The sequence below is a fragment of the Erinaceus europaeus genome, chromosome 12 (genome assembly GCF_950295315.1).
Source record: "Erinaceus europaeus chromosome 12, mEriEur2.1, whole genome shotgun sequence".
NCBI classification, from domain to species: domain Eukaryota; kingdom Metazoa; phylum Chordata; class Mammalia; order Eulipotyphla; family Erinaceidae; genus Erinaceus; species Erinaceus europaeus.
The window spans coordinates 9746375-9997770 of record NC_080173.1 but is presented as its reverse complement, the minus strand read 5'-3'; the positions used below and the strand labels follow the sequence as shown (position 1 = coordinate 9997770).

At 48.1% G+C, this 251396-nt stretch overlaps 7 protein-coding genes across 19 annotated transcripts in view; 4 read left to right on the top strand and 3 right to left on the bottom strand.

Moving 5' to 3' along the window:
- Positions 1–4279, top strand: part of SDK2 (sidekick cell adhesion molecule 2) — a 334770-nt gene extending 330491 nt beyond the window's left edge. For all 3 annotated transcript variants that reach the window (XM_060202671.1, XM_060202672.1, XM_060202670.1), the window contains one exon: positions 3828–4279. In XM_060202671.1, coding sequence (XP_060058654.1) covers positions 3828–4175 — 348 coding nt within the window. In that variant the 3' untranslated portion in view covers positions 4176–4279. The remainder of the gene's footprint in view (positions 1–3827) is intronic.
- A 26669-nt stretch (positions 4280–30948) lies between these two features.
- On the top strand, positions 30949–58663 carry CDC42EP4 (CDC42 effector protein 4). 2 transcript variants are annotated; one of them, XM_060202678.1, is made up of 2 exons: positions 30949–31109; positions 56953–58663. In XM_060202678.1, exon 2 carries the CDS (start codon positions 57069–57071, stop codon positions 58152–58154), a length of 1086 nt encoding a protein of 361 aa, XP_060058661.1. In that variant the 5' UTR covers positions 30949–31109; positions 56953–57068; the 3' UTR covers positions 58155–58663. The 2 variants fall into 2 exon arrangements, with proteins under 2 accessions (XP_060058661.1, XP_007524619.1); XM_007524557.3 differs by lacking the exon at positions 30949–31109 and adding an exon at positions 31750–31986.
- A 17079-nt stretch (positions 58664–75742) lies between these two features.
- Positions 75743–87839, top strand: CPSF4L (cleavage and polyadenylation specific factor 4 like). Of its 5 annotated transcripts, XR_009552917.1 has the most exons (9): positions 75746–76323; positions 77014–77064; positions 78469–78621; positions 81874–81969; positions 83421–83514; positions 83855–83894; positions 85269–85423; positions 86389–86616; positions 87434–87839. XR_009552917.1 is itself a non-coding variant. In XM_060202681.1 (8 exons), the coding sequence occupies exons 1-8, from the start codon at positions 76221–76223 to the stop codon at positions 86426–86428; spliced, it is 732 nt and encodes a 243-aa protein (XP_060058664.1). In that variant the 5' UTR covers positions 75746–76220; the 3' UTR covers positions 86429–87839. The 5 variants fall into 5 exon arrangements, 4 of the variants coding, with proteins under 4 accessions (XP_060058667.1, XP_060058664.1, XP_060058666.1 ...); XM_060202681.1 differs by having other exon boundaries at positions 86389–87839; XM_060202684.1 differs by lacking the exon at positions 85269–85423 and having other exon boundaries at positions 75743–76323; positions 86389–87839.
- A 2838-nt stretch (positions 87840–90677) lies between these two features.
- On the bottom strand, positions 90678–100022 carry C12H17orf80 (chromosome 12 C17orf80 homolog). The gene is made up of 5 exons (XM_060202486.1): positions 100002–100022; positions 97404–98910; positions 93584–93691; positions 92940–93044; positions 90678–90837 (listed from the first exon to the last, which is right to left on the bottom strand). Exons 1-5 carry the CDS (start codon positions 100020–100022, stop codon positions 90815–90817), a joined length of 1764 nt encoding a protein of 587 aa, XP_060058469.1. The 3' UTR covers positions 90678–90814.
- A 2885-nt stretch (positions 100023–102907) lies between these two features.
- Positions 102908–126701, top strand: VCF1 (VCP nuclear cofactor family member 1). Of its 2 annotated transcripts, XM_007524536.3 has the most exons (4): positions 102911–103167; positions 111666–111765; positions 123843–123908; positions 126330–126701. In XM_007524536.3, the coding sequence occupies exons 1-4, from the start codon at positions 102947–102949 to the stop codon at positions 126570–126572; spliced, it is 630 nt and encodes a 209-aa protein (XP_007524598.2). In that variant the 5' UTR covers positions 102911–102946; the 3' UTR covers positions 126573–126701. The 2 variants fall into 2 exon arrangements, with proteins under 2 accessions (XP_007524605.1, XP_007524598.2); XM_007524543.3 differs by lacking the exon at positions 123843–123908 and having other exon boundaries at positions 102908–103167.
- An 889-nt stretch (positions 126702–127590) lies between these two features.
- COG1 (component of oligomeric golgi complex 1) lies at positions 127591–142766 on the bottom strand. 5 transcript variants are annotated; one of them, XM_060202676.1, is made up of 14 exons: positions 142420–142766; positions 138240–138262; positions 137913–138094; positions 137263–137433; positions 134792–134948; positions 134049–134259; positions 132897–133679; positions 132055–132201; positions 131563–131724; positions 130523–130650; positions 129959–130067; positions 129035–129144; positions 128879–128954; positions 127591–127784 (listed from the first exon to the last, which is right to left on the bottom strand). In XM_060202676.1, exons 1-14 carry the CDS (start codon positions 142732–142734, stop codon positions 127647–127649), a joined length of 2712 nt encoding a protein of 903 aa, XP_060058659.1. In that variant the 5' UTR covers positions 142735–142766; the 3' UTR covers positions 127591–127646. The 5 variants fall into 5 exon arrangements, with proteins under 5 accessions (XP_060058659.1, XP_060058658.1, XP_016044442.2 ...); XM_060202675.1 differs by having other exon boundaries at positions 138240–138475; positions 142420–142765; XM_016188956.2 differs by having other exon boundaries at positions 127591–128430; positions 138240–138484; positions 142420–142764.
- A 33443-nt stretch (positions 142767–176209) lies between these two features.
- SSTR2 (somatostatin receptor 2) lies at positions 176210–184293 on the bottom strand. The gene is made up of 2 exons (XM_007524514.3): positions 184100–184293; positions 176210–178361 (listed from the first exon to the last, which is right to left on the bottom strand). Exon 2 carries the CDS (start codon positions 178267–178269, stop codon positions 177163–177165), a length of 1107 nt encoding a protein of 368 aa, XP_007524576.1. The 5' UTR covers positions 178270–178361; positions 184100–184293; the 3' UTR covers positions 176210–177162.
- Positions 184294–251396: the final 67103 nt, after the last annotated feature.

The window sequence follows — 251396 nt, the reverse complement described above, 5'->3', positions numbered from 1 at the left end:
ACCCTGGGAACTTGGGGGAGGGGCGCAGGGTCACACGTCAGATCCCAGAGCTATTTCATTTGAGCAACTCGGATGGCTCTGGTCTTGCTGAGTCTCCAGCAGGCAGATGAGCCAAAGTAGTGTTGTTGTTGTTGTTATGAGGTAGAGACAGGGTGAAAAGAGATCACAACAAGCTCCCCCCCCACCCCCGCTGCCTTCAATGTGGTGGGGGCCAGGCTCAAACCTGGGTGTCACACATGGCAAGGCAGCACACTATCAAGGGTGAACTGTTTCACCTACCCAGTAGCTGAAGAATTTCAGGCCAGGAGCAGGCAGTGGTGCACCCACATCATCATGTGCAAGGACCGGGGTTCAAGGCCCCCACCCCATACCTGCAGTGGGGGTGGGGGGAGCTTTGAAAACAGTGAAGCGAGTATTTTAAGTCTTTTTCTGTCTCCCTCTCCCTCTCAGTCTCCTTCTCCACACTCAGTTTCTCTCTGTCCTATCAAATAAAGAAAAAAAGAGAAAAAAGGGAATAAATGGCCACCAGGAACAGTAGATCCGTCATGAAAGCACCAAGCCCCAGCAATAACCCTGGTCGCAAAAAAAATATATTAATAATAAATTTCAGACCAAAACTTAAAAAAAAACAAACCTCAGGGGGCCGGGCAGTGGTGCACCCAGCTAAGTACACATAGTACTTTGTGGAAGGACACACACAAGGACCTGGCTCCCACCTGCAGCAAGAATGCTTCACAGTGCTTCACAGGTCTGCAAGTGTCTGTCTGTCTCTCTCTCCCTCCCTCCCTCCCTCCCTCCCTCTCCGCCCCCAATTTCTCTCTGTCCTGTCGAATAAAATGGAAAAAGGAAAAAGAAAATGGCCACCAGGAGCAGTGGATTCTCATAGTGCTGGCACCGAGCCCCAGCATTGACCCTGGAAAAAAAAAAAAGGAAGGTAGATAGCATAATGGTTATGCAAAGAGACTCTTGTGCCTGAGGCTCTAAAGCCCCAAGTTCAATCCCCTGCACTACCACATTAAGATGGAGTTGAGCAGTGCTCTCCAGTTAAAAAAAAAAAAAAAAAAGAGGGAGATGGGCAGTAGAACCGAGGGTTAAGCACAGGTGGCACAAAGCACAAGGACCGGCATAAGGATCCTGGTTCGAGCCCCCGGCTCCCCACTTGCAGGCGGTGAAGCAGGTCTGCAGGTGTCTCTCTTTCTCTCCCCCTCTCTGCCTTCCCCTCCTCTCTCCATTTCTTTCTGTTCTATCCAACAACGATGACATCAATAACTATAACAATAAAACAAGGGCCACAAAAGGGAATAAATAAATAAATATTATAAATAAATTAAAAGAAAGAGTAATCTCATATTTTCTGTATCTCAAAGGAAGCATGGGTGGTCATTGAGTGAACACTTGACATCTTGTGGACATTTTATTCTGGCTTGCCCATCATGTTTTATAGCTGTCTGTTGCTTTTATCTGGGACCACAGCTGGGTTAGGACTGGCATCTGTCCTCTGTTTAGCACCAGAAACCTCTGACAGCCAGCCCGGCTGGGAAGAGTATGGGAGGGCAGACTGCGGTGAGGACTCAGGCATTCGCAAATGTGTGTTGGTTTTGTGTCTGCAGAGCTGACTCCAGGAATACTTGGGATTTGCAGAGTCAGGTTCTGAGTCTGGTCCTCAGCACCACACCTGCTAGAATGACGCTCTGGCTCTCTCTCTCCCCCACACTTCCGTGTCAAGAAATAAGCAAATAAATCTTTGAAGAATTTTTTTAAAAGAATAGAAATAAGCAAAAGTGTAGGTCCTGCCATTATCTGAGAGTGGAAACAGCCTTGCTGTAAAGCTAACTCCTTACGAGTCCCAAGAAAGAGGAGGCATGCCCCCCAGCAGGTCACCTGTGGACACACACCATGGACAGTCGTGGCACAGAGAGGCCTGAGGAAAACCTGAGCCTTGGTCCTGCCTCCCACAGCAAGGACAAAACTTGGGGGGTAGGGAGGCTGGAATAAATCCAGTGGGCTCTGGGGTATAGAAACTGTCCCTAGGGAGTCAGGTGGTAGTGCAGTGGATTAAGCGCACTTGGTGCAAAGCACAAGGACCAGGGTAAGGATCCTGGTTCAAGCCCCTGACTCCCCACCTGCAGGGGAGTCGCTTCACAGGCTGTGAAGCAGGTCTTTAGATGTCTTATCTTTCTCTCCCCCTCTCTGGCTTCCCCTCCTCTCTCCATTTCTCTCTGTCCTAACAGTGATGACATCAATAACAACAACAATAATAACTACAACAACAATTAAAAACAACAAGGGCAACAAAAGGGAAAATAAATATAAAAAAATAAAAATTAAGGGAGTCAGGCGGTAGCACAGCAGGTTAAGCACACATGGCTCAAAGCAAAGGACCAGCATAAGGATCCTGGTTCAAGCCCCTGGCTCCCCACCTGCAGGGGACCAGGTCTGCAGGTGTCTATTTTTCTCCCCTCCTCTCTCCATTTCTCTCTGTCCTAACAATAATGACATCAGTAACAACACAATAATAACTACAACAACAATGAAAAACAACAAGGGCAACAAAAGGGAAAATAAATATAAAAAATAAAAATTAAGGGAGTCAGGCGGTAGCACAGCGGGTTAAGCACACATGGCACAAAGCACAAGGACCGGCGTAGGATCCCGGTTTGAGCCCCCGGCTCCCCACCTGCAGGGGAGTCGCTTCACAGGTGGTGAAGCAGGTCTGCAGGTGTCTGTCTTTCTCTCCCTCCTCTGTCTCCCCCTCTTCTCTCCATTTCTCTCTGTCCTATCCAACAACAACAACAACAGCAATAACTACAACAAGGGCAACAAAAGGAATAAATAAATATTTTAAAAATAATAAAATAAAAATTTTAAAAAAGAAACTGTCCCTAGACTGGGGCCTGACCCTGGTGTCACCAGGAACAGGGACTGTGAGACTCCCTTAGAGGAGAAGTGGTGTGTGGACTCTGTCCCCAAGAACCAGCTGGCCCTGAGAGGTCTAGGCCCTCCAGCACCAGCAAGGTCCCAGAAGTCACAGCAGCAGGAATACAGGAAATTGAAAGGCATGGTAATTGAGCCTCAAAAACACGATACTAAGTGCAATGTGGCAGATACTTCTTAAGAAAGAGCCAGCACAGGCCAGTCCAGAGACAGTAGATTTTGGGGGGGGGGGGTGCGAGCCGATGGGTGAGTTGCAATGAGGAAGGAGTCTTGTGCATGGGGTGGAGGCTTTCTTTGGGGGTACTTTGGAACAGAGTAGAGGTAACAGTCACACAATGGTGTGAATGTACTCCATGCCGGGAATTATGCATTTGAAAAATGGACTTGCCTTTATTTTGGTAGTGGCTGGGGGAGGTTTTTGCTAGGACTTGAACCCTGGGCCTCATATATGCAAAGCATGAGCTCTTCCACCAAGCCCGACCTGCCTTTCTGTTTGGTACATTTAAAAAAAATTTTTTTTAATATGTATTTATTTATTAGAGATAGAAATTGAGAGGGGAGAGGGAGAAGGAGAGGGAAAGAGATCGAGAGACACCTGCAGCCCTGCTTGACCACTCATGAAGATTTCCCCCTGCAGGTGGGGACCGGGGCTTGAACCCATTGCCTTGCACACTGTAATGCGAGTGCTTAACCAGGTGCTCCACCTCCTGGCCCCCTGTTTTGCGTATTTTCATCTCAGTTTTGCTTACAGGTTCAGCGTCAGGTGTGGAGAGGCACAGCCCACAGCTGTAGGAGCCCATGCACCCACCCACCCACTGAGAGGCACAGGGTGGGTCAGAGGAAGCTTTTCCCCCTCTTGTCCTGCTTGACACCCTGCTTCTCTGTCCTCCCAGGGAAGTGACAGTGAGTATGAGGTGGACCCAAACCACCAGAAGGCCCACTCCTTTGTCAACCACTACATCAGCGACCCCACCTATTACAACTCGTGGCGACGCCAGCAGAAAGGTCTCTCTCGGGCCCAGGCCTACAGCTACACGGAGAGCGACTCTGGAGAAGCTGACCACAGCACCACAGCCGCCAGCGCCCAGCAGGGCAGCCTTTTCCGGCCCAAGGCCAGTCGGACCCCAACGCCTCAGAACCCCTCTAACCCTTCCAGTCAGCAGAGCACGCTCTACCGGCCCCCCAGCAGCCTGGCCCCTGGTTCCCGGGCTCCTGTAGCAGGGTTCTCATCATTTGTTTGACATCAGAAGAGGAAAACAAAAGGAGAATGAGGCCCCGGATTCCCCCTTCCACCCCTCCCCACACTGCCTGCCAGAAAACACCAAGAAACCAAGTCAACTTTTCACCTCTTGAGTTTATTTTTCCAGAGATTCCAGGGCCAGCGTAGCTGGGGTTGAGGAAGGGGCGGGGGGGGGGGGGGGCAGGGAAAACTCCATGAGAGGATGTGGACAGCCAACAGCTGTTGCAAGATGGTGGAGTCTGCTGTTCCCTGGGGGGACCAGAGAGACATGGGCAGGGGCTGCTGTGCAGCCCTGGAAGGGACAGGGAGGGAGGGAGAGAAGGAGAGAAGCTATAACAAGGTGGGAGCAGCCTAGGGAGAAGCTTCTGGAAAGGCAGGTGGGGACGTGGCTGGTGCTGTGCTGGGGGTGGAGGGGCACTGGCCTCTCCCTGCACACACGTCACCCCCCACCCCGCAGTGTCTCTGACAGGCATCAGAGGGCCCTGCCCCACCCACTGGAGCATTTGGTTTCTTTAGAAAAGGAAAGATGATTGGAGAGTGAGTGTTGGCTCCGTGGCTTCCTCCTTCTCTATTATGAATCAAAGGCTGAGGGTCTCAAGGGCTGAGGCTCCCCACCACTGAGCCCAGCCAGCCCTGTACACAGCTCAGAGAGCAGAGCCCAGGATAGCAGAGGCGAGGGCTCTGGGATGGCAGAGCTGGGTAGCTGGACACACACACACATGAAGTCTGGATGTATGTGTGAGGGGGAGCAGAGGGCGACAGGAGGAACCTTCAGCTTTGCTTTTTTTTTTTTTTTTTTCAGCTCAGGTTCTGCCTGGCCCCTCCTTGAAGGGGAAGGGAGTTAGCACAGGTGGAGGGTGGAGGCAGAAGTGAAGGAGAGCCATCTCTGAACAGACACCTTCCACACAGGCACACGGGCACTTGCCAAGAAGGCTTCTTCTTCTAGCGTTTGCCACCAAGAAGGCTCAGGGCAAGGCAAACCCCTCTGGGCCTCCTGGCCGAACAGGACACTTACTCTCAGATCCAACTTGCTCTCTGTCAGAAACACCCCCACCCCACCTCCTAAGCATAGGGCCACAGCACCCCACAGGGTAGGGGGGGATGAGGGATAAGGGGGTGCCTGTCACTGTACACTGTTGGCTGTCTCCCAGTTTACAAACAGGCAAAGACCATGCCTGACCCCCACCACCACCCGCAGTGATGGCCACCGATGGCGGCCCAGCCCCACTGGGACCCTCAACTCCATATCTGATTCCCTGGGCTCCCCCAAGTCAGCCCTACAAATGTACCCACTGAGTGGTGCTCAGTGGTACCAAGCATAAGCACTGCAGCTCTGGAAGGAGTCTATTGGTGGTGAGAGCAAGCCTGAGTTGGGGGTTTGGGAGACAAGCCCAGGGCAGAGAAGGCTGCACCCTTCCTCAGTGCCCCGGGCCAGTGGGAGGAACAGACGCAGCCCAGCTGTAGGCCTCTCCCCATTTGAGCCTGGGATACATGGAGTGGAGAATGAGACTCAGCAGACAGGCTGAAAAACTCCAAGTCCCAACAGCAGCCGCCCTGTCCCATTCAGGAGGTCTTGGAAAGGAAGTAGTATCCCCTTCCCCCCTAAGAGAGTTGGGGGGGGGGGCTGCAGGGGGAGGTGTTCACTCCAGGCATGCCTGCCGGCTCCCTGACAGCAAGCATTCTGCGACCCCCTACCCTGCCCTCACCTCCCCTGCTCTGGGCCAGCCTCTCCCCTTGCCCTCCCTTGCCCTGTCTGCTATGTGTTCACCATTTAAGGAAGTTCCCAGTTTGCACTAGGGGACTCTTACAGCCCAGCCCAGTGAGGGGCTGGCAGGGGAGCTAGGGGGCATCCTCATGGATGCTTGCCTGCCTCCCCTTCCCTTGTCTGAAGGGCCAGCTTCTTGCTTACTCACTCACCTGTGCCCGTCTGCACTTGCTCACACCTGAGCTCCTGTGCACACAGGCACAGCCCCCAAGGAGCCTCCTATTATGCCCCCACACACACACACATACACGCACACACACGACCTGGGCTATCTTCCTCTGGAGGCTCGGGGCCCACAGTCTCTGCCACGTGAGCAGTTGGAATTGGTTGTCAGAGGTGAGGGAGGGGGCTTTTGTCAAGTCCAGGGAGGAGGCCGAAAACCCTGGAGAAAGTCTCAGCCTTGAGCTACACCCACCCAACCCACCAGAAATTAGACCTCCACCACCTCATGCAGCTGCATCTGGAAGCCCGGGGGTGCAGCTGTGGAACTAGTGCTGGAGGATAGCTCTTGCCCTTGTTTACATATCTGCTAGGACAGTGGAGGCTCATGGTCCTCATCTGGGCATCTGGCCCCATCAGAAGCAATATGGTGCTTCTGCCTGTGGGCATGACCCAGGGGTCCAGGGAGCCCCCCTGAGCTTATGCTCCCAGGGTCAGTGATGCCAGGGTCAAACCCCTCCTCCTCTGGCTCCACATGAGGCAGGGTCATGCAGGGACGCTTGGCACCTTTGGCTTTGTCTCTGTCCCCCCCCTGGGGATGTCTCCTGGGGCTGCTTACATCAAAGAGCCCACACTGGACCACGTAGGGGCTTCCTGCCCCCCCCCACCTTCCACTCGCTGGCTTCACGTCAGCTCCACACACGGACGGCCACCAAGAGGAACGGAAAAGCTGCTCCGGGTTCAAGAAGCCCCTTCCTCCCAGGGTGTGAGGGAGTTTTGCACAGCTAGACTACCTGTCCTCTGATCCTCATCCTCACCCCCCCCACCACCTGCCACTGCCGCTTTTTGAGGGAACAAGGACACTAATGGCAGCTCCGCTCTTTGCAGGCTGCCTTGAGGCCTTCTGTCTCTGCCCAAACCTCCGTGGGCAGGGCTCTCACAAAGGTGCCAGACCTCGCCCACAGCCCATCCTGGGCAGGGGCCTCCCTCATCTTCCCAGATGAGGGGCTGAAGGGCGGGAGGTGGGACATCAGAACCACCGGAATCCAGCTGCTCCGCGTGCCTCTGTGGGTTTGCCCAGCCTCGGCCCGGACCACCACCCTGAGCACAGGCACCCACTCGGGAACACCCCCTTCCCTCTTATCCCATAAGAATAACCAAAAGCAATTCCATGTGTCCCTTTCTTGATGCATATAGGCTCCCAAAACAGAAACCAACACAAATCTTTATTTTTTTTGATTTAAAAGATATAACAAAAAAGTTAAAAAAAAAAAAACTATGGGGAAGAGTATTCATTAGGGCAGGTGTCTGTAAGAAAAAAAAATATATATATATGTCATATAGGTTGTTAGCAGGTTTATTTTTTAAATGAAAGGTACCAGAAAATTGATTTAAATATATATATATCATGAGAAGTCCCATGTCCTGTCAAACTTGTTGGTATTTTATAAATAAACTTTTTTTTTTGGAGTCTGGTAGCAACTTTCATTCTTCTCCGGAAGGTAGATGGAGGAAACACACACACACACACACACACACACACACACACCTTTTATGCTTAAGCAATCAGCTCCCCAAGTACCCGCTGTCACCCACGTTATGCTTTTAAAAAGAATCAAAGACCCAGGGGCCAGGCGCACAGCGAGTTAAGCGCACATGGCGCAAAGCACAAGGATTGGTGTAAAGATCCCGGTTTGAGCCCCCAGCTCCCCACCTGCCGGAGGGTCTCTTCGCAAGTGGCGAAGCAGGTCTGTAGGTGTCTTTCTCTCCCCTTCTGTCCTATGGGGGGGGGGGGAGGAAAGAAAAAAGGAGAAAATGGCCACCAGGAGCAGTGTACCTGTAGAGCAGGTACTGATAACTCGTGATAACTCACTCCGGAGGCAAAAAGAAAAGAGCCAAGGACCCCCATCAACTTCTTCCCTTAATGTATAGGTGAGCAGACATCTGCGCCTTCAAGTGAAATGCACTTTCCTTTTTGTTTTTGTTTAATTTCATACTCTCGAGCTAAGAAACCACCAGCTGATGTCAATCCAAAGGCAAGATGGCGATGTTCAGTGATCGAGGCAGCAATTTCCAACACCTGTGTGGCATGCATTCCGTGCCTGCTTCTGTTCTGATTACTGATTAGCCCCGAGGGTTGTTTTGACGCCATCCAGGGAACCTGGGTCATGAGGAATTGAAATGGCTTGCCCTAGAAAACTGAGGAGGAGAAAAAAAAAAAAAAAAAAAGATGTGCACTAAAGCTCTCCAACTCTAGAAACTGATGGCGATATATTTCAAGCATGTTCTTTGTTCACTTCTCACATTCATTCCTACAGAGCCAACAGCTTGGATGCTAGTGATTCCATAAAAGCTGGTAAGTATAGCTAACCTAACCTAGTTGACCTGCTCTAGTCGGAGTTAGTTGTTGGGTCACTGGATCAACAAACACAGTGTGGCTACAGCAGCATTCCACATATATCGTCGTAGCATACACATCGAAAATTTGTCTATTTATTTTAAACAGATTATTTACGTATAGGACAGAGATATCTAGAGGGAAGGAGGTAATATAGAGAAGTAGAGAGATTGCCCTCTTGCAGTGGGAAAAGTTTCACAAGTGGTAAAGTAGTGCTGCAGATGTGTCTGTCTGTCTGTCTCTCTCTTTTCCCTCGCCTCCAGGGTTATCACTGGGGTTTGGTGCCTGCACTACAAATCCACTGCTCCTGTGGCCTTTTTTCTGTTTGTTTTTGATAGGATAGAGAGAAATTGAGAGAGGAGGGGAAGATAGAGAGGGAAGAAAAAAATAAGACGCCTGCAGACCTGCTTCATCGCTTGTGAAGCGTCGTCCCCCCTGCAGATGGGGAGCCGGGAGGCTCGAACTGGAATCTTTGCATGGATCCTTGTACTTCATACCATGTGCGTGTAACCCAGAGCGCCACCACCTGGCCCTATCTCTCTCCTTCTCTATCTCCCCCTTTCTCTCAATTGCTGGCTGTCTCTATCTATTTTTAAAGATGTATTTTTATTCTGTATGAGATAGAGTTTCACTTGAGTAGTCAGACCACCACTCCATGGAATGCCGGAGACTACACCAGAAGCCTCAGGTGTTCGAGTCCTGTGCCCTACCAGCTGAACAAGTTCCCTGGCTGTCCAGACATCTACTCATAGAGAGGTTGTTCAATTAATCCAAACATAAAGCAAGAGGAATACCAAAGGAGACCACCTGGGACCACAACAAGACAGGACTAGAACGACTTCAGGAACCCACCAAACCACTGGTGAGTGCAAACACGTGTGGCTCATGGACAGAGAGGAGCCTAGGGAGAGATTAAGTGACTGGTAACAGTCCGGCAGTTTACCAGTTGAGACGCCACCTCCAGTCTGTTTCACCAACAAAAAGACAGCTGAAGGGAGGAGAGGACTCCCCTGAGACTCACCAAATGCAACTGTGAGTCTCCACTACTACTACCCTCAGAATCTGGAGCAGCGACAAGGAGGCCCCATGCTGACAGCAGGGGACAGAGAACCAACCAGGAAACTCAGGAGAAGATCTATACCTCAGTGGCCTAGTGGTGGGGCTGTGAAAGTCTCTTTGCATAACCACTGGATTATCTCTGCCCCACCCTGCTTTATCTCTTGGTCAGGAGTCAGTGATTAAGCTAAGAAGCCTACTTCTAGTTTAGAAGCCCTCAGGCTCCCATAGCCTACAGGGAATAAAAAGAACAAAAGAGGCTTTTAAGACACTGAGCTCCAACTCAGGGATTAAAATGCTATTGAAACAACTGTCAATTTCCACAACTGTGAACATTTTAATTACCTTACTTAGACACAAGTCAATCCAGGCAAGAGTGTTCAGTTATTTGAAAAGTATAAAATGGTTAAACCAATAAGAAGAAATATTGGAGAAATGAGCCAGGACAAGAGTCCAGTTAAAAGCTCCCCAAAGGGTGAAGCACAAAATAATGAGTCAACATCCAAACACTAGTTAAGGAAATAATCCCAGGAGTGAGTAAAGAGTTTGAAAGAATTGTCATCAGAAATGCAGAAACAACAAATGAGACCCTTGAAGAAAACATTAATTATCTCAAGGTTATTAGAGAGCTGAAAGCTGAAATAGCTGAGCTAAGAACACAACTAGCTGAAGAAGCTAGAACAGTATCAGAAAAGAGTAACAAAATAGATGAACTCCAGAAAACAGTAGAGGGGAGAGAGAATAGAATAAATGAAGCTGAAGACAGAATTAGCAAGATCGAGGACAAATTAGAGACAACTAAAAAAGAAGTAAGAGATCTCAAAAAGAGATTAAGAGATGCTGAAAACAACTACAGAGACCCTATGGGATTACTTCAAAAGAAATAATATACACAGCTATCAGGGGAGGTGATGGAATATGGAGTTCTGGTGGTAGGAATTGTGCAAAGTTGTACCCTTCTTATCCTATGGTTTTGTCAATATTTCCTTTTTATAAGTAAAAAATTTTTTTAAAAAAGAAGAAATAACATATGCATTATTGGCTTACCAGAGGAAGAGAGGGAGGGGAAGAAAGCATTTTTCAGGACCTAATAGCTGAGAACTTCTCTAGACAACATAAAAGACATAAAGGTTCAAGAAGCCCAGAGGGTCCCAAATAGAATTAACCCAGAAGGATGAATATGGGATGACCTCACTCTCAGGCAGAAGTTGAAAAAAAGATCAGAAGAGAAAATACAAGCAGAACCTGGACTGGAATTGGCATATTGCACCAAAGTAAAAGACTCTGGGGTGGGGGGGGGGGAGTACATGTCTAAAAAGGATGCCAGAGGACCTAATGGATTTTGCATTGTTATATGGAAAACTGAGAAATGTTCTGCATGTACAAACTATTGTATTTACTGTCAAATGTAAAACATTAATTCCCCAATAAAGAAATTTAAAAAAAAAACAAAGCAAAGGAGGTTTTTCAAAAAGTGTGTTTAAATCCTATACACTCTATTTTACTTACAAATGTAAATATAAATAACTCCACCCACTTAATGATGTGGGCCATTGCTTTTTTTTTTTTTCATTTTTAAAGAATGGGCTGGGGAGCTGGACGGTAGCACAACGGGTTAAGTGCACATGGTGCAAAGCTCAAGGACCAGCGTAAGGATCCCGGTTTGAGCCCCCTGGCTCCCCACCTGCAGAGGGGGTCACTTCACAGGTGGTGAAGCAGGTCTGCAGGTGTCTATCTTTCCCTCTCTTTTAATTTTTTTAAAATTATATTTATTTATTTACTGGATAGAGACAGCCGGAAATTGAGAAGGAGGTGGTAGAGAGGGAGGGAGACGGACAGACACCTGTAGCCCTGCTTCACCACTCACAAAGCTTTCCCCCTGCAGGTGGGGACCAGGGACTTGAACCTGGGTCCCTGTGCACTTTAATGTGTGCTGAACCAGGTGTGCCACCACCTGGCCCTTCTCTCCCTCTTTCTATCTCCCTACCCCCTCTCAATTTCTCTCTGTCTAGTGGAATGAAAAGAAAAGAAAAATAAATAAATAAAAGACCACCAGAAGTGGTGGATTTGTAATGTCGGCACCGAGCCCCAGTGACTGGCAGAAAAAAAAAAAATTTAAAAAAACATTGGGTTCTGTGTATAGAGTGTTTCACTGTCTCTCTTTTATCACTTATAATGCATCGTCTGCAAATTTCAGCTTCTGTTACTTTAAAGCAAAAATGGATAGCAAGTTTGGATTGAGAGCTTCTACTTTTCCAATTCTGCATGAAAGGCACTTGGGAAACTGCCACTCTGTCAAAATAAGTAAAACATTGAATCAACTGAAAAAAATCCACAACTCTTCTCCAAGCCTCTGAAGAAGTAAGGTCACAGAGCCAACTGCTGTCCCCAAAGCTGAGTACAGAGAATCTCAATTTACCACAGTAGAAATGGTAGATTCATGTCAGAGCAGAATGTCAGACTGTAAGTTTTTTCCTTATTATTTTACAGTTCCTGTCCATGATTAATTCAACACATCCTTCTTGTTGTTGTTGATTTGCAATTTTCCTTCAGTGAAGCATTCCCTTTTCCAAAGCCTTCAACACAGAAACTCTTCCACTTACATCATATTTAACTAAATTACGTCATTCAACTGGCATAAACAAATTTGGGTACAGTGATAATTCACTCTTTGTAAACACATTGGCTAAAAAAGGGCCATAACTTGGAAAGCCTTCTGCCCCGGTCAGTGTTCTACCTATGAGCTATGCCCCCTGAGGGACATTCTAGAGCTGAGTCAGAAGAGTGAATTTTAGTTCCACAAAGGTCACTTGCAAGAGACAAGACTTAAAATCTGAGTCTTCCCAAAGGGAAATAAGGGTTCTGCCATGAATCAGACTAGTAGTGGAAAGATCCAATAATATAAAGGAATCTTAAAGGGAAGATTTGACCACCAACAAGCTTGTCTTTCTGGGGGTCAGAAAGACATAAAGTAGACGTATAGTAGTTGGTGGGTGGTAGTGCAGTCGGTTAAGCGCACATGGTGAGAAGCGCAAGGACCAGCACAAGGATGCCAGTTCAAGCCCTGGCTCCCCCCCCCACCTGCAGGGGGGGTCACTTCACAGGAAGTGAAGCAGGTCTGCAGGTGTCTCTCTTTCTCTCCCCCACTCTGTCTTCCCCTCCTCGCTCGATTTCTTGCTGTCCTATCCAACAACAACAACAGCAATAACAGTAATAATAACAACACCGATAAACAACAAGGGCAACAAAAAGGGGGGGAAAAAGCCTCCAGGAGCAGTGGATTTATAGTGCAGGCACCGAGCCCTAGTGATAAACCCTGGAGGCAAGAAAAAAAAAAAAAAGAACATAGCGGTTCAGACCTGAGTAAAGTCTTGTAGTATTTAGTGTCTGCATCATAACTCCATTTTCTTTAGCTGCCATTTTTTTCTTTGATCAAGAGTATGAGATGGGGAAAGAGAGACAGAGAGGAGAAACACCTGCAGCACTGTTCCACTGCTCATGAAACTTCTCACCTGCAGGAGGGCTGTGGGGGCTTAAACCCAGGCCCTTGAGAATAGTAATGTGTGTGCTCTGCCTGGTGCGACACTGCTCATCATTCTTTTTTTTTTTTAGAGACAGAAATTGAGAGCGAGGAGGAAAAGAGGGAGAGAGGCCTGCAGCACTGCTTCATCACCTGCAAAGCTTACCCTCTACGGATTGGGGCTTGAACCTGGGTCCTTGTGCACTGTAATGTATGCACTCAACCAGGTGTGCCACTGTTCACCTCCCCCCAACCCTCCAATCATTCGTGTTTAACCCAGACTGGCCCCTCTCTTAACGCTGGCCAGTTATCACAAAGGCTCTGGGACACAGGCACCAATGTTTGGAGGACCGGTTTCTGCCCCTTTGCTTCTCATGGAGGGGTGTTATTAACAGAGTTGCCTAAGTGACCAAGAAGTACACCTTCTGTAGGCTCCCAGCCCCAATCCCACTTCCCCAAATCAGCAACTGTTTTTGACATTCGATAGAACCTTGGGGGAACTTCGCACTGGTGCTAGACTGACTTCAAGAATTTAGCATAGTTGCTACAACAGAAAAGACAGGATGTGGGTGTAAGGAATCTCGGTCTAAACTGAGACCAGTGGACAGAAAGCCTAATCTAGAGGCCAGGGGGTTGATTCAGTGGGTAGAGCTCTGAGGTCCTGGGTTTCAGCTCCAGCACCACATATGACAAAAGAATGCTTTGGTATTTTCTCTCAAATAAGTCTTACAGATTTTATTTTATTTTGCTTTATTTTATTTTGGCATGGGATATGTCTAGTGCCAAACATTATCATGATCAGACACTCACATTAAAGGGACACTCTCATTTTACTTGCTAACAAGTTTAGGCCACCTGGTTCAAAATCTCAGCTCCACTCCAAGTACAATGGCTCGTGCAAAACTTTCACAGAGTCAGTTTCCTCGTCCAGAAAATGGGGATGCTGAAACCACTCTGGATCCCGCACAGAAAAGTGCGCAGGTCTGAGAGATGCGGTCACGTGCGAACGTAACTTGTAAGCTATATAACACACTGCACGTGGAAGGGATTATTGCTTTTGTTCCTGGATAAAATGGCACTTATGTGGAATCCTCCCAGAGCTTCTGGCTTTAGGCACATTCTGCCTAATCAAGCCTGACTTGCACTCCCTTCCCAGCTGAGCTCCTCCTCTTAACTGGAGGCCTTCCTTGTCAACTGAAAACCTGGAATTTCAGAAACTTCTTAGGGGAGTGAGAAAAGGAGGGGGTGTAGGGCAGTTCTAGGAGAGATTGAAGCTAGATTTCCAGTTTATTGGAGACTCTGAAAAGCAACAGTGTGTGCAGATTAGGATCATTTAGAAGGGCTTCCTAAAGAGACCGTGGGGGGTGCTGGGCGGTAGCACACCCGATTAAGCACACATAGCACAAAGCACAAGGACCGGCACAAGGACCGGCGCAAGGATTGGGGTTCAAGTCCGGATGTTGCTTCACAAACGGTGAAGCAAGTCTGCAGCTGTCTTTCTTTCTCTCTCCCTCTTTGTCTCCCTCTCCTCTCTCAATTTCTCTGTCCTGCGGAGGGTAGATAGCATAATGGTTATGCAAACAGACTCTCAAGCCTTAGGCTCCAAAATCCCAGGTTCAATCCCCTGCACCACCATAAGCCAGAGCTGAACAGTGCTCTGGTAAAAAAAAAATTAATTTAAAAAAAAAAAAAACTCTGTCCTAGCCTATAAAATAGGGGGAAAATGGCCACCAGGATCAGTGGATTCGTAGTGCAGGTACCAAGCCCCAGCAATAACCCTGAAGGCAGAGAGAGACAGAGAGAGAGAGAGAGACATTTGTAGGTAAAGTGATAAGAGCTTTGGAGAGTGAAATAAGTCAGAAACAGAAGGATGAATATGGGATGATCTCACTCTCAGCCCGAAGTTGAAAAACAAGATTAGAAAAGAAAACACAAGTCGAACCTGAAATGGAATTGGAGTATTACACCAAAGTAAAAGACTCTGGGGTGGGTGGGTGGGTGGGGAGAATACAGGTCCATGAAAGATGATGAATGACATAGTGGGGTTTGTATTGTTAAATGGGAATCTGGGGAATGTTATGCATGTACAAAATATTGTATTTACTGTTGAATGTAAAGCATTAATTCCCCAATAAAGAAATAAATAAAAAATAAATAAATAAATAAATAAATAAATAAATAAATAAAAAGAGCTTTGGAGATGTTTCAGTACCATGAGGTAGGGTACCCAAATTCTGTTATGGCAAATGGAGGAAGAAGGTTAGAGAGAGAGAGAGGGAGGGAGGGAGAGAGAGAGAGAGAGAAAAGGAGAGAGAAAATGAGAGAGAGAGGGAGAGGAAGAGGGAGAGGGAGAGGGAGAGGGAGAGGGAGAGGGAGAGGGAGAGGGAGAGGGAGAGGGAGAGGGAGAGGGAGAGGGAGAGGGAGAGAGATCCCATAGGTAGGTGGAGGGGGAGGAAGTAGAGAAATGCCAGCTCGGGGGTCAGGTGGTAGCGTAGCAGGTTAAGCGCATGTGGCACAAAGCACAAGGACCAGAGCAAGGATCCCGGTTTGAGCCCCTGGCCCCTCACCTGCAGGGTAGTCGCTTCAAAGGCGGTGAAGCAGGTCTGCAGGCGTCTTTCTCTTCCCTTTTCTGTCTTTCCCTCTTCTCTCCATTTCTCTCTATCCTATCCAACAACGACGACAGCAATAACAACAACAATAATAACCACAATAAAACAAGGGCAATAAATGGGAACATAAATATTTAAAAAGTCACTTTCATTAATAAATCTAAAAAAAAAAAAAGGGGTCAGGCGGTGGTAGCACAGCGGGTTAAGCACACGTGGCACAAAGCGCAAGGACCACCTGCAGTGGAGTCACTTCACAGGTGGTGAAGCAGGTCTGTGGTTATTATAACATTAATAACCACAACAAGGCTACAACAACAAGGGCAACAAAAGGGAGGAAAATGACCTCCAGGAGCAGCGGATTCATGGTGCAGGCACTGAGCCCCAGCAAAAAAAATAGTAGCAAAAAATTGCTACTGAAGTCACAGGATGTCTCAGACCCACGGGCAGCTGAGCTGTGTTGAGTGTGATGTGAACTGCACCCCCTGTGCTGAAGGCCTTATCGCACCAGATGCTTCTGCAGGAATCTCAGCTTCCCTTCACTGAGCAGCTAAGGATGGGCAGGTTTGCAGGTAAGTGCTGGAGCCTCTGCGTGCACCTGGCTTTATTGCCTTTCCTTTATAACCACCGGTCAGCAGCCTTGGCCCGCTACACAACCTGGAGGAGGTTTCCTATGTGCTGGGTGGTGGCAGGCTAGCAGGACACATTGTTTCAGAACCATGATAGCTTTAGGGAGAAAGAGCATTTCCGGAAAGGGCCAGATAGCAGACATTCTGGGCTTCTCAGCCCCAGGTGTATGGGCCTGGCTCATTGGCTTGCATGGGTGCATGTCGCCATGGCCCAACCATCTCTGAACACCGAATTTAAATTAAAAAAAAAAAATTTAGTGGTCCGGGAGGTGGCGCAGTGATAAAGCTTTGGACTCTCAAGCATGAGGTCCTGAGTTTGATCCCCAGCAGCACATGTGCCAGAGTGATATCTGGTTCTTTCTCTCACCTCCTATCTTTCTCATACATAAACAAAATCTTTTTAAAAATTAATTATTATTGGATAGAGACAAGAGAGAAATTGAGAATGGAGGGAGAGATAGGGAAAGAGACAGACACACCTGCAGCCCTGCTTCACCACTTGTGAAGCTTTCCCCCTGCAGGTGGGGACCGGGGGCTTGAACCCAGGTCACTGTAGTGTGTGTGTTTAACCAGGTATGCCACCACCTGGCCCCCACTGCATTTTAAATCATTTTTCTGCAGCATTCAAAGAGACTCTTTAAAAATTTCTTTCTCTGTGAGAGAGAGTCCAGAGCAGCACTCCAAGTATCTGCGATGGTCCATTGTTATAGCATTTCTTGTTTGTTTGTTTGGTGCGGTGCTAGGGATCGAACCCAGAAGCTCTCATAGGCAAGGTGTGCAATTTTAGGCTAAGCTGCCTCTCCGCTCCCGCAAAAATCATTCTTAGCTTGTGGGTCTCTTGAAGACTAGCAGTTTGCTGCTCCCTGTTATAGTGTGGCTCCCAGTCGTGTCCACACTTAATAGAATCTCTGTGCTGTTCTTATCACTCCTCTATTGGAAGTACTGAGATAGACTGAATAGTGCTCCCCACCCCCAGCCCCCTCAAACTGATGTCTACCCAGAACCTGAGAATGCGGCTTTATTTGGAAGACATTTGCTGGTGTGATCCGCTGAGATGGGAGAAGGGAGAGATCTCTGGGAGTAGGGGAGAATCTTTCCTTCCATGGAAGGAAAGGAAAGTAGGCAGGGGAAGGGAAAGCCAGGTGGTGGTGCCCCTGGTTCAGTGCGCACAGGACAGTGTACAAGTACCGGGTTCAAGCCCCCGGTCCTCATCTGTAGCAGGGAAAGCTTCATGAGTGGTAGAGCAGTGGTGCAGGTGTGTCTGTCTCTCTTCCTCTAATTCCTTCCTTCCCTCTTATCTCTCTCTATTCAAAACTAAACAAATCAATAAATTTTAAAAGAGACACAGAAGGAGATGGGGTTAGTTTGGGGAGATTCAATCACAAGCCCAATTTCCCCAATAACTATTCAGGGTCCACCAGAAGCTGGAAGTCACATGGCCCACCCTGTTTGGATTTTGTATTTTGTTGGCTTAAACCATCCTATTTATGGTCATTTGCTATGGTCACCCTAGAGAACAAGTAATAAGCCTTCCTTGGAATTTTTTTTGTTATTATTCTAGTTGATAAGACAGAAAAATTGAGAAAGGAAAGGGAGATAGAAAGAGACAGACAGCAACAGCACTGCTTTACTTATTCATGAAGCTTTCTTCCTTGCCAATGGGGACTGGCAGTTTGAACCTTTGTCTTCTTATTATATTATTTATTATTATTGCTATTGGGTAGAGACAGAGAAATCAAGAGGAACAGAAAAGATAGAGAGGGAGAGACAGAAAGACACCAGCAGCACTGCACCCAGGATCTTAAACCTGGGTCTTTGTGCATTGTAACATGTGCTCAATCAGATGCACCACCACCAGACTTTCTGAGTGCAGGGTGCTTGTGCTTGGTAGCATGTGCACTCAACCAGGTTCACCACTGCCCAGCTTCCACTCTTGAGATTCAAATGTGCCTTTTTTTTTTTTTTTTAAATCTCTGAGGGTCGAAGCTCCACAAACCTCCAGCGGGCGGCTGGCAGGGTGCTAACACTTCCCTGAACTTGGGTTTCCCTTCTGTGTCCTCCCACCAGCCTGAGATTTCTGTGGGAAAATGCTGGCCGGCCTGAATCGGATCCACCAGCTAAAAGATGCTTGCTTTCGGGCTTCCCAGCAGCCTCTCCTCCCACTCACCCTTACCCCCTCCCCTCTATAAAATAATTTCCACCTCTTTCTAGGAGCCAAACAACAGTCATTCCCCTGAGGTCAGGAAAAGCCACCCTCCAACAACCTGCAAAGGATTCATCCCAGATGTTGCTGAGTGGATCTCTGGGCTGCCCTCTCTGGGGTAGAGCCAGGAGTTAGGAGAGTTCTGGGGGCAGAGGGATGCAGCCAGCTGCATGTGAGGTGCAGGGCCTAGAACATGGGAGGCAGGGCAGGCCGCACAGCCTTGAGAGGTCAGGCACTACCACGTCTCCCAGACCTCAAGAGTGCAGCCACACAAGGCTGGGTGGGGGTGGCTCAAGGCAACTGGGTCCTCAGAAAACAAAGCAATAGCTTTCAGCAGCCTCTTCCCAGGGCACTTTGCATAAGTTAACACTTCCCACCTGGTCTGGGCTGGAGTGGAAAACAACCGCAGGCCAAGCAAGCTGCCTAAGAGGCAGGACCTGGCTCTTCAGTGAGACCCTCAATGTCTCAACATTGAGGCGGTGCCCCCACCGCCACCCCCACCCCCACACACCATGTGTCCCACCCAGCTTGTCTGCGCTGCAGCAGGAAGCAGCAAACTGTCCACAGGCCTTCAGGAGACCCAGAGCTGGAACGTCTTCCCTGACTCTCAGCCTGGGGCCATTCTCTCTTCTGGGGAGCAAAACATTCCTCTCCTTCAAGGCTCCTGAGAGACACTGAGCTCTGGCCTGCAGTCTTGCCATTGTGTTCTTTCCTTCTCTCTCTCTCTCTCTCTTTTATTTTTTTAGATATTTACTCTCTTTTGTTGCCCTTTTTTTTTTTATTGTCATTGTTGTATAGGACAGAGAAATGGAGAGAGGAGAGGGAAGACAGAGAGGGAGAGAAAGACAGACACCTGCACACCTGCTTCACCGCTTGTGAAGCAACTCCCTGGCAGGTGGGGAGACGGGGGCTTGAACTGGGATCCTTACGCCGGTCTTTGCACTTTGTGCCATGTGCACTTAACCCGCTGCACTACCGCCCAACTCCTCCTTTTTTAAAAAAAAAAAAATATTTTTTTTTTATTTATTTACTTTGGGTAGAGAAATTGAGAGGTGGGTCAGGTGTAGATAGTATAATGGTTATGCAAACAGACTGTCATGGCTGAGGCTCCAAAGTCCCAGGTTCAATCCCTGGCACCACCATAAGCCAGAGCTGAGCAGTGCTCCAGTACAAAAGAGAGAGAGAGAGAGAAATTGAAAGGGAAAAGGGAGCTAGAGATGGAAAGAGAGAGTCCCCTATAATAAGCACTGTTTCACCACTTATGAAGCTTTCTTCCCACAGGTGGGGGGGCCTAAGGCTTGAACCCAGGTCCTTGCACACTGTAATGTGTGCACTTAACCAGGTGCAGCGCCGCCTGGTCTGCTGCCACTGTGTACTTTAGGGAAGTGTGGTGAAGGGACTTGCCCCGAGCTAGGGGGAAGGTTTGGAAAAGCTCCAGAAGACTTGGAAGCCTGGGAGTAGCAGGAAGGGAAGAAAGGCATCTCCAAAGTCACCCCACCACCAACACCCCACACACCCCAGTCATTTCTGAGAAGGAGATGGTGGGGGAGGGACAGAGGTGGTGGGTTGGTGGGTTGGCGAGTGTGGGGGTGACCACGTGTACTTGGCTCCCCACCCCTGTCACCCTGCCCACTGTAATCAGCCAGCTGCCTGTGCTTGTCCTGCCTCGTCTTCCTGCCTGGACCAGTCGCACAGACTCTGGGGCAGTGAATCAGAGGCTGGCTCCATTCTGGTGCCTTCTATGAGCAATTTGGGATGGGTGTGGAACTGACCATGACACCATGATGTCACTGCATGGGGGGCTTCTTCCTGGACTGGCCCAGGGAGCGGGGACACACCCAGAGAGAGCAGGCACAAGGACTGCCGCTGTGCCTTTAAGAGAAATAACAGGGAGTTGGGCGATTTAGCGGGTTAAGCACATGTGGTTTGAGCCCCCAGCTCCCCACCTACCAGGGAGTCACTTCACAGGTCTGCAGGAGTCTATCTTTCTCTCCCCCTCTCTGTCTTCCTCTCCTCTCTCCATTTCTCTCCCTCCTATTTAACAATGACAACATCAATAACAACAACAATAACTACAACAATAAAAAACAAGGGCAACAAAAGGGAAAAATAGATAAATCAAAAAATAAATAAAAAGAGAAATAACAACTACACACTTAGCACAGTGACCCGGGGGCCTCAGAAGAGGAAGGTTTGGGAAGCGGTTCAGTATCAGACCCTCCGCTTCCTAGAAGGGGCAACCTTCACCCGTTTCTGTCCCAAGTGAAGCCAGCCTCCCTGCCGCCAGATTCTTCAAGTACCAGAGATCCAAATTTCATGAAAATACTCCGCTCCATGTTAAATGGAAAATACAGATCTTAAATTAAACTTTGTGGTTACAAAGTTTATCTTCCAAAGATGATCACAATATGGCCCACCTCCTGTGCTTGTCTCATTTCTTTTAAAACTTTTATTTATTATTGGATAGACACAGAAATTGAGAGGGGTTGGGGAGGTACAGAAAAAAGAGACAGACAGACATCTGCAGCTCTGCTTCACCACTCATGAAACTTTCCCCTGCAGGTGGGGACCGGGGGCTTGAACTTGGATCCTTGCATACTTGTCATGTGTGCACTGCCTGGCCCCTGATTTCTTTTTAAACATCTCTATATTGATTAATATCAGAGAGAAGGAAGGAACCAGAACATCAAACTGTAATATGCTCTGCTGAGGGACGGAACTTGGGACCTCATGCACACAGGTCCAGCACTCTACTCACTGTGCCACCTGCCAGGCTGTTTTCCTGTTTTGCTTGTTGTTTCACTGATAGTGAGAGACAGACCTAGAGTCAGTAAGTGTGCACTCCAAACACCACGCTGCCACACTAAGAATCCTCGGTACTTGTCTTTTCTTTGTATTTGGTGCTGGGAATTGAACTCAGGGTCTCACACTTGCAAGGCATGCACTCTACTGCTGGGCTGTCCCTGCCCTGCCCCCCTCCTGCGTTCCTCCCATGGAAAGTGGAAATTGGGGTTTCCTTCCCTCAAACATGGACTGAGGAGCCCAGGATGCCATGTGACTTGTAAAACTAGATCTCGGTGTTAGGACATATTTTATAGATAGCATCTTCTGCTGGGCACAGTGCTTCTTTGCTGTAGGACCCACAGGATGCCACTCAGCAGGGGCTTCACTCACAGCCCAGAGACTCCACTGGTCTAAGTCCAGGCACTCAGATGCCTGAAGCTGACCTCTCTCTTGGCTGGCTTGTCCCATGTGTCTTTTGTGCCTTCAACCATGACTGCTTTCTAACTGACTCTTGGGGGTGACAGCGGGGTTGGCAAGAAGAGAAAGCCGGTGTCAGGAGGCATCTTGAGTCACGCTGGGAAGCATAAATCAGCCTTGACAACAGCCCGGGGTCAGTTATTGTTATGATTCAAAAGCATTGTGGGAGCAGAGGAAGGACACACACACAGCGAAACAACACAGGAAACTGGAAACTCTGGAGAAGAGAAAAAGAAATTCTACGAGAGCCAGGAGGTAGCTCAAGAGATACGTTACCTACCTTAGCGTGCGTGAGGCCCTGGGTTCAGTCCCTGGCATCATGTGGGAGCAGCACAGGCAGCACCAGGGGGCCTCCGAGGAGGGCTGAGGGGCACAGCGGTGTCTCTCCCTCTCTCTACTCTTGCTGCCTTCCCTTCTTTCCTCTCTCTCTCTCTCTTTCTCTGCCTTTAATGTATAGAATTTAAACTATGGGACCAGCATGGCTGCTCAGTGGTATCACGTGCACATAAGGACCCTGGTTCATTCCCTGGTGCTGCTTAAAAAAGAAAGCACAGCGGTAGCACAGCGGGTTAGGTGCACAGGGTGCAAAGTGCAAGGTCCAGCAGAAGGATCCTGGTTGGAGTTCCCGGCTCCCCACCTGCAGGGGAGTCGCTTCACAGGCGGTGAAGCAGGTCTGCAGGTGTCTGTCTTTCTCTCCCCCTCTCTGTCTTCCCCTCCTCTCTCCATTTCTCTCTGTCCTATCCAACAATTACAACATCAATACCAACAACAACTACAACAACAATAAAAAAAAGGACAAAAAAAGGGAAAATAAATATTAAAAAAAAAAAAAAACAGAAAGAAAGCCTTCAGCCACACCTTGGGCTCTGACAATTACACCCAAACCACAAACACAGTTTCCTGTACCTCTTCCTCCTCCTCTCCATAAAAAAGGAACACTGATGCCACACCCATACCTATTCTCACCCCCTCCTTGTTTAATGTTTTATTTTTTTATTTGATGGAAACAGAAATTGAGAGAGGAGGGGAAGGAGAGAGAGAGAGAAAGAGAGAGAGAGACAGAGACAGAAAGAGACACCTGCTTCATTGCTCGTAAGGTTTTTCCCCTTGCATGCGGGGACTGGGGGCTTGAACCTGGGCCTTTTCACCCTATAATGTGTGCTTAACCAAGTGTGTCACTACCTGGCCTCCTCACCCCTTCTTTTTAAACAAACAGCAACAAAGAAATATTATTTATTTATTAACAGAAGACAGGGCGTGAAGGAGAGAGAGAAAGAGAAAGAGAGAACCAGAGCATGACTCTGGCGCATGGGGTGTTGGATCTCGAACCTGGGACCCCATGCTGCCCTGTCCAGCACCTTGCTCACCTGATCACCTTCCGGGTTCCATCTCGTCCCTTCTCTGTAGCTAGTGATTCCAAACACAATATTATTGGCTTGAATGTGGGAGCAGATTTCGGCAGGAAGGGAAGTTGTTTCTTTTTTCTTTCTTTCTTTCTTTCTTTCTTTCTTTCTTTCTTTCTTTCTTTCTTCCTTCCTTCCTTCCTTCCTTCCTTTCTTTCTTTTTCTTTCTTCCTCCCTTCCTTCCTTCCTTTTTTTAATATAAAGACAGAGAGTGAAAGAGACCACTGTACCAAAGCTTCCTTCCATGTGGTGGGGACCAGTTTCATGTCGTAAACTGCACAAAGCAGTGCACTATCTAAGTGAGCCTTTTCTTTTTTTTTTTTTAATTTACTGAATACAGTCAGTCAAAAATTGAGAGGGGATGTGGAGATAGAGAGGGATAGAGACAGAGAGACACCTGCAGCCCTGCTCCACCACTGACAAAGCTTTCCCCCTTACAGGTGGGGAGCAAGGGCTCGAACCTGGGTCCTTGTGCATTCTAACTTGTGTGCTCAACCAAGTGTGCCACCACCTGGCCCCGTAGTGACGTATTTCATTGACATGACAGATTGTCTCTGAAAGCCCTTTTCTTCCTGAGGAGCCCCCCTCTCCCACCCTAACACATACACACTCATGTGGTGAGAGCCCCCAGAGACCAACAGAAGTCCGCAAACATCAGGTGTACAATCCGGGATGGGGGGGGGGGGGACAAAGTACAAGGATCCCCCCCCCACTCCCCACCTGCAGCAGAGATGCTTCACAAGCAGAGAAGCAGGTCTACAGGTGTCTTTCTCTCTTCCTCTTGTCTTCGCCTCCTCTATCCATTTCTCTCTATCCTATCCAATAAAATGGAAAAACTGGCCACCAGGGGTAGTAGAATTATAGTGCCGGCACCAAGCACCAAAGATAAACCTGGAGGCAAAAATAAATTAATAAAAATAAATAAATAAATAAATAAATAAATAAATAAATAAAGGCAACCCAAGGCTATGGTGTCTGAAGGACTTAGTCCTGAGAGGGTCAGAGCACTCCTCCAAAAACACAGGTACAAGTCCTTCCCAGCTTTGGATGGAAGGGAGAGGGCTGGTCCTTTAAGTGCTTGGACCACCTGGGAGGAAATGTCACATCACATTGAGACAGAGATGACACCAAATGATGCCTTAGTCAAAGCCATTCTCCTCTCCACTCCCCTAGGGCCACTGCACTGAGCTGCGGGGAGGGATTTAGTTGGGGTTCTTGGTGTAGGGGGGGGTGGAAGCCAGGAGCAGAAGACACAAGCTTGCTGGGGGTTAAGCCAGGCCCTGCAGCCTTCTAAGAACTGCCTTGAAACCGGGTGAGTCAATTCTCCTTGAAGTGAGTTGAGCCTTCCGGGGCAGATAGGAGTGTAAGGTTCAGACAGAAGTCTGTCTGCAGGGTGCAGGCTGCCCCTTGCCCACTAGCACTTAGTATAAGAAGGAGGTCATTCATGTCTCTGCCGGAATTCATTTCCTTTCCTCTTACCATCTAGCGGTCTGTGGTTAGAATTGCGGGCTTCATTTTGTCCGACCTACGTAAGATCTGGATGTATGAGTTGTATAATTCTGGGCAAGTTATTGGGCCTTTTTTGTTTTGTTTTTAATCTGAAAACTGGAGAGACCAGGAGATAGTTCATCCAGTAAAGAATAGAGACTTGTGGTCCGGGAGGTGGCGCAGTGGTAAAGCTTTGGACTCTCAAGCATAAGGTCCTGAGTTTGATCCCCAACAGCACATATGCCAGAGTGATGTCTGGTTCTTTCTCTCCTCCTATCTTTCTCATAAATAAATAAAATATTTTTTAAAAAAAGAATAGAAATTTAGGGGAGTTGGGCAGTAGCGCAGCAGGTTAAGCGCAGGTGGTGCAAAGTGTGAGGACCAGTGTAAGGATCCCGGTTCAAGCCCCCAGGTCCCCACCTGCAGGGGAGTCGCTTCACAAGTGGTGAAGCAGGTCTGCAGGTGTCTATCTTTCTCTCCCCCTCTCTGTCTTCCCCTCTTCTCTCTGTCCTATCCAACAAGGGCGACATCAACAACAACAATAAAACAACAAGGGCAACAAAAGGGAATAAATAAATATTTTATAAAAGAACCCAGGTTTGAGCTCCCACTCCAGAACTTCAGAGGGCACTTCATGAGCATGAAGCAGGTCTGCAGGTGTCTATCTTTCTCTCACCCTCTCTATCTCCCCCACCTCTCTCAATTTATCTCTGTTCTATCTATTTAAAAAAAAAAAAAGAAGTAAGGGTAGGTAGCATAATGGTTATGCAAAGAGACTCTCATGCCTGAGGCTCCGAAGTCCCAGGTTCAGTGCCCTGCACCCCCATAAACCAGAGATGAGTAGTGCTCTGGTTATAGATAAATAAGTATTAAAAAGAAAAGAAAAGAAAAGATCCATGTTTGGTGGTCCGGGAGGTGGCGCAGTGATAAAGCTTTGGACTCTCATGCATAAGGTCCTGAGTTTGATCCCCGGCAGCACATATGCCAGAGTGATGTCTGGTTCTTTCTCTCTCCTCCTATCTTCCTCATTAATAAATAAAATCGAAGAAGAAGAAGAAGAAGAAGGAGAAGGAGAAGGAGAAGAAGGAGAAGGAGAAGGAGAAGGAGAAAAAGAAGGAAGGAAGGAAGAAAAAAGAGAAGGAGGAGGAGTGTGTGTGTGTGTGTGTGTGTGTGTGTGTGTGTGTGTGTGTGTGTGTGTAAAAGAGCAAACCAAGAACCAGAATATCACTCTAGTACATGCAATGCTAGGAACTGAACTTGGGACTTCATGCCTTGAGGGTCTAGCACTTTATACACTGAACCACTTCCCAGGTCACAGGGCTTTCTGGTTCTTGGAAACCGCTTTCCAGCAGAGCAGGGCTTCTGCCTGTCCCTCCCTGGAGACCGTGACTGAAGGCAGAACCCCTTGCTGGTGAGCCTGTGCAAACCCTGTGCACACTCCTTTATCAGAAGTCCATTCCCAAGACTGCCTCTTAGAGATAGTGCTGCTTCTGCTTTTCCGTTACTCAGTTCTGAGAAACTCTAACAAGGATGGACCCACTCTGTGTCCAGGAGGTTCAGGATCCAGTTTTGTCCAGAATGCCTCAGTGGGATCTCACTGGAGAGGCCAGCCTGCATCCACGCATTGACACCTTGGTGTGGCCCCCAGCTCCATGCTGAGCTCTGGCCTGTGTTATCCCTCAACCTCACGCCAACTTCACAAAGCAAGTATCTGCAGGGTCCCCATTAGCTGATGAGAAAACCCAGCCCTAGTGGTGGTGCACCTGGTAGAGCGCACATGTTACAATGCTCAAGGACTCAGGTTCAAGTCCCCAGTAGTCCCCACCTGCAGGAGGAAAAGCTTTGAGAGTGATGAAGCAGTGCTACCTCTCTCCCTTTCTGTCTCCCCCTTCTTCTCCATTTCTGGCTGTCTCTATTCAATAAATAAATAAAGATGATTAAAAGAAGAAGGAAGTGGGAATCAGGTGGTAGCGCAGAGGGTTAAGTGCATGTTGTTCAAAGCGCAGAGGGTTAAGTGCATGTTGTTCAAAGCGTAAGCACCGGCATAAGGATCCCGGTTCAAGCCCCCGGGTCCCCACCTGCAGGGGAGTCGCTTCACAGGCGGTGAAGCAGGTCTGCAGGTGTCTTTCTCGCCCCCTCTCTGTCTACCCCTCCTCTCTCCATTTCTCTCTGTCCTATCCAACAATGACATCAATAACAATAACAAAAAAAACTACAACAATAAAACAGAGGCAACACTGATGGGAGTTGGGTGGTTGTACAGTGGGTTAAGCGCACATGGCACAAAGCACAAGGACCAGCACAAGGATCCCAGTTTGAGCCCCCGGCTCTCTCTGTAGGGGAGTCGCTTCACAGGTGGTGAAGCAGGTCTGTAGGTGTCTATCTTTCTCTCCCCCTCTCTGTCTTCCCCTCCTCTCTCCATTTCTCTCTGTCCTATCCAACAACAACAACATCAATAACAACAACAATCACTACAACAATAAAACAACAAGGGCAACAAAAGGAAATAAATGTTTAAAAAAATAAAATTGAAAAAAAAAGAGGAAGGAAGGAAGGAAGGAAGGGAGGAAGGAAGGAAGGAAGACCAAACCCAGCCCTGTGGAGCTCAGGCAACTTCTCTAGGGGTATGTAGGAACAATGCCTCCTCTTGCCAGTTACAGCTGAGATTCAAACTCAGAACTGCCTCAGTATTTGAAAACTTGGACCACCCAGAGGGGAATCTGTGCAAAAACAAAGGGGGGGGCAAGGCTAAGTTCTCCCATCTGCCCACCCCCAACCCCTCACTACTTTAGTCTCTAGATGCACAGGCTGCCTCCATGGTCCAGATGTGTGTAAACTCCCAGGGCCCAAGGGATGCCATGTGCCTGACGTCCCCAGAGGTGGACTCCAGAGGCTCCACGGTGTCAGAAGGCCTTGTCCTGAGCCTCTGGGCTCTCCACCAGCAGCCTGGGTCCCTGAGGGTAGGGTGGGGGTTTCCCAGGTTGACCCCACCATAAAGGAACCCCAGGTGGTTCCCCAGAATGGGGAACCAAGGAGGGAGTGGGTTTCTGCCTAGCAGAGTGGGGATGAATAGCCTCAGTCAGGCTGATCTCTCAGGTCACCAAGGCTCCCTCAGCAGACTGGTTGACATCAGGGCCTGACGACCTCTGGGTATGCATCCAGGGCCATCACCTCCCACCTCAGCAGAGGAAAAATCAGAGTGAGATTGTTGAAAGAGAATTCAGGACGCAGAGGGCCCGGGAGAGTCCATTCTGCTTCCACTGGGTTTACATACAAGGAACAGGGATGCACATTGGCATATACAGACTTGACCTCAAGTCACGTCCCATCCAAGGAGCAGTTAAGACTTCAGATCCCTCTCCAAAGTCAGGGGCTTAGAGTTTGCCAGAAATGTAAAGGTAGGTCTTTGGAGCTTCCTGTTTGCTAATTTCCTTTGGTTATCAGTCGACTGCTCTGATCTGCAAAACTTCGCCTGTGAGAATACGTAAGAGGTACAGCCCAAAAGTTAGGGTATATTAGCAGTCACCTTCAGTCGAGGCTGCCTGCTGGGGTGATTACTTAAGATGCAGTGGGCACCAAGCCTAGCACTATCTCCTGAGATCTTCCCCCAGGTAAGCTGTATCAGTGAAGATATCCTGATGGCAGGAGTTGGGCTCCGGTTAATTTTGTCCCCAAGGCACATCTCAGTGAAGGTTAGACCTCTGTGTAAGGAGCCTCAGAGGCTGTTCACTGAATCTGGTTTGTCGGATTATCAGGAAATGAATTTGTCCAGAGATATGATTAATTGATATGTAATTTAACTGGGAAGACCAACCCCACACATACTTGTGAAAAGGGAGATTACTTACAGCTCTCAAAGATAAAAAAAAAAAATTTTTTTAAGTGGAAGACAGCCGTCTGGGAAGTGACACATAGGATGGATGAAGTGTAGGACTCACTAACGTGAGGTTCCAAGTTTGACCCCTGATACTGCATGTGCCAGAGGACCCTCTATTTCTCTCTTCTTTTTATTATTTATTCTTTTTATTATTTATTATAACCAGGGTTACCACTAGGGCTAGGGGTCTGCACGATGAATCCACTGCTCCTGGTGGCCATCTCCCCCCCCCACATTTTTTTTATTTGCTTTCTTGGCTAGGATAGAGAAATTGAGAGGGGATAGTGGAGACAGAGAGGGGAGAGAGACAAAGAGACATCTGCAGACCTGCTCCACCATTCATGAAGCTTCCTCCCTGAGTATGGAGTATGTGGGAGTCAAACCCAGGTTCTTACGTAAAGTAATCTGTGTGCTCAACCAGGTGCACTGCCACCCACCTCCATCATGAATACATTATTTACTTATTTATTTATTATTTATTTTCCCTTTTGTTGCCCTGGTTGCTTTTTATTGTTGAAGTTATTATTGTTGTTATTGATGTCATTGTTAGATAGGACAGAGAGAAATGGAGAGAGGAGGGGAAGACAGAGAGGGGGAGAGAAAGATTGACGCCTGCAGACCTGCTTCACTGCCTGCGAAGGGACTCCCCTGCAAGTGCGGAGCCAGGGGCTCAAACCCAGATCCTTATACCGGTCCTTGCGCTTCACATCATGTGCGCTTAACCTGCTGCGCTACCGCCCAACTCCTAATACATTAATTTTTAAAAATAAATAAAAGGGAGGATAAGAGAATGGAAGATTGCCTCTGAAAATGAGGAAAGCTCTCTTTGAACAGTTAAGACAATCTGTAATTTGTTTGCTTCTAGGGTTGTCGCTGGGGCTTGGTGCCTGCACTGCTAATCCACTGCTCTTTTTTCCATTGTTGTTGCTGCTGCATAAGACAGAGAGAAATTGAGAGAGAAGACTGAGGGGGAGAGAAAGACACCAGCAGATCTGCTTCACCACTTGTGAAGCAACCCCCTGCAGGTGGGGAACTGGGGGCACAAAATGGGATCCTTATGCTGGTACTTCTAGCTTGGCACCATGTGCGCTTAACCTGATGAGCTACCACCTGGCCCCTGACAATCTGTAATTTTCAGGGTATTGGAAGTGACCCTGGAGAAGGACTAACACCTGGGGGCAGTGTGGAGTGGGTGAGTGAGGGGACAAGATTGTGGGTGGTTTTTGGAAGACCCTGTCCATCCCGTTAATGGGAGTCTGGAGCAGTATACTACACTCACTATAATGTTCCCAGTCCTCAACACACACCTCCCCCCCTTTTTTTTCTTGCCTCCAGGGTTATTGCTGGGGCTCGGTGCCTGCACCATGAATCCACTGCTCCTGAAGGCTATCCCCCCCCCCCCTTTGTTGCCCTTGTTTTATCGTTGTTGTGGTTATTGATGTCATTGCAGTTGGATAGGACAGAGAGAAATGGAGAGAGGAGAGGAAGACAGAGGGGGAGAGAAAAATAGACGCCTGCAGACCTGCCTCACTGCTTGTGAAGCGACCCCCCTGCAGGTGTGTAGCCAGGGGCTCAAACTGGGATCCTTATGATGGCCCTTGAGCTTTGTGCCATGTGTGCTTAACTCGCTGCACTACGGCCCGACCCCCCCCACACACACACACCTCCCTTTCCAGGGAGCAACAAAAGGCTGTAGGATTTCATTTAGTGTGGGGACCCTGCAGGATGTCACAACTTGGCATTTGTTAGTAGTGATTACTTGCAAGTGGAAACTATTTCTCTAAAAGGGATCTTTCGAGGGGCCGGGTGGTGGCACACCTGGTTGAGCACACACATTACTTTGTGCGCACAAGAACCCAGGTCAGGTCGTCCCCTTCAGGGGGGGAACTGCTAGTTAAGCAGTGCTGCAGCTCTCTCTCCCTTCCCTCTCAATTTCTGTATTTATCCAATAAATAAAGATAATAAAAAGATTTTTTAAAATAATAATCCTTGGTAGAATTCAGACCCTGGGCCTCCACCGCCTGGTAAAACAAAGGTAGCCTGGGCACAGACTCGGGAAAGCTGGACCATCAAAAGACAACTCCCCCAGCCTGCGCCCCAGGGTCCGGCCTGGGGCTGGGCGTCTTCTCGCATGCAATAAGAGTCTGGATTGGGATTCAGGTTGCGGGCTTGGGAACAGGGTCAAGGGTGCTGGGTTTGGGGTGTAGGAAACACTGTCAGGGTTAAGCTTATGACCCAGTGCAGCAAGCCGTACGCTCAAGCTCAGGACCCCGGAGGTTCAGGTCTGGAACCTGGGAGCTGCAGGCTTTCAGATTTGAACCGCGGAGGCCGAGCTCCCCGGCCGCGATTGGCTGCGGCGTGGCGGTGACGTCAGCGCGGGGGGTACGGGAGGCGGGGCGCGGGAGGAGCCTGCGAGGGGCGTGTCTGCGCGGCTCAGCCCCGGGAGCTGGAGATCGGGAGGGAGCCCCGCGAGGGCGCTGACATGGGCCGCCAGCCCCGCAGCCTCGCCGAGCCCATCCTGGGGGGAGCACCGCCACGCCCCGCGCAAGCTCGCGTCTCTACACTCCCAGGTGAGCTAACAGCTGGCCGCAACAGCCGCCCGTGCCCCGCACGGGCCTGCATGGGGGCTTGGCTTTTTTTTTTTTTTGGGGGGGGGGGCAGGTGCTCGTGCTTTGGTACCGAGAGGATCGAAAAAGCCAGGAGCTGAGCCCGAGGGGCGCGGTGAAAGGCTCAGAGATCCTTCTTCCCGGCTGCTTCTCCGCGCGCTCGCCCGCCCGCCCGCACCCAGGACTTGGCTGCCCGGGACCCGGCGTGGGTTTGGGTGGGCAGGGGCGGTGGCGGAGACCCAGCCGAAGCCTCCACTCCATCAAGATCCTCTTCTCAGACTGGGATCCGGGTTCGAAAGGCGCACGCCCTTACCCTGGAGTCGGGTGTGCCCCGCGGGCGCGGGCTGGAGCTCGCCGAGGGGGGCGTGTAGGCACCGAGTTCTCGGCGGGTGGGCACCGGGCTCCTGCTCCCGCGCCCGCACACATACTCGGCAGCACCCGCTGGCCAGGCCGGGGAGTCGAGAGGGAAAGAGCACCCTGGAAGGGCCGAGGAGACAGATACTCCACCCCACCCTTCCATCCCTCCCTCCCAGGCGGGCCTGCCCGCCCCCTCTGGAGCCCGGGAGGCCGGGCCGCCTGTTGGCTGGGTGGGGCCGCGCCGGAGCGGGAGCGGGAGCCGGAGCCGGAGCAGCGAAGCTGGGAGAGCTCAGGGCCGCCGCGCCCGGTGCGCCCCGGGCGAAGCGCTGCGGGTGGAGGGCGCGCGGGGAGCGGTTGGTTGATGATTGAATCGCCCGCTGGGGGCGGTTGGGCCTCGGGCCGCAGACCCTGACTCCGCCCCCAGCCGGGGACGCCGGGCTGCACCCAGAGCTCCCCGAGCGCCCTCGCCAGCCTTGCCCCGCCGGTGAGTGCCCGGGGCCGAGCCCGGAGACCTGGGCGGGAGCCGGGGCTGCAGGGCTGGGCGCTTCCCCGGGAGGACCGAGCCGGGGCCCCGGGTGTGCGCGCGCGCCGGTGTTGGGGGTAGCTGGGGGAGGGGTACTCCAGTCCCTGCTAACTCAAACCAGATTCCCAGCCTGGGTTTTTGGGAAGTTTCCTTTCTCGCCCCAGGAGAACGAAGGAGGAACTACAATGTTTTTTTTTTTTTTTTTTTCTTTTCTTGGTGTGTTGCAATCTGACTGGCGCCCGGGCCCATGGTGCCCTCTCCTTGCGATTGTATCTGAGCAATTGACTGGGGAAACGTTGGGGTGTGTGTGTGTGTGTTGGGTGGGTGGGGGGGAGTCCCTGAGAGGGGAAGCCCCTGTTCCCCCTCCCCCCGTTGGTTTGTTAGAGACCCATTCCCTCCACCGGGCCATCTGGACTGAAGGACGCTTCCCCCCCCACTGGTAAACAATGAGCCCCCCACACACACAGGAGGGCCTCCTGCAACGCAACTTCTTTGCAGAGTCTGGGCTTCTAATAACTCCCCTCCGCCTCCTCCCCCTTTCTGAAGCTGGGGTGGAGGAGGGGACCACCAGCAGGATGGACTGAATTTTAAGAGAACAAAGAACGGCACAAAGGAAGGGAATCTGAACTGTGGATTTCTCGTCCCCCCCCCAAAATGGGGAGTTTGCTGAACCAGCCAGACCTCTGGGTGCCCCCCCCACCCCCAAAACATTAGCGGGACATTGACTAGTAATGGGGAGGCTCCATCCCGGCTGGGCAGCCTAGGACCCTGTTGTGTGGCTTCCAGTTGCATTGGCGACCCTGTGTCACTTGTCCTTGTGACTGGCTTATCTGCCCGAACTTGGACTTTGCCCCTCCACTCCTAGGGGACAGCTGCCTCCTTCCCACAATATGGGACCTTGGGAGGTACTTATCCTGAGTAGTTGTCCTGGTCTCCCTGGGAATCTGGTGACCCCTTCAAGGACTGAGAGGGGCCCGGTGTGATATGGGAGCCTGTTCCCAAGAGGTGGCCATTTGGGGGTGAGTTTTAGTCCCTCTGAAATCTTGAGTTCCTAGAGCCCAGCTCCTGTGTTAAAGTGTTAAAGCTCTTACTTCCGCGCTGTGATCTTCCATTTTCTGGGTTTCTACCTTCTCTCTATTGACCCCCCCCCTTTCTCCCTGTTTTCTCTCCCCCTTCACCTCTTAGACCCTTCCTGATGTTCATCCCTTCTTACTTCTGCCCTGCTGCTGGCGTTCCCCATCCCCCAGGCCCCCCCCCCCCAGACTGATGAGGAGGGAGCCCCAGCAAAGGAGAGTGGTACTTAGAAAGGGGTGGAAGGAAGACAGCTGGCTGACCAGGGAGAAACTCTGAGCCCTTTTATGAGTGGGCGTGCTTTCTGTGGCCAGAGAGGTGGCTCAGCAGGGAGAGCTAGCTGTGCTCTGTTCTGGGTTTGATTCCCAAGTGGTGCTCTGGGGTGTGTGTGTGTGTGTCTTTTTTTTTTTTTCTTTTTTAAATATTTATTTTATTTATTCCCTTTTTGTTGCCCTTGTTGTTTTAGTTGTAGTTATTATTGTTGTTGTCGTTGTTGGATAGGACAGACAGAAATGGAGAGAGGGAGGGGAAGACAGAGAGGGGGAGAGAAAGATAGACACCTGCAGACCTGCTCCTGTGTGTGTGTGTCTTTTTAATGGGGTGCTCGCTCAGAAGAGCCTGGGACTGGCTCTGACTCCTGTGTGTCCCAGTCAGCCCCCTTGGAGTGCTTAATTGATTTCTGTGACTAGGACAGGCTGTGCCCCAGGCGTGGCAGGCTAGGCCATTGCTCCTGAGCGGTTCCTTTCTCAAGCCCCCCCAACCCCGCCTCTGGTTTAGATTTCAGGGAGTGGAAGGGTCAGAGGCCAGAGCTTCCTGGATTACTGGTGGGCAGGGTCTCCTGCAAACCTCTTCTGGCTGGACACTTACTTCCATAGGTTCCCAGGAGCTTGTCCTTGTGGGAAGAGGGAGGAGTCTGTCCCTTGGAGGAACAGGATCTGACTTGATGCCAGAGATAAGCTTTGGGGGGTGGAGGGAGGGACCAGGCTTGCGCAATTTTGCCCTGGAAGCTGAGAACTGACCTCTGTGCTGAGAAAAGGAGCCCAACATGGGGGCTGGCTAGCCAGGATCCTCCCCAGCAGGCTCCAGCTGATGTTTTTGGGGGGCTGCCCCAGGGAGGATGGGCCCACACCCACCTGCCCCCTTTAGACCGGGAGCTGGAGGGTGGGGTGGGGACTGTGTATGACTGGCCCAGCACTGTTTGCAGTGTGTTGTGAAAAGTTTTGTTCCAAGTGTCCTACCTTCCCACTCTGCCCTTGGAGCTCCAGCTGAAAGTATTGACTCTCACAGGGCCTTGGGCTGCCTTCCAATTAACGCACTTCAGAACCTCCCTGGGCACTGCCAGCTTGAGGCCAGGGCTCCAGGCCAGGCAGTGCTGGCTCCAGAGCCCTCTTGTGCCAGGCCAGAGGGACCGGTGGATTCCACTCAGCCTTCCAGGGCACGCGGGGGGGGGGGGGGCTTGCTTTTAGGAGGGCAGTTTGGCAGATGCTGATGAAGGCTTGTGCTTCTTAGCTGGCCTGTACCCCTGGCATTCCCTTCACCCTAAGGACTGAGGGCTGCACATGTCTGGAATGACCCCCAGGCCATCATCTGGCCTGGCCCGTTGTGGTAGCACATGGGGTCAGCCTCCGGTCTCCCCAGAAGGGTCCTCTGGGTTCTCCTTAGGCTTGTGTCCAAACTGAGCTTGGTCTGTGGGCCCCAGCTTTAGTTCCCCCATGTGACTGTGAAGCCAAGTTCTGTGTCCCAGCTGCTGCCCATCTCTTCTTCCTCTGCACCCTCCTCAGCTGGAACTTTCTCTGCTCCTCAGACTCTTACACTTGATCTTAATGACTCCAAAAGAAACTGATGGTTTTCGCACTGCCCGGTAGGCTTATGGCTTGATGAAGTAGTAGGAGCAGGGCTGGGAGAGTGCCCAACAGGTTAGAGCACAGGACTCACATGCCAGAGGCCCCAGGTTCAAACCCCACTAGCACCGTGATTCAGAGCTGAATAATGCTCTGATTGCTCTTGTAAAACGTAAAGAAACAAATGGATCGAGCCCCTGGCTCCCCCCCTGCAGGGGAGTCGCTTCACAAGCAGGTCTGCAGGTGTCTATCTTTCTCTCCCCCTCTCTGTCTTCCCCTCCTTGTTTCTCTCTGTCCTATCCAACAACAACGACAACATCAATAATAATAATGACTACAACAATAAAACAACAAAAGGGAATAAATAAATTTTTAATTTATTTTTTATTTAAGAAAGGATAAATTCACAAAACCATAGGGTAGGAGGGGTACAATTCCACACAGTTCCCACCACCCAGTCTCCATATCCCATCCCCCTCCCCTGATAGCTTTCCCATTCTCTATCCCTCTGGGAGCATGGACCCATAAATAAATATTTTTTAAAAAAGAAGAAATAAATGGGCTGGAGCGGCTGAGAGGGCCTCTGAAAAGCCCTGTCTTGAGGGTGTCAGAAGGCTTGTTGGATATCCCTAGCAACAGTCTGCTTGGACCAGGCTATGTTATACTGGGGACTGATCATGTCAAAGTGTGGGGAGAGTGTGTGTGTGTGTGTGTGTGTGTGTGTGTGTGTGTGTGTGTGTTCCTCAAAGCCCACACTGAACTGAAATTAGAGCATAAGTATGTGTGAACTAAGTCTCTCCAGCATCACTGAAGGCAAAGGAGGAGGAAGGACATCATATGGGACCAGAAATCCACGTTCAGAGATGCCTAGCCCCCCACCCCCACCCCCACACACTTTTCGTCCTCAACCCCCTCGGGGGTGGGAATTACAAGCAGAGGGCCCAGTCCACACCTGGACTTGAGAAGCCCAGAGGCCTTTTGGAGGTCAGCAGTGCACCTTCTTTGAATATAGGTGACCAGGAAGCACTGAGGATGTGGAATTCTGGAAAGCTAAGGGTCACCTGCTGAGAAAGAATATGTAAGAGTGCTCTACCCTAAACTTGGTTGTTTTCATCCTCACAAGTCAGTGGAGAAACTATGGCACAGCAACTCACCCAAAGTAGCCAAGCCCGCTGGTATCCACGGGAAAGGCTCCAGGGCCATGCTTCACCCCCCATATTGCGTGCTCCAGCTGGGCCCAGGGGGTGGATTTACAGGCCTGCTCCAGAGTGACTCCAGATGTCCCTCAGCTCCCCAGGGAGACCCCAAGTGTCTTCATGCTCCCCACTCCTCAGCTGAGTGAGCAGAATTGAAACCCGGTCAGGCCCAGCTGATCTGATTTCCAACCCAGCCTCTTCTTTCTGGTGCCCTTGCAGGGGAGATCGGAGGAAAACCTGCCCAGTTTGGTGGGCCATGCCACCTCCCTCACCCCAGGCACCCTGTCCCACCTGCACCCCCACTCTTGCCAGAAACGGGTGGCTTGTGCCACTGGCTGGGTATGGGGGAATCACAAGTCTCGGAAGAGCCCTATAAATAAGCAATGTCAGAGTCAGGCAGTGGTGCACCTGGTTAAGCACTCACATTGTAGTGTGTAAGGTCTCAGGTTCAAGCCCCCAGCCCCCACCTGCAGGGGGAAAGCTTCACAAGTGATGAAGCAGGACTGTCTCTTTCCCTCACTACCTCCTCCTTCCCTCTCAATTTCTCTCTGCCTCTATCCAGTAATAATAAATAAATATATTTTAAAAATTAAAAAAAAAAAGAACCTTAAACAAAGTGACTGAATGCCTGGGGGAGTCAGTGGCCCATCTTTGTCCTTGCCTTCTTGTCCTTGTCACTCTCAGGTCTGGACTTACTCCTTTCTCTTCCTTCTAAGCCCCTGCCTCTCCCTGGCCCCTACTGAAGCTTATGGGACAGGAGTGGATCTATCAGTAGAAGAGGAAGTGGAGTGACTGTTTTCCCTGGAGTGATGGGAAGTGGATGCCTGGAATAGAGTGTAAGCTGAAATCCTGTGCATTCTCTGGGTGCTGACATCTATAACTTTCATTAATAATGTCAGGTCTGGTGTATGTGTTGTCATTGTGTGTCGTCCCCCTCCCCCCCATATGCTGACTGTCTCTGTACTCCTCAGGGAGTGGGCAAGCCCATGGTCTCGATCTGGGCTCTCCACAGCTGTGACCAGGTGAACGTTTAACTCTCAACTTCTTTTTCTTTCTTTTTTTTAATATTTATTTTATTTATGTATTCCCTTTTGTTGCCCTTGTTGTTTTATTGTCATAGTTATTATTGTTGTTGATGTCGTCGTCATTGGATAGGACAGAGAGAAATGGAGAGAGGAGGGGAAGACAGAGATGGGGAGAGAAAGACAGACACCTGCAGACCTGCTTTAACGCCTGTGAAGCGACTCCCCTGGGATCCTTCAGCCAGTCCTTACACTTTAACTTCTTACTTTCTTATCAGCAAGATGAGGATGGTGATAACATCCACAGGATTGCTGAGAAGAATGCTGGAGAGAATCTTCTAGGCCTGTGTATTTTTGTTGTTGTTTTAAGGCTGTTTAAGTAAAAGAAAGCTTCTGAGTTGGTTAGGGAAAAGTTATGCCTGGGGAGGGGGGAATACAGAAGACTCCAGGTTGAGCTCTAATACCATGGACAGCACCAGGGTGGCAAATCCATGGATGGTGAGGTGCTTTGGTGTCTCTCTCCTCTGTCTGCTTCTTTAAAGTAACATCCTTTTTTTTTTTTTTTTTTTCTAAATGGGCATTGGGGGGAATCTGTTGAGTAGTATCACACATGCACAAGTTCCTTGGGCTCATTTCAGCAGCATCACAGACAACGTCTAACTTGGTTAGATACTGGCATCCCCACCCAGTGTCCCACCAGGACCCCCGGTCCAGGGAGGCCATGTCTATTTGAGATGCGTGGTTGAGGGTTAAGAGATGGCTTTCCAGAGTGGGTTTCTTGGCACACGATCTGCATGGCTGTTAGAACTCACATTAGGACCTATGATTGTACAGCTTTACATATATATATATATTTTGCCTCCAGGGTTATTGCTGGGGCTCAGTGCCTGTACCATGAATCCACTGTTCCTGGAGGCCATTGCCTCCCCCTTTTGTTGCCCTTGTTGTTGTAGCCTTGTTGTGGCTATTATTGTCATTGCCGATGTCGTTCATTGTTGGATAAGACAGAGAGAAATGGAGAGAGGAGGGGAAGACAGACAGAGGGAGAGAAAGACATAGACACCTGCAGACCTGCTTCACCGCCTGTGAAGGGACTCCCCTGCAGGTGGGGAGCCGGGGGCTTGAACTGGGAAGTGCCACATGTGCTTAACCCGCTGCACCACTGCCCCGACTCCCAGCTTTACATATTTTATTTATTTATTAATGAGAAAGATAGGAGGAGAGAGAGAAAGAACCAGACATCACTCTGGCACATATGCTGCCGGGGATTGAACTCAGGACCTCATGCCTAAGAGTCCAGTGCTTTATCATCCATTGTGCCACCTCCCGGATCACCTTTCTTTCAATATTTTATTTTTGAGAGAGAGAGAGAGAGGCACATGGAGAGAAACACTCAGCTCTGGTTTATGGTGGTGCCAGGGATTGAACCTGGGATTTAGGAGCCTCAGGCATGAATCTGTTTGTATAACCATTATGCTATCTCCCCCGCCCCATTCAGCTGTTTTTCATTGCAAGTCATGGGGTGAGCAAAGCCAGAGTTCTCCTCTACATTCCCCCACTTAGACAAGTATTAGAGTGCTTTTACTCAGTCTTGCTGAGTCAGTGGCATCGTTTTTCTGTAGGTTGTACAGAAATCATAGATTCTTTTTTGTAAAGTTTTTTTAATATTATTTATTCCCTTTTGTTGCCCTTGTTGTTTTATTGTTGTAGTTATGATTGATGTCGTCGTTGTTGGATAGGACAGAGAGAAATGGAGAGAGGAGGGGAAGACAGAGGGGGAAAGAAAGACAGACACCTGCAGACCTGCTTCACCGCCTGTGAAGTGACTCCCCTGCAGATGGGGAGTCCAGGTTCGAACCCGGATCCTTCCGCCAGTCCTTGCGCTTTGCGACACCTGCGCTTAACCCGCTGTGCTACCGTCGGACTCCCCCAGAAATCATAGATTCTTTCAGGCGGTTAAGAATGTCTGTATGGATCCAGTGGTGAGTGTCAGGACTGATGGACATTCGCCTAGAGCTGCATTGGCAGTAAGTGGGCATGCAATGCCAGTGGCGTGAGAGACCCGTGTTGGCCAGGAGCCACGTTTTAAACACTGAGAACAGCTGGAACTATTTTGCATGTGTTGTATTTAACTTGGTATATCCATAAGGTTGTTACTTTGCCAAATAATCACAAATGAAAATTAAGATGTTTTGTTGTTCTTCTACACAAGGTCTTCAAAATCCATTGTGCATTTTATACCTTAAGCACATCTCTATCTGGATGCTAAATTTCATAAATACTCTAATCAGAACTTGAATTTCCTGAAATGTAGTTTTTAAGAAGTAGATTCAAGGGCAAAAGGTAGATGGCATAATGGTTATGCAAAGAGACTCCTGCCTGAAGCTCCAAAGTCCCAGGTTCAATCCCCCACACTACCATAAGCCAGGGCTGAGCAGTGCTCTGGTAAAAAAAAAAGAAAGAAAGGAGATTCAAGTGTTCTTTCTTCTCTCTCATTGTCCCAAATGTTCTTAAGTTTTCTAATACCTGAATCAAGCACCAATTGCCACATTGAAGATCGTTTAATTAAAATTCAAATTCAGGGAGTCGGGCGGTAGCGCAGCGGGTTAAGCGCAGGTGGCACAAAGTGCAAGGACCGGCTTAAGGATCCTGGTTCGAGCCCCCAGCTCCCCACCTGCAGGGGAGTCGCTTCACAAGCGGTGAAGCAGGTCTGCAGGTGTCTGTCTTTCTCTCCCCCTCTCTGTCTTCCCCTCCTCTCTCCATTTCTCTCTGTCCTATCCAACAATGACGAAATCAGTAATAATAATAACTACAACAATAAAACAAGAGCAACAAAAGGGAATAAATAAATATTTTTTAAAAATCAATTTCAGCCCCTAGTGGCTGCTGTATTGGGTGAGAGATTTAGACTATCACGCAGAACAGAGCACTTTCCTGTCCGTTCTGCTCTCCATGTTAAGTGGATAGTTGTAGCAAATATAACAAGGAGGACAACTAGTGGAAGTGAGATCGTTATTTGTTACAGACAAAGGGCTTGTCTATTTGCAGAGCCCAAAAGATTCAGTTGCATCTTCTATTAGTGTGTAGAATAACTACAAGCTTAGTTGGGTGACATAAATATAAAGATATTTAAGATACTTCAAGTTCCCCATATACCAGGTATGAGCAGGTCTGTAAAAAGGAAGCGTGAATCACATCCTTTCATAATAACAAAGTCTTAAATAACTGGGGGTAAACATGGCAAGGAATGTGTGAAGCTTGTAGGAAGAATAACCACCAAATTTAACGGAGACGGTCTAAAAGATTGGAATACGTGGATAGGGTGAAGTCAGTTCTTTTCCTAGAGTAATTTAGTGTTTCCTTTCGATTCTCGTGTATTCCCAGCAGGATTTTTTTTGGAACTTGAAATATTTTAAAAGTCCATCTGGAAGACTAGCTATCTTAGAAAAAGCCAGGCGGCGTATTTTAGAAGAGTTAAAATAGGGATATGACCCTACTAGATACTCAAAATATCTTTTACAGCATGACAGAGACCTGGTCTAGGGATAAACAGAGACCAGTGAAAGGAAGTCTGGGAATAGCCCCGTGGGTGGTGTTGCTGTGTAAGTGACATCTGATGAAGGAAGCATTTGATGCTTTTCACTTAAAAATATAAGGAATCAATAGCTAACATTCTTTTATTTGTTTGTGTTTTGCCTCCGGGGTTATCGCTGGGGCTCAGTGCCTGCATTATGAATCCACTGCTCCTGGAGACCATTTTCTCCATCTTGTTGTTGTTGTTGGATAGGATTGAGAGAGGAAGGAAAGACAGATACTTGCAGACCTGCTTCACTGCCTGTGAAGTGACCCCTTACCACCTGGGTCCTTGCTCTTCACGCTATAGGTGTGCTAAAATTAACCCAGTGCGCTCTTCCACCCCCTCTTCCCTATTTTAAATGACCCACACACTTTTATTAGCCATAGGCATCTCTAATGTGATGTATCTCCTTCTAATCTGTTGTTAAAATTCTGAGGCTCTTGCTAGCCGGGCTGGCTTCACGGGCGGGTAACAGAGACGCGGAGACAACGGCTGGGCAGGGAAGCTGTATTTCTTTATTCACGAACAACGATTCATAAACTAAGACAAACTAATCACCAAACAGGACTCTGCTGTCTCTTTGCGGCGGCGCAAGCACTCTCTCTTACTCTGTCCCTCTCCAACTCCAGAACTCTCCAACTCTGGCGGGGTTCCTAGGGGCGGGGCCAAGCGGGCCAGTGAAACTAACTAGACTGATCCAATTCTCTTGGCGGGGGGAGAACTACCCAATGTAAAGCATACAACACTAATCATTTTTTTTTCTGAGTTGTTTTAATTACTACATTAGTTTTAGAAAAGGGAATATTTTTGTAAGCTTGGGAAGTAGGGAAAATCCTTGCTTCCTGCTAGCTAGAAATCATTTTTTTTTAAATCTTTACGTATTTATTAGATAGAGACAGTCAGAAATTGAGAGGGAAAAGGGATAGATAGATAGGAAGAGAGGCAGAGAGACACCTGCAGCACTGCTTCACTACTTGCAAAGCTTTCTCCCTGCAGGTGGGGACCAGAGGCCCAAACCCGGGTCCCTGTACATTGCAACATGTGAGCTCAACCAGGTGCGCCACCACCCAGCCCCCTAAATTCCAGTTTTTACCATGTAAAGATTAAGGATCATTCTGTGTTGGGACAAGTTGGTGGTGCCACACCCAGTGGAGTGCACACGTTAACATATACAAGGCTCAAGCCTACCGTCCCCACCTGCAGGGGGGAATCTTCACGAATGGTGCAGTAGCGCTGCAAGTCTCTCTCTCCCTCTCCACTCTCTCCACCCACCCACCCACACACACCTCAATTTCTGTCTTTATCAAAAACAAAACAATCACTCTATGATAAAGAATCTACCAAATTAACCACATTGTAACAGGTTATGTGATTAAATTTGCAGAACTATTTCAAAAAATCGTGGTGAGAAATGTGAATTGCTGGACCAGGAAATAGGACACAGGACTCAAGAGCCAGAGATGAGTTGTGCTCTGGTAAAAAAAAAAATAAATAGATAGCCTTAACATGTGAAAAATGTTATACAAATCCTTTGGAAAAGATTAATTGGCCTCCCTAAGAGAAAAAAATAGGTGAAAGGCCTCAGTCAACAACTCGCAAGATACAGAATCCGTAAAAACAATCTGTGTTTTCAGTGCTCACCCCCTTGGTAGTCAAATGCAAATGACACATCTGTGAGGGTGGTGGCAGTTACTGAGTTTTCAGCCAGTTAAAGAAAATACAGGGTGGAGGGTAGATCGCATAGTGGTTATGCAAACAGACTCAAGCCTGCAGTTCCAGAGTCCCAGGTTCAATCCCCGTGCCACCATAAGTCAGAGCTGAACAGTGCTCTGGGAAAGAAAGACAGAGAAATAGGGGGAGAAAGCATTGGACTCTGAAGCATGAGGTCCTGAGTTCAATTCCCAGCAGCACGTGTATCAGAGTGATATAGCTGGTTCTTTCTCTCCTCCTATCTTTCTCATGAATAAGTAAATAAAGTCTGGGGCCGGGTGATGGCACACCTGGTTGAGCACACGTTACAGTGCAGAAGGACCCTGGTTCAAGCCCCACACCCCACCTGCAGGAGGAAAGCTTTGCGAGAGGTGAAGCAGGGCTGCAGGTGTCTGCCTCTCTCCCTCTGTTTCCCCTTCCCTCTTGATTTCTGGCTGCCTCTATCCAATAAATAAAGATAATACAAAAAAATTAAAATAAATAAATGAAGTCTTAAAAGAAAATACAGTGACAGGGTCAGGTGATGGCGCACCTGGTTAAGCGCACACATTACAGTGCACAAGGACCCAGGTTCAAGCCCCCGGTCCCCACCCGCAGGGGGAAAGCTTATGAGTGGTGAAGCAGGGCTACAGTGTCTCTCTGTCTCTCTCCCTTTCTATCTCCCTTCCCCTCTCAATTTCTCTCTGTCACTATCCAGTATATAAATAAAAAGAAAAAAAATTAATTAATTAATAAATAGAAATTAAAAGAAAAAAACAATCACTACCAATGACTACTTACTTATCTTGATTTTAAAATTTTTTTCCTAGGGGTTTAATGGCTTACAGTATAGCCTTTAACACATAAGCACACAGCCTCTCATCTCCCCATGACTGGTGCAATGACTGTTGTTAAGACACCATCATCCCATCTTGGTGAGACCAAAACCTGGCAGAACTTTCTGGAACAATAAGAAACTAAAGTCACAGAACTCAAGTATGGGAACATATTTCCAGCAGTAGCCAAGGACTTGCCCAGATTTCACTGGAAGGGTATGTGTTTCCACATTCTAATGAAACTGAGACAAACCTGGATTTCATCAGTGGCTTGCTGGATGTGAAGTTTAGGATAGTAGAATTCCACCACAACGAATGTGGACTCATTCGTTCACCTTCTCACCCAGGTGGGAGCCATGGTTGACCCTCCCCCCTCCTCCTCCAAGGAGAAGTACTGCTTGTATAAAACGGGGCCAGACGGTGGTGCACCTGGTTAAGCACACACACTACAGTGTACAAGGATGTGGGTTCAAGCCCCTGGTGCCCACCTGCAGGGGGAGAGCTTCACGAGTGGTGAAGCAGGGCTGTAGGTGTCTCTCTCTCTCTCGTTTCCTCTATCTTCCCCTCCCTTCTCAATTGCATTCTGTCTCTATCCAATAATAAATAAAAATAGGTAAAATAGGGAAATACATAAATGAGTACTAACATGTATCGTGCAAGTCCCATGTACAGTTTATTTGTAATAGTTACATTTTGAAGATTGACTTCAAGAGTGTCCCATATACAGTGCCAGGGGCCAAACTTGAATGTAAGCCCTGTGCTCTACCAGTAAGTCACCTCCCTGGCCTGACCACAATAGCTGCATTTAAAAAAGTGCAAAGTGGGGGCCGGGTGGTGGTGTACCTGGTTGAGCGCACGTGTTATAATGCGCAGGGTCCCAGGTTCAAGCCCCCAGTCCCCAACTGCAGGGGGAAAGCTCTGAGTGTGGTGAAGCAGGGCTGCAGATGACTCTCTTCTCCGTCTTGCAATGTCTGGCTCTTTATCCAATAAATAAATAAAAATACAAAAAAATTTGGGGGAGTCGGGTGGTAGCACAGCGGGTTAAGCGCACATGGCACAAAGCACAAGGACCGGCGTAAGGATTCTAGTTCCAGCCCCAGGCACCCCACCTGCAGGGGAGTCGCTTCACAGGCAGTAAAGCAGGTCTTCAAGTGTCTATCTTTCTCTCCCCCTCTCTGTCTTCCTCTTCTCTCACCATTTCTCTCTGTCCTATCTAACAACGGCCATATCAATAACAACAACAATAATAACTACAACAACAATGAAAAACAAAGAGTAACAAAAGAGAAAATAAGTATTAAAAAAATTAAGTGAAAACAGGATAGGTGGGATGAAATCGCATTTTCCTGAAGCCGGTCTTTTCAAAACCTTCACATGATGGCTATAGAAATAGTACTGAGTGGCTTTCTGTTTCTTGGATGCTGCCTTTGGGGTCCCAGTGTTCACCTCCTGGCACAAGTTACCCTGGACTCTCTCCACGTACCAAAAGCTCTATTGTCTCAGAAGGCCGGTGCTGTCATTCTGAGCAGCAAAGGTGTAAATAATTGAATGGCCGCAGAGAGGTAGTGGAAAGTGGGAGCTGTGTTTTCCTCCCTGTGTGGAGCACAGATAAGAGGCCTGTGGAATGTGTTTCCGGCTCCTTGCAGGCAGCTGTGGGACACGTGTAGTAGTGAAACTCGGGCCTTGTTCACTTTCCTTTCCTTCCAGGAAGAGGCTTCTTTCAAAGCAGGATGTCTGTCTCCAGGAAATGGAATCTGCCTGGGCGTGTGGAGGTCATGGAGGCGCCCATGGGCCAAGGAGCCTGGGCTGGGCTGGTGGGTGGGGAGGACAGAGCAAGTGCGGGGGACGGGACACCCAGGCAGGTGGTTTGGACAGAGGGACTGGGACAGGGTTCTGCTCTTCTCAAGAGGTGCAGGACGGAGGAGGGACAAGGAAGGGTCTTGTGCTCAGCCCACTCCTCCTAGATAGGCCAGCGCCTGTGGCCCCTACTGCAGGGGCGGGGCTGTCACCTCTCACCTCCCCAGGGAGTTGGAACACTGGGAACTTCCACAGAGCCTGAAGATGAGACCCTAGGCAGGGGCGGTCCATCTGAGCCCACTTAGGGAGCAGGAATCTCATGGCTGAGTCCATCAAGTGAGTCTTGGCTCCAAGGGGCTTAGGGAAACAGCCTTCCCAATCCAGCCTCAGAAAAAGACTTTGCAGGGAGTCGGGCGGTAGCGCAGTGGGTTAAGCACAGGTGGCGCAAAGCACAAGGACCGCCATAAAGATCCCGGTTCGAGCCCCCGGCTCCCCACCTGCAGGGGCGTCTCCTCACAAGCGGTGAATCAGGTTTGCAGGTGTCTTATCTTTCCCTCCCACTCTCTGTCTTCCCTCCTCTCTCCATTTCTCTCTGTCCTATCCAACAACGACGATATCAACAAAATAACTACAACAACAATAGAAAAAAAAAAAAGACAAGAGCAACAAAAGGGAAAATAAATAATTTTTAAAAAAATTTAAAAACAGCAGTGCTCTGCTAAAAAAAAAAAAGGGGGGGGGGGAGACAGACCTGAATGGCTTGATCCCAGGTCCTTTTGTACTATAATATGTGCACTCAACCACTACCCGGCCCTAAACCTCTTTCTCTTTTTTTTTTTTTTTTTTTTTGCCTGGGGCTCAGTGCTTAAACTTACAAATCCACTTCTCCTGGTGGGCATTTTCCCCCCATTGCTGTTGTTGTTGGATAGGACAGAGAGAAATGGAGAGAGGAGGGGAAGACAGAGGGGGAGAGAGAGACAGACACCTGCAGACCTGCTTCACCGCCTATGAAGCGACTCCCCTGCAGGTGGGGCGCCCGGGGCTCAAACCGGGATCCTAACAGTTGGTGCCACATGCACTTAACCCGCTGCACTACCGCCCAACCTCCCCCTTCTCATTTTCTTTGCCCCCTTGCAAGTTTTTTTTTTTTTTTTTTTTAACCAGAGCACTGCTCAGCTCTGGCTTATGGTGGTACAGGGGATTGAATCTGGGACTTTGGAGCCTCAGGCATGAGAGTCTCTTTACATAACCATTATGCTATCTACCCCTGCCCACCTTGCGAGTTTTGTCAGAAGAGCTGAGCTGGGGCTGTGGGAAGAGCAGGACTTTTTTCACCTGCCCAGGATATCTGGGTAAGGCTCCCCCACACAGGAGGAGGAGGCTGGTGTCTCAGTGTCGGTGGAAGGTGGCCAATCTCCGGCAGGGGTGGGGTGACTGGTATCTCCTGCTTGGTAGAGGTTCAGGCCTCAGGAAGCAGCTGTTGGCAGGGAGGGAGTGGGTTGTCCTAATCTTGGTTCCCCTGGACACCAGGTCATTCCAGGTGCTCCATTTCCCCTCCGCCCCCACAATTTAAGATAAAAGGGCCCACTAAGCAACTCTAGTGGAGGCTTGGGGGGGGGGAGGCGGGCGCTGTGCTGTCAGAAGTTTCTAGTTGAAGGTGGCTGTCCTCTAGTCTCCACATGGTGCTTTGAGCTCTGAAAACTGTTATAGATGGGGTGGGGCCAGGGGAGATGGCATATGGTGATGCGGACTCTCATGCCTGAGGCTCCAAAGTCCCAGGTTCAATCCCTTGTACCCCCATAAGCCAGAGCTGAGCAGTGCTTTGGTGTCTCTCTCTCTGTGTGTGTGTGTGTGTGTGTGTGTGTGTGTGTGCATTTCTCTCTCAAACACACACACACACAACTATTATAGATGGTCTTGAGTAAGTTTGCAATCAGTTGGGAGGTGCTGCATGATGAAGATAGAATGTACACATTACCTAGCACAAGGACCCAGGTTCAGGCCCCCAGTCCCCACCTAAAGGGGGCGGTGGAACATCACAAGAGGTAAAGCAGTGATGCGGTGTCTCTCTGTCCTCTCTCTGTCGCCTCCCCCTTCCCTCTCAGTTTCTGTCTCTATCGGAAGAAGTAAAATAATAACTAAGTAATAACTAAACAATAATTAAGTAGCCTGTTTTTCTCTGAGACCAGGGTAACTCCTTCAGGGCACCTCGTGATACTCTGGCCACTTTTATTTGCAAACACTTGTTTGTGTAGCGTCGTGATCATTCAGGGTTAACAAATAGCGTTCTGCCTTTGTTTTCTTTCCACAGGAGGCTCTTTACGTGGTTTTTCCTGCAGGGGGGGGGAACTTCCTCTCTCTTCATGCCTCCATGATAATCCCTTGAGCTTGCAAAGTGAGTGACGCTCAGTTTCCCTCACCGTTTCCTCATTGTTGGGTGTTGTGTTGCTTCTAGTCTTGGGCCGTTACGAGTGAGACCTCATTGAGTAGCTGCATGCGTGACTTTTGCTTGTTTCAGAGTTCTAAAGGGTAGATTTGCCTGTGTGGAGGTGGCTGATCCGTGTTCTAAAGCCATTACCTGAAGGGCTGTGTGTGGTGGTGTGCCTGGCTGAGGACACGTTACGACGTGCAAGGACCCAGGTCCTGGTTCCCACCTGTAGTGGGAAAGCTTCACATGCTGAGCAACAGTACTGTAGGTCTCTTCCCCCCCCCTCTCTTTTTCTCCCCTCCCCCCCATCTCTCTCTCTCTTTGTATGGTTTCTTTTTTTTTTTTTTACCAGAGCACTGATCAGTTCTGGCTTATGATGGTGCAGGAGATTAAATCTGGGCGTTTGGAACCTCAGGCAGGAGAGTCTCTTTGCATAACCATTATGCCATCTTCTCCCCTCTCTCTCTCCCTCCCTCCCTCCTTCTCTAGGTTCCTTCCTCCCTCTCTCTTTCCCTCTTCCCTATTGATTTCTGTCTTTCTAACCAGTAAGTAAATAAAATCATTACCTGAATTTGGATCACAGTTTTTAAGACCACCTGAGGGGGAAGTCAGGTGGCATCTCTTTCCTGCTTCCTGGTGGTGAGGAGGCCCTCCCCTTCCCTCTCCGTCCTAGCTCTTCACCCAGGCAAGGTGGTGGTGACAGTCACACATGGTCCAGTGTGGAGCCTAGCAGACTGCCGTCAGTGTTACAGGGTGAAGACCTTTAGATTAGGAGGGAGGCCTGGACTACAGCCACGCCGCTCACTCACCAGCCCTGTGACCTTTGGGAAGGACTTCTCCCCTGGCCCCAGTGTCCTAATCCAAGTCACTAGGCTGGATAATCTCCAGGGAGCTCTCCATTTTGGGATTCTGCAGTTTTTAGAAAGTGTCTGAGGCTCAGTGGGCATGGTTGGGTGCTGTTGATGGGCGTTCCCCGATGTGTTTGATTGACTGGTTTGGACGTTAAGGTCTGAACTCTGGGCCTCATAGGTGTGAAAGACGCTTGCCACTTAGTGACATCCTGGGCCTCTGTCCCCAGCTGTATTTTAGAAGAAAGCCCTGCGGCATGGGAAGGGGACACCAGAACTCTTGGCAGTGCCCAGGATTATCTCTTAAGACTCATTGCCTGCACAATGAACCCACCATTCCTGGTGACCTGCTTGCTTCTCCCTCCCTCCCTTCCTCCCTCCCTCCTTCCCTTCCTTCCTTTCACTCCTTCTCTCCTAATTAAATAGGGCAAAGAGAAATTAAGTGGGGAGGGATAAAGAGAGACGCCTGCAGCACTACTTCACCACTCATGAAGCTTCCTCTGCAGGTGGAGATCAGGGGCTTGAACCCAGATCCTTGTATATGGAAATATGTGGGCTCAGCTGGGTGTGTTAACTGCCTGGCTGGACTGCCTGCCTCCCTCCTTCCTTTTTCTCTTTCCTTCATTCTTTCTATCTTCCTTTTTAAAAAAAAAAAAAAATTTATTTATTCCCTTTTGTTGCCCTTGTTTTATTGTTGTAGTTATTATTGTTATTGATGTCATTGTTGTTGGATAGGACAGAGAGAAATGGAGAGAGGAGGTGAAGACAGAGAGGGGGAGAGAAAGGCAGACACCTGCAGACCTGCTTCACCGCCTGTGAGGTGCAAGTGGGGAGCCGGAGGCTTGAACCCCGGGATCCTTAAGCCGGTCCTTGCACTTTGCGCCAGGTGCGCTTAACCCGCTGCGCTACTGCCCGACTCCCCTTCCTTTCTCTTTTCTCTCCCTCGTTCTTTCTCTCTTTCCCATCTCCAGGGCGACCCCCCTGCAGGTCTTTGCACTTCGCGCCACATGCGCTTAAGCCGCTGTGCCACGGTCCAAATCCCAGGCTCAGATCATTTTAAGACAGTGCTTCTGAGTCACCTGGCGCCACACACCGTCAAGTGCGAAGGCCCGTGGCAGTGCCTGTGGAGAGATGAGGAATCTTAAAGTCAGCTCACGTCACAGCCGTGGCCCTAGAGATGTTCCCAGACCCTGCAGCCATGTGCATCGGAAGTGGCCGGGGCCGCCCCATCTTATTGTTGGAAGCCAGGCCTTCTGCTTTTACTGGGCCTTTTTGCCTGTAGATAAGATGGGTGGATGATCCAGAAAGTTCTGGCGACAAAAGCCAGAGCTAACCCCTCACGGAGGGGTGTGGTCGTGTCAGGGGCAGGTTTCTTGCACAACCTTGCCCGGTGTGTTATTGCAGCTGACAGGCTGTGTGGCACAATGCCTCCCCCAGGTTGGCACACCTTGGCACCCTGGGAGAAAGGGCCTTGAGATTCCTCAGGTGACATCCACCCCTGGGGGGCCAGAGGAGGAGTGGTCGTCAAGACACCTGGAGACTGATTTAGCAGGGGCCAGGCGGTGGCACGCTGGGTTAAGGGTACATGGTACTAAGCACAAGGGCCTGTGCAAGCACACAGGTTTGAGTCCCCGTCCCCCACCAGCAGGGAGGACACTTCACAAGCAGCGAAGCAGGTCTGCAGGTGTCTTTGTCTCTCCTTGTCTATTTTCCCTCCTTTCTCAATTTCTCTCTGCCTTATCCAATAAAATGAGGACAGTGGCAGCCAGGACCAGTGCCCACTGAGCCTCAGTGATAACCCTGGAGGCAAAAAAGAAACTTCCATTTAGCCGCCCCCCCCCTTTTTTTCCATTCCCCATCATACCAGCCACTCTTGGGGGTCTCGACTGCCCACACCTGCCCCACCTGTGTCCACCTCCTCACCCACACGCCCATGTCCTGCCTCTCATTCTCTGTGCCCTGGAACCCACAGGAGCCTCCTGGGTGAATTCCTGCCCCACCCTCACCCCCGTGCTACAGCCATGGGGCCCTCCTACAGATCAGGTGACCTAGTGCCAAGGAACACTGTTGCTTCCTTGTACGTCCAGGGCGTCACGCAGACTCCTGCAAGAAAGGCTTGGTGTGACCCGGCTCCTGGCCGCTGAGTCTCATGCTGCCCTTCAAATGCCATCACCTACCCCTGCCATAGGGCCTTTGGTTGTGGCCTTCTCTCTTCTACAAAATTCTTGCTGAACCTGGTCCTGTCACTCTACTCTCAGTTCACAGAAATCCTCCTTGGGGAAGGGAGGAGCTTCCCCAACCTCTGTAACCCCTCCAGCCCCCACTGGTGGGCATCGCCCAGGTCCCTCTGCCTGCAGAGGCCTGTGGGACAGAGTTCTCTTAGCTTGTTCACAGCCAGCATACTCACTGGGAAGGCAGGGGCTTGGCCACCCTTTTCTTTGCTCTGCTGGATCCCCCCCCCCCCCCCGGGGCCTGAGAGAGTAGGAAAATTGGTGGGTGTGTCAGCAAATGGAAGGAATGAATGAATGTTGGAGCCCATGGAAGCTGGAGTCAGCTTGTATCCAGAGTCCCCTTATGCCTGGCTGTGTTGTCAGGGCTGGTGGGGGTGGGTGGAGGGCAGCTGCCCCATGTAACAGGCATTGAGAGCTTGTGTTCTGGTGAGCCCCCCAGGGGCAATTGCAAAGGTGGGTACCTCAGGACCAGTCTGCCAGTCAGTCCAGCCTGGCCCTCTGTCTGTCTAAGAGTGCCGGTCTGGCTGACTTGGGTGACCAAGGTTCTCTGTCTCTCTGTCATCACAGAGACCGAGCTGAGCCGTAAGTGTGGTTGGTGCGATGTCACCAGGGGCTTGGCCTCCTGGTTCCTCCCTTAGAGGACTGTTCTGTGGTCAGTGGGGCCCTGGGGCAGAGGGAACTGCTTCCCCCAGAGGCTGAGAGGACTAGGGAGAGCTGTGACTTACTGCTTCACTTTGCCTCCACCAAGAGAGTAGGATGTGGCTTCCGGGGTGCGGTGGTGGTGATGGTGGTGGTAGTGGTGGTGTCCATACTGGGGCATGCTATGGGGAGAGGCCGCCCTGTAACTGGGCAGCCTGTTTCAGCCACTTCCCTAGAGCTGAGTCACCCCACTTATTAGCACACTCCCTCCCAAGGCCTTGGCTCCGCCCGGCACTGTTCCCTTCCGGTGGCACTCAGACCTGCCCAGCTGCCCCCAGGACCGACCATGCCACCTGCTTGTACGTCAAGCCCCATTGACTGTCCCATAGCTGTCTCCAAACTGCTCTCGGTTAGCAGTTAAGGGCCTGGGAGTCAGGCAGTAGTGCAGTGTGTAAAGCGCAGGTGGTGCAAAGCACAAGGCTCCTGGATCGAGCCCCCGGCTCCCCACCTGCAGGGGAGTCCCTTCACAGGTGGTGAAGCAGGCCTGCAGGTGTCCTTCTTTCTCTCCCCACTCTGTCTTCCCCATCTCTCTCCATTTCTCTCTGTCCTATCTAACAATGACGACATCAATAACAATAACTACAAAAATAAAACAACAAGGGCAACAAAAAGGAATAAATAAATAAATAAGTAAACATTGTTTTTTTTAAGTTTTTAAAAAGTTAAGGGCAGGGGGCTGGGTGGTAGCGCAGCGGTGTAAGTGCACATGGTGTGTAGTGCAAGGACCAGCTTAAGGATCCCTGTTCGAGCCCCTGGCTCCCCACCTGCAGGGGAGTCACTTCACAGGTGGTGAAGCAGGTCTGCAGGTGTCTGTCTTTCTATCCTCCTCTCTGTCTTCCCCTCCTCTCTCCACTTCTCACTGTTCTATCCAACAACGGCAGCAGTGACGACAATAATGGGAAAAATGGCCTCCGGCAGCAGTAGGTTCAAGCCCCTGGAGGCCAGAAAAATAAGTTGAAGGCAACTTGGCCGGGGACACGCTCAGCACAGTGTAAGCATACTTGAGGATCCTAGTTCTGTTCCCCATGCTGCACATACTGGAGTGGAGCTCTTGAGCTCTCTGTGAAACTAATGTGAAATGACATAAATCTTAAGCTGCGGCAGCAACTTGGAGTCACGTGATGCCACTCAGGAGCCATGAAACCAGGGACTTGGGGCTGGGAGGTGGCGCCCCTGGTTGAGCGCACATGTTACTGTGTGCAAGGACCCTGGTTCGAGCCGCCGGGTCCCTACCTGCAGGGGGACAGCTTTGCAAGTAATGAAGCAGGGCCTCAGGTGTCTCTCTCCCTATCTCTCCACTCCTCAATTTCTGGCTGTTTCTGTCCAATAAAGATAATTTTTTTTTTTAAATTAAAAGAAAAAAAAAGAAACCAAGGACTTAACTTAGTGAGAGTGCTCTCACCCGCCCTCCAGCAGTCCTGTCAAGTCTGAGGTCCAGCTCCAGGACCCTAGAGGCCTGGATCTTACTCCCCACAGGACCTTTGAGTCTGGCACGTCCTCTTGCTAGGCAGTCACATTGGTAGTTGATCCATCCAGGCTCCAGTTCTTTTATATATATATATATATATATAAATAATTTTTTTAATATTTATTTTCCCTTCTGTTGCCCTTGTTGTTTTATTATTGTAGTTATTATTGATGTCGTCGTCATTGGATAGGACAGAGAGAAATGGAGAGAGGAGGGGAAGACAGAGAAGGGGGAGAGAAAGAGAGACACCTGCAGACCTGCTTCACCACACCAGAAGGCAGTGGCTAAGCTTGTCATGTGTTTGGGGTCATCCGTGCCAGAGCCCAGGAGTCCGGGGCTGGCTGGGGATGTGTGCAGGGCTGTGACAGTGCCTTATGTGTGGTGGGAGATACCTCCCCACTATCATCTCCCTCTAGGTTTCTCCGCCCCCCCCCCCCCATGGCTGTACTCAAAAGGGTGCATTAGGGGGTCAGGCAGTAGCTCAGTGGGGGTTAAGTGCACATGGCAAGAAGCACAAGGACTGGCTTAAGGTTCCAGCCCCCCCCCCCCCGCCCCCGGCTCCCCACCTGCAGGGGGAGTCGCTTCAAAGGCGATTGTTTTTGCCACCAGAGTTATCACTGCACTACAAATCCACTGCTCTTGGCCGCCATGGTTTTTCCATTGTTGTTGTTGGATAGGACAGAGAGAAATCAAGAGAGGAAGGGAAGACAAGAGAGGGAGAAAGAAAAACAAACACCTGCAGACCTGCTTCACTGCTTAAAAAGCTTCCCTTTGGAGGTGGGGAGCCGGAGGCTCGAACCAGGATCCTTGCTCCGGTCATTGTGCCTTATACTATGTTCACTTAACCTGGTGCATAGCCGCCCAGCCCCCCAAACTTGTTTTTTCCAGCTGTCTTTGATTGGTATCCCCCAGTCTTCCATCCTTCTGCCATTTTGAGATCCAGGACTAGAGCTTGAAGTGGGTTTGAGAGCAATTTAAAGATATGGGTCCTGGGAGTCGGGCAGTAGCGCAATGGGTTAAGCGCACGTGGCACAAAGCACAAGGACCGGCTTAAGGATCCCGGTTCGAACCCCGGCTCCCCACCTGCAGGGGAGTCGCTTCACAGGCGGTGAAGCAGGTCTGCAGGTGTCTCTCTTTCTCTCCCCCTCTCTGTCTTCTCCTCCTCTCTCCATTTCTCTCTGTCCTATCCAACAACGACATCAAAAACAACAATAAAACAAGGGCAACAAAAGGGAAAATAAATAAATAAATAAATTATTTTTTTAAAAGCACCGGACAGGGGGCCGGGTGGTGGCACATCTAGTCGGAGCGCTCGTGTTACAATGTGCAGGGACCCAGGTTCCAGCCTCCGGTCTCCACCTGCAGGGGCAAAGCTTTGTGAGCGGTGAAGCGGGGCTGCGGGTGTCTCTTCGACTGTCTTCCTTTCTCCATCTTCCCTCTCGATATCTGACTGCCTCTGTACAATAAATAAATATAGTTGAAAGAAAGAAAGAAGTAGAGAAAGAAAAAAAAGAAGAAAGCACCACAGGTGGCAGATGGACCAGACACACACTCACACACTCATACACACACACACTCACACACTCATACACACACACACTCACACACACTCACACACACACTCTCACACACACACATACACACTCACACACACACACACTCACACACACTCACACACACTCACACACACTCACACACTCATACACACACACTCACACACACACATACACACTCACACACACACTCACACACACTCACACACACTCACACACACACACACACTCACACTCACACACACACTCACACACACACTCACACACGATCACACAGGGTCGAGAGGCCTCTTGGGGCTCTTTCAGGGCTATGTTGGACTATAGCCGAGGATAAAGGAGGAGACCCATGGGGGCTTAATTTATTGGTTGAGCTTTGCATGGTACCGTGGGTTGGCACAATGCGGTAGTTAGAGCTTTGGACTTTAAAGCAAGAGATTCCAAGTTTGAGCCCCAGCACACATGTGCCAGAGTGGTACTGTGGTTCTCCTTTCTCCATCCATATCTCTCTCTCTCTCATATTAATAAATAAATCTTAGGCAGGGGTGGGGTTGTGGCGGTGGCACACCTAGTTGAGCACACATGTTACAGTGCACAAGGACCTGCAGGAGAAAAGCTTTGCAAGTGGTGAAGCAGTGCTACGGGTGTCTCTCTGTCTCCCCCTTCCTCTTGATTTCTGGCTGTCTCTATCCAATAAATAATTTTTAAAACATTAAAAAATAAATCTTGTTTTTGAATTTAAAATTTCTAAATAAAAAAAAAGAAAGAAAATTGCTGCTAGCATCTGGTTTCTGGTGGTCCAGCACCAACCCTTGCCCGCCCACCCTGGGCTTGGCTGAGTTCTGCACCCCCCCGTCTCCCCAGCCTGCTGAGCACGGGGCACATCCAGGTCTGGTGTGGTTCTGGCGCTGAACTTTAACTTCATCCTGGCCTGGAGCCTCCAGGGTTTGCACCTCGGAGTTCCCAGGCAACCTGGTTCTTAATGATCCCTTCGGTTGGTCCTCACTTCTGATGAGTCACCTCTGTGAGTCTGAGATGTCGAGGACTAGTCACTTTTTTTCTTTTTCTTTTGTAATATTTATTCCATTTTGTTGCCCTTGTTGTTTTATTGTTGTTGTTATTGATGTCATTGTTGGATAGGACAGAGAGAAATGGAGAGAGGAGGGGAAGACAGAGAGGGGGAGAGGAAGACAGACACCTGCAGACCTGCTTCACCACCTGTGAAGTGACTCCCCTGCAGGTGGGGGACTACGTCGTTTTTTTAAGGCCTCTCCCCCCACCTCTAACCCTTCAAGAAATGGGCACAGAACTTCCCAGTTGTGATCTCTTTGAGAATCCCAGAGTGGATCCCCTGTGGCCAGGAGCCTGAGGCCCCAAGGTGACAGTGCGGGCAGGATCGGATCCTCTTTTGTGGGTACACTAAGGGACTACTAGAAGGCTGGGAAGCTGGTTCTATGGGTCCCAGCAGCCCCACCCCAAATCTGATTTAGAAAGTGAGCTGGGCCGCCCACAGATGCCAGGCACAGCCGCCTCTTTCTGGCCTGTCTCAGCCTCTCCCTCCCCAGGGGACCATGACTCAACTTGAGGTGTCCACTTACTTGTAGGGGATTGAGGTGAGACAGCAGGAAGGACTGACAACCTATCTCTGCTAGACTGCTGTGGGGACTACTAGGAACCTCATCCCTTCCCCCCCCCCCCCCAGGGTTATCGCTGGGACTCAGTGCTGGCACTACAAATCCATTCATTGCTCCTGGAGGCCATTAATTCCATTTTTATTGGATAGTATAGAGAGAAATTGAGAGGAGGAAGGGGAAATAGAGAGGAAGATGGGGCCGGGCAGCGGTGCCCCAGGTTAAGCGTACACAGTGTACCAAGCTCAAGATTCTGCACAGAGACCCCGGTTCAAGCTCCAGGTTCCCCACCTGCCGGGGGGTCGCTTCACAAACGGTGAAGCAGGTCTGCAGGTGTCTTATCTTTTTCTCCCCCTTTTTATCTTCCCCTCCTCTCTGTGTCCTATCCAATAAAAATTGGGGTTGGGGGGAGGCTGATAGGAGCCGTGGATTCCTGGTGCAAGTACCAAGCCCCAGCAATAGCCCTAGAGGCCAAAAAAAAGGAGAGAAAGGGGGTCGGGCGGTGGCGCAGTGGGTTAAGCGCACGTGGCGCAAAGCGCAGGGACCAGCGTAAGGATCCCTGTTCGAGCCCCCGGATCCCCACCTGCAGGGGAGTCGCTTCACAGGCGGTGAAGCAGGTCTGCAGGTGTCTATCTTTCTCTCCCCCTCTCTCTCTGTCTTCCCCTCCTCTCTCCATTTCTCTGTCCTATCCAACAACGAATAGCGTCAACAAGGGCAATCATAATAACCACAACGAGGCTACAACAACAAGGGCAACAAAAGGGGGAAAAAGTGGCCTCCAGGAGCAGTGGATTCATGGTGCAGGCACCAAGCCCAGCAATAACCCTGGAGGGAAAAAAAAAAAGGAGAGAAAGTGTTTGTGCCTATTTGAGCTTTAACCAGATGTGTGAAAAGCATTCCCCCTAGTGCTTTTTTTTTCCAGGGATGAAGATGCAGGGGCGTGGCAAGCTGGGGCTAAATTAACAACTCCAGGGCATGTGGGCCTTTGCGTGGTGCAGCCAGCCGACTAACCCTCTGTCTCTGCCGTTGTGTTCTCCTTCCAGCCCTGTGAGCCCCTGCTCAGCCTCTGCTTGAGCTGTCGGACTGTGGACCAGCCCGGACCCCTGCACTGCCTGCTGCCTGGGGAGGGCCCTCGCCACCCCCCGCGCCCGCCTGCACGATGCCCATCCTCAAGCAGCTGGTGTCCAGCTCCGTGCACTCCAAGCGCCGGTCCCGCGTGGACCTTACGGCGGAGATGATCAGCGCCCCGCTGGGCGACTTCCGCCACACCATGCACGTAGGCCGTGGAGGGGACGCCTTTGGGGACACCTCCTTCCTCAACAGCAAGGCCGGCGAGCTGGACGGTGAGTCCCTAGACGAGCAGCCCTCCTCCTCCTCCTTCTCCAAGCGCAGCCTCCTCTCCCGTAAGTTCCGAGGCAGCAAGCGGTCACAGTCAGTGACCCGGGGGGAGCAGGAGCAGAGGGACATGTTGGGGTCCCTGCGGGACTCGGCCCTCTTCGTCAAGAACGCCATGTCCCTGCCCCAGCTCAACGAGAAGGAGGCCTCGGAGAAGGGGTCTGGCAAGCTGCCCAAGAGCCTGTCATCCAGCCCTGTCAAGAAGGCCACAGCTGGGGAAGGCACTGAGGAGGAGGACAGGGCTGGCATAGGGGCCACCACTCGGCGGAATGGGGCGGCCAGCCCCCGCTCCCCTGACCCCCTCATGGACGAGCAGGCCTTCGGGGACCTGACCGACCTGCCCGTGGTGCCCAAGGCCGGCCACGGGCTGAAGCACGCCGAGTCCATCCTGTCCTTCCACATTGACCTGGGCCCATCCATGCTAGGCGACGTCCTTAGCATCATGGACAAGGAGGAGTGGGACCCTGAGGAGGATGGAGGTTACCATGACGATGACGAGGAGGACACAGCCACAGCAGGCAGCCTGGCCTGGGCACCCCCGGCTGCCCCAGTGGTCTCTCCATTGGCCAGGCAAGAAAGCAAGGTGGGCCCGGACTCGCCCCCACTGCCCTCCCGGGCCCTGCAGGATGAGGGGTGGGTGGCCGCAGCCCCCAGCCCCGGCTCAGCCCGCAGTGTGGGCAGTCACACCACTCGGGACAGCAGCTCCCTGTCCAGCTGCACGTCGGGCATCCTGGAGGAACGCAGCCCTGCCTTCCGGGGCCCCGACAGGGCCCGGGCCACTCTGCTCAGGCAGCCGGACAAGGAGTTCTCCTTCATGGACGAGGAGGAGGAGGATGAGATCCGGGTGTGAGGCAGTTGGGAGGGGGCCCAGCACGAGAGCAAATAACAGTGATGCTCTTGGCTCCATCTCTACCCTGCCAACACCTCCCACCACCTGTGCAGGTGACAGCCCCTAGGGGGTGCTGTGAGCCGGGGGTGGGGATGGGGAGGCTTGGAGGACTTGGGGGCATTGGCAGGGGTACTGAACTGGGTGCCTGACTTGGCTGCAAGTCCCTCGCTCCCTCCCCTGCTCTGTAGGACGGGGGCCTGTGTTCTTGTAGCAGGACCCAGTTTCTCCCACCCCCCACCACAACCCCCATCCTCCACACCAGCCCCAGATGGAGGCCAGATGTCAGCCTGAGTTCCCACTTTGTGTCCCAATGGCAGGTCAGCCCAGGGGTGGCCTCGGGCCAGGGCTGAGGACACTAAGCTCAGCTTTTGTCTTAACGGCGTTTCTACTTCGAGGTGGCTGCTGGGGTGGACGCATGTGGCAAGAGGAAGGGGGGGGTGCCATACCTTTCAAGACACACACACACGCCCCACTCCCCTTCCTTGGCTTCTGGGGTGGACGTATGTGGCAAGAGGAAGGGGGGGGTGCCATACCTTCCGACACACACATGCCCCACACACGACCCACTCCCTTCCAACACACACACCACTCCTCTTCCTTGGCTTCTGCACAGGAAGCCTGGAGCCCCTTAAATAAAGTGGACTGAGTGTACACACTAACACAGCCCCTTCCAGGGAATCAAGGACAAGAAAGAAAAGGGGCTTCTTGAATTTTCCAAAGGGCTCTGCCAGGGGGACACTGAGGACAGACCAGGCTGCTTGCTCGGCGGCAGTGATCCTGTCTCTTCTCAACTGCCGTTTTTTAAAATGCTCCTAGAAGAACAGTGTTTGTAGGTCTCTGCCAGGTGGAAACTTGGAAGAATCCTTTTAGAAGAACCTTTCTGCTGCCTCCTCTTGAAAATTCACAGCGACTTTAGTACATTACAAGTTGAAGGAAAGTCCCTAGGCCAGAGATACCAGCTAGTGTTCATAAGGGCCTCTGGACTGAATATCCAGAGCTTTGTGGGGTGGGGACGGGGGTCTCTGCTTCTTTGTCCCCTGCTCCCATAGTTAACTGAAGGCGGCTAGTGTAGAAACATCTGGAAGATTATTTTTTTAAAAATCATTCTTACCAGCGGTGGGTGGGGGGAGGGGAGGGAGAGAAGCTCCTTTCTAACTGGGTTATCTCCTCCCTCCTCCCCTGTCTACTGCTTTACTTCCTCTTCCTTTCTCAGGCCTCTGCCAGCTCCTCCCCCACTCGGATCAACACCCAAGGGGGGGGGGGTGCCAGATTTAGACAGAAAACAAAACAGAACACCCAGAGTTAAATTAGAATTTCAGGTACACAAAGGATGATTTTATTTTTGGTCCTTTAGTATGCCCCATGCCATAGTTGGAACAGACTTGGGCTTAAAAAAAAAAAAGAAAAGAAAAATTGTTTGTTCTGAATTCCTGTGCTGGGGAGAGTGAGGGGCTAATGTGTAAGGCCCAGGGTGATCCGATGGCCCTGGGACCGGGCTGACCCAGCTCCTCCTGTCCCTCTTAGCCAGTGGGGGAGGGGCCAGGCATAGGGAAAGACACAGACAGACTCCAGTCCCCTGGGCTGGGTCCTGACTCAGACACTAACTTAGCACCAGCACCCCAATTCCCCATGGTGCCCCCCTTTAGTAGTGTATGTAGCTCCCACAGTGCCAGAGGACTCGGAAGGGGCTGAAGTCCTTCCAGACAGTGGTCAGTTTCAGATTCTAAACTGTATTATATTTTTCTCATGGTATTGTTAAAACAAGGAAACATTAAAAAGTCCTATAGCTTGCCTGGTGTCTGTCTCTTGGCTTCTAGGGAGGTCCTCCCCCCATGAAGGGTGAGGTGGGATAAGGGGCTCGGGCTGTGAGCATACCCTCCCACTCACTAGAGGGTGTTGGAGGGGCTGAGCCAGAGCTGGGTCCCTGCCCGTCCTTTGGGGCCTGCCCCTCCTATCCAAAATCCCACTCCCACCTCCACCCCAGCTGCCTCTGACTCCTGTGTGTCTGGGGCCTCTGGGGCTTTGGTACACCCCCCCCAAAAAAAAAAAAAGCCGCCTATGAGTTCAGGGTCCTGGATGCCTCATCACTCAGCTTTTTGGAGCCTTCTCCCCTTCTGTAAAATGGGGGTTGTTTTGCTCTTACAGGGCCCGGGTGCTGACAACACTTTCTAAGGCACCTAAAGCCCCGCCGGGTGCAGAACCACTGGCTAGGCCCTGCAGGCTGGGAAGGGGCAGCTCCCCCCTCTCTCCCCTTCCCCGCCAGACCCGGAGACTTTCAGCCTCATGAAGCGAACTCCTGTGTCCCCATGTCACACAGGTAACTTGCCAAGAGGTCACATAGCCGCCTTCCCCAGAATCTCCACCAGTTGACAGAGTCACAATACCAGGCCCCTGTCACTCCTCAACCCCAGGCACCTCCACCTTTCATCACTTGCAGAAATGAAGTCAGGACAGGGGCTGCCTGCTCTGGGTGGGGCCCAGGTGACCCCGCAGCCCTGCAGGCCCAGGTCCAACCTCATGACTGCTCTCCTTTCCCCCACGGAGGGAACTGTGTCCTGGGCGGTGCTGCCTGTCAGCGAACACACCCTCCTTCCCACCTGAAGGTGCAGCTAGGGCTGGAACACTGGCCCCTCTCTGAGCCTCTGGGGAGATAAGTGGGCTTGCACTCATCCTCTCCGGAAGCCATGAGCAGTGTGACGACGTGTCAGCCAGGTCCATCCCCAGACAGGGACATAATGGCTATGCAAAGAAACTCCTATCTGAGGCTCCTGAGTCCCAGGTTCAATCCTCGGCACCACTGCTCTGGTAGAAAGGTGAAAAGCGGAAGAGGGTTGTGGCTTGAGGCAGGACTATAAGCAGGTGGTGGCTTCTAAGGAGAAAAGGCCTGGAGTGGGGGGTGGGGCCCATCCAGGGAGAGGGTATGTGGCTTACGGTGGTGCTGGAGATTGAACCTGGGGCCTCATAGACTCAGACATAAAAGTCTTTTGCATAATCATGCTGTCTCTTCCCCAGCCCATCTTCCCCACCCCCCAAGGTTTTTGTTTTTTTTTTTTCTTAAATAGAAAAATTGAGTGGGGATGGTGAGATAAGGAGAGAAATGCCTACAGCACTGCTTCTCCACTTGTGAAGCTTCCCCCCTGCAGGTGGGGATTAGGGGCTTGAACCCAGGTCCTTACACATGGTAAGGTGTGCACTCAGCCTGGTGCGCCACTGCCCAGTCCCTGCTTTTTGAGTCTTGATGGAAAAGCATCAGCCTTTTCAGAAGCCCCCATGGCCTGCTGGGAGATGTGGCTGGCCCACATCTTAACGGAGTGTGTGTCCTGACTGGGGGCCCACCAGCCCACTGGGGAGAACCTGTCAGAACTATCCAAGTCCTGTCAGCTCTAATTTTGCTTTGCTATGAGGCCTTGGGCTACTAGTGTCCTCATTTGGTCTGTTTCTCCAGCCTTAGAATATTGTCTTTAATATTTAGGGGCCAGGTGATGGCACACGCATTATCATGCTCAAAAACACAGGTAACCTCTATTTCTCTCTGCCTCTACTATAATTTAACAAATAAAAATAGGGGCTGGATGGTGGCACATCTGGTTGAGTGCACCTGTTAACAATGTGCAAGGACCCGGTTCAAGCCCCCAGTCCCCACCTGCAGGGGTAAAGCTTCACGAGTGGTGAAGCAATGCTGCAGGTGTCTCTCTCTCTCTCTTTCCCTCTCTATATCTCCCTTCTGGCTGTTTCTGTCAAATAAAGATAATATTTAAAAAATAATAAAATTAAAAATTAAATATATTTTTATTTAAAAAAAAGATGTATTCATGGATTGAGGAGACAGTATAGTGGTTCTGCAAAAAACTTTATTGCCTGAGGCTCCAAGATTCAATCCCCAGGACCACCATAAGCAGAGCTGAGCAGTGCTCTGGTCTTTCTCTCTTTGTCTTTCTGTATGTCTCTCATTGAAATAAAATTAATGGGGCTGGGCAGTGGCGCACCTGGTTAAGTGCACGTTACCATACACAAGGGCCAGGGTTGGAGGTCAGGCTGTGTTGCACCTGGTTAAGCGCTCACATTACAGAGTGCAAGAACCCAGGTTCAGGGCAGAGGGTAAATAGCATAATGATTATGCAAACAGACTTTCATGCCTGAGGCTCCAAAGTCCCAGGTTCAGTCCCCCACACCACCATAAGCCAGAGCTGAACAGTGCTCTGGTTAAAAAGTAAAACAAATAAATAAAAAAAGAACCCAGGTTCAAGTCCCCAGTCCCCACCTACAGGGAGAAAGCTTCACAAGTGGTGAAATAGGGTTGCAGGTGTTTCTCTGTCTCTTTCCCTCTCTATCTCTTCCTCCCCTCTCGATTTCTCTCCGTCTCTACCCAATAATAAAATAAATAAAAAATGTTCACATCACAGTGGCCAGGGTTTAAGCCCCCAGTCCCCACCTCCAGAGGGAAAGCTTCACAAGTGGTGAAGCAGTGTTGCAGGTGTTTCTGTCTATCCTCTCTCTCCCCTCTCAATTTCTCTCCTACCTAAAAAAGTTTAAAAAAAAAAAAAAGATTGAAAAAATATTTTTAAAAAATTCTTGAATTACTGTCCTAATTAAAAAAAAAAAAATCATTAGCACACAGAGAAAAAGAACCAGACTGTCATTCTGGTACCTGTAATGCTAGGAATCAGATTCTGGAGCACATGCACAAAAGTGTGCCTCTCTCCTCATTGTGCTAACTCCGAGCCCTCGAGTTCACTTGTTTTCGATGTGTCCCAGAAGCCAGGTTTGTGGTGATTCTGTGCCCCTTAAACAGAAACAGAGCCGAGGTTTTCCTGGGTGGGTCTGGCGGTGGAGGGTTTCAGCTCTTACAGAGCTATGGGCCCGAGTGGCACAGGTTGCTGGTGCCACAGGATGAAGCCTGCCTGGCAGCTCCAGGCCTTTCAGCAGCAGCAGCTGCCTGGTCCCATCATCACCAGGTGGTGCTGAGCCCCGGGCCATCTGTGGAGAGGGCAGCCAGGTGATGGGGGGTTTGGTCGGTTCAGGTGTGGCCCACACTCCCCCCAGCACTCCCTGGTTCCCCCATCAGCCTCTTACAGCCCTGGTGCTCCCCACACCGGGTTCTTGCTGGCATGGCTTCAAGTTTGAGTCAAAGCTGTACACCGAGCATCCCAAGCTGCCAAAGGCCCTAATTTAAAGTGAAGGAAAGGAAAGTTGGAGATAAAGTTAGGAGGGCGGGCGGTGGAGCACCTGGTTAAGTGCATAGAGTACTAAGCACAAGGGCCTGCTCAAGTATCCAGGTTTGAGCCCCTGCTCCCCACCTGCAGGGGGGACACTTCATGAGCAGTGAAGCAGGTCTGCAGGTGTCTCTCTCCCTCCCCCTCCTCTCTCAGTTTCTCTCTGGAAAAAATGGCCGCCTCCAGGAGCAACGCAGGTATCAAGCCCCAGTGAGAACCTTGGGGAAATAAAAAAAAAAGGAGAGCTTGTCTTTCTAAGTCCCTTCTACAATTTCCCTGCGGGCCTGTGGCTGCCTGCCAGCAGCCAGATGGGAAGCTGAAAAGAAGACTTTGGGGGAGGGAGAGGAATTTGCAGGCAGATGGATGTTGGTAGCTTTGTCTCTGGAACCTGTTGCTCTAACCCACCAGGCTGCTGTTCTCCAAGAGGGACACTCCCAGGAGGGGACAGGAAAAGCCAGGGATAGCTGTCTTCCTCGGCAGGACTCCAAACCCAAAATGACACTTGGCATGTTTAAAGAAAAAAAAAAAAAAAAAACACAAGGCTAGTTGTTTTTTTTAGTTTTTTTTTTGTGTGTGTGTTTGTTTTTATGCTCCACTTTCTTCCAGAAAGGCTTGGTGGTTGCTTGCAAAGGTATGTAAAAACACAATAGGACAGAAATAGATGCAAGAGAAAACAAGGCTGGAACAAACAGTGCAATGAGCTGAGGGGTGGGAGGGAGCACAGACCTTGGCTGGGTGGAGGAGGGTAGAGGGTCTGCCAGATTCTAGGGGGACTGCAGATGGGGCTCGGAGCTTTTGACCACGCCAGGCAAAGAGGGAAAGGCACCTGGAGCCAGTGTCAGAGTCTACAAAGTTAACAGTGTCCCAGCAGCAAAGATAACAAGCAAATGGCAGTCTGATGTCACTGGATATCATGCCTGGGCTGCCTCAGGATCTGGAGAAAATGAACTGAGGGTAGGGTGGCCTGAGTGTCACCTTAAGTAAAGGATGGGAGGACTCCCTGCAGGAGCCACATGCATTATTTTTTTTTAATATTTTATTTATTGGGCCAGGCAGTGGCGCACCTGGTTAAGCGCACACACTACAGTGAGCAAGGACCTGGGTTCAAGCCCCTGGTCCCCACCTGCAGGGGGAAAGCTTCACGAGTGGTGAAACAGGGCTACAGTTGTCTCTCTGTCTCTCTCCATCTCTATCTTCCCTTCCCCTCAATTTCTCTTTGTCTCTATGAAATAATAAAGTTTAAAAAAAAAAGAATTTAAAAATATTTTTAAATTTTTAAAATTTATTTATGAGAAAGATAGGAGGAAAAAGAACCAGACATCATTCTGGTACATGTGCTGCCGGGGATAGAACTCAGGACCACATGCTTCAGAGTCCAAAGCTTTATCACTGTGCCACCTCCGGGACCATGCCACATGCATTTGTATAAAAAAGGGGGGGTGGCAGGCAATGGCATGCATATCACCAAGTGCAAGGACCCAGGTTCGAGGCCCTGCTCCCCACCTGCAGGGGGGATGATTCACTAGCAGTGAAACAGGTCTGCAGGTGTCTCTCCGTCTCTCCCATTTTATCTCCCCCTTCCCTCTCAATTTCTGTCTGTCATATACAATAAGACTGAAAGAAGGGGGGGGATGGGCTCCAGGAGTGGTGGATTCATAGTGTTGGCATTGAGCCCCAGCAATAACCCTGGTGGCAAAAACTCCCCCATCTCCAGAACTGGGAGAAATAAAATGTGTGCATGACACCCCCACCCCGCATTTTGGAAAAGCATCCTGAAACAAGGTAGCTGCCTGCAAGTCTGGAGATACTCATCTGGATGGATTTTGGGGGCCCAGAGCTGGAATTCAGAGTCCAGCCTCAAATGAGCTAAGGGCAGCGCTGTGGACTTATGAGCCCCCAACAGCAGGCAAGGTTGGGATTGGTGGGCTGTCCCCTCCCACTGAGTCTCTCCCCATCCCCATGCCTCCAGCCCCTGGGGGAAGGGTATTTTAGCTATGCTGGAGCCAGGGGGGAGGGTGGGCCCTCCACCCTCTGCTTGCCCACTCTCACTTTAAACACAAAGTGGGTACAATTGATTCTCTGTCAATAACTGAGCCCTGAGGACTTTTCCATCTGCACCCTGCCTCCTGACCCAAGAATCATTTAGAGATAACAGACTGGAGGGCACTTTTGTGGAAATGAAAATGGAGTGTTTTCACCCAGTCCCAATTGACCCAAAGGCAGCTCAAGCGTATGACCTTGGCCTCCCCATCCATCAAAGTGAGCACACCAGTCTGAGTTGGGAGAACTCATCCATCACTGCGTCCACACTCAGCTGGTGGGTGACTGTTCTGTGGAAAAATTCCTCTCCCTCCTCGAAGGGAAGGCCCTGCTCCGTGCACCCCTGGAGGCACAGGGACCATCCACTGGGCTGCAGGAATGGGTATCAGAACTATAGCTATGGATTTATCTCACACATGTTTTTTTTTTTCCATTTTCCAAAGTAGAGGTGGGTGGGGGAGATAGCATAATGGTTATGCAAAGAGACTCTCATGTCCAAGGCACCAAAGGTCTCAGGTTCAATTCCCCACATCCCATAGGCCAGGGCTGAACAATGTTCTGGTAAACATAAATAAATAAATAAACAAATAGGGGCCAGGCGGTAGCTCAGCGGGCTAAGTGCACATGGTGCAAAGCGCAAGGACTGCAAGGACTGACATAAGGATCAAAGTTTGAGCCCCCCGGCTCCCCACCAGCAGGGGGGTCACTTCACAGGAGGTGAAGCAGGCCTGCAGGGGTCTGTCTTTCTCTCCTCCTACTCTCTCGATTTCTCTCTGTATTATCCAATAACAATGATATCAACGACAAGAATAATAATAACCACAACAACAGTAAAACAAGGGCAATAAAAGGGGAAAAATAAAATAGTAACAAATAAAATAATAATAACGACACAGTAGAGGATACATCAGAACTCCAGGAAGAGTATCACTTCTTGTGGAGATGCTTTCTAGCTACTTTCTGGACTCTGGCTTTTGTTTCTGAATCAGAGGGTCCTCCCTTCCCCTCTGCTTCCCTCTCCCCTCTCTTTTCTTCCCCTCTCCTTTCCTCTCTTTTTTTTTCCTCTTGTTGTTTTTTATTGCTGTTGTAGTTATTGATGTCATCGTTATTAGATACAACAGAGAGAAATAGAGAGAGGAGGGGAAACAAAGGGGGGAGAGAAAGACAGACACCTGCAGACCTGCTTCACCACTTGTGAAGTGACTCCCCTGCAGGTGGGGAGCGGAGGCTTGAACCAGGATCCTTATGCTGGTCCTTGCACTTCGTGCCACGTGTGCTTAACCCGCTACTCTACCAACCATCTCTCTTCTTTTTATTTTTATTATCACCAGTACACACTCTAGTCTCTAATCCTCACAAGCCCCCAGGAAAAAAAAAAATTGCTATTTCTCTTCCATGGTTGAGAAAAACAGAAGTTTAATAAGGTGCTCAGAGACTTAGTGAACTTCTCTCTCTCTCTTTGCCTCCAGGGTTATTGCTGGGTTCGGTGCCTGCACTATGAATTACTGCTCCTGTGGGCATTTTTTCAAGTTTTTTGGATAGGACAGAGAGAAATTGAGAGAAGAGGGGAAGACAGAAGGAGAGAGAAAGACAAACACCTGCAGACCTGCTTCACCACTTGTGAAGTGACTCCCCTGCAGGTGGGGAGTTAGTGGCTCGAACCAGGATCCCTACCCTGGTCCTTGCGCTCCATACTATGTGCACTTAACTGGGTGTGCCATCTCCCGGGGCCCCAGAGACTTAGTGAACTTTTCAAAGACTACAGATCAGTCTACGTGCCCCAAGATCACGTTCCTCCCACCCAACAAGCTGCCTTAGGGTGAGGGGGTTTAAGACCAAACGCCTAAGGCAGGGATAGGGGTGGTGGTAGTGGGGGTTTGACCCTGTGAAGGGAACCACAAGCAACACTTCAAATTCAATAAATCAGCAATTTTTTTTAAAAAAAAGAATTCCTTTTTTAAAAAGTTTAATTTATTTATCACTGGATAGAGACAGAGAAAAACTGAGAAGGGAGGGGAATTGGGAGGCAAGGGAAATGGGAGACGCCTGCAGCTCTACTTCACCACTCGGGAAGCTTTCCCCCTGCAGGTGTGGACCAGGGGCTTGAACCTGGGTCCTTGCGCACTGTACTGTGTGCATTTAACCAGGTGCACCACCACCTGGCCTCCATAAACTTTTTTTTTTTTTTTTCTTACCAGAGCACTGCTTAGCTCTGGCTTATGGCGGTGTGGGGACTTGAACCTGGGACTTGAGAGCCTCAGGCATGAAAGTCTCTTTGCATAACCATTATGCTATACCCCCACCCTATAAACTTTTTTTTTAATTTAATTTATTTATGAGAAAGATAGGAGGAGAGAGAAAGAACCAGACATCACTCTGGCACATGTGCTGCCGGGGATCAAACTCTCGACCTCATGCTTGAGAGTCCAAAGCTTTACCACTGTGCTACTTCTCGGACCACAAACTTTTTTTTTTTTTTATAGCCAATTAGGTGTTAATTTTTCAGTTGATAATTTCAGAGAGACCAAGAATATTATAAATATCCAAATGGCCCTTGCCAGAACAATAAAAAAGGCTCTCCATCCTTGGGCTAAGACGTGCAAGTAAGTAAGACTGGTGTGGGCCTGAGGGGTAGTTTGGTCTGCGAGTCAAGGAGACAGGACACTGTCCGATGCACACCTAGCCCTGACCCTGGCGGGCCCTGTAGTTTTCACTCGCGTCCCTGCTCAGTGCACAGAAGGCCTTCAGGATCAGCTCTACCCACTGCCCCCCCCCCCCTGCCCTGCGGGAAGACAAGTGTTCAGGGAACAGCAGGTCAGGACCACTGGGAACGTGCTGGCAGGACAGAACTCGCCTGCATGACTCTAGTTTCTTCTTAGTCACCTACATCCCTTCTGGCTTCCCTCATAAGGTTTCTGCCCTCACCTAGACTCTGGGAACATTCCCTTACTCAATGACAATATTTACATTCATGTATAGCTTCTAGTGCACACTGAAGGATACAAAACGAAAAGCACAGGGCTTATTCTCAGGCATTGTTATTCTTCCAGATAATGCTCCCAGATAAAGTCTCTCTCTCTTAGTTTTAAGAAATGTATCGGGAGTCGGGCGGTAGCTCAGTGGGTTAAGCACACGTGGTGCGAAGTGCAAGAACCGGCGTAAGGATCCCGGTTTGAGCCCCCGGCTCCCCACCTGCAGGGGAGTCATTTCACAGGCGGTGAAGCAGGTCTGCAGGTGTCTGACTTTCTCTCCCCCTCTCTGTCTACCCCTCCTCTCTCCATTTCTCTCTGTCCTAACAACGGCCACATCAATAACAACAACAATAGTAACTACAACAACAATAAAAGACAAGGGCAGCAAAAGGGAAAATAAATAAATAAATAAATAAATAAATAAACATAAAAAAATTTTTAAAAAGAAATTTATCTTTGGGGGGTCGGCGGTAGCACAGCGGGTTAAGCGCAGGTGGCACAAAGCGCAAGGACCCGTGTAAGGATCCCATTCCGAGCTCCGGCTCCCCACCTGCAGGGGAGTCGCTTCACACGCTGTGAAGCAGGTCTGCAGGTGTCTGTCTTTCTCTCCCCCTCTCTGTCTTCCCCTCCTCTCTCCATTTCTCTCTGTCCTATCCAACAACGACGACATCAATAACAACAATAAAACAAGGGCAACTAAAAGGGAATAAATAAATAATTTTTTTTAAAGAGAAATTTATCTTTATTGGATAGGGACAGCCAGAAATCTAGAGGGAAGAGGGAGGTGGGGAGGTCAGAGAGGGAGAGAGACACCTGCAGCCTTGCTTCACCACTCATAAAGCTTTTCCCCTGCTGGTAGGGACTGGACCCCGGGTCCTTGTACATGGTGACACATGCTCTCAACCAAGTGCACCACCACCCAGCTTCTCTCTCTCTCTCCCTTTCTTTCTCTCTCTCTTTCTCTTTCTTTCTTTCTTTCTTTCTCTCCCTTTTCTTCTTTCCTTCCTTCTTCCTTCCTCCTTTCTCTTTCCCTTCTTTCTCTCTCTCTCCCTTTCTATTCCTTTCTTTCTTTCTCCCTTTCCCTCTTTCTCTTTCTTCCTTCCTTTCTTTTTTTAAAAATTAATTTATTTTTATTTATTTTCCTTTTTGTTGCCCTTGTTGTCTTTTTATTGTTGTTGTTGTTGTTATTGTTGTCATTGTTGGATAGGACAGAGAGAAATGGAGAGAGGAGAGGAAGACAGAGAGGGGGAGAGAAAGATAGACACCTGCAGACCTGCTTCACCGCCTGTGAAGCGACTCCCCTGCAGGTGGGGAGCCGGGGGCTCAAACAGGGATCCTTCCACCGGTCCTTGAGCTTTTGCATCAAGCGCACTTAACCCGCTGCGCTACTGCCGGACTCCCCCTTCCTTTCTTTCTTTATTTTTCTCTTTCTCTCTCTCGCTCTCTTTCTTTCTTTCTCTCCCTCTCCCTCTCCCTCTCTTTTGCCTCCAGTGTTATTGCTGGGGCTCAGTGCCTGCACCATGAATCCACTGCATCTGGAGGCCTTTTGTTGGCCTTGTTGTTGTTATTGATGTCATTATTGTTGGATAGGACAGAGAGAAATGGAGAGAGGAGGGGAAGACAGAGGGGGAGAGAAAGACAGACACCTGCAGACCTGCTTCACCGCCTGTGAAGCGACTCCCCTGCAGGTGGGGAGCCGGGGGCTCAAACCGGGGTCCTTAGGCCGGTCCTTGTGCTTTGCGCCACCTGCGCTTAACCCGCTGCGCCACCGCCCGACTCCCTCTTTCTTTCTCTCTCTCTCTCTCCCTTTCTTTCTTTCTCTCTCTTTCCCTCTTTCTTTTTCTCTCCGTTTCTTTCTTTTTCTCTCTTTATTTATTCCTCTCTCCCTTTCTTATTGTCTCCCTTTCTTTCTTCCTCTCTCCCTCTCTCTCTCTTTCTCTTTCCCCCTTTTTTCTTTCTTTCTCTCCCTCTCCCTTTCTTTCTCTCTCTCTCCCCTCTCTTTCATTCTCTCTCTTTCTCTTTCCCTCTCTCTCTCTCTTTTTTTTCTTTCTTTCTCTCCCTCTACCTCTCTGTCTATATTTTTAAAAAGAGAGAGAGGGCAGAGGGTAGATAGCGTAATGGTTATGCAAAGAGACTCTCATGCCTGAGGCTCCAAAGTCCCAGGTTCAATCTCCGGTACCACCATAAGCCAGAGCTGAGCAGTGCTCTGGTAAATAAGTAAATAATATAAAAAGAACTATATAGAGACCAGGCAGTGGCGCACCTGGCTGAGCACACATTATAATGCAGAAGTGCCCCCACCTGGAGGGGGAAAGCTTGGCAAGTGGTGAAGCAGCGTTGCAGATGTTTGCCTCTCTCCCTACCACCCCCTTCCCTCTCAATTTCTGGCTGTCTCTATACAATAAATCAATAAAGATAATTTAAAAAATTTTTTAAAAGGGAGAGAGCGAGAGAGGCTGGGACTCTAGGCCTCTGAGCTAAGAGTTGTATAAGCTGAGGCTGCTGTTTGTCTCTCTGGACCTTGCTTTCTTTCTCTTTCCTTTTTAATTTCTTCACTGGGGCATTAATGGTTTACATTCTACAGTAAATACAATAGTTTGTACATGCATCACATTTCCCAGTTTTCCATATAACAACACAACCCCCACTAGGTCCTCTGCCATCCTTTTGGGACCTGTGCATCGGTTTCTTTATCTGTCAAATGGGTCGAGGCATCTTGCACAGCCAAGGGTCCCTGAGGAGGTTCTGATAAGAAGTACAGGGTAGGCGGTTCATCCTGGAACTGTGTCCAAGCCCCTGAGGCAGGTGGTTACCTTTCCCACAATACAGTTCCTAAAACCATCCAGCTTCTAGAGGCCAGTGTCTTGGGTAAAGACAGCAGCAGGCTCCTCCTGCTCAGCTCCTCAAGCAGCTATTGTGTGGCCAAGAGCTGTCCCTGCAGAGTGGCATCGCTGGGCACGGAGAGCAGTGGAGAGGGCAGGTCACACTGGTTTATTGTAACAGGGCTGAGCAACAGCAGTGTGTGTGTGTGTGTGTGTGTGTGTGTGTGTGTGCGTGCGCGCGCGTCACTGGGACTGTCCAGCCGTCCCCCCCACAACACAACTGAGCAACATGAAGCCCCTGCCCCACTCTATCAGGGGTCCCTAGGAGTAACGTGCTTGAAAATGGCCAGAGGGTGGCACAGTGGGCTTGGAGGTAGGACAGCTGGGTCCTTGGTCACCAAGTCCAGCCTATTGCTCAGTCCTCATGGCTCAGAGCTTCTGAGAGAGATGGCTAAGTACAGCAGCCTCTGTCCTTCTTTTTCCTCCTCGCCTCCCCTGGAGGTCACTCTTGTGGGCCCCGTTTTTCTCAAGCAGGACCTGGGGCACATGGAATCGAATGACTGCCCCAGGCAGGTTCATAGGCAAGGGGGGGCCTGGCAGAACTTGGATTTGAACCCTGGCCTCTCTGAAAGCACAGCCTGTATAGCCTGCAGCACAGGCTTTAGGGTGTCTGCCAGGATGCCCAAGTGGGGAGACAGGGAGAAGCACAGATAACAGGGGTGGTGGGTGTGGCCCCATGCCTGGAAAAACACTGGGTGCCATCGCTCCCAGGCTGGGGTTGTGCAGTGACCTCGGCCAGGGCTGGATCCTGGCAGCCAGAGAATTCCAGAACGCCCCTCCTCCTGCTTTTCAAAGGGACTTGTTGAGAAGGCAAGGGGGCTGGGTGGTGATGATTCAGAAGAGCCAGAACTAAAAGAGAGCTGCATGATGCTGGTGATTAAAAGTCAACGCCGCTGCGGCGTACAAGGATTTGTGCGTCTATGTTGCCACGAGTGGATTTACAAATGAAACCACCAGTGATGTGGGAAGCTCTGGGGCACAGGAGGAGAGACTGTGGGGCCCCCTAGGGGACACCCCAGAGCTGCCTGTCCTGGCTCCTTTTCCAGGGTATCGCCCGACACAAAGGAGGACATTTCAGGATCCATGAGGTGGAAGTATAACGTGGTGGTGGGCAGCTCTCCCTGATCTGAACGAAAGAAGGTGCTTCAAGGTGGAAGACCCCCAAATCTGACACCAGTTAGCTACGAGACCTTGACTGTCATCTAACTTGCCTGGGTCCCCATTTATTTGTTCCTCTGAAGCTTCACTTCTAAGGGGGTGGGTGAGATGTTTTAGCCTCCTGGAGCTTCCGGGACAAATCCCCACCAATTCCAGCCTGGTGAGAGGAACACATTCTCTCTCAGGGGCTGGCAAAGAGGCTCACTTAGGTGGATCAGGGCCTTCTGCATGCCAAGCACACGCTGTACCACTAAGACACACATAGAAAGGAGAGTCTTACAAAATAAAAGATTTTATTTTACTATTATTAAATAATTAGTTGATTTTTTTTTCCTTTTAAACCAAAGCACTTCTCAGTTCTGCCTGATGGTGGTATAGGGAATTGTATCTGGGATCTTGGAGACTCAAACATGAGTCTTCTATTATTATTATTATTATTATTTACTTTTATTTTTACCAGAGTGCTACTCAACTCTAGCTAATGGAGGTGAGAGGGATTGAACCTGGGACTTGGGAGCCTCAGGTATGAGAGTCTCTTTGCATAACCAGTATGTTATCTACCCTCTGCCTAAGCGTCTTTTGGCATAACCACCGTGCTACCTCCTCTGCCTAAAAAAAAAAAGAATTTTTTTCTTTTCCCCTTCCTCCCTCCCTCCCTCCCTTCCTTTCTTCCTCCTTTCCTCCCTCCCTTTCTTCCTACCTACCAGAGCTCTGATTCGTAGTGGTGCAGGGTATTGAACCTGAAACTTCAGAACCTCAGGCATGACCACAGTGATATCTTCCCCACCCCTTGTTTTATTATCATTATTTTTTTTTTAGATTTTATTTATTTATTAATGAGAAAGATAGGAGGAGAGAGATTAAGAACCAGGCATCACTCTGGTACATGTGCTGCCAGGGATTGAACTCAGGACCTCATGCCTGAGAGTCCGATGCTTTATCCACTGGGCCACCTCCCAGACCACTATCATTATTTTTTAATAAGGAAAAGGTATCACACCATTATTCAAGGAGTTTCTTTCTTTCTTTCTTTCTTTCTTTCTTTCTTTCTTTCTTTTTTCTTTATTGGGGAATTAATGTTTTACATTCAACAGTAAATACAATAGTTTGTACATGCAGAACATTCCCCAGTTTCCCATTTAACAATACAACCCCCACTAGGTCATTTATCGTCCTTCATGGACCTGTATTCTCCCCACCCACCCACTCCCACCCCAGAGTCTTTTACTTTAGTGCGACATGTATTCAAGGAGTTTCATGCTTGGCTCCTCTTGTGTAGTGTTAGGAATCCAACCCAGGGCCTTCTATGTGCAAACTGGGTGCTGTACTGTGAGGCCACATCCCCAAAGCCACCATCCCTCCTGCTGTCTCACATTCTGCCTGGCCAAGGCATGGGCCACCCCTTCACCCTGCCAGGCTGCTCGTGTCCCTGTGCCTTTAGACCTCTGGCTCTTCATTATTATTATTATTATTATTATTTTAACCTCTGGCTCTTCATTATTATTATTATTATTTTAACCTCTGGCTCTTCATTATTATTATTATTATTATTATTATTTTAACCTCTGGCTCTTCATTATTATTATTATTATTATTATTTTAACCTCTGGCTCTTCTTTATTATTATTATTATTCTAACCTCTGGCTCTTCATTATTATTATTATTATTATTATTTTAACCTCTGGCTCTTCATTATTATTATTATTATTTTAACCTCTGGCTCTTCATTATTATTATTATTATTATTATTATTTTAACCTCTGGCTCTTCATTATTATTATTATTATTTTAACCTCTGGCTCTTCTTTATTATTATTATTATTCTAACCTCTGGCTCTTCATTATTATTATTATTATTATTATTATTATTTTAACCTCTGGCTCTTCTTTATTTTATTTTATTGCTACCAGGGTTATCGCTGGGGCTTGGGGCCAGCACTATGAATCCACCACTCCCAGTGGTCATTTTTCCTCCCCCTCCCCCAATCTTTTTTCTTTCTTTTTTAATTAGATAGGACAGAGAGAAATTGAGAGAGGATGGGGAGAGAGAGGGAGGGAGGGAAAGATAGACACCTACAGACCTGCTTCACTAATTGTGAAGTGGATCCCCTATACATGGGGAGTGGGAGCCCAGATTCTTGTGCTTGGTAATAATGTGCACTTAACCCAGTGCGCCACTGCTCACCCCTTCTGACTCTTCTAGATCAGTTCCTTCTCCGTCCTCATCAGCCTCTCCTGTGACAACCCTCCCTGCCCTGCTGGCTGTCATACCCCCATTAACATTTGCCACCTAGTATCACCCTGCTGTGTCACTGTGCTGTTGGAAACCTGTCTCCCCCAACTTGACCGGCCTCCTCCTTCAGGACAGGGAAATGCCCTTGGCTCTGGGACCCTCCGTCCTTAGTGCAGACATGCTCCCAGGATGCCTAAGGGAGGAAGCCCAGAGCCTGGGGCTGGAATCCTAGCTAGCATGTTCATTGGCCCCTGCCCTCCCCTGGGTGCCTGCTTCTCTACCTGCCCACCTGCCCGTCAGGTTGGTTGAGCCCAGAGGGGCCTGTGCTGACAGGTGAGTGCATTCTGGGCCTGCTCACCCATGTGTAGATGCCAGACCTAGACCGGCAAGGGCATCGACCCTGGGGTCCCCTCCTCCCAGGGGCCCCAGCTGGGGTCCTTGCCCTCCTGGGATTGCCCTCCTGTGGAAGTAGGCAGGCCCTGGTTTTGGAAATTCACTTGGGCTCCCTTCTCTGCCCCCCCCCCCCCCCCCGGGCTCCAGGTCTCTCTCTCTCTCTGTCTCCAGCTATTTCCTTTTCTGATCCAGAGTTCAAAAGAAGGGCCCATCTAGGAGTGGCAACCTAGGAAAAGCTAGGCCAGCAGGCTCCTTCTTGCAGGGCTTTGGGCCAGCGGGGGGTGCCCCCCACGCCCCCCACATCTCCCTCCAGGAAGAAGGTCGTCTGGGTTCTTTGGAAGCCCAATCATCAGTTCTGGCTGAAAGGCAGGGCAGTGACGGGGGCGGGGGCGGGGGCGGGAGGAGTGAGGTGCGGTGGAGCAGGATGGGTGCCGTGGGGGGAGCCTGAAGGAACCTCAGAAAGTACTTTCAGCCTCTGTACCCTCCGGGCCCCAGGGTGCTGCAGTAATCATCAAACAACATTTGCTTAGGGATCTCAGTTAACAAAGCAGTTTCTCAGGGATGGGGAGGCACTGGGTGGCCCCTCAGAATCCTGGCTTCTGGTTGGTTCTACCACCACCCTCCCAGCTTGTGCTGATTGTGTGCAAGGTCAACAAAGCGCTATTCATCCAACTGTTTCCGACTCTTCTGGATTTCATTCCTGTCTCCCTCTCTCCTATGAAGGCCTCACGCAGGGCTTGTTGCTCAGGCCAAAAGACGGGGGGGGGGGGGGGGGGGATGGCAGAAGCTCCGGAGGGAAGGGTTGGTTGGGAGCTAATTGGAGGGGGACCAGCCTGGTGCCTCCCCACCCCCCGCGCCCCGTGTTCCCCAGGTTGTGGCCAAATGGGAGCACCCGACCTGCGTCAGGGTGTGTGGCCCTCGCTGCTGAACTGTCTTCACAGGCTTGTAGAGATCTGCTTGGGGACAGGCAGGCATAAACAGAGCGTGGGACTGCGGCTCCCCCCTGGAATCCCGGGGCCCAGGTGCAGTGGGGGTAGCCTCAGAGCTCTCCCATTAAGGGCCTCGCCTCCAGGTTTTAAATAGGACCCAGCTGCAGGGGCTGAAGGCTTCAGCGTCCCCTGCAGGAGAAGCGGAGATGCAGGAGGTCATTGCTGGGCTGGAGCAGTTCACCTTCCTCTTTGAGAAGGATGTGGAGATGCAAAGGGGCATTAGGCTCCTGCCTTTCCAGGGCATGGACAGTGAGTGAGGCTCAACACCCCACTCCCCCCATCTTCTTTTTGTTGTTGTTTCCAGGGTTATCGCTGGAACTTGGTGCCAGCACTACGAATCCACCCTCCTGCTCCTGGCGGCCATCTTTTCCATTTTATTGGACAGGACAGAGAGAAACTGAAAGAGGAGGGGGAGACAGGGAGAAAGACAGACACCTGCAGACCTGCTTCAACACTTGGGAAGCAACTCCCCTGCAGGTGGGGGGCGGGGGCTTGAACCTGGATCCTTGGGCTTAGTGCTATGTGTGCTTAGCCGGCTGCACCACCACCCCGTCCCTGGCCCCCCTTTTCTGTAGGTGTCTCTGCTCAGCAACTTCACCTGGACAGCCCCTTCTCTCTGCTGCAGCCCTCCTGGGGTGGGGGAATCTGGGCCCACCATCTGGTCTGGGGTATCCAGCTAAGCCTCTCTTCTCAGGGGGCTCTGGGTTCATCGGGCTGATGTCTGGGGTGACCCTTTTACTAGACAGAGAAGCAAGGTTAGAAGGTGCATTGGGAGGAATCAAGGCAGCTCACCTGGGCTTCCTGAGCTCCCAGGTGGTGTTGGGTCCCTCTTTCCAAGTTGGCTGTAGGTGTTGGGTCTGAATCAGCCCCCCCCCCCCCCAGTCCCCACGGCAGCTCTGGGGAGCTTCCTTCTCTCTCCCCGCGCCCCTCCGCTTCCAGAGTCAAGCTCAGCTGCGTGCAGCTTCTTTGCTGAAGGTCTCTGTGAGAAAGGTGAGCAGGTGGGCACAGAGGAGGTTCATGGAGTGGAGCATGGAATTTGCATCCTGGGATGGGCATACTTTTAGTCTATGAAAACAAGGGACAAAGCCCATCGATGAGTACCCCCCCTGCTTCCCTTGCTGTGACTGGAATCAGCTAACCCCCTCACCCAAGTCCCTCTCCCCAAAGACAGCTGTTTGAGTTGGGGTGCTGACTCAAATACAGAAGTTCTCAACTTTCCTTCTGACTAAGGAACCACTCATAGAGGCTTTCCCCATGGAGACACTCGAGTTTCCCCAGAAGTCTCACCTCTTGTTTGGGGGAGTTCCCAGTCCCACCTTGAGCTGTACGTTAAGAAACCCCATTCGTGTGGACAAGTTTAGGACCTGTTCTTGGGAGCCAAGCCAGGCAGGTGTTGGGGGTAGCAGGAAACAGGGAAGGAGCTGGGGAAATGCAGTGAGGAAAAAATGGTCGATCTGGGGACCCGGTGATGGCGCATCTGGTTAAGCGCACTAGTAATAAGTGCAAAAACCTGCATGAGGAACCCCTTCAGGTGGGGATGCTTTACAAGTGGTGAAGCAGGTCTGCAGGTGTCTCTTTTTCTCTCCTTCTCTATCTCCCTCTCCCCTCTCAATTTCTCTCTGTCCTATGGGGAGGGGAGGGGAAAGGAAACGGTCAATCATAGTCAGTCTCACTCCAGCCCTCTGGGGACCAGTGGTGCCTCTTAGGTCCTGTGTCCTGTCACCCTGCCTTGAAGAAACAAAATTCTTGGGAAAGTACAGACCCAGGCAAGCTGCTGGGCAGAGTAGAAAGACAGGAAGGACAGCAACGCCCCCTGATAAACAACTATCTGGGTAGGCAGTGCAAGGGCCCACCCTGCTCCGGACAGGGTGTCCTTCCTGTAGGTGCCACTGCCGCTTTAAAGATGAAGAATTTCTTGGCCTTTTCCTTTGAAACTACAAAGCTGGCTCTCACCCTGCTAGTCTCCAGAAGCAGGAAGCCTGACACTTGTTTTCCTTTAGACATAAATGAACATGGCCTTGGTGAGCGCAAACGTGTCCCCAGGGCCAGGCTGAGTGGTGGGGGAGTCCTGGGCGGGGAGATCCCACTCTGCACCTATGAGAGGGGGTATAAGGCATGGTGGGCATGGCCCTGACAGCTTTGGGGTTCCTGGAGGCTGAGAATGGCGAGAGCAACGTGTGTGTGTGTGTGTGTGTGTGTGTGTGTGTGTGTGTGTGTGTATGGGGTGGGGACAGTTGTTATAGTCCTTCTGTCAGGGTCCAGGTGGAGGGACCAGGGGAGGGCAGCTGGGGTCTGATTCTCAGTAAACTTCAGGGAGACTCTTTCCTGGGGTGAGCTGGGCCCAGGAGGTAGGCATGTGGATTTCTCCCAGCGGGGGTGTTCTGCTGTCCCCAGGGAAGCTGTGCCCCTTCCGGCATGACCGTGGGGAGAAGATGGTGGTGTGTAAGCACTGGCTGCGGGGGCTTTGCAAGAAGGGTGACGGGTGCAAGTTCCTGCACCAGTATGACGTGACCAGGATGCCAGAGTGCTACTTCTACTCCAAATTTGGTAATACCCCTTGCTGAGAATGGGGGGCAGCTTTGGGAGGGGCCCCCCCCAAGGAGGCTAGGCATATCCCAGGTGGCCAACCAGAGCCTCGAGATACCTGTGTCCCCCAAAACACTAGAAAAAAAGCAACTGTGTCTTGTGCTCCCTCTTAACTGTCCCACGGGCCTCAGGCTTACAAGCTCCCCCCAAGGGAAAGAGGAGAAGGTGGAGTTGGAGTCAAAGACTGAATTGTTTCCCTGTTCTCCTGGCTGGCCACACACTCAGGCTGTACCGGAAGTCAGCCTGGAACAGCTACTCGATCCTGGGGTGGGTCCAGGCCCTATTTCCCAGGCAGGGCTGTTGGCTGTGCCCACAGAGCACCTGGCCCTTTGTTTGCTATTGTCCATTCAACGGTCACGCTACTCACAACTCTTATTTAGAAGCAAACTTTGCACCGCTTCCAGGAGAGCAAAACTTACTGGAAACAAAAGGTGACTCCTGTCAACAGGACTGGTGTGGGGTTGGGGAGGGCAGTCCTTTAGTGACCTGTGTGACCAGGTCTGAGCCAGGAGTCTTGCCTTTGTCCGACCTCACGCCCTTTGTCATCTCAGGGGTCATGGGAAGGTTACCTTACAGCAACCTCACACACTGAAGGGCAGAATCTGTGGGTTCAGATCTCATCCCTCTCAACTAAATCCTCCCACCCAGTGCTTTCGGAGTAGGAAGGCACCTTTGGGGTGATTTAGTCTAGTGCTTTTCACACTGTGTTCTGAAAAGTGATCTGCAGGGAGGGAGCTGGGCATCTCCACAGAGCCCACTCTGGGGCAGTCCCTGCAGATAGCTGTTTGTCATTGGTGCCCATGGGGGCAGAGTCAGGGAGGCAGGAAGGTGGCAAGGCATCTCTTAAGGTCAGCAGGAGACCCCTGCCCAGGCCAAAATTCTGTTTCCTTCCTGCTCCAGACTTGATGATCCACAAGGGCCCGGTTAGGATGCTTTCCCTGGAAGGGACGACAGAGTTTATCTGGTTCCTGATTCTTTTTTTTTAATTTATTTTTGAATTATTTGCTACCAGAGTCACTGCTGGGGTTCAGTGCCTGTATGACAAGGCTGTGGCTTCCACTGACCACGTACCACCTCCATATCCCCCCTCCCAACTTACTCATTCTTATCGACACCAGAGAGAAATAGAGGGAGAAAGAAGACATCTGTAGTATCGTTTAAAAAACTTCTCCCCTGCAGGTGAGAACCAGGGGCTTGAACCCTGGTCATTGCACATGGCTACATGTACATTCTACCGGGTGGACCACTGCTGCCCTACACACAACCCTCCCTGCAATCACACACACACACACACACACACACACACACACACACACACACACACACAACACGCACACCAACACCTTTATTTTCAAAATGCCATTTATTTATACCTTCAGTACACTTTGGGTCATTTTATTTTTTTAATATTTATTTACTTATTCCCTTTTGTTGCCCTTGTTTTTTTTATTATTGTAGTTATTATTGCTATTGTTATTGCTGTCATCGTTGGATAGAATAGAGAAATGGAGGAGGGGAAGACGGGGGAGAGAAAGACAGACACCTGCAGACTTGCTTCACCACCTGTGAGGCGACCCCCCTGCAGGTGGGGAGCCAGGGGCTGGTACCAGGATCCTTATGCCGGTCCTTGCGCTCTGCACCACCTGTGCTTAACCCACTGTGCTACCATCCGACTCCTGGGTCATTTTCTTTTGGAGGTGGATACTGTGTTGGGCGTGAGAACAGGACTAGGACTAGTCCCTCCTGGGAGAGGTAGACACGAATATGGTGGCACTTCCACCTTACTTTTCCTCCTGCCCTTCTAGTGTGGGTGTGTATCTTATAGCATGTCAAAGTAATCACCTGATTGGAAATAAATATGCTGGTTTGAAAAGCATTATTGGGGAGGTGCTGGGACTGGGGGGGGGGCGGTCACTGTTAAGAGGTTAGACACACAGGGAGAAGCTGAAAGCAGAATGGCAGTGAGGTGTGGGCGCCACCAGCTGGCCATCAGGGAGTACAGCGGCTTATGTCCTGGCCAGGGCAGGGCTGGCTATACCCTTCCATAGATTCCTCGCACTCACAGTCTATCCGATGTTGGCCAGCCCTACTAAAGGAGCGGGGGTAATGCTTGCACCCTGAGAAGGCTCAAGGCTGGAGTTAGCCTTCTGTGTACGGCACAGGAGCCATGTGCGAGTGACTTCTCCTCCTGGGAATTCATGTGCTGAGTGCTGGGTGTAGTCCTCTGTGAGGAAGACGGGTGGTTTGCAGCTCTAAGGAACTGGAGGTACTCTTTTGCTCTGCAGAAGCTCACTGTGCCAAAGACAGCTCTGTGCAGTAGCCTGAAAGCCACTGTCCTAGATACCACTGAGCTCCTTCTGGCTCTCGTAAGCACTGAGTCCCACACTCGGTGCAACTGAAAACCCTCAGCAATTCTCTGCTTGAATGAGGTGGGAAAAAAAAGGTGTGTGTGTGTGTGTGTGTGTGTGTGTGCGCGCGCACGTGCTGGGTCTTCTTTCCATGGTTCCTTTGGAGCCACGGGTCCTTACAGAAGAGAAATCTAAGATGGTTCTTGCAACAACCCCAGGGAGACGACAGAGCAAACAGAGCTGAACAGGTTTAGGGGCGCTACAAGTGTCCTTTTGTGTCTGTCTTAGTAGCCATGCCAACAATGTTCTGCCGCTCTAGGCATTTCTGCCCCAGAGAGTCAAGTTCTGGAAGCAATACAGGGTCCATGACAGAGGCGAAGGGAAGACTCGGGGAACTTCAGCAGCTAGCTCCACTGTGACCTCTGCGGGCGCTCAGTTCCAGCCCTCCAAGCTCTTCCGGTTAAGTTTACTCATAGCAAGCCCTGCTTAGCAAGTATTATTGGAATTTACCCGTCTTAGGTTATGGGGAGGATTAGCAACCTTTTACTATTAAAAAATAAACAAACACACACCAGAAACAAACAGAAAACAAAACAAAACAAAACACTGATGACCAAAAGGCAGTGGGCAAGCCATCCCAGTTCAGGAAAAGATGAAATGGCCAGAAAGAAGAGTTCATTTAGTGCTCTGGGAGATGGCACAAGGGATAAGGCACTGGACTTTTAAGCATGAGGTTCCAAGTTCAGTCCCCGGCAGCACATGTAGCAGAGTGATGTCTGGTTCTTTCTCTCTCCCCTCCTATCTTTCTCATGAATAAGTAACTTAAGAGTTAATCCAGATGTCAAGAGTGCTGGGATTTTTTTAGGTGACTGCAACAATAAGGAGTGTCCCTTTCTTCATACGGACCCTGCTTCTAAGACCAGAACTTGCCTTTGGTATGACCAAGGTTTCTGCAAGGACGGTGAGGAGCTGGCAGAACGGGAACACAGGGCATGTGGGTGATGGAGATATGATGGGTGGAGAGGGTCCTCCAGGAGCGGGGAGTCTACCTCCAGGTGAGAAACTCACTAGGTCTCCTGTAGTTCTCCCTGGACTTGCTCTAGTGTCACAGCATGTGACACTAGGACATGCCATGGGGTGACGTATGACGGGCTGGCTTGGATTCATATCCTGTGGCTCCAGAAGGTGCTGTGTGATCTGGAGCAAGAGACGAGACTGCTCATTTCCTTATGAGCAGAGAAGGTGGTTTGGCCCACAGGAGAGAGAGCAGCTTACAGCGGTGCACACCTCTCTAAGATTCTCTTTTTTAAACTTTTACTTGATAGAAAAGACAAATTGAGAGGGAAGGGGCCGGTGGTGGCATACCCAGTTAAGTGCACACAGTACTAAACACAAGGACCCACACAAGGATCTGAGTTGAACCCTTGGCTCCTCACCTGTAGGGGGGATGCTTCACAAGCAGTGAAGCAGGTCTGTAGTTGTTTATCTTTCTCCCTCTCTATTTCCCACTGCTCCTCTGTCCTATTCTCTGTCCCAATTTCTGTCCTATCCAATAAAAAAAGGGGGGGGGGATAAAAACCACTAGGAGCAGTGGATTTGTAGTGCCAACACCAAGTAATCCTGGCGGGGAACAAAAAAAAAGAAAAACGAGTCAGAGACGTCTGCGGCACTGTTTCACCACCTGTGAAGCTTTCCCCCCGATGGTGGGGACGGGGGTGGGGGGCTCAAGCCCAGGTCCCCATGGATGTTAATACATACACTTAACCCAAAGTGCCACCGCCTGGCTCCAAGCCTCTATTTTTTTAACCTATGCCGTCATGGCCGCTGAAACTGGGAGTCAGGGCCCTCCCTTCAGAGTCCCTAGGTCCTCAGCTCCCATGTCTTTGGGTATGGCTTTCTGAGGACCTGGCAGTGCTGGCTTTAGGGGGCACCCGGGGATGGGGCATTAAAGGAAGACTAAAAGACTTGGGGTTCACTTTTTTTTTTAACCAGAGCACTGCTTAGCTCTGGTTTATGATGGTACCGGGCATTGAACCTTGGACTAAGAAGCCCCAGGAGTGAGTGTCTCTTTGCATAACCATTATGCTGTTTACCCCTGGCCGGGGTTAGCTTTTTGTACATCTGAGTAGACAAGAGAGAACAAATTACAGTCTCCATGCACTGCCGTCCTCCAAGATGACCCTTCTCAGTGTGTGGTCCCCAGGCCCCAGCACACTCCAGGTCCCTGTCCTCGCTGCTATATGGCTGGGAAGGAGGAGCATCTGGGGCAGCACGGAGAAGATTAGAAGGTTTATACGCTCCAGTTAAGTAGAGAGTTGATGACCATCCGGGCCCTTCCTGGTGAGTTTTGCCACATGCGTTTCCCCTCTGACTAGAACAAATCCTTTGGACTGTTTTCTCTTTGCCCAGTAGGGCCCCTGTGTAAATACCCCCACGTCCGCAAGAAGATGTGTATTAACTACTTAGCCGGCTTCTGCTCTGAGGGACCCAAGTGCCAATTTGCACAGTGAGTTTGCTGGCAGACTGCTGGGCCCACTCTGGCGCGTTCTCCACCGACCCCGTGTGGGAAGGGGCGGCCGTCACACTCCACCCACTTCTCCTTAGCACTGCAGGCCGCACCGGCCTCAGACCCGTGCTGTTTACGGCCGTTCACGCCAGGGAGGGAAGGCCAGAGAGACAGCTCTTCACAAACTATTCTAGAGACATGTCACTCTGGCCCCCACTCCTCTCCCCTGGCCAGCACTTGGTTCCTTCCCTCTGGGAGTTGTGGGACAGGAAGTCTGCAGCAGACTGGGGCAGGGCATGCTAGTGAGCAAGCTCACTCTCTCTCTCTGTACTCCCCTCAGTCCCAAGATGGACATTTTCTTCAAGCCAAGATCCACAAAGGTGAGTTCAGGTGGGAAGGTGGCAGCCTCGTCCTGTTCCCTGGGGAAGACACACACACCACAAAATGACTGTGCCCTGTAGACTCCCCCTCCCCCTTACTACTGCCACACAGCTTGGACTCCTCCATTTACCAAGGCCTCCCTTCTCCTGAGCTGGACAGCGCATGGACAGCGGCTTCAATCAAGAACATACATCGGTTAGGACTGGGGCCTCCTCCGGTGGTTCTCGATCAGAATCGGGGCCACGCTGGGTGGGTCAAGTCAGTCTCGGAATACACACTCTCGTCACTGAGACCAAGCACTGGCCAGAGCCCACATCAGGAGTCAAATCCCACCTTTGTTTCTGTACAGTTGAGCTGGAGCTGGTGTTGGCAACACCAAGCCCCAAAGACTTGGTCTTCTAGGGAAACCTTGCTGAGTCCGGGACTGTGTGACTGAAAGCCAGACGGTTATTTAAGTTGGACAGAGGACAAAATGAGGAGCTAGAAGAGAGCTCTGAGCACTTGTCCCTTGGCAGATTGGAAAGGTGGTGGCTGGTGGGTGGGCAGAGGGCGACCCCTGCTGGTTCAGAGTGATATCTCGGCTAGAAGGTGAAAAAGGCTAGAGACAGCTTTAGTGGGATAGACAGTGCCTGCTTTGTCATGCAGAGCACCCAGGCAGGAGTCCAGCCCCCAGCACACTAGAGGAAGCTTTTTACTTTTACTACTTTTTTTTAAAAAAATTTTTTTAGTTTCCCTTTTGTTGCCCATTTTTTTTTATTGTTGTTGCAGTTATTGCTGTTATTGATATCATTGTTGTTGGATAGGACAGACAGAAATGGAGAGAGGAGGGGAAAACAGAGAGGGGAGAGAAAGACACCTGCAGACCTGCTTCACCACCTGTGAAGCGATTCCCCTGCAGGTGGGGAGCCGGGGGCTCGAACCAGGATCCTTAAGCTGGTCCTTGTGCTTCGTTCGCGCCATGTGCGCTTAACCTGCTGCACTACCGCCCGACTCCCTACTTATTTTTTTTATTGAGGGAGTTAATGCTTTACAGTGCAAACACTGACATATGCAGACAGCGTCAGTCTGCAATAGCCCCCACGCTTTCCTTCCTCACCCAGAGTCCTTTGCTTTGGTGCAGTACGAGAAAGCTTTCACGTCTGGTGCTGTGGTGTATTTCTGTCTGTCTCTCTGGTGATGACCAAAAGAAAAAGGACTGCACAAGCCCATTTCTACCTTTCACCAAAACGGAGGCTTCTGGCAAGTAAAACTAAGATGAGGCCATCTGAAAACTCGGTCTCAGCCAGACTGCCTAGCCTGGCCAGTCACTGCCCACAGGGTAAAGCATCCGGTTTGCTCAGGGATGTTTGCACCCTTCTTCACTTTCTTGGCAGCTTGTCAACTGGCCACAGGGCCGTGCGCCTCCAGCTCCTGCCTGGGAACCTTGGAAGCCCTCTCCCCTGTCAGAGCACCTGTTTCCCCACTTTCAAACAAAGCCAGAGGACCGCCTGGGACTCAGAGCACCAGAGCGGCACTGGTGTACTACTGGGTGAGTCAGCGAGCTGGGGGACTGGACAGCTGCCTCTGAGAATGAGGGGAGGGGTGGATGTATTTCGGAGCATGACTCCTTTTCTGTTAGAAATTGGAGTTTAGCAATGTGAATTAAATTGGAGTTTAGTAATGTGAATTAAAGAGGAAACGGGAGGGGCTGGGCGGTGGCGCACTGGCTAAGCGCACATAGTACTAAACACAAGGATCCCGGTTCGAGCCCCCAGTTCCCCACCTGCAGGGGGGTTGCTTCACAAGCATTGAAGCAAGTCTGCAAGTGTCCGTCTTTCTCTCCCCCCTCTTTCATTTTCTGTCCTATTCAACAACAACAAAAATGGAAGAAATGGGGCCGGGGTAGATAGTATAATAGTTATGCAAAGACTCTCAAGCCTGAGGCTCCAAAGTCCTAGGTTCAATCCCCTGTACCACTATAAACTGGAGCTGAGTTCTGGTATTAAGTTAAAAAAAAAAAGTCAGAAAATAATAATAAAAGGAAGAATGGCTACCTCCAGGAGCAGTGGATTTGTGGTGCAGGCACCGAGCCCCAGTGATAACCCTGGAGGAAAAAAAAAAAAAAGAAAAGGGGAACAGAACGTCAGTGAACACGTCCCAAGCTGAAAGCCTCAACAACTTAGTCTCATTTACATCTGCTAGATCAGACTGTTGAGCTGAAAGGCAAACAAGAGGTTAGAACATCTTTCATCTCCCTGTTTTGCTGCTTACGGATTTTCTGGTCCCTTACTTAGGTGACTAGGACATGCAGTGCATTGTTTTGTGTCAAAACCTCACTCTGGGACTCAAACTTGGGACCTCATGCTCAAGAGTCCGATATTTTCCCCCACTGTCCTACAACCTCCCAGGCTGCTGTTTTCTGTACTGCGGTGCCAGGGAGTGTAAGCAAGGCCTTGCACGTGTGTGAGGTGCTCCCGCTTCCTAGGCTAATGCTCCTGTTCTCTTTATTTCTAGGGAGTGTCCAGGTGACACCCAGGCTACTCTTTGTCCTTGAGGAGATTTCCAAGGAAGTTCTGTTAACAGAGGCTGGAAAGACTCACAGGCATGTCTGGACGCCCTACATATGGTCCATGGTGCTACCAAGCTGATCCTGAGATACTGAAAGGCTGACTTTGTTGGGGAACGTATTTTCCCCTAACATAAATGAAGACAGCCAGCTGTTCAAGATGAAAAGTGTTACCAGTGAGTGGAGCACTACGCTGTGGGAACCCGCGACAGACAGTGCAAACAGCCCCACCCCCCATGTATACATCACCGGAATTACTTTCAATTCTGCTCTGCCTCCATTCCCCATCTCCAGCCCATAGAGACAAGCACACATTTCCTTGTAAAAAGCCAGACAGTACTTTCAGCTTTACAGGTTACTATGACTTGGGTTGCATCGACTCCTTAAGTTGGCCTCTAAAGGTCGACCAAGTTTGAACTGCCTAGTATTGCGCTAGTATGGCGCCGGGGAAGGGGATGGCCAGAAAACAGGTGAACTGGGTTGAACTGAACTCCCAACAGGTCAAGTCAGCCAGAGAGGCTCAGATGCCCACCCCTTTCCCTGGTTTCCTTTGTTACAGTGGAGAATAGCTGGGACTCACGGTTATCGTTGCAGCAATTCAGGCCCTAGAAAAGGGGCAGAAGTTATGGGAGACCTGAGTGGCCTTTGATTCCTAACTCCCGGCTTTCCCATCCTTCACCACATCCATCAGGACAAAAAGCAGACAAGCAGAGACTTGATATGGGTTAACAGGCTCCAGCCTCTAATTGTAGGGTCCAACGGCAATTAGAGCAGATTTCCTTTCATGCAAAAGCTGATGTGACAGTTTGGCTTTCTGTGACATCAAGCAGCAGACCCTTGTTTCCTTACTGTCACAGCCCTGTGAAATCAGTCACGGACAGGTCCAACCAGGGCTGTGTGCCAAAGCAACTTTATATTTATGTAATTATGTAGTAGGATAGACCTGAGAACTGGAGGACATTGAGAGGTCTTTTTTTTTTTTTTTGCCTCCAGGGTTATTGCTGAGGCTCGGAGTCTGCACTATGAATCCACTGCTCCTGACGGCCATCTTTTTCCCATTGTTGTTGCTGCTGTTGAATAGGACTGAGAGAAATAGAGAGTGGAGTGGAAGACAGAGAAGGGAGAAAACTATAAGACACCTTCAGATCTGCTTCACCGCTTGTGAAGCGACCCCCCTGCAGGTGGGGGGCTGGGGGATTGAACCAGGATCCTTGTGCTTTGCACTATGTGCACTTAATCCAGTATACTACAGCTCGGCCCCTGAGAGGTCATTCCTATCCACTCTCAAGCCTCAAGTCCCTCAATTAAAGACAAGTGAGAATTCGTGCCTCCACCCCGCCCAAACCTCCCACCCCGTCACAATGTATTGACTTAGGAGAACTAGAGCATCCCTCTGGTACACGGGATCCATCACAATGTATTGACTTAGGAGAACTAGAGCATCCCTCTGGTACATGGGATCAGGGACTAAACTCAAGGTCTGCTTTTATTCACACGCCAAGGGGTGTGTGTGTGTGTCTGTGTATGTATGTATATATGATTTATTTATAAAAGAACAAGAACCACCAGAGTATGCTGGGGATCACAATTGGGACATTCATGTCCAGTCCTGTACTGTAACCCATGCGCCACCTGTCGGGGCACCCAGGTGTCTCTTTTACAGGATACTTGCAAAGAATGGCTAGATACACAGTCATTTTGAAAGACTGGGGTAGAGTGATAACTCACCCGGTAAAGCACACACACCTCATCATGCATGAGTCCTGCTCTCTGAGCATGAGGGGCAGCTCCATGGATCATGTACTGGTGTCGGATTATCTCTCTCTCTGTTTTTAACAGTAGTGAGGGAACTAGAGCAGCGTTCTGGTATGTGTTACTGGGGGGGGAGGTGTGTTTCAAACTCTGGACCTCATGCTTGAGGATTCAATACTTTATTGTGTCACTTCCTGTTCTAGCTTGCTCTTTCCCTACCTGAAATAAATCAATATTAGAAGCTGGCTACTAGGAGCGGTGGCATTGTACTTGTGTGAAACCCTGACAAAACACACACACAAACGGTTTCAAGACTTTCAGTGAATGACTAGGTTTAGTACTCTTTCCATCAACTATGATGTTTTTCTTTTGCAGAATTCTAGCGTCTAGATGTATATTCCTCAATACCTTTCCCTTAATAGCAAGAATTTGTTACAGAACTAAATTATCTGCAGTGAGGATAATTTGAATGGGAAAGACAGGCTGAAAAGGTAGATTAAGTGAAAGACAAGAGCCACTGTTATTGCTGCTTCTGTTGTTGGACAGGACAGAGAGAAATCAGGAGGAGAAGACAGACGGGGAAAGAAAGGCACCTGCAGACCTGCTTCACCACACGTGAAGTGACCCCCACCCCCTGCAGGTGGGGAGCTGGGGGCTCAAACTGGGATCCTTACCCTGGTCCTTGTGCTTTGCACCATGGGTGCTTAACCAGGTGCGCTACTGCCCAGCCCCTATTAGACTAGTTTTTAAGGCACCTGGGATAAGAGGAACTGACTACATTTCCTGGCATGAGGGCGTCCCAGGTAAAGCTGAGAGGGAGAGAGGCATGTTCAGATATTATTCTCCTCCTGTGCTAGAAAAGGGTCTGGAGAGACACTCCTCTATGCCCTCTAAATAAATTTCCACAAAGCCATTTCCATTTCTAATTATCCAAGTTGATATCAAGAAGTCAGAGATGTCTCAAAAATTAGAAAAAGATGGGAGATAGGAAACCAACTAATTGAAACAAATCAAAAACAGTATTGATATTTACTGAAACCAGGGTTACTGCTGGGGCTCGGTGCCGGCACCATGAACCCACTGCTCCTGGAGGCCACATTCCCTCATTTTGTGCCCTTGTTGTCGTTATTGTTACCATTGATGTTGTTGGATAGCACAGAGAGACGTGGAGAGAGGAGGGGAAGACAGGGAGAGAAAGATAAGACACCTGCAGACCTGCTTCACTGCTTGTGAAGCGACCCCCCTGCAGGTGGAGAGCTGGGTGCTCGAACCGGGATCCTTACTCGCGGTCCTTGTGCGCTTAACCTGACCCCCTTTACTGAAATTCTTGGAAAGATACAAGGTAGGATTCTAACCAAGAGCTGATACACAGGAATCATTTGCTCACAATGACACTGAAGACACAGAAAAAGTGTAGGGCAGGAGGTGGCGCAGTGGGCTAAGCACATATAGAATCAACCTGCAGAGGTCTGAAGGTCTCTCTCTCCCCCTCCCTCCTTCCCCATCTCTCTCAATTTCTCTGTTGGATTTATCCAATAAAATGGAAAAATGGCCTCCGGGAACAGTGAATTCATAGTGCATGGAACCGAGCTCCAGCAATGACTCAAAGCAAAAAAAAAAAAAAAAAAAAAAAAAAAAAAACAACACACAGAAAAAGGTGATTCAACATTGTTCACGTTACTTTCTTTTAATTAGCTTCAAGAATCTTTCTGTGGGCAAGGGAGTCTGATGTTTGCCAAGTCTAATTTCAGATACTATGTTGGATCAGTATGTATTTATTCTAGCATCTAACACTGAGGAACAGTAAAAATGCCAAAGTCTAGGAAACAATGCTGGCCAGATAGGCAGTTTTTAGAGAAATTAGAAAATAACTAAAGATTTTCATGGGACTGGGGAGACAGTGTAATGGTTATGCTGAAGACTTTCATTATCTGAGACTCTGAAGTTTGAGGTTCAGTCTCCAGCACCACCATAAGCCAGAGCTGATCAGTACTCTGGTCTCTTAAAAAAAAAAAAAAATACGGGGCGGCTGGGTGGTGTAGTGCATCTGGTTAGTGTAAATGTTAAGTGTGCCAAGGACCTGGGTTTGAACCCCCAGCCCCCACCTGTAGGGGGGATGCTTTGCAAGTGAAGCAGGTCTGCAGGGGTCTGTCTCTCCCTCACTGTCTCCCCCTCCCATCTCTTATTTCTCTATCCAATAAAGATAATACAAAAAAATTTTTTTAATTAAATATGAAAATATTTTAGTGATAAGCATGATCTTCATATATTCTTGGATCACAGGACCTCTTCCCCTCAATAATTCTCGCTTTTGAGAATAAGTCAGAGAAATAGCTAGACAGAAGCAAATCTGTCCACATTAAAAAAAATGCTTACTGGGAAACTGGGGAATGTTATGCATGTACAAACTATTGTACTTACTGTTGAATGAAAAACATTAATTCCCCAATAAAAAATAATAAAAAAAAATGCTTACTCTGACTGCTGAAATCTCGACAACTTTATTCTTTTCACTTCCTCTTCCCTCCCCAAACACAGTGTGCATTTTTAATATAATAGGTCCTGCAGTTATCTCCACTGTGTTCTTGAGCTTCCAAATCTTAAGTGCTGTCCAGGTCGACATTATTTACGCCAGCGTTGTAGCTCTGGATAAACAGACAAAAGAATTCAGAAGTCACGTTATTATTTTTTTTTCCCCTGCCACTAAGACTATTGTTGGGGCCCAGGGCCTGCAAAATGACTCCACTGTCCCCATTTGTGTGTGTGTCTAATTTTGATAGAGAAATGAGACACCCATAACTCTTACTCTGTGGGGTATGCCACTGCCGGCCCCTATTAATTGTTTCTCTCGCCTCTACAGATGATTCCTTCCCATTTGTTTCATAAACTCAGTAGTGTTTGGCCCAAGAATATCTGCTTCGGGAGTCGGGCGGTAGTGCAGCGGGTCAAGCACACGTGGCACAAAGCGCACTGACCAGGGTAAGGATCCCGGTTTGAGCCCCTGGCTCCCCACCTGCAGGGGAATCCCTTCACAGGTGGTGAAGCAGGTCTGCAAGTGTCTCTCCCCCTTCTCTCTCCATTTCTCTCTGTCCTATCTAACAACGACATCAATAACGACAACAATAAAACAAGAGCAACAAAAGGTAAAATAAATATTAAAAAAGAAAAAGTATTTGCTTCACTTATTTTCAGTCTCTAGAGATGTGAAAAGTCAAACTAAGCCATCCCTTTTAGACTTCAAAGGAAAGGCTTTTAGGCAACCCCATTTCTGGAGGGATGATCAGAAAGGCATGCCTTTTCCTTACCCCCATTGGGGTGTCAGTGGGGGACTGGGCTAAGCCCAACAGCCTGTATTCAGGACCTCACTATAGTTCCATTTCTGGGGATGAACACAGCTTCTGCTTACTGACTTAGCTAAAATATGCTATCTTAGAAGTCTTACTATTCAGCTTGTGAAATGTACTGGCTTTTAATGTTATGTCATTTTTTTTTTTTTTTGCCTCCAGGGTTATTGCTGAGGTTGGGTGCATGCACTATGAATTGACTGCTCCTGGAGGGCATTTTCCCCATTTTGTTGTCTTTATTGTTGTTGTTGGTTAGGACAGAGAGAAATTGAGAGAGGAGGGGACGACAGAGGGGGAAAGAAAGATGCTTGTGAAGCAAATCCTGTAGATGGGTTTTGAGCCGGGTGCTCGAACCTGGATCCTTGCTCTGGTCCGTGCATTTCCACCATGTGCATTTAATCCACCGCACTCCCGCCCAGCCCCTTTATGTCACTTTTTTTTTTTTCTTCAGGGTTACCACTGGGGCTTGGTGCCTGCACTACAAATCTACTGTTTGTGCAGGCCATTTTTCCCTTTGGTTGCCCTTGTTTATCATTGTTATTGGACAGGACAGAGAAATTGAGAGAGAATGGGAAGACAGGGGTAGAGAAAGATTAAGACACCTGCAGACCTTCACCAGCTGCAGGTGGGGAGCCCAGGGCTCGAACTGGGATCCTTGCGCTTTGCACCATGTGCGCTTAGCCAGGTGCACTACCGCCTGGCCCCATGTCACTTTTTTTTTTAAATGAAAGTTTTCATCTGAAAAGTGGGCTTCCCACCCCCCCTTAAGGTGGAAAAATAATAGGCTTTAACACCTTCATCTTAAACAGGAAGGACATTTTTCCGGTCCTTGCGCTTTGTGCCACTTGCGCTTAACCCGCTGCACTGTCGCCCAACTCCCTGGAAGCAAGTTTTTTATAAGGATAGTTCAGAAAATGAACAAAAGTTACCTTGAACTAAAGGATTTGGTGCAAGCTGAAAAACTGGAGTCATTTTAAACAAATATTTTTTGCTTTTTTTTTTTTTCCTATTCTTACATTTAATAGGACAAAGAAATTGAGTGGGGGGGGGGAGGGAAGAGCGAGGAAGAGAGAGACAGCTACCGCACTGCTTCATTGCTCATGAAACCTGCCCCCTGCAGGTGGGGACCATGGGCTTGAACCTGGGTCCTTGCACATGGTAAAGTATGCCATCCACTGGGTCCACCACTGCCTGGCCACTGGGAGCTGTTTTCACAGCAACCCTAAAGACTGATCTTTAGCTGGTAATTCTGTATAGCTTATGTATGAGGTTAGGAGGACCCAAACAGCCCTGGGCAGGATAAAGGTTCCTCTGGAATGTGAAACGCAACCTGAAGAATCCCTTGGTGGACCCTATAATGGGGTGTAGCCTGTAAATTACGCTAGAAAGACGGAGAAGCTTACTCAGTTGCCTGAAACTCCAGTTACAACAAAGGATGAAGTATCCTGTAAAGAGCATTGTGATGCCACCAACTCCACTCTTCACAGTGGTCCTACACTTGATCCAGCCTATCAGAGAGAAACGGGTCTAGTTGTTAACACGAAGTGTAGCCAGGGGGCACTGCTGGAGAGTTACCCAAATTTTCCTAGTTAGCTTAGGCAGTGGAATTGTAACAAAAAACTTACTTCACGCTACATACTGTACACATGTGCAAATAATTTATATTTTAAACATGAAAGGCCCAGAAGACTCCTTTCAATACACTTGTTAGTTACTCTGATTTGAGGTTTTGGTTGAAATAATTGGTGGGGAGAGCTCTATGAGTGGTTAATTTGAAGCTGAGAGTCTCCCTGACTTGGGATGATCAGTGAGGGGGGGTGGGGAGAGGGAATGTGGGATAGGTAATAAAAGCTATTCAGTAAATAGCTATTGTATTAGCAGCTTTTAATTCTGCCACAACTCCTGAATGTAAGCATTAACAGAAGAGCAGAAAAACCACATTTTCTTTTTGTTAGCCTTGCAATAGCTGTTAAAAGAGGAATGTGTACAGAGAAACTTCATATGCTTGGAACCAGCAACAGAATGCCAGTCAGTGCTGCAGCCTCACCTTTTTGGACAGCTCCCAAGAACCTCAACAGAGAGAAGTTGGAGGTTGTAAGTCTGGTCGGGGATTCCAAACTCCTTAGAGCAGTCAAACTTCTTTCCAACAAAGGAACTACGGTTCCAAACAGAAGTCACTGTGACAGTTCATCCAAAGGTACCCACTAACCCCAGCAGTCAGTCCTGAAGGCTCCCAGGTCTTGGCCACAGGATATTCTGAATAGGCTGAGCAATGTCTGCGGAGGGCTGCACTAACTATAAATGCTGAAAGTTAGTGGTCTGTCCTAGATCAAAAGGGCCCTTTCCAAGGTCAAGGGAACCCCTGGAGCAGGACCTTGATATTTATTTGCCTCCACAGTTATTGCTGGGGCTCAGTGTCTACAGTACGAATCCACTGCTCCTGGCTGCCATTTTTTCTCCATTGTTGTTGGATAGGACAGAGAGAAATCGAAAGGGGAAGAGAAAGACACACCTGCAGACCTGCTTCATTTGTGCACTCAATCTGGGTGCGCTACCGCCCAGCCCCCAACCTTGATATTTTTAAAATCTGCCCACATGATCCTGGTGAGCATACTTAAGATGAAACAAACTGGGAATCGGGCGGTAGCGCAGGTCTGCAGGTGCGGGTTAAGCACACATGGCGCAGAGCGCAGGGGCCGGCGTAGGGATCACAGTTCAAGCCCCCGGCTCCCCACCTGCAGGGGAGTCGTTTCACAGGCGGTGAAGCAGGTCTGCAAGTGTCTGTCTTCCCCTCCTCTCTCCATTTCTCTCTGTCCTATCCAACAACAACAGCTATGACAACAATAACGACAACAAGCACAACAAGGGCAACAAAATGGGAAAAATGGCCTCCAGGAGCAGTGGATTCATAGTGTAGGCACCGAGCCCCAGCAATAATCCTGGAGGGAAAAAAAAAAAAAAAAGAGAGATGAAACAAATCGATTATATTTCCTAACATCTGCTAGACATTCTAGCAGAAACATGACTTAACTAGTGCTTCTTGTCAGAATTATCTCAGTTAACATTGCTAGTGATGTCCAGTTATTCAAGCACTTGGTTCTTAAGTATAAAATACAAATCACTGAAGGAGAGACAGATTCCCTTGTTGCCTGCACCTGCTTTTCGTTAATGCCAAGCAGCTTGATTTGCATGACTGCTGGTGTATGGTCTAGTGGAGCAGACATTATACAACTATTGACAACAGGTTTAGTAGGTGTGGCACACATCATCTGCTGGGGAGGTAAAATCACAATCCAAACAGCCTTTGTGTTCAATAAATACGATAGAAGACAGAAGAGAATTCACTGTCTTGCAAGGTGAAGTTACTGTCTTAAACTGGCACTGTAGAGTCCCTGTCTCAGTAGGGGCAGGGGAACACTGGCTCCTCCCCTTCATTGTTCTGCTTCACTGTAAGCTCAAAGTTTCTAGCAGTGGCTTCAGGACAGACCCTGAACTGAAATAGCCACAAATGGCTGCCGTGCATTTTCTACAACATGGTTTAGTGGAAGGAAGGGATTAAACTAGTCCTCAGAAGCCTTTCAACTCCACCACGAATTCACTGGCAGCCTGGTCCAAATCAGTCATCCTCTTTCATCATTTACAAGTAGGATAAAATTACTCTGCTTTCATCTTTTTTCTTTTATATATTTTTAAAATGTATCATCTTTATTTACTGGACAGAGACAGCAAGAAGTCAAGAGGGAAGGAGGTGATAAGAGAGGGAGAGAGAGACACCTGCAGCCCCACTTCGCCATTTGCAAGGCTTTCCCTCTGCAGGTGGGGGCCGGGGGCTCGAACCCAGATCCTTATGCACTGTAACATGTGCGCTCAACCAGGTGTGCCACCACCTGGTCCCCCTCCCCCCTTTTTTAAATAACCAAAACACTGATCAGTTCTGACAGGTGGTGGTGGTGAGGACTGAACCTGGGATTTTGGAGCCTCAGGCATGAGTCTTTTTGCACAACCATTAATGCTATCTATCCCCACCCTCATCTTTTAGAATTGTGTGCCAAACAAGAAAATGAAAGGAAGTACTCTGAAAACCCCAGGGCACAATAAAGGTCACTAACAATTTTATGTTAACGTGGGAGATAAGGCTTGGTGCTAGGACTCTCATGTAGAAATAACTTTATAAAAAGAGTGTAGAGATTACGCCTGTTGGTAGAAAAAGCAGTTAATTACTGGGGAAGTTGGAAACACAGCTCTAGCTAATGCTCTTAATACTTAGGTTTTGAAACTCTAAGGAATCACCAAAGTACAAATATATATATATATATTGGGGAAGGTAGCTCAGTGAGAGAGCTCAGGGCTCGTAGGCATAAAGCCTTGACTAAGATTCAGACATCGAATCTGCTGGAGTGATGCTCTGGCACTCCCTTCCTCTCATAAATACAATAAAAAAAAAAAAAAAAGAGGGAGTTGGGCGGTAGCACAGCACAGTAAAGTGCACATGGCGTGAAGTGCAAGGGCCGGCGTAAGGATCCCAGTTCGAGTCTCCGGCTCCCCGCCGGTGACTCACAGGCGGTGAAGCAGGTCTGCAGGTGTCTTTCTTTCTCTCCCCCTCTGTCATCCCCTCCTCTCTCCATTTCTCTCTGTCCTATCTAACAACCATGACATCAATAACTACAACAAGCAACAAGGGCAACAAAAGGGAGAATACATAAAATTAAAAAGAAAAAAAGAAAACAGGGGCCAGGTGGTAGCATGACTGGTTAAGCGCTCACATTACAATGTGGAAGGATCCAGGTTCAAGCCCCTGGTCCCCACCACCTGCAGGAGGGAAGCTTCATGAGCGGTGAAGCAGGGCTGCAGATGTCTAACTCCTCCTCCCCTCTCAATTTCTGTCTCTCCAATAATAAATAAATATAGGGCGGGGGTAGATAGCATATTGATTATGCAAAGAGACTCTTTGACCTGAAGTTCCAAAGTCCCAGGTTCAATCCTGGCAACACCATAAGCCGGGGCTGAGCAGGGCTCTGGTAAAAATAACTAAATAAATAATATATATAGGCAAAACTTACTTTAATTTCTCACCCAATGGGCCAGACTTTGAGGTTCACTACTTAGTTTTTTTCCTGGTTCCTGACTTTCGCTGCCCACCTTCCATTCCTACTTTCTGCCTTGACTGCCATTTTCCCAGGAAGTTTTTTAATCCTACCCTTCCCCCACCCCCAATCCCTTCTTTGCTATTTCAATTGCTACTAGGTATTGCATTTTACTTCGACACATCTATGAAGGTGTCTGGTCTGAGTACTCACCCAGTTTCTATTGGCCCCACTTCTTGACAATATATTATTTCAACTGTTCTAACACCCGGCCTGTCCTGATCCGACCTACAGCTCTTGTTGGAGGGGGGAGAGTGATAAACCACTGTTCCTGACCTCAAGAGCCAGAAGCATCGTTATCTATGCAACAATTTTAAGTTCATTATACTGGAGCAGCCAGGTAAAAATACGCTACTAAAGGGGGCTGGGCTTTGGCACACCCGGTTAAGCACAAGGATCCAGGTTCGAGCCCTAGCTCCCACCTGCAGGGGGGACACTTAACGAGTGGTGGCGGGCCTGGCTGAGCGTCCATGTGGCAAGTGGTGAAGCAGGTCTGCAGGTGTCTCTTTTTTGCTCCCTATCTCCCATTCCCCCTCTCAAATTCTCTCCCGTCCACTAAAATGGAAACAGAAAATGGCCACCAGGAATAGCAGATCTGGCACTGAGCCCCAGAGATAACTCTAGAGGCAGGAAAAAAAAAAAAAAGCTACTAAATGAATCGGATTAACTCAAAAGGCACAGTGGTTTGGGGGCTGGATGGACGTTGAGTATGAACTTGTTTACCTTCAGAGAGACTTTCTCCCTGGGGACTGATGAGCACAGACTTCTGGGACATTATATTCCAATACTGAGGCTTCCCTGGCAAAACCCCTAGTCCAAGATAAGCAGGATAGAGCTCTGGAAACCATTCCAACCCTAAGGAGCTAGGGAAAGTCTTCTTGTCCACAACAGCTATCTGATGGGTGAAGGGGACGTTTTTAAAAGCGTGATGCCAGGTTGAACACAAAGGCTGCTGGTACACAGGGTGTGCGGATTGGGGCTGACAGTCCGATCTGGGCTCTGAGGAGGCTAGGCTCTGCCTTTCCATCAAGGCCTTTATAGCAGGGGCTTGGTTATGATTGTAGGATTCTGCTTTCTCTTCTTGAAGACATTTTAGAGCCAGGGAGACAAGACTTTGATTATGGGACTGCGATAAAGAAAGCAGCTCATCGCAAGGTGTCTCCTTTGGCATGAATATGCTTAAACTGGGACCTTCATCTTGAGATTTCTTCACTGGGGCGGAATCACTGCTGAAGAGCTTCTTAAAGTCATCACTCATGGAAGCCCATTCCTTCATTTCTGTCACAGGTCTACCCTCCTCTGCATTTCTTCCGCTTCCAGATACCTCGACTCCAAGGTTAGGTCTTTTCACTTGGTTTTCCTTGACCTGGATTGTATCTACTGGGCTAACTTGAAAACCTAAGATTTGTGATTCCACGTTTTTGTCCTGGGATTCACAGTCTCTGCTATCAGTGACCGCTGAGATGTGATCCCTGGCCTTGGAATCGCTCTTATTGCTTGACAATGATGTTCCTGCTCTTTCAGTCCCATAATTGAGATTCGCAGGGGGATTATGATAATCACGATCAGGCACATCTAGTAACTGTACTAGAAATTCCTGTCCTGAGGGATCAATCCTGTCCAATTTGAAACCAGCAGACATGGCTTGTACATCATTAGGTAAGGCTGAGGGATATTTTCCACCCTGATTTGATGAAGAAGGCTCCATTGGGCCAAGAGGTAAAAACGCTTCAGTTTCTGAAGAGCGGCTTTCTCCTGGTTCAGGCGCAACTTTACTTAGTCCTTTTCCAGGAGCAATGCTATCTGACACATAAAACGGGGCTGTAGTTTCTCCCTGGCCAGTAATCCTTGGTTCTATGTTTTCTAACATCTTAGAGGAGAGTTGAATTTGCTTCTTCATGTCTTTTCCTGCTTTTGTCTTACTCACTTTTCCCAAAGCAACATCCTGCAGTGGAGAGGATTTAAGTGTTCCTTCGAGTTTGTTCCATGTCAGGTTAGCATTTCTTTTCCCAATCTCTGTCCCTAGGGCCGGCTCGAGAGTTCTTGAGTCTGTGACTGGCCTTTTTGTCTTTTTGGCACGTGGAAGTGTAGCTGGCTTGGACTGACACATTTTCTCTTCATCAGGTCTAATCTGCTCTTTCATCTTACAGTGTGGCAAATGGGACTTTAACCGTTTGAAAGGCTTCTTACAGTAAGGACACACTTCCATTCTTGGCGGAATGTCACTTTCCTACCCCTGAAAAAGGGAAATTAAGAAGATATATGGCATGTAAAAGAAACACCAATATCTTTACTTATAAATTTGATGGAAAAACCTAGGCTCAAGGAAAAAAAACCCGTGTGGACCTACTGTTCAAATAGAGAGACAGAGACAAAGAGACATCACTGCACCAAAGCCTCCTCAGTGCCCAGCTGCCACCACTGAGAGAGCGACTTCCATGCGGGGATGCCTCTCTCTCTCTCTCTCTGAAGAGTTAGCCTGAGAGTGTTTGATGACAAATCAGACTCACATACAAAGATTGGGCCTGGGAAGCCACTCAGCAGTATCACACCATGTATAAGACAGTTCATTTCAGAAACCACACAAGTACAGAAAAACAAAGCAGCCTGGTAACCAGTGCAGTGAACAAGACACTGGACTCAAAACACCAGGTCTGGGGCTGGGTGGTGGCGCACCTGGTTGAGCGCATGTTACAATGTGCAAGGACCCAGGTTCAAGCCCCTAGTTCCCACCTGCAGGGGGAAGGCTTTTTAAGTGGTAAAGCAGTGCTGCAGGTGTCTCTCTTTCTATCACCCCTCCCCTCTTGATTTCTGGCTGTCTCTATCCAATAAATAAATAAAAATAATTAATTAAAAAACAAACAAACAGGAGGCCCTAGAGTTTGAGTCCTGATACCACACATGACAGAGTGATGCTCTGGCTCTTTTATATAGTAAATAAATATATCTCAAAAATCTTATTTACCTGGTATTGGACAGAGACAGAAATTGAGAGGTGGGGGGGAGAGGAGAATAGAGGATGAGACAGACACCTGAAGCCTTGAAGCTTTCCCCCCTGCAGGTGGGGACCAGGGGCTTGAACATGGGTCTTTGCGCCCTGTAACATGAACTTAACCAGGTGCTACCATCTCGCCCCCAATAAGTATTTTTTAAAAGAAAAAACTACTGTACCATGCATTATTTGTACCTCTTTGGTACTATCTCAAGTCAGAAGAGAGAACTAGTAAGGGCCCACAGTGTGGTGTAATGGCTAGCACACCGGACTCCAAACCCAGAACTGTGTGATTCCAAAGCTCAGTTGAAGGTCCTTTCTATTCCCACCCAGTCTCTAAAGACATTCATGCCAGAGGCTCTAAGCTCCCAAGTTTGATCCCCAATCCCACCGGGGTGGGCAGTGGGGCACTGGGTTAAGTGCACAGAGTACAAGCCCAGCCGCAGGTGTCTATCTCTCCCTCCCTCTCGATTTTACTGTCCTGTCCAATAGAAAAGAAATGGCTGGGTGTGGGGCGGTAGCGCAGCGGGTTAAGCCTAAGTGGCGCGAAGCGCAAGGACCAGCAGAAGGATCCCGGTTCGAGCCCCGGCTCCCCACCTGCAGGGAAGTCGCTTCACCGCTGGTGAAGCAGGTCTGCAGGTGTCTATCTTTCTCTCTCCCTCTGTGTCTTCCCCTCCTCTCTCCATTTCTCTCTGTCCTATCCAACAACGAACGACAACAACAATAACCACAGCAATGCTACAGCAACAAGGGCAACAAAAGGGGGGGGGGGATGGCCTCCAGGAGCAGTGGATTCATGGTGCAGGCACTGAGCTCCAGCAATAAGCCTGGAGGCAAAAAAAAAAAAAAGGCTGACAGGAGCCACTAGTTGCATCGAATCGCAGTGCAGGCACTGATCCTCGGCAACAACCCAGGAGGCAAAAAGAAAAAAAAAGTATTATTTACTGGGTAAAGACAGTCAGAAATGCAGAGAGAACCGGGGACTGGGTGCTGAAATAGCAGTTGGGAGAGCGTTAGACTGAAGAAATGAAGAGGGAATGGGGAGACAGAGAGCGAGACGCCTGCAGCCCTGCTTCACCACCAGGGAAGCTTTCCCCCTGCAGGTGGGGACCTGGGGCCTGAACCTGGGTCGGTGGGCATGCGGTCAACCAGGTGCGCCACCACCCGGCTCTTAGTAGTAGTAGTACCTAACGCCTTTGACAGTGTGATGAACGTCGTCAACACATATTAAAAACCCCAAACACAGGAGCAGCCGAGGGCCGGGCGGCGGCCCCTGGTGAAGCACTGTGGTCGCGTCATAATGGGCTGGGGGCTCGGGGGCCACAGTGCTCCACGCGCGCGGCTATTGTCTTCGGGAAGGTCCCTGGAAATGCCGCCTTGGAGACGACGCTACTTCCCCGGCTGCCCTCCGGAAGATGCATCTCCACTGTCGTCGCCCCTGGGTTTCCCGCAAAAGTCACACTCGATCTGGGGGGGCCACCTGAGCAAGACACGGGGCGTGGGGGGACCCCGCAGTGGGGAGCAAGGTCGCACCCACAGACACCGGGTCATGGGGGGAGAGACCCCGCAGAGACACCGGGTCACAGGGAGAGACCCCGCGTCATGGGGGGAGAGACCCCGCAGAGACACCGGGTCATGGGGGAGAGACCCCGCAGAGACACCGGGTCACAGGGAGAGACCCCGCAGAGACACCGGGTCACAGGGAGAGACCCCGCGTCATGGGGGGAGAGACCCCGCAGAGACACCGGGTCATGGGGGAGAGACCCCGCAGAGACACCGGGTCACAGGGAGAGACCCCGCAGAGACACCGGGTCACAGGGAGAGACCCCGCGTCATGGGGGGAGAGACCCCGCAGAGACACCGGGTCATGGGGGGAGACCCCGCAGAGACACCGGGTCACAGGGAGAGACCCCGCGTCATGGGGGGAGAGACCCCGCAGAGACACCGGGTCATGGGGGAGAGACCCCGCAGAGACACCGGGTCACGGGGGGAGACCCCGCAGACACATCGGGTCATGGGGAGAGACCCCGCAGAGACACCGGGTCATGGGGGGAGACCCCGCAGAGACACCGGGTCATGGGGAGAGACCCCGCAGAGACACCGGGTCATGGGGGAGAGACCCCGCAGAGACACCGGGTCATGGGGGAGAGACCCCGCAGAGACACCGGGTCACGGGGAGAGACCCCGCAGAGACACCGGGTCACAGGGAGAGACCCCGCAGACACACCGGGTCATGGGGAGAGACCCCGCAGAGACACCGGGTCATGGGGGAGAGACCCCGCAGAGACACCGGGTCACGGGGAGAGACCCCGCAGAGACACCGGGTCACGGGGGGGGAGATCCCGCAGAGACCCCGGGTCATGGGGGGGGAGACCCCGCAGAGACACCGGGTCACGGGGGGAGACCCCGCGTCATGGGGGAGAGACCCCGCAGACACCGGGTCATGGGGGAGAGACCCCGCAGAGACACCGGGTCACGGGGGGGGGGAGATCCCGCAGAGTCACCGGGTCATGGGGGGGGAGACCCCGCAGAGACACCATGTCACGGACGCACCGCGCCCACCGACCCCGCGTCCCGGGAGGCCAAGGGCTAACCGCCCCCCTCCCCAGCCTCCTCTCCGCCCTCACCCCTGCCCGCGCCCTCACTGGCTCTGCCCCGCCGGGCGGCCTCCGGACTGGGATCTCCGCAGTTTGGGGGGGTCGCTGGGACACCCCGAACGCTCGAGGTAGGCCCCACCCCACGATCGCCTCCCGTCTCCCCAGCCTCGGATCCGGGGCTTGAGCCGGGGGCCCCGGCGCGGCGCTCTCACCTCACAATCCCCGCGAGTCCCGGAAGCCCCCGGCGCCGGAAGCCGGCGGGCCCAGTCGTCCGGCACGGCCCAGCCGCGACTCCGCAACTCCGGGTCCCACCCGCCCTTCCACCTCCCTCAGGCCCGCGGCGGGGCGTCCGCACCAGTGCCCGACAGCGCTCGGTTATCTTTCACCCCCACGTTGTCACTGCGCGGGCAGTCGGCTCCAGACCTGCTATCACCGGGGCGTGACGTAATCTGATGTACTTGACAGCGGGCTCGGTGTTTCCCGCAGCGGCCGCGGGCTTGCCAACAGGCGAAATCTCTGGCCACCTCTGAGGAGGTCCTCTCGCCCAGAAGCCCCCAGCCGCTCCCCCCCACCCCCCGCGAGCCGGCCTCGGGCCCCTGGGCGGGGTTACCGGTCGGCGCGGCCCCGGCCTGCGTCACTGCGCAGGCGCGAGAGGGCGGAACCACGGCGGCGTCGACATGGGGGGGCGCGGAGCCGACGCCGGAAGTAGCGGTGGTACGGGTCCCGCTGAGGGGGACTCAGCGCCGGCTGCGTCCACCCGCGCGGCGGCGAGAGCCGAGGCCCGAGAGGGTGGGCGTGGCGGCCGCCCCGACGCAACACCGTCCCTTCGCTCCTCTCGGCGAGCGGCGCCGCGTCGCTCCCCTCCAGCGGCTGCCATGAGCGAGCGCCTCCGCCCCCGGTGAGCCCGCGGGGACCTCTCTGCGCGTCCCTGCCGGTCGCCCGCCGTCCGTCCTCGGGGGCCGGCGCGTGGAGCGGGGTGGGAGCCGCCGGGCCGTCGAGGGGAGGCGGGCGTCCGGGGGCCCCGCCGGTCCCCGTCTTTCCTCCCGGGCGATGGAGTCGGAGCCGCCCCGGAAGCGCCGGGGCCCTGCGGCGGCGTCGCCCTAAAGCAGCGGCGCGCCTGGGGGCCGGGGCCGGGGCTCCTCGCCGGGGGACCCTGGGTGGCCGCCGCTCAGCAGGCGCGTCCCGGGCCGCGGGTTCTAAACTGGCCGCCCGGCCGTTTGGCCTGTGCACCCCGCGCACCCCGAAGGCGGGTCCCCGGGCCGGGTGGCCGGGTGCCGAGCAGGCGCTTTGTGCCTTCGGACGGTGTCGTCTGTCTCCCCACCTCCCTTATGTTTTTACTTGTTCAGGAGAAAGATGGAAGGAGACACAGAGAGAGAGAGAGAGAGAGAGAAGGGACGTCACTCTGGTGCATGTGTCGCCGGGCCCCGAACCCGGGAACCTCAGGCTCGAGAGTTCAGCCTGCGCCCGGGTCCTCACGACCTTTCTGCCTTTTTCATCCTTTCTCATCGTCGTTTATTTTCCTCCGTATTTACAAGGCTACAAAGCGGGAGAGAGCAAAATCCGGGGGGGGGGGGGAGCGGGGAGGGGCCCAGAAGGAAGAGCCTCAGTTTCCAGACAGACAGACAGTCAGACAGACGGGGGTAGGGTGAGGGCGGAGAGGAGTGGGGTTTGGAGCGAAAGCCTCCTGCCCTTCCCTCGTCCTCCCCATCCCTCCATATCTCCCGACCCCCCACTCACCTGGGGCTCCCCTGCCGCCTCCATTATTCCCGTTATTTTATTCCCATTATTCCGTCACAGCGGGTTGGGGAAGGCAGGGTCGCCTCACAGTAGGTTAAGTTAGGGTTTTGGTGTTTTTTTTTTTTCTCTCCTCTTCTTTTTCCTCCTCCTCCTCCTCCCTTTCTTCTTGTCACTGCGTGTTCTCTTTGGCTCTGACTGTAATTGATAAAACTCTTCCCACTGGGGCCTTGCTCCCAGGGGTGTGTGTGGTGTGTGTGTGTGTGTGTGTGTGTGTTCCCAGGGGTGTGTGTGGTGTGTGTGTGTGTGTCCCCAGGGGTGTGTGGTGTGTTTGTGTGTGTGTTCCCAGGGGTGTGTGTGGGGTGTGTGTGTGTGTTCCCAGGGGTGTGTGGTGTGTGTGTGTGTGTGTCCCCAGGGGTGTGTGTGGTGTGTTTGTGTGTGTGTCCCCAGGGGTGTGTGTGTGTGTGTGTGTGTTCCCAGGGGTGTGTGTGGTGTGTTTGTGTGTGTGTCCCCAGGGGTGTGTGTGGTGTGTTTGTGTGTGTGTCCCCAGGGGTGTGTGTGTGTGTGTGTGTGTTCCCAGGGGTGTGTGTGGTGTGTTTGTGTGTGTGTCCCCAGGGGTGTGTGTGGTGTGTTTGTGTGTGTGTTCCCAGGGGTGTGTGGGGTGTGTGTGTGTGTTCCCAGGGGTGTGTGGTGTGTTTGTGTGTGTGTCCCCAGGGGTGTGTGTGGTGTGTTTGTGTGTTTTCCCAGGGGTGTGTGGGGTGTGTTTGTGTGTGTGTGTGCGCGCGCCATTAAGATTCTGGAAAGCCAATGGGGAAACTACTCTCTTGGCAGAGTGCGGGACTTGCAGGCCCGGGACTGCAAGTTTTATTTCCAGAGCTGCCCGTAGAGAAGTGGTGCTCCGGGTTCTTTCTCATGTGAAACTCTTTATGTAGATGAGATAAAATCGTGTGTGTGTGTGTGTGTGTGTGTGTGTGTGTATGAGTCTTTTTTAAAAAATTTATTATCTTTATTTATTGGATGGAGACAACCAGAAATTGAGAGGGAAGGGGGAGATAGAGAGGGAGAGAGACAGAGAGACACCTGCCGCCCTGTTTCACCACCCGGGAAGCTTTCCCCCTGCCGGTCAGCCAGATGCGCCACTGCCCGGCCGCTGTCTGAATAAAAGAGCCATGAGTCTCTTCGCAGTCTTCAGCTGTTTGGTCCACTGGGCCAGGTTGAGCATGTCGTGTAGAAGGTGACAGTGGACTGCGGGTGGAATCCGCTGTTGAAACATGAACACAGTCTCTTGACAGACAGACCTGAGCGGACCCGTGGTTTTCTTCGCTGAGCAGTTTATCTGTGCGACCGACCAGTCTGTTGGCAGGGAGTAGCCAGAGACCCTCCTGAGAAAGCCTGTCTCTTTCCTGCGAGAAGGCTCCTTAGTCTAGCGCTGTGCACGCACAGCCTGGTCGTGTTTATACCCGGATGGGACTTGTTCATCTTGTGTATAGACGATCTCAGCATGTGTGTGCAGATACCATTGCAGTCAAAGGTGCTGCTGGAGTCAGGCAAGGGTTTCTCCTCCTGTGTTTCATAGACTACGAGCCACGTCAGCAGTTAGCATCTCCAAGTGGGCTCACCTCTCTAGGTCCTTTCCTCGGAGTTAGGAGGGAAGGGTTGGCCTAAGGTGGTTATCTTGCAGGCTGTTTGTCAGTATCCTGGGAGAGCCAGAGAAGGATGGGGTGTGTGGCAAGGAGTCCCCCTACTTTAATCAAAGCAGATCCTTTTATAAAACATACTGGATTTTTTTTTTTCAATAGGAAGAAAAAGTTACGTTACTTTGAAGTTTGAAAAGCCACTACTTTCTAATTAGAGATTTCTTTGCTGAGTGGCCTGGAGATGACAGGAAGGTTGGAGATGAATGATATAATAAAAAGTGATAGAATCAACCAGCCTCTTAAGTGACACAGTAAACAATCTGTAACAGAATGGTTCGAGGGAGCGTAATCAATTACAGCCTGGCTGCTAAAATTACAGCCTGGTCCATCGCTTTAATGGCAAAAGCTGTAATCTGACTGACTGTGCAGATAGGAGGGAGCTTGAAGCTATAATCTTGTCAATTATTAACAATTTGCTGGAAAAGAAATTTTGAAAGCTGGAACCTGAAGAGCCCTAGGAAAAACAGCACTACCTGTGAATTCTCTTTGTTTTGTGTCTGGGGCTGCAGCACTCCTGGCTGCCTTTTGCAGACCGAGAAAGACAGAGGGAGGGAGAGACACCGCACCACCGAAGCTTCCTCCACTGCGCGGCCCAGGCTAGAAGCAGAGCGGACGGACGCATTATCAACCCAGTACCATACTGAGGAGAGGACCTCTACAAGCAAAGTTGACACATAGATATTATTGTCACGAGGGTTGTCGCTGGGGCTTGATGCAGGCACTATAAAACCACCCCACCCACCAGCCTTTTTTTTTTTTTCTTTTTCTTTTTATTGAATAGGACAGAGAGAAATTGAGAGAGGAAGGGGAGATAAAGAGAGAGAAAGATAGATACTTGCAGACCTGCTTCACTACTCGTGAAGCAACCCCCCTGCAGGTGGGGAGTGGGGTCTCAAACCCAGGTCCGTTATATGTCTGGCCCCTGACAAATTGGTGCTGTTGTCACCGTGAGAAATCAGTTACTTCAGAAGCAGTGCTATTTTATGTGACTTTGCCAGAGCCATGTGACTTGCAGATGTTAGGGAAAATCTACAAAGCCAGTTTATCATTTTCTCTCACTTTATTTTCCTCTTTTTTTTTTTCCTTTTTAAATTTTATTTGCTATTATGGGATAAAGACAAATTGAGAGGGCAGGGGTGACAGAGAGGGAGAGAGTCAGAGAGACACCTGCAGCCCTGCTTGACCACTCATGAAGCTTTCCTCCTGCAGGTGGGGACCAGGGGCTCAACCCTGGGTCCATGCACACTGTAGTGTGTGCACTTAAACAGGTGTGTCACCACCTGGCCCCTTCACACTTTATTTTCCTTGCAGCCTCCTTGACAGTATAGCTGAGGAATTACCAGTGAGGAAATTGGCTATTTTTAGAAAGTATATTCTGACCGCTTTGTTGGAAGGAACAGTGGTTTGTAAGATGGTGATGAGTACAGCTTCTTGCCTCTCCTTGATAGGTGTCTGAGCTACTCCCACCAGCAGCTGATGTCTGAGAAAATTGGAAAGGTTTGATCAGGCTCACGGTTTGGGTCGAGTGACTCAGCAGCCCAGAGCACAGTCAGAGCACAGTCAGCTGCCGGCTTACTGATAGAAGACTGGAGCCCACAAAGCCCTTCAGTCACTTTCTCCTGGAGTGTCAACAGGCCTCCCAGCAGCCACTGCTCAGCAACAGCTGACAGCATTCCCAGTCGTTTTAGGAAAACAGCAGCAATTTCTCTGTCCACATCTGTCATCATAACCCTTGAGTGACTGCTAAAACCTGGGAGCCATTGAGTTTTCAGTCTCCCGAGTAGTTTAAAATAATATGTAGGAGGCCTGGGAAATAGCACCAGCCTGAGGCATTGAAGGTGTCAAGTTCCATCCCCAGCACCACCATAAGCCAGAGCTGAGCTCTGTGCTGCTATATTAGTAGATAAGTAAATAAATGAGGTGCAAACCTAAGTCCCTGGGAGAAAGGAAGCAAATACTTACGATTTTCTTTTTTTCTTTAATTTTATTTATTTTCCCTTTCATTGCCCTTGTTTTTATTGTAATTATTGTTGTTATCGTCGTTGTTAGATAGGACAGAGAGAAATGGAGAGAGGAGGGGAAGATGGGGAGAGAAAGATAGACACCTGCAGACCTGCTTCACCGCCTGTGAAGCGACTCCCCTGCAGATGGGGGGCTGGTGGCTCGAACCAGGATCCTTCCGCTGCGGAGTTCAGGGAGTTGAGCTCAGGGCGTATGTGTGTGGGAGAGGAGATGGCACTCAGTCACTGGGGCCTCACTATGGAATTTTTGAGATAGACTGAGACAGAGGGAGAGACACCAGTGTGCTGAGACTTCGTTCAGTACAGTTGGGGCTGGGTTTGAACCTGGAGCTTATGGATGGATGCCCACTATCCCCAAGTGAGCTAGCTTGTCTGACCTCAGGGTGGTCAAGTTGCTTGGGCCAGAGATGTAAGCAGACTGCATTGTATGTGTGCAGTTATAATCTGAACTGCTCCCCCGCTTAATAACAATAATAAATAGCACGATCTGAATTCATAGCTTTAGGACTCAGATGTGACTACATAGAAGGTACTCTACACTCCCAGTTCAGTACTGTGCCAGAGGCTTCCCCTCCCCCAACTGGCTTTTGTTTCTTAAAGAAGTTTCATCCTGGCGGCTTGATTGTGCTGTTTTCTGTAAGTTGACCTCTAGCCAGCATTGCCCAATAGAATTTTCCGCAGTGACATCCTTTGGCAGGCGGTCTCTTAGCCACTAGTTAAAAGCAGCCATTGAGCACTGAAATGTGGTTAGTGGGAGTTAGGATCTTGATTTTTTTTTATTGTTGTGATTATTGTTGTTATTGATGTCGTTGTTGTTGGATAGGACAGAGAGAAATGGAGAGAGGAGGGGAAGACAGAGAGGGGGAGAGAAAGACAGACACCTGCAGACCTGCTTCACCGCTTGTGAAGCGACTCCCTTGCAGGTGGGGAGCCGGGGGCTCCAACCGGGATCCTCACACTGGTCCTTGCACTTCACACCATGTGCGCTTAACCCGCTGCGCTACCGCCCGACTCCCACCTTCTTTTTTCTTTTTTTTTTACCCCACTGTGCCAGGGCCTCTCGCGTGTGTGCCTCCACTGCTCCCAGGCGGACATTTCCCTTTTCCTTCTCTCTCTCTTCCCCCCCTTTACTTTTAAAAAAAATTTTAATTAAATCTTAGATTTATTTGTTTTTTCTTTTTTTTAAATTTCTTTATTGGGGAATTAATGTTTTACATTCAACAGAAAATACAATAGTTTGCACATGCATAACATCCCCCAGTTTCCCATATAACAACACAACCCCCACTAGGTCCTCTGAATCCTTCTTGGACCTGTATTCTCCCCACCCACCCACCCCAGAGTCTTTTTGTTGTGATGCGCCAATTCCAGTTCAGGTTCTACTTGTGGGTTTTTTTTTTTTTTTTCTGATCTTGTTTTTCAGCTTCTGCCTGAGAGTGAGATCATCCCATATTCATCCTTCCGTTTCTGACTTATTTCACTTAACATGAATTTTTCAAGGTCCATCCAAGATCGGCTGAAAACAGTGAAGTCACCATTTTTTACAGCTGAGTAGTATTCCATTGTGTATCTAGACCACAACTTGCTCAGCCACTCATCTGTTGTTGGACACCTGGGTTAATTCCAGGTTTTGGCTATTACAAATTGTGCTGCCAAGAACATATGTGTACACAGATCTTTTTGGATGGATGTGTTGGGTTCCTTAAGATATATCCCCAGGAGAGGAATTGCAGGATCATAGGGTAGGTCCATTTCTAGCCTTCTGAGAGTTCTCCAGACTGTTCTCCACAGAGGTTGGACCAATTGACATTCCCACCAGCAGTGCAGGAGGGTTCCTTTGACCCCACACCCTCTCCAGCATTTGCTGCTGTTACCTTTTCTGATGTATGACATTCTCACAGGAGTCAAGTGATATCTCATCGTTGTCTTGATTTGCATTTCTCTGACAATCAGAGACTTGGAGCATTTTTTCATGTGTTTCTCGGCCTTTTGGATCTCTTCTGTGGTGAATATTCTGTCCAAGTCCTCCCCCCATTTTTGGATGGGGTTATTTGTTGTCTTGTTGTTGAGTCTGGCAAGCTCTTTATATATATTGGTTATTAAACTCTTGTCTGATGTATGGCATGTAAAGATCTTCTCCCATTCTGTGAGGGGTCTCTTGGTTTGGGTAGTGGTTTCTTTTGCTGTGAAGAAGCTTTTAAATTTGTTGTAGTCCCATAGGTTTATACTTGCCTTAGTCTTCTTTGTAATTAGATTCATTTCATTGAAGGTGTCTTTAAAATTTATGCAGAAAAGAGTCCTGCCAATATTTTCCTCTAAGTATCTCATAGTTTGTGGTCTAACATCCAAGTCCTTGATCCACTTGGAATTTACTTTTGTATTTGGTGAAATACAGTGCTTCAGTTTCATTCTTCTGCATGTTTCAACCCATTGTTTACAACACCATTTGTTGAAGAGACTGCTTTCCCCATGTAATAGTCTGGGCCCCTTTGCCAAAGGTTAGATGTCCATAGGTGTGGGGGCAGATTTATTTTATTTATTAACACGAGTGAGAACACGACTGGCATGTGTGGTGCTGGGGATTAAACTTGGGCCCTCGTACTTTTAAGGTCAGAGCTTTAGCTCTTAGGCTGCCTCATTTTTATTTCATTCATGGACAGAGGAGAGAGTTAAGCACTGCTCCATGTCAGTGGGGCTGCTTCTGGTGCTTTGGTGCTCTGGGACTCAAACCTGGGATCCCTCAAATTTTAAGGCACTGCACTCTACTATGTGAGCTGTCTCCTGGCCCTGCGCTATTCTTAGTTTCTGCCTGGGGTTTCGAACTCCTGACAGTGCTTGATTCTGACACAGAATACTTAAAATGTTACTTTTGCACCCCTGAGAACACCTGACTGAAGAGTTAGGCCTGAAGTGTTCAAGCTGTAGGTGCTAAAAAGGAACTCGCTTTATGAAGTAGCCGACCGGGCAGCCAGAATACCAGCGCCAGTGTGCCCGAGAGCAGCGTTTCAGTGAGCGCCAAGAGGGCCAGGCCCCGTCCTGGCTTGGCACGGGGGGAGCATAGCTCCCATAGTGGGGAAGGGAAGCGGTGCTGCAGAGGCCTCTTTCTTGCTCCCTCTCTCATCTCCTTCCCTCACAATTTCTCCTGGCCTACCAAAATTTTGTTGTTTTTTTTTTTTGCTTTCTTTGGCATGCGGCCCTCGAGCCCCAGAGATAACTCTGGTAATTAAAGAAGAAAAAGACATTAAAAGGAAGAGGAATAACAGCAACAAGAAAACAAGGGCCACAAAAGGGAATAAATAAATATTTAAAAGAAAAAAAGGACGAGGAAAGTAGTCTAACACTTTAGAAGACAGGGAGCTTTTGTTTAGTGTGATTACTGGGGAAAGGTCAGGCGTGGTAGAAAAATTCAAGATGACGTTGCTCTAAACCTCTGTTGAGTCTCCTACATAGCATTATTTTTGTTTGGTTAGAACTTAAAAAAAAATTCTTTTATATTTATTTTCCCTTTTGTTGCTCTTGTTTTTTATTGTTGTAGTTATTGTTGTTGTTATTGATGTTGTCGTTGTTGGATAGGACAGAGAGAAATGGGGAGAGGAGGGGAAGACAGAGACGGGGAGAGAAAGACAGACACCTGCAGACCTGCTTCACCGCCTGTGAAGCGACTCCCCTGCAGGTGGGGAGCCGGGGCTCAGAGCAGGATTCTGGTCTGAGGATGGTGCTCTTGCAACTTCTCGCCCATGGCTACCATGTGAAGACCCACACTTGCTCATATGCTCTCACACTTTACCAAGATCACCTGTTGGCTTTTCTCGCCTCCTGTGATTTGCCTTTGCAAGTAGTTAAGTAGCAGATAAAAAAAAAGGAGATTGCCTTATGGCATAAATGACTTTTTATCCATGTGTCTATGGACTTTAAAACGGATTTCTGCTGTGATTTGATTTCAGGAAAAGGAGAAGGAATGGCAGTGAAGAAGACCACCATCTTCCCCCCCAGACCAAAAGGAGTAGTAGGAACCCTGTCTTTCACGATTCCTGGGACACAGAGGTAGGATTAAAGTCTGCTGTTTTACTGCTTGAGCCAAGTAACCCAGTTTCATCTGTGTCATTAAGGTGATTGAGGGCTGGAGAGGTAGTTCATCAGGTAGGATGTACCTTGCTATGGGCACAGCCCAGGTGCAAGCCCTGGCACCAGTTGGGAGACGCCATGGCACCAGAGGAAGCTCAACTGCTGTGGTATCCTTCCCTTTTTGTGAATGAAAGGGTTGCCCAGAGTGCCGAAACCCCAAATGTGTGAGGCCTTAGCTTTGCAGGTATTCTTCACTTGAATAAATAAAATTGTACTTGATTTGATTTAAATTATTTATTTCTGTCCTGGCCTCTTTGAGGAAGCTATGTACCCTCTGTCCAGCACAGGGTGTATGTCTACACATGTTCAGCGTAATGTCTACTCATACACATACACGGATACAACACACACTCCCAAATCTGCATTTGTTAAGAGATTTCACGAGCCCATCTTTGAACTCCTTTGCTGTATCAGAAACCAACTGATTTTCTAATACTGGATCGTTGGGAAGGTCACGGTGGATTCTGCTATTTTTTTCCCTATGCAAAATCGCATCCTGAGTTTTCTGACGACCTAGTAGATTATAAACCTGTCTTCTCCCTGCTCCCCAGGTTTATTTAGCTATTAAGGAGAGAGGGGAGCCAGAGACTCTGACATGCTCGAGGGTCCCCTGTTTTGTCCACTGAACCACCCCCTGGTCCCTATAAGCCACTGAATTGAGACAGGCATGATGCGGGGTGGAGCTCAGCCCAGCTGCACTGGAAGGGAGCTTTGGTGCCAGGCTCTCTTTCATTCCCCCTGTCTCTGCACAAACACACAAACGAAAAGCCAAAGCAGACAACAAAAAGATAAGCACATTTGATTATTTCAGTTCACATGTCTTTCAAAGAAACTGAGGATTCACTATTTAAAATATTTAAAATACACTATTTAAAGTGCGTTGATTGTCTTTACTTTCTCATTCAATACTGTGAGGAGTTCCCATAGAAGCCAGAGTGAGGGGAGAAGCAGATAGGAAGCCGAAATTTAGTACTTCATTCTGGGAGAAAATTTCCTTGCAATTGGAAAAACGGTTGTATGGTGGGGAAAGGAAGTTTTGATCTAAAGATTTTGATCATTAACGGTTGTCACCCTGACAAGACAGTCTCCTCAGTGGGCAAAGATCCTTGAGCCCTGACTGCATGAGTTAAAACAGAATTCTCTGTATCATAGTTCTTATACAACCAAAAATTGTACTTGAATTAGTTCTCAGTAATAGGATTTGACCTATACCCATTCTCTACCAGAATTGCAGAGGGGGAAGATGAGTAAGTCTCAGGAGGGCAGTGCTCATTCAGGATCAGTTAAATGAAGATTGCATTCATGCATGTGGAGGCTTGAGTTTCTAGAGATTTTATTCCCCTTTTGAAAAATCTTGATTTTTTTTTCTTTCCTTTCTCCTTTTTAGTACTTATTAGAAAAGCAATTGAGCTTTTTTTTTTTCACAGTGGTAATTGAGGAATCTCTTGGATGAGAGAAAACCAAAGATTAGAGGCTACCACTAACATCTGATGATAAAAATATAACAGTACTTGAATTTCCATTATTCTTTGGAATTCTGACATTTCATTAAGTGATTGTTTTGTGGTGTCAGCACTAATACTTTGAGACTGTAAATCCTGCCATGTGATGATCAACTTAATTGAAAGGGATAATAAGTTTAATTCTTGCATACATCTTTTTCCTGCACCTATAGTTTTTTTTTTTTTTTTTTTTAAACCAAAGCACTCCTCAGCTCTGGGTTATGGTGGTGTGGGGGAATTGAACCTGGGACTTTGGATCATCAGGCATGAAGTCTTGTGGCAGAACCATTATACTATGTACCCTCACCTGCCCCCTAGAGTTTTGTTTTGTTTTTTTAAGCTGTGACTAGTTTCAGGTATACAACATAGTTGTTTTCCCTTTGTATACACTGCAAGATGGTCACTAGATTGAAGCTTAGCATTCTTAACCTTAAGCTAGTTTTTCTCCTCTAGTGAAGAGGTGACTTTTTTTTTTTTTGGATTGAACCCAGAGCCTCACACATAGGAAGCCTTTGCGCTACCCTGTAGCCTTATTCCTGGCTCCATGACAAGAACTTTCAATGATCTGTAATTTTGATGCCTGAAAACTTGCCCTTTCTAAGATCTATTCAGTGGGATTGCAGAAGACAGTGTTACTCAGCTTGTTGGTTCATATGTCCTGTTTTTACCTCTTTAAAGAAATTTGGAGGGAGTCGGGCGGTGGTGCGGCGGGTTAAACACACGTGGCGCAAAGCACAAAGACCAGCATAAGGATCCCAGTTCAAGCCCCCGGCTCCCCACCTGCTGGGGAGTCACCTTCACAGGTGGTGAAGCAGGTCTACAGGTGTCTGTATTTCTCTCCCTGTCTTCCCCTCCTCTCTCCATTTCTCTCTGTCCTATCTAGCAACGACAACATCAGTAACTACAACAGTAAAACAAGGGCAACAAAAGGGAAAATAAATAAATAAATATTTAAAAAAAAAGAAAGAAATGTGGTCTGGGAGGTGGCGCAATGAACTCTCAAGCATGAAGTTCTGAGTTCAGACCCCAGCAGCACATGTACCAGAGTGATGTCTGGCTCTTCTGTGTTTCTCGTTAATACATAAATAAATAAAATCTTAAAAAAAGGGGGGGAGCTGGGCGCTAGCGCAGCGGGTTAAGTACAGGTGACGCAAAGCGCAAGGACTGTCATAAGGATCCTGGTTCGAGCCCCCGGCTCCTCACCTGCAGAGGAATCCCTTCACAGGCGGTGAAGCAGGTCTGCAGGTGTCTGTCTTTCTCTCCCCCTCTCTGTCTTCCCCTCCTCTCTCCATTTCTCTCTGTCCTATCCATCAACGACGACATCAATAACAATGATAATTACAATAATAATACAACCAGGGCAACAAAAGGGAATAAATAAATAAATATTTTTTAAAAAGAGTTTTCGAGGGGGCCGGGAGGTAGCACACCTGATTGAGCACGTATGTTACAATGCGCAAGGACCCAGGTTCAAGCCCCCAGTCCTCCCACCTGCAGGGGAAAGCTTTGTAAATAGTGAAGCAGTGCTGCAGGTGTCTCTCTGTCTCTCTCTCCCTATCACCCCTTCTTGATTTCTGGCTGTCTCTATCCAATAAATAAGTAAATATAATTTAAAAAATTAAAAAGAAATTTAGCACTTAATTCATCCCGTAGTCATAATCTGAAGGCCAGACCAGATTGCTGTTGCTATTTTTCCAGTCAGTGCAGGTAGTTTTTTGGTTAGCTGAACTTACTGGCTGAGCCCTAGTGGGTGGTCAGTAGTTCATTTTTCACATTCCACGGTGAGTGACCTCCTTTGTTCACGTCCTCAGAGGTGGTATTTGGTAATGAGGCTGAGCGCACAAGGGAGAGAAGAAAAGCAGGACACACGAGCCTGTATGTGGCTAGTCAAGCCCTGAATATTGAATTGTGATCCCTGGAATCGATCATTTTATTTGCAAGCACAAAAACAGCAAATGTAGGGACATTTGACTGCTCCCCCCCACAACTGTATATGACAGAGAAAACAATAAAATGACCTGTTATTACAGTAAAGTGATAATGTTAATGAAAATAGCTTTTAATTCTAAAGGGCTGACTGACAAGTAAATTTCCTGTGACCAACTTGAGTTTTAGTTACAAGAAACCATTCCCAGTGTTTTTCCAGAAACAGATAATTTTAGAATTCTTTGGGTTTTTTTTTTTTTTTTCTTTTTTGTAACTTTAGAAACTTTCATTTGGAAGACATTTGTTTTAGTTCTGAGATTTATTTATTAAACTAGACCACTGCTCAGCTCTGGCTTATGGTGGTGCTGGGAAATGACTTTTAGTGTCCAGTGTTTTATTTACTGCACCACCACCAGGCAGCATTAAAATTTGGGGTCTCCTTTTCTTGTAGGGCCAGTGACGTACGTAGTTCACTTGAATAACGCGCTGCTTTCCACCTGCTCACTTGCTTTGTCGGGGACACAGCCGGGCTTCCTGCCTGGCCGCCACTGCGGTGACGAAGCAGTAGTGCTGTGTGTCTTTCTGTTTGAAAGAGTTGGCTTGTTGAACAGTGAAGCCCTGGTGATGGACCAAAAAACCTGTTAGATGTGGACATTGGAATGTTCTTTTGTGTGGCACATGTGTGACAGCACCATTTCCCGGGCAACTCTTTCATTCGTTATATTTTACATAGAAACAGGGAAAGGTCACATTGTCCAGGGAGCTTCCCTTAGTGGCTTCGTGCTCCTTCCTGTGTGGTGCCAGGGTCTCCTATACACTCTACCAGGTAAACTGTCTTCCCCTACATGGGGTCTGGGTTTCTACTAGGAGTGAAATATATATATATATTACTTTAGAGACAGAAAGCCGAGAGAGACAGACAAGGCACCAAAATTTCTTTCAGTGTTGTGGGACCCTGGCTCAAACCTGGCTTCATACCTGACAGAACACTGCTCTAAGGCAGCTGTTTTGCTAGTCTGTTTATTTATTTTGGTCATCACCAGTGCTTCATCACTTCTGCTCTTCCTCCTCCTCCTCTTTTTTAAAATTATTATTAAAAAAAAAAAAGATTTACTTACTAGTGAGAAAGGGAGAGAGAATCAGAGCATCACTCTGGCTTATGCAGTGCAGAAGATCAAGCTAAGGACCTCAGGCTTGCAAGTTCTGTACTTTACCCACTGTACCACCTCCCAGCCACAGCCAGCCTTACTTTTTCAGACAGACAGGAGGGAAATAGAAAGACACAGTAGCGCCTAAGCGACCTGAAGTGTGGTAGGGGCCAGGCTTGAACTGGGGATGTGTGTGTGGTAAAGCAAGCACTCTCCAGGTGAGCCACTCCCCCAGCCATGGAGTAGTGCTTTTTGCTTTCACTTTTTTTTTTCTTTTTCACCAGAGCACTGCTCAGCTCTGGTTTATGGTGGTGTGGGTGATTGAACTGGGGGACTTTGGAGCCTCAGGCATGGAAGTCTCTTTGTATAACCATCATGCTGTCTCCCCCCCCCCCCCCTCTTTCCTTTTTCATGTTCTTCCACTTTGCGCTATGTGCACTTAACCCAGTCCACCATCGCCTGGCCCCCAAGAGGTGGTTTTAATTAACCTACTAGATGCATTTGAAAGCTGCTGAACTTATTGCTGTTGGAGGACCTGGAACTCTGAGATTGTTGTGAACTTTGAAACATTCCATCAGATGCTGTGGTGACAGTTGGGGCTGGAGTTAGTTCTTGCATTTATTTGAGAGTCTGCAGTGGCTTTAGAGTGAACTCCATTAGGGGATTCCAGAGATGAATGTAGAGTGACAACTCTTTTCTCTTGAGACTCATGTAAATTAAAGGCGTCAGTGACTAGGGAGATGGAAGTGAGGGGAAGCTAGGACTCGCAAGAAAATAAGATATGCTGGTGATTTGCTATTCTAATGGAGAGGGAGCATACAGCTCTAGGTAAGAAATAGACATGTGGTTTTCTTTATGAAGTGGAGCGACTCAATAATTAATACTCCTTCCTTGGGGTTTCTAAACATTATTAACGGAAGTCTTTAGAGTTGTCTTGTTTCTACCAGGGTTATAAATGGATTGCACTTTATGCTGACTGCACACCCTGGAAAATAAAATTAAGGCTAGATCAAGTGGAGAGACCAAGAATTCTGTGCCTCTGGTGTGTAATTGTAACTCTGGGCTAGGAAAATGCACTTCTGGGACAGGGTGGGCACGTGCCCTCCGTTCCTGGTTTGACCCCGACACTGGAGTGGTGGGTGCTCTGTGTGGGTCATATGAGACTCTTGTATGTAGTGAAGCAGAATCAGTCCTAGAAAGGACAACAGCTCGCCTGCTGTCTGTATCACAGACTACATTTCCTTGCTGCCATGGGAGTGATGTGTCTACCTGTCATTTTTTTATCCAGGTTTCTGAATCTTCCCTCAGATCGCTCCTCCTCACTTCTTTATTCTTCTTTCCCCAGTCCGTTAAGTGCTCTTTCTCTCGTCTTATTTCTGCTCTGCTGCCTGCACTTTGCCTCACTGCTTCCCTTCACTGCCAGCTGTGGACGGTTGTGTGCAGTCACTCACAGCTGATGCTGCCTCTGCTGCATGCCTGCTCTCCCCCTGCAGACCCCAACTTCCTCCTCGGCTCAGCTGAAACTTTTTCAGACCTAAGGCCTTTCCCTTTAGCAGACCGGTACTGGGCACCTCTGTCTGCCTAGCGTTGTCCTGGGTGCCGAGTCAGATGGGATGTCCCCTTCCTCTCCTGCCTTCCTTCTCCCTCTGCCTCTGCGATCCGACATGACACGCCACTCCATGCCCTCCGTGTGCCCTCCACAGCCTTCCTTAGGTCCTGCAGGGGTACTAGCAAACTTCTTGCTGGCCTTCATCTGGTACAGGTGCCTACGTCTTCGCTCCTTAGTCCAGCTCTGAATGTCTTAGATGCTTCAAACCTATTCCTGCAGACTTGAGGGTACTTGCTAATCTAATCTAGCCATAACTGTATGTTTTCATGTTATTTCCTGCCACGCTGCACTATTAACTTTGCTCTCCATGCCCTCCTTCAGTTTTGTTCTTTGTGCTCTCCTAGTTTGGCACACCCAATTTGTTTATCCCTCTAGACCAACTCCAGGTTTTTCGTTTTCTTTTAATCACCAGAGCACTGCTTATCTGTGGTTTATGGTGGTGCGGGGGATTGAACCTGGGATTCTGGAGCCTCAGACATGAGAATGTCTTTGCATAGCCATTATGCTATCTACCCCCCCCCCCAAGTTCAGATTAAGAAAAAAAGATTTGTTTTATGTTAAACACATACACACCAGAACATTGCTCAGCTCTGGTTTTTGGTAGGTATCTAGGAAATCGTCCATTTCTTCCAGGTTCTCTAGCTTGGTGGCATATAGTTGTTCATAGAAGCCTCACATGATATGTTGAATTTCTGCGGTGTCTGTTGTGATATCTCCTCTTTCATTTAGTATCCAATTTATTTGGGTCTTCTCCTTTTTTTGTTTTGTGAGTCTGGCTAAAGGTTTGTCGATTTTGTTTACTCTTTCGAAGAACCAACATTTACTTTCGTTGATCTTTTGTATGGTTTTCCTATTCTCAATGTTATTTATTTCTGCCCTAACTTTAGTGATTTCTGTCCTTCTGGTTGCTTTAGGGTTCCTTTGTTGTTCTTCTTCTAGGTCTTTAAGATGTGCACTCAGGCTGTTTATTTGTGCCTTTTCTTGTTTCCTAATGTGTGCTTGTATAGCTATGAACTTCCCTCTTAGGACTGCTTTAGCTGTGTCCCAAATATTTTGCTAGCTTGTGTCTTCATTTTCACTGAACTCTCGAAACATTTTGATTTCTTCCTTGATTTCCTCTTTGACCCAGAAGTTGTTAAGAAGTGTACTGTTGAGCTTCCACATTTTGGCACTGTTACTAATCTTTTGTTGATTGTTAAGTGTTAGTTTAATTCCACTGTGGTCTGAGAAGATGCTTGGGATGATTTCAGTGCTCTTGAATTGGCTGATGCTGTCTTTGTGGCCTAACATATGGTCTATCCTTGAGAATGACCCATGTGGATTTGAGTAAAATGTGTATTCCAGTTTCTTGGGATGAATGACTCTGAAAATGTCCAATAGTTCTAGTTTATCTATCTCTTCATTTAGCTCCCTTATGTCTTTACTGATTTTCTTCCTGGATGATCTGTCAAGTTGAGACAGTTGGGTGTTGAAGTCCCCTACTATGATTGTGTCACTGTTAATATATTGCTGTAGCTCTTTCAGTAGAAGTTTGATATATTTAGATGGCTTCTCGTTGGGTGCATAGATGTTAATAATTGTGAAGTCCTCTTGATTGACTGATCCTCTGAGCATTAAGTAGTGTCCATTCCTATCTTTTTTAATCTTATCTATTTTAAAGTCTATCATGTCAGATATGAGAATAGCTGTTCCTGCCCTTTTTTTGTGGGCCATTGGCTTGTATGATAGTTTTCTATCCTTTCACTTTAAGTCTGTGTTTGTCTTGTTGAGTTAGGTGGGTTTCCTGTAGACAGCATATTGTGGGGTTGTGTTTTCTGATCCATCTTCCTACTCTGTGTCTTTTAATAGGTGAATTCAGGCCATTGACATTTATTGATATCAAAGATTGAAGATATGTTAACGCCATTCTTGTAGAGTTTTAGAGTGTTTTGATATATGTCCTATTTGTGGTGGTCTGATTGTTTATAGGAGACCTTTCAGAACTTCTTTCAGGGCAGGCTTGGTGATAGTTGATTCCTTCAACTGTTGCTTGTCTGAGAAGGTTTTAATGGACTCTGTTATTGTTTTCAGCATCTCTTAATCTCTTTTTGAGATCTCTTCTTTTTTAGTTGTCTCTAATTCATCCTCAATCTTGCTAATTCTGTTTTCAGCCTCATAGATTCTATTCTCTCTGCCCTCTACTGCTTTCTGGAGTTCATCTATTTTGTTGCCCTGCTCTGATACTGTTTTAGCTTGTTCAGCTAGTTGTGTTCTTAGCTCAGCAATTTCAGCTTTCAGCTCTCTAATAACCATGAGATAATTAGTATTTTCTTCCATATTCTCATTTGTTGTTCCTGTATTTCTGATTATAATTTTTTCAAATTCTTTACTCACTCCTGTTATTATTTCCTTAGCTAATGTTTGGATGTTGAACTCGTTATTTTGTGCTTCACCCTCTGGAGGACTTTTAGCTGGACTCTTGGCCTGCTGGTTCGATTCTCCAATATTTCTTCTTGTTGTTTTAACCATTTATATATTATGTTATGAGTTCCCTTTATCAGTACTTTTCAAATTATTGATCACTATTGCCTGGATTGACTTGTGTCTAAGTAAGTTAATTAAAGGGTTCACAGTGGCGGAAGTTGACAGTTGTTTCAATCCCTGAGTTGGAGCTCAATGGTTTAAAAGCATCTTTCTTTTTTTTTCTTCCCTGTAGGCTATGGGAGCCTGAGGGCTTTTAAACTGTCAATAGGCTTCTTAGCTTAATCACTGACTCCTGACCAAGAGATAAAGCAGGGTGTGGCAGAGATAATCCAGTGGTTATGCAAAGAGACTTTCACAGCCCCTCAGCTATGCCACCGAGGTATAGGTCTTCTCCTGAGTTTCCTGGTTAGATCTCTGTCCCCTGGTGTCCCTCCCTATCACTGCTCCAGATTCTGAGGGTAGTAGCAATGGAGACTCAGAGTTGCACTTGGTGAGTCTCTGGGGAGTCCTCTCCTCCCTTCAGATGTCTCCTTGTTGGTGGAGCAGACTGGAGGTGGTGTCTCCACTGATAAACTGCTGAACTGTTAGCAGTCACTTAATCTCTCCTTAGGCTCCTCTGTCCTCTCTGTCACCAGCCACACGTGTTTGTACTCATGGGTGATTTACTGGGTTCCTGTGGTCTTTCTAGTCCTGTCTTGTTTCGGTCCCAGGTGGTCTCCTTTGGTATTCCTAGTTGATCTGGGAGAGGAGAGGGGGAGGGGGAGGGGGAGAGGAGAGAAAGCGATCTGCTGCTCGTAGCTCCGCCTCCGGAAGTTGAATTCCTCGAAGCTCTTCTTTTTAAGGACAGGTGTAACCAAATAAACATTTCTAGTGTCGTAGTTGTAATTTTTAAAACCATCACTGTAAGTAGTGACCACCCCTGACCACGATATTTCACATTCCAGGGCTGGGCAGTGTTCGAGCACCTCTCCCCACTAAGAATGAATGAATTAATGAATGAATACATGCATATATACACACTTTAAAACTGATTTTATGCCTGTAAGGGTTGAAGAAAATGTCTTTCTCCTTTATCCCAGAAAGTAGATCCTCTGATAGCTAAATAATCGTGTTGAAACCAGCTACAGTAATGTTTGAACTCTGAACCTAAGGCAAAGCAGTGGGGCAGGTAGACTGCTTACCCAGCAGAGCGCGGCCTTCCCCATGTGTGAACAAGGCGCTGTGGGGACTGTCTCCCTTCTCTGTCTCGCTCCTCGTCTCGCTCTCTCTGTCAGTTTAAAAAGAAAGAGTTCGCCAGGAGCAGTGTGATCACTCACTAGTAGGAGAAACAGTCCATAATTATACTATAATTTCCTGTGGCCTTCCTTCCCCAACTCTCTGCAAGTGCACGTACATTCCCGAGATTGTTCCCTCATCAACTTAAAGTAAAAAGGTAGTGTGTGCCTTCAAACGTTTCTTCACGCATTCGAGTGATAACTGTGCTCCACAGAAGAGACCTGTGAGAAAAATCCTGCGCTTCTTGTGTGTGGCAGCAGGGATGCATCGAGGACCGGGCACACGTGTGGTGGGTGTCACTGCCGAGCAGCTGTCCTGGCTCATCCCTTATTATGACTATTTTTAGATAGAGGGGAGAAGAGAGACACCACAGCACCACACAACCGCACACGGAGCTCCCGTGTGCTCTTCCTGGTGCTCCCATATGGTACCAGGGCTCAAGGATCCAGCTCAGGCGGGGTGCTGGGTTAGTAAGTTGAATGAGCATTCTTAGGCCTGCATAGCTAATGCTGACCTCGGGTTTGAACCTGGCCAGTTAAAAAGTATTTTTTTGTTAATATTTTTTACCAGAGCAAGGTGATGCTGGGGATAGAATGTGAGATCTTGGAGCCCTAGGCATGAAAGTTTTTTTTTTTTGCATGAACATTATGCTATCTGCATAAACCTCAGTTGTTTTTCAGTTTGATTCTAGAGCTTAGAAACCAAGTGCTTGATGTTAAGTTATGCATATCATATAGTCATATTTAAATCCTACTTGATTTTTTTCCCCCCCGAAATACTTATTGTAGTAGCTATAGAAAATGAAAGTATTTTTTTAGAGTGGGGGGACATAGCATTATGGTTCTGCAAAGAGACCCATGCCCAAGGCTTTGAAGCCCCAGGTTCAATTCCCCACACTACCATAAGCAAGAGCTGATCAGTGTTCTGGGGTTGGGTGGGGTGGGGGTTTGGAAGAGATACTTTTTAAATGTAGAAAGTCTAAGTTAAAATTTTTTTGGCATGTATAGCCTCTTAAGTTATTTTGGAAATTATTAAATTATTAAAAACACTAAAAGTCTAGTTGACATACTTACTGTACATACTGATTTTGTAGCCTGTTGAATAGACATTAAAGACCTCTGCCTTGTCATAGATTTAACCTGTTATTGCTAACAGCTGAATACACTTTTATTTTTATGAAGTATGATTCCTATATTTATGAGGATGTATTATGATTTTTTACTTAGTTTTTATTAGTGCTTTACAAGGTCATAAGATCCTAGAGTTACATTTCTTTTTTTTCTTTTTCTTTTTTTTCTTTTTTGATAGGACAGAAAGAAATGGAGAGAGAAGGGGAAGATGGGGGAGAGAAAGACAGACACCTGCAGACCTGCTTCACTACTTGTGAAGTGACTCCCCTGCAGGTGGGGAGCCGGGGGCTCGAACCGGGATCCTTACGCCGGTCCTTGCGCTTTGTGCCACGTGCACTTAACCCGCTGCGCTACCACCCAACTCTTAAGAGTTATATTTCTATACCACTTGAACCGCCAAAGTTCTGGTCCCCATACCCAACAGTAACCACCATATTCTCCCAAGGTCTTAAATATGGGTCAACTTTTTCTCCCCCAAGTTCATGTATTCTCTGTATTCCACAGATAAGCGAAGTCATCCGGTAACTGTCCCTCACTTCCTTCCTTCTTTCACTAAGCACAGTCACCTCCAGGTCCATCCATTTTGTCCCAAAGGATACACTGTTGTGGTTTTTTTCCTTTTTTTAGATTTTTTTTTATTGCTGAGTAGTTCTCCACTGAGTGTATGTCCCATAACTTTATCCAGTTTGTGCCTCCAGACTGAAACCAATTTCCTTCTCGACATTTAGTTTGTTCTATAAGCAGGCCACATGAACATCTTTCTGTGTCTTCATGAAGAGTTTTAAAAACCACAGGTATATTTGCCCACTTCCCCTATTAAAGAATTTTTACCCTTTGTCTGAATGTCACCTTTGCTATTATAGTGTGGAATAAATATATTTTAATTTGAGATGGAAATTTGACTTAACTAAAAATTGATTCTAGTTCTTGCCTTAATTTTCAGACAGTACCTGTAATGAAAAACTGTAAAGAAAACAGACTACTAAGAGGAAACAAAGTGTTCTGTGCGGTGGGTTCCTTACCTAGTGTAGTAATCTACTTGCTGATATTGTGACCTGACCCAATGGCCGTTCTAGATCGCTGCTTATGAAATAGAGTTGCGGTGATGCAAGTCCTGTGCTCTAGCAGCTGAACCCAGGCCACAGGAAAGGTTTTTCTGAAAAACACATTTTGGTTTTGAATTGGAATTGACTTCTTATGTCTTGTAAGTGACTTTATTTATTTGATAGAGACAGAAATCAAGAAGAAAGGGGGGACGTAGGGAGGGAAGAGAGACAGTAGCAGCACTGCATCACCACTTGTGGAGCTTTCCCCCTGCAGGGGGAGCGGGGTCTCAGACCAGGACCTTGGGCATTGTAACGTGCACACCACCCAGTGCACCACCTCCCAGCCCTCTTAAGTGACATTAGTTGCTGCTGCTGTTAATGCTTTCACTTGACTGCTTTAAGCCATTGTAGTACTTTAGTGACTATTTTTTTTATAGATGGGGTGTCTCCTATCTAGGGTGATGGGATATGTCTTCTGTGATTAACCCCAAATGATTTATGGATCATGATGATGCTTGGTAGATGTTTTATCAATAATGGGTTTCTTTTGTGAACATTTATTTTCTTTCTTTTTTTTTAAAGATTATTTTTATCAGAGCACTGCTCAGCTCTGTCTTATGATGGTGCTGGAGATTGAACCTGGGACCTTTGGTGCTCAGGCATGAAGCTGTCTTTCTGACAAGAATATCATTAACATCTTTTTTTTTTTTAACCAGAGCACTGATCAGCTCTACTTTATGGTGGTGCAGAGGATTGAACCTAGGACTTTAGAGCCTCAGGCATGAGTCTCTTTGCACGACCATTATGCTCTCTACCTCTGCCCAAGAATATCATTTTTTGATTGGGCAGAGAGAGAGAGTGAGAGAGGAGAGGGAGAAATACATCTGCAGCACTGCTTCCCCTCTGGGAAGCTCCTGCATTGCAGATGGGGACCGGGGGGTTTGAACTCCGGTCCTTGTGCATGGTAGCATGTGCGCTCAACCAAGTCTGCCACCACCTGGCCTGTCATTCCTTTCTTGTTTGTTTCAAATGGGTTTTTTCTATGTAGATACTGTAAAGTGTAATATTTGATAAACGCAGTAGGACTGGGATTTTAAAAATCAACTATAGCTAAACATTTTGTTGATCCTTTTTACAGTAAAATACAAAAGGTTAGAAAATAAATATGCAACTGTAATCCTAACATAACCATTACCGTTAGTTTGTTACTAGTCTTTTTTTCTTTCTAAAATTAAATTCATTTCTTGAGACTAGAGAGAGACTGACCAGCACCGGCACATGTGCTCCCAGGAGTTGACCCTAAGGCCTCTTACATAAGCACATCCTGTACTCTGCCTGCCGAGCCACCTTTTGGGGGACTCGCACTCGCTAACTCAACTCTCACCGCCACCAGGGCTGAGGCTCACTGCTCTCAGCAACAGAAAGAAAGAAATTGAGAGGGTTGGGGGAAGATATAATGCAAGAGAGAAAGATAGCCACCTGCAGGCAAGGGAGGACTGAGGGCTCTACCCTAGGTCCTTGCACGCGGTGACGTGTACCACCGCCTGGCCCTCAGTTTGTTTTTTGAGCCTGTGATACTACTAGAGGTGTCTTCCTTAGCCTGATCTTTTATTCTTTTTCTTGAGAGAGGAGGAAGGATACTACAGTACCCCTCTTCCGTCCGTTTAGCTATCCTGATGTATTCCATGCGCTGGGGCCTCATCCCAGCCCTTGTGCTTATCAATACACGTGCTTGCTGGGGGGCTGTCTCCTTGCCTGAAGACCCCTTTTTTTAAACTATTATTAAAAAAAATTTTTTTAAACTATATTTAACAATTTTATAGGACAGAAAATTGAGAGGGAAGGGGGATATAGAGGAGAGGGACAGACACTTGCAACCCTGCTTCACCACTTGTGAAGCTTTTCCTCTGCTGGTGGGGGCTGGGGGCTCGAACGTAGGTCCTTGGGCATGGTAGCATGTATACTTAATCAGGTGTGCCACTGCCGCCAGGCCCCTGAGATGACCTTTTGTGTATTTGGTATCAGTGGTTAGCACTCTCTGTGGTCGAGAACGTCCTTGGGAATAAATTGGAATGATAGTACAAACAGGTAGAAAGGATGGCTAAGGAATTGAAGGGATTTGCAGTTGGAAGACCCGTGCTTGAATCCAGACCCTGCTACTTTCTAGGACTGCAAATTGTGCTAGTAATGCCACTTGAACTCACTGGGTATGTGAGAGGACAGAAGGAAATACATAAGGGGAAGAAGCTTTGCAATCTGCAGAGCCCAGTCTATGTTTCATGCTGGCACTCCTAGAACCAAATAGGAAAACTGCCTTCTTAGTGTACTGTAAAGCAAACCACACCGCAGCAGCCTGATTGTCATCTTCTTTCTTCTTCTTCCAGTCTTCAAGCAGTGATGGTGGTAGCAGTAGCAGCAGCAGCAGCAGCAGCAGCATCAACAGCCCAGACAGGGCCAGTGGGCCAGAAAGCAGCTTAAACCAGATGGTCACTGGATCCAGCCCTACCACGCCCCAGCCCATGCCCGAGCAGTCTGCACTATGCCAAGGCCCTTACTTTCACATCAACCAGACCCTGAAGGAGGCCCACTTCCATAGCCTGCAGCACCGAGGACGTCCTCCCACATGATGCGCTGGCAGTTTCTTGCCTTCTGTGAAGGGACAGCGCTTGTGCAGATTTGATATTTCAACTTACAATGTTTTAAAAAATTGCACACAAAAAAATGCCTGTTGGCTTTTCAGTCTATATTTGAAATAACAGGTTAACAGGCTCTTGTTTACTTGTGGTTTTGCTGCACTATTGCAATTTCAAAGGGGCTTTGAAGCAATTTTTTATAGGATTCTTTTGAGGGTGGGGATCAAGTTCATGTCAAGGTAATGGTATGAGGATATTTCATCTTCGTGTTGAATTCATAGTTTGTCCAATTCAGACTGATTTTCCAAATCTGTCAATTAGAAATTCTACTTTATGTAAAAGGGCCTTTTAAAGATGTGAGATCTTCAATTTTTTTAATTCAATAAACTAGTGAGTATCTAGTTTCCATGGGAAAAAAAAAACAACAAAAAACAACTTTCCAAAATAGAGAAAGCTTGACTCAGTCTTGCACTGAAATTAATTGCCATACTACCTCTTAGTATGTAGATGTCCTTTTGAAAGCACTCTCCCCATTGTAACAGAACAATCAGACCCAAGTTAGATTGTGTGAGTCAAACACCCTTCCTAGTAACTGTCTTCTCTCTTTGTTCTATATTTGTAATTCTAGAGAGAATGTCTTTCAGACTCATGTGCCCAGATAACTTGCTACCAGTAACCATTCCTCTAGAGCTTACATCTTAGACTGAGTAGAAAACATTGCACAGTTCCAAAAGTCAAGAGATAGGTAACTTTGTTTTACTTACAACCTTCTTAGCTTCTGTGATCCATGGATAACTGTATGTTTTGGTGTCAAGAACTAAGGTGTTGAATGCTGACTGACAAAAGTGCAAGTTAACTTTGAACTGATGTTGAAAGTCTTACGTCTTGTAAAACTATTCATACAAGGATTCACCTTGTGCTTAATGTCACCCCTGACAGCAACGGGGCCTCATTCCACCATTCAAACTGGAAAAAGACTGCTGTAGCTTCGAAACAAACAGGCAGAGGCACCTTGAGAAGAGATGGTGTAGTAGTATTTATTCAGAGCAGGGTGGCTATGTTCCCATGTTATTTGGTCATACTAGAGAGCCAGCCAAGTTTGAATAACGAAGGTGCAGATGAGTCGTCATCTTCACTGATTAGCTGTCTGAACAAGGAGCCGGGGTGTGTCAGGTCATCTGCTCTGGAGAGTGCCGGGGGGCTGACCTGCCATTGCATGTAGAGGAAAGTGCCTTAGAGTCCACCCAAGCCCTCCTGCCTGCTCACACACTCCACTCCACTCCACTCCACTCCACTCCACTCCACTCCACTCCACTCCACTCCACTCCACCCGGAGTCCACAGCACATACAGGCCGACCTGAGAAGCTTGGATAGCTCTAGTCAGGGGACTCTGCTCTTTGTCAAGATGTGATAAGGTCCTAGTGGACACACGAGGTTTTATTGTGTGATGACTACATTTTGAAGAGGAGGACTATCATAGGAAAAGGGCAAATGTATCTACCTCCTTTCCATGGTTTGTTCCTCTGTTAGGAATAGAACTTAAATGTCAGTTACTTGAAGTAGAAATTTAGAATTGTTGGGGAAAGTTAGAGTACAGACTCGTGCTTACGTAGCGGATGGTTTGCACAAGGACTTACTACTTTTTTTTTTTTTTTAAACTACCATCTCCCAAGTTTTAAAACTGGGTGTTTGACAATTTCAGATCCTGATGGGTTCCAACGGCAGGTAATATAGATAGCCAACAATTAAATGCTCTAAGAAGCCAAGCTGTTTGGAGATCTCAAACACACGTGGACACAACAAGATTCAGAAATACCCAGGAGGACTCCTGCAGGCTTACCGGATGGCAGTCTACTGAAACAAAACATGCATTAACAAGAACATATAAAACTTGAGAAAACACATTTTATTTCCCACCCAACTAAAAGACACAAGACCCATCATCAAAAACAGAACACAGTTTCCAACAAAGTCCAGTCACAGTGCTGGGCTAGCAGTTAACTCTTTGATCTTACTAAAATGTAGAAGTTCTCCCCATTTCCGGCATATTTTCTACAACCTTGGTAGCCCAAGATACATTTCTATTCTAAGGCAACTATATAGTGTAAACGAGCATCTTTTAAAAAACTATTAGCTCAAAATAGTAACACCATGTACTTCTGTATTGCGCCGCCATTAAAAGCAGCATTAGTGCATTTTATCATTCAGTTCCGTATTGCTTTTTTAAAGGGAGCTGGCCCACGGAGTGGTGGGAGATGGGGGAAGGACCAAGGAGGATAAACCTCTGGTTTGTACTAACCTGGGATTTTGCTTCAGTGCTTCTGCTTGATTTGGCCTTTCGAGTGCTTGTCATGCTCAGCGGCAGAAGTCCAAACCTCCAAGACAAGGGGGTGGGGGGGTTTCAGTAGCAGGAACAGAGTTCTGGGGCCCAGGAAAAGCCTCCTAGAATCCTTACCTGATCTGACTGGATGCTAGAGGCAGTATGTTATGGGGTTCTTGGGAGTTGAATAGACTGCTCCTGGGAGTGAACTGATTCTCTGTGCCAGTAACCAATCCGAACAGAACCTGACACAAGAAAGGGAGCAGTTTCATGCCGGGGGTTTTTAATGCTTGCTTCAAACTGACAACCAACTTCTGTTATCAGTCACTACTGTGTGTCTAACTGTACTTCGGGGGAAATACGAGTGTTAATTCTTTTTTTTAATTATTTATATATATATTTATTTTCCCTTTTGCTGCCTTTGTTGTTTTTTTGTTGTTGTTACTGATGTTGTCATTGTTAGTACAGAGAGAAATGGAGAGAGGAGGGGAAGACAGAGGGGGGAGAGAAAGACAGACACCTGCAGACCTGCTTCACCGCCTGTGAAGCGACTCCCTTGTAGGTGGGGAGCTGGGGCTCGAACCCGGATCTTTACACCTGTCCTTGTGCTTCGCGCCACATGCACTTAACCCGCTGCACTACCGCCCGACTCCCGAGTGTGTTAATTCTTCAGTTACTTTATCGCTGCCTATAGTCAAGAATCTTAGTCACATAGCCTTTTTATTTCTCCTGATACTCAACATAAAACCTTAATCTAAAACTATAGGAGTGAAATACTGGATACATGCCTCAGTGCATAAGATTCTACAGCTAAACTGAGCTTAAAATCAGCTCTGGTGTGTGTGGGGGGTGGGGTGGGGGGAGGGAACTGAACCTGGGACTTTGAAGCCTCAGGCAAGAGTGTCTCTGCATAACCATTATGCTGTCTTCCCCCACTAAACTAAGCTTTTGTATCTTCCCTTCCTCTCCACCCTGCCTCGTCCTCGAGTCTTAGGTTTATTTGGTGATCTGAGCCTGTGGCTCTTTCTTCACCCGGAGCTCAGCTTTCACATAACTCACAGAAGTTCGATGCACCAGGCGACTGAGGTTGCTGTTGAGATGTGGAGTGAAGACATCGAGGTCGAAGGGGTCAATGAGGGCTTCCAGGGAGTCGGTCACTTTCTCGAGTCTGAAAATATTAAGGTGGTTACTATCCACACTGAAATATTTATTGTAATGCTGTAAAGCTGCTAGAACTGGACTTCATTCTGATTGCTAGCTTAGTATGACCTGCTGCTACTCAATACTGATGATCATGGTTAAGGAGGAATCCCCTAGTCCAGTCCACTCCTCCTTGCCCCAGTGTTCTGTTTTTAGGGAGGGCACAGGAGGGGCAAGTTATACCCCCAAATTGATTTAATTCTTTTCTGACTCAGAAGAGAAAGAATGTGACTTCATTGACTACGTGCCATAGAATTTCTTGGGCAGGGAGCCATTGCTTATGTTGTTGGTAAGCCTAGCACTAAGATTTCAATCCAAATACAGATACCATTCAGTCACAGCCTGGCTTTTGCTGGCTCCTGGAAAAAGATGCTGCTTGTACTTGGAGGAGGCTGCACTGGATGAACCCAGGAGAGAGAATACCTGGAGTCCTGTTTGCTCCGGCCACTTTTCACATCCTCCCCTTTGGCTGTCAGAACAATGGTGAGATAACGGAGGTCATAGAGCAACTGCAGTGCCCGATTCTGGGTCATTGGAAATGCACCTTCTTTCTGCAAATGAAATTCCGGGTCCCCGCCCAATAATGACTTCATGTTGTGGTTGAACTGCAGCTTGTTACATTCCTAAAGCCAGGTTAATCTCACAACAGCAAAACAAGTTATGCCACAACTGGAAATAACAGGAAAGAGACTTCTTAAAACTGGGGAGACCGCTCAGCCTATTAAGAATGCAACTTGAATGCTTGAGGCCCCAGAGGCTACAGGTTCAATCCATGACACTATTTTTGCCAGAGCTGAGCAGTGTTCTGGCCTTTTCCCCCTCTTGAAAATTTTTGTTTGTTTTTGTTTTCAAAATAGCTAGCTTCAGATGCTTTTTTTTTTTTTTAAAGGAAAAAGTCTCCTTATGTGAAGGAGAGGTAGGAAGTATGAGCAATCAAGGGAGGAAAGGCTTAACCTGGACTAAAAAAAAAAAAAAATCAGGATTTGGTTGTCTCCAAAATGTCACTAATGAAGTGGGGATGAGTCCCCAGGGCAGTGGAAGGTGAGGGGAAGGAAGGAGACAAGAACTCCCGTATGTGAGTCCTTAGTGCACCACGCTGTGCGCTGCCACTGTCCTAACTTCTTCCCCCGAGCTGTTGATCCACGTGACAATTCCATCCTGAGAAGACTAAGGTGGCTGATTTGCCTCAAGCCTACTGTGAGCACATGGCAGTGCTGGAGTCAGAAGCCAGGTCTTCTAAACCTGGACGCTCTCACCTTTGCACTGAACGGTGTTTAGCAGTGAAGATATGTTTGACATGAGATGGGGGTAATAAAACGCACAGAGCTGGAAGCCATCAACATTTAGACAGTGTGGCTGAGTGATCCCTAACACTTGGAATCCTTGATGTGAATTGCTCAAGCCCAAGGAACAGCTTAGCCAATTTTATTTTTGTTACTAATGGAAAAAAACCAAACACCTACCTTGATCTGTTTTTCTTCTGAAAGTTTCTCATAGGCAGTTACTACTTGGACTAAGCAGCTTTTCAGCATCTCCTGCAATGTCACCTTTGGCAAGGCATGACCTCCAACTCGATTAATTTCCTGACATAAGCTAAACAGGAAGGACTGTACGTACCAGGATGGCTGGGGCAAAAAAGGAAAAAAAAAAAAATTCAGTTGTCAGCTTGCACCAGTTAATGAGATGTACAAATGGAGTCCTTTCTCCTTACAGGCATGACTACAGTGTTCTTACTGTTATTTTATATGTGACTTAATAGTTATTTACAGGATTACAATGGGTATAGTTTCACACCATTCCCTTCACCAGAGTTCTGCGTGTTATCCCTCCCCTGACTACCACAGTTCTCCCAAGGTCTTAGGGATGGGTTGACTACTTTATTTCCCCTCTCAAGTTTTCCTTTCGACAGAGTGCAGTGTTCCTTTTTCATCTTGCGAGCCATCTGTGGTCCTTACCTGGACAGGGAGTCGGATCTTGGATGCGACGCTGCTGCCACACTCTGCTTCCTCTTGGATTTCTAGTTCATCCCAGCTGGTGGCCATGGCCAGGACTGAACCAGCATCATCTAAGAGTAATGACTGGGTGAATCCATGAGCCAGAACCTGGTAACAAAAGGCAAGTGTCCGTAGAGGCTGCTCAAACCCTTTGCACATTCTGACACTATCAGAGGGACTGGAGAGCGACTGCTGCTGTTATGTCACATGTGGGCTGTCAAGTGGCAAACTTCTTTTTTCTGGTTATGGACATCATCAGCAAAGGGAATTCTGATGCAAACTACAAATGTCAGGGGCCCCCTCTTGAGACACCACCAGTGGGGAACATGGGATACGCTATTTACGTTGCAAAGCAAGAAATATCCATATCTAAGAAGAACATTTTTTCATTCTCATCAAATGCAGGAATTCTGGTTTTCAGTATCAAATCTAGATGGAAAGCAAGTGGATTCTCCCTCCCCCCTCCAACACACATTTTAGCTACCTAAACAGAGACCAGTGAGAGTTAATGGCAAGAAGCAAGAACTTATTGTCTTACTGTAAAGACCTCAACTCTTCATGTGTGGTCCGGGAGGTGGTGCAGTGGATAAAGCATTGGATACTCAACCATGAGGTCCTGAGTTCAATCCCCAGCAGCACATGTGCCAGAGTGGTGTTTGGTTCTTTCTCTCTCTGCCTATCTTTTTCATGAATAAATAAATTCTTAAAAAACAAAAAGACCTCATCAGGATTGGCAAGACTGGAGGATGGGAAAAGGGACACCAGGGTATGAGCACAGAAAGAATCACTGGTGTGTCGCTCACTTTTGAAACTGCAGAGCTCCACACCCGATAGCCCATCACGCTCTGCTGGAGGAGGAGTTCCTTAACTTCCTGCCACTTGGCCTGCACCGGGACGACTTCCGGAGTTTTCCCCTTGCCCTGTTTCTTCAGAGCCCGTGCTGGTTTCTCAGGGCTCCCGGATTTCCCTACGATGCACTGCTTCAGGTGGGGACACAGTTCGGCCAGCGACTGGCAGAGTCTGGCCATGAAAAGAACGGTGTGCAGCTTAGCACCACTGAGGACACCCTGCTTTGCTTGTACAACTGCTTCGATGTTCTGCAGCTCTCCCTGGATATAGTCCATGGTGTGCTGAATGCAGGCCACAGAGTGGGTCTGCAGCTTCTCCTGCACAGTCCCAGCATCTGCATATCTGTCAAAGGCAGACTTCTTGGCTTGTGTGAAGGAGGTGTCCTTGGGCGGTGACAAGTCACCAGAGGGAAGGTAAGCCAAGAGGTCGTCCAGCTTAACCTCCAGTTTTGAATCGAGTGCAGAACAGAAGTTCTGTACACAGGGGCTGATAGCTTGAGCTTTCATGGAGAGCCCGCTACTGGCGGCATGGGTCCGGTTTGCTACGCTGATCCAGGCAGCGTCTGAGGGCAGGTCAGCAGGGCTCTCGGACCAGAGGAAGAGAGACATGTCATGCTCAAAGTGGATCTGCCTGTTTGAAGTGGAGCTGCTGGTGTTGCTTTCAAGTTCCTGCAAAGCTGAAATCAGGAGCTCTTTGGAACTACTGGAAATGGAGTCAAAGCCTTCTTTGGTCAGAGTCTAGGAAAAAAAAAAGGGAAGATGACAGATGAGGTCTAATCGACGGGCCTTTTAGGAATTCTTAAAACCAGAGCGCTGGGTGGCACTAGTTTCTAGCACTCCGATCATCTTTATCATGCTCAGAGAGATGATGAGGCAGTGGCAGAGGGCCATCCTCACTGAGGGACATGGACAGGCACCCAGCCACGTGAGAGGGGCTTGGTCTTCAGTGTCCGAGTGTGGTTCTCTGCTCATCTGTCAGAAGAGCTACACCTAGAGTAAGTAAGTAGGGAAAGGATACATTTCAGAAGTCACCTAGACAATCAAAAGATTTTGATTGGTGATCAAACCAATGAGCTGGTGATCAAACCGTGTGACTTCCCACCTCACCTGTAGTCTGTCAAGGAACAGCTGCTGCATCAGGTCCTCCCAGAACAAGAGTGGCTTCTCCAGAAGGCGCCGGCATATGACATCCCAGCTGTGATTGGTGGACTCGTTGGTTAGTAATTCCCATATGGCATCCCGGATACCTGCAAGACCTCTCATGTTCTTCACGTACAGAAGCAGGTTGGTGATTCCATTCTTAATGTCTTCATTACACCTGCAATGAGATCAGTTCACTTCCCTTGATATTCCCCCACCAGCTTCGTGGTTTGCATATGTTTACTGAGGACAAAAGCTGGACTCCATTAAAAAGCCTCTGACCTGGGCCCCAATATATCAGGACACATAAGCATGGCACTTCTGGCTGGATGGTGTGTGTGTGTGTGTTCGGGGGGGGGGGGGGGTGTCAGAGTACATAGCTCTTTCATTAGACCTACCCTTGATTTTCTGAAGAATCTAGAAAAACAATTGCAGAGCCCTCAGAGAATGGCTAAAACAAAATAAAACAAAACAAAAATGCAGTAAATAAAAGCTGAGGACTATCAGAACTCAGAGAATTTGAAATCCTCTCCTAATATTCTGAAAGATTCCTTTATGGTTCCCTCACGAGTTGGAATAACCCAGCAGAGAGAGTAATACCAGGTAGGTGAATGATCTGGCATGACCTACAGGGCCATCCAGATGACCCAGCCTCCCCCGCCTTCCTCAAGGACCCCTCTCCAGGCCTCAAGGAAGCCCCGGCTCCGTACATGTGGATCCATTGCTGCAGTGTGTCCTTTAGGTATTCCTGGCTGATGGGGTGGGCAAGAGTCCGCAGGGCCGGCTGGAAGTCAACAATGGATGCTGGCAGGTGTCTAAACCAGTTACAGAGTTTCATCTCCTCCTGGAGAATGCCAGTGTCCTTTCCTAAAGAGAAGGCCCCGCAGAGAGAAGTCAGGGTTATCTGCTGAACCAGGAGACAGCATAATGGTTTGTGCATAAAACACTCTGGATTCCTGAGGCTCTGAGGTCCCAGGTTCAACCTCTAGCACCACCATGAACCAGAACTGAGCAGTGCTTTGGTTAAAAAAAAAAGAAAAGAAAGAAAAGAAAAGAATTTCAAAATTGGCCTAGTCTTTTTCTGGACAAAAGTCAGACTGGAGTCCTGAACAACAAAGTGTAGACTCTGTCCAGGGCCTCCCTCGAGTGTGGCAGCTTCCAACACCGGCCATCCTGGCGAAGAACGACACAGGATGGAGAGAGTGAGAGACAAAAGGAGTAGGACTTGTCAAAGGATGAGAGGTAATGGGCTTCTCTTTCCTGGCCACTCTCCTGGGAGACAGTCACCGCCTTTCAAGGGGGAGCTTCCAAGAAGGGTGTAGGCTGGCGCTGTGGCTGCAGAGGGGCTGTTCACTGTGTTCTGTGCATGGAAACCCTGAAGTTTGAAGCACAGGTCTTCTGAGGTTTTATATATATGTCTTTCTTCCCCTCTCTCTCTCTTCTTCTTTTTTAAGCCAGAGCACTGATCAGCTCTGACTTATGATGGTGCAGGGGACTGAATCTGGGGCTTTGGAGCCTCAGGCACAAGAGTCTGCAAAACCATTATGCTGTCTACCCCTGCCCTACATGTCTTTGATCTATCAAGTAAAAGAAAAGAAGAAAATATAAAAAGGAAGGAAGTGGAAAAGAAACAGAAAAACTGAGAGGTCAGGGGAAATGGGGAGAGAGAGACACCTGCAGACCTGCTTCATTGCTTATGGAGCTTTCTCCCTACAGGTGGGAAACAGGGATTTGAACCTGGATCCTTTTATATCATAGCACATGTGCTCAGCCAGGTGCGCTGCCACTACCCCAGCCCCTCTATGCATATGCTTTTCTCTAAAATGGCTTCACCACATTGGGATTGTTTCTTCTTGGCTTTGGCCGTGCTTGCTTATTCCATCTGACCTTTAAATTCTGGAGCCCTAAGGCAGAGCCTCTGTCAGCCACTCTTTGCTCTGACGATGCCATCCATCCCCACAGTTTCCAACCACAGCCACATGCAGACGCGTGGCTGGCCAGACCTCTGGGTGCTCTGTCCTGCTCACTCCACACTCTGCTCCGGCCTTAGTCGCCAGTAATAGATTTCAAAGGGGGAATGAGTTGAACCTGCTCTTCTTCTAGCAGACGTGGAACCTCCCTCTCCACTCTTCCTACAGCTAATCTATCACCAAATAATTTTCTCCTAAACAGATAGCAAGACTGTCTAACTATCTTCCTCTCTGCTACTCCCATTCCACTGGTGTGTCACAGGGACAGGCTCCTGGGGATCCAAAGTGACTGAATCTGGGGCTTTGGAGCCTAAGTGACAGGCTCCTAAGTGACAGCCTCCTGGGGATCCAACTGAACTTACTTCCAGTTGGGATAAATGCTAACCAAGTAAAAGTGTGGGGTGTGTGGGGACATGTGATATCTAACATACACAAAGAACCATTACTCCTGGCGAGTCCTAGGGGTCTGCCCACTGACCACTGGGCAATGTCCAAACTCTCTGGCTGCTTCAAGTTCTGCACTGGCTGGTCACATCAGGCAGACTGGCCCGTGTGTCCTCTGCTGTTCTTCTCCCCTTACTCCATATGCTTTAGCACCACTGGCTTGCGTTCACTTCATCAAATACACCAACGTCTCTGTCTCAGGACCTGTGTCTGTTCTCTTCCCTGTGCTTGGAATCCTTTCCCACTGATTTTTTTTTTTTTTTTAAGAATTTATTTATTTATTCATGAGAAAGATAGGAGAGAGAGAAAGAACCAGATCTCACTCTGGTACATGTGCTGCTGGGGATTAAACTCAAGACCTCAAGGTTGAGAGTCCAGTGCTTTATCCATTGTGCCACCTCCTGGACCATCCCACAGATTCTTATTCAACCTTCAGGTGTCAGCTGAAACGTCACTTCAAGAACAGCCTCTCTGATCTTGGTGACCTTCTTTCTGCTCAGTGGTCCCCAGGCAAGCTGTACCTGGCCTTTATAAAATCAACGGCCAGTAGTGATATCAAAAAGGTAGTCGCGCATTTGTGAGTTCAGCATTTGTCTTTCCCACTAGACTGTGACCTCCTTGAAGATGAGTCCTCAAGGTGGATACTGTCCACGTCTTATTTTATTCCAGAACCTGGTGCAATTGCTAGCAGCTGACAGATGTTTCATAAACGTCAGCTGAATAAATCAGAAAATTAAAAAAAAAAAAAAAGTCGCCCAAGAGCTTACTGGTGGGAGGCTGGCTTGTGACGGAGTCCAGGGTGGAGAAGAGCAGGCCGCATGGCAGGGACGGGTCAGGCAGCACACCTTCCGGCAGCGTGTAGAAAAGGGCGTGAGCTTGGTGCAGAGTGGTGGCCAGCAGCTCCACTAACGAGCAAATCTGAGTCTTGATGCCAGCGCCTAGGGGAAAAAACCACCTGCTTTGAAACACTGTACCTGGGAGTTGGGCGGTGGCGCAGTGGGTTAAGCGCATATGGCACAAAGCGCAAGGACCGGCGTAAGGATCCCGGTTCGAGCCCCCGGCTCCCCACCTGCAGGGGAGTCGCTTCACAAGCGGTGAAGCAGGTCTGCAGGTGTCTGTCTTTCCCCCCTCTCTGTCTTCCCCTCCTCTCTCCATTTCTCTCTGTCCTATCCAACAACAACGACATCAATAACAACAATAATAATTACAACAATAAAACAACAAGGGCAACAAAAGAGAATATTTAAATAAATAAATAAAAGACTTAAAAAAACAACAAACAAACAAATAAATAATAAAAAAGAAACACTGTACTTACTAAAGATAGGAAAACCAAGGTGGGGCTGGATGCTTGTTCTCCTCACTTCTTCTCCATTTCCACATCAAGGAGAATCGTGTGGAAAGAAGTCATACCTACCCTGGTGCGGCTGGTGGAGGAGTTTCTGAATAGCTGCTTTTCTGGCCAGCAGGAAGTCTGCTAGGGCTTGGCGAGGAGAACTCTCTTCTAAGAGCATTATAGAGCACAGGGCCTCCGCCACGGCCTGGTCAGACACGGCTTGGCATTTGAGTAGCATCCTGCTCTCATACAGAATGGTTGACCTAGAGAGGTGATGACGGAAGTCAGCAGGGAACCGTGGACGTCAAAGAGAAGCACTCTGGCTCATGCAGAAAGAAATAACCATGCTCTACAAAACAGGAGAGAGGAAGGACCATCACTAGCTCTCATTATGCTGAACCAACGTACCGGAAGTGGCTGGCTGCTGCCACCTGCCGGATGAGAATCGGGAAGCGGGTGAGGATGGGGCTGTGTGAGGAAGTGGCAGAGTTCAGCTGCAGCAGGCTGTGAAGGTGGCAGCACAGCAGGTAGAGCTGCGTGGCATGGAGATACTGAGAAGCCTCCAGGGAGCTCCAGATCTTCTCGGGAATCTCCAAGAGGAGCTTGATCTGGGCGGCGACGCTGTAGAACTTTTCCAGGGACGGCTGCTGTGGCTGCGGGGAGAGACAGAAACAGAAACAACAGAGACAAACCCCAGACCCCACTTAGCCAGGAGAACAAAGAGCAGGGCCCAACTCCAGCCAGCTTGGGCAACACTGCAGGGGTATTCGGATGTAGGGCACAAAGCCGTCACTCAGCCTGCTTCAGTGCCATTCGGCGAGGTGTCGAGGTCTCGTAGAGCTGGATTACTGGAGGGGTCAGGAGTGCTGTCTGACCCTGCTGTTTCTCCCGGCCAGGTACATGCCTCTCGGTTTCGTCTCCCAGACAGGTAAACTTACCCCGGCCACCTGACAGCCTGGATATCAGGACCTCATGATGTCTCTCTCCACAGTGTAGACTCTAGGACTCCCTCCTTTCCTTTTCCTATGCTCCGTCCTCCTACGTTTTCTGCTGCTTCACTGAGCTCAACATGGACTTTCTGTGTTGGCTCTTCCTCCTCACCAACCTGTCATCAAATCTCCTTCTAGTTCAGTCCTCATCTCTCCCTCCTCCTCTCCCTCTCTCTCCTCCAACTTCATGAGTCTCTTCCTTCAAACAGCGAGCGCCTCAAAGCACAACACTACTACAGCTCAGTCCTTACCACCGTCCTGAGTCCTAACCCAGTCCTTCCTGCTGCTACGCCACGTCCCTGGTAAGTATTTCCATTCCATGGCCAATATATGTCTGTCTGTCAGTGAGGCTGAGAGACTGAGAGAGACCACTGAATTGAAGCTTCCTCCAGTGTGGTGAGGGCTGGGCTGGAACCTGAGTCACACACATATGACAGGGCAGCATACTATTCCAGTGAGCTGTTTTGCCATCCCAGCCAGTATATTTAAAAGTTAAAGTTCATCCCTCCACCAAAAAAAAAAATTTTTTTTTCTATCAATTTCTTTTAAGCTATTAGACCTTTGGATACATCTTAGCATATTTAGCTATCTGACCTTTTGAGACATCTTAGACCATCACTCTTGCAAGAAATTCATGTTCTTCTGATGCTCTCAATATTGGTTGCACTTAGATTCCTGTTATCACCTCTATGGCGTTAATGCAGGCCATTACTGTCACATGTTAAGATTAATCCCCAACGGGAGGTCTGGCTGTAGTGCAGCGGGTTAAGCACACGTGGTGCAAAGCTTAAGGATCCTGGTTCAAGCCCCCAGCTCCCCACCTGCAGGGGGGTTGCTTCACAGGCGGTGAAGCAGGTCTGCAGGTGTCTGTCTTTCTCTTCCTGCCTGTCTTCCCCTCCTCTCTCCATTTCTCTCTGTCCTATCTGGCAACAACAACATCAATAACAACAATAATAATAACTACAACTGATAAAATCAACAAGGGCAACAAAAAGGGAAAATAAATAAAACACATTTTCTTTTTTTTTTTCCTCCAGGGTTATTGCTGGGCTCAGTGCCTGCACCATGAATCCACCGCTCCTGGAGGCCATTTTCCCCCACCCCCTTTTGTTGCCCTTGTTGTAGCCTCGTTGTGGTAAAATACATTTTTTTAAAAAAGATTAATCCCCAGACATTTCACTAGCAACATGTTGATTCTCTTCTCCCCAATCCGCCCCCCCATCTATCCTCCTTTGCTGTCAGATCAAGCTTCTTCAAACACCACTTAGATATTGTCGCGTGGTTCTAGAGGCTCCTCGCGGCTTAACACCTTAGCCAGGTAGCCAAGGCTTTGCTGTCCCTCCACCATTTCTTTCAGGGACCTTTGAATCCACTGCTTCTCATATGTGATTTTATCTCCTCAGACTTCAGGCATTTTGATGATCACAAAGGAGAGATGTACTAATGACATCTAGTAGTGGTGCATCTTCTGGTGCGTAAATAAGCCTTCAGAGCAAAGGATGAACCTGTCCCAGACGTCAGTAGCACCAAGGTTGCTATAATCAAATCAACTCCCTGTTTCTGACTGTCTTTACTGTCTATACTCTAGGCCTATATTTCAAATCTCTCCTGCCCTTACGGTTCCTCCTTACCAAGATTGAGGCAAACAACTTCATTCAGAAATCTTACCGGAAATGGATACGATTACTTGTGAGAAATAATCACTATTTATCCAAAAATGTTCTATTCTGCTATTCGAAAGTACGGACATTTTTCTTAGTAACCTCTCATAGACTTAAATCCTCAATTAGATTGTAAGTTTGGAGCAGGGTTTAAGAGAGTTTAATCGTGTGTGTGTGTGTGTGTGTGTGTGTGTGTGTGTGTGTGTGTGTGCCTTCAACAGAAATGGCACTTAAATCTTTGTGGACCGGACTGAGACTCAAATAAAACAACGACAAACAGTATATTGCGAAAGGCAGGCACATGGCAACTGAGCCTTTTTACAATTCGAGCTGAAAGCACGATGCAAGCACAGCTTATGCTGGCCGCCTAACAGGAGGCACATTCTAAATGCATAGCTCATGGGAGGGTGACAGCTGGTTTCCAGAACTAGCAAAGGGAGGCAGCTCACTGCTAGGGCGCACGTCTGTAACTGGGGTCCTGGGCTTGGTCCAGGTCTGCATGAAAGAGCAGAGCAGTGCTCCGGTGTTGGCTGCCTGCGCACTGAAGCGCCGCAGTTCCCATCCCCTCATCTGAACGACAAAGGTGGCCCAAGGCAGTGAGTGAGCTTTACACGTGCGCACACAATACTATTTCCAATCTGCTGTGGTTTACTGTGCACATCCTGTACTAGCCTGAATCCTTCAGAAGCCAAGACTGTGTTAGAAGGTCTAAACTTGAACTAATTTAAAAAAAAAAAAAAATCTCACTTCAGTCTGGCACAGGGGAGGCAGAAGGAACCAGCTCACGACCTCCTCCTGCTTGAGAGTTCAACGCACCTCCTCCCTGCCCACTAACTGGCGCTCAGCGCCGCTCCCGCCAGGTCTCCTTCCAGTTCCCGGGGGCTGGGCGGCGGCGCAGAGCGCAGGGACCGGCATAAGGATCCCGGTTCGAGCCCCCGGCTCCCCACCTGCAGGGGAGTCGCTTCACAGGCGGTGAAGCAGGTCTGCAGGTGTCTGTCTTTCTCTCCCCCTCTCTGTCTGCCCCTCCTCTCTCCGTTTCTCTCTGTCCTATCCAACAACGACAACCACAACAACAACAATGATAACAAGGGCAACAAAAGGGAAATAAATAATTTTTTTTTTTTTAAAAGAAAGAAAGAACCCTTAGCATACACTGATTAGAGAAACTTAGTTCCCCCCGAGTGAAAACGCTCTGGCCATTAAAGGCTGGTACTCGCTTCCGATAACAACTCCAACAGCTTTTTGGAATTTGCTTCTGGGAGCGGGGTGGGGTTGGGAGGTAAAAGACCGAGGGGTGAGGGGCGAGTGACTCGGGTGGAAAACGTCGACAGTCTGGTGGCGGTGGTGTGCGTGGTGGTGGTGGTGGGGGAGGGGGCAGGTGGAGGCGCACCTGGCTGAGCACACACCTGACCATGTGAAGGACCCGGGTTCAAGCCCCGGGTCCCCACCTTGCGGGGGTGGGAAGCTTCACGAGTGGTGCAGCTGCGGCGGGCTGCGGGCCTCTCTCCGTCTCTGTCCCCCCCTGTCTCCCCTCGCAATTCCTCTCTGTCTCTACCCAGCAGTAAATACAGAAAATGCACGTACAAGCCTAGTGTGCGAGCAGCGCTGGGCCGCCCCTTCGCCCGGCGAGGGAGACCCCGCGCCCCCGGGCCCAGGCGGAGCTGCGGGACGCGACCCGGAAGTCGCAGCGGCCGAGTGGCCGGACTGCGGAGGCTGGGTGGACAGACAGCTCGTGGAGGGACCGACGGCACCTGTCCTGCCCGGACCGGAGCGGGACCCCGGGGCGGGCACCTGGCACTTCCCCCCAAGCAGGTGAGGCCGGCGCTGACGTGCGGGGTCACGGGGCGCCGACAATGACCTCCGGGGTCACCGGGGCCCGACACTGACCCTCCGGGGTCCTGACACTGACCTCCGGGGTCACCGGCGCCCGACACTGACCTGCGGCTCGGGCGGCATCCCGGCAGCGGCCGAGCCCGCCAGGCGCAGACGCGCGCAGTACTGGTCAGTGGCCTGCACGGCGTCCACCAGCCCCTCGGCGCAGCGGCGCATCTGGCCGATGGTGTCCGCCGCCTCGATCAGGTCACGGTACCGCTCGCCCACCATCTGTCGCAGCTCCTCTTTCTTGTGCTCGATCTCGGCCCGCACCTGGCGCTCCAGCCCGCGGATCTCCTCAGCTCCATGGGTCTCAAAGAGCGCCGCGGGGTCGCGCAGGTCCAGCCGCCTGAACGCGGCAGAGGCGCCGGCGGCCGCCATGATGGATCCGACAGCCGCCGGCCAGGTCACTTCCGCCCGCGGGGCCCGCCCCCTCCGCGGCCATCTTGCTTCGGGGCGGAAGAGCTTCCGCCTGCCGGGCCCGCCCTCTCCGCGGCCATCTTGCTTCGGGGCGGAAGAGCTTCCGCCCGCGGGGCAGCTCTGCGGGCTTCGGCCAGCGGGTGGCGCTGCTCGCTCTGTGCTTGTGCTCAGTGGACCTGTGGGTCCAGTTACGGAGCCAAGTTAACAGCCAAGTGTGTACCGGCCCGCCAGGCCTGGCCGGGGTGGGAAACGGCTGCCAGCACAAGTGGAGTCGCTCTGCATAGGAGTCAGTTACCGTAACTAAGCACCCGCGGTCTGATGGTGACTCCTCCACGCGGCATTCGTCTCCCTCTCTTCCCCTCTCTTCTCCACTCCTCCCTTCTTCCTCACCTCCCCTTGCTCCTCCCCTTTCCTCCCTTCCTTTTTTATCCCCTTCCCTCCTCCCTTCCCTCGCCCTCCCCTCTCCCTCCTCTTCCTCTCTTTTCTCTTTTTTTCAAGAATTTCTTGGCTAGAGACAGCAAGATCAAGAAGGAAGGGCGGGGAGACAGAAAGGGAAAGAGGGGGCCGGGTGGGCGGTGGCGCACCTGGTTGAGCGCACATGGTTCCAATGTGCAAGGGCCCAGGTTCAAGCCCCTGGTCCCCACCTGCAGGGAGAAAGCTTTGCAAGTGGTGAAGCAGGGCTGCAGGTGTCTGTCTGTCTGTCTCTCTCCCTCTCTATGTTCCCTTCCCTCTGTCTCTAGCAAATAAAGAAAGATAACTGTTCTTCTAGCGTTTGCCCTTCTTCCGTAGCCAGTCAACAGCGTCAGGTTGAGCCTGATGTCAAGTTTCGAGACCTCCTTTGAATCTGGAGAGGTGGCAGTCGTTGACTATGTGGGTCATAGTCAGTCTGGAGCCGCAGGGACAGTTCGGGTCGTCTCTGGCTCCCCAGCGATGGAACATAGTGGCGCACCGGCCATGGCCTGTTCGATAACGTGCCAGGTCAAAGCCGGGTTGACGCTCGCAGGGGTCTGTGATGAGGTGTTTGTTCTTGACCTCAGCTGACTGCCAGCTCTGTTTCCAAGAGTCTGGAACAGAGAAGTTCCGTGTAGGCATAGGAGACCAGATTAGATGACGAGACGTCAAGCGTTGGACAGGGTGGGCGAAGATCTCCGCGTATATTGGCAGGTCCGGTCGAGCGTAGACGTGGGAAATGAACTTAGATGATGCCGCATCCCGACGAATATCTGGCGGGGCGATGTTGCTAAGAACTGGCAGCCATGGAACGGATGGTTCCAGAAATGATCCTCATGGAGGAATATAATTTGGAATCGACCGAGTGGACATGGGGGCTACGGAACCATCCTGGGGCACAGTATTCTGCAGTGGAATAGCATAATGCCAGAGATGATGGTCGTAGTGTGGAAGCGCTCGCGCCCCATGAGGAGCTGGCCAGTCTTGCAATGATGTGATTCCTCGCGCCCACCTTTGCTGCAGTTTTTATGAGATGTTCGTGAAATGACAGAGTGCGATCGAGAGTAACGCCAAGATAGACTGGCTGGGCTTCATGCCGGATTCTCGTATCGCCAAGCTGCACATTAAGCTCACGCGAGACCGAGGCATGGTATAGATGGAAAACAGATGATACCGTTTTTGCAGTGCTAGGGATTAGTCGCCATTTTTTTACAGTAATCAGATATCAGAGACATGTCTTTCGTGAGTGTTTCCTCGAGGATGTCGAACTTGGATGCCTGAGTTGCACAGCAGATGTCATCGGCGTAGATGAACTTCCTTGAAGAAGTTTCTGGGAGGTCATTGATGTAAATATTAAATAGCGTAGGAGCCAGAACAGAGCCCTGGGGGAGGCCACTTGAGACCAGTCTCCATCTGCTAGACTTGTCACCCAGATGCACCCGGAATCTTCTGTTTTGGAGAAGAAACGATATAGTGTTGGCCACCCATGGAGGCAGGCATCTTGAGATCTTGACTAGGAGACCACGGTGCCAGACCGTGTCATAGGCTGCTGTGAGATCAACAAAGACAGCACCCGTCTTTAAATTCTTCTGGAATCCATTTTCAATGTAAGTTGAGAGGGCCAGGGCTTGTTCGCAGGTAGATCCTCCTGGGCGGAAACCAGCTTGGGCGGGTGATAGGAATTTCTCTGTAAGAGGAGAAATACGTGACAGAAGCAGCCTCTCAAGGAGTTTGTAACACACGGAGAGGAGAGAAATTGGTCTATAGCTGGCGGCCAGTGTTGGGTCTTTCTTTGGTTTCAAAACTGCTATTATCTTCGCATGACGCCATATTTGGGGCATAGATTCGGATTCCAAGATGTGGGACAGGAATGAAGTGAGCCACTTCTTTGCCGTGGGGCCCAGGTTAAGAATGAGTTCTGGGGTGATGTTATCATAGCCAGCAGCCGTTCCCGGTTTAACCCTCTTCAAAGCGTCTTCCAGTTCAGACAGTGTAAAGGGAGAGAGTATCGGAGATGGACAAGATAACCGGAAGTAGGATGACCACTCATGGGAAATTTCTCTTTTCCAGACTGGGTCGATCTTAGCACGTCCAACTTGAGTTAGGTGACTGGCCACTGAGTTTGGAGATACGGGAGGATGGGAGACGGGAGGGGGTTGGCTACCGGCACCCAGTCTGTGAAGAAGCTTCCAGGCCTTCCTACTTGAGTGGGTGAAGTTCAGACTTTCCGTGAGTTGTTACCAGCGGGCTTGGCGTGCTGCATCCAGGGAGGCAATGAGATGGTCAGCCACATCTGGGTCGCCCGACTCATCATACTGCTTTAGTAGTTGCTCGCATTCAGCATCAAGACAAGGTGTATAGTTAGCACGTCTCCCATGAGGAATAGCTTGGGAAGCTGCTTTGAAGATGGCTTGGCGGAAGCGCCTGTAGGAATCTTCAGAGGGGATAGAGTTAATTGGAATTGCAGGAATAGATTTGTTGGTAAGATCACTGAACAGACGCCAGTTTGCTTTCCGAAAGTTCCATCTTAGTTTCTCCGAGCACAGAATCAGTGGGAGCTGGAGACCAATGTGGAGGATAGCTGGGTGGTGATGACTGTGCAGGAAGATCTTGAGAACTTGTCTCGTAGTGGGAAAGGCTTGGCCATTGACTGTGCTAATCCAGCACAGGTCGGGTGACGAGTCTTTATTCCATCTAGCACTGTGAAAAGAGCCTGGCTGTTTGGGATCGTTTAATAGGGAGAGGTCATTCGCTGAAGCCCAGTCGGCTAAGATAGAGCCGTCAGCATGAGTGGAGGAATATCCCCAGCCTTGGTGATGACTATTAAAGTCTCCAACGTAAACGGCTGGGTGATTCGGGCTAGGCAGGACCTCATTATCCCATGAGGCACTGGGAGGCTTATATACGTTGACGAGCTGAATAGTTCCAATAGTAATGGAGTCGTAGAAGGTCGAAGAGGCCGTGTGGTAAACGTCTGCAAGACACGATTTGGTGTAGATGGCTCGGCCGTGTTTAGGATGGAGATTATAGCATATTAAATTGAATCCACTGATGGTGAATCGAGCAGCTTCATTGACTGCTATATGTGTTTCTTGTAGGCAGATAACATCTGCCTGATGCTGTATCGCCAATTGACCAATAAGAACGCGTTTGGCAAAGGACAGCCCCTCAACATTAAGTTGGAGGACTCGAAGAGCAGGACCAACAGCTTGAAAGCTGTCAGGAGCTGCTTGTTGCTGGCTTTGAAAGTGACTGGGATCCAAGTGGATTCAGTCGGCTAGGAGGGATCGTCAGTTTCCCCAATGAATGGGTACTCACGGGATGCACCACGGGAAGGTCGATCCAATGCATCCCAAGATAACTGTGACAGGCGGTAACAAGCTGTTACATTAAAAACCCCCTCTCTGAGATGCATCTAAGTAGATTTGAAGTTCCCATTTTAGTCTTAGGTCTTAAGTTTTAAGTTCCACTCTTCTCTTAGAAGTTAAGTTGTTTGCTGAGTGGAGTGAAAAGTCCCTTGCCCTTTTCCCTTTGAAAAACAGGACTAATCCGTGGAGGCCATCGGGTGTTTTTGCAGAGTTCTGCATGAGGGCTACCCTTATCAGGACCTTTGCACAGCTTTATAGGTATACTGGTCTCCAGATGGTATGGTCAGATGGTAGGGGGACGTGGGGACCTAAACCCTGGTTAAGTCCCATTGGTTGTGTGGTTTTGCAATGTTTAAAATTTGCCCGTGCTTTGCTTTGAATGGATCCTGCTTTTTGCTTGGTTTAAAATAATTGGATTCCGCGCTTTCCATATGATGTAATTAGATATAGATTGTTAAGATGGTGTGTTCCCCCTCCCTGAGTGTATTTTGAATTCCTATAAATTGTGTGGTTTGAGCCCGGTTCGGGGTCGAGCTGGTAGGCTGTTACTAGCTGCCACTCGGCCCGGACTCGAGTTCGTGAATAAAGATCTTTTGCTTCCTTGCAGTGGATGGTGGTTTGATTTTGCTTGTTAACAATAACAAAAATTAAAGAAAAGAAAAGAAAGGGAAAGAGGAGAGACGCCTGCAGCCCCGCTTGCTTCAGTGCTTGTGAAGCTTTTCCCCCGCAGGCGGGGACCAGGGGCTTGAACCCACGTCCTCGCACACAGCCAGGTGCAACCAGGCGTGTCCCGTCTTCCTTCTCTGGCACCTGCGTGACCCCAGGACGGGGGTCCTGGCACCTGCAGGGACGCGATTGCAGCCTCCGGTGCCCCCTGCCCCCGCGTCCTGGACACTCCTGTTTCCTATGGCCCCTCAGCCCAAAGCCGGGCAGGGAAATCGACAAGTCGAGTGCGGGTTTGCTCCATGGAAAGAGGGACTCCACGGTGGGTGCCCACAGGGCGGCAGCGCGGGACACACATGCGGGGTCTTCCTGCGGGGACGCAGGTTGTGGTCGGGTGGGTGGGTGGCGCCTCCCTGCTGCCGTGGAGAGGATGGCGTGACACTTTCTAGCACTGTCTTAAGTCTACCCCTACCCACTTCTCTTCCACCCGCCGCCCCCTCCATCATCTTTTTTTTTTAGATTTTAAAAAAGTTTTTCTTATATTTATTTATTTTCCCTTTTGATGCCCTTGTTTTTTATTGTTGTTGTAGTTATTATTGTTGTTGTTATTGATGTCGTTGTTGTTACAAAGGACAGAGAGAAATGGAGAGAGGAGGGGAAGACAGAGAAGGGGAGAGAAAGACAGACACCTGCAGACCTGCTTCACCGCCTGGGAAGTGACTCCCCTGCAGGTGGGGGGGGGGGGCTCAAACCGGGATCCTTGCACCAGTCCTTGTGCTTTGCACCACGTTCGCTTAACCCTCTGCGCTACCGCCCTATCCCCCACCCTTAAAAAAAAAACCCCACAAATTTCAGGCATCCGAGAATTTCAGCCTGTAAATAAACCATTGGTCCATAATATTCTACCTCATAATAGCCCTGCAGTATAGGCCTATCTCATTTAACGAATGGGCAACCGGGGACCCTGAGAGGCAAATGGAGTTATTTACCGAGTGGCTGTATGCTTTTCAAAACCTGTCCACAGAACCATTTCGTTCTCTCTCTGTCAGCCCTGCAAGGTAGGCGGGAGTAATTATGCGTGAGCAGAGGTCAGGGAGGCTGCTTACTTGCCGGGGAAGCATAGCTGGGAAGTGAAGAAATAAGCACCTGGACCGAGAGTTATTTTTTCTTTTCTTTTCCCTTTTTTCTTTTCTTTTAAACAAATGGATAGGACAGGGGTATTGACAGCGGAGGGAGGAGGAAGGAAGGGGAGGGGAGGGACGGGGGAGAGATTTCGCAGCACTACTTCACAGCTTGTGAAGCTTCCCCCTGCAGGTGGAGACAGGGGCTTGAACCTGGGTTCTTGAGTAGTATGGTAATGTGTGTGCTCAACCAGGTGGGCCACGTCTGGTCCTGGACCTAGATATTTCTGTGTGTGTGTGTGTGTGTGTGTGTGTGTGCACGCGCATTGCCAGGGACTTGGGCCTGAGTGAGATTCCACTGCTTCAATAGTGTTTTTCTTTTTCTTTTTCTTTTTTTTTATAATTATTTCTTTACTGGGGAATTAATGTTTTACATTCAACAGTAAATACAGTATTTTGTACATGCATAACATTCCCCAGATTCCCACTTAACAATACAACCTCCACTATGTCATTCATCATCCTTTATGGACCTGTATTCTCCCCACCCACCCACCCCAGAGTCTTTTACTTTGGTGCAACACGCCAATTCCATTTCAGGTTCTACTTGTGTTTTCTTTTCTGATCTTGTTTTTCAACTTTGGCCTGAGACTGAGATCATCCCATATTCATCCTTCTGTTTCTGACTTATTTCACTCAACATGATTTTTTCAAGGTCCATCCAAGATCGGCTGAAAACAGTGAAGTCACCATTTTTTACAGCTGAGTAGTATTCCATTGTGTATCTAGACCACAACTTGCTCAGCCACTCATCTGTTGTTGGACACCTGGGTTGCTTCCAGGTTTTGGCTATTACAAATTGTGCTGCCAAGAACATATGTGTACACAGATCTTTTTGGATGGATGTGTTGGGTTCCTTAGGATATATCCCCAGGAGGGGAATTGCAGGGTCATAGGGTAGGTCCATTTCTAGCCTTCTGAGAGTTCTCCAGACTGTTCTCCACAGAGGCTGGACCAACTGACATTCCCACCAGCAGTGCAGGAGGGTTCCTTTGACCCCACACCCTCTCCAGCATTTGCTGCTGTTACCTTTTCTGATGTATGACATTCTCACAGGAGTGAAGTGATATCTCATTGTTGTCTTGATTTGCATTTCTCTGACAATCAGAGACTTGGAGCATTTTTTCATGTGTTTCTCGGCCTTTTGGATCTCTTCTGTGGTGAATATTCTGTCCAAGTCCTCCCCCCATTTTTGGATGGGGTTATTTGTTGTCTTGTTGTTGAGTCTGGCAAGCTCTTTATATATGTTGGTTATTAAACTCTTGTCTGATGTATGGCATGTAAAGATCTTCTCCCATTCTGTGAGGGGTCTCTTGGTTTGGGTAGTGGTTTCTTTTGCTGTGAAGAAGCTTTTAAATTTGTTGTAGTCCCATAGGTTTATACTTGCCTTAGTCTTCCTTGTAATTGGATTCGTTTCATTGAAAATGTCTTTAAAATTTATGCGGAAAAAAGTTCTGCCAATATTTTCCTCTAAGTATCTGATAGTTTCTGGTCTAACATCCAGGTCCTTGATCCACTTGGAATTTACTTTTGTATTTGGTGAAATACAGTGATTCAGTTTCATTCTTCTGCATGTTTCAACACATTGTTTCCAACACCATTTGTTGAAGAGACTCTGCTTTCCCCATGTAATAGTCTGGGCCCCTTTGTCAAAGATTAGATGTCCATAGGTGTGGGGCCTCATTTCTGGGCTCTCAATTCTATTCCACTGGTCAGTGTGTCTGTTCATGTTCCAGTACCAAGCAGTTTTGATGACAATGGCCCTATAACACAGTTTGAGATCTGGGAGTGTGATGCCTCCGGTTCTGTTCTTTTTTCTCAAGATTGTATTGGCAATTCTAGGTCTTTTCTGGTTCCAGATAAACATTTGTAGCATTTTTTCTATTCTCCTAAAAAATGTGCTTGGGATCTTGATGGGGATAGCATTAAATTTGTAGATGGCTCTGGGTAATATATTCATTTTGATGATGTTAATTCTTCCAACCCATGAACATGGAATGTCTTTCCACTTCTTTGTGTCTTTTTCAATTTCTTTGAGTAGTGACTCATAATTTTCAATATACAAGTCTTTCACTTCTTTGGTTAGGTTTACTCCTAGATATTTTATTGTTTTTGTTGCTATAGAAAAAGGAACTGATTTCTGGATTTCAATTTCTTCTAACTTAGTGTTTGCATAGAGGAATGCCACTGACTTTTGAATGTTAATTTGATAGCCTGACACCTTACTGTATTGCCTGATGATTTCCAAAAGCTTCTTGCTGGATTCCTTAGGTTTTTCCATGTATACTATCATGTCATTTGCAAATAAGGAGAGTTTGACTTCTTCTCTTCCAATCTGTATGCCTTTAATTCCTTGCTCCTGCCTGATTGCTATGGCAAGAACTTCCAACACTATGTTGAATAGTAATGGTGATAGTGGGCAGCCCTGTCTAGTACCTGATCTGAGGGGAAATGCTTCCAGTTTTTCACCATCGAGTATGATGTTGGCTGTAGGTTTGCTATATATAGACTCCACTATCTTGAGGAATTTTCCATCTATTCCCATTTTTTGTAGTGTTTTGATCATAAAGGGATGTTGTATTTTGTCAAAGGCTTTCTCTGCATCTATTGATATGACCGTGTGGTTTTTGGTCTTGCTTTTGTTGATGTGGTGGATCACATTGATTGATTTACGTATATTAAAACCAACCTTGCATGCCTGGGATAAACCCCACTTGGTCATGATGAACAATCTTTTTGATATACTGCTGTATCGGTTGGCTAGAATTTTGTTCAATATTTTCACATCTATGTTCATCAGAGATATTGGTCTGTAGTTTTCTTTTTTGGTTGTGTCCCTGTCTGCTTTTGGTATCAGGGTGATGTTGGCTTCATAGAAGCTGGCAGGGAGTATTCCAGTGTCTTCAATCTTCTGGAAGACTTTTCAAAGTAGAGGTATTAGTTCTTCTTGGAAGGTTTTGTAGAATTCATTTGTAAAACCATCTGGTCCAGGACTTTTATTTTTGGGGAGATTTTTGATAACTGTTTCAATTTCATTAGCTGTGATGGGCCTGTTCATGTTATCCACTTCCTCTTTACTTAGTTTTGGAAGTTGGTAGGTATCTAGGAAATCGTCCATTTCTTCCAGGTTCTCTAGCTTGGTGGTATATAGTTGTTCATAGAAGCCTCGCATGATATGTTGAATTTCTGCGGTGTCTGTTGTGATATCTCCTCTTTCATTTAGTATCCAATTTATTTGGGTCTTCTCCCTTTTTTGTTTTGTGAGTCTGGCTAAAGGTTTGTCGATTTTGTTTACTCTTTCGAAGAACCAACATTTACTTTCGTTGATCTTTTGTATGGTTTTCCTATTCTCAATGTTATTTATTTCTGCCCTAACTTTAGTGATTTCTGTCCTTCTGGTTGCTTTAGGGTTCCTTTGTTGTTCTTCTTCTAGGTCTTTAAGATGTGCAATCAGGCTGTTTATTTGTGCCTTTTCTTGTTTCCTAATGTGTGCTTGTATAGCTATGAACTTCCCTCTTAGGACTGCTTTAGCTGTGTCCCAAATATTTTGCTAGCTTGTGTCTTCATTTTCACTGAACTCTTGAAACATTTTGATTTCTTCCTTGATTTCCTCTTTGACCCAGAAGTTGTTAAGAAGTGTACTGTTGAGCTTCCACATTTTGGCACTGTTACTAATCTTTTGTTGATTGTTAAGTGTTAGTTTAATTCCACTGTGGTCTGAGAAGATGCTTGGGATGATTTCAGTGCTCTTGAATTGGCTGATGCTGTCTTTGTGGCCTAACATATGGTCTATCCTTGAGAATGACCCATGTGGATTTGAGTAAAATGTGTATTCCAGTTTCTTGGGATGAATGACTCTGAAAATGTCCAATAGTTCTAGTTTATCTATCTCTTCATTTAGCTCCCTTATGTCTTTACTGATTTTCTTCCTGGATGATCTGTCAAGTTGAGACAGTTGGGTGTTGAAGTCCCCTACTATGATTGTGTCACTGTAAATATATTGCTGTAGCTCTTTCAGTAGAAGTTTGATATATTTAGATGGCTTCTCGTTGGGTGCATAGATGTTAATAATTGTTAAGTCCTCTTGATTGACTGATCCTCTGAGCATTAAGTAGTGTCCATTCCTATCTTTTTAAATCTTATCTATTTTAAAGTCTATCATGTCAGATATGAGAATAGCTGTTCTTGCCCCTTTTTTGTGGGCCATTGGCTTGTATGATAGTTTTCCATCCTTCCACTTTAAGTCTGTGTCTTGTAGAGTTAGGTGAGTTTCCTGTAGACAACATATTGTTGGTTTGTGTTTTCTGATCCATCTTCCTACTCTGTGTCTTTTAATAGGTGAATTCAGGCCATTGACATTTATTGATATCAAAGATTGAAGATATTTTAACACCATTCATGTAGAGTTTTAGAGTGTTTTGATATATGTCCCATTTGTGGTGGTCTGGTTGTTTATAGGAGACCTTTCAGAACTTCTTTCAGGGCAGGCTTGGTGATGGTTGCTTCCTTCAACTGTTGCTTGTCTGAGAAGGTTTTGATGCCTCCATCTAGTCTGAATGACAGTCTAGCAGGATATAGTATTCTTGGCTGAAAGCCTTTCTCATTGAGCACTCGATAGATATCTTGCCATTCTCTTCTGGCCTGTAGTGTTTGTATGGAGAAGTCTGCTGCTAATCTTATGGGTTTTCCTTTGTAGGTGACTCTTTGTTTTTCTCTTGCAGCCTTCAGGATCCTTTCTTTATCCTTACTCCTTTCCATTCTAAGTATGACATGTCTTGGTGTCTTTAGGTCTGGGTTAATTCTGTTTGGGACCCTCTGGGCTTCTTGAATCTTTATGTCTTTGATGTTGTCTAGACTAGAGAAATTTTCAGCTATTATGGCCTGGAAAATGCTTTCTTCCTCTCCTTCTCTTTCTTCCTCTGGTGAGCCAATAATGCTTATATTGTTTCTTTTGAAGTCATCCTATAGGATTCTGTTGTTGTTTTCAGCATCTCTTAATCTCTTTTTGAGATCTCTTACTTCTTTTTTAGTTGTCTCTAATTCATCCTCAATCTTGCTAATTCTGTCTTCAGCCTCATAGATTCTATTCTTTCTGCCCTCTACTGTTTTCTGGAGTTCATCTGTTTTGTTGCCCTGCTCTGATACTGTTTTAGCTTGTTCAGCTAGTTGCATTCTTAGCTCAGCGATTTCAGCTTTCAGCTCTCTAGTAACCATGAGATAATTAGAATTTTCTTCCATATTCTCATTTGTTATTCCTGTATTTCTGATTACAATTTTTTCATATTCTTTACTCACTCCTGTTATTATTTCCTTAACTAATGTTTGGCTGTTGAACTCGTTGTTTTGTGCTTCACCCTCTGGAGGTCTTTTAGCTGGACTCTTGTCCTGGTTCGATTTTCCAATATTTTTTCTTGTTGTTTTAACCATTTCATATGTTATGAGTTCCCTTTATCAGTACTTTTCAAATTATTGATCACTATTGCCTGGATTGACTTGTTTCTAAGTAAGTTAATTAAAGGGTTTACAGTGGTGGAAGTTAACAGTTTTTTTCAATCCCTGAGTTGGAGCTCAGTGGTTTAAAAGCCTCTTTTTTTTTTCTTCCCTGTAGGCTATGGGAGCCTGAGGGCTTTTAAACTATCAATAGGCTTCTTAGCTTAATCACTGACTCCTGACCAAGAGATAAAGCAGGGTGTGGCAGAGATAATCCAGTGGTTATGCAAAGAGACTTTCACAGCCCCTCAGCTATGCCACCGAGGTGTAGGTCTTCTCCTGAGTTTCCTGGTTAGATCTCTGTCCCCTGGTGTCCCTCCCTGTCACTGCTCCAGATTCTGAGGGCAGTAGCAATGGAGACTCAGAGTTGCACTTGGTGAGTCTCTGGGGAGTCCTCTCCTCCCTTCAGATGTCCCCTTGTTGGTGGAGCAGACTGGAGGTGGTGTCTCCACTGACAAACTGTTGAACTGTTAGCAGTCACTTAATCTCTCCTTAGGCCCCTCTCTCCTCTCTGTCACCAGCCACGCGTGTTTGTACTCACCAGTGATTTACTGGGTTCCTGTGGTCATTCTAGTCCTGTCTTGTTTCGGTCCCGGGTGGTCTCCTTTGGTATTCCTAGTTGATCTGGGAGAGGAGAGGAGAGAAAGAGATCTGCTGCTCGTAGCTCTGCCTCTGGAAGTGGAATCCTGTTTTTCTTTTTCTTTCTTTCTTTCTTTTCTTTTCTTTTTTTTTTTTTTTTTACCTCCAGGGTTATTGCTGGGGCTCGGTGCCAGCACTACAGATCCACCTTTTTTCTGTTGTTGTTGTTATTGTTGTTGCTGGATAGGACAGATAGAAATGGAGAGAGGAGGCGAAGACAAAGTGGGGGAGGGGAGAGAAAGACAGACCTGCTTCACTGCTTGTGAATCGACCACCCCCCACTGCCGGTGGGGATCTGGGGGCTCAAACCGGGATCCTTTGCCGGTCCTTGTGCTCAGTACTATGTGTGCTTAACCCGGTGTACCACCACCCGCCCCCCTTTTTTTTTGTATCTTTCTTTGCCATTTCATTCAGATAGACAGAGGGGTAGGATTGAAGTACCACCTGGTGTTAGAGCCCCTCCCATGTGATGTCTAGGCTCCGGCTTTGAACTTGAGCTGAAAGCATGGCAGGACATACACCCTACATACATACTAGCTCTCTTTCTCTTTTAATTTTAAAAATTATCTTTATTTATTTATTTAGAGACAGCCAGAAATTGAGGGGGGTGGAGATAGAGAGGGAGTGAGACAGAGAGACACCTGCAGCCCTGCCTCACCACTCATGAAGCTTTTCCCCTGCAGGTGGGGACCGGGGCCTTGAACCCCGGGCCCTTGCTCACTGTAGTGTGTGCACTTAACCAGGTGCGCCACCGCCTGGCCCCAGGGTGTAGTAGCTCTCTGACTGTAAAAAATTCCTGTTCCTGGTTTCACAACTTACTCCAAACTCAGAACACTTCCCGGGGCGGGGAGGGAGGGCAGGTCTGTGGTTTGCTGTCAGGAAAGCCGCACTCAGTAGGGAACACTTGTCCCTACTTGTCTGGCTGCCCGGCACCTGCCACTTCCTTGGGGGAAGCATTTGGGGAAGACACCTCTGTGTGGTGTGACTGTGCCTGGAGACCCTGTGTGGCTGTCCTGGGACTGGCCCGTGAGCTGAAGCCTCCATCTGCAAGTGCAGAGGCCCTTCTGTCACTTGTGACACGCACTCTGCAGGGACGCAGGAGCACTGACCGTGCGTCCTGTGGTGCTGTGGCAGTTGTGGGCTCCCCGATAATAATCTCACCAGATCCGCTCACCCTGCGGCATGCTTTGACTGACTTCTCAGTGTTTCACTGTGTATTGGTTCCTGTCTGCCCACTGATCTTGCCTCCCCAGCTAACCTAGAGACTCCCTGAGCTCTCAAAATTATTCTTTTATGCTTTTCATTTATTATCATTATTATTTTACTAATTATTGGATAGAGAGAAAAACTGAGGAGGAAGCAGGGGGAAATAGAGAGGGCAAGAGACAGAGAGACCCCTGCAGCCCTGCTTCACCACGTGTGAGGCTTTTCCCCTGCAGGTGGGAACCAGGGGCTTGAACCTAGCACCTTGTGCTCTGTAACCTGTGTGCTTGACCAGGTGCGCCACCACCTGGCCGCCATTTCATTTCTTTGAAAATCCAAATCCCCAGGGGTAGACAGCATAATGGTTATGCAAAGAGACTCTCACGCTGGAGTCTCCAAAGCCCCAGGTTCAATCCCCTGCACCACCATAAACTGAACAGTGCTCTGGTAAAAAAAAAAAAAAAAAAAGAAAAGAAAGAAAGGAAGGAAGGAAGGAAGGAAGGAAACCAACCCAAATCCCCTGCAGTGGCTTGCCCTAGAGTCTTTCCTTGGCGCACTCTCTCCTGAGTGTTTGGCTGATGTCTTCCTAACAGCAAGAGGGAAGAATGGAGACCCAGGGGTTGGAACCGGGTCCCTGCACTTGTGTACACGCCTCTTATTTCGGGCGGAGAAAAGTTCCTCTCTGTGGAGAGTCACCGCTTCGTCGACGCACGCAGTTCAACAAGCTGCCTGCAGATGTCACTGTCGCTCTTCTTCCTGCAGAGCCCAGCACCTGACAGCTGGTAGCTAACCTCTCCTGGGGGCTGGGAGGGCTGAGTGTCTTGGCACCTTCCTCTCCTCTCTTTGCCCCAGCATCCATCCACGATGCAGTCCGTTTCTCTTCTGCCTCCTGTTTCCTTGTACTCTCAGGCCAGAAGGTGGGCAAAGAGATCGGCTTTGGCAGATGGACAAGGCACTGTGCTGGGGACAGAGGGAAACACAGGAGGACTAGTGCCTGTCCCTGCTTCTTTCTTCCTTCCTTCCTTCCTTCCTTCCTTCCTTTCTTTCTTTCTCTGGGAGGTGCATGAGGAAAAGCCGCCATTTAATTCTAGTGAGTGCCTGTGTGGATGTGTCATGCGGTGATTATTGATGTCAGGTTTTCTTCATATGTGGTGTAGGGGTGACACCACAGATAAAGCCTTAGACTCTCAAGCATAAGGTTCAAAGTTCAGTCCTGGGCACTTTGGGTACTAGAATAATTCTCTGGTTCTCTTCTACTGCCTGACTTCCCAAGGTAGATTTTTTTTTTTAAACACTCAAAGGTGATGCTTAGTTCATCCTAGTCCCTCAAATTATACCTAGACACTCTGCCAATCATAATAGCTGTAATTTCAAGCACTGTGTAGGCTATCTTTCTAAACTCCCCCCCCCAATTTTATTCTATAGGACAGAGAGGAATTGAGAGGGGAGAGGGAAACAGCAAGAGAGAAAGATAGACACCTGCAAGACTTGCTTTGCTGCTTGTGAAGCATCCCCGGTGCAGGTGGGGAGTGGAGGCTTGAACCTGGGCTCTTGTGCATAGTACTGTGTGAGCTTAACGGGGTACACCACCGCCTGGCCTCTCCCACCCCCCAGATATCTTATCTTTAGCTCTTACAGGAACCTTACACCATGGGTGGTCTTCCACTTATTGGATCGATAAAATGAGGTTCAGTGACATTAAATGATCTGCCTGGAACAAAGCCTGTCTTCAGGTCCAAGCCAGTGTGACTTGAATATCCTTGATCTCTCTCTCTCTGTCTCTCACTCTCTCTCTTTTTCCTCCAGGGTTCACTGGGGCTTGGTGCTGGCACTATGAATCCACTGCTCCTGTGGCCATTTTTTTAAATCTTTTTTTGGATAGGAAAGAAATTGAGAGAGGAGAGGAGATAGAGAAGGAGAGAGAAAGACACCTGCAGATCTGCTTCACCGCTCGTGAAGTGACCCCCCCCCCACACACACACTGCAGGTGGGGAGCCTGGGTCTCAAACCAGGATCCTTGTGCTGGTTCTTACACTTAGTACTATGTGCGCTTAACCCACTGCACCACCGTCCGGCCCCCTCCTTGGTCTCTCTCTGCTTTTTCACATTAGTAGCTTCTAAGGGAAATGCAGACTATGAAGAGACCAAGATAAGTCAGACAATCTGAGCACCAGTGTACCCACACAACTTCCTGCCCTTGGCCAAAAGAGCAGTTTGGGGACCCACAGCTGCAGCGCCGCTGAGAGGTGTGGCGGCAGGTGGCACACTGCACTTGTCTGCAGCCTGGAGGGCTCTTTTCACAACCTGAGACGTGCTCTGGTCCATTTGCATGTCCGTTTGCACCTGAAGGGGCCAGTTTCTTCTTACTTTTTAATAGAAATATAGACAGCATAATTCCTAAAATAGAAGGGCTTTCACTCCCCCCCCCCCCCCCCAGACAGCACATGCTGTATTTCCCTTATGTAAGAAATGAGTGGTCTAGCATCTGGGAGAGGGTACCAGAGATCTTGGCTCCCAGACCAAATGAATGAGTCAATAAAAAATTGCCAAAGTAAGCAGCTGTGCTGTGCATCTCAGCTGCAGGATGGCAGAGTACCTGCTCCAAGGATGTCCTGGGAGAGGCCAAAGGGGCTCTCAGCATCGCTGCCACGTGTGGTCACAGGAAAGGCAGGAAGACAATTAGTTCTCACCCACAATACACGCACTCTGATGCTTCCTTTCACTATTTCTTCTTGTCTGTAAGGTGACTGTTGCTTTTCTAATTTTTATTTATAAAAAGAAAACACTATCAAAAACCATAGGAATAAGAGGGGTACAACTCCACACAATTCCCACCATCAGAACTCTGTATCCCATCCCCTCCCCTGATAGCTTTCCTATTCTTTATTCCTCTGGGAGTATGGACCCAAGGTCATTGTGGGATGCAGAAGGTGGAAGGTCTGGCTTCTGTAATTGCTTCCCTGCTGAACATGGGTGTTGGCAGGTCGATCCATACTCCCAACCTGTCTCTCTCTTTCCTTAGTGGGGCAGGGCTGTGGAGAAGCGGGGCTCCAGGACACATTGGTGTGGTCGTCTGCCCAGGGAAGTCCTGTTGGCATCATGGTAGCATCTGGAACCTGGTGGCTGAAAGAAGAGTTAACATATAAAGCCAAACAAATTGTTGACCAGTCATGAATCTAAAGGCTGGAATAGTGCAAATGAAGATTTGGGGGTCTCTGTTTTATAGATAGTTAGTAGGCCTATTTTAGTTATATTCCAAAGGGCCCATGACTATACTAATTTTTTTTTTTCCTGAGCCTGACATCTGATATGCAGGTGGATCCAAGTTATTATCTGGGGAGATGATGTCATCATTGGAAAAAGGGCCAGAAAGCTGGATTAGGGAAGAGAGTAGCTCCCAAGTATGGGAAAGGTGTATAAATATTGTTGACTATAAACCCCATCGATTTGATCTGATCTGGGGCCCATATTCAGCTTAGGAGCCTATGTGACTTCTGCATCCTTGTAGATCTGAGCTCACATTCTATGGGTCTGTTGTATTGTTCCTGATAGAGATGACTGGTAACATTGGGGAGAGGAATTTATTCGAGGTCTAGGCCCATCATGTCTGTTTGGGAATCTCGGGACTCCCTGAATAGGGCCCCAGCTGATGGGGTGGCCTGATAGTGACTAAAGAGTTAGCATTAAAGTCTGCCAGTCTCTTGTCCTTATTCAGCTTTTGTGTAAGGGGACTGCTTTTTCTGGCATGAAGAGAAAACCTGTCGGATCTTCCATATGTGCTCCAATCATTTTTGGGAAGGAGGTTCTCTCTGTAACAGCACCAGAATATGCAGGACGGCTGAGACACAGCATTCAGCTCCGGCTAAGCTGGGAGAAATAGAAACAGAGAAGACAGTAGGCAGGGGACAGCGCAGTTTCAGAAACTTGAGCAGGGAAAGCGCAGACTATGTCAACAACATGAATGCCAGGGTTGTGCGGGGAGTCGAATTCCACGCTGCTGCCCGGTGGGACTAGCTATTTCGTGTTTGTTCTTAGCCCAGATGCCAGTGGGATAAAGAGACTCGAACGCTGTCATCTTGACACCTTATCTTTATGGCAGTGTTTATCAGCCTGAGTCCACTGGAGGTGACATTTGTGGGAGAGGGGGTGGATGTTTGGCTTAACTGTTTGCAGATACCCACAACTCTGCCTTCCACAAACAGCCAGCCAGGCATCACACCTAAGTCAAGGGAGTGGGCACTTCTGGGTACGCTTTCTTGACGCCCTGGCTAAAAGACAGTGATAGCACCGGCCCAGAGAAATGGCTCAGGTGGCAAAGCACAGGACTTGGAGACCTGAGGCTCCTGGTTTGATCTCACAGCCACATACATGAGTGGGGCACTTGCTCCCCCCGCTTCCACCCCCGTCTCGTGTGAAACTGTCTGATATGAAATAAGGAAAATACATCTGTTTAAAAATATTTCTATTTATTTATTGCTGGATAGAGACAGAGAGAAATTGAGAGAGGAGGGGGAGATAGGGAAGGAGAAAGACAGACATCTGCAGCCCTGCTTCACTATATACAAAGCTTTCCCCCTGCATGTGGGAACTAGGGGCTTGAACCCTGGTCCTTGTGCACTGTAATGTGAGCACTTAACCAGGTGCACCGCCGCCTGGCCCCAATTAAAAAAAAAATCTTAGTGGTCCGGGAGGTGGCGCAGTAGATAGTGTTGGACTCTGAAGCATGAGGTCCTGAGTTCACTCCCCGGCAGCACATGTGCCAGAGTAATGTCTGATTCTTTTTCTCTCTCTCCTCCTACTTTCTCATTAATAGATAAAATCTTTTTTTTTAAAAAAAAAAAAACCTTAAAAAATAATAGTAAAACTCACAATCCCAACTTCATATCCTCAGTGAACATCTGTTTGAACACTGACTGCATTGCCTAGCTCTGTGCTGGGTGCTGTGGAGATCACAGGCTTGAGAAGTCAGCCTGGGCTGCCTCCCTCTACAGTAGGAAGAGCGGGCCAGGGGAGTCTGCACTGGTGGAGCCCAGGAATCGCATGCCCGCGGCTGGGCTCTGGGCTCGATCCTTAATGCTGCAAATACCGACCTAGAGCTCTGGCTCTTCTCTTTCATATGAAATAATGAACACATCTTCTCACATCTTATCTGAGGGGCTGGGTGGTTGCATACCTGTTCAAGTGCTCAAGGATCCAGGTTCAAGCCCCTGGTCCCCACCCGCAGGAGGAAAGTTTCACAAGTGATGAAGCAGGGCTGCAGGTGTCTGTCTCTCTGTCTGTCTGTTTCTCTCTCTTTTTTTTTTAACTCTCCCCTCCCTCTCAGTTTCTCTGTGTTGCATCAAATTAAATAAGTAAATAATGTTTACAAAATACACTGTTTTTATCATTATTGATGTTTTTACCATAGCGTTGCTCAGCTCTGGCTTATGGTGGTGTGTGTGTGTGTGGGGGGGGGGGTTGAATTTGGAACTTCAGAGCCTCAGGCGTGAATGAAAGTCTTTTTAAAAATAATTATTTATTCTCTTTTGTTGCCCTAGTTTTTTTTTTAAATTGTATTATTATTGATGTCGTCATTGTTGGATAGGATACAGAGAAATGGAGAGAGGAGGGGAAGACAGAGAGGAGGAGAGAAAGACAGACACCTGCAGACCTATTTCACCGCCTGTGAAGTGACTCCCCTGCAGGTGGGTAGCCGGGGGTTGAACCGGGATCCTCAGCCAGTCCTAGCGCTTTGTACCACCTGTGCTTAACCCGCTGCGCTACTGCCCAACTCCCTTTTTAACACCAACACCAACCATTGGGGGGTGGGGACTGACCACTAGGAGTAGTGGATTCGTAGTGTAGGTACCGAGCCCCAGCTAACCCTGGAGGGGAAAGAAAAAGAAAGGGAGAAAAGTCTTTGCATGATCACTGTGCTATCTCCCTCCCACCTGAAAGAATAAAATCTTTAAAAATAAAATATGGAGGGCTGGGTGGTGGCGCACTTGGCTGAGAGCTCATTACGATGTGCAAGGACCCAGGTTCAAGCCCCCTACCCCCACTTGCCGGGGTAAAACTTTGCAAGTGGTAAAGCAGGTCTGCAGGTATCTCTCTGTCTCTCTCCCTTTCTATCCCCCCATCCTCTCAATTTTTGGCTGTATCTATTCAATAAATAAAGATAATTAAAAACATAAAATATGGAAAAAAGAAAAAAAAAAGTTTGGCTCCAGGAGATAGCATAGCAGCTTATGTAACAGACTTTCATGCCTGAGAGTTAGAGGTCCGTAGTTCAGTCCCCCACACCACCATCAGCCAGAGATGAGCAGTGCTCTGGAGGGGGAAAAAAAGGCAGGGGTAGATAGCATAATGGTTCTGCAAAGAGATTCTCATGCCTGAGGCTCCAGAGTCCCAGGTTCAGTCCCCCACACCACCATCAGCCAGAGCTGAGCAGTGCTCTGGTAAAAAGAAGGAAAGAAAGAGAAAGGAAAAGTTAGCCATTTCATCAAGGGCTTATAGTAGGTTCGTCACTGTTATAAACTCAGAATGTGAGCTACCTTCTTCTCCTAGGGGGAAAAGCCTCTCAACTACATCCTGTTCTTATCTGTACTGAGGAGGAAATTGGGAGCCAGGGAGATTATATACTTGGCCTCAAATCATTGAGGAAGTCATTGAGTTGAGATAGAAGCTAGGCCGTCAGCTTCTGGGGCCTGTGTCGTAACCACCGTTCCTCACAGTTCACACACGTCCAGCAAAGCGCCTGCCATTCTTTTGGAAGCTCATTTATTTGTGCATTTGTCTGTCTCCCTACAACAAGGAGCAGCGATGTGACCTGTCTTTTTTCTCACCATATTCCCAGCTTCCAGAACAGAGCCTGGCACACAGTGACCACTTACTGTCTGCGATGTGCGTGGTCCTTCGACTCTCCGGAAGGTAACCCCTTGGGATACGTGCCAGTCTGCAGACATTTCAGGCCACACCTGCCTCTGTCTTGTAAGAGAGACAGATCAGATTCCTTTACTCTAATTTCAGAACTGTTGAACTAATCAATGCATATTCTGGGCAACCCTCCCTCACTGCTTGTGAATTCTTTGGCATTTCAGATGTTATTTACAAAATTAGAAAAGCCTCCTGTTCATCTCATTTTCTTAAAAGTATATGTAATTCTTTTTTATATATATATATATTTATTTTATTTATTTATTCCCTTTTGTTGCCCTTGTTGTTTTACTGTTGTAGTTATTATTGATGTTGTCGTTGTTGGATAGGACAGAGAGAAATGGAGAGAGGGAGGGGAAGACAGAGAGGAGGAGAGAAAGATAGACACCTGCAGACCTGCTTCACCGCCTGTGAAGCGACTCCCCTGCAGGTGGGGAGCCGGGGTTCGAACCGGGATCCTTATGCCGGTCCTTGTGCTTTGCGCCACCTGCGCTTAGCCCGCTGCGCTACAGCCCGACTCCCTCATCTCATTTTATGTATTTATTTTTAAAAAAGATTTACTAACAGAGAGGGAAGAAGAGGAGGGAGAGAGGGAGAAAGGGGGAGGGAGAGAGGGAGAAAGAGGGAGAGAGGGAGAAAGAGAGAGGGGTAAGGGAGAGGAGAGGGAAAGAGAGGGGGAGGGAGGGAGAGGGGGCTGAGGGAGGGAGAAAGGGAGGTAGAGGGGGGCTGAGGGAAAGAGACAAGGAGGAAGGGAGAGAGAGGGAGGGAGAGGGAGAGAGGGGGGCGAGGGGGAGAGAGAGCATTACAGATACTGGAGATTAAACTTGGGACCTTTTGTAGTCCTTATTTGATAAGTAATAGCTGAGTAGTACTCCATTGTGTATCTAGACCACAACTTATTCAGCCACTCATCTGTTGTTGGACACCTGGGTTGCTTCCAGGTTTTGGCTATTACGAATTGTGCTGCTATGAACATAGGTGTACACACATCTTTTTGGGTGGGTGTGTTTGCTTCCTTAGAATATATCCCCAGGAGAGGAATTGTAGGGTCATAGGGTAGGTCCACTACTAGCTTTCTGAAAGTTCTCCAGACTGCTCTTCACACAGTCTAGGGAGGCTTCTAGACAGAAAGAAACTAAACTTTTGTGTAGCTCCAAAAGTAGCTAGTATGCATGCCAGGAAGTCAGACATTTTCTTTTCATTTCTATATTTTAGAGACAGAGAGGCAGAAAGAGTGAAAGAGACACAGGACCAAAGTATCCTTCAGTGCCGTGGGGGCCGGGGCTCAAACCTGGGCCGGGCACGTGACGCAGCAGTGCGCCACCCACGCGAGCTGTGCCGCCAGGCCTTAAAGGTCTTTTCTTCTCAGTGTCAGCCTCGCACTCATCTCGCATTACCCAGTTGATCTTGTTCCTCTTCCCACCAACGGCAGCATCCGGAACCATGGTTCAGTATCAGTCAGTTTGGAGAATGGTAGTCGGTGATAACAACTGCACAGTTTCTGACGTTCGTGACAAAGGTGAAGGGAACGTGCTCTGTGGGCAGTGCTCCAGGCTGAGTGTTGTGATAAATTACTGGAAATATTTCCTTTCCCCCATCTCTACCCAAACCTTCAGGGTGCATGCTGCTGTTGTTGTTTTGCAGACAAGAAAGCCTAGGCCTGGAGGTGGGGCTTGCTCACAGGAGACCTTACTCCAGCTCCTATTGCTGCAGTCATTAAGAGCTCCAGGCCTGGGAGTCAGGCGGTAGCACAGCGGGTTAAACGCACGTGGCATGAAGCGCAAGGACTGGCATAAGGATCCCGGTTCGAGCCCCCGCCTCCCCACCTGCAGGGGAGTCACTTCACAGACAGTGAAGCAGGTCTGCAGGTGTCTGTCTTTCTCTCCCCCTCTCTATCTTCCCCTCCTCTCTCCATTTCTCTCTGTCCTATCTAACAACGACGACAACAACAATAATAACTACAACAACAATAAAAAGCAACAAGGGCAACAAAAGGATAAACAAATAAATAAAAAAAATATTTTTTAAAAAAAGAGCTCGAGGCCTATACTGGGGAGACTCCATAATGGTTATGTAAAAAGCCTTTTTATGCCTGAGGTACCAAAGGTCCCAGGTTCAATCCCTAGCACCACCATAAATCAGAGCTGAGCACTGCTCTGACTCTGGTTAATAAATAAATAAAAGGCACAGGTTCAGGGCAAGGCACAACTGCCAGTGGGCTGTGCCTCAGTTTTCTCATCTGTAGGATGGATTCAAGGTCCAGGCCTGTGTCACAGAGCACTTTGGGGGCTGAATGAGGTGACCCCTGTGACATGCTGACGGCAGCACTCATGATAACCAACTCGTCTTTTTTGGCTTCTGTTGTTTCATCTATAGTGAAGATTCTGTTTGAAGCAGCTGGGGATTTTGATTTTGAGTGAAATGAAGACATGAGGATGACACAGTGAGGTTTTCTTTGACCTGATTTTAAAATGCTTGACATTTTCTTATCATCAGTTCTGCTACCAGCATGTCTCTGTGGCATTTTTAGAGCTTTTCTCTCATTATCTGCTTCATAATCACATAGTCACAATTACGTGATTTTAAAGTATTTATTTGGGCTGGGGAGATAGCATAATGGTTGTAGAAGAAGACTTTCATGCTCGAGGTACTGAAGGTTCCAGGTTCAATCTCCTGCACCACCATAAGCCAGAGCTGAGCAGTGCTCTTGGAAAAAGACAAGCATTTTTTCATTTATTTATTCTAAGGGGAGGGGACACACACACACGCACACACACGCACACGTACACGCACACACACACACACACACACCCCATCATATAGTGCTAGGGACCAAGCTCAGGATGCTGTTCGTACCAAGTCCTATGCACTCTCCACTGAACGTCTCCCCAAGTTTCTCACCGTGTATCTAAACTCGGTTTAGAAGAAATTAAGAGAGGGCCAGTAAGGGTCCATCTGTGGATAAAATGTGGCTCACCAGTACGTGCCTGGTCTGTTCATCCATCTGTCCTCCCTCCCTTCCTTCCTTGACAGAGAGTGAGAGACACAGAGAGATAGAGAAGGGGAGAGAGGTGGAAAGGGAGACACGTGCATCAGTGCAAATTCAGCCTAAGCCGCTTCAGTTGAGAACACGAGTCCCTGTGCAGGTGGATTCTGTAGTAGTGCACATGAACAAAAATGCTACTGGAAGGGAGCCCGTGCTGTCGTTTCTTAATTCACGGGGTACATTACAACAGCAGAGATAAAGGTCGACTATCAGGCCCAGAGATGCACACAGTCATAATGGCAGTTAGCTGCTTTCTTTGGAAACAAAAGCAGCTCTAGTTACTTTGCCTAAATACTGGGCATGAAGGAATGACACCCTAGCAACAACAACCACACTCCCAATACCTTAACAGTGATAGGAAACACATAGCTGCCATGCACACCTACTCTGGCTATATTAAAACCATCAATCACACCCAGTAACTGAAACTGGTTTTGCAAAGTCTTTGTTTTTCTTTTTTCCCTTTTCCCCTGGATGCTGCAGGTTTCCTCATATCCGTAGACCATAGAAGGAGAAGGGGAAATCCATGAAGTCTTCAAAGGTGGAAAGGAGGCTCAAATTGATTCCATCATTCTCACCACCTGATGGAGGGTGGGGTGAGGGAGGAGGGTGTCGCTCAGAAACAAAGGGTGTGTGTGTGTGTGTGTGTGTGTGTGTGTGTGTGTGTGTGTGTGTGAGAGAGAGAGAGGGGGGGGGTGGGGGGGCAGTGTGGAACAGGTCCTTAAAAAGTTTTCATTCTTTGATGATGATTGATCTACTGTTTGGGAAAAGCCTGCTGTCATTTCTTTGTGAGTGGCAGTGCAAAGTGATGGGTAGGTCATGAAATAAGGAGGGAGAGGGGCCGGGCGGTGGCACAGCTGGTTAAGCGCACACATTACAGTGCACAAGGACCCGGCTAAGCCCCTGGTCCTCATCTGCAGGGGAAAAGCTTCACGAGTGGTGAAGCAGTGTTGCAGGTGTCTCCGTCTCTTTCTCTCCCTGTCTCCCCCTATTCTCTTGATTTATGACCATCTCTATCCAATAAAGAAAAAATAATTAAAAGATTTATTCGTTTACTGAGTGAGAGAGACCGAATGAGAGAGAGCTGGAGCATTGCTTTGGCACCTGTGGTTCTGAGGAATCAAAACAGAAACTCCACACACGGACCTCCTATATGGCCATGGAACTACCTTCCTGGCAGTTTAGTCTTTCTTCCAGTGTTTGTATTCTATTTTAGGAGACTGCCCATTTCTCCCTTAAGAAGTGAGATGTGGGGCTGGGGAAATAGCATAGCAGTTATGCATAAAGACTCTCATTCCGGAGGCTCTGAGGTCCCCGGTTCAATTCCCAGCACCACCATAAACCAGAGGTGAGCAGTGCTCTTGGTCACTCTTTGTCTCTGTGTGTGTGTGTGTGTGTGTCTTTAAAATATATATATATATGAGATGCCACTTAATGTGGAGAAAACAATTCAGCCGTAGTAATGTAAGAACTATTTGCATTTCTTAATAAAAACTAAAAGCCCATATGGGATTAGGGACATAACAGCTGTGTGGAAGCACGTGCTTCACATATACGAGGCCCTGACACCACCATAAAATACCCCAGAGGGAAAAAAAATGTTTGTATAATGACCATATTCTGTGGCCCAGGGACGGGAACTGGGAACATTTGGGGCCTGCAAAATAGCTCTCCTGGATAGTGCTCTGCTTTGCCATGTGCGCAGCACTAGTTCGATCCTGGCCCCCACAGCACTGAAGGAAGCTTTGGTACTGTAGCCACTGTTACCCTCTCTCTGTACCTCTCTGTTTCTACGTAAAGAAAAAGAAAAAAAGGGGGGACATCTAGCACCCGTCAGGCGGGGAAGGCACCACCCATGGTGGCATTATGTGTGGGCTGTTTATAGGGCCCCTGGGGAACCCCGTGGGCTCCCGTTCTGACCCCTGGGACGGCTGCATCTCCTGTGTGTGCAGGGCTAAGGCAGTCTCCCTGGGCTGACTGAGCACACAGCCCTCATTCTCCAAGGACCGTCCCTGCCGAAGAACCTTGTCTGCTGCTTCCGTGACCGAAGACCCCAGTCATTGAATAGTCACTGATGGTGGGGCTCTGGGAAGCTGTTTCAGACCTCTTTGTCTGGAGGGGGGGCGTCGGCCTCACACCCCCATTCCTCCTCCACGGGCTTTTCTTGAAGGGCAGGGAGACCTTAGCTCCTGTTCTGTTTCTGTTTGCATTTCTGACGGGATCAGGACCAGAGTGCGCCACCTTTTCTGACTAGACATCCGTATTCTAGCAAAGAGATCTTTTCCCCTGTCTCCTGATTCCTTCAAGAATACCAGGAAAGAGCAGAGGGATGGAAAAACAAAGCCTCTCCCTTCCTGTACCCCAGCACTAACCCATGAAGTTGATTCTCTGTGCCAACAGCTTTCATTCAAAAACCCTTATCGCCTAGTAGTGTGAGCACATGGAGATCTGCAACAACTCAGGGTCAACATCTTGGTCCCCCCCTGCAGGGGGAGGAGCCTCACGAACAGTGGAGAAGTGCTGCAAGTGTCTCCTCTCTGTCTCCCACTTTCTCCCTGACTTTTGCTCTCTATCTAAAAACATGACCGTCAGGAGCAGTGGATCAGACCAGGGTTGGCATCAAGCCCCACTGGTAGTGCCTATGGGTACCTTGGTGGCAAAAGAGGGAGGAGGAGAAGAAGGAGGATGAAGAAGAGGAGGAGGAGAAGAAAACAAAGGAAGAGGAGGAGGTGGAGGAAGAAGAGGAAGGAGAAGGAGGAGGTGGAGAAGAAGAAAGAAGAAGGAGAAAGAGAAGAAGGAGAAGGAGAAAGAGAAGAAGGAGAAGAAAGAAAGAAAGAAAGAAAGAAAGAAAGAAAGAAAGAAAGAAAGAAAGAAAGAAGAGGAAGTCATCTTTGTTTAGTGACCAAGTTATGGTATTTCCACTAGTGGGATTACATTTACTTTTTCTTCTCAGGCAAATCGATAATGTTTTATATTTTTGGCAGGTTAAGTCTTGATTAATATTCACCTCTGTTTTTAAGCATAGTCCAGACACATACAGCCTGACTCGTCTAAAGGAGAAAGTGAGATTCAACCACAGGGGGACAGTCATTGAAAGTGGTCAAGGGAGGAGTGGGGGTGGGAGCTAAGAAAGCTTGTCCTTGTGGGGCCAGATGATGGTGCACCTGGTTAAGCACACACATTACAGTGTGAAAGGACCTGGGTTCAAGCCCCTGGTCCCCACCTGCAGGGGGAAAGCTTCACAAGTGGTGAAATAGGACTGCAGGTCCCTCTCTCTCTCTCTCTCTCTCTCTCCAGTAACAAACACATAAAATGTCAAGAAATTTAGAAAAATATTCTAAAAAAAAAAAAGGAAAGAAAGCTTATTTTTGAGAACTTACTCTCCACCCATAACTGTCTGCCAGTTCATGCAACAGAGCCACAAAACCTTTTCTGCTGTAATTTGTAGATGGCCTGTTAGAAAGAGAGGGAAGAGGAAAGGAGAGGGAAACTGTCTGTGGAAATGTTTACAGAGATTCGCAAATAGACGCAAAACAGTCACGTAGGTGAAAGTAAAACATTTGAGAAGAAGTTGGGTGTTTCTGATTCTTGCAAAAATGTGGACTGGGCAAAGTCACTACAAGTCATTACTTACACACACAGATGCCCAGTTTACCACTGGTTGTGATTCTTGTGCTGATGCATGTTTCAGAAACATCGTTCAAATCTTCTACACTGTACCTGGAACAATTTTGGGATTCTTTTGTCACCTTTTTCCAACAAGGGCTGAGTTCATTTTTGCCTTCCATGTACATTTGACTGCTTTGACAGAACAAGTCATATTTGGAGAGGAATAGGAATAGGTATCTTGAGAGCTGCTTACACCTTCTTTCCCTCTCCCTTCCCCCTCCCCCCCTCCCCATCCCGCAGACTTTTACTTTTCCTGCATGGCCCTCCCATCCAAGCCAGCTGGGGCCAAAGCCTTCAACAGCCAGCACTTGTGCTCTGTTTCAGAGAGGCCTTGAACTTTAAGTAAGCAGACAGACTTTAGTTCACTGCCAGCTCTGCCATGCCTATCCACGAGTCCACACTTTTTCCTCTGCATGCATTTTTTTTTAATTGCCCCAGGTTATTTCTGGGGCTTAATGCCAACAATTTGGATCCACTATTCCCTCTGCTATTTTATCCCCCCTCTCCTTTCTTCTTCCACTTCCTCCTCCTCTTTCTCTTCTTCTTCTTTTATTAGATAGGACAGAAAAAAATTGAGGGTAGAGGGGGAGATAGTGAGGGGAAGAGAAAAGAGAGATACTTGCTTCCCCCCTGTAGATGGGGACTGGGGGGCTTGAACTCCGGATCCTTGCCCATGGAACTGTGTGCACTTAACTGGGTGTGCCACTGCCTGCCCCTAGCATGTACATTTGTGGCAGGCAAATAACTTGACGCAAAGATAGGAGGTGCCATTATAAAGGGAAACTGTAGAGACAGTTGCTACACAGAAATGTAGTAAAATGCCACACCTTTGCTCAAGGTCAACTACAAGTCTATCCTAGAGTCCCTAGCAGTCACAGCTGACTGAGTGTCACCCCCCCCACCCCCACTTCTCACCCCTCCTGTCCTCCCCGTCTCCTCTTCCTTCAATAAACCAACAAGGAAGGGCATGAAGCATCTTCCCATCATCCAGTATTGGTCTTCTTGTATCTTCTTTTTTTTTTTTTTAATTATTTATTTTAACGAAAGAGAGATACAAGGAGAAAGATAAAGAGAGAGGCCAGAATGCTGCTTATCTCTGGCTTATGGTGGTGTTGGGGATTGAACCTGGCAATTTAGGCCCTCAGGTATGAAAATATTTTCAAATATATTTATAGTAGTTGCGACTTAGAAGAAAAGGCGGGGAAGCAATTACAGAAGCCAGACCTTCCACCTTCTGCATCATCCCACAGTGACCCTGGGTCCATACTCCCAGAGGGATAAAGAACAGAAAAGCTATCAGGGGAGGGGATGGGATACAGAGAGCTGGTGGTGGGAATTGTGGGGAGTTGTACCCCTCTTATCCTATGGTTTAATCAATGTTTCCTTTTTATAAATAAAAAAATTTTTTAAAAAAAGGAAGAGAAGGTAGGCCATAGGAATAAATGGGAAAATAAATATAAATAGTTATAGAAATAATAGTCAACCCATATCTGTGACCTTGGGAGAACCAATGCAGTTTCCAAGGGTGGGAATAGGGACACAGAACTCTGGTGGTGGGAAAGGTGTGGAATCTTACCCTGTTATCTTATAATTTTGTAAATCAGTATTAAATCACTAAAAAAACAGTTGAGCTAGTTTGATCATATCCATTTTGTAACCAAGAGAACTAATCATGTAAGAATTAATTATCTTTGAGCCAGATAGTGGCGCACCTGGGTGAGCACATGTATTACAATGCACAAGGACCTGGGTTTGAGCCCCCGCCCCCCCACTTGTAGTGGGAAAGCTTTACGAGAGGTGAAGCAGGGCTGCAGGTGTCTCTCTGTCTCTGTCTGTCTCTTTCTCTCTATTACCCCCCTTTCTTGATTCCTGGCTATCTCTATCCAATAAATAAAGATAATACTAAATAAAACAAAATTTTTAAAAGAATTAATTATCTTAAAGTCTTAGCATGGAGAGAGATTTTATAATATTTTCTTTTCTTTCTTTCTTCTTCTTTTTTTTTTTTTCCATGAGATCACAACAGAACCCTGGTTGTCAAGCAGTGAGCCAGGGACTTGGTACTTGTAAGTTCAGTGCACTCTTTCCCCAGTCTTAGATTAGGGATTTTTTTTTTTAAACATGGATTTAAAAATGTTTTATTTATTTATCGAACAGAAACAGATAAATCAAGAGGGAAGGGGGAGATAGAGGAGAGAGAGACCTGTGGCACAGCTTCACCACTTGCCCAGCTTTCCCCCTGCAGGTGGGGACCAAGGGCTTGAACCCTTGGTCCCTGCACATTATAACGTGTGCTCTCTAGCCAGTGCGCCACCACCAGACTCTGGGAAAATGCATCTAGTTGTAATCTAATTTCAAGTCCTCTCTTTCATAAACCTTATGCTTTAATCTTTTAAAAATCATTTCTTTATTTTTAAGTATTTATTGGATAGAGACAGAGAGAAATTGAGAGAGAAGGGGGGGTCGAGAGGGAGAGGGAAAGCCCTGTCACACAATTTGCGAAGCTTCGCCCTGCAGGTGGGACCTGGGGCTTGAACCCTGGCCCTTGAGCATTGTAGCATGTGTGCTCACAGCCCTTCTTGTCTTTTCTTAGACTGTCTTAAGCCATGGCAAGACACTTTTGATTCTGTATCCAATATTGACTTAATGCTACTGAAACAAAACTATTGTCATTCAACTCAGGCCACAAGGCCACATTGTCTCTCTTTTTAAGTTTTCTCACCAAGGCTAGGGTTAGTCAGCTTTCAACTCCCCCTGCTAATGGTGACTTGCATCATCCAGAGAATAACACGTCAGCTATCCTAAAACAATGGAGTGCATATTCCTTTTTTTTTTTTTTTTGTCGGAAAATTGTGAGGATGTGGTTGAGCTTGGCAGGGCTTGACCTGAGGACTGCATCTTTCCTGTTAGTCTCTATGTCTACTGAGAAGTTGAGCAAGGAGAGACAGGAGTAACCCCAAAGGTGTGCCTTGTCCTATAAGACTCCCTGCCTCACAATTCCTGATAGTATGCCCATTAGATAAAAAGAAAGGGGGAGATGTCGGGAAATTGTTAAGCCAGCTCCCCCTGTTCCACCCTGCATTCCTGATACTATGGCCTATCTACATAATCATTGCTTTGCCTGAAAGATCCCCACCCATTCTATTCCTTTGTTCTATCTTTCAAGACCCTCCCTGCCTCCAGGGTATCATTAATCCCACCAGTTAAAACCCTCGCAATAGTTGCTAAGGATGTTTCTACCTTCCCAGCACCCTTTTGCCTTTCTCCACCCCTTTCCTAGCCATTTCCATTTCCGACCTGTCACTTCTGGCCTTTAAAAGCGTTGCTCTCTGATCAATAAAGACATTGCATTGTCTCACCATGGGTTTGGTTCCTGAGTCGTCTCCCTCAAGTCACTGAGTGAGTAGCAGCCCAGGCTGGCTCCAGTCAAGTTCTCTCCAATCCAGAGAGTACGTGCCCGGGAAGAGGCACCCCCACGCTAGCCTGGCATTTTTTTTTATTTTTTCTTTTCTTCTGTATTCTCTTCCAGAACCCCAAAGATTTAGCTTTGTAATTAAATGTTGAATTGAGGCTATGATTAAATTTTTGGAATTAAAATTGTGTTCACTTCCCAATAAAAAATGGTTAAGTTCTTTCTTCTGGATAAAAGAAGATAGCCAGAGAAGCATCTCACATGAGAACAGTGGCAGGCTTGGTTTTGAAGCATTTCCTGGTTGCATCACCTGATGGAGAGCACACCTCATAGTGCTTGAAACCCTGGCTTCAAGTCCCGGTGCCGCATGGGAGCACCATGGATGGTACTGGTGAGGATCTCAAGGATGGCAGACTGGTGCTATGAACACCATAAAAATGTTTATTTTTATGGAAGAGGAGAAGGGGAAGGGAGGAGAGGGAGAAAAGGCAGGTGGAAAGAAGAGAGGAGTGGGGAGAGGAGGTGTCTTGTCGTAGTAATAGTAAAGTTGAGTTTGAAGCACTTTCTTCCAAATTTTCTTGTCTTTTATGAAGAAGGAGGAGCAGAAGTAGGGGGGAGATGAAAGAGGAGGGTGAAGAGAAGTTGTTCTTCAGCAGTTTTGACTGTCAGGGTGTCCTGAGCTGACCCTGTAGGTGACCTTTCCTTCAGTAACACTGGGACTTCCCCGCTTGTGTTCTTGTGTGACTTTTTCTGCAGTCTCATCTTATAATTGGATCTCTTGCTCTCTCTCTCCTTTATTTTTGCATGGATTTCTTTATCTACCATAAATCTTACTGGACACATTTTTCAAAGCTGCAGTAAGTGCTTTTGGGAATTATGGGACATGAATTATACAGACAGACAGCAGAGAGGCAGCACACAGGAGCGGTGACAGCCACGGGGGCCAGTCTGGCTCTCAGCCCTTGCTCCAGAAGCCAGAAGAGGGTGGCTTATTCTAAATATGGTGAAATCTGGATGGGAGACGCTAACAGTGAGGTTTTTCTATAAAACAAAGCCATGGCAGCACCCTTACCTAATCCAAACGGACATTTCTCCAAACCCTAGCAGTTGTGATCAATGAAGTGGGAGTTAACCCTTCCCTTCCCTTCCCTCTCTCCCCTCCCCTCCCCATCCCTTCCCTTCCCTTCCCTCCTCTCCCCTCCTCTAGTCTCCCCTCCCCTTCCCTCCCCTTCCCTTCTTTCCTCTCCCCTCCCCTCCCCTTCCCTTCTCTCCCCTTCCCTTCCTTCCTCTCTCCTCCTCTCCCCTCCCCTCCCCTTCCCTTCTCTCCCCTTCCCTTCCTTCCTCTCTCCTCCTCTCCCCTCCCCTCCCCTTCCCTTCTCTCCCCTTCCCTTCCTTCCTCTCTCCTCCTCTCCCCTCCCCTCCCCTTCCCTTCTCTCCCCTTCCCTTCCTTCCTCTCTCCTCCTCTCCCCTCCCCTCCCCTTCCCTTCTCTCCCCTTCCCTTCCTTCCTCTCTCCTCCTCTCCCCTCCCCTCCCCTTCCCTCCCCTTCCCTTCCCTTCCTTCCTCTCCCCTCCTCTCCCCTCCCCTCCCCTTCCCTCCCCTTCCCTCCCCTTCCCTTCCCTTCCTTCCTCTCCCCTCCTCTCCTCTCCCCTCCCCTTCCCTTCCCTTCTTTCCTCTCCCCTCCTCTCCCCTCCCCTTCCCTTCTTTCCTCTCCCCTCCCCTCCTCTTGTCTCCCCTCCCCTCCCTTCCCCTTCCTCTCCCTTCTCACCAATGTTGTTGCTGGAGCTTCCTGCCTGCACAACCCCACTAATCCCGGTGGCCATTTATTTGCTCCTTTCCTCTAGATACAGGCTAAGAGATAGAGAGATAGAGAGGGGGAAGAGATAGAGCAGAAGAGACACTCTACCACTCATGAAGCTTCCCCCTGCAGGCACTCCCATGTAGTGGCCTGGGGCTTGAACCGAGCTCCATGAGCACAGTCACAGGTGTGTTCTACCAGGTGAGCCACATGCTGGCCCCTCCCCCAACTTGTCATTTCTCTTTCTGTTTCTCAGGTTATTGCTGGGGCTTGGTGCCTGCACCACGAATCCACTGCTCCCGGAGGCTTTTTTTCATATATATTTTAAAGACTTTATTTATTTATTAATAAGAAACATAGGAGGAGAGAAAGAACCAGGCATCACCTTGGTATGTGTGCTGCTGGGAATTGAACTCAGGACCTCATGCTTGAGAGTCCGATGCGTTATCCACTGCGCCACCTCTCAGACCACTTCATATAATTTTAAAATATATATATATATATATTTATTTATTCCCTTTTGTTGCCCTTGTTGTTTTATTATTGTAGTTATTGTTGTTGTTGTTATTGACGTCATCGTTGTTGGATAGGACAGAGAGAAATGGAGAGAGGAGGGGAAGGAAGACAGAGGGAGAGAAAGAGAGACACCTGCAGACCTGCTTCACTGCCTGTGAAGAGACTCCCCTGCAGGCGGGGAGCTGGGGGCTCGAACCGGGATCCTTACCCCAGTCCTTGTGCTTTGCGCCACCTGCGCTTAACCTGCTGCGCGCGACCGTCCCACTCCCTTGAAGCTGTTTCTTTTCCCCTTTTGTTGCTCTTGTTTTATCGTTGTGGTTATTATTGTTGTTGTTATTGATATCGTTGTTGTTGGATAGGACAGAGAGAAATGGAGAGAGGAGGAGAAGACAGAGAGGGAGAGAGAAAGATAGACACCTGCAGACCTGCTTCACCGCCTGTGAAGCGACTCCCCTGCAGGTGGGCAGCCGGGGGCTCGAACCGGGATCCTTACGCCGGGTCCTTGCGCTTTGGGCCACATGTGCGCCTTAACCCGCTGCGCCGCCTGACTTCCTACTTTTCTTACTGCTTGTATTTTAACCCGGCTATATTCTGAGGGACGGAAGAACGCTCCTGTCTGTGGCAGTGCTTTGGAAAAAGCTCTTGGAGAGTCTGGGACTAAAGATCACTGGGTGACACACCTGCGCACACCCCCCACCCCCAGCCTATGTCTTTGACTGCTGTGGGTAATTGCGTTTCAGGAACAAGGCACTCCAGTGTTTAAACTACACTGTGGATTACGGTAGTGCCCAGCTTTGCGCCTAGTCCTTAAAAACAAAACAAACAAACAAACAACCCCCCCACCACCAAACTCTTTCAGGCCTTGTGGAATTCTATTTCTGTTTTCTTTCATTAGGAGGCCATGTCTGGCATTAAGAAAAAGAAAAGGAAACCAATTTCATGGCATCTCATAAAGGTGTAATTTTATTTCATTCTTGTTCATTTATTTTCAAAGTAGGGAGAAGAAAATTGTTTTCCCACAAGAATTGTAGTCCATTCCATTTGCTTTTGTTTTATTTGTTTATTTATTTGCCTTTCATGCTGGTGATTTTTACTGGCCTCCTAGAGCCATGGCTCCCTAAGAAAAAGACATGTAACCCGTGTAAATATAGCAGGCTGTGACCACAGTCACTTGCGGCTTTTTGGCTAAGTGAGTAATTCTCTGATGGAATCTGAAAAGGTTTGAAAACACACGAATTTAGGTGTTGGGTCATCAAATATGTTCTCTCTTCTCATCTTGGCCTAATTGGCCTGAAATGAAAGAATCAAATACCCAAGGGCAGAGGCAGATTTTGGAGGCTGATACGACTTAAGAAACCCTCTTTAAGAAAACAACACACATATATCTTATGCTTATCTTTTTCTTTTCTTTTTTTTTTCTTTCTAAAAATGCACGGCCATAAGGAAGCAGTAAGAGAGATTCCCTGAAGTTTAAGTTTTATTGACTTCATAGTAAGTCCATTTCCATACTTGCTACATTACAACAGATGCCTACCTGTAACACACACACACACACACACACACACACACACAGAGGAATTTGCGACTTGTGCACTTGAATACAAGAAATGTGGGTAATGACTGTACAGGGTCTAGAGGGGTATATACAGGCATCAATGTAAGAACAGCAGATCACACACTGGGCTCTAAACATACAAATACACAGGTACAATTCTCTGCTTTTGTTGAGCTTCAGCATTCCAAGGATCACACCCAGGCATAATATTCTTTTTCCAGACTCTGAATTGTCTGCCTGCATGTAAATGTTCACTTCAAGGGAGGAGGTAATCAGCTTAATACGTTATCAGTCACTCAGACAAGCTCAGACTCCAACACTCTTCTCTGAATTGGACTCATGCTGAGCAGCTGCCTATTCTAGAAGCCAGGTGGGCTGGCAGGGAGGAAGGGAGGCAGGATGGGATGGCTGGGTGGGTAGGAGGGAGGGAGTAAGTACATGGCTGGTTAGCAGAGCTTTGTGTATTTATTCGTTTCTTAGGCAAGTTCAGATACTAGTCTGGAGGTCTCCATTGAGGAGGGTCCTCTGGGTCTCCGTGGTCTCATTCAGCCTGGATTTGTCCTGCTTACTGTCACTCCGTTCCCCGTCATCAGTGCCGCTTACCTTGACCAGACAAAGAACATTCTGGAAGCTCTTCTTGAAGTTGTCAGACAAGAAGGCATACAGGATAGGGTTGGCACAGCTGTTAGCGTAGGTGAGAACCACCACAAAGTCAAACATGCCTTTGAGGGCTGGAGTGGGGCTGATGGCCACCGAGACAGAAGAGACGTTGAATATATAGAAGGGGAGCCAGCAGAAGATGAAGACGGCCACCACTATGGACACCATCCGGGTGACCTTCTTCTCAGACTTTTTCCTCTTGGAGGAACCCACTCGGATTCCAGAGGACTTCACCTTGATGATAATGAACACATAGCAGAGACAGATGACGGTGAGGGGTACCAAGAAGCCCAAGATGAAGGCGTAGATAATGAAACCCGTGTACCACGCCCCAGATTCCCCTGGCCAGTTGATGGTACAGCTGCTTCGCCCCCACTGGTTGCTCTGAAGGCCCGCATATATCATGATAGGCAAGATGACCAGCAGAGAGATACCCCACACAGCCACGTTGATCATCTTGGCTGTCTGGGGTCTCCTCCACTTGGCCGACTTGATGGGGTGGACGACAGCCAGGTATCGGTCAATGCTCATGACCGTCAAGCAGAAAATGCTGGTGAACTGATTGATGCCGTCCACCGTCATGACCACCCGGCAAATGGCCTTACCAAAGGGCCAGTGGACCAGAGCCACCTGCATGGCCAGGAAGGGCAGACCCAGCATGAAGAGTTCATCAGCGATGGCTAGATTGAGGATGTAAATGTTGGTGATGGTCTTCATCTTGGCATAGCGGAGGATGACATAGATGACAAGCGTGTTGCCACACAACCCAGTGATGCAGACCACAAAATATATGAATGTGAGGACTGCATTGCTGGTCATATCATAGTAGGGCTCCGTCTGGTTTGAGCCATTGGCTGCTGTCACAGAACCATTGATGTCCAATGGATAGGAAATGAGTTGACTTCCATTGGGCGGCTCATATGCCATATCCATGACTGGGTTGTAGTCTTAGGCTAGTTCCAGCCAGCCCAAAGGTCTTATTCTCCCCTTAATGGGTCTTGGGAGCAAAGGATCCACAGTGACATCTGCAAGGAAGGGAGAAAAATTTGTTCACTAGTGACCATTCACCCTCTCATCAACTCGGCATATTTGTTGACAGTCTCAGACATACTCCTTCACTGAAAGTGTGTACCTTTACATGTTGACATTAAAACCATCAGTGGAGGGGGTTGGGCTAAGTTATAGGTTATCTATCCTGCCATTTTTGGTGATGCATAGGTAGGAGATTACTGTGACTACTAACAAAGTATTTGATTGTGAAGAAGTTGACCTGTTCAAAGAATAAAGGCAGGGACTGGAGGAACCGGGAGAGAACTCATCTAGTAGAGTGAGCACCTAGTCATGCCTGTGGATTGGGGTCTTATCACTGGCATCATGTGGGAGCATCAGCACATTGGGGGGACGCTCCATGGATAGTAGTGCAGTTCTGTGTTTTCCCTTTCTCTATATTACCATCTATCTGTCTGTCTATCTCTCTAACGTAGAACTCTGGTGGTGGGAACTATGTGGGATTTTACCCCTTTTATTTTATAATCTTGTTAATCATGATTAAATAAGTAATATTTTTTTTAAAAAGAGAAAAATACTGCTGGGCAGATAGCATAGTGGTTATGTAAAAGGTTCTCATGCCTGAAGTTCTAGGTTCAATCCCCAGCACAATATAAGCCAAAGCTGAGCAGTACTCTGACATCTCTCTCTCTCTTTCATTAAAATAAAACATTATAAAAAAGAGACAAATAGGGAGTCGGGCTGTAGCGCAGCGGGTTAAGCGCAGGTGGCGCAAAGCACAAGGACCAGCATAAGGATCCCGGTTCAAACCCCGGTTCCTCACCTGCAGGGGAGTCACTTCACAGGCGGTGAAGCAGGTCTGCAGGTGTCTATCTTTCTCTCCCCCTCTCTGTCTTCCCCTCCTCTCTCCGTTTCTCTCTGTCCTATCCAACAACGATGACAACAACAATAATAACTACAACAATAAAACAACAAGGGCAACAAAAGGGAAATAAATAAAACAAAAATTTTTTTTTAAAAAAAGAGACAAATATTGTGGAAAAGCTGAAAAAAATAAATGAGTTGTACAAAACTTTATGAGTTGCTCCTACAACAGTAATAACACACACACAAAGTAAAAAGAATGAAGAAGTTGGCACTAACAGTGGAATTATGCAGATGTAAGGCCTTGTCACCACCAGTAAAAGAAAATAAAAAGCGATCTTGAGAAATTCAGCAGCAGATGTGGGGGTGAGGGGCATCCTATCACTGGCTTTTTCCCTGTAAGCAGATCCATGATAACTTGCTGACTTCTTTGGAGTCTTTCCATTTGGAAAAACTCCAGAGTGGGTCTCAGACTTTAGAGGTAAAACATACAGGGGTCCTAGCACTGGTGGAAAGCCCGTATGACCTCGTGCTGGGCACTTGACCCCTCGGACTCTCACTTGCTAAAATGGGAGTGTCATGAAGGCCACATGACAGATGACATGTATGTATGTGAAAATGCTTCCTGTTGTGCTGGGCTCAGACTGGGAGCCTCATAAATGTTGTCCTCTTGCCTTTTTCCTCTGTCATCTCATTTGCCTTTAATCTATTGACATCTGCCGACAGAGTAAACCAATTTACAGCCTTAAAAACTTTAAGTCTGGCTTGTTTTGCTTTTGAGGAAAGATATGCTTTAGTTTATTTTTTTCTGTCTTATTTCTCCAGTGCCCAACACTGGCTTCTTCATGCCTGGGGGAGCCTTTTCTTTCTTTCTTCCTTTCTTTCTTTCTGTCTGTCTGTCTTTCTTTTTAAAATTTCTTTATTGGGGAATTAATGTTGTACATTCCACAGGGGAAGCCTTGTCTTAAAGTCCCTCAGTGGGATACTGTTATAGGTGTTCATCTTTAAATAGCCCAGATTTGTGGCCAAGGGAAAAAAAAAACACAAAAACAATACCCCAAACCAGAGGGAGGCAGGCTCTTTCACAAACATGAACAGAAGGCTCCTAAAACTCATGTCTCCCATTCATACTCACTCTTCACTTCCCACCCACCATTCTGTGAGATGGGGATCATGGTCTTGCACACAATTGGTGGAGCTGAGATTTGAACACAAAGCCTCCTCCCCCCCCAACCCCCTTTCTGCATTTGTCATACCTGCTGCTCAGTGGACTAGGAAATAAGGACAGTTGGACTTGCAGCAGACTGCCTTCTTACCTCCTTGTTGAGAAGATTGCTCCACCATTGGTTTGCTACACCAGAGAAAGCAATTGCATATCACATAACATCCAATTTCTCTACATTCAAACAGCACCAGAGGGTGCAGGGCATTTTTGTCCTGGGCAGTAGGGATACAGGGATGAACAAGACATGGCTGGTGTCCTCTAAGAGATGGCAGTTTAGTAGAGGGAGATAGGCAAGGAAACCAGCTCCCGTGGTCCCAGAAGTGGCGCAATGGATACAGCATTGGACTCTCAGTCATGAGGTCCAGAGTTCAATCCCCGGCAACATATGTACCAGAGTGATAGAGTGATGTCTGGTTCTTTCTCTGCCTCCTTCATATATTTCCCATAAATAAATAAATAAATAAATAAATAAAATTTTGTTTGTTTAAAGATTTTTAAATATTTATTTATTCCCTTTTGTTGCCCTTGTTGTTTTATTGTTATAGTTATTGATGTCATTGTTGTTGGGATAGGACAGAGAGAAATGGAGAGAGGAGGGGAAGACAGAGAGGGGAGAGAAAGATAGACACCTGCAGACCTGCTTTACCGCTTGTGAATTGACTCCCCTGCAGGTGGGGAGCCGGTGGCTCCAAACAGGATCCTTATGCTGGTCCTTGTGCTTTGTGCCACCTGTGTTTAACCTGCTGCACTACTGCCCGACTCCCTATAAACAAAATATTTTTAAAAATTAAAAAAAAAGAAACCAGCTCCCAGAGGGGGGGGGTGCAAGTTGCACTTAGGTATGAACAAAGGGCTTAAAAATCATCTTCATCTGCTGGGGGGGCAGGATTCCAAAGGGGTTCCTAGAGAGATGTTTGAGCTGTGTCTTCAAAGTGAGAAGGGGGGGAGAGGTCATGCCAGGAGGAAGCCAAAGGCTCGTGTGTTCACCTCACAGTGGAAATCATTCACCCGGTGGACTGCTTTCACTCTGTTTTGTCTGGTGCCCTGCTGAATATCATAGATTGTTCCTTTATCAGCTTGGAGGAACCACTGCGAGTTACAGGGACTCAGCTAGCAACAAGTCCTTGTGGATCTGTGCCTACCTTTGCCTCTGAGTAATTCTGCGCTGGCAGGTGCATTATTTAACTATCCTGCATCCATTTTCCCCACTACACAACTGTCTGCAAAGTGAAATCTGGCTGACCTTTCTACAAAGCACTTTAGGGACTTGGATTTTAATATCTGCATTAGGTAAAAAGCAGAAATTGGCTGCTCCTAAAAACAGGAGCTATAAAGGGTCCATTTTGGGCATCTGCCTTAGCTTGTGCTGTTTCTCCCTACTAGTATTTCCCCCTATCCTGTCAGTTACTGTGATTCTACAGATCCCAAAGCCTGCTGAAGCTGCCTGCATGGATGTGTGCGCAAATCAGGCATTTCCAGGGTTCCACCTGGATGGCATACAACGACCTATTTCCATGTCTGAGGGAAAGCCTGACGACCCCTAGGTTGCAGGGGAGGAGTGTGAAGAAAGGTCTCCATCCACTTTTGCAGTCCCACTGCTGGATTCTCACCCAACAGGACAGGATTGCTCAGTCAGAGAGAGAGAGAGAGAGAGAGAGAGAGAGAGTGTGTGTGTCTTAACAGAGCACTGCTCAGCTCTGGCTTATGGTGGTGCGGGGGATTGAACCTGGGACTTTGGAGCCTCAGGCATGAGAATTTCTCTTGCATAACCATTATGCTGTCTCCCCCTGCTGTGTGTGTGTGTGTGTGTGTGTGTGTGTGTGTGTGTGTCTTGAGAAGCAGCATTTCAGGGTCCAGGTGGTGGTGAACCTGTTAAGTGCAAACACTACAGTACGCAAGGACCCAGGTTCAAGCCCCTGGTCTCCACCTGCAGGGGGAAGCTTCATGAGTGGTGAAGCAGGGCTGCAGGTGTCTCTGTCTCTCTAGCTCTATCTTCCTCTCCCTTCTCAAATGGTCTCTATCCCATAACAAACAAACAAATAAGTAACATGGAAAGAGCAACAGCACTTCTCCACTTTTGAGAGAGTGGGCGATAGGGTTAAGAGCTGCTTGGCACAAGGCAGTGTAGTTAGAAGACAGGGATCTAGTCTAGCTGGAGCAGGAAGGTTCTTCCCTGAAAAAAAAAAGTTTAAATCACAGGGAATCTCATTTCAGTAATGTAGTCAGTTGCCCAAGGCTCCCAAGTGACTCTGGTTTTATTTGGGACCTTGTGAAAGTGGAGGCCAGTGCCCAGGCAGTCAATACTTGTTTAATTGTGGGTAAATTAAATGTGCAAGGAAGTTTGCTGTTCTGCGTTATTTTTCCAGCCTAAGAATTGTCACATATGGAGGAGGTGAGCTGACTGTTGGTTTCCTCCAAGATGAGCCTCCTGCCTCAGTCACCTCCTCCCAGAGGGGTTTGCAATTACCAGCCTAAGAATTGATCCTTGTGGGGGAGGGACCTGAAGCAGCATGGCCCTAAATCCAAGCCAGCTTAGGCTTTTCCTGGTTCCCAGCTTCCCCAGCATCTGTCCCCCATACCCCTCCCGTCTGCACCCCCCTCCCCACCTGCAGGCGAGACCTGGAGCATGACTCCCACTGTGCTGACAGAGTCCACAGAAGGTGTCGGGCCACAGCAACGCTGGCGCTGGCAGAAGGGCTGGGGGACAGGTGACACAGAAAAGCCCTCCGCCTGGCCACATAGCTCCCAGAGCCCAGATCCAAGTGTTTCCTAAAAGATGCCCAGTGATACTTCCAAGAAGAGGGGAGGGGAGAGATGGGAGAGGGAGGGGCGGTGGAAAATGGAGGTGCCTGCACCCTGGATCTCTAGACACTGGCCGGGAGTTAGACTGGGGGTGGGGAGGGTACAGACGGGGCGACAGTGACAGTTGGGAACTTTCCACAGCCCCTTGGGGAATTGGCCGCAGGCTCCTGGGCTCCAGCACCGAACCCACCTTACGAAGCGTAGGTGTCCGAACAAAGTATCCTCTCCACCCGGGAGGGATGCTTCGGGGTCGGTTTCTCGGACCCAACCCGGGAGGAACGGGGCTGCAGCCTGGGTTTCTCTGCCGCCCCACCTCGCTGGGGAGCAGACTTTCGGCCGGGTGCACGCCCGCCCTGAGACACTGCACCTGCCCTCAGCTGGCCTGCTGCGCTTCTTGCTGCTGCAAGCAAGTTACCCGCCTTGCAGCACCCCCCGATCCGAGCCCGTGGGGGGCGAGGACGGAACAAGGGCACCCCTCCTCGATCACCCGCATGCCCCCACAGGGCCTATGGCATCCCACTTACGACGGGACATCAGCTTCCTTCATTCTCACCGGCACGACCCGCGAAAGGCACCTGGCAGCTGCTCAGTGCGAGCCGGGATCCGGACATCAAGGCGCACGCCAAGCAAAGCTGGTGCCCCCAGATGCCTCGGCTTTCTCCATCTCTGTGTCTTTCTTTCAACATAGCAACATAGAGACAGAGACAGACAGACAGACAGACACACACACACATACACACACACACTTTGCAGCAACAGACACACACACACACACCTTTGCAGCAGCAACACACACACACACACACACACACACACACACACACACACACACACACACACACACACACACACACATATCCTCACCTTTGCTTTTCCATTGCAATCCGCTCAGCGGGCACTCCAGCACCCAGCGCAGTGCCCAGCCTGGCCAGCCGGCTCTCAAGTCCCGCGCTGCCGGCCCGGGCGCCCTGCAGTGGGCGGAGACACCCGCACCCGCGGGGGGACCAGGCGAGCGAGCTGGTGTGCGCGGGTGGCCGCGCCGCTCCGTCTGTCCGGGTGCAGCCCCGGGGGCCCCCAAGTCACATTTCCCCACGCCCCACCCGTGACGTCACGGCACTCGCCCCACCCCTCACCCCGGGGTGCTGGGCTGGGTGCTCGGCGAGGAGAGTCCTGCGGGTTGGGGGGGGTGCAGGGAGGGGGTGTCGGGGCGCAGGGGGGACCCGCGTGCGGGGGCGCGAAGGGTCAAGCTGTTCTGGCCTCCCCAAGACTCAGGTTGAAGACACTGCTGTGTCTGGGCTTCCACGGAATCGCTCGCTTCTGTGTCACCCCGCCGCATATTCCAGGCAGCTGGAGTGGCGGCCCAGGTGACCCAGCCTGGGATTTCTGTCATCCCAGGCAGACAAGTCTGCAAAGCAGCGTCGTCCATGGGTGGGTCATCCCTGGGCTCCGGGCTCGGGGCTCAGGCAGCAAAGAACAATGCGGTTCTCCACCCTTCCCCACCGCTGTCCTCCTAGGAGAGACCCCAGATTCCCCGCAGGAAGCGGCCAGGGCTCAACCGGGGTTGCTGACTAGACTGCCAGCTTCCCCAAGCCCTGAAGCTGGGCGGCCAGGCAGCCAGTCCCCTGTCTGCGGACACCTGCTGGCCGCCCCTTCCGCCCAACGCCGCGGGGTGTAAAGGGAAACTTGCAAGAAGTAGATGTGTCGCATCAAGTTGCAGCTATTTATTTTTTGACTGTGATGATTCAGCCTCTGTTCTAATAGTTTGATAAGTCATAATCCTTTCTTCACCCTCTTTCAAACCCCTCCCCCATCTCGATCACGCACACAGAAAATCTTGAGTCGTTTTAAGGCTGGAAACACAGAAAGCAAACGCCAACTATAATCTTCTCTGTGGGCTGATTTGCTTTTGTGTGTGTGTGTGTGTGTGTGTGACTATTCCAGCTTATTGCCTGATATCCTGTTCACCAGTGAAGAATTAAGGTCCAGAGTCTGTTCAGCAGACAGGGTGAGCCCTAGAGTTGTGGAATGACCCAGGAAAGAAGCCACCCGCCAAGACAGCGGCTGGGGAATAGCTTCTGTCTGGATAGAACTACATCGTACTTGGCTGGAGAGGGTGGGGGGTGGAAACCAGGGCTCCCCAGGACATCCATTTCTGACATGCTGGTCTGGATACAGTACAAATCCATTCCTCCTCCTCTCCCTCCCCCTCAGAAGCTAGAGGGCAATGGAGCTGGTGTGGCCTCACACCCCAGTCCATCTGGGAGCCAGCCGCTGGAGTCCAGTGGAGCTCACTGGAAGATGGTGTGGTGAGAGGACCAGGATGCAGTGTGGAATTGAACACCCGCACTTTCTAAGTTCTGGGTGCAGTAAACTACTGCAGCACTGTCCCTGTCTCTAGGTTCAAATCCAAGGCCCACCCACAGGTTTCCAGGACAAGAGGAGAGAAAGGAGGTCCAGGAAGTGCTCATTCCCCCCCCCCCAAATGCATTACCTTGCTTGGGGCAGTAATATCTTTTTCAGAGATTCTGGACTATTGGTGCTTTATTTTTTATTTTTTTGCCTCCAGGGTTATTGCTGGGGCTTGGTTCCTGCACTACGAATCCACTGCTCCTGGCGGCCATTCCCCCCCCCCCCATTTTTTTGGTTATTGCTGTTGTTGGATAGGACAGAGAGAAATCGACAGAGGAGGGGAAGATAAGACACCTACAGACCTGCTTCACCGCTTGTGAAGTGATCCCCTGCTGCATGTGGGGAGCCGGTGGCTGGAACTGGGATCCTTGTATGTGTGCTGTGCTACTGCCCGGCCCCCTCATGCATTCTTTTTAAAGTAATGACATATTCCTTCTTTTTTTTGTCTTTAATTCTTTTCTGTTTTTTTTTTTTATTTGAAAGGGCAGAGAGAAATTGAGAAGGGGAAGAGGGAGATTGATAGATAGAAACACCTGCAGCTCTGATTCACTGGTTGTGAAACTTCCCCCAGTAATAACATTTTCTATCCTTTATAAGAAATTAGCCTTTGGAGATCTTAGTAGCCTCCCCTGCCCCTGTGACTCTGATGGGAATATTCCTTTTTTTGGTTTGGTTAGTTTGAGTACCGATAGCAAAAACTGAGTGCACCTGAAGCATCAACTAAAGCACTTTCTTTTCCAGGCAGTGTGGCTTCTGGAACCTCAAATCCATGCTTGTTGGTTGGTAACCTTGGACATTCCTCAGATAAAATGTGAAAGTGGACCTTTATACACTGAAGGCAAGGAAAGACAGAAGAAAGAGGGAACGAGGCAGACTACTCGAGGTTGACACAGCAGGTCTTTTCAGTGTATGTGCAGTGCCATGACTCACACCTAGGGGCTCTTATGTGAGAAGCATGAGCTGTACCAGCGAGCCACATCCCTGGCCGTAGGTGGTGGTTTTAAGCAAAGGAACTCGTGCATTAAGCTTGTTTTGGGTGGCTGCAAGGTGGGTAGTTTAAGAGCTCAGATAGAAGCTTTAGTAATGTCTCTTCAGTCCAGATGATCTCAATAACACCTTTACTCTCAAGGCTGTGTCCCTCAAGGTAGGGGACAATGGACTGGACATCCATTCTAAGGAAGTGGAGGACAGAGGGGACTCTGATTGCCCAGGTCCTGCTCATGGGTCAGTCCATGGTCATGTCTTACCAGTGACCTCCACCAACAATATTCTATCTTTGCCTCTAGGGTCACTAGTGGGGCTCAGCACACAACAAATCAACTCTGGCCTCTCTTTCTTTCTCTCTCTCTCTGTATTTTTATTTGATAGGACAGAAATTGAGAAGGGAGGTGAAGATAGAGATCTACAGCCCTGCTTCACCCCTCCTGAAGCTTCCCCCTGCAGGTGGAGACCTGGGGCTGAAACCAGGGTCCTTGCTCAAGCCAACACCTGCATTTAACTGAGTGTGCCACTGCCCAGCCCTCCCAAAGGATCTTAATACAGCGAAACGCTCACACCACCAGCCCTCAAATTAAAAGGGAAATCTCTTTTCTCCACACCCTGCCCCCCCACACACACCCATAAGTCAGATTTGGTGAACCAAGTCTGAAAAAAAGTGATGACCTAATTGCACTCACTGCGGGGCCATGTGAGTGGTGTCTGACCAAAGCTGACCTCAGTGGCAGAACACGTGTAATCTGGAACTTTTGTAGATTTTGTCTGGATAGTAACAGGCCTCCCTTCTCAGCCTCTGAATGCCTTGAAAGGACTGTCCAACCTGAATGAATCAACCACCCCCAGGTCCCAGTGTGAGCTTTTTTTTTATTGTTGTAGTTATTATTGCTGTTGTTGTCATCGTTGTTGGATAGGACAGAGAGAAATGGAGAGAGGAGGGGAAGACAGAGAGGGGGAGAGAAAGATAGACACCTACAGACCTGCTTCACTGCCTGTGAAGCGACTCCCCTGCAGGTAGGGAGCCGGGGGCTCAAACTGGGATCCTTACGCTGGTCCTTGCACTTCGTGCCACATGCGCTTAACCCACTGCACTACTGCCCGACTCCCCCTGTTTGAGCTTTTTTGGCTATTCACATGACTTTCTCCCACATCTGCTGAATGAGAGGCCTCTTCTGTGATACGTAGGGCTGCCTCTCCATTCTCTGCAGTTTGATCAGTAACCAAGTGATGAAACCTGGAGCCTGAAAAATAGAGGGATCGGTGGAAGAGATAACCTCTTCCCTAGCTTGTCTGGTATCTTTCAGGCAATTAAATAATACTGTTCCCTCTTTGAGCACTTATCAAAGAGACAATACATGGCCGGAAATTAAGAACACAAGTGGGACAAAGGGCCAGCCTAGTGCTTAGCTGAGAACATGGGGAAAGAGTGGCCACTTCACTCTCCCAGTGACAAGTTTGTAGCCTAGAAGCACTGACATTAATACACAATTCCCATGTAGGTCATTATGCCTCTTAGTGGATTAATAAATTAAATGGGGGAAATCATTACTCTGCAATGAGCTTAGTGGAAATAAGCGTTGCAATTAAGCCTAGAGAGAAGCAAGAGATGCCTGCGAGGGGGTTGGACCTGCCGGCTATGGTAGATGTCAAACCTAGCGTCCACTGTGGATTTTGTTGCCTCCACAGGGATGCCAGGAATGAGGCTTGACTTTTCTGCTGATGTGGGAACAGCAATGCTGTGGCTCAGGAGGTGGTCAAGTGGGCAAGGCTTTGGACTCACATGCATGGGGTCCGAAGTTCCATCACCAGGGTCACACATGCCAGAGTGATGGTTCTCTCTCTTTCTTTCCTCAGTCAACCAAACGTCTTTAAAAAGCAAGAGAAGACCAATGCCACTATTGTGGAGAACGCACAGACACTTGTCATGATGCTCTTACTACTGGGAATTCCTGGGACACTCTTGTTTCCGGTTGTCTGCTCCTTGGTTATCTCCAAGTCTTCTGTATTTCACCAACTTTGAACTGTTGACTCTTATGTTCTGAGTCTGAGCCTGCATCTTGCACCTGGTGGCATTTATTTTGATACTATGGGTTCTGTTATCTAGTTTGGAATAAAAATGACTATGGTCACCTCTTTTAAAAATGTTCACCTTGGGAGGCTGGGTGGTGGTGCACCTGGTTGAATGCTCACATAACAGTGTGCAGGGTCCCAGGTTTGAGCTCCTGGTTCCCACCTCCATGGGGAAAGCTTTGCAAATGGTGAAGCAGTGCTGCAGGTGTCTCTCTGTCTCTCTCCTTCTCTATTATCCCCTTCCCTCTCGATTTCTGGCTCTCTCTATCCAGTGAATAAAAAAAGATTATACCCCCCAAAAAGATAAATTAAAAAAAATATTCACCTTGGGCTGAAAGATGGTGTAGTGGCTACATAATAAGCAATCATTCCTGAGACTTCAAAGTCCCGGGTTCAATCCTATGCACTGCCTATATATCAGAGCTGAGTAGTGCGCTGGTTAAAAAAAAAAAAAACTGGGGGGAGGGATGGGTTGTGGTACCTGTGATAGAGCACACATGTTACATTACACAAGGACCTGGGTTCAAGTCCCTGCTCCCCACCTGCAGAGTAGAAGCTTCACAAACTGTGAAGCAGAACTGCAGGTCTCTCTCTTTCTCTCTCTCTTTCTCTCTCCCTGTGTGTGTTTGTCTTTCCTTTCTCTCTCTCTCTCTCTCCAATAAATAGATAGATAGATAATATATAGCTTTAAAATTAGTCTTTTGGCATAGTTTCGTGCCCTCTTCAGGTACAGAAGCTGTCACTGGGAGGAACTCTCTACCTGCCTCTTCCATACCTTTTGACAACTGTGACTTTGACTTGACTTTCCTGTTTGTGTCTGACCTACAGGAAAAATGAGCAAAGAGAGTGAACTGGCATGGGCAGCTCTCTGGAAACTGCCCCAAGTCAGTCCAGTCTCAGAAGTCGTGGGCTGAAGACTCCATGACCTAAATAGTTCTTTTTCCCCTCTCTTCCTTTTCTCACTCTCCATTTCGTATATCCAGAGTCCTGGAGTCAGGAGGGACTTTGGAAATTCTCAAAGTTATAGTTCCTATCCCCATCATTATACAGGTCAAACTACGAGGCTCAGAGAGGTTGGGTGAGCTCCCCAGGACACCCAGCTAGGAAGGGGCAGAGGTGCCCACTGGATGGTAGTCATGTGGCTGTGCCCTGATCTTCTCCCCACCATCCTCTGAGCTCTTCTGACCACCACAGTTCTCCCCGATAAACCAAGTCCTTGCCACTTTCAGCCTGGCCTGAGTCTTTTTTGTTGGTGCCATAGAAAATACTCGACCACCCCCTCCTGTGATATCCCTCCACCCACCCAGCACCAGAGTGTGTGTCCGAGAGCAGCGGTTCTGCTGAATGTTCTATAGGTAAGGAGCAGAGGCCTGGAATCAGCTGCAAATCCCCCACCCCCAAGAGCCACCACACCTGTGGACACTTTCAGGTGCATTTCTCCAGTGCCTATCAGGGGCACAGGGAGCTGTTTCATACACCCACCATCACACTTGCTCCCCCTCAATCTCTGAGCTGTGCCCCATTATTATTATTGTTATTATTATTATTATTAATATCTTTATGTTGAGACATCTTCAACAAAGAGGCCTATTTATTTCAGGCCCGGTGTTTGCCCGATTTATCTCACCGTGGGAACCTTCCCAACCTGTAACTGTTAATACTCAGTGTGTCATGTGCGCCAGGCACTAAGCTCCATGTTTTCTGTGAGCCCATTCAGTCCATCCCCATAAGGATGAAGCACATCACCATCATTACCAGCCCCATTTGTCAAGGAAACAACACATGCACTGAGAGGCTAATTATTCTGCCCAAGATTGCGCAGTGGCCGAGTTCAGTTGTACTGCCTTCCCGGGTACTAATGTCTGAATCACAGTCAAACAGAGGGAGCCATGGTGAATGAAGGACAGGCAGCCTCTTCCTGCCCTGATGGTTCTCAGAGAAAGAGACTATTCCTTCTGGATGAATAAATAGCCTTCACTGTTTTTCCCTCAGCCTCCCTATGCCTTATCTAACCCAACCTCTGGGTGTCTTTGTAAATGAGTTCTGGGTTGTTTCCAAGTTTGCTGACAGTCATCCAGTCCTCTGAGGACCCCTTCCCCCCCTGCCTTACGGACTGAGCCAGGTAACAGAAATAGCCAGGCCTTCTTCCTTGTGGCCAAGCCAAATTGCCTAATTAGTCCGCTGCTCAGGGAAGACCTCTTCCTGGGAAAAGGGAGCTGATGCAGACTTCAGATGTATGGGCTCACAGATGCCACATGGCCCTCAGAGAGCCCTTAGCTCAGAGCTTCACAGCCAGGCTGCTGTCAGAATCACAGGGGGAGTCAAGAAATGAAAGGTGTCTAGGCTCCATCCTTTCCCAGACACACTTAATGGATCTGTGGTGGGTATTTTTACTTATTTATTTATTTATTTATTTATTTATTTATTTATTCCCTTTTGCTGCCCTTGTTGTTGTAGTTATTATTGTTGTTGTAGTTATTATTGTTGTTGATGTCATTGTTGTTGGATAGGACAGAGAGGAATGGAGAGAGGAGGGGAAGACAGAGAGGGGGAGAGAAAGACAGACACCTGCAGACCTGCTTCACTGCTTTCAAAGGGACCCCCCTGCAGGTGGAGAGCTGAGGGTTTGAACTGGGACCCTTACACTGGTCCTTGCGCTTTGTGCCATGTGCGCTTCACCTGCTGTGCTACCACCTGACCCCCCTCTCTTTCTTTCTTCTCTTCTTCCTGTTTCTTATAATCGCATAAAGAAGCACGGAGAGAGAAGGAGAAACACCCACAGCACTTCTTCACCACTCACGAATCTCCCCTCCTGCAGGTGTGGATGGGGGAGCCTGAACCTGGGTCCTCATACAGGCAGCGTGTGCACTCTACTGGGTGCATCACCAGCAGCCTCTCACATCATCTCTTAAAGCTCCCGGCACCCTGAGCTGAAAACCACCAATAAATCATTGAACCTCATCCTGGAGGTGGAGGGGCTTTAGACTGGGGAGGCAGAAGTTGCATCCTGAGTTAGATAGCAGGTGACCTGGTCTCTTTACTCCTGGGCCACTGTGAGCTCAGAACTCACCCTGCAACCCAGGAGTCCTGTTACATGGGCGGAGGGATGCCTGACAGGTGTGGGGTCTGGGGCCTTTGTCTACGGGCAGAGAAACCAGGCTTTTTTTTTTTGACAAGGACAAACTCGTGTCTCAGAGGGAGAAGTTTGGGGAGATGGGGGTGGGGTAGTGCCTTCAGTCCTCTTGACAAGTGTCCATTGCAGGTGGCCCATCTCTGGTGGGCAGGGTGTGTCCTCCCAGCTTGTAGGGAGTGGAGAGAGCAGTCGAGTTACACAGAGGCCAGCACCAGGGAATGGTCCCAGTGGTTTTGTTTGCATGAGAGCAGGAAGGAGCAGGAGCAGGCTTCCTCCTGGCCACTGTTATGAGATCACTGACTGCCCTTCTCTGTCTGGCATGTCCTAGGCCGGGGTCTATGTGCTGCTGTTGCCCTCAGCTAGAGATCCTGCTGAGGGACCCTTTCAGGTCCTCTCTCCAGGGGTCACTCTGCCTGGCTCTGGACACTCTTCTCCTTTCCTTCTTACTGTAGTGGAGAGAGCAATCACTTTCTCAGGACAGAAGATATTTACACTCTAAAAAGGGTTGGGGGGGGCGGGGGTAGATAGCATAATGATTATGCAAAGAGATTTTCATGCCTGAAGCTCCAAAGTCCCAGATTCAAACCCCTGCACCACTAAAAGCCAGAATGCTCTGGTTTAAACAAACAAATAAAAGTAAATACATAAATAAAAGGGTTGGGTGAGTGTGTAGCCCACAGGCCAGGGTCTACAACCAGAGGTGTGAGTCTGACATTGTGTGATCCAGGAGGCACCTGTGCTTGTGCTTCTCCAAGAATCCAGAATCTCTGCTGCTAGGAACTCAGTATCTCAGGCAGCAAACGCTAGCAGTTCATTGAGCAAATGCAGCTGAGAGGTTGCAATCCCGGTTCTGGGAGCTGCAGTTCCCTTGCTGGCCCCAGGGTGGGGCTAGTGCACAGAACTCACCTCCCCACGGCCTCTGCCAGCTTGGGCACCAGGCCTTCCAGGATGGGGTGTCCGTGTCTACTCCCCACTTCCACCCCAGCCTTTCTTTCCTTCTCTTCCCACCCTCCTGTCAATCCCAGGATGAGACGCATCCTGGCTGGAATCAAAATCACCTCAGTGTCTGGAACCAGTGGTTGTAGCTTGTTTTAGCGTCTTCCAGAATAGTCTTCGAGCCTCCTCCTGGCCTCCTCGTCCTTGGCAGTATCCCATCTGGTGTCACTGACAGGGCTTAGCTCCTCTCGGACCCTCCTTGATTGAGATGGCGTGACGGGACTGAGGCAGCGAGTGCGTGTGCGTGTGTGTGTGTGCGCTGCAGGCGAAGCTGGGAAGGCATTGGAGGCTCATGTCGATTCTACAAGGGGAGTTGTTACAGCCAGATGCATCTGGAAAGGGGTCTTCAACAGCTATCTCGGGGAGCTCAGTGCCTGTCCTTGGACGGTGTGGTCTGAAGCACCTAGTAGCACTGGTGCAGAGAGCCACTACTGTTCTGGGAAATAAGCTAAGTCAGAAAGAGAAGGATGAATATGGGATGAACTCACTCATAGACAGAAGTTGAAAGATACTACCATGATGCCAACCTGCCTTCCCTGGGAAGACGACCTCACCGATGTGTCCTGGAAACACCCCCGCCCCCCAAGAGCCCTGCTCCACTAGGGAAAGATAGAAACAGGCTGGGGGTATGGATCCACCTGCCAACACCCATGTCGAAGGGAGAAGCAGTTACAGAAGCCAGACCTCCCACCTTCTGCACCCCATAGAGATCTTTGGTCCACACTCTCAGAGGGATAAAGAATAGGGAAGATGCCAATGGAGGGGATGGGATATGGAACTCTGGTGGTGAGAACTGTATGGAATTGTACCCTCATATACCACACTCCTATTGATCAATATTAAATCACTAAAAGAAGTTGAAAATAAGAAAACACAAAGCAGAACTTGGACTGGGTTTGGTGTATTGCACCAAAGTAAAAGACTCTGGGATGGGGGGGTGGGGGGTTCAGGTCCTGGAACATGATGGCAGAGGAGGGCCTTAGTGGGGAGTTGTATTGTTATGTGGAAAACTGAGAAGTGTTACACCTGTATCAACTACTGTATTTCACTGTTGACTGTAAACCATTAATCCCCAATAAAGAGAAAAAAAAAGTTTGGGGCGGGGGAGGCGTGCCCTAGGAGGTACAGCACTTAACTTGTGTGCACAAGTGTGTCCTGAGTTGGATCCTGGTATCTCAGGTGTCAGACTGATGCTCTGGTTCTTGTTCTCAAAAATAGATATAACGGGGGAGTGGGGCGGTGGCGCAGCAGGTTGAGCACAGGTGGCGCAAAGCACAAGGACCGGCGTAAGGATCCCAGTTCGAGCTCCAGGCTCCCCACCTGCAGGGGATTCGCTTCACAGGCTGTGAAGCAGGTCTGCAGGTGTCTGTCTTTCTCTCCCCCCTCTCTGTCTTCCCCTCCTCTCTCCATTTCTCTCTGTCCTATCCAACAACAATGACATCAATAATAACTACAACAATAAACCAACAAGGGTAACAAAAGGGAATAAATAAATATGAAATTAAAAAAAAGATTTAACAATACATTTTGAAAGTTTCTGGGCAACAGGGAGGACAGCTTTTCCTTTCTTTTATTATTTTTTAAAATTAAAAAAAGAAAGAAAAATAGAGAGACAAGGGGGTGGGGAGGGAGGGAGAGAGTAGCACTTGCGTTGTGGGGGAGGGGGCTTGAACCTGGGTCCATGTGCATGGTAACGTGCACTCAGCCAGGCGCACCGCCCCCTGGCTCCCCGCTCGTTTTCCCTTGGTAGGATGCAGCCCTATGGCGACCCATGGGAATGGGCACAGGCTTCCCTGGCAGTTCTGGAAGGAGTTTGCTTAGTGAGATCTCATGAAGGGAACTTGGCCACTGTCCAGGAGTGAGAGTTGAGTGGCTGCTCACCCTTCTTTTATGGGGTGAAGGTGGGGCTTTGTGTGCTGGCCTAGCTGCCAGTCCCCAAGCAGCAGGGTGCCCAGATGCCCAAGGCCCCACAACAGATGGCTGGACTGGGGGTGGGGTGGGAGCTGAGGCTTCCAAGTCCCATGAGGCATCCTCCAGAGCATTCTTGGGTCCTCCCACAACCTCCAGTGCTCCTCCTCCTTTTCCTTCTCCTTCTCCTCCTCCTCCTCCTCCTCCTCCTCCTCCTTCTCCTTCTTTTCCTCTTCTGCCTCCTCTTCCTCCATCGTTCTCCTCACCCCACTCTGCTGCAGCCAGATCTCTTCTCTGACAGATTGTCCCTGTGGCTGCCGCCAAAAACTAATTCCCCTGCGCCACTTCACACACTTAATCTTTCTCCCTGGCAAGACCCTTTCGATGGAGCTTGCAAAGCGTGAAAGCATGGCTGTGCCTTAGTGTTGTTTCAAGCCCGCTGGGTCCTGGAATCCTCTTGAATAATTGACTTCAGCATTTCAGAGCAGGTGACAGGGACACGGGGCTTGGCTTTATCCAGGATAATGGCAAGAACACTCATTTTAGGGGTCTTTCAATAGTGGATTCACTTAAATGAAAGGGTTATTTTTTTTTCCCTATGCAACTTTTTAAAAAAGATTTTTAATTTAATTTAATTTGAAAAATATTTATTTATTCCCTTTTGTTGCCCTAGTTGTTTTTATTGTTGTAGTCTTTGTTGGATAGGATAGAGAGAAAAGGAGAGAGGAGGGGAAGACAGAGGGGGGAGTGAAAGATAGACACCTGCAGACCTGCTTCACTGCCTGTGAAATGACACCCTTACAGGTGGGGAGCCGGGGCCTCGAACTGGCATCCTAATGCCGGTCCTTGCGCTACCACTTGACTCTCTAATTTTTAATTTTATTGCCACTAGAGTTATTTCTGGGACTCAGTGCCTCCATGATGAGTCCACGGCTCCTGGCAACCATATTTTTCCTTATCTTTCTTTTTTTTTCTTCTTTTTTTTCTTTGATAAAAGAGAAACTGAAGGGGCTGGGTGGTAGCACAGCGGGTTAAGCGCACACAGCACAAAGCTCAAGGACCGTCATAAAGATCCCGGTTCGAGCCCCTGGCTCCCTACCTATAAGGGAGTCCCTTCATAGGCAGTGAAGCAGATCTGCAGGTGTCTGTCTTTCTCTCCCCCTCTCTGTCTTCCCCTCCTCTCTCCATTTCTCTCTGTCCTATCCAACAACAACAATAGTAACTACAGCAACAATGAAAAACAAGGACAACAAAAGGGAAAATAAATATAAAAAAATCAAAGAGAGAAACTGAGAAACGAGTGGGAGACAGAGAGGGAGAGAGAAAAGGAGACACCTGCAGCCCTGCTTCACTACTAGGGAAGCTTCTCCCCTGCTAATGGGGAGCAAGGGCTTGAACCTGGGTCCTGGTGCATTGAATGTGTGCATGCTACTGGGTGCACCACTGACTGCTGCAGCCCCCCCCCCCCCCATGAAACTTTTCTAAGTATACATTGTGCTTATAAAATTGAAACTACTTATGAGATGATGGCTGGCACTAAAAGTCAGACCCATTCCTGACAACAACAAACAAACATATAAACAAACAAACAACAACAGCAAAATATTTGCCACCAACAAGTCTATTCTAAACACTGTGCTTTAGGCTCAAAGTGAGTTTTCTTTCTTCCTTCCTTCCTTTCTCTCTCTCTTTCTTTCTTTCCTTTTTTTTTTTTTTAGTTTATTTATATAAAAAAATACCGACAAGACCATAGGATAAGAGGGGTACAATTCCACACAGTTCCCACCACCACAGTTCAGTATCCCGTCCCCTCCCCTGATAGCTTTCCTATTCTTTATTCCTCTGGGAGCACGGACCCCAGGATCATTATGGGGTGCGGAAGGTGGAAGGTCTGGCTTCTGTAATTGCTTCTCTGCTGGACATGGGTGTTGGCAGGTGGATCCATACTCCCAGTCTGTCCCAGTCTTTCCCTAGTGGGGCAGGGCTCTGGGAAGGTGGCTTGGACACCCAAAGTGAGTTTTCAAAGAGAAGTTAAGAGAAGTTACAAAAACTGTGAATGCGTTATTTAGTTTTCCAAGGTGAGCACTTTTAGCACCAACACATGATTAGACTATCTAGAAATAGCCAGTACTGACTTCAGTGTATCATTCTGATGTGATTGGCACAAAGATACAAATCCAAAGCATAAATCAGGCAACTGACAATGAGATTGTGCTTTTGAAGACTGTTTCTCTACACAATCCTTCTAAACATGTGAACACCTTTGTCTATTCATTTACCCAGGGGCCGGGTGGTGGCGCACCTGGTTGAGTGAACACACTACAGTGCACAAGGGGACCCAGTTTCAAGCCCCCAGTCCCCACCTGCAGGGGTGGGGGTGAAATGGGTGTTGAAGTGTGAGTGGTGAAGCAGTGTTGCAGATCTCTCTCTCTCTCCCTCTCCTTCTTCCTCTCCCTCTCCCTCTCCCTCTCCCTCTCTCTCTCCCCTTCCCTCTCGACTTCTGTCTCTACCCAATACATAAATAAAGATAATCAAAAATGCTACATTAATCCATTCATCTGATCATTCACCTGTCCACCCTTTCATCCATTCAACAAATACCAAAAATGGTAATCTCAGAGAAAAAAAAAAAGTGACAAAGAATTCTTTTCAAAGTTCTGTGACCAAACTGGTGAACATGTTGTTTTCAGGATGAGGTAACTCACAAGTCCCTTCCTATTCCCCTGAGTCCTTTGCCAGTCCTTACCCAGCATGCAAGGCAATTCTTGCCTTTAATGTGCCCTTGTGGACCTTTCAGAAACCTCAGGCTTTTTTTTTCCCCCCATGGTCTCCCATCTCCCATACAGGAAAGAGGCAAAGAAAAAGGATTGCCTTCTCTGAAACAGTCTTTGTTCTTGTTGTTGGTATTTTACCACAAAGCGGGCAGCCCATCAGAAAGCTGTCAGTGGAGCACAGCCTAGGAGCACTTGATGCATTTCTTCAGTGGGGTGGGAGGGTCGCACTGGGTTCTAAGTAGACAGAGGCTGGACTTGGATTACTCACGCTGGTTAATTTCTTATAAAGCGATACCACTCCCTGTAACCCGAGATCCAGAGAGTATAAAACGTATGCTGATACTATAGACTTTTCTTTAGTAATGCTGATGGAAGGGTTTGTGTGACTGGTAAAAAAAAAAAATCCTTATTTTTTTAAATTTAATTGTACTTATCAAGTTATATACGTACATAGGCAAAAAGTCAAAAAGGAAGATTGAGCTTCTAATGAAAAACAGCAGACTCCCGCTTCATCCTTCTCCAGCTGTTTCACTCCCTCAGGGGAAGCACTTCCAATCCTTTTTGCTTTTTTATTTTTTTTTCTACTTATTTATCTCCATGTTCATAAACTTCACATTTGCACTTCTATTTCTTGGTTCTCCGGTGAGAGAGTCTATTGACGGCTGCCTTAAAAAGAGCTCCAATTTCCTACCTAGACAATGCATTTCCCTATCCCCTCCCCCTCAATGAATTCAATACTTATCATCCTTTCTTTCAAATCAGTGATCAGTATTTACATCATTGTCACCATGTAAATATTATTTAAAGCTGAGCCAAGCAGTCTTCTCGGCTGGCCTCTTCTTTCTTGTAGAGCTTTGTGTTTTCCCTGGAGTTAATGATTACCTTTCTTTCATTTTTAACTCTCTTACTTTTCCAAATTCATTACCTATGTAAGAGTCTCACATGAAACAGAGAGAAAGAGACGAGTCAGAAAACTGCTCTGGCACACGAGGCACCAAGGATTGAACCGGGAACCTTAGGCTTGCAAGCCTGTTGCTCTCCCAGCTAAGCTGTTTCCCTAGCTGCAAACTGCCTCATTTTTAAATTTGACGATCTATCTACATCATCCACCCAGGAATTCTGACAGAGTTGAGAATCCTGTCTGAATGTATTCACCCTATGGGTTTCATTTTAGGCTGGGAGGCATCCTACCTGCATCCTTTCATCTTTTTTTGCTCCGTCTGGACAGATGCTCACTAAGGCTACCACACAGGTTTACCTCAGGACCTCTCTTCCCCTTCACCCTGAGGGTTTTCTTTCTTCTTTCTGATGTTAGTTATCTGGTTTAGTTTATTTCTTTGGTTTAGTGGGGAATCTTGTACTAGAGATTTTGTTTGTTTCTTTGTTTTTAAGTTAATTTCTGTCTCATTTTTTTATTTATTTTACCAAAGCACTGCTCAGCTCTGGTTTATGGTGGTGCTAGGGCTTGAACCAGGGACATTTAGTGCCTCAGGCATGAGTCTTTTTTTTTTTTTTAATGTCTGCTGTTGCTTAAACGGTGAAAATTGCAAACCTTTTCTCTCTCCAGCCTGATTTATGAAAGTAAGAATTCTGCTCTGAGGTCAATGTAATTTTTTCAACCTTTTATTTTTATTTTACTTTTTAATATTTATTCCCTTTTGTTGCTATTGTTGTTTTATTGTTGTAATTATTGTTGTTATTGATGTCGTTGTTGTTGGACAGGACAGAGAGAAATGGAGAGAGGAGGGGAAGACAGAGAGGGGGAGAGAAAGACAGACACCTGCAGACCTGCTTCACCTGTGAAGCGACTCCCCTGCACGTGGGGAGCCGGGGGCTCGAACCGGGATCCTTACTCTGGTCCTTGCGCTTTGTGCCACATGGGCTTATTCCGCTGCGCTAGTGCCCGAATCCCACTTTTTATTTTCATGTCCCTTACTTTTGATGATGTAGTTACACTGGGTTTTTAAAATTTTACTTTTTATTATCTTTATTTATTTATTGCATAGAGACAGTCAGAAACTGAGAGAAAGGGAAAGACAGAGAGGGAGAGAGACAGAGAGACACCTGCTAGCCCGCTTAACCACTTGTAAAGCTTTCCCCCTGCAGGTGGGGACGGGGGTTCGAACCTGGGTCTTTTAGCATTGCAACATGTGTGCTCAACCTGCTGTCTTAGGGTTAAGAAGACAATAGATAGTTATTGCTATAATCACATTATTTGACAATTGGGTTAACTTTGAAAAATCCCTTTATTTGGATTTGTTGTATCATATACAACATCACCATAATTTATGTCCTTTGACATTATTTGTATAGAGCTGTGCCACCAGTTGCTTCTGTTCTCCTTGGTCTAGGCTTTTGAGAGAGTCAACATATCAAAGACTCAGCCCATGTATTAAAAAGACTCAGTCTGTGCTTTAAAAAGTTTGAGACATACAATCAATTTTTCCCTCTCATATTAATTAAAAAGTGATTTATTTAACTACAAATTACTAGGAGTGTACATGAACACCATTCCCACCAGCAAAAGACTGTGTCCCATCCCATCCCCCCGCGCCTCTCCACCGCCCCGGGAAGCTGAACATCCATCCTAACCCTCACCCTCACCCCAGGGTTTTTACTTTGGTGCCCTCCTTCTTTTATATGTCTTTGTGTGTGTGCAGCTCAGGCTTTGTGTATACATGATTTCACCACTCTGGGTGTCTTCATTCAGATATATTAAGATCCAGAGACAGAGAAAGATGGAGAGACGCCATAGCATAAGACTTTCCCCCAGTACCACTCTACCTCCTAGGTGCTGCCTGGGTTCAAACATGGGCCACATACGTAGCAAGAGGTGCGTCCCGCCTGGTGGGTTCTCACTCCAGTCCGTTTTTATTTGTCTCACGGATGACATATCTCAGTCACAGGGTTTGTTCAAGAATTGTATTTATTTTTAGTTTCCTTGTGCTTCTTGTTTACCCACATCCTTCGGATTCCATGGTCTTCTTTATGTTTGTTTGTCTTTAAAGGTTTTCTGCAGATGTCCTCAGTAAATAAGTGCATTTCTGAAGGAGGTAGACACCTGCATTCTGACATCTCTCTGTATGCGGCGTGGCTGCTGATTGGTGGATTCACTGCAGCTGGGGGAGAGTCCTGATCTATAAGTTGTTTCTTTGAGGCCTGCCAGCCTTCCTATGACCCCCAACCTGTCTCCTGGTCCCCAGTGCTATTACAAGTAGGAGAAACTGCTTATGGTCTCACTGCTCAGTGTGTAGGTATTAATTTAATGTCCGTATCTGCAGGATCGTTTCACTTCCCTACATTCCAGTCAGCCTGGTGACCCTGCCCCACCTCTACCACCATGTCTGTTTCAACCCTTCCACAGAGTAAAACACATGAAAAAACTCAACAGGGACCACGATGAAAACCGGGTGTTGGGGATGCTACCCACTGTGAAGATGGATCTAAGGACCTAACAGTTTCTTCCTTTTATTCTCCAAATATTTCTTTATTGGCTCTCATTTCTTCTTTATTTACTTATTTATTATTGGATAAAGACATTGAGAGGGGAAGGGGAGATAGAGAGGGAGAGAGACGGAGAGACACCTGAGGCCTGCTTCACTGCTTGTGAAGCTTTCCTCCTGCAGGTGGGATGTTTATTCTTTTTATGTATCTTATTTATTGGATAGAGAGAGAAAGAAATTGAGAGGGGAGGGAGCGAGAGAGAGGAAGAGAGAAAGAGAAACACCCACAGCCCTGCTTCACAGCTTGCAAGGCTTCAAATCTGGGTCTTGTGCCCAGTAACGTGTTCTCAACCAGGTGCACCGCCACCCAGCCCTGACTCTTACTTTTATGAGGGGGAGGAGAGAGCTCAGAACAGTGCTGAGCTCTGACAGGTGCAGTGCCAGGGATCAGACCCAGGGCCTCAAGCCAGCAAAACCTGAGCCCAACTCCTGAACCATCCCCTCAGTCCCACTAGATCGTTGTGAAGTAACTCCACGTTAGTGACCTGACTTGCTCTGGATTTGGCTATTGACTTCAGTAACTGGATGGCTGGTGTAGCTTGGTGTAGCTCAGAGGACAGTCTGAGCTAGACATTTAAATGTGGGAGTTATTACCTAGAGGTGAGCAGTGAAAGCCGGGGAGCATAGGCAGACCATCCTGGGAGAATATACGGATGAGGAGATAATGGGGAATGCATGGCAAGTAATGTATGTGTACATGTCCGGAGATGCTTGCTTTTTCCTTTTTAATTAATTAGTTAATTTTTTGCCATCAGGATTGTCACTGGGGCTCAGTGCCTGCACTACAAATCCACCACTCCAGGCAGCCATTTCCCCCCCTTTCTATTTTTTTTTTTTTGACAGGATAGGGAGAAATTGAGAGAAGAGCGGGAGATAGAGAAGGACACAGAGAGATACCTACAGACCTGCTTCACAGCTCATGAAGTGTTCTCCCTGTAGGTGGGGAGCAGCGACTCAAGCCCAGGTCCTTGTGCATGGTGACATGTGTGCTTAACTGGGTGTGTCACAGCCGGCCCCCACTTATTGAATGATTTTTATTGCCGCCAAGGTTATTGCTGAGGCTTGGTGCCAGCGTGACACATCTACCACTCCCAGCGGTGGCCACTTTCTTTCTTTCTCTCTCTCTCTCTCTCTCTCTTTCTTTCTTTTTTTTTTTTTATAATATTTATTTTATTTATTTATTCCCTTTTGTTGCCCTTGTTGTTTTATTGTTGTAGTTATTATTGTTGTTGTCGTTGTTGGATAGGACAGAGAGAAATGGAGAGAGGAGGGGAAAACAGAGAGGGGGAGAGAAAGACAGACACCTGCAGACCTGCTTCACCGCCTGTGAAGCGACTCCCCTGCAGGTGGGGAGCCGGGGTTCGAACCGGGATCCTTATGCCGGTCCTTGTGCTTTGCACCACCTGCGCTTAACCCGCTGCGCTACAGCCCGACTCCCTCTTTCTTTCTTTCTTTCTTTCTTTCTTTCTTTCTTTCTTTCTTTCGACCTTTCTCTCTTTCTTTCTTCTTTCATTCCTTTCTTTCTTTCTTTCTTTCTTTCTTTCTTTCTTTCTTTCTTTCTTTCCTTCATTCTCATTTGATAAAACAGAGAGAAACTGAGAGGGAAGGGGCAGATAGAGCGGGAGAGAGACAGACAGACAGACACCCGCAGGATGCCTGCATTACTGCTCGTGACGTGGAGCCCCCTTGCATGTAGAGTGGGGGCTCAAACCAGGGTCTTTGTGCATGGTGGTGGGTGTCCCTAAGCCATGTGACACCACACAACCCCTGTTTGTGCTTAATGAGAGAAAGACTGAAGCACTGCTCAGCTCAGGATTATAATAGTATTGGGGATTGAACCTGGGACTTTGTGGCTTTGGCGTACTAATACTGTGCTGTATCCTGTCCAGTTACTCCCTCAGCCTACGTCACTATTTCCTTCACTCAATTTTTATCGGACATTCGGGTTGATTTCAAATCTGGCCTGTTACACATGTAATAAGCATAGCTGTGCCGAGAGATCTCTCTGAATATGTGCTTCTTTGTGTTCTTTGGAAGCGTCTCTAGAATTGCTGGATCATATGGTAGGTTCATTGCTGATGTTCCAAGGGATCTCCAGAATGCTTTCCAATAGAGGCTGCCCCAACCTGCATTCTCACCAACAGTGTAGAACACTTCCTTTCTTCCCCATATCCTAACCAGCACGTGTGGGAATGCCAGTATTTGAGAGATGGGGTGAAGAGAGAGAGAGAGAGAGAGAGAGAGAGAGAAGATAGAAATGGGGAGAGAAGAAATGAAGAGATCAGGGGTGGGGGAAGGGAGGGAAGGAGAGAGAGAGAGCTGGAAAGAAATGAGAGAAACAGATGGTGAGACAGAGAGGGAGACGGAGATAGAGAGACAGAGAGAAAAGCCTGAAAGGAGACTAATTTTGTCTCGGATGTAGGAGACAAGAAGAGAGGAAGGGAACTGAAAGGTGACTGTTGGATTTAGCACCCGGGAAGTCATCAATGCCTTGGGTGGCAGTGTGGGCAGGAGACAGATGGCGGGGTGCTGAGGAGGGAGAAGGCGTGGATGGAGAGGTGGCAGGGACAGAAAGCATAGTCGGCTCTTTTGACAGCTTTGTGGAGAAGAGGAGGGAGGCAGCCGTAATTAGAGGAAAGCATAATATTGCAGTCGGTGGCAAGCGCCACTTGCATGTGATGGCAGAGAGGACTGAGGAGGAGACTGAAGACCCGGGGCGGAAGGCGGACGCTGGGGCCAGGCGCAGGCGCACCCGTGTTACCCTGCATAAGGGCCTGTCCCCACCTGCAGGGCAAGAGCTATGTGAGTATGTGAGAGGTGAAGCAGGGCTCCAGCAGGTGTTTGTCTTTCTCTCTTTCCTTTTTTTTTCTTTGGCCTCCAGGGTCATCGCTGGGACTTGGTGCCTGCACCACGAATTTACTGCTCCTGGAGGCCATTTCCACCCATTTTTGTTGCCCTTGTTGTTGTTATTGTTGTTGGATAAGACAGAGAGAAATGGAGAGAGGAGGGGAAGACAGAGAAGGGGAGAGAAAGACAGACACCTGCAGACCTGCTTCACTGCTTGTGAAGCGACTCCCCTGCAGGTGGGGAGTTGGGGGCTCGAACTGGGATCCTTATGCTGGTCCTCGTGCTGCTCGCCAGGTGCACTTAACCCAGTGTGCTGCTTCCCAAGCTCCCTCTCTTCCTTTCTACCCCCCCTCCCCTCTCAGTTTCTCTCTGTTTCTATCAAACAGACAAAACAAACAAACAAAAAAATGAATGCCAGAAGCACATAGGGTCCTGCATGGCATTTGGAGGGATTTGTACACACTTATGTGGCCACAGGCATTAGCAGGCATGTAGGTGAGGTTGTAGACAGAAGGAGTTGCTTAGAGGAGAAGCAGGAGGAATCTGAGTGACTTGCTTGTCCAAGACTCATCCCCACAACAAGCACTTCTGGAGTGTTCACTCACTTCCAGACACTGTATTTTTTCTGACTGGCAATGAGGAACTGATAAAAGTACACCCCAGCTTTTGGAGAGCTCCCTGTCAGGGAGTGGGTGAGCAGAGAGATATCAACAGACAAGTGTTCAGCAAGCTAGGGGAACGTCCCCCACCATCCAGAGAGGGGTATGGTCAGGAGGCCTCTAGCTGATGACTGGCTTACACCCTGAAGTTCCAGAAGGTGAGGGAGTATTTTCCAAGTGGACAAAGGGAGGATGAGTGCTTGGCTGTGTGGTTTAACCACAAGCACTCACTGAGCATGTGCACCTGCTGGGGACCACGCCAGGCACCCTAGGTGTGAGGAAACAAGAGGGCAAGAGAAAGGGAGGCACCTGCAGCATGGCCTCATGCTCATGAAGCTTCCCCCCTCCCCCCCCCCCCCCCCCCGCCCCACAGGTGGAGGCTGGAGGCTTGGGCCTAAGTCCTTGTGCCTGGTAATCTTTGCATTTCGGTGGTTGTGCCACCACCTGACCCCTCATAACATTCATAACATTTACTTCCAGGCACATCCAAAAGCTTGGTTTCCCCGGCCTCCCACAACCCTTTGCTCCTTACCCACATTGTGCGATTCTAGACCCACCTGTGCGGTCTGCCAGCTGCCTGGCCTCTCAGTGGCTTGTTCTTTCTTCCTTTGGGAGTCTTTGTCTTTGGGTGGGTGGGGGAACTGCTTAAAGTTGATAATGCCAAGTGCATTAGTGACGTCTCGTCTTTTTCCTGTCTTTCTCCTTGTCCAGGGACTGGAGGATGGCATCTCCTGGTGGCCATTTTTTCCCATTTTTATTGGATAGGACAGAGAGAAGTTGAGAGGGGCAGGGGAGATAGAGAAGGAGAGAGAAGGATAGACACCTGCAGACCTGCTGTAAAATGATGCTGTAAAATTTGAACATGGCCAGTGAAAAAGGTCAAAGACCCGAATTCCCTCTGCTAATTGCAAATCAAACAGCTCTGCAGGGAGCGTTTCCCTGTCTGCCTCTTCCCTTAGGAGAGTCATACCCCTGCGGGCTATAGCAGACTCTGTCTGGTCTCTGGGCTAAAGCAGAGAGACTGGCACCATTCCCCCCCACACACACCCCGCCCCCTGCAACATCCTGTCTGTCATTTGTGTAGCGAATGTCACCTCTCACAGTGACTGGGGAGAGTTATGGCTTTATTTGGGAGTTGTAAACACGAGCTGCTTTGCAACCAAGAACAAATCCTGTTTCTGTGCGAATGCGGCATGTCATAAAAACCTGCCAGGACACAGCACAGAGCGGCTCTGCCTAGCATAGCATATTGATACCTTTGAGGGGACATTCTTCAACTAGATCAACTGTCAGAGAGTTTCTCCTTGAAAGGGACTGGTGACGTGGCCATCTAAGTTGAGTTGAGAAGTGACAGGGACCTTAGAATTTCAAAAAACTGTGATGACTATCAGAGGGAAGGGTGTGTGGGGGGCACGGGGAGTGTGGGCAGGACCTTTGGTGGCAGGTGTGGTGAGCTGTCTTAAGGCGTGTGTATGTAGGAAACTATCTTTCTGAAATGTCATACGTTTACAGAGCAATGTTAAGTCATTAGAAACGGAAAAAAAAAGTTTTTTTAAAAAGTAGGCACGGAGGCAGGAAACAGGGGGTGCTTTAAGTTTTCTAGTCCCTGGGGCAGAACAGAGATAGAGAAAGAGACACACACAGAGAGAGAGAGAGAGAGAGAGAGGGAGAGAGGTGTGAGAAAACCAGAACATCATTCTGGCACATGCGATGATGGGGAACTGAACTTAGGATCTCATACTTGAGAGTCCAGTGCTTTATCCACTATGCCACTATGCCACCTCCCTGGCTGCTTCCCCGGTTCTTGAAGCTGATTAATACATCAGCAAACCACTGTGACTCCAAAATCAAGGTCTGTGTCTAGCTCACTTTACTTCATCCCTGAAGGAGCCCCAGGATGAGGCAAGGTTATCCTCCAAATACAAATCTTTAATATCTAAGGATTCATGGAAGAACCCCAGCATGGCCTGCAGATAGAAGCGGGTTTCCAGGAAACAGGAGTTGAAAGAGGACAAGACTCTAGAGGTGTTTCTGGCGGAGGCTGTGGCCTGGGGGACAGGAGGGTGATGCTGCAGGGTGGGGGGAAGGGTCAGCAAGCAGATGGTCCAGGCATCATTTCAGGTCCATCTTCCATACCAGCTGTCACTTGTAACATGTGCCCTAGGCTGGGAGGGAGCCAGAGAGATGAGAGGAGAGAAATTCAAACATCCAGAGCTTCTCTGTTTTTAAAATTGCTCCCTCCTCCCCACCCCTTTGCACGAGGACTTCCTGTAGTTCTCACAGACTATGGACATCTACCCAAAGCTTCAGCTCACTTGTACATAAGCTCTGAGCTTTGAATCTCCAGCCGGGGGGGGGGGGCTTGTTTGGCCCCTGCTGACACCCCCCAGTCAGGCCGCACCTGCTTGTAGCTTATCTGGGCTGGGCTTCCTGCTGGGCAGATATTGGCCAGTAAGGGACCCCAGCATCCCAAGCAGAGCCTGCTCTGCTGGCAATATCAGGTGTGTTTCTCACCTGCTCTGACGTCAGCCTTACGCTCCCAGCCAAGGCTGCTGCTGCAGGTGCTCTGCGGCCTGCACCTGATTGGAGACAACAGAATATCGCTCCAGGCACTGGTCATGCCAGAGGTGGTCAACCCAAGGAGGGAGGGAAGGAGAGGAAGAGAGAGAGGAAAGACATTATAGCACTGCTTTCTCATCCATGAAGCTCCCCTGCCCCCATCTATGGGGCTCCCATGTGGTGCTGGGACTCAAACCCATGACCTCCTGCATATAAGGTACATACCCCAACAGGGGGCTATTCCTGGCTGCTTGGCATTTCATAGTCATCTTGCTGCCTGCAGTTTTTCCCCTTATGACCTGTACAAATTACTTTTGCAGTGGAGACTGAAGGAACCTAACTATATGAAAGCAGATAGAATATAAATGAGTTTATTTTATCTGAATGTGCTGGAATACAAAGAGTTAAGGAAAAAAAGTCAAACTCATGTCTATTCCTTTGCTTCAGCTTCACTAATTTTTAAAAATTTGTATTCGTGATTTAATAGTGATTAACAAAATTTTAAGACAATAGGGGTAGAATTCCACACAGTTCCCACCACCAGAGTTCTGTATCCCATCCCCTCCATTGGAAGCTTTCCTATTCTTTATCCCTCTGGGAGCATGGGCCAAAATTCTTTATGACATGCAGAAGGTGGGAGGTCTGGCTTCTGTAATTGCTTCTCTGCTGGACATGGATGTTGGCAGGTGGATCCATACCCCCAGCCTGTTTCTGTCTTTCCCTGGGGGGCGGGGGGCGGAAGAGGGATCTGGAGAGGTGAGAGTCTGAGACACATTGGTGAGTTTATCTGCCCAGGGAAGTCAGGATGGAATCATAGTAGTGTCTGCAACTTGGTGGCTGAAAGGCAGTAAGATATAAAGCAGGACACCCTATAATGATCCTGGGTCCATACTCCCAGAGGGATAAAGAACAGGAAAGCTATCAGGCGAGGGGATGGGATATAGAGTCCTGGTGGTGGAAACTGTGTGGTAGCGTACCCCTCTTATCCTATGGTCTTGTCAAGATTTCCATTTTATAAATAAAATTATATAAATAAAAAAGATATAAAGCAGGAAAAATTGTTCAACAAACTATTTTTGGAAATTCTTTTTTTTAAGAGTGCATGTCTTTTAAAAAAATTTTATTTACTTTCCCTTTTGTTGCCCTTCTTGTTTTTATTGTTGTAGTTACTACGTTGTCGTCGTTGTTAGATAGGACAGAGAGAAATGGAGAGAGGAGGGGAAGACAGAGAGGAGGAGGGAGAGATAGACACCTGCAGACCTGCTTCACCACCTGTGAAGTGACTCCCCTGCAGGTGGGGAGCCGGGGGCTCGAACCAGGATCCTTATGTCAGTCCTTGTGCTTCACGCCACGTGCGCTTAACCCACTGCGCTACCACCTGACTCCCTATTTTTGGCAATTCTTCCTCCGTCTTTAACGTGCTAAGCCACTAAATCACTATGCACATATTTAGAAGTTATGCTGGTAGACATAGTCCTTTATATCCACCCTACAAGTTTTAACAGACTGGTGGACAGTCAGGCTATTTCTCACTCTTTGCTATTCTCTGCACAGAGCTGAGAATAATTGGTTGGCAATAACTCAAAAGGAAATAAAACCCCACAGAGTAGAAGTAACTGAATTGTAGGGGGAAATAAAGTGTTATAAGCCCCCTTCAGGGTGTCCCAGAATTCCTCAGGGAAACTGTGGGGCAGTAGTGGGTCGGGTGCTCACACTGGCAAGATGACGTTCAAATGGCTGGCAGAGAATTAGGTGTTAGTCTTTGGTGGTTTGCTGTCTTGAAGACCTGTCTTCTTTTCTTTTTAAAATTTTATTTATTATTGGGTAGAGATTGAGAGGGGATAGGGAGGTAGAGAGACAGAGAGAGACACCTGCAGCCCTCTTCACCGCTCGTGAAGCTTTCCCCCTGCAGGGACCAGGGGCTTGAACCTGGGTCCTTACACACTATAATGTGAACACTTAACCAGGTGAGCCATCACCTGGCCCCTTTCTGTTCTTTTCTTTTTTTGGGGGGGGGGGAGCATCCCCCACTTTATGAGAGAGCTCCCATCTGGAAGAACCAGGAAGGGAATTTCCCAGCCTCCTTTGCAGCTGGAGCATGGGTGGGGCATGAGTTGGGACACGCTGAGCCCCAACATATTGTACTTGCACTTTACTTTGAATGAGAGGTTGGTGACAGAAAGAAGCAGCAGCCATTGCCGAGTCAGTTCTTGTAAGGGTGGTAGCAGCAGCAGCAGCAGCAGCAGCAGCAGGGCTCAGTCCAAGCTCCGACAGGCTCTGCTGCAGTGATTCTGAGAAGCAGAGGGCAGGTCCCCACCCTTGTGGTGCCCCTGCTGGCTTGGCTCCACCGTGTAATTGGAGGACTGCACCTGTGGTTTATCTCCCTCCTTCCTGAGGGTTGTGCCAGCTACTCAATAACCATTTAATAAATTTCATTTCTGTTTAAATAAATCAGAGTTACTCCCTATTATGTGCAACTAACAACTTTGATGGATACACACGTGCTCCCATTTATTTCCATATATTTGCCATGCATATCTTTAATCCAATCCTCTCCTTATGCAGTGGAACCATCGCTGGACCAAGGAGTAAGAGAGTTTCTCAGGCTCTCAGGACTTTAAAAATGAATACAGAATATCTGCATGAGTTATCATCTATGAATAACTTAAGCTTAATTCTTACGACAGACGTTGGAAAGTGTTCTGGAGGGAGTCTGTTTCTTTTCGCTAATAAATTGGGTCATATATTCAAAGTTTTTCTGAGGGCCCGAGAAGGTTTGGTTGAAAGCGTCATAATGAATCTCATAGCTAGTGTTTTTCCCAATTTACATAATAGTAGGAGTCTGGTGATGAGATCTTTTGATTTTTTTCCATCTTGCTTCAATTTGGGCTCATTTAGCCCAGTCCCTTATTATTAAAAACCCATTCATACACCGTCTCGAAATCTCAGTGTCTGGGGGATATTCAATAATAAGAAAGTATTCTTCTTCTTCCTTTTTTTCCCCCCCTCAAGTTATCTTCCCTTCCTCCCACCAAAGTATAAAAGTGCACACAGGTGTAAGTAAGCTAAAGGATTTTGTGAGTTGTTTTTAACCGTGTATCTGACTGGGGTTTTGCCAGAGATGAGTGAGGTGAGGAAGCTCCCAGACTAGCAAGGACCCTTGATGCAAAGATTGTTCACTTCCCAGCAAGCATCGTCTCACTAAACGCTTCCTGAGTCCTCACGCACCTTAGATCCTGACTTCTCAGGTGCCGAGGCCATGCACTGCTTAAAATTAAACTCAGTCCTAACTAATAGACCTCCACCCCCTGCCACCGTCACCACCAAATCAGTGGCTTACAGGAGGTATAAAAAATAATCCGGGGGAAGATTGGCGTGGTCCCTGCACAAGGATGACACACAAATTTATAAAGTGCTTCATATTAAAAAAAAAAAAAAGTAATCCAGGGGTCTGGGTAGCGCACTGGGTTACGTGAACATAATGTGAAGCGCAAGGACTGGCTCAAGGATTCCAGTTCAAGTCCCTGGCTTCACCCATTCACAAGTGGTGAAGCAGGTCTGCAGGTGTCTGTCTCTCCCCCTCTCTGTCTTCCCCTCCTGTCTCAATTTCTCTCTGTCCTATCCAACAATGATAGCAGCAGCAACAGCAACAATGGAAAAAAGCTGCCAGGAGCAGTTGATTCATAGTACAGGCACCAAGCCCCAGCAATAACCCTGGAAGCAAAGTAAATACAAATAAATAAATAAAATAAAAATAAAATAATTAAAAAAAAAGTAACCCAGGGGCTCCGGTGGTGGTGCACCAAGTAGAATGCACATGCTATAATGTTCAAAGACCGAGGTTCAAGCCCTCTGTCCCCACCTGCAGGGAGAAAATTTCACAAGTGATGAAACAGGGCTGCAGATATCAATCTCCCTCTTAATTTCCCCCTCCCCCTCAATTTCTCTCTTTTTTTATTATCTTTATTTATTTATTGGATAGAGACAGCCAGAAATGGAGAGGAAGGGGGAGACAGAGAGGGAGAGAGACAGAGAGACTCTTGTAGCCCTGCTTCACCACTTGTGAAGCTTTCCCCCTGCAGGAGGGGACCGGGGGGCTCAAACCTGAGTCTTTGCACACTGTAACATGTGCGCTCAACCAGGTGTGCCACCACCTGGTACCAGAATATATCTTTTTTAAAAAAGTGACCCCGGCTTTACCAGTGATCCAGTCTTGTTGCTTTGTGAGGGTTCCTTCCATCCCGGGGACCCAGTGGTATAAGCAGTAGGCGTCCTGTTGACGTTATTCTGTTAGGAAAGATGGGAAGCTTCTTCCCCGTAGGGCAGAATGTATGATTAAAGATCTTGCAGAATTGCATAAATACTTTTTTTTTGCCTCAGGGTAAGTGTTGGTTGCTCAGTGCCTGCACTACGAATCCACTGCTCCTGGTAGCCATTTTCTCTGTTTTTATTGGACAGGACAGAGAGAAATTGAGAGAGGAGGGGAAGATAGAGAGGGAGAGAGACAGATAGATACTTGCAGACCTGCTTCACCACTTGTGAAGCGATCCTCCTGCAGGTGGGGAGCTGGGACTCGAACTGAGATCCTTGCCTGGGTCCTTGTGTTTTGTACTGTGTGAGCTTAACCCAGTGCGCCACCACCTGCATCCCCTGCAGAAAGATCTTAGCCACAGCTCTAGTCACTATTCCAGGCACCCAGGTGAAAATTAGAGGGGAAAATCAGGGGAATGGCTTCCTGGACACAACTAGTTCTTTCTACCATAAGCAGTTAGAAAGAACAAGGTGAGTTTGTCTCCTAAGGGTGAAAAAGATAAAATAAAGAAACTTATCTTCCAGGTAACCTACCCCATCTGAAAAATGGAAATTATTCAAGGTAATAAGCAAACAGTACATGAATCAACAGAAACGTGTTCCCTAAGAGTTTCTTATTGATTTATACTGGGTACTGTTCTAGACAAAGATGAGCATTGCTTGAGAAGCAGAAAACCCATGTCAAGAGATGGGCCCGGCACACAGCTGAGCTCGCTTCATGGTTACGTTGCTTTTACTCATTTTCAGTGTTAGGAGAGTCTGTCAGAGAAGGGCCTGAGGGATCCCAGAGGGAGAGCTTCTGTCAGGTGGTGATGCTTTTGTATCCCAGGCAGGGCAGACCAGAGCGGCCATTGCTATTGTTGGTTCAGAGGGCAAACAAAGGAGTCAGACCCCCCCGGACTGGTAGGTGGCAGGTTTTTTGTTTGTTTGTTTGTTGCCTCCAAGGCTTTTGCTAGGGCTCCGTGCCTGTATCACGAATCTGCTCCTCCTGGAGGCCATTTTCCCCATTTTTGTTGCCTTTGTTGTTTTTATTGTTATAGTTGTTGTTGGATAGGACAAAGAGAAATGGAGAGAGGAGGGGAAGACAGAGGAGTGAAAGACAGATACCTGCAGGCCTGCCTCACTGTTTGTGAAGCGACCCCCCTGCAACTGGGGAGCTGGGGGCTCAAACTGGGATCCTTATGCTGGTCCTTGCGCTTCGCCACGTGCGCTTAACCTACTGCGCTAACGCCCGGCCCCCAGGTGGCAGTTTTTTTTTTTAATTTATTTTTATTTAAGAAAGGATAAGTTAACAAAACCATAGGGTAGAAGGGGTACAACTCCACACAGTTCCCACCACCCAGTCTCCATATCCCATCCCCTCCCCTGATAGCTTTCCCATTCTCTATCCCTCTGGGAGCATGGACCCAGGGTCGTTGTGGGTTGCAGAAGGTGGAAGGTCTGGCTTCTGTAATTGCTTCCCCGCTGAACATGGACGTTGACTGGTCGGTCCATACTCCCAGTCTGCCTCTCTCTTTCCCTAGTAGGGTGGGTCTCTAGGGAAGCGGAGCTCCAGGACACATTGGTGGGGTCTTCAGTCCAGGGAAGCCTGGCCGGCATCCTGATGGCATCTGGAACCTGGTGGCTGAAAAGAGAGTTAACATACAAAGCCAAACAAATTGTTGAGCAATCATGGACCCAAAGGTTGGAATAGTGGAGAGGAAGTATTGGGGGGGGGGTTACTCACTGCAAACTCTAGTGTACTTCTGCTTTCAGGTATATATTTTGCAGTAGTTTATGGATACGTGTGAACATAGGCTCTCTTTCACAGAACCTGGTGTATATCTAGGTTTTGGGACTTTGTTAGAAAGTGATCCACTTTGTTAGAAGTGATCATTCCACCTGGGATGGAATTAGAGAATGCTATGAAAGGAAAGGTCTCACCTGAGTAATGAAGCTGAAGGGTTGTCATTCCACTCGTGAAGTCTCAGGACACAGTCTGAGCTGAAGCATGTTGAGGTGGCAATCATTGCTTTGATTAGGTTGTGATCGGCTGATGCAATATTATTTGATATGGATTGGGAGAGGCATGCGGGAAAGTGGGCCCTATCCTAAGGTTCCAGTACTGGGAGAAAATATAGGCTCTATAGTGGAGATGTGAGGTTTTTGCTGTCTTAGGGTTCAAAAAAACAGTGGGTAGTTAATGTTATCATCACATTATTTGGTAATTGGGTTAACTTTGAAAAGTCCTTTTGTTAGGGTTTGCTGTATAGTACCCAGTATCTTGTAAATAGCTGTGCCACTGGTTGCCTCTGATCTACTTGGGCTAGGCTTTTGAGAGAGTCCGCATTTGATTTGCAGGTGGCAGTTTTTATAGGCACGGGAACTCACAGGCCTGCCTTGGGTGACCACACAGCACAGAGAACGTCGTACCCACGCTCCAGAATCCTGAGTTTCTTTTTCTTTTTTCACTTTATTTATTTGTTTATTTGCCTCCAGGGTTACCTCTGGGGCTTGGTGCCAGCACTAGGAATCCACTGCTCCTAGTGACCACTTTTCCCCCCCATCTTATTGGCTAAAACAGAGAGAAATTGAGAGAGGAAGGAGAGATAAAGAGGGAGAGAGAAAAACACTTGCAGACCTGCTTCGTCGCTAGTGAGGCGTCCACCACTATAGGTGGGGAGCCGGGGGCTTGAACATGGATCCTTGTGCAAATTCTTGCACTTAAGGACTATGTGCACTTAACTGGGTGCACCACTGCCCAGCCCTCGAATCCTGAGGGTTTTTTTATTTGTTTATTGGGGCATTAAAGCTTTACAGCCGATGGTAAAATACAATAACTGGTACATGCGTAACATTTCCCAGTTTTCCACATAACAATTCAAGTCCCACTAGGTCCTCCTCTGCCATCCTGTTCCAGGACCTGAGCCCCCCCCCCCCCCAAGAGTCTTTTACTTGGGTGCAATACACTAAGAATCCTTAGTTTCTAGAAGCCTCTCAGGGTTCCATCACATATACAGTCCAGATGATATCAGTGGCGCTACCCTCTCCCAAGACTGTCCTGGAAACAGTTGCCGGCAGAGAAATAGCAGGTGGAACATACATCCCAAGAAGTGGGGAAAGAGGACAGGAGGAGCCATCGGTCTCCCAGGTGCTGCTCACAGTCCACCAGTGCTCATGTCCTCTCCGTGACCTCAGCCAACACAGAGGATGATTCTCGCTCACCCCGGGGATCTAATCTGTGCTCGCCCCACTCCGAAAAGCCTCCTGGTCCTGCCCTGAGGGAAGGTGTCTTCCATGTCTCTGTCTGGTTCGTGGTGTAGGCCAATACCTCTCTTCTGGCCGCTGAGGAAAACTAAGTTCTGATGTTCATTCTGCGAAGATGTTGCGGTGACTTGATGGTAGTTCCTTGTTGACCCCATTGACAGTCTTCTATTCCTTTCTTTGCGTCCTTCCTTTCTCCCTCCCTCCTTCCCTTCCCTTCTCTTTAGCCCTTATAGTACTGTTTGGTGGTCCGTGCTTCTCCGTTTCCCTCCTACATTTCATCAGTTTTAGACTATGCCACATAGTCCGTAAGAAATAGTACTTCCAGGAGTCGGGCGGTGGCGCAGTGGGTTAAGTGCAGGAGGAGCAAACTGCAAGGGCCGGTGTGAGGATCCCGGTTCGAGCCCCGGCTCCCCACCTGCAGGGGAGTCGCTTCACAGGCGGTGAAGCAGGTCTGCAGGTGTCTGTCTTTCTCTCCCTCTCTCTGTCTTCCCCTCCTCTCTCCATTTCTCTCTGTCCTATCCAACAACAACAACAATAACAACAAGAGTAACAAAATGGAAAAAGTGGTCTCTAGGAGCAGTGGATTCACAGTGCAGGCAACGAGCCCCAGCAATAACCCTAGAGGCAAAATAAATAAATAAAAAGAAAGAAAAAAATAGTACTTCTAGGTTCAGGACCAGCAAGAAGCTTCAATGTCCCCAGAAAGTTAGATATCACCTATCTTTTTTGGATAAGAGGAAAAATTTTAAATATTTATTTATTTTTTAAATATTTTATTTTCTTATTAATGAGAAAGATAGGAGAAGAGAGAAAGAACCAGACACCACTCTGGCACATGTGCTGCTGGGGATCAAACTCAGGACATCATGCTTGAGAGTCCAAAGCCCTATCACTGCGCCACCTCCCAGATCACTATTTTATTTATTTTTAATGAAGGAGAGAAAGAAAGAGACCTGAGCATTGTTCTGTTCTGACTTATGGTATGCTTGGAATTGAACTCGAGACCTCAGAGTCTCAGGCATGAAAGTCCCTTGCTGTCTCAGGCATGAAAGTCCCATTATGCTGTCTCCCCAGCCCAAAGAGGAAGTTTCAGTTCGCTCCATCCATTCTTCTTCTTGGGCATCGACTACAGGAAGCTACAGAGCCCTCCTGCCTAGCTTGGAATATTGGGCCTGCCTGTGACCTTTAACTTCTTTTTGTCTGTTTTTGGTGCCAAGTATTGAACCCAGGACCTCTTGCATGCAAAACAGGCATTGTAGCACTGAGTTACATCCCTGGTCCCTTTTGTAAGATGTCTTTTGAAGAGAGGATTGCTTGTCTGAATAAACAAAAATGGGGCTGGGGAGACAGCTGAGCTTGTTAGAGCACCAACTTGTATGCTTAGTGCCCCAGAGGTCACGGGTTCAATCTCGGGCACCGCCTTATTAATTATTTTTGTCATTGTAACTCTTACGTATTTTTTAAAATTTTATTAATGATTTGATATTGATTTACAAAATTACAGGATAACAGGGGTACAACTCCATACTGTTCCCACCACCAGAGTTCTGAATCCCCAGTCCCTCCAGTACAAGCTACAGCAGTTCTCCCAGTGTTGCAGATATGGGTTGACTGTTATTCGTACAACTATCTGTCAATATTTATGTATATTTGCCTCCCTTTTTTTCCTATGACTTCATCTTCTCATCCTTTCTAAGTCACACCTACACTTATTACTGCATCCAAACATCCCTCCCTTTTTCTTCTTCTTTCTCTGGGTCCTGATAGAGTTGGAGTTCAGAGCCCTCTGGTCATCTTCCCCCTATCATTTCTCCCCCACTGGGAGTAGGGACCAAAAATTATTTTATTATTTTATTTTTTAATTTATTTAAGAAAGGAGATATTAACAAAATCATAGGATGGGGGGGTTACAACTCCACACAATTCCCACCACCCAATCTCCATATCCCATCCCCTCCCCTGATAGCTTTCCCATTCTCTATCCCTCTGGGAGCATGGACCCAGGGTCATTGTGGGATGCAGAAGGTGGGAGGTCTGGCTTCTGTCATTGCTTCTCTGCTGGACATGGATGTTGGCAGGTGGATCCATACCCATAGCCAGGCACCACTTTATACCAGAGCAGTGCTCCATTCCACTTCATCATCTCTCATTTTCTTTCATAATACATAAATATGTTTTTTTAAAGGAAAAGAAAAATGAAGATCTTTGTTGTAGAGGACAGATTAATGGCCTGGTGTCAACTCCATATAATACAAGGCACTAGGGAGCCCCCCCCCCCCCCATCTAAAAAATTCTTTTCTGGGGACACTTGTATACATTTGTATTTTTCTTTTCCTGGTGAACACATGCATCATTTTGGTCAGCATTTCCGAGGAGACTCAAGATGAAGAAGCTTTTGAGAAGAATTATGCTAAGTCCTGGCTCTTTGTATTTCAACCCTACCTGGACGCTATGTCTCCCCCACAGGATGGAGGAAGCTGCACCTTTGGGTTTTGGCCCCTTTAGATAATGTGTGAGTTTCTCTCAGCCTACCTGCCTTGCAGCTGGTGGAGCAGGGGTGCTCTGGGAGCGTGGGAGCATCTTGACACCAGCCCTAGTCATGCATGCTTAGGAGGCGAAATCTTCCGGGGAAGTAGAGGGAGATGGAAGACCCCTATTAGCATTGAAAACCAATTATAAATGACTTTGCCTTATCTGTAGCTCGGGGTTTTCCATCCCACTGCATTTGCAGTTGGGACTTATCCTGGAGTAGGATATGAAACAGCAAGAAAACAGAAGGGAGGAAAGAAAATACTGTGGCCCAGGGCCTAGGACTGCAGTCTATGCCCGGCTCCCAACAGGACATTTAAAAAAATATTTATTTATTCCCTTTTGTTGCCCTTGTTGTTGTTTTTATTGTTGTAGTTATTATTGTTACTGATGTCATCATTGTTGGATAGGACAGAGAGAAATGGAGAGAGGAGGGGAAGACAGAGAGGGGGAGAGAAAGACAGACACCTGCAGACCTGCTTCACCGCCTGTGAAGCGACTCCCCTGCAGGTGGGGAGCTGGGGGCTCAAACCAGGATCCTTACACCGGTCCCTGCACTTTGCACCACGTGCGCTTAACCTGCTGCGCTACTGCCCGACTCCCAAAAGGACATTTTTTTTGCCTTCACTAGAGGTGGGCACAGTTCTTCTGTAAATGGCCAGACAGCTTTTTCTGTAAATAGTGTTGCAACTTTTGACCTCTTCCACGGTAGCAAACATGACAGCTGTATATCCCTAAATGAATGTGCAGGACTGTGTTCCAATAAAGCTTTATTTACAAAAGCGGTCAAGTGACTGATTTGCCCCATGAGCTAAAGGCTCATGAGGGGCCTGGGCAATGGCACAGCAGGTTGAGCACGCATGTCACCATGCACAAGCACCTGATTTTAAGCCCCCACTTCCCACCTAGAGGGGGAAACTTCAGGAGTGGTGAAGCAGGGATGCAGGTGTCTCTCTTTCTCTCTCCTTCTCTACGCTCCCCTTCCCCTCAATGTTTCTCTGTATCTATGAGAGAGAGAGAGAGAGAGAGAGAGAGAGAGAGAGAGAGAGGTCCAGGAGGTGGCACAGTGGATAGAGCATTGGACTCTCAAACATGAGGTCTTGAGTTTGTACCAGAGTGATGTCTGGTTCTCTCTCTCTCTCTCTCTCTCTCCTATCTTTCTCATAAATAAATAAAATATTTCAAAAGAAAAGAGAGGAATGAAGGGAGGGAGGGGAACAAAAAGAAAGGAAAATGAGGAGAGGAAAGGAGAGGAGGGGAGGTGAGAGGATGGGAGGGGGGAGGGAAAGGGAGAGGAGAGGGGAGGGGAGGGGAGGGGAGGGGAGAGGGGGGAGAGGAGGGGAGGGGAGGGGAGGGGAGGGGAGGGGAGGGGAGGGGAGGGGAGGGGAGGGGAGGGGAGAGGAGAGGAGAGGAGAGGAGAGGAGAGGAGAGGAGAGGAGAGGAGAGGAGAGGAGAGGAGAGGAGAGGAAAGACTGACAGGTGCAGTGAATTCCAGGCATCAAGCCCCAGCAATAACCCTGCTGGAGGGGTGGGGAACATCAGAGCCCAGTTCTTTCCTGCTCCCGCCTTGGTTTTGAAAGACTCGAACTGTTCAGAGGAGCATGACCCCGTGGCTTTTGCTCAGTTCCTCAGTGAGTCCTAGCGTCTTCTGGGAGGTGCCCACTTTGACTGTAAAGTGATGCCGACACGTTCTGGGCCATGCTTCCTGTAGCCCAGTTCTCCGTGCAGAGAGCTTTCGCTGACTTCTTGTTTCATAAGCCCGTGTGGTGGTCCCCCTGAAGCTCCAGCCAGCTGCGCTCTGCATTTCCATCTGTGCTGATGGCTTCTGGAGACGTGAGCCAAAGGCATCAGGCTGCCCCCTGGGTCTTGCTCAGGCCTCACCCGCAGGGGGATCCCCATCCACCGCCCCACTCCCCCAACACCAGAGGGCTCCCACGGGTGCACGCCCACACAGGCCCATTTGTGTAACAGAAATTAAGATCTTTAATGATGCATTCATCTAGACATGAGTTTGTTCTTCCTTTTTTATTTTTTTAATGCTTAACATAAAATTTATCAACTGTGAGATAACAGGAAAAAAATTCTTGCTTTTTGTGCTCTGTTGCTCGGACAAGGCTCCCAGGCCCCTGCAGTTTGCTCAGTGATAGGAGCACTAGAAACAGCCTTTGTTCTGGTCAGCTAACTTCTGCTGGGCTTCTGGCTGGGGAGTGACCACCAGCAATACTAAGCCTGAGGAAGAAGATACAATTTTCAGCCATCTTACCATCCTCAACTTTTCCAGAATATTGTGAAATGTCAGATATTAAAAAAAAAAAAAAAGGTTTCTTAGTGACTTTATAGTGACTTGCAAAATTCTGAGGTAATAGGGGTATAAGGACTTGGGAGACAGCATAATGGTTATGCAAAAGACTTTCTTTTTTTATTGGGGGGGGTTTTAATGGTTTACAGTCAACAGTAAAATACAGTGGTTTGTACATGTGGAACATTTCTCAGTGCAAAAAGCTTTCATGCCTGAGGCTCTGAGGTCTCAAGTTCAAGCCCCAGGTTCACCAAAAGTCAAAGCAGAGCAGTACTCTCTTGTTAAAAAAAAAATAGGGGTGGGGCACAGGGCAGTGGTGCACTGGGTTAAGCGCATATAGTAGGAAGCCCAAGAACTGGCATAAGGATCCAGATTCGAGCCCCTGGCTCCCCACTTGCAGGGGGTTTGGCTTCACAAGCGGTGAAGCAGGTCTGAGATGTCTCTCTGTCTTCTTCTTCCTCTCTCTCTCTCCCTTGCCCTCTCAATTTCTCTCTGTCGTAACCAATAAAAATAGAAAAAAATGACCTCCAGGAGCAGTAGAGTTGTAGTACTGGCACCAAGCCCCAGCGATAACCCCGAGGCATAAATAGATAAATAAATGGCGGTAAAATTTCACACCACTCCCACCACCAGAGTTCTGTATCAGACATGAAGCTCATATAATATAAAGAAACCTTTTTTTTTTAATATTTTTTTATTTTTTTATTTAAGAAAGGATTAATTAACAAAACCATAGGGTAGGAGGGGTACAACTCCACACAATTCCCACTGCCCAATCTCCATATCCCACCCCCTCCCCCGATAGCTTTCCCATTCTCTATCCCTCTGGGAGCATGGACCCAGGGTCATTGAGGGTTGCAGAAGGTAGAAGGTCTGGCTTCTGTAATTGCTTCCCCGCTGAACATGGGCGTTGACTGGTCGGTCCATACTCCCAGTCTGCCTCTCTGTTTCCCTAGTAGGGTGGGTCTCTGGGGAAGCTGAGCTCCAGGACACATTGGTGGTGTCTTCAATCCAGGGAAGTCTGGCCGGCATCCTGATGACACCTGGAACCTGGTGACTGAAAAGAGAGTTAACATACAAAGCCAAACAAATTGTTGAGCAATCATGGACCCAAAGCTTGGAAAAGTGGAGAGGAAGTATTAGGGAGGTACTCACTGCAAACTCTAGTATACTTCTGCTTTCTTACTTTGGTGCCATACTCCAAACTCAGTCAATTTCTGCTTTGCGTTTCTACTTCTTTTTTTTTTTTTACATGCATAACATTCCCCAGATTCCCATTTAGCAATACAACCTAAAGAAACCTTTTTAAGGGAATAGGCCATTTACTACATTCACAGCGGTGTACAGCTACCCCTCTAGCTCCAAATGTTTTCATCGCTCCAATAAAAGCCCACACCCATGAGAGCAGTTACCCACCCTCCCCTCTCCACTCCCCCCTCACCCCATTCTTCACGTCCATTGACCTGTTCCTGATTCCATGGGCTGAACGTTCTGTGTGTCTCAGGTAAAAGGGACCATGGAGAGTGTGGCTTTGGGGTCTGGCTGCTCTCACTGAGCAGGACACTTTTGAGGCTTCTCTTCATCAGAGCATGTGCCTCTGCTTCATCTACTTTATTTTATTTATTTATTTAATTAAAAAAATTTTTATTTATTTTTCCCTTTTGTTGCCCTTGTTGTCTTTCTATTGTTATTGTAGCTATTATTGTTGTTGTTATTGATGTCATCATTGTTAGATAGGACAGAGAGAAATGGAGAGAGGAGGGGAAGACAGAGAGGGGGAGAGAAAGACAGACACCTGCAGACCCGCTTCATCGCCTGTGAAGCGACTCCCCTGCAGGTAGGGAGCTGGGGACTCGAACCAGGGTCCTTACTCTGCTCCCTGCACTTGGCACCATGTGCGCTTAGCCCGCTGCACTACCGCCCAACTTCCTATTTTATTTACTTTTTATTTTTAGTTTTTGGCCTCTAATTGCTGGGGTTCAGTGCTGTCACTATGAATTCACCATTCCTGGAGGCCATCTTTTTCCAGAAATTGAGAGGGGAAGGGAAGACAGAGCAGAAGAGAGAAAAACAGATGCCTGCAGACCTGCTTCGCTGCATGTGAAGCGTCTGTTCCCCTGCAGATGGGGAGCTGGGGGCTCGAGCCTGGATTCTTGCGTGGATCCTGGTGCTTAGTACTATGTGCACTTAACTTGATGTGCCCCTGATGGCCCACCCTCATATTTTTTCATGTTGACAGCATTCCATTGTACAGAGACACTCCAGTTTGTTCATCTGCCCATTAATTGATAGACATCTGAGTTGCTTCCACTTGGACTATTGTGAAAAGTGTTGTGGTGAACCTGAGGGGACGAGGATTTGTCCAAGCACCTGTTCTCTTAAGTTTTGGCATCACAGGCTTTGCAGCTTAGCAATTACTATTTATGTATTTATTTATTTATCTGTCTATTTTTCCCTTTTGTTGCCCTTATGTTTTTTTGTTGTTGTTGTTGTTATTTTTGTTGTTGTTACTGATATCGTAGTTATTGGATAGGACAGAGAGAAATGGAGAGAGGAGAGGAAGGCAGAGAGGGGGAGAGAAAGATACCTGCAGACCTGTTTCACCACCTGTGAAGCAACTCCCCTGCAGGTGGGGAGCAGGGGGCTTGAACCCAGGGCTCGAATGGGGATCCTTACGATGATCCTTACACCTGTGCTTAACTTGCTGCGCTACCGCCCGATTCCCAGCAATTACTTTTAACACCAGCCCAAGTCATGCACGATTAGGAGGTCTGTCCCATCGTTAAGCAGCAGTGCTTTGAGGTGACTTGCAGAAGGAGTCGGTGAGAGAACTGTAGGAGAACCTGAAGCAGGCAGGGTCTCCAGGCAGTGTTTCCGTTCCTGCATACCCAGTTGCTTCACTCCCATTCCTTTCTTTCCCGCTGGACCTGAATTCTGCAAGGATGGCGTTCTGACTCTCTCTTCCTTGGGTTCTGAATGCTGACACTCTCTACTCTCTCATATAGTTCTATTTCCCATAAGTGAACTTCATCCAAAGAGAAGAACACTGCCATTCTGGGGGCCCAGATGCCCCTGCCTGTTCTATGCTGCCCAGCGCCACCACCCCCCCCCCCGACTCTGGCAGATGTCTCCTGAGGTCGTGCCCATCACCACAGTTCCCAAGGTAGCTGGAGGGAGGACCTGGTTGTCCTTGGGGTGGGCTGGTTCTGACTTCACTCACATTCATTACACATGTGCTGTGCATAAATTCTGCTTCCCCCTCCCCCTGGATTATTGCTGGACTTCACAGAATCTACTGCTCCTGGTGGCCATTTTTTCCTAATTCCCCTCCCCTTTCTTTTTATGTAATAGCAGAGGGAGAAATTGAGAAGAGATGGGCTGGGCAGTAGCACACTTGGTTAAGCACACATAGCACTATGTGTTAAGGGTCTAGGTTCAAGTCCCAGCTCCCTACCTGCAGGGAGGTTGCTTCCTGAGCGGTGAAGCAGGGCTGCAGGTGTCTGTCTTCCTCTCGCCTTCTTTAGCTCCTCTCCATTTCTTTCTGTCCTATAAAATTAAAAACAAAAGTGTAGACAGAAGATAATAATAAAGGAAGAAATGACTGCCAGGAGCCATGGATTCATAATGTGGGCACCAAACCCCAGCCTGGGGAATATGTGTTCTGGTGTGGCGCAGTAGCGTCTGTGCCCCACCCCCAGGCTCTTCATGCCATTTCCTGACCTCAACACCAGCACCCCGGAAGAACCCCCAGGACAGAGAAGAGGTACTTCTCTTGGCATCAAAGCCCAGAAGAGTCTAGGAGTCTCTCTTATCCAATGACAGAGGAGGCACCATACTTGATCCTGAAGTTTTCTTTCCAGATGCTTCCATTTCAAAATGGTGATCGGTGAACTGTCCAGCCTCACCATCTGGTAGAGTCTGGTGGTACCAGCATGACTAGGATGAAACAGAAAACAATAAAAGATAAATTGGGGGAGTGGAAGAGAGAAGGATGCAGCAGCCACAGTAGAGATATAAGAGAGACACACACCACAGTGAGAGGCTCTTGCAGGCACAGGCTCAGAAGCCAGCTATTTCTCTGTCTTTGACCTCAAGCGTCTGAATTTTCTCTAGGTTTTAAGGCTTCCCAGCACTTAGCAAAGAGCTGAGTGCACAACAGATGCTCAGTAATGAGTCAATTACTCTAAATGAATGACGTCTTCCATCAGACCAAGGCTGGCATGCACACACACAGCTCACCAAGCTGCCACCTGGCCCAGACCTTACGGACTTTATTTTCTCCTCTCTGGAGATGGCCAATCACTTGTCGAGTGTCCAAATAGCATAGTTACTTCTGCTCCAAACGGAATAAAAAGGAAATGTCAACTGGTAGTTGGGTTCAGTTCTGGAAATAATTGTGTTTCCCAGCCCAGGTCACTGTGGCTTCATGTTCTCCGTGGTCTGTTGGAACAGGGCTGCAAAGAACTTCATAGTCACTTATTAGTCTAATGGGCATGTGGGTGCTTCCAGAAGAGAGGTACTTTCATGTGTCCCTGGATTCCTCGGGCATAGCTGACCACCAGGGAACATCGGTATTATCTAATTTATTCCTTTGAAACATTTCATTTTGTTGATTGCTGCTTAAAGGTCATTTCCAAATAAGCATGGAACGAAAGGTCACTGCACCCAGGGGGATACATCCTCACAAAGTGGCTTTGGTCTTGCTCCATCCCAGTACTGACTCCTGGCTGACAGGGCCTGCTGTCGGCTTGCAGGTGTTCTGCTGGTCGGTCCTGGGTTCGGAGATGGAGGTCTGTGGTTGGGTACTCATCTTATTGCACATCGTCTCCACATGCCTTGAGACAGAGTGGTACCCAGGAAGCCCTGGGGATCTAGAGGGGCTTCCCACCATTTCCAGTCCCTGTCAAGCCTTAAAGCCAGCGCCCCGCCCCCTCCATGCTCCATTGCTGACACTATGGTCCATTTACATAATCATTGTTTTCCCTGAAAGATCCCCACCACGTTATCCCCTCAGGATATTGCCAATTCAGTTAAAACCATCACAACAGTTGCTAAAGATGCTTCCATCTTCCCAGCATGCCTTTTGCTTCTCTCTACCCCCTTTCCTAGCCATTTCTGTTTCCAACTTGCCACTTCCAGTTTTTATCCCATTGAACCCACTGCTGTTCCTGGTTTCGCTCTCTTTCTCTTCTGTGTCCCGACCTGGAGAAGACCTGGAGAAGGGCTGGCATACATAGCGGGAGGCGGCCATTTTGCTAGCTCCACGTGGCCTAAACCCGCTGTGCTCACATCCAACTCTGGGGCTCCCACATCAATAACAAATTGTATTACTACACCGCCTCGAGTTCCTCGTCTCTCTCTCTCTCTCTGGTGAAGCTAGCCCGGCAAGTCCCCTTCTGGGGCTGCTCAGACAGTAAACAGCACTGTACTGGTGGGGGAGGGGCTGGAGCAGTGAACACTCCATCTAGCTTGGACTCATGCCTACGTAGCCAAGACTGAGGACTGAGCCAGATGGTGTATTTGGATGGCGGGACTCTAATAGAGAACACATCTTTCTTCCTCTCTCTCTCTCTCTCTCTCTTTTTCTTTCTCTCTCTCCCTTTCTTTTTCTCTCTCCTTCCCTTTCTTTATCTCCCTCCCTTTCTCTCTCTCCCTTTCTTTTTCTTCCTTCCTTCTTTTCTTTCTTTCTTTCTTTCCCTCCTTCCCTTCCCTTACTTTCTCTCCCTCCCTCCCTCCCTTCCTTTCTCTCTCTCTTTCTTTCTTTCTTTCTTTCTTCTTCTCCTCCTCCTTTTATCCCTGCCTCTCACCTTCCACTTCTCCTCCTTATTTTTATAATGCTGATAGAAACTCTCTAGTATGCCAGTGCCCATGCCCAGTGAGAATCAGTTACAGAAGCCAGAACTCCCATCTTCTGCACCCCATAGAGATCTTTGGTCCATATTCCCAGTGGGGGAGAAAAGAGAGGGGGAAGATGACCAGAGGGCTCTGAACTCCAACTCCATCAGGACCTGGAGAGAGAAGAGAAAAAAAAAAGGCAAGAACATTCAGAAGTAACAATAAGTGTAGGCATGACTTGGAAAGGAATAGAAGATGGTACCATGGGAAAAATAGGCAAATATATACAAATTTAGACAGATAGTTGTAGAAATAATAGTTAACCCATATCTACAACCTTGGGAGAACCACTATAGCTTCCAATGGAGGGGGACACAGAACTCTGGTGGTAGGAATGGTGTGGAATTACACCCCTGTTATCTTATAATTTTGTAAATCAACATTAAATCACTAGTAAAATCAAAAAAGAAAAGAAAATCTCTATTTTTTAATATTTATTTATTCCCCTTTGTTGTCCTTATTGTTTTATTGTTGTAGTTATTATTGATGTCATTGTTGTTGGATAGGACAGAGAGAAATGGAGAGAGGAGGGGAAGACAGAGAGGAAGAGAGAAAGATAGACACCTGCAGACCTGCTTCACCACCTGTGAATCGATTCCCCTGCAGGTGGGGAGCCGGGGGCTCCAACTGGGATCTTTATGCCGGTCCTTGTGCTTTGTGCCACCTGCACTTAAACTGCTGTGCTACCGCCCGACTCCCAAAAGAAAATCTCTAATACCACCCAACATTTTACTGTGACAGAAAGGCCTTCCAGTGACTCTGCGTGTTAAATACTAAAGAGCAGTTGTATGTGGAGGACAGGCACCCTGAGCGGGGACAGCTGGGCTGCTTATCTTTATTAGTATTATCTACAAAAAAGCTTTGCATTGGATGTGGGCTGGGTCTTTAGATCACCCAATTGACTCTTCCCAGGAGTCTGAGGAAGGGAGGAGGGTCAGCCTGGTCTGGCCCCTGAGGCCCTCATGAGCTCCTGGGCCGGCAGCAATGCCCCCATGACTCCCTTCAGTCTCACCGCTCTGAAACTGTCCCTTCTTTGTCAAGGACCGTGATTTTCAACTGGGGGCTCCTTTGCCCCTCCGGGACACGGGCAATATCTAAGGATGTTATCAGTTGTCCCAACTGATCTCTAGGGAGTTGAGGTCAGGGATGCTGCTAAGCCTCTACCATGCACAAGACAACCCCTCCCATTCCCCCCAACACAGAGTGAGCTGCCCCCAAATGCCAATAGCACCCTGGCTGGGAAATGCTAGCCTAATCAGTAAAGCAACCGCTGAATTCAAGATGCTACTTCCCTGGAGATATGGTGGAGCTTCAGAGTGTGAGAGAGGGTTAGGTCTTCTCTTCAAAAGAACATGAATAGAACAACTGTTTAGTACAAAAATTCTTTTTACAAATTGTTATCTATGACCACCTGTGGCCGGTCGTTTTGTATTCTTTAGGTCAGCTCCTTGCAGTGCTTGCTAGTCCTCCAGCAGAGACCCTCAGCCTCTCTGTCTTCTCTCCTTATTCAGGCAGCTGGGAGACTGTGAGCTCTGAAGCCCAGCCCAGGGGTGGAGGAGACAGTTCTGCGTCAGGTATAAAAGACGGGAGAGGGAGTCGGGCGGTAGCGCAGCAGGTTAAGCGCAGGTGGAGCAAAGTGCAAGGGCCTGCATTAAGGATCCCAGTTGGAGCCCCCGGCTCCCCACCTGCAGGGGTGTCACTTCACAGGTGGTGAAGCAGGTCTGCAGGTGTCTTCCTCTCCCCTTCTCTGTCTTCCCCCTCCTCTTTCCATTTCTCTCAACAACGACATCAACAACAACAATAATGACCAGAACAAGGCTACAACAACAAGGGCAACAAAAGGGGTGGGGGAATGGCCTCCAGGAGCAGTGGATTCATGGTGCAGGCACTGAGCCCAGCAATAACCCTGGAGGCAAAAAAAAAAAAAAAAGACGTGAGAGAAGGGTAAAGGGGGTGCGCCACTTTTGCAAAAGAATAAATGCCTTGCTTTAACTCTTTATTTTCTGCATTGATAAGTGATTCTAATTGGATGTCATTTACAACAAGAGTGACCAGCTATCCTGGTTTCCAATCATTGAAGAGTTTCCTGCAGGAAGGGTGGATGGTTTTAATCAGGACAGGTTTTTTTTGTTTGCTTTTTTTGCCTTCAAGGTTATTGTTGGGGCTCGGTGCCTGCACTATGAATTCACTGCTCCTGGCGGCCATCTTTTCCATTTTGTTGTTGCTGTTATTGGATAGGACAGAGAGACATGGAGAGAGTCAGGGAAGACAGAGAGGGGGAGAGAAAGATAGACACCTGCAGACCTGCTTCACTGCTTTTCAAGTGACCCTCCCTGCAGGTGGGGAGCCGGGGACTCGAACCAGGATCCTTGCACATGTCCTTGGTACTACGTGTGCTTAACCCAGTGTGCTACTGCCCAGCCCCCAGTCAGGACAGCTCTGGTTAAAGGACACAGGGAAGGAACTGAACTACGTCACATCACACAACTGAAAGACAGCTCAACTCTCATGCACTGAGCTTGGCTAAGTGTTTTCCCCTTTATCTGTTATCCAATAGACTGATACAATTTCCTTCTTTCTTTTTCTGATTAAAAAAAATTATTTTTTTTGTGTTATCTTTATTTATTTATTCGCTAGAGACAGCCAGAAAATGGGAGGGAAGGGGATGATAGAGAGGGAGAGAGACAGAGAGACACCCACAGCCCTGCTTCACCACTCACAAAACTTTCTCCCTGCAGGTGGGAATGTGGGGGGGGGGCTCGTAACCCTGGGTCCTTGTGCCCTGTAACATGTGCGCTCAGCCAGGTGCACCATCACTCGGCCCCCAGACTGATGCATTTTCTCTGAAATCTGGAGATATGGATGAAGACAGGACGTGAAAAGACCTCAGCTGGCCCCTCTCTCCCACAGCCTTCCTGCGGTACGATGCTGTGATTGCTAATAAAAAAAAAAAAAATCTCTTATTCACTTGGCACCACTGTTGGGTGCCTTCCCGTGACACTGAAATGGCGAAAGGCACAGCACATGCTCTGAAGCACAGGTCACTGCAGGTGCATGTTTTTATCCCCCCAAACCCTGCACTCCTTCCTCATTCTTGTCTGTAGGTAGGAATTAGGAATAGCTGGGGCACCCAGTTAAGGCACAGCTTCTGAGACACTGGTTTGGGGAATGGCCTGAGATTCTGTTTCTCTACCAGGCTCACCAGCTGGGAACTCTTCAGTGGTGCCCACGTCACCAGGGCATACTTTACACATGAAAGAGCAAGGGATCAGCTTGCTCTTATCCCTATGCCTGTAGAGAGTCTGGGACTACAGCACTGTGGATAATGGGCAACTGGGGAGGCAGCTTAGTGAGTGGAGGGCAGGATGTATAGAGCGGAGGCCTTGGGCCTGACACCCTGCAGGGCACAAGCCAGGTCATAGCTGCGTGTTTGGCCTCAGTGCTTCTGTCTCTCACTGAGTAAGGACATCATAAAAACAAGTGTATTGGGGGTCAGGCACTAACGCAGCGATAGAGCGCAGGTGGCACAAAGCACAAAGACTGGTGTTAGGATCCCGGTTGGAGCTCCCAGCTCCCCACCTGCAGGGGAGTCACTTCACAGGCGGTGAAGCAGGTCTGCAGGTGTCTATCTTTCCCTCCCCCTCTGTCTCCCCCTCCTCTCTCCATTTCTCTCCGTCCTATCCAACAATGACGACATCATCAGTAACAACAATAATAACTACAACAACAATGAAAAACAACAAGGGCAACAAAAGGGAAAATTAAAAAAAAAACACAAATATATCTGAAAACTGGGAAAAACCTTTGTCAAGCTCTGTGATGGGCTGTCATTACTTGTGTAAGATGATGTGACATGGCACCCTTATCCTATCATGCCCCAAACTTTAAAACTTTTAAAAAATTTATTAGAGAGAGAGAGAGGGACACTAAAGTACTGCTCAACTTAGACTTACGCTGTTATGGGGAATGAACCTGGGGCCTCAGAGCCTCAGGCATAAAAATGTTTTCAAAACCATTATTCTATCTCCCCTACCCCCAAAATTTCAAACTGAGCCACACAGTCTGCAGCCCGGGTGCTGACACAGTGGACGAGGGGTTGGGCTTCCCAGCATGAGGCCCCAGCATTACATGTTCCATCTCCAGCGTTACGTGTCATAGTGCTTGCTCCAGTTCTCTTTCCCCATTAATTAATAAATAAAACTTAAAAAAAAAAAAGAAACTGAGGAGCTGGTCAGTGGCTCACCCAGTTGAGCACACACGTTACCACATGCAAGGACCAGGGTCAACCCCACCCCCACCCCACCCTCTGCTCCCCCTGCAAGGGAGAAGAGTGAGTAGTGAAGTAAGTCTGCAGGGGTCTCTCTTTCTCCTTGTCCCTTGTCTCCCTCTTTCCTCTCAATTTCTTTCTGTCCTATCAAACAAAAGAAAGAAAGAAAAGGATGATATGCCATCGAATAGTCTATTCTAAATACGATGTTCATTGTGCATGCACTGAGCCCCAGTGATAACCTGATGTTGGTATGCATGAGACCCCTTCTGTTTCATTTGGTTTAAATCCCCCCTGCTTAACACTATTCTATTTACATAACCACTTCATTCTATTTACATAACCGCTGTTAACAAGTTCCACCCTCCCTCCAGGGCATTTGTGGTTCAGTGATAGGATTCTCGCCTGCTCTGCCCCCTCTTTGTCACACTCTGATTTTCACCAGTCACTTTTCTCTCCACCCTCTCTATGTCACATCCTGTTTCCACCTTACTTGGCAAGTATATATAAAGACAGCATTGTGAGTTTTACTGTACTTTGAGTTTAGCTTAGCTCGGCTTAGATTGTGCTGCGTCCTGAATAAAGAGACACTGCCTACAACCCAGCCATGAGTCCCTGGTCATCTGTTACCCGCCCGTGAAGCCAGCCCGGCGAAAACAACTTAACCCATTGAAAACAACATAACCCATCGAAAACAACAACCTGAGTGGCAGAAAGAAAGAAAGAAAGAAAGAAAGAAAGAAAGGAGGGAAGAAAGAGAGCAAAGTTCCATAGTCAGGGGTCCCCTAAGTCCTTGGGAACCAGGATGGTTAGTGGGCCTCATTCTATCCCCAGAGGAGAGGTCTTTCAAATTCCTTTAATGAGCCCTGGGCAAGGGGACCTCAAGGAAAGTGTTGAACTTGATGTTTTAAATGTTTGCTCCTATTCTGAGAACAGAAGCAGCGGTGAGGCTAAGGAGCTTCCCTGTCTAACATTGGGGTGTACTTTGTTTTACCAGGATCCTTTTTCTATAACCACCCCCACCTGTGACCTGCGCACAGCACCAAAAGCCACCTCACCCTCCACTCTACCCCCCACCCCCACTTCTGTTAGGGAGTTTCCAGATTCTTTTCCACCTCCTTTGTTGAAAAGTCTATGCCTCTACTATTTTTTATCTTTCTTAAAAATATTTATTTATTTTGCCTTTTGTTGCCCTTGTTGTTTTTTATTGCTGGTTGTTGTTATTGATGTCGTCGTCGTTGTTGGATAGGACAGAGAGAAATGGAGAGAGGAGGGGAAGACAGAGGGGGAGAGAAAGAGAGACACCTGCAGACCTGCTTCACTGCCTGTGAAGTGACGTCCTGCAGGTGGGGAGCCTGGGGTTTGAACCGGGATCCTTACGCCGGTCCTTGTGCTTCGTGGCACGTGTGCTTAACCCGCGGCACTACCGCCTGACTCCCCTATGACTCTACTGTTAAGTTTTCAATATTTCTGATAGAAGTGTTGAAGGTTTAGCCCTCACGGAAGTAAGTTCTGTTATGGGTTTAAAAAAAAGAGAGAGAGAGCTTGAGGGGTCAGGTGGAATGGGCTGCTGTCATGTAGAAGAACCCAGGTCTAAGCCCCCAGCCGACACCTGCAGTGAGGAAGCTTCATGAGCTGCAGAGCAGATCGGCAGGGGTCTCTCTTTGTCTCTTCCTCTCTTTCTTCCCCTTCCCTCTCCATTTCTCTCTGTCCTATAGACATATAGTGAAGCAGGCCTGCAGCTGTCTATCTTTCTCTCCCCTTCTCTGTCTTCTCTTCCTTTCTCCATTTCTCTCTGTCCTATCCAATGACAATGAAAGCAATAACAAGGGCAAAAAAAAAAAAAAAGGCTTCCAGGAGTAGTGGATTCGTAGTGCATGCACCGAGCCCCAGCGATAACCCTGGAGGCAAAAAAAAAAAAAACTTCTTTATTTATTTATTGTATAGAAATATCCATATATTGAGAGGGAAGGAAGAGATAGAGAAGGAGAGAGACAGAGAGACACCCACAGCCCTGCTTCACCACTGGCTAAGCTTTCCCTCTCAGGTGGGGACCGGCGGCTCGAACCTGAGTCCTGGCGTGTTGTAACATGTGTCCTCAGCCAGATGTGCCGCGACCTAGCCCCTTAATCATTTTCTTTTTCTACCAGAGTTCTGGTTGGGGCACAGTGCCTGCACTGCTTCACTATTCCCGGCGGCTATTTTTTAAAATAATTTTATTTATTTATTTTCCCTTTCATTGCCCTTGTTGTTTTTTTATTGCTGTTGTAGTTATTATTGTTGTTGTTGATGTCGTCGTTGTTGGATAGGACAGAGAGAAATGGAGAAAGTAGGGGAAGACAGAGAGGGGGAGAGAAAGACAGACACCTTCAGACCTGCTTCACCACTTGTGAAGCAACCGCCCTGCAGGTGGGGAGCTGGGGGCTCGAACCCAGACCTTTATGCCCGTCCTTGCGCTTTATGCCACTTGCGCTTAACCTGCTGTGCTACCGCCCGACTCCCGGCTATTTTTTTTTTGTAGAGAGATAAAGGGGGAGGGGGAGACACAGAGAAGAAGAGACACCTGCTTTAAAGCTCCCCTACACATGGGGACAGGGGCTTGAACCCTGATCCTTGAGCCTGGTAATGTGTGCACTCTACCAGGTGCTGTAGAGCCCCATCAATCGTCTTTTTAAAAAGTTCCCGATTTGATATCATTAAAAGTTGCAATACTAGATGGAGGTAAGGTCTGACTCCATGCAGATTTGCAGGTCCTTTACGATAAGATCTGTCAATACCATTTAACCAGCCGGGTGGTGGCACACCTGGCTGAGCGCACATGTTACAGTGCACAAGGACCCCAGTTTGAGCCCCTGGTCCCCATCTGCAGGGGGGAAGCTTTGTGAGTGTTGAAGCAGTGCTGAAATTCTCTCTCTCTCCCCCTCTATATCTCTCCCTACCCTCTCAATTTCTGGCTGTCTCTGTCCAATAAATACAGGTAATTAAAAAATTTACAAAGTCTGTACATAACTATTTTAGAAAATAAAAATAATGAATACTAGCTAACCTTTCTACTCCCCCCACTGCCCCCCCCCCCCACACACACACTGCCTGGCTTCTCTGATTTCTGTGTGGTTGGTTGAGTTCTGCCTCTGAACCTGTGCTTAAACTGGGTTTCCCTCTCAAGACTGTCTTCTCTTTTTCTCTGCCCACCCACACACTTCACTGTGACAAGGATCCTCTCAACCCTTCAGGATCTCTGAGCCAGGCTAACTAAAATTTAGCTAACTAAATGAGCCAGGCTCATTTAGTTAACTAAATGAGCCTGCATTTAGTTAACGTGGCACTTGTTTCTTTTTTTAAATATTTATTTATGTATTCCCTATTGTTGCCCTTGTTGTTTTATTGTTGTAGTTATTACTGTTGTCGTTGTTGGAAAGGATAGAGAAATGGAGAGAGGAGGGGAAGACAGAGGGGGGAGAGAAAGACAGACACCTGCAGACCTGCTTCATCTCCTGTGAAGAAGTGACTCGCCTGCAGGTGGGGAGCCGGGGGCTCGAACCGGGATTCTTACTCTGGTCCTTGCACTTGGCACCATCTGCACTTAACCCGCTGCGCTACGGCCTGATTCCCTCTGGTTTCTTTTTTAAAAATTATCTTTATTTATTTATTTGATAGAGACAGCCAGAAATTGAGAGGGAAGGGGGAGATAGAGACACACCTGCAGCCCTGCTTCACCACTTGCAAAACTTTCCCCCTGCAGGTGAAGACCGGGGACTTGAACCTGGGGCCCTTGCAATTGTAACATGTGCGCTCAACCAGGTGCGCCACCGCCCGGCCCCATATGGTACTGGTTTCCAAGCCAGGAGTCCCCAGAGTTGGTTAGCTGGTTGATGCTGAAGTGTCTTCCACATCAGATGATATGGAAGAGGAAGCCTCTTCCAGACAGAAGGAGGATAAGCATCTGATGGAAACCTTCTTCAGGTGATCTGCCCTGTCAACCCAATTCTTTTTGCTCTCCTGGAGTAGCTGCTGCATCGACTTCTTGGATTCATTTTGAGCTGAAGGGGGTTTTGTGAGATCACATTCTAGAAGTCTATGCTGGGAGTGTGCACTGTAAAAATAAGTCTTAAAAGTGTAGGTCACTGCTCATTTACTTGACAAATATTTATTGTGTCTTCTCTTGTTCACCAAGGGGGATAAACATACAGTCATTATAATCCCTTCTAGCCTTGAAAGTCCTGACTGGTGTACATGTTAGAGCAGCAAGGAACTGCGGGCCAGGCAGTGGCACAGCATGTTATGCCTACATATTATGAAACGCAAGGACCCAAGCAAGGATCCTGGTTCAAGCCCCCAGCTCCCAGCCTGCAGAGGGGGATGTTTTACAAGCAGAGAAGCAGGTCTGCAGGTGTCTCTCTTTCTCTCTATCTTGCCCTCCTCTCTCAATTTCTCTCTGTCCTATCCAATAAAATGGGGGAAAAAAATGGCCGGTAATAGCAGTGGATTCGTAGTGTCGGCACCAAGCCCACAGCGAAAACCCCGGAGACACTTTTAACCAACAACAGTGAACAGGGACTGGGAGCCCTGAAGCTAATTATTTTGCTTATGTGCATTTACATTGTGTTTTCTGCTTCCTGGAGGCCCAGAACTGTGTTTCACTTATTCTCTTTGGCCGTAGTCCCAATGATCTGCTTCTTCTTGGCTTCCAAGCACCATGCTGATCACCTTTTGAAAGGAGGTCATTTGCTTGTTTACTTACTTGTCTTTGGAGGAAAGAAGAGCAGTGCTACCCTCTGCTTCTGTATGTGAGGTGCCAGGGATCAAACCCTGGGCCACATGGATGCAAGTCCTGCACTCTACCTGCTGGCTTACCTCATGACCAATCATTTTCTAGTAATTTTATTTACTTATCTATTTATTTGAGACAGAGAGAAGTCGATCAGGAAGGGGACATTAGGGAGTGAGAAAAGAGAGACACCTGCAGCCCTGCTTCACCACTTGTGAAGCTTCCCCCCTGCAAGTGAAGACTGGTGTTTGAAGCCAGATTCTTGCATATTTTTTTGAACTTTATTTATTTATTCATTTTTCCCTTTTGTTGCCCTTGTTCTTTATTGTCATTGTTGTTATTGCTGTCATTGTTATTGGATAGGACAGAGAGAAATGGAGAGAAGAGAGGAAGACAGAGAGGGGGAGAGAGAGACAAACACCTACAGACCTGCTTCACTGCCTGTGAAGCGACCCCTCTGCAGGTGGGGAGCCATGGGCTTGAACCAGGATCTTGATGCTGGTCCTTGCGCTTCATGCCATGTGTACTTAACCCGCTGTGCCACTGCCCAGCTCTTGGTTCTTGCACTCAGCTAGGTGCCCCACTGCCTGGCCCATTAGTATTTTTGAAAGTTGAACTAGGCAAAAGCCTATTAGAATCCAGTCTTTCTTTTCCTCTGGAGTGACAGTCTCTCAGTTCTATAGCCCTGGTCCTGCAAATGGATCCAAAGCTTCACTTATTGGCTCTATCAGTATGTCTCTGCTGGATACAAAATGGGGAGGGGGCAGGACAATGAATTCTTGCTTAACATCGTCTGAGAAAACTATTTCAAGATCTTTTGGGGTGGGGAGGTGGGTTAGAGGAATAATAATAGGCGACATGTAGTTCATACAGAGGTGATTACATACTGAATACTCAGTGCTTGTGAAAATTAATGCAGTGCACATTGTGGTATTGAAATGAGTCCCCTGCGACTGCTGTCAGTGTTTCTGGAAGAGCTGAGCTCGGCCTACTCCATCGCAGAAGCAGGTCACTTGTGTATGTGCTTTTCTGATGCAGCTGAGTGTGTGTTGGGGCCAGGCCAGAAACCCCACTTTTGGACTTTCTAGCGATCCACGGAAGGAGAAAAGGCAGATTTCAATGTGAGCACTTCCCTCTGAACCAGTGGTTCCCTGGGAGTATCTAGGGGCATTTGGGAGGATTGTGGGAGTGGGGTCTCTGGTGGGTGGTGGGAGCTCACAAATCTGTGGACACCTCACAGCTCAGATGTTGTGGCTGAGCCCCGGCCGCCAGCCATCTGTCTGTGAAACTGGTAGGAGAGAGATGTGAACCGTGGTGTGACAGACCGGTCTGCCGGTGACAGGTGGTCCCCAGGGGCTCCGGGAGGAGCATGTGTGTGTGTGGGAGGCAGGGAGAGACCCTCCTCATGTGACGACCACCTCATTCTGCAGCTGGCCTGGAGAAGAGTTAATGAGGCGAAGACAGTGCTTGGGACATGATTGATTGAAGCACATCATGGAAAATTTCAGCGGAACCTGGCCTTCCAGTGAACAGGGACTTTGAAATATCCAGGTGGCTTTGGATATAAACACAGAGAGTTTGTTTTATTGACTGAGAGACTCAATACCTTAACTGGGTTTCACCACTGACTTTGGGTCTTATTATTTCGGCTCCAATACCCTGATTTTTTGCATTCACCTTCCTTAATACCTTGCTAAAAGATTTATATGTAAAAAATATAAAAAGACATCACATTATAGAGATGGGGAAAACTATATCCTTATCACCCAGTGCTCGAATTTGTATGTATTTCCTGCCATCCTTCTGTTAGTTGCACGTAATTTTTTTTTATCTTCCATTGTAGTAACAAAACATATTTCCTTATCTTGCTTTTTTTTTTTTCAGAAAACATGACATCATATTTCCCAAGCTGATACAATGTTTATCATTTTGACTAACTGCATTTGAGTTCCGTAATCTATTTCGCCCTCCTTCTTTTGCTGGCCATCAGAAAGACCAAGATCTTTTCTTCCTATGTTTTAAGTAGCTCATTAAGCAAGTTCCTGGATAATTGTACTGATGGGAACGATCAGTTTGAACAGCAGCAGGAGCAGAAAGCACAGGGCAATTTGCAGGGCTCCATCAGTTCATTTGAGACAAATGAGTTTTTGTTGGTGTCATTGCTTTTCCTATTTTATTTCATAAGACAGAGAGAAATTGAGAAAGGAGGTGGAGATAGGGAGAGAGAAAGATAAGACACCTGAAGACCTGCTTGTGAAACATCCCCACTGCAGGTGGGGAGCAGGGCTTGAGCCTGGGTCCTTGCGCATTATAACACGTGCGCTCAACCAGGTGTGTCAGCACCCGGGGCCCCTCGAGTGCCTTTTTTTTTTGCCTCCAGGGTTATTGCTGGGGCTCAGTGCCTGCACCATGAACCCTGGAGGCCATTCCCCCCCCCTTTCTGTTGCCTTTGTTGTTGTAGCCTTGTTGTAGTTATTATTGTTGTTGTTGTATAGGACAGAGAGAAATGGAGAGAGGAGGGGAAGACAGAGAGGAGGAGAGAAAGATAGACACCTGCAGACCTGCTTCACCGCCTGTGAAGCGACTCCCCTGCAGGTGGGGAGCCAGGGGCTCGAACCGGGATCTTTGTGCCAGTCCTTGCGCTTTGCGCCACCTGCGCTTAACCCACTGCGCTACCGCCCGCCCCCTGTCGAGTGCCTTTTGTTCACTGTATCATTCCATATTGCAGTCTCCTGAATGTGTGTCAAGACTATTTAGTCCTCAGCAATTATGATGATGGCAGGTGTAAAGCGTGTGTGGATTTACGTAACATCTGGATGCCATAGCATTTCCCGAGAGCTGTAGACATCCGGAGGTGGGAGTCACTCGAGCACTCACACCTCCGGCTTCCAGGATGTGTTAAATGGTGGAATGGGAATGTCAGCATTTTGTTAGCAGGGGTTTCTGGAAAGGACCTGAAAGCTTTTTTTCTCAGCTTTGGTTTTCCGACGACCGTTTCCCTGTACCCTCGCTTGCACTCATCATTTCTGTGGCCGAGTTACAAAGCTGTGACTCTAATCTGACATTTTGAAATGAGGAGGAAGTTGGGGCCAGCTGATGAATACACCTGGCTGAACACCCATGTTACTATGTGCAGGGATCCGGGTTCAAGCCTCCAGTCCCCACCTGCAGGGGAAAAGCTTTGCAAATGGTGAAGCAGGACTGCAGGCGTCTCTCTCCTTCTCTTATCACCCTCTTCTCTTATTTCTGGCCTGTCTCTATCCAATAAATAAATAAAAATAAAAAAAGAATGAGCAGGAACTCACAAATGTATGAGATAGAGAAATGGGGCTGATACAGGAGACTTGGGCTTCTGCCCCATTCTCCTACCCACCATGCCCACATCAGGGCACATTGCTCTGTGTGAGTGGTCAGCCTGGACCAGAAGCTCCTGGAGGTTCCTCCCAGTTCAGACCTGTATGATGAGCTGGAGTGACTTGTAGCCAATGTGACTTTGCTTGGGCAGCTGTAACAATGACTGCAGACTAAGGGAACTCAAATAATTGTTTTTTAATATTTATTTATTTATTTATTTATTTATTTTTAGGATAGAGACAGAGGGAAGTTAAGAGGGAAGTGGGGGAGAGGGAGGGAGGGAGGGAGGGAGAGAGAGAGGAGAGAGAGAGAGCGAGACCTGCAGCACCGTTTCACCACTCGTGAAGCTGCCCCTCTGCAGGTGGGAACGGGGGGCTTGAACCTGGGTCCTCATGCACTGTAACATGTGTGCTCAACCAGCTGTGCCACCGCCTGGCCATTGGAAACCCATTCTTTCATAGGCCTCCAGAGGCCTGATGATCCAAATTACGGTGTTAAGAGAGCTACAGTTTCTCCAGACATTGATTCTTCTTCATCTCTTTCAGCTTTTGGTGAAAACTTAATATGAAGTTCTGGCCTATGTCAGCGTACAAATCACTGTTACCTCCACTTATTGTTTCTCAGCTCTCTTGTGTCTTCTGCTCATTTCAGCTCAGCTCCACGTTTTCAGTTCCAACTGCACCCCTTTCTCTCCCTTCCTACCTATTGCTTTTTTCTCCTTCTCCTTCTTCTCCTCCTGGTACTTCTGACCCAGAGTCAAATGTCCTCTCTTGTTCAATCATTACATTCTTTCTTTGGGACAGTTCCCCCTTTTTGTTGTTTGGCACCAGAAATTCTGGGAAATGTCTTTTTTTTTTTTTTCTGTATCAAGTTACACATCTTAATTCCTTAGGCTCTTGAAGCAAAGGTGGCAGCCTGGAAGTGACCCTGTAACTGTTCCAGGCATTGCTTCTTGGCTTGTGGCAACAGCCCTGCCTCTGTGTTTCATGAGGTCTTACTCTCTGGTCTGTGTCTCTATTGTCTCTCCCCTGTCTTGTATAGATAAATGCCTCTGTCATGGGATTTAGGACTAGAATAGTTAATTCAGGAGGCTCTCATTGCAAGATTTTTCATTGTATCTGCTTTGCTCTGACATCTGCTCTCACTCTGACTTCGCTGACCCCTCCCCCCTTGAGTGATTTTCCGGTGACAGTGGCACACGATACGCCTTCATTTATGTTGCGGTCAACATCCGTGCCTACAGCTTCTAGCCTGGAAACCTCGAGAAAACACAAGTTGTGTCTTTTCTTAGTCACTAGCATGTATTCCATGCCTCAGACATGCTTGTGGCACGGTGGTGTGCAGTAGACACCCTCTGTATGCGACCCATCTCCATAAGCCTTGAAGGAATAGGCTCAAATGAGAACCTACTTGCTCAGTGACTTGCTCAGTGACTCTTTAACCAAACCGACTTACATGCCTTTCTGGGGTTGCTTGTAAGATGCCAGGAGAATTGCTGGAAGCGACTGTGGGAGACGGACTTATGCTGACTCTCTCTCATCATGGAGACAAGCTTGCTTTTGTCTCTAATCCGTGGTGGGTTTTCATTGGATAATTCAGCATTTTATTAAGCCGGCAGTTGCATTTTAATTATCTGCTCCAGTCAGGGGGCCGGGCGGTAACACAGAAGGTTAAACGCACATAGTGTGAAGCACAAGGACCATCGCAAAGATCCTGGTTCGAGCCCCGGGCTCCCCACCTGCAGGGGAGTCACTTCGCATGTGGTATAGCAGGGTTGCAGGTGTTACTTATTTATTTCCCTTTCTCTGTCTTACCCTCCTCTCTCAATTTCTCGGTCCTATCTAACAACAATAGCAACAGCAATAACAGCAACAACAATGGGAAGAAACAAAATAAAAAGATGGCCGCCAGGAGCAGTGGATTCATAGTGCAGGCCCCAAGTCCCAGCAATAACCCTGGGGGCAAATAAAATAAAATTAAAAAAAATAAAAGAAATAAAAACTGCTGCAGTCCACCATAGGTTTGTCTAAAGTCAGTAGAATCTGCATGTTCAGGTCCAACCTGAGCCTTAGCTAGTGCAGTTCCAGAATCAAATAGCAGATAAAGGTCACACAGGATATACTTGCTGACTCAGTTTCCCCCTCAGTCTTCAGGCTAGTTATTCCTGCAGTAGGGGGTGGTAAGAGGTTGATTAGAACCTTTTCTCCGATTCATGAAGTTATCCCATGTGGCACCAGGACTCAGATCTAGTACCTCAAGCATGTAGTGTGAGGATTCGACTTCCAGAGGCGGAGCTACGAGCAGCAGATCGCTTTCTCTCCTCTCCTCTCCTCTCCTCTCCTCTCCTCTCCTCTCCTCTCCTCTCCTCTCCTCTCCTCTCCTCTCCTCTCCTCTCCTCTCCTCTCCTCTCCTCTCCTCTCCTCTCCTCTCCTCTCCTCTCCTCTCACGGATCAACTAGGAATACCAAAGGAGACCACCGGGACCGAAACAAGACAGGACTAGAATGACCACAGGAACCCAGTAAATCACCGGTGAGTACAAACACGCGTGGCTGGTGACAGAGAGGAGAGAGGGGCCTAAGGAGAGATTAAGTGACTGCTAACAGTTCAACAGTTTATCAGTGGAGACACCACCTCCAGTCTGCTCCACCAACAAGGGGACAGCTGAAGGGAGGAGAGGACTCCCCAGAGACTCACCAAGTGCAACTCTGAGTCTCCATTGCTACTACCCTCAGAATCTGGAGCAGCGACAGGAAGGGACACCAGGGGACAGAGATCTAACCAGGAAACTCAGGAAACTCAGGAAACTCAGGAAACTCAGGAAACTCAACTATACCTTGGTGGCATAGCTGAGGGGCTGTGAAAGTCTCTTTGCATAACCACTGGATTATCTCTGCCACACCCTGCTTTATCTCTTGGTCAGGAGTCAGTGATTAAGCTAAGAAGCCTATTGATAGTTTAAAAGCCCTCAGGCTCCCATAGCCTACAGGGAAGGAAAAAAAAAAAAAGAAAGCGGCTTTTAAACCACTGAGCTCCAACTCAGGGATTGAAATAACTGTTAACTTCCACCACTGTGAACCCTTTAACTAATTTACTTAGACACAAGTCAACCCAGGCAATAGTGATCAATAATTTGAAAAGTACTGATAAAGGGAACTCATAACATATGAAATGGTTAAAACAACAAGAAAAAATATTGGAGAATCGAACCAGGACAAGAGTCCAGCTAAAAGTCCTCCAGAGGGTGAAGCACAAAATAATGAGTTCAATATCCAAACATTAGCTAAGGAAATAATAACAGGAGTGAGTAAAGAATATGAAAAAATTGTAATCAGAAATGCAGGAACAACAAATGAGAATATGGAAGAAAATACTAATTATCTCATGGTTATTAGAGAGCTGAAAGCTAAAATCGCTGAGCTAAGAATGCAACTAGCTGAACAAGCTAAAACAATATCAGAGCAGGGCAACAAAATAGATGAACTCCAGAAAACAGTAGAGGGCAGAGAGAATAGAATCTATGAGGCTGAAGACAGAATTAGCAAGATTGAGGATGAATTAGAGACAACTAAAAGAGAAGTAAGAGATCTCAAAAAGAGATTAAGAGATGCTGAAAACAACAAGAGTCCTATGGGATGACTTCAAAAGAAACAATATACGCATTATTGGCATACCAGAGGAAGAAAGAGAAGGAGAAGAAGAAAGCATTTTCCAGGCCATAGTGGCTGAAAACTTCCCTAGTTTAGACAACATCAAAGACATAAAAATTCAAGAAGCCCAGAGGGTCCCAAACAGAATTAACCCAGACCTAAAGACACCAAGACGTATCATACTTAGAATGGAAAGGAATAAGGATAAAGAAAGGATCCTGAAGGCTGCAAGAGAAAAACAAAGAGTCACCTACAAAGGAAAACCCATAAGATTAGCAACAGACTTCTCCATACAAACACTACAGGCCAGAAGAGAATGGCAAGATATCTATCGAGTGCTCAATGAGAAAGGCTTTCAGCCAAGAATACTGTATCCTGCTAGACTGTCATTCAGACTAGATGGAGGCATCAAAACCGTCTCAGACAAGCAACAGTTGAAGGAAGCAACCATCACCAAGCCTTCCCTGACAGAAGTTCTGTAAGGTCTCCTATAAACAACCAGACCACCACAAATAGGACATATATCAAAACACTCTAAAACTCTACAAGAATGGCGTTAAAATATCTTCAGTCTTTGATATCAATAAATGTCAGTGGCCTGAATTCACCTATTAAAAGACACAGAGTAGGAAGATGGATCAGAAAACACAACCCAACAATATGCAGTCTACAGGAAACCCACCTAACTCTACAAGACAAACACAGACTTAAAGTGAAAGGATGGAAAACTATCATACATGCCAATGGCCCACAAAAAAGGGCAGGAGCAGCTATTCTCATATCTGACATGATAGACTTTAAAATAGATAAGATTAAAAAAGATAGGAATGGACACTACTTAATGCTCAGAGGATCAGTCAATCAAGAGGACTTAACAATTATTAACATCTATGCACCCAACGAGAAGCCATCTAAATATATCAAACTTCTACTGAAAGAGCTACAGCAATATATTAACAGTAGCACAATCATAGTAGGGGACTTCAACACCCCACTCTCTCAACTTGACAGATCATCCAGGCAGAAAATCAGTAAAGATATAAGGGAGCTAAATGAAGAGATAGATAAACTAGAACTATTGGACATTTTCAGAGTCATTCATCCCAAGAAACAGGAATACACATTTTACTCAAATCCACATGGGTCATTCTCAAGGATAGACCATATGTTAGGCCACAAAGACAGCATCAGCCAATTCAAGAGCACACAAATCATCCCAAGCATCTTCTCAGACCACAGTGGAATTAAACTAACACTTAACAATCAACAAAAGATTAGTAACAGTGCCAAAATGTGGAAGCTCAACAGTACACTTCTTAACAACTTCTGGGTCGAAGAGGAAATCAAGGAAGAAATCAAAATGTTTCGAGAGTTCAATGAAAATGAAGACACAAGCTATCAAAATATTTGGGACACAGCTAAAGTAGTCATAAGAGGGACGTTCATAGCTATACAAGCACACATTAGGAAACAAGAAAAAGCATAAATAAACAGCCTGAGTGCACATCTTAAAGACCTAGAAGAAGAACAACAAAGGAACCCTAAAGCAACCAGAAGGACAGAAATCACTAAAGTTAGGGCAGAAATAAATAACATTGAGAATAGGAAAACCATACAAAAGATCAACGAAAGTAAATGTTGGTTCTTCGAAAGAGTAAACAAAATCGACAAACCTTTAGCCAGACTCACAAAACAAAAAAGGGAGACGACCCAAATCAATCGGATAGTAAATGAAAGAGGAGATATCACAACAGACACCGCAGAAATTCAACATATCATGCGAGGTTTCTATGAACAACTATATGCCACCAAGCTAGAGAACCTGGAAGAAATGGACGATTTCCTAGATACCTACCAACTTCCAAAACTAAGTAAAGAGGAAGTGGATAACATGAACAGGCCCATCACAGCTAATGAAATTGAAACAGTTATCAAAAATCTCCCCAAAAATAAAAGTCCTAGACCAGATGGTTTTACAAATGAATTCTACAAAACCTTCCAAGAAGAACTAATACCTCTACTTTGAAAAGTCTTCCAGAAGATTGAAGACACTGGAATACTCCCTGCCAGCTTCTATGAAGCCAACATCACCCTGATACCAAAAGCAGACAGGGACACAACCAAAAAAGAAAACTACAGGCCAATATCTCTGATGAACATAGATGCTAAAATACTGAATAAAATTCTAGCCAACCGGATACAGCAGTATATTAAAAAGATTTTTCATCATGACCAAGTGGGGTTTATCCCAGGCATGCAAGGTTGGTTTAATATACCTAAATCAATCAATGTGATCCACCACATCAACAAAAGCAAGACCAAAAACCACACGGTCATATCAATAGATGCAGAGAAAGCCTTTGGCAAAATACAACATCCCTTTATGATCAAAACACTACAAAAAATGGGAATAGATGGAAAATTCCTCAAGATAGTGGAGTCTATATATAGCAGACCTACAGCCAACATCATACTCAATGGTGAAAAACTGGAAACATTTCCACTCAGATCAGGTACTAGACAGGGCTGCCCACTATCACCATTACTATTCAACATAGTGTTGGAAGTTCTTGCCATAGCAATCAGGCAGGAGCAAGGAATTAAAGGCATACAGATTGGAAGAGAAGAAGTCAAACTCTCCTTATTTGCAGATGACATGATAGTATACATGGAAAAACCTAAGGAATCCAGCAAGAAGCTTTTGGAAATCATCAGGCAATACAGTAAGGTGTCAGGCTATCAAATTAACATTCAAAAGTCAGTGGCATTCCTCTATGCAAACACTAAGTTAGAAGAAATTGAAATCCAGAAATCAGTTCCTTTTTCTATAGCAACAAAAACAATAAAATATCTAGGAGTAAACCTAACCAAAGAAGTGAAAGACTTGTATATTGAAAATTATGAGTCACTACTCAAAGAAATTGAAAAAGACACAAAGAAGTGGAAAGACATTCCATGTTCATGGGTTGGAAGAATTAACATCATCAAAATGAATATATTACCCAGAGCCATCTACAAATTTAATGCTATCCCCATCAAGATCCCAAGCACATTTTTTAGGAGAATAGAAAAAATGCTACAAATGTTTATCTGGAACCAGAAAAGACCTAGAATTGCTGAAACAATCTTGAGATAAAAGAACAGAACTGGAGGCATCACATTCCCAGATCTCAAACTGTATTATAGGGCCATTGTCATCAAAACTGCTTGGTACTGGAACATGAATAGACACACTGACCAGTGGAATAGAATTGAGAGCCCAGAAATGAGGCCCCACACGTATGGACATCTAATCTTTGACAAAGGGGCCCAGACTATTACATGGGGAAAGCAGAGTCTCTTCAACAAATGGTGTTGGAAACAATGGGTTGAAACATGCAGAAGAATGAAACTGAATCACTGTATTTCACCAAATACAAAAGTAAATTCCAAGTGGATCAAGGACTTGGATGTTAGACCACAAACTATCAAATACTTAGAGGAAAATATTGGCAGAACTCTTTCCCACATAAATTTTAAAGACATTTTCAAGGAAACGAATCCAATTACAAGGAAGACCAAGGCAAGTATAAACCTATGGGACTACATCAAATTAAAAAGCTTCTTCACAGCAAAAGAAACCACTACCCAAACCAAGAGACCCCTCACAGAATGGGAGAAGATCTTTACATGTCATACATCAGATAAGAGTTTAATAACCAACATATATAAAGAGCTTGCCAGACTCAAGAACAAGACAACAAAGAACCCCATCCATAAATGGGGGGAGGACATAGACAGAATATTCACCACAGAAGAGATCCAAAAGGCCGAGAAACACATGAAAAAATGCTCCAAGTCTCTGATTGTCAGAGAAATGCAAATCAAGACAACAATGAGATATCACTTCACTCCTGTGAGAATGTCATACATCAGAAAAGGTAACAGCAGCAAATGCTGGAGAGGGTGTGTGTGGGGTCAAAGGAACCCTCCTGCACTGCTGGTGGGAATGTCAATTGGTCCAACCTCTGTGGAGAACAGTCTGGAGAACTCTCAGAAGGCTAGAAATGGACCTACCCTATGACCCCGCAATTCCTCTCCTGGGGATATATCCTAAGGAACTCATCATATCCATCCAAAAAGATCTGTGTACACATATGTTCTTGGCAGCACAATTTGTAATAGCCACAACCTGGAAGCAACCCAGGTGTCCAACAACAGATGAGTGGCTGAGCAAGTTGTGGTCTATATACACAGTGGAATACTACTCAGCTGTAAAAAATGGTGACTTCACTGTTTTCAGCCGATCTTGGATGGACCTTGAAAAAATCATGTTGAGTGAAATAAGTCAGAAACAGAAGGATGAATATGGGATGATCTCACTCTCAGGCAGAAGTTGAAAAACAAGACCAGAAAAGAAAACACAAGTAGAACCTGAAATGGAATTGGCATATTGCACCCAAGTAAAAGACTCTGGGGTGGGTGGGTGGGTTGGTAGAATACAGGTCCATGAAGGATAATAAATGACATAGTGGGGGTTGTGTTGTTAAATGGGAAACTGGGGAATGTTATGCATGTACAAACTATTGTATTTACTGTTGAATGTAAAACATTAATTCCCCAATAAAGAAATAAATTTTTAAAAAAAGAACCTTTTCTCCACCAGTTATTAGTCATAATAGAGAGCAGTGACTAGATCTGGTAGCATTTGTCAAGGAAATCACTGTCAAAACCCTTCTGGCAAGGGAGTCGGGCGGTAGCAGCAATGGGCTAAGTGCACGTGGCACCAAGTGCAAGGACCCCTGTAAGGATCCCAGTTCGAGACCCCGGCTCTCCACCTGCAGGGAAGTCGCTTCACAGGTGGTGAAGCAGGTCTGCAGGTGTCTGTCTTTCTCTCCCCCTCTCTGTCTTCCCCTCCTCTGTCCATTTCTCTCTGTCCTACCTAACCACGATGACATCATTAACAACAATAACTACAACAATAAAAAACAAGGACAACAAAAGGGAAAATAAATTTAAAAAAAAACACGAACCCTTCTGGGTATTTCCATTTAGGACATCCTGTGATGTAATAGTGTCCTGATGATGTCATCAGAACCTTAAATAATTAAGACCTGAAGGTGATGAGCCAATCGATCTCTTGGGGACTTGTATTATAGGTATGTTTATTAAGGATGGTGGTGAATCCTAGAGATTGGTTAGCCACTGGTTCTCTGTCTTCTTGGCCAATCAGATGCTGCCTCAGTAGAGGCTGGGTGCTTCTTGAAAAACATATTTACTTTGTAGGAGTGATGATTTTTGTCCTTACTTCTTAACTAAGAATATTTATCTTATGCGTTACACTAGGGGTTCTCAGTCTGGCACTATTGCTCTTGGGGGTCAGATCGTTCTTTGTTGGGGGAACTGCGCTGGTTATCGCTCGGTGTTTGGTAACATTCTACCCTCTGTGGTGTTACCCAGTCCCCCTCATGAGGCAACATCGCCTTTGCCTGAGAACCTCTAGATGACCTTGTGAATGAAATGGAAACAGCTGGAACAATCTGACAATATGCAAATATTGTTTTTTGTCATAACTGTCAAGGAGGAATTTTACTGTATAAAATATTGTCAACTTATAGCACTTTTGACTGAGTAACTTATCCATTCAATAACTATTAAGTTTCTGTGTGTCAGGCTCTGGGGATAAAGCAAGACAAATGTTTATGTCTAGCTTACATTTAGGGGAACTGAATCAAATACCACATAGACATTAAGAAGCTATGAAGAAAGCAGAGAAGAATTGGGGGCCGGTGGTGGTGCGCCCAGTTAAAGACACATATTACCCAGCATAAGGACCGGGGTTTGAACCCCTGCTTCCCACCTACGGGGGAGATCTGCTTCATGAGCAGTGAAGCAAGTTTGCAGGTGTCTGCTGTTCTCCCCCTCTACCTCCCCATCCTCTCTCAATTTCTCTCTGTCCTACCTAAGAAAAAAAAAATAGGATGAATGCAAAATAAAGGAAAAAATGGCTGCTGGGAGTGATGGATTCATAGTGTCAGCACTGAGCCCCAGAAATAACCCTGGAGGAGAAGACTTTGCAAGGTTGGCCAAAGATGGCCTCTTTGCAGAGATGAGTGACATCTGAGCCAAGTGAACTCCTGGGAGGTTGATGTTCCAGGTGGACGTTCTGGGTGGCGGTCTAGAGGGACCGGTGAGTGCAAAGGTCCTGAGGAGAGAGCCTGACGTGATTGGATTTATGTCTTTTTGAACAAAACTACAAGCTAGGAGATCACTTACCCAGTAGTGAGCTTTACACATGCCATGTGTAAGACTCTGGTTCCAACTCTGGAACCTCATGGGCGCACCAAGTATGGCAGCTGTGATCTTACATGAATAGCAGGGTGGTGCTGTTAGTTTTTCTTCCACTCTGTTTTCTTTTGCCTGCCTTCCTTCCTTCCTTCCTTCCTTCCTTCCTTCCTTCCTTCCTTCCTTCTTCTTTCCTTTCTTTCTCTCTCTCTCCTCCAGGGTTATGCTGGGGCTTGGTGCCTGCACTACAAATCCACTGTTCCTGAAGGCTATTTTTTCCCTTTTGTTGCCCTTGTTGTTTATCATTATTGTTATCATTGTTGTTCAGTAGGACAGAGGGAAATCTAGAGAGGAAGGGAAGACAGAGGAGGGGGAGAGACCTGCTTCACTGCTTGTGAAGCGACCCCCCTGCAGGTGGGGAGCCGGGGGCTCAAATGGGGATCCTTACACAGGTCCTTGCGCTTTGCGCCATATGCACTTAACCCGCTGTGCTAATGCCCAGCCCCCTTGCTCTCTTTTTCTATCCTCCTCACTATTTCCCTTTAAATAGATTTTTTTTTTTTTTTATGCCACAACGCTGGCCGGCTCTGAACCTGGGATTGAACCTGCGACCTTGAAGCCTCAGGCACGAGAATTTGTTTGCATAACCATTATGCTATCTCCTCTGCCTCCTCCCTTAAATAATAAATGAGAAAGTTGGACACAGGAGGCCCTGAATTCATTCCATGAAACCTCTCACAAAAACTGTATTAGCTGCTATCGGGAAGGTGGACAGCTGGGGTTCACAAGTGGGCAGTCAGAAAGATTGGTTGGTGCTCCAGACAGGTCTGGATATGTGAGTAAGGAGGCAGTTATTTAACCCTAGTCAAACAGTAAGAACCCTGACCCCTCACATTCAGTGCACTTCTACACACTGCCTGTTTGTTTCTCTGCTATGGTCCCATCAGCATATTTGAGCCAGTTTCTAGGTAATTATTCACTTTTTGCAAAGGAAAAGAACTTAGTGCCCTAGACTCAAGAGTGATGTCTCAGTGATCAGATATCAGGAACAAGAGAGACTAAGCCAGCTAGTGGTCTCAGTATCACCAGAGTCCGGGAGAGTGCCTGTCACAGAGGCTCACTGTCCTTTGAGTCAGTGAACAAATGAAGGAAAGAAAGAAGATAGTGATTGTTCAGTGGTGGGTGTCAGGTTGGCCGCTTTACTCCAGTCATGCAGAGAGGGCACGATGGCATTGGCAAGCTCCAGACTGGGAGACTATCGTTGAGAGGGATGGAAGTTTATCTAAGGAAACGCGTGTGCCAAGGTTCGGTGTCAGCCACATTCCTGCTAGACTGTCAGACTGCAAAGCCCATTACTCTTTTCCTGTTTGTTTCTTTCCTTATGTATTATAGATGACTTGATTGGTGGCAGGAGGGCACTGGTCTCCATGGCCATGCGTATGGTCTTGTATCTCTCTATGATGGATGTCAGCACACTCCATCTTCCCCTAACTTGTTATCTTCCTCCACCATAAGGACACTGGGCTGCCACTCTCCTTCACCCCCTTCTAATCCTCCCATTTTAGAGTCCTTGCATCTGATGTAACTCCTAGGGACCTAGTCAAAGAACATAAACTTAGAAGAGATATACACACACCTGTGTTTATACATAGCAGCACTATTTGTAATAGCTAAATGTGGAAACAGTACAAATGGCCAGTGATAAATGAATAGTTAAGGGTTGATCACACATGTTACAAGGTATAAGGACCTGAGTTCAAGCACCCGGTTCCCACCTGCAGGGAGAAAACTTTTCGAGTGGTGGAACAGGCTGCAGGTGTCTGTCTTTCCCTATCTCCCTCTTCCCTTTTAGATTTTTGGCTGTCTCTATCTGAGAAATAAATACAGATTTAAAAAAATTAAAAAATGAGTGAATGGTTAAGTAAGCTGTGATATATGTTCCCAGTGGAATGGGATACTGCTGAGCTGTAAGAAAAGATGAAATCTTTTGCAAGAACTTGGAGGAAACTTGCAGGAATCATGTGCAGTGAGATAAGGAGGATGGATACTGGATAATCTCACAGGTGGAACTTTAAGAAACAAAGAGAAAATACTGGTTGAAACCATCGTTTAATTAATTTTTCTTAGGTGGAGTGGAGAGAGGGAGAGGATGAGAGCGAAATCATTGAATTGAAACACTTAAGTTCAGCTCCAGGTTCTGCTCTATTTTGACCTCACCCTCATTATTTTTCACATTTTATTAGAGATTTAATATTGATTTACAAAATTACATGTCAGCAGGAGTATAATTCCACACTGTTCCCACCACCAGAGTTCTAAATCCCCAATCCTTCCATTGTAAGCCACCGAAGTTCTCCTGTGGTTGAAGACATGGGTTAATCATCATCTCTACAACTATCTGTTGACATTCGCATATAATTGTCCTCTTTTTCTTCTAGGTCAAGTCCTCTCTTCCCCTCCAAGCCACTCATGACCCTATTACTACATCCAAATGTCCGTCCCTTTTTCCTGCTCTCGCTTTGGTTCCTGATGGAGCTGGAGTTCAGAGCCCTCTTATCCTCTTATCCTCTTCCTCCTGTCACTTCTCCCTCACTGGGAGTATGGACCAAAATTCTTTATGGGGTGCAGATGGTGGAAGGTCTGGCTTCTATAATTGCTTCTCTGCTGGCCATGGGTGTTGACAGGTGGATCCGTACCCCCAGCCTGTTTCTATCTTCCCCACGTGACCCCACACCCTTTTCATATATACCATTGGGACACTAGCCACTTCACCCTTCCTGTTCTTCTTCCCCTCTGCTCCAGGGGAGGAACTGGCAGACTATTTTTTTTTTTTAATTTCTTTATTGGTGGATTAATGACTTATGGTTGACAGTAGAATACAATAGTTTATACATGCATAACATGTCCCAGTTTTACACATAACAGTTCAACCTCTGCCATCATGTTCCAGGGCCTGAACTCTCCCCCCTGCCCCCAGAGTCTTAGTTTTGTTTTTTTTTTTCTATTGGGAAATTAATGTTTTACATTCGACAGTAAATACAATAGTTTGTACATGTATAACATTTCCCAGTTTTCCACATAACAATACAACCCCCACTAGGTCCTCTGTCATCCTTTTTGGACCTGTATTCTCCCCACCACCCACCCCAGAGTCTTTTACTTTGGTGCAATACGCCAGCTCCGGACTGGCAGACTATTTAACCAAATCTGCTGGTGAACCTCTGTGATTCCTTCACCGACTGTTGAGATCATTTATTTTTATGGCCCTGACACTTGGGAGGCGGCCATACTGCATGCCCAAACTCTCTCCTACCCTTTAGCTCCTCCTCTGCTCTGTTCTTGTGTCTTTGATCACCTCGCCACCCCCATCCCAATTTACAGAGGCCTAGGACAGTCTTTCTTTTACTTTTCTTTTCTTTTTTTTTTTTCCTCCAGGGTTATTGCTGGGGTTCAGTGTCTGCACTACAAATCCACTGCTCTTGGAGGTTATTTTTTCCTTTTTGTTGTCCTTGTTGCTTATAGTTGTTGTTACTGTTGTTGTTGTTGTTGTTGGATAGGACAGAGAGAAATGGAGAGAGGAGGGGAAGACAGAGAGAAGGAGAGAAAGACAGACACCTGCAGACCTGCTTCACTGCCTGTGAAGCAGACCCCCCTTAGGTGGGGAGCCGGGAGCTCGAACTGGGATCTTTACACCAGTCCTTGTGCTTAGTGCCATGTGCACTTAACCC

What these genes read in the sequence shown, in the direction of transcription:
- CDC42EP4 (XM_060202678.1), top strand. Translation starts at nt 57,069, where the DNA reads ATGCCCATCCTCAAGCAGCTGGTGTCCAGCTCCGTGCACTCCAAGCGC.
- CPSF4L (XM_060202681.1), top strand. Translation starts at nt 76,221, where the DNA reads ATGCAGGAGGTCATTGCTGGGCTGGAGCAGTTCACCTTCCTCTTTGAG. An exon ending in TGAAGGTCTCTGTGAGAAAG is followed by an intron (nt 77,065 to 78,468) that starts GTGAGCAGGTGG and finishes TGCTGTCCCCAG; the next exon opens with GGAAGCTGTGCCCCTTCCGG. An exon ending in CGGCACTGGTGTACTACTGG is followed by an intron (nt 85,424 to 86,388) that starts GTGAGTCAGCGA and finishes CTTTATTTCTAG; the next exon opens with GGAGTGTCCAGGTGACACCC.
- C12H17orf80 (XM_060202486.1), bottom strand. Translation starts at nt 100,022, where the DNA reads ATGAATGTCTTTAGAGACTGG. An exon ending in TGAATGTCTTTAGAGACTGG is followed by an intron (nt 98,911 to 100,001) that starts GTGGGAATAGAA and finishes TTTCAGGGGTAG; the next exon opens with GAAAGTGACATTCCGCCAAG. An exon ending in CTTGGGAGCTGTCCAAAAAG is followed by an intron (nt 93,045 to 93,583) that starts GTGAGGCTGCAG and finishes TCTCTCTGATAG; the next exon opens with GCTGGATCAAGTGTAGGACC.
- VCF1 (XM_007524536.3), top strand. Translation starts at nt 102,947, where the DNA reads ATGGGGGGGCGCGGAGCCGACGCCGGAAGTAGCGGTGGTACGGGTCCC. An exon ending in AGCGAGCGCCTCCGCCCCCG is followed by an intron (nt 103,168 to 111,665) that starts GTGAGCCCGCGG and finishes ATTTGATTTCAG; the next exon opens with GAAAAGGAGAAGGAATGGCA. An exon ending in GAAACAAAGTGTTCTGTGCG is followed by an intron (nt 123,909 to 126,329) that starts GTGGGTTCCTTA and finishes TTCTTCTTCCAG; the next exon opens with TCTTCAAGCAGTGATGGTGG.
- COG1 (XM_007524524.3), bottom strand. Translation starts at nt 142,734, where the DNA reads ATGGCGGCCGCCGGCGCCTCTGCCGCGTTCAGGCGGCTGGACCTGCGC. An exon ending in GCAGCAGCCAGCCACTTCCG is followed by an intron (nt 138,095 to 138,239) that starts GTACGTTGGTTC and finishes TCACCTCTCTAG; the next exon opens with GTCAACCATTCTGTATGAGA. An exon ending in CCTCCACCAGCCGCACCAGG is followed by an intron (nt 137,434 to 137,912) that starts GTAGGTATGACT and finishes TTTTTCCCCTAG; the next exon opens with GCGCTGGCATCAAGACTCAG.
- SSTR2 (XM_007524514.3), bottom strand. Translation starts at nt 178,269, where the DNA reads ATGGATATGGCATATGAGCCGCCCAATGGAAGTCAACTCATTTCCTAT.